Source organism: Genypterus blacodes, unplaced genomic scaffold (genome assembly GCF_046128005.1).
Source record: "Genypterus blacodes isolate CSIRO-AG114 ecotype Tasmania unplaced genomic scaffold, CSIRO-AGI_Gbla_v1 ptg000058l_1, whole genome shotgun sequence".
In the NCBI taxonomy this organism is placed as follows: Eukaryota; Metazoa; Chordata; class Actinopteri; order Ophidiiformes; family Ophidiidae; genus Genypterus; species Genypterus blacodes.
The window spans coordinates 6,602,501-6,837,500 of NW_027466870.1; the positions used below are offsets into that span (position 1 = coordinate 6,602,501).

Sequence of the window (235,000 nt, forward strand, 5' to 3'; positions counted from 1 at the left end):
GCTTTGGCAATTAATCGCCGCTAACTACCCAGACTAATCACCCCCGAGATTTATTAGTCAGAATCCTATGGAATATTGATCGCCTCTCTCTCACTCTGACCCTCTCAGTCCACAGTAACTCACTGTGGAAAGCGTGCGATGACATCATTGGTGAGCGGGTGAGAGGGTGGGCACCGCTGCAGGTTGTTTGACTTTTCTTTCGGTTGCTTAGACGACAGACACTTTTATTTTTTATCGCGGCTAAAGTGAGAGAGCAACTCACAGCAGCTTAAGGTCGACACACACACACACACACACACACACACACACACACATGCACACACAGACAGGGATTTGTATGTTTGTGGGGTCGCTTGTGTTTTTATTTGTTGTCTCAAAGTAATTTAATCTGTGAGAGTGAGTCTGGGGCTCATTATGTAAATTAAATAACCTCATCTAAATGGAAAGGCAGAGCGAGGCACAGCAGGGCTCTCTCACACACACACACACACACACACACACACACTCAGTGACATACGTGAACACATACATAGAAACACGCTTACATGTGGTCAAGTAAATGGGCTTTTTGATACGGCATCATGGGTTTGGAAGCCCTCAGTTCGGCCTGTCTGTGTCCCCATGTATATATGGGTGTGTGTGTGTGTTTGTGTGTGTATGTACACTCAGGGACCTGTGTGATTCCTCAGCTGGCTCTGTTCAGCCTGTAACAGGGAGGTGAGTGTGTGAGTGTGTCACCAGGGAAAATGATCGATAGCTATTAAAACCCACCAGTGCCTCAGTCCAGATGGAGGACTATTTCTGTGTGTGTGTGTGTGTGTGTGTGTGTGTGTGTGTGTGTGTGTGTAGCCATGATCAAGCACTGTGTTTATACAGGTGGGACACTATATGGCAGCAATGCTAACCTGTTCCACTCCATTTACCTCTGCAAGCTGAGGAGCCTTACTAACCCCATATAGGTGTATACGCCTCTGTGTGTGTGTGTGTTTGTGTTGTTTGAGTGTGTGTGTATGAGTGTGTGCGTGTGTGTGTGTGTGGCTGGGGAGGTTGTCAGCACATATTTGTGTTTGGATATGCTGGTTATTCTAGCCTGGCTTTTCAGAGGCAATCAAAAATAAAGGTAGTAGAAGAAGAAGGGGGAGGGGGCGAGGAAGAGAGTGACAGGACTGAGGCATTGTTTCAGTCTGCAGCTGAGAGGAGGAGGAATGAAAGTTTGTTCATTTACAGAAAAGGAGTGAACGTGAAGTGTGTGTGCGTGTGTGTGTGAGTGAGAGAGAGAGGGAGAGGGAGAGAAAGGACTTATTCCTCCTTAAATTGTCTTTTATTTATTTATTGGCTGTGTGATGAGTTCATGTGATACTGGCACATGGAGCTCCTATGAAACACGAGACATACAACCTAAAAAAGCAAACCTCCCCAACCACCCGTCTGTCTCTGTCTTCCCTCACACACACACACACACACACACACACACACACACAGATCATGCTTACCGTCCTCCTGTGAGATATCCACAGTATGAAACCTGATCAGAGATCAATACTGAGTGGTGTTATGGTTGTAGGGGCGTGGCCTCACACTTCCATGCTCCTCTGCTTTCCCCTGTTACACTCCATCATGATGGAAAGCTGCTTTTTTCCCCTGCCTGATTCTGTTTCTGGTGTTTAAAGCGCAGTGTTAAAGCTGGCCTGTATATTTGCCTTTTTATTTTTGTTTAACTCTTTATAAACACATCATAGGAACACAGCAAAGTTAGTTATGTTATGTTAAGTGAGTGATGGCTGATAAGAATGCAACAGTGACATGATGTCATGAGCAAGCTGTGGTTTGTTTATAAAAAGTGAGCGGCCTGTTGAAGGCCTTATCAGAATGTTTACTGGTCTTCATTGTTTTCAGTTGTTGCTAAACTAGCCAATGATGTTTTGGTGTTGAATTGACATGCTCAAGACTGCTGATAAGGTTTGAAATGGCAATTCTTTGTGACATGGTCGAATTCCTGTTTGTGCCTGCTGAATCAGAGGTGTGCATACTTTTATTCAGTACCAACAGATTACAGCAGGTATGAGCTTGTGGATGTTTACACGTATCTGTACCACTGTGCTACTCCTTTTGAGAGTGTCGTTTCCATATGAGAGTGGGTAGATTGATTTATTGATCCAATCACCTGGCACCTGCAGAGACGTCCCACCACCAGGGCGGCTTGCTGGAACAGGTTAAAAATATTTACCAAGAAGCTCGAGCCACAACCGTTACAATAACTGATCAATCTAAAGTACGTGAGCCAAGAATATTAAAGAGATTTTATATTTTGTATTCTTTGGGAAGTGATCGTCATCTTTCCAACACAGGAAAACACTCAAGTGTTTATTTTGTGTTTAATGGCCACCGCCTTCATTATTTCACCATATTAGGACCCATGACAATGCATATTATCTCTGTTGACACCAGAGACCTCCACAGAGTCCAACTAGAGACCTGTGTGTGTGTGTGTGTGTGCGTGTGTGTGTGTGTGCATGTGTATGCGTCATATAAACACACATACGCACAAGCAACCATTCCTCTAACTTAAGCATAGTTGGGAAAGAATTAGAATTCTCTTTCTCTCGCTCTCTCGCTCTCTCTCTCTCTGTCTCCTTCTGTGTGTGTGTGTGTGTGTGTGTGTGTGTGTGTGTGTGTGTGTGTGTGTGTGTGTGTGTGTGTGTGTGTGCGCGTGTGTGTGTTCAGGGGAAAGCGGGGCGAGGCTGAAGGGAGGAAGCAGCTCCACATAGCAAAATGACAGTAGTTTGTTCTGTTTCCCAATATTACCGCAGTCACTGTTGTATCTACCTGTCAGCATGAAGCTGTCAGCATGATGTGTGTGTGCGTGCGTGTGTGTGTGTGTGTGTGTGTGTGTGTGTGTGTGTGTGTGTGTGTGTGTGTACACTGGCATGCCTACCTCCGTTACACAATACAGAGTCAACAATGAAACTCACTGGCCTCCATATTATTGTTTATCACTGTGGCTTAATCTCATTCTTATCGGAAGCGTTTTATTTGATAGTTGTTTACTGTTTGAAAGATGTTCTTGTTCCACGTATCGTTGCTCACTCGTCATTCTCTGTGTGTTTATCTCCATGACTCTCTGGTATCATTGTAGGGATTCACTAATAAGCGTGTTGGTTATTCTGTTGCCGTGTCGACGGAACAACAAATATTTGGAAGTATGTGGCACCTTCCACCAACATTCCAGTATCTGCTGTTTTGGAAAGATCTGCTGGTCTCCTTCCTTCTCCATCCAACTTTTAATCTCTCACTCACTCACTCTCTCACTGTGTGTGTGTGTGTGTGTGTGTGTGTGTGTGTGTGTGTGTGTGTCTCACTTCACTGCCGCTCCCCTCCTCTTTTCTGCCCTCTGCCTCCAGATAAATGGGCTCTTTGTCTCCTGGTAAAATGAACTTGAAAACAGTAGTTGGGACAAGTGCTACTGTCTAACAGAGGAACACACACCATAGATGGGCACTGATTCAGATGTGGAATAGTAACTGCTTTGTCATTATTGCTCGCTTGAAAGTGGTTTCCTGCGTGCCCAGTGTTGTACTACTGTATGTAATCTATACACACAGTGTAGTTTCATACCAGCAGATAAACACACATGACAGATAAGATCAGATGAATTACGACTGTGTTATATTCAAATCTCATCTGTGCATCACTTTGGATGAGAGCCAAATGAATAAATCAGAACCGGTTAATCAGCCCGTCCCAAAAAAATCACTATATAATGGTTCAGTCAGCCAATCAGATCTATTCTGATCCAGGCCCCATTCTATTAAAACAAACACAGACCCCCGTCAGGTCCGTGTGAAGGTCTTCATATCGATGGTGGGAATAGTTCACCTCAGGTAGTGTTTACATGTCAGTCAGGTCTGAAAACCTTCAAATGGACCTGACGGGGGGTCGGCTTCCCCCCAGTGTGTCACCAGAAACATGTCTGAAAGGTTAGACAGGATGCTGAGCGAGCACAGCAGGGTTCCTCTAATGACCTCATACCATCTCTGCTGTCACTGCTGCTGCTGCTCTCTTTGACCAGATGATCCACATATTAGCTCTTATTGTTTGATTCTCCAGATTTACATCAAGAGCACAAGTGAGCATGTGAGAAACGGTGTGCTCCCAAGTGTGTGTGCTCCCCAGTGTGTGCTCACCAGTGTTTGCACAAGTAAAATTGCATGTAATCCTGGCCTAAGGTGTTCATTCTTAAGACGCCGAGGAATGTGTTCACTCTACACACGCGCACAAGGCTAACACACAATCTGTGACCCAGATAATGTCAGTTGCACGCAGAACCAATATACAAATAAATATCATCTCATGATGTGCAGCCCTGGAACATTTCTGCTCTAGCTGAGCTTTTTGAGGCATCCGGCCCAATTAGTCTAATCTGGGGTCTTCATCATTTAGGAGTGTAGGAATATTAATCATACCAAAATACGTATTGTCAGAATTCATGTTCTTCTTAATAATTAATTAGGACAGAAGCCTGTAATACTCAGGTCTCGCTATGGCTGTCGACGTGTGAATGTGTGTGTGTGTGTGTGTGTGTGTGTGTGTGTGTTACACCCAAATCAGCTGGAAAACTGCGTTCAAAGTAGTAAGCAAAGCCAGTGAGTGTGTATTGTGAGTGCTTCTAATTACAAATGTTTTGTAATTGTAAAAAATAATGATCGTACAGAATGTTGGTTGTGTGTGTGTGCATGTATGTGTGAGTGTGTGTGTGTGTGTGTGTGTGTGTGTGTGTGTGTGCGCGCATCTTCTGAGGTCGAGGTGGCTGTGATCAGAGGCTGGAATGCACTTCCACCCTCTCAGCCAATCATTAATCTGTATTTACTCAGTGTAGCTTGGGGCATGCTGGCCGTGAGAAATGTTACCGAAATCACCTCTCCACTTTAACACACTTATGTGGATGTGTGTGTGTGTGAGTGTGAGTGTAGGTGTGTGTGAGAGAGTGTAGGCATGTGTGTGTGAGTGTAGGCATGTGTGACTGTGTGTGTGTGTGTGTGTGTGTATAGTCAGACTGGTTTGTCAGAAAGGAAGAGAAAAAGTCTCAGCCGAAACTGTCTGTGGTGCATGCACACATACAAGTTGTCAGTGTTGCTTAATGCAAACAGAGAAATGGTTGCCTGAGTGATTGAGTGAACATTTGGAATCTTGTCTGCACTCTAAGTTCTGCCTCTATCTCAAAAGGCCAAGGGCTGCAGCTCTTATCACATATTGAGACTGTGTGTGTGTGTGTACATGTACTAGCTTTTAGTGTGATTGTATGTGTGTGTTTGCATTACCGTGTGTGTGTGTGTGTGTGTGTGTGTGTGTGTGTGTGTGTACATGTTTGAGAGAACCCAGACCAGCCCATGGGACTGCTGGGCCTGTGTGTGCGTTGGCTCCGTCAGGCAGGCCATTACGATGGCGTCGAAGGTCAGCTGGTCTGGCAGGAGAGCCCAGATAGATTTGTACGTCTGATTTGAAGAATAACCTCTCTGGAAACCCGGCCGTGCGTTTCTTTAGCTCCCAGTGGGATTTGTGGCATCCTCATGACCGTCCAAAGACTTTAATATCCTTCTGCTGTTGAAGGCTGCGTCGTGGCTTGACAGGCCATCCTTGGACAGGAAGATCATGAGTTTGGCTCTTGTGACTTCCTGATATCAGAGGAAGTCTTTGATGGCTGAGCTGTGTGAGGGAGAGTCAAAGCAGCTCAACGCTCAAATGTACCGCGGCTACGTCTCCTACATCATCACACCTCTTCATCACACACATCTTCATATCCATCTCCCACAGTCACTATATTGGATGGATATTAAAACTTTGATTCCACTCTGATTAAGGCAATAAATCTCATTCTTTCTCATATTGAAACTTCAGTAAATCAACACAGGTCAATCCACACAATCTAAACAATCTGCACATGAACTCTCCTCCCCTGGCATAAGAAGATGAAGCAAACGGTTGAATTCCTCTTCCTCACATTCATGGATTCATCCTAGTCTGTATTTTTCATAAACTCAAATGACTCTCCAGCGCTCCGCAGACCCGTGGAATCTCACATTAGCTCCGGTTGAACTTTGGAAAACATTTCACACAGAATGGAGACTGTGGAGGGTGGAACGTTCGGTGGTTCGGCACTGGTCGGAGGAAGGATCGCACCAATAACATGCTGCCTTACTCCCAGTCTATACTTTGAATACATCGCTTTTATCAACGCTAAAGGAAAATGACATAGGCGAACGATCAGATAATTATAGCTTGAATATGTGTATGTGTGTTTGGCAGACTGAGCCGAGCCCTGCAGCTGCTGTGTGTGAGCAGGTTAGCTGAGGTCAGGCTGCCCTCCTGGCTTCCTTCTCCTCTCACTGTTGCCTCTCTGTTCCTCAGCCCTGCTCTCCTCTTCTCTCCTCTGCTGCCTCGTCCTCTCTGCCAGGTGCCGTCATGCAGTTTTGCAGGCTGTTTTAATAATGAATGTCAGGGGGTTTCGCTCGCTCTCCTTCTCTGTCTGACTCCAGGTCAAAAGGCCTGTAAATCTCTGATGCCTCAGTGGTTTTGTGTAACTTTCGTCATCTTCCTGCTTTCTACATGCAGATCCCAATGCTGGTTGATTAACACAGCACATGTCTTCACTAAACTCAGACGTATAAAGTGTGTGTGTGTGTGTATAACATTCCTCTGAGGCGCCCTTGATGGCCAACTATTGCTCCAATACAGCTCCGATCCACCAAACAGAGGTGAAGATGTGAGGCAAAGGGGTTCATTAGACATTAATACAATATTTACAACATTCTGTGTGTGTGTTCCCCCTGTTCTGCAGCGACACACAGAGCTGACCCGTCTGGGTGTCAGAGGTTGCAGGTGCGGTGTGTATTTACCTGTGTCAGAGGTTCCTCACTCTTATTTGTGAACAAATTAGAGGCGGTGGTTGAAAGTGAAAGGCACCTGATTGATAAATTCCCTTTAATGACTAAATTGTGTCCATGCTGTCACAGCCACACATCTAAATGACGTTTCCAGACTGACGTGCATTCAAATGGGCAGAGGAGGAAGTCATTTTAGCGTAATAGCAACAAATGAGCGAGCTAACTGGCAGTAATTGTGTGTCAGAGTGTGTCTTTGTGTGATTGTTTGACAGACACTAATGATAACACAGCTGTGTCTTATTCCCCTGAGCCTGGGAGTGATTATATTGGAACTGAATGCCTCTCTTTTCATTATTTCTTTCCTCATTCCCTTATATCTTCTTTTTATATCCCCCTCTTCTCCCCGGCTCGCTCGCTGGCTCGCTGGCTCACATCTTTGGCCTCTCTGCCCTTTGTGTCTCACACGTGGGATGAAGAAATGGAGTGACAGACGGAGGGGGAGAGAATAGACAGACGTCACTGTCAGTCGATGTAGGAGCACTCAGACACACACACACTTTCATTCGGGTGATGGCAAACACCCCGCGTGTGTGTGTGTGTGTGCGTGTCTCCGGGGAGCTGTGGGCGCTGTGACGTTTCAGGGGAGTAGGATTCCACTACTTGTGCCGGTGACGCCAGCCGCCCTCTTGCCTGCCCGCCCTCGACCTGGCGTAGACACTCTGGTGCGAGGGGGACAAATTTGTGTGTGTGTGTGTGCATGTGTGTGTGGTTTTTCATGGCGGAGCAGAAGTGAAACCAGTGTAGCCTCAGAGGCAGCAACTTCTTCTCTCTTTCAACCAGAAGTGGAGACACGTAGATGAAAATGCGGTTTGTGTCGCACACAGCCGCCTCCCAGGCTTGACTGATCTGCTGCAGTCTGAGCTGCTGCAGGCCGATCATCTGCAGGCCAGATTAGATTTGATGCGTTGTGTGTTTACAGTGACATTTAGATAAGACACATGAAGAACATAAAACACCTGAGGAATGCTCTGCTAACCTGCTGCCACAATGGACCAGCACAGAGGCATTTAACAGACACACACCACATATGGCCAACCGTGTCAATGTAACGGATAATACACAGAGAATGACTTTGACTTCATATCTGAATTTATACTTTTACACCGCTACTTTTGTTGAATCTTTGGTAAAGTTGACGTTGTATTCCCTGTCAGTTACTTCATGCTTTTCCTATCTTTTCATCACTTCCTTCAATATATAGATGTGTGGTTGCATCACATTCTTCTCTCCATATCTAAACATGCACTGGGTTTAGTCTTGATGGAGTGCAGGTTGGAGTATGTAGGTAACTTTAACGTGCAAAGTTTGTTTTCTTTCAATACTTAATGCAGTTTGTACCACAAAACATCCTTCTGACACTTCCCCCTCCACATTCTGCTGTCATGCTTGTGCCTGCAGCCCTGCCTGTACCTTGCAGGACATGTGCTGAAGGTGAGAGCTGTAAACAAAGCGCTGACATAAGGACGGGCCTCTGTGGAGCGTGTGGGCTCTGCCTTTCAAGAGCAGCAGGAAGGACTTACAATGAAACTACTCAGGCTGCTTCCTCCATGTGCAGAGGCATTGAGGCGGAGTGCCAGGTTCTCCTCCTCTAGCCCACGGTCAGGTTTTATAGACAGACGTGCAAGAGTTTTGGAACATACACAGCGAACTTAACGGCCTGGCAACTGATTGATTCATGACTTTGTTTGTTAAGCTGTTGCAAAAGCTGTTCAGGTGCTACATTAGCACATATTAAAGTGCGCCACATTCCAATGCAGCTGTTTGGTAATATTCCTGATAAATACTCCCCTCAGTTGCACTTTCTTGCATGCAATGTGCCATGTGTCACAAGGAAAGCCACTCACACACACACACACACACACACACACACACACACACACACACACACACACACACATCCACATCCACACACTTGGATCATTGTGCTTTTGCACCTGGAAGCTGTGTTTATTTTTCTTGCCACTTTTCATGCAACCTCTGTTGTTCATCGGTCCTGAGAGCCACTTCCTGAAGTTCTCTCCAGGCTTCCTGGCTGAGAAGTCAGAGGTTATCTTTGAGCCTCGCCCCCTTTCAACCCACTGCTGTCCATGCAGCTGTTTCCTCCCGTGATTGTGGATCACACTGATACACACACACACAGGCTCACATGCACACATGTGCTTGGATTTCAGGAAGGCCAAGAATGGAACGAAAGCAACCGGGGGAATAGTTCAAGCGATAATACAGCCGTTTGACAAATGGGATGATTTTTGGGGAATTACGGCGGAAACAGGTCTCTGTCATTGTTTTGGGGTTTTCTTGTTTTAAGCTGGAGCTTTTTTGTTGCCATTCAGTTCCCAGGTCCTCCGCCTGCTGATGGACCTCTGGGCTTTCTCTTCAACAGTGCAGGGAAAGAACTCGTGCATAAAACAGTTAAAGCTAAACAGTTATAGCTAAACCTTTATTATGGATTCACAAATCAAACTGTTATGTTACTATGGCAGCAATGCTTTGTATAATCCGTTTTCTTTGGGGGAATATTTGTCCTCACAGCATCCTGCGTGTTTGTCTCCACTATAGTAACTTCCTGTGACTTGTGGTGTTTGCTCCCTGATGGGAAGTTGCTAAGAGAGAGAAGCACAATAATACTCATAATACAGATAAAAGTAAAATCGTCCTAGGAAAAGACTGAGGCACCGTGAACACATGGAGTTCTACAGACTGAAGGTCTAATCTGGACCTGAGAGGTGAACAGGAAACATCACCAAAGACCCAACTCACCAAAACAATGACTGATTTACCAAAGCAACATAAGAGTTTCTAAACCTTTTGAGGCATCACTTTCAGTTATGATCTCCTTTTTGTCTCTGATGTGTCCCTGGACTTCTCTGTGTGTGTATGTGAGTGAGTGTGAGTGTGTGTGCGTGAGTCTGCATAGAAGGGGTGGGGTGATTCCCAAATTTGAGGACAGGCACTGTGTATTTCAAGTGTGTGTGTGTGTGTGTGTGTGTGTTTGTGTGTGTGTGTGTGTGTGTGTGTGTGTGTGTGTGTGTGTGTGTGTGTGTGAACATCTGCTCCTCGTTGGCTTTGTTTTTCCTCCTCTACATGGCCCACCCTTGCACTTGGTCCTGGACTCTCAAGCTCTTCTGCCAAAAGACAGAGAGAGAGCGATGGAGGGAGGGAGAGAAGAAGAGAGAGAGGGAGAGAAGAAGAGAGAGAGAGGGAGCGACTTTGGTCAAATGTTAAAAGAATATTCTCTTACTGTCAGAGGACGAGCGTCACCATCCTGAATCAGACTCTCTTCGTCTTCTTCTTCATCACAGTCTCCTCTCTATTCGTCCCACAGTCCCTCCCCCCTCCCCCCAAATCTTCCTCCAGTGGCCTTGCTCGCTCCGTCCACCTCCCTCAAGGCAGCAGATGTTGGATCGGCATCCAGATGTTTTATGTTTATCGGCTCTCCGGTCACATCTTTAACAAACTCGCGCACAGTAAACATTTAGAGAGGCGTCTCCTCCTCCACTGCCACACGGCGTATAAACAGGCGGGCGAGTAGAAAGGCTGACATTATACAGAGACGGAGAGAGAGAGGGAGAGAGAGAGACAGAGAGAGGGAGAGAGAGAGAGCGGCAGACAGATAAAGGACGAGAGAGAAAAGCAGAGAATGAAAGAGAGAAATCCAATGCCACCTACACATTCACATGCTTGTTGCCGAGAGCGACAGCCGTCCTTGTTTTCGTCTGATTGGGAGACAAACAAACACACACACACACGTTCTCATTCACACACACACATACATACATACAAACAAACACAGGTGCTCATTAGGGATTAACTGCTTGAGCTTTTATCTTGTTGGTGGAACGTCTCAGTTTCTAAACCAGACAAAAAAGTGTGTGTAGCATTCAATGTGGAGTTCAAAATTCCCCGGAAAGTTGTGAGGAGAATCACCAGCTTGTGTGTGTGTTAACTAGTTTCCTTTGTATTTGGGCCCAGATGATGATTGCAACTTTGAACAAATCCAAAATCTGCAGTTGGTCAAGATCCAAAGTTGAGAATCCAGAGCTTTGCCCTGTTTTGATTTTGCCGATTCCTCGCTCAGACATTTCCGACCAATGACCAAAGCAAATCTTCTCATGTGGCTTTTGTGGATGTTTGGACTTTGTGTCTGTATGAAACCAAAACAAATCAAGAGGAAATGCTCTTATTTGTGTCTTTTATTATATTACCTAAAGCTCTTTCAGTGACATCAACAGCAACACATCATGTTGTTATTATTTCCGGTACAAAATAACCTCCACAATGTAACCTTTGATTTAATGAGCTCACATGGGCTCTGGGGTTTTTCCCGCAAATCAGATTCCATCAGTAGGAGGCGCTACAGAGCACTCATTGTATGGATTGTGAGGAAGACGTTACAGGAGATTAACTCCAGAAATGTCTCCCCATATCTGCTCTTTCCCTCTCTAACCTGCACTCCTCCTCTCCCTCCTCCTCCTCCTCCCCTCCTCCCTCTGGCCTCCATGTTGCTTCATGTATGTATACTTGTTATCCAGAGGAATCGTCCCGGGAGAGGCTTTTTTATCGATCTGTATTTTGCGTTTGACTGAGACGTAATAATTCTGTCCGTGCTGTTCTCTCGCACACAACCACGAAGGGAAGCGTCAGCTATTAATATTGGGCAACTCAACAGTGAGATACCAATAACAAGGCCATAAATAATCCTTTCTGCAGTGCACCTGGTTTGTTCAGGCAACAGGCACACACACATGGATACACACAGCAACAAACACTGACATTGTATGTGTTCGGTGTGTGTAGACGGTTAACATTTGTTTCTGTGTTTTCTGTCCTTGCTGTAGCTTTTACTGTTGCTGTTGGTTTAAGTGATAAAGTTTCATTTTGAGTTGAAGGTTTCCTGCTGCCTGCTGCTGTTTGTTGTCATGGATACTGGCTATGCATTATAGTCAACCTTTAAAGTTCTTCTTAACGTCTAACTACTTGAAAGCGAGCCGACAGCCAGTAGAGACAGGCGATGTTGAGGGACAGACAGAGAGACAGATGGATGGATGGAGGCGGTGGCAGCAGCTGAGACTGCAGTGAGTGGCATTCTGGACGTCAGGGTGCTGAACTTGACCGCAGGCCCAGACTCTAACACGGAGGTGTGACCCTCAGCTTGACGACATGGCACCCTGCTGCCAATTAGGGAGGGAAGGAGGGAGGGAAGAGGGGGGGGGGGGGGGGGGGGGGATTCCCTCACTTCTCTCTCTCTCTCTCTCTCTCTCTCTCTCTCTCTCTCTCTCTCTCTCTCTACAGTTTTCCATCTCTCCCCTCTTGAACTGCTCCAACACAACCTGTCTGTTGTGTTTTATGTCTGACTGATTTGTGGCTGACAGGAGAGCAGGTTTTATTACTTCCACAGGCCTAAGCTAACCTCGCCGTCCTCCTCCTCTTTTTTGACCTGTTTCACTCCCTCTCAGTTGTTCACTTGCACGTCTGATCTCTCTCCCCCCTCCCTCCCCTCTGCCCCCCTACCTTTTATATCACTTATCCAGGTGATGACATCCATCTCATGTCTGGCCGGCCTGGCTGCTCTGTGCGATGTCCAGGTGCTTAATCCTTCACTCAGATCCTGTTAGCCTCTGTTAGTCCTCTGACACTCTGGGGTGGGGACGTGGAGCCAGACGGACAGCTGCTGCTCTGGTGTGACAGTACACCACACATGCACACACACACACACACACACACACACACACATTTGTCCCTGTGCCTTTATCCTGGTGGAACCTTCTATTGATCCCCTCACCTCTAATCCCATCATTAACTCTCCCTGCTACATACAGAAACATTGTTCCATTTTCCCAATGTGTGTACTCCATAAACACATAGTGCACACGTAGTAAATGGAGATGCATGATGACCCTCACACACACACTAATCTCAGTGTGAACAGAGTGACAGCCTACACAGTGATATTTCAGGAGATCAGACAGAGGAGATGAAGAAGAGTTACAGTCTCACTTCTTGGCCTGTGAACAGAATGAGTTCATATTTCCACACGCTTCAATTTAGTTTGTCCTTTCCTTACTATAAATTGGTCTCTTAGTCCAATAGAGCGACTCAGCCAAGACAGTAGTGGCACAATTAGCTCATAGGCAGAGCAACAATGAGAGCAGTTCATGAGCTACAGACAGTTGGAGTGTGTTCCTCTCCGGAGCTGCAGCTTTCTTGGCTTGTTGGGTCGCGAGGCTCTGGTGAAGCCTCTTTATGCTGAGTGACTGGAAAGTGTAACGCTCTGACTTTCCTCCTCACACATTTACAATAGTGTTGGCAGCATCCTGGTATCTGCCTCCAGCAGCCAGGAAACAGCCAGGGTTTGCCTCCATGCTTATTGGAAGTAACTCTAAACCTTGCTATGCTGGAATATGTGTTTATGGTTGATAGAGTATCTGTGCGCCTAACACACATAAACAAGAGTGTGGATCTGTGCACACACACACACACACACACACACACACAGACACACAGAAGACACACGTATACACACAAACGCACACATACGCTGAGACACATTTATTCACTCCACTTAGTGGTTCTGAGAGGCCAAATGCTCTCATAAAGCACTGAGTCATGAGGATGGGGCAGATTCAATCATGAGAGAGAGAGAGAGAGAGAGAGAGAGAGAGAGAGAGAGAGAGAGAGAGAGAGCATTTTCCCATCAGCATATCATAATTATCTTGTGCTATTTAGTTCCTAATGAATTTATGCCTTTGCCAGCTTGTGCTTTTCTTTACCACTCATATGAAACAAAAGCCCTGAGTGTGTGTCCAGGCAACTGTGTGTGTGTGTGTGCCCTTGGGAGAAGCAGTAATGAAATAATAGAACAAGTCATGTCCTATAAATTGGCCATCTTCCATTTAGCTTATTGTTTTAAATAGCCTGGGCGGAGAGCGATGGAGGGATAAAATCTGGGGCTGGGAGAGCAGAGATGTGAAATGTGTGGATGCAGAGCCCTGTGTGTGTGTGTGTGTGTGTGTGTGTGTGTGTGTGTGTGTGTGTGTGTGTATGGGGGGTGACAGATGGACACATCATGGGGAAATTGGAAAAAAATCAAGAAACTAAGAAGAGTCAAATAGAAATTGCCAAAAGTGCTGCATTTGTTTAAAGTAACCAGAGCGACCTCCAGAGAGTTTAAACACGCAATGAAGTACTTTTGCTTAGCCGGCAATTGAGCGTCTTACCTGAAATTAAATTTATCCCTCGCTGGAGTCCAAATTTGGCAAGCAGGACAAAATGCTAAGTCTTACTTCAGATATGATTTAAGCCGAGGACTGGATAGAGTCGAGCAAATGAGCTGAGAGGAGAGAGAGAGAGCAGGGAGAGAGAGAGAGAGAGAGAATGGATGGATAGAGGATGTGTGTGTGGGGTGTGTTTCAGAAAAGAGAAGGCAGGAGGGGTGAGACAGAGAGCTGATGGGGTGAGGAGAGGGGAGGAGAGGGGAAATCCCTCAGAGAGGTTCATCTGTCCACATGTGTAATGAAAAGATAGTCATCCATGTACCCGCCTAATGTAGTGTATTGATGAACAGCTAACAGCCCCTCGCTCTCTCTCTCTCGCTCTCTCTCTGTGTGTGAGTGTGTGTGTGTGTGTGTGTGTAGCCATCACTTGTGTAAGTGTGGAGGTTACAGGCTTTGTTGAGGTCTCCCTGCCTGGAGGCGAGACAGGGCCCTTCAGCTCTCAGGCTTATGGGCCACCCTGCCCCACAGCGGTATGCACTCTATCCCCCCCCTCTACCCCGAGCTCTGCGGCAGAGGTCAAAGGTCAGGAGCTGGCAGGTGATTGTATGTTGTTGGGGTAAGGGAATACTGGGCTGCTAAGTGCTACCAAAACACCAACTGTCTCCGATATTACAGCCCACAGGCAGCTTACCCGTGTATTTGTGTGTGTGTATGTGTGTGTGTGTTGAGGTCAGGAAAGGGACCAGATCTCGGTCTTGAACTACACCTTGTGAACATACACACACCCTGCTTGATCTCAGGGCTTAACCCGGTCCATGTGTCCGTGTGTCTGTGTGTGATGGCTGTGTGTTTGTTAGTTTGTTAGTAACAAGCCACAAAATGTAAGAAACTCTTTTTAGAAAGGAGAATAATTAATAACAAACTGATAACCTGTGATAATGAGGTTTCACGTTAATGCTGGGTGAATTTTGTGACACCTTTGTGAACGATCTCTGTCCCAAGCTGCCAGGTGTAAACTCAACACGTGAGACTTGAGATCAAATTGGCCCCCCCGCCCCCCAGCCCCTCCACCTCGTCTTCCCGGCTCTGTTCATTATCTGAGTGGAAGTTATGACTTGCTGTAAATGTGGATCTGACAGGCCGAGCATTAAAGTTAATTGTTATTGTATGAATGGATGATGATTATCGTCCGCGGAGTCGAGATGAAGGATGGGATTTAACTGCGTGACGGCCCACCTGCTGAGAGCCAATCACAACGCGGGAGGCATCCAGATAATGAGGATGCGTGTGGATGTGAGGTTTTACATGCGAGTCACGTGATGGGATGTCTGTATCTGGGTAACATATCCAGATAGGGAGCGCCAAAGTTAATGCAAGGTGAAAAGAGGGATATACGGAGAGGGAGATACGGGGGGGGGGGGGGATTTGTGAGTCTATATGGGGCCACAGCGAAGCACACAGACACACACATGTGCTCAGACGCGGCTATCGGAGAAGTTAAGTCGCGGGAATGCAGCCAGACACTCCAGTAATGTTTCTGATGAGCCGACAGCGGCCACATAAAGTGGAAGGCTCGGGGAAGAGGAGTGTGGCTGGATGAGCCACAAGAGAAATGGGACTGGAGGGGAGTCGTGAAATGGAATGGACATAAGGAAGGTTTGGCTTTCTCCCCCTGCGTAAAGCTTCACGTCTCAGTGTGTGAGTGTGTGTGCGCATTCATAAGCAGATGACACGTGATGGGACATTTCTAGAGTACAAAGGGTTTGGAGATGTGAATCAGAATTTTGGTGATGAATGACACGGACACACACACAATCGGTTTTGGGGCCGAACGCTGTGAACTGGGGGGGATTCTCTTGTAATTATGGGTCTATTCTCATCACTCCTCATCTGAAGGCTAAAGTGCTCTCTTGGCGCTCCCTTCTCCACTTTACTTTGATTGAAAAGACTCTCCAGCAGACACACACACACACACACGCACACACACACACACACACGCATATATACACACACGCGCATATATACAGTTTTATACAGATACACACATGAGCATACAAATGCACAGCGGAGACACGCAAACACACAACGCAGCTGTTGTGTTGTATAATACTTTTTTACGAGCGCACAATGCTCTCTTGGCAGCGCCTCGCCTCTCCAGAGTTCAAGCACCCTATAGTTGATATCCTGGGTTAACGCCAGAGTGAGTTACTGCTGCCTCTCTCTCTCTCTCTCTCTCTCTCTCTCTCTCTCTCTCTCTCTCTCTCTCTCTCTCTCTCTCACACACACTCACAGACACACACACGCATGCAAACCCTGAGCTTTGATTGTTCAATGCCCTTGCCAAATGTTTCACTGCAGTGGGGAACGGAGTACAGTCATTCCTCAAGTAAGTTCATTCTTTCTCTCACCTCGTCTCCACTTCTCCCCCCCGCCCCTCCGCTGTGTGCAATAAATAATCGGTAGGTGAAGCCCAATAATTAGCTGGTGCGGGCGTGTGAGGGCTATTGAGTTGAAGAAATGCCCATCGGTGTGAGATGATAGAGGGAAGGAGAGGAGGAAAGGGCAGACTGAGGGAGTAAAGGAGGAGATTAAAAGGTGATGGAGTTGTGCAGACGCAGCAGGTTTGAAAGCAGCCAAACAAACCCGGTGACCCCTCTCTCCTCGCCCCAGTGCTTTCCCCGCTCTGATGTTCTTCTCTTTTGGCAGGAATAAGACGTCTCCATCCCAGCCAGGCCCTGCCCATCCTCACTCAGCCTCACCTAACCCAGTCCCATTCCCATCCCAGTCTGGGCTGAGGGCTGTGAGCCAACCCCACCCAACTCAACTCACCCGGACCTGAGGCAATCTGGACCGCTGCAGGAGGCAAAGCATGGGGCCTCTGCTGCTCACGTGAGGCACTGGAAAACTTTTATAGCTCCATAATATTTCAAGCTCTCCCCTCTCTAGCTTTTTCTCTCTTCTTATGAAGCAGTCACATTCTTTCTCCATGTGCCCCAGATGTTGTGGTTTGGTCTTTATTGTAAAGTGCTGCCATTACTATCTGCAGTCTTCGCTGTGTTTTCCCCTGCTGCCCGTATCTTTCTCTTTCTCGCTGTCTCTTTCTCCATCTTCACCCCTCACACCCACTTCATCCTGCCCCCCCCCCCCCCCCCACCCCCAGCCCCACCATTCACTGCCTCCCCATCTCGCTGGCTTGCTGTAACAGAATCAGGGGCTTAGAGAGCAGTCGGCACTGAGATCCTCCACAATGCAAAGCAGATGTGTGACACACACACACACACACACACACACACACACACACACACACACACACACACACACACACGTGGAAGAAGGGCCTGGAGCATTTTGGGCCAGAGGGTGGAGAGAGAAGTAAGCAGAAACAGCTCTGTTGCTAGGTAACAGCCAAAATAAAACAGACTCTTAGAGCTGGAGTCTGTAGCTGAAACAGGCGGTTTGTCTCACACACACACACTGCAAACTGTCAAGACTAGAAAACAATGTTTTGATAGAGTCCTGGGAAAATAGTTCTGAACTTTAAGACTTTAACTTCAGTCACAGCTCTTAGGTTCTAGTTTCATGTTCAACACGTGTTTGTTTCAAATCAAATCAATAGAATAAGTTGTTGTTCTTGGCCCTCAGATGCTGGAGATGTCTCAGTGTGTGTGTGTGTGTGTGTATGTGTGTGTGAGTGACGAGAGCACCAGTCTGGAAATATGTGCATGTTCATGTCCACGTGTGTGTGTGTCTGTTTTTGTTGTGCAGATGTGTGTATCAGCGGAGGGTTGAGGAGTTCATGCTTGCTGGCACATGCAGGTGTGTGTGTGTGTGTGTGTGTGTTTCAACAGAGGAAATCTCCTACTGATTGAACTGTTTTCCAGCATGTCTATCATATGCAAAGGTCTCTGCTATCTTCCTGACAGAGGATGAGGAGCAGGAGTGTGTGTGTGTGTGTGTTTTTGTATGTGAAAATGGGTAGAGGTGTGTATGTGAAGCAAAGGTCAAAGGTCAGGGGTAAATGAAGAAAGGAGAGAAAGGTAGTGGTGGGCTGTTTATCATTGTCTGACAGCTTGTCCACCCAGTTTATTCTGTTTTCTGTCTCTATCTCTCTCTGGTCCTGTAGCAGATTTACCACACATGTTCACTTTGTTACTTTCATTAAATATGTAGAATGTTCCGTGAACCCTAACTCGCCTCCATTGAGGTTTGTTTCCTTGTTCCTCAGAGCGTCAACACTCTCACATGCTCTCTCTCTCTCTCTCTGCGCACACAGAAACTAAGGGTGTGTGTGTGGGGGGGGTTTCCTGGGAATAATGTTTAACAGGGAGAAATTGGACTGCGCCATCAATTTTAGCTCTTTGAGACAGACACTGTGGTTTACTCTAGATAGCAGCGCCAAGCCCCACAGATAAGAGCAGAGGCGCTTGGCCCGCTTGTGGGAAACATTAAAGCGCTCTCTTTGAACTTGACTTCTCTCTCTGTTTCTGTTCACCCCCTTTCTCACTGTGAGCCCAGGGAGCCATGTGTGTGTGTGCATATAGCCCAGACTGAGCCAAGGGGTTGAAAACTTTGAGGGGAGTCACGCGTCGTGTTTATTAGTGCTGCGATCGCTCGTAAGGTTTGTGCACTTGGAGTTGGAAACATGTTTATATGCGGTGTATGAAGTATGTGTATCTCACTCAACATGTAGGTCAAACGCACCGTACATTCTCTATTTAAACATATTAAATCTCACTTGTATGTATATATGTAAACTAGCATATATGATGAAAACACTGACACTTTTCTGGCATGACTACGTGACAGTTTACATACACCAAGAGTAAGAGTTTAAAGGAAAATGAACCTAAATCCTTTTATTTGTAGAATAATAACTCACAGGATTTATTCAGCGTTTTGGTTTGACTGCGATCTACAGTATACGTATGTTACCACTCACCTCCACTATTTGGATCTTACAGAACATTTGGAGATGTTTGGATGTCACTGTGGTGATGGATTAGTAATTTGCCCTCACACACACTTACACACGTGCATGTATGCACTCATGGTGCGCCCAAACACAAATAGACCCACCATGGTGAGTGCTGTGAGTAACTGTAGATTACAGAGCTGTCAAACTGGCTGCTGGAAGGAGGCAATTAGATCAGGAGATGTCTTGCTAATGGGCTGCCTGACCCCTGACACACACACACACACACATGGACACATGCACTTACACACACAAGACACGCACACACACACAAGCAGAAACTGAATTTCACTGTCACCCTCCTGAACCTTGCCTCAAACAAAAGCAGAGTACTGTTAAATTAAGGTTGCCTCTAGGCTCTGACACACACACGCACACACACACACTCATAGCAAGCAGGATATGCAGAGGCATGCACCGCACTAAGCCCTGACATACAGGTATGAAAAAGATTCCACTGGAAAACCACTGGAATACTCCAATGTTCCCAGGATCTCCTAACTATTAATAAACACAGTGTGTTTTGTCTGTGCATGCGAGTGTGTAGCAGGGAGCATATCTCTGTGGGTCTGTGAGGGCGCATGTGTGTGTGAACATGTGGATGTGTGCCTTGGCGTTCATATTAGACAGAGGAGTCATTGTGATATGGTCGTATCCCTCTAGGCGCTGGAATCTGGCACATTGTCTTCTTCGGAAACTCAAACCGTTTACAACTCTCGACTTGTTTTGATCCTTTCAGAAAATTCCATTTCCTGCAGTCGTTAGGGGAGTGACTTTAGTGAAGCCTTTAAAGGAAAAACCTCATTATAGCTTCAGTGTAACGTGGTTTGGCTGGAGGGTCGGTGCCAGCCTCCCTGCTGTAACTCTGTTGATGGAGTAGTGAGTAGTACAAACATTATAATAGGGGAATCAGGATAGAGCGTGAACCTTTAACCCAAGAGTTGCTGTCCGAGCCTGATGCATACCATAATATTTTGAGTCTGAGTCTGAGCCCGGTCCGAAGAATTCCTGTCTGGCCCAGAGAGTCTTCAATCTAAACCCGACTGGACCGCAGCAAACATTGAGCTCATCCCAGCCTAAATAGTGGCTAAACTCCGGCTTCTATCACGCTGCCACCTTTGACCTAAAACATGAAATTGTGAACCCGACCCGAGCCCGAAGTGTGTCTCAGAGATGACATCAGAAAGATTGAAAGAGGTTGAAAAGTCAGGTGAAGGGGTTTCTCCTTTGCCACAACGAATGACCGAGCAAGTCGCCTGCTTGCGGCTTCGCTGTTCACTTCAGTCTCGCTATTCCAGCTTACTTCTGTGTGTCGTGTATAAATGGGTGTCGTGCATACATACACACAGATGTGAACGCTGGGTTTGTGTGTCAGAAAGAGAGCGAGAAACACATTTTTGTGTGTGACAGAGGGTGGCCTGTATCTGTAGCGTGTGACACACAGTGCTCTCTCTGCAGCACCCAGGCCACAGCTTAGGGCCTCGTGCCAGGGGACAGAATAGCCTGTCTGTTTCCCGCCTCTTACTGAACGCTGATTGACAGCAGTGCTTCTTTGTGTGTGTGTGTGATTGTGTGTGTGTGTGTGTAAGTGTGTGTGTCGTATTGACAGACAGACAGAAGCGCAGCATATAGCACGGGAAGGGGAATGTGAAGAAGTTCCCCGCAGAGAAAAGCCTTCCTGCCTTCTGTCACTCAAGTAACAGTATGTATATCTGCTTTATCTGGCTCTGCTGCCATGTGTGTTCACTATACCACACTCAGCGTATACATTTACCAAAAGGCACATTTACATGGACACAGATGGACTGGTGTGTGCATTTTCACAGACCAGTCAGTCTCCATTTAAATAAACATTTCCGCCACAGAATAGATTGTGGTTTATTTATCCTGGGTGTCAAATGGCCCGCGCACACACACACGCACACGTTTCAGCTGTCATGTTTCTAGAGTGTCAAGTTGTGAAGAGCAGAAGTAGCTCCCTGACTCCTGACCTCGTGCGGTCCCTTTGGGTCATTAGGGCTACAGACTTATAACATCTGAGATTTCAGCATTAAGACGCAGGAAAGGAGGGGATCCATGAAGGAAGTGTTACAGTGAGGAAGACCCAAGGTGGAGTTGTGTGTGGGGAATCTGAAGAGAAATTGGCGGTCTGTGGAGGAGACCTCATAAAGACAAATGTGACCTGAAGTTCTTTTATCTACCTTTGTTGAACACACTTATTGTAAGTCGCTTTGGATAAAAGCATCTGCTAAATGATCGTAATGTATTGTAATGTAACACGTGGTTGCTTACAGGAACAAAGTACAGCATATAGGATGTGGTTGAATTGCAGAAGTTGACAGAGATAAGAAACCACAGCCAGAGATAGAAATGTAGAAGGATCTGCCCAGCCTCTATTTACTGCATCATTTCAGAAGAGGAAGAGAGTCTGTGAATTATCTTGGCAAGCTACGGTCTATTAGTCCTGAGCTTATTAACATAAATGTGTGCTTTATCTACAGGCCTAATTTGTCAACGCAATCACTGCATTCATAGATAAAGAATGGCCTTCTGCAGATGTGATCATAGTGGACATACATGACTATGCACAGAGGATGCAAGGGACAAGATAAGACGAGATGAGACCATCCACGAAACCCTAGACTGCTCACACATGCTCAGACCCCCTGCTGACCAGCCTGCTCTTTGCAACAGGGCTGAGTTGTGCTGTGCAGCCTCTTGGTGTCAACATCCTGGGCGATGCAGCCCGCTCGCATTCCAAATACAACGAGAAACCAAAGAGAGAGGATGTGTGATGTACCCAGTAGCAACAAAATGGTGAATGGGAAGTTCATAAATAGATTAGAGAAATTATGGTCTGGGCTGAAAAGTGATTGCGCGGTGAAACAGGGCAGTCAGAAAAGGCTACCAAGCTCGTAAAAAGCTTATAGTTTAAATTAGAACTTGGGTTGGTTAGGGTTGAGGTAGACTGTATGAGCCCCTTTGTGCTTATGCAGCAAGGAAAGAGCAGCAAACAGAGTTTACCACGTCACGCTGGTGCCACTCATGTGCCAGCAACAGCACTCAAGGGTCAAACAGAGCAAAACACAGTGTACAAAATGTGCTGCATGTGCTTTCTTAATCATGAAGTCTAAGGGAGCAGAGAGAAAGAAGACAGGAGAGATGATGCAAAGTGTTTGGAAGTGAAGAGAGGCTAAATGAAGTAGGAACAACAGAAATTGGACACATCACCCAGGGCAGCTGATCCTAAACCAGCCCTGCACCCTGCACCAGGGCCCCAAACAGTCACTGGAGGACTTAGGCAGAATCCCCCACAGACCCATGATAGACTGCCTGACTCTGGATAACACACACACACACGCACACACATACACAGAGATGCACGCAGTACAGAAATAACACTGATCTGGGGTATTACCATACACACTCTCTGCTCCAAGAACATCATCTCACACACGACAGTGCTGAGTTACAGTTATATCAGCCAGCAGTGATATATGACTTTACCACATGCACCGTTTCACCCTTTCAACCTCCATTGTCTGCTCACTGATCTCACCATCCACCACGTCTCGCCTTCCTGTCTTGTTTCTTTCTCTTTCACTCTCTGTTTCACAAGCATCCAAGGTAACACATAAAAAATTAAGTTCTCTGTTTCCTGAAAGCTGTCTGTTCCCTCAGTGCTTCTACTTTTGAAGGGAAAGGTCAGCATCTAGTCCCTGACACACCTCTCACAACAGAGCTGATGTGCCTGGGTTCCCCTCTGTGTGCACTGAGGCCCCCCTGCAGCAGAGAGGGGCTTTCTCCCACACCCTTTCCCCTCAACATCTGCATGGTTCTCTCTATTGGGGGTTTCCTCAAACACACAATCAAACACAGCCTGGTAAAGTAACACATGCGTGAAATTTATGATTTTGATTCGTCACCTTAGAAACCTGAATGAAATCCCTAAACGAGATCATTGCTCAGTCGTAGAGACCTCTCAGTTCAGTTCAGTTCAGTTCATCTCAGGCAGTTGCGGTTGTACTTGTTGAAGACAAGTTCTCAACCCAGCATAGCAATGTGAGAGACCATTTCTCAACCTACACCATCGTACGACTTGTCTTCATAGGTGGGAAAACACCTGCGGGAGTACATTCTCTGGTTTGGGGTTGGCGGTGTTACAACAGCAGAACAAACGTCTTGATTTAACACTTGAGCTGTCTAATTTCCTGGCACACAACTCCACCATAATTAATACCCAGGACCTCATTTGGCCTCTGAGTACTTGGCTGGATTCATTCCATTAATAATCTGTAGAATCAAATCCAGAACTATTTTAATACATCTGTTCTTTGAGTTAGAGCTTAAACTATTTTTTATTGTGGAAAATGTATTTTATGCCTTCTAGATTTTGGCTGTAGTTCAATTTCATGGGCTTTGTGCCTATTATGCCTCAAACATGCAAACTCAGTTGGATCTAAATCAATACAGCTTTATATCAAACGGATTCCTAAAACATACGCCAAAGTTAGTGGGGCAGCAAAGAGAAATATAACACAATAAAAACTTTTAATATAATCCAATAAAGCTGGATAACACTACACTACACTACACTACACTACACTACTACTACTTTCTTGTATGCTCACATTTCTCATCAGCCGTTTGTACAGTTTTCTAGGACACCTTTGAGAGCGTAGTTAAGCTAATAGGTATGACCTGAATAAATGCAAGTCATTGCTGAGGGCGCTCCTCATCACCTAACTAAGCCAGTTCAGCTTGTGTGTGCAAGTCTGACAAGAAAACTGAGAGCAAATGTTGTCCAAGTCGAGCAATACTGAAAGTGAGTCACGTACTAAATGAACGTGAGCTCCATAAGCCTCAGCCAGCTAACGTTGTTGTAAGCATTAACACTGTCACTCAATCGAGACCATCTGCAGTCATATTGGTCAACTCCCAAGTGCTATATCTGTGTTCAGATGTTACCAGATAAACTTTACCAAGAATCCAGCCTCACAATTTTCAAATTTGCACTGCTGTTCTCTGAAGAGGAGCAGGAAGTGTGATGGTATCGATCTCTAGTTCCCTCTGTTAACAGGTTACATGAAGTGATCGGTGTTTTCCTGTAATTCCTAATTCAGATTGCGGCTCTGTTAAACACGTCTCTGAGGGCAGATTTGCTCCGTCATGATGGCTGCTCAGGATACACGATCTCCTCTGCAGCATGTGGCCACCGCTGGTTTCTCTATCAGGTCAAGTCTGCTGTCTATTTCCAGTCGACCTGCTGTGACAGCTCGCTGCTGTATACGTGGGTTACGAGACTCGGGGCTGCCAGAGCGGAGGGAGAGGAGGATGAGGAAGATGAGTGTGGGGTTTCCTTGGAAGCTCCCAGCTAGACATCTGCTGCCGTCGCTCGATTACTCGTCACCTTCCCACCCCTCCCTCCCTCCTTCCCTCCCGCCCATCGCTCTGTCCATCTCTCTCCTATTTTCCCCCTTTTGGACGCGATGTCTCAGAGATGGCTCTTTGTGGTAAGTAGCAGCACTCTACTGAATAATTCAAAGAGCCAGCAGGGACAGGCAGTGGATTAAAGTCCTTGCAGATGAACAGGAGGAGAATGAGGAGAAGGAGGGATGAAGAGGAGATTTAGGGGGATTTTTTTTCCATTATTCATGAGGAACTGAGGGGACCCTCAGTGGGGAAAATGAAAGGGAGGCGAAAGCAAGTAGTGTACCATGTGACCATCGGGAGATCCCTGAGCAGAGTCGGTCACCTGACTGACTGACTGGAAATGCACCCTGCAGCATGAGAGCAATTCCCAGAAGTGTGTGTGTGTGTGTGTGCGTGAAACCATGCCTTCTGTCCTTGGCACTGATACCACTCACACAACAGGACTGGCAGTAAAACAAATGAAATGCTTACGGTGATGTAATTATACGGCCCATCAAGCACAAGAGCACCTTTTATATTTGACATTTATCATTTCAGTTTCAAAAAAATGCATCACTATTTCAGGGAAGAACAGGCCACATCTCACACACACACACACACACACACACACACATTCCCACACAGAGTAAAGAGTCCCAGAGCACAACACTGTTCAGATGTTAGTCTGTGTTTCAGCACTAATAGCTGTGAAGAGGATTGAGTGTGTATCGGAACTGTGCCCTTAAACTGGAAGGTGCAGGAAGCATTGTTAGTGTGACTGATCACAGCTTAAACCAGGGTAATTCTGCTGCTGCTGCTGGACTTTCAGCCCAGCTGTCTCCCGCCTACTCTGTCGCACATAAGATCTCACTTTCACACATCAAAACATCCAGTTTGTCATTTACAGTTCATTGTGTTTACACTTCTGTAACTGGAGGGGGATTTGATCAGAAGTCTTTGCTGGGAAATGTATAGAATATTTGACTGAAGGATGGAGCCATGGTGTTGTGTTTTAAACCTTCCAGTGGCTACTAGTGGGTGTAGAAGTTGAATCAGTAAAGCTTCATCTGTGGTGTTTTGTAGTTTGAGATTCTATACTCATACTTAAAGAGGACATACTGTGCTTTATTGTCACCTTCCTCTTTTTAAACTGCAATGTAGTAGTAGTATCGAAATCACAATGTAACATACAGTGGGTTACATAGCACACACACCCATGGCGTATGGGGCTATGGAGCCAGCATCCAATCAGAGCAGAGCTGGCTTTTCAACGGGAGGCCTTAAAGAGACAGTACCTCATACAGCTATCACTCTTTTTGCACTGTTGTGTTACTTTGCATATAAGAGGAGCACAAAAGTAAGAACATGGAGATTTCAACATTCAATGAGCAGTGATTTAGGATTTCGCACCAGCTTTGGTTGAACTCTGGGTATTCTCTGCCAGCGGTGGGGGCATTTTTTAGTCCTCTTATTAAAACAGAATCCAGTCACTTCTGTATTATTCACTCAACCTTGTTGTATGACGCATTAGAAACTCATCATTACACAAAACCTGTGTTGGCTATTGTTCTCAGAAAGTGATGACAGCCAGATTGTGTGATATATAACAACCTGCTGTCTGATATAATCTATAGTGTAAATCAGTTTGATGGTTTTACTATAGTGAACTTTACGTGCTGCTCCATGGGAAGTAACATGCCGACCTTTCCTCAGCCCCCCCGAGTCTCCATCATTCACAATCTACATATTTCATGCTACGGCTCATCCAGCAGCATTCAAAGCCCTCTGCATTTGGGGAGTGTGACTAAATAAACATATTTAAACCATAACTGCACAGTTCGTTGATGGACTTTATGGCCCTGTTCGGCGCACAGCACCTTCAGTCTTTGTAGTGGTGGATGAAAAATGCATTAGGCATGAAATGACGTTAAATACTTTCCATGCGCACACGTTGGTTTGTGTTCCCCGGAGGACGTCCACACGTTAGTTTATACGTCCCCTGTGGGAATCTGGTGTTTGCTTTAGTTCCGGGTGGGTTGTGCTCTTGGTTTGTGGGTCGGCATTTTTGAGACCAGTAGCACCAGAACAGGACCAGACCAGGTCAAGCGGCGTAAAAAATGACTTCTGTGTTTTTAAAAAGAAGCTCTGTGGCAGCTGCTCGCATTTTTTATGTCAAATAACAGCTTTGAAAGGAGTAAGTCAGCAGTAAACAAGACCGTGTTGAATAGTATGGGGCTTACTGAAAATCCACAAATCCAGTGTGAGTTTCAGAACAACGACTCATGTTTCAGTGCATCAATAATGAAGAGTGGCGTGACAGGCGCAGACCTCTAAAACCACTGACCTACCGTGACCAAATCTGGGCCAACATCACTCATACAAACACAAGACTGGAAACAGAAGTGTTCTTCAGTGTCCACCATCAATCACACACACAACAAGCAGGGATTCATTTTATTAAAATGTATTTCATGCCATTTTAAGATATCTATGTTTCTCCCCTCATCTATCTCATTTTCTCTCTCCCCCTCTTGCTCCCTTTCTCTCTGTAATATAATTGAAGTAAGCCGCTCCTCTCCTATGTAACCCAATGCTCATCCCACAGCACTAAAGTGTCGTTTGGGCTACAGCTTAAGTACTCGGTGTGCTCTGAGCTACGCTCTAACTCTTAATGATCAGTAGAAGCCCAGATTAGATGGATGAATAATTCATCTTATTGCTTTAAATGCAGTTTGTGGTAAAAGACAGTTATAAATCCTATTAGATTCTCTCTGACCTCTAACCCTGTTAACGTCGCCGTTATGGCTTGAGGAGGATCCTGCTATGACAAACATGATGGAGTGCAGAGGAGTTCAAAGTATTAATCTGGATATTTACAAAAGATTCTAATATATCTACATCTAGGGAGGCAGTAGTCGAGTGGGTAGAGCTTCCGCTTAGGAACCGGAGGGTTGCCGGTTCGAGTCCCTGCCGAGGTGCCCCTGAGCAAGGCACCGAACCCTCAATTGCTCCCCCTTCTGCGAAGGCTGGTAATGTAAGTCGCTTTGGATAAAAGCGTCTGCCAAATGATCGTAATGTAATGTAATGTAATGTAATCTCCACTCCCCTCCCCCACCCTCTCAGTCTGTCTCCTTGTTGAGAGTTAATTTGCTGGACCCAGTGAGATGAGGACTCTTCAGTATTCCTCCCAGGACTCAAGGACAAGAGAGACCACATAGGGAGGTGGACAGCACGATTTACATATGTGTGTGTGTGTGTGTGTGTGTGTGTATGTGTCATGGCCCCACGGTGTGTTGTAAGTCATTCTAAAGGAAAGTCATTTCTAATGGAAAAAGAAATTTGCCAAATTATATTCAGAAGCACAAAAGATGCAGGCAGGTATTAATATCACAGTAACGTGTTTGGTTTTCAGTTGTACATTTACACACATTACATTATATTACATTTATATACATTATATATATACATTATATACATGGTAGTATTAAGAGAGAGAGAGAGAGAGAGAGAGAGAGAGAGAGAGAGAGTGTGTGTGTGTGTGTGTGTGTGTATATGTGTGTGTGTGTGTGTGACGCTCACTCTTCTGTGTCCATTGGGGGTGGGGTTAACCTGATGATCTCACACAGTGGATGATGCTGTCTAAAGGCAGGTGAGTCATCATGCGATGCTGTGGCCATCTTACGGGAACACAGACTTGCTCACATCAGCTCCCCTGCAGCTTTATCTCCTGCTGTACAGAATGCTGCATCATCTCCTTGTCCTCCCTCTCCCTCCACCTCTTCCTACCAGCTTGTCTCATTTCCTCCTTCACCTTCATCTTATACTACTTTTCTCTGCTTTCAACCTTTACTTCCTTCCTTATTGTTCTCTCATCCTTTTCAGCTCCTTTATCCTGTTTAATTGATGCTTTCCTCCTCTCCTACTCCTCCTACCTCCTTATTAATGAATTCAATACAATTTTCAAATCAAATATGTATGTATGTATGTTGGCAACATTCATTACAGTGTAAAATTGAACACCAGACAGTTGAAAGCTTTGTTGTCTTTTACAAACTATAACACATTAGAATCCACCGCCCACACATCTGGTTAGACACGTCCATAAAATACAAGACAAATAAGCGAGTGTTTAGCCTGCATCTGTGTTTCACAGGCTGAGGGTGTTGCCAGGCTTTAAAAATACAGAACCTAGAACGACCTGTTTTCACTCAGTGTCCTCAGTGATACCGTAGCAATGGAGGGAAGCAGTGGATCAGTGTGTTTTTGCACACCATTACACAGATCTCTGTAATGTGCAGTTCTGATAGTTTCTGGTCATTGGCGAAAATCTTGCTAGCATTCCTAACTAGCTACAAACTAGCACTGCCGTCTTGTTTTGTTTTCAAAAGTGACAAGATATATATATATATATAAATATATATATATATATATACGTCACATTTCACAATTACTGGAAATGTGCAGTGTAACTTAAACTCTATATGGTAGAAGTTTAATCATGAAAATGTGATTTTTCCGAGCCTTCAGACTGCTACTATGTGGCTAGCTTGTAGGCTGGGCTCAGCGGATATAAGTAATGAATTCATTTAAAACTGATATATTGTGTGAAATTAGTAATTAGTGTGGTAAGTAATTCTACAACAAACAGAGTAATGCATTGTTAATGGAATAAACCATACAGGGCGATGGTGACACTGAGGCACAGCTAAAAGCAAAGAAGATTTTAGAAAATAGAGCCTCAATGAAAATTAGACCATGTAAATCTCTGTATGTTCCCTCTAAAAGAGTTGAATGAAGGAATCCGATCAAATGAAATGTGCAGTGTGGTAAAGCAGCTTATTCTTTCCTCTGACAGGTTCACACAAGGACATCAAGTATCAAAACAAAGGCAAGTAGATATACATGTAAAAAAAAGACACAAATAATTGAATTGTTTTGAATGAAAAGCTCTTTTGCTCAGCACCCAGAGGTGACTCCTCTGCCCTCAGCCTCTGTCTTTGTCCTCTGCATGGCTCTGATGTCTTATTATTGCCTTTGCACTGCTGCTTGTTTTATGCCCTTCATCACACAGCAGTAAACACCAAAGAGAGGCCGTCTGCTGGTTTGTTTTTTTAATTAGGTAAATGGACTCTGGTCTGCTGGACGAGACAGAGAAATCACTCTCTGGACTGCGGCGCTGTCATAATGATTTCTTAAATTAATGAGATCAACTAAACGTTATTAAAATTGTTGCCATGCAGTAGATTATGTCTGCTTTACCAACCGCTGTTTTATTTTGGGTGTCTTGAGTTTCCAAAGAGCAGAGTCGGCAGATGCTGATGCCAAAAGGGAATCCACCTAAAGCCTCCGCCTTACCTGCAATCTGACTCTCACACAGCCACAGAAGGTGAGGCCTGGGTGCGTTCGGCTTGCGGGGAACTTGTACTGCTTGCCTTTCCAGGGAGGATCCCATAGACACAACAGCAAACTTGCCCTCAGACAGACGAGTATTATCGGTTGTTATTATTGAGGATAATTATGGCAGATAATTATATCTATTAGCTATGTTGTGTCTTAGCCGCTCCAATGTCAATATTATTTCAATTCCAGTCCTGAGAGCACGATAGTCCCATGGGAAGAGAGTGGATCAGGGGGGCCATGAGAGCAATCTGGAGCAGATGCAGCACAGTTAGACGCTTTAATTTCCTCTGGATTAGTGCTGTTATGATGATATCTGTTATTCAACAATACACTTCAGTTATGTGTAAAAAAATATATATTAGTAACATTAAATTGAAGGCAAAACAAAACGCACACTGTTATCCACAAATCCCTTGTTTTACATGAATTCTTCTGACTGTTGAATGAATGTCTGCAACTGAAATGTACATTTTCCAGCCATGAACTCACAGAAGGCTTTTGTCTGCTGCAGGTGTTGAAGTATATGAGACTGCTCTAAAGAGCGTTTCATTCTGCTACGGGCCCCCAGAGGCCCCGGGGCCTGGTCCAAGAGAAAGACCAGAAGCTGTTTAAACTTCCTCTGCAGTTGCTTTCGATGGAACACAACTTCAAAAACTGTAAGTCAGGGCTGAAGACAGCCATAGTAACACGCAGCACACACACATACACACACACACACACACACAAACTTTACAGGTGTCATGATTATCCGTTATTTTGCCAAGTTTTGGACATGAGGATGACAGTTTGGTAACAAGGCTCTGAATTAAGCACTTTTAAATGGTTTAAATATAGTCCTGCGGTGATGCTTAATAAAGTGGGTGGTGTGTGTGTTTGGTTGGTGGGTTGGTGGTTGATTAGGCTGGGGGGGTTATTAGTGCCTGTGTGTGTTTGGCAGAGCTGTAATCCTATGTTGTCTTGGTAATGTAATCTTTAGCTGTCATGTATATCACCGCTGCAGGAAGAGATTTTGACTAACCTGAAGGAAAATCCTCCTCTGGTGTAAACACTTTGGTCATGCCGAGGCTCTGCTGCATCCTTATCACACTGAAAAATATCCATGGCATTTAAACGTTTAAGTTTAATTCCAAAATTACCTTTAAATGCTGCTTGCTTGCTGATTTAGCACAAAAGCACATGGGTTAGTTAGTTAGAGTCATTATGGGAGCATTTAATGCTTTATTTAGACATTCACATTATGCATTTGCATGTTAGATTCAGTTTATTGGTCTTTGGGGAGATCTGTTTAGTGTGTGTGAAAACAACTGTGTAACGGTTGTTGAGGCTGATGAGAGCCAAGTTAAGGGTGGAACAATTACACCAATGACATAATTGTAAAATGTTACATTGTGAGAAGATGTGGACGATAAGGGAAGAAGTCCCTTGTTACAAACGTGAAAGTGACATTAATTGGATGATGAATGATTCCCTGTTGTAGACTCACCAGTACAAGCAACAGAGAGGTCATGGGGTTCATTCTTTCAGACTTTACTCAGCAACACATTCTGTAATATCTCAAAGTAATACCATGCAGCTTTGAGTAACTGTTGGACGATTCACCATATTGTTTATAAGAATACACTCCAGCACCAGACGGAGTGCAGTCAACAGGTAACGCACATCACTGAGCTCTGAGAATGGCTTGTGTTGGCGTCTCTGAAGCCTGTGGAGTCACACCACTGACCTTTCCTGTTATGGAAATGTAGCGCTGGCTGTTCTAGGCCCGCAGCCACACGCTGCTTGTTTGAATGGCCGCACTGGCTCGATTTTTCTGCCTGCCTCTTTCCTGAAGACTGTGCTTGTACTGTTTGTGTTGCTACATGAATACATTTTTGTGGAGTATTGTTTAAGAGAATGGCACAAAGCGTTCCCTTTTTATGTATTCCCTTGCTTTATTTTGGCAGCCTTGCACTGTTTTGTTTGAAAATGAACTTGAATGTCCACATAATGCACGATAAATACCATCTGCTTCTATCTCTGCACATGTTGGTGTATAACAGTTGATTTAGGGCTCCAAAAGTGGAGAGAAAATACACAATTCTATTTAGAGAGAGTGAGGTGGTTGTGCTGCAGTGGATTTCATGGTTCTGGCCTCCACAGAGCTTCCCTCTCTCTGCCTGTCACTCTGATTAGGGGCTAAACTGGGCCAAATGAAGTGACATGTTTTGCTTTGCAATGAAAACAGAGCTGTGCTAATACATGCACGTGGAGCTGGAGAGTCAGAGCAGCGGCCCGCGCTGCACACTGGGTCAGCAGTAACGCTTTGTCCTGCATCATCTGGAGTTTCCACATGTGATGTGATTATAAAGCAATTTGCTCTCTGACAATCCGACCCAAGAAAAACACCTGCTTTATTAAAACCAAACACATTACATCATTCAGCCCAGAAGACATAGAACCCTATGGTTTATCAGCTCGACTACATCACATGGATGGATTATTCTACACAAATAGAGGTTTTAGAGGTAAATCACAGCAGCAACGAATATGATCCTTATCATGACGTACAGCAGCACTCCACCAAATACTCCTATGTTTTTATTTCGCTAATAATGTCGAGTGAAAGGCTTAAATGAGCAGAACTGAACATGGTGTTTGGATTATTGGAGATACCATAATTGCATAGCAAAGTAATGCACATGGAGGCACGTTCATGTGATGTGTAGGTACAAATCCAGCAATCGTTTCTCTTATTTTAATCATAGTTTTTGTTGTATGTTGTAGCACGGAGTTAGCAGAAGTATCACAGACTTCCTCCAATGTTAAACTGAACTTTTTGGATAGAAAAACGTTGTGTTTAGGAATGATAAAGCCTGAAACCCCGGGGGAACTGCAGTGTGTTGTCTGCATAGAAACCGAGCAATCTTGTAAAACAAATATTTTTGGATTCATGTGGTTTTACCATCAGAGAAGTGGGTTTAATAAATATGGCATTTTTGTCTCTCCGCTGTATTCTATAAATACAAGATTTTAAAGACAACAATTTCAGCAAAAGTTTGGCCACAAGAAAGCCCCCTAAAGCTCGGGATTATATGACGGGACGTAAACAAAGATCAGTCATTCAGGGCTGTCAGGAATAGGTTTCACAAACAACTTGCCAGGAGGAATTTGCATTAATTTGGACTAAATATACGCTTGAGTTGCCATGCAGCTTAGCCATGCTGAGGCTTGTGACGTGTCCCATTGAGAGGAACTTCCTCCCTGAAAGCCTTTTTAGAGAATGGCCATCATTTGTATGAAATTAACATAGATTGTTGAGATTTAAAGCCATATGAGAGACTAACCGCTGCCACATAAACACTAAGCTGCAGTGTAGATCGAGGAGAAATAATGTAATGTGTAATGTAAGTATGTAAATGTAATCTTTTGGTTTTTCTTCGCTGGAAGCAGAGAATCTCCTCAAGATGTCCTACACACCAAAAGAGAAAGAGTCTTGTGTTACGCCTCTCTTATCCACAGGCTCTTGGGTCCCCAGGTGGTGAGTCCACACTTGAGCGAGGGTTTCTTTGCCCGGTGGTGTTTCTCTCTACGAGCCTGGGATACCCCCTTACCTCCCTTTGAAAACTGGAAGCTCTGAGTAAGACACACCTATTTCGTTTAAATATGCAAAACGGGAGACTTCTTCTGTTTTCTTTACGCTTCACTCGACATTCGCTTTCTGTCTTCGTCCCCCCACCTTCGTTCTGTCTCCCTTCCTCAAAATATGTCCCCTTTGCCCTACATGTGTTCTGTATGTTCTGTTTCAACCACAAATATGCTACAGTTGTTCCAGCACTTTCATATCAGTGATTTTCACTGATTGTGTTCCACCAAGGTCAAACAAGCCGAGACAAACGTTTTGTTCTTAAAATATTCTGGCCTAAAGGGAAAAGAAACAACTAGATAACATTTCTTCTTTTACAATTGGTTCTGTGCAACAATGCTATGTTCACGTTTTCCAGATTCTTCTACATTCCTCAGCGCTTAATCTCACACCCAAACTGTAACAGAACTTAAATGTAATAGAGCTACAAAAACTCTACATGTCATGTGGTTTGTTACAAGACATAAGTCAGAACTGCTGCTAATTACTATACTATTATAAAAATGTAAATGTAACCAAATTCACCAACTTGCACATGTTGATCTATCTGGGGAAGAGAACAGTTTCAGTGAGATCAGTGTCTTACTTTTGAAGAAACTGACAATATTGACCAACGCCCTATCTTGAAATGTTAATAATTCCTGGCTCTGCCCCAAAGCCACACCGGAATGTAACGGGCTCTTCCTCACCCTTCCATCAAGTTTCATGAAAATCCGTTCAGAACAACCCAAGCAGTGTCATCAATAAAGTGAAATCTAAATTCTATATGTCCTTATCTCCAAAGTAGCTATGGTTTAACATGGATGATTAGCAGAAGATAGTACTGGTCTGGAGATATTACTGTTATTCCTGTAATCATGCAGATCCGATGTCACCTCTCCAACAGATCACGTGGGAAAAGCTCAGACGAGATTCTGTCTGTTTGGTTTTAAAATACAGGGTGAACCAGAAATAGCACACATCTGCTGCTAACTGTCATGTTTAATGTCTGTTGACATACAGTATCTATCAGTGTTTGTTTATGAGTTGAATTTAGAAACAGCTCGTGATTATTTGAAAAATGAGCCGTGGCGTTCTGCGGACTGTGGAGGCAAACTCGCCGTACATGGACTTCCAACACATGATATAAAATAGTCACAAACACTCCTCCCCCACATTAGGTTTCTAGTATTTATTAGTCTCAAAGTGACAAACCCTAGGCGAACGTTAGGCAGGGATTTGTCTCTGACTTGGCCTACTTACGCCAAGAACACAAAAGTCTAAATCTGTTCTTTCAACGCTGCCTCTGTGTGCTTCTCATCACAGACAGCAGAAACTCCAGCTCTGGTGCCAGGCCACTAATGTGTGTCTTTAACAGGCATGTGCACGTGCATGTGTGTGGGCATGTGTGCATTTTTGCATATGGACACTTTAAGGAGGGTGTTATTGAGTTCAGAGGAGCCGAGCGGTTAGATGAGGAGAGATAAAGCAAAAGCTATTTCTCTGTTAGGGCAACGGTAACTTTGAGCCTTGAGTTGGAAGTTGGCATGGGACTATTGTGTGTGTGTGTGTGTGTGTGTGTGTGTGTGTGTGTGTGTGTGTGTGTGTGTGTGGTGTGAGAGTAATGGCAAATGGGGGGGTTGTCTCAGAATTGCATTAGCTGTGCCCTTATAAAGAACAGGATATACTGTCCTCACACTGAAATGCCATATTAAACAAACACCAAGCGGTGGGTGGTGAGATAGTGTGTGTGTTTGTGTAGTTGTGGGGGTGTGTGTGTCTGCTACTTTTGCGGTACTGGCTTGGATGTGTGCAGCAGAGAGATGGCGTGTTCTATCTGTGTGTGTCTGGCTGTGTGAGGCCTTCAGGAGCTGCCGTGCTCTGGATGTAAAAATAGAGTGAATACACTGACATGTGGGCTCTATGTGGACAAGAGACAGATGAAGTCAATCCAATCACCTTTGAGTGCTCATAGCACGATGGTTAATATCTAATAAAGCCTTTAAGTACAATGCAGGACATCAGCCGCCAGTGGAATACTTATGTGGCATTGATTATATCTGATTCACGGTGTAAACAGATGAATAGAATCTTTAAACAACTCCACTGAAGCTGCTCTACAAACCCTGACTGTGCTTCTCCATCTCAGTCTGGATAATAATAATAATAATAATAATGACTTCTGGGAATACCTCAATCCTGCTTGGAATTTGAATGCATTTAACGAGGTTGAATTGTTTAAGTTTCATGAGCGTTTTAATGTTACTGCAGTGCCACATTCCAAAACAAACTTTAACTATCCTGCCTCCAATCTGAGCAGCATCAACACAATCTTTGCTCCCTGTTGTGGTATAGTTACATGTTTCTTTGTTTAAAGTACAGAATGGGACTAACAGGTCTATCATGAGATACAAATAGAGACAAAAACTAGAAATATAAAAAGCTCAATAAGTGTGAATCTCTTTACAGCAGGAAGAGCCGCTGGTTGTGTTTCCACTCCGGAAAAACAAAAGCGCAAAACGTTCCGATGCAAATCATCATTGTTTCCATTAAGTGACGTTTGATGCAAATAAGGTTTCCACTATCGGGGAATTATTCATCATTACAGCCTCTAATCTGTCTGTGTTTCTTGAGAAGCGGAGGTGACGACCCGCCATTCATTTATCAGTGGCTAAGTGTACGGCGACGTCGTGTTCTCGTGTTCATCATTCAACCGAAAACTGAATCATGTCAGCGTTACTGAAACTGCTGACATCAGAGCTGAGTGAAGGAGCTGCAGGCTAACATGTCATCCGTCTGCTCTCCTGTGTGTCTGCAGCACAGACGTGTTCATTTGTTTCACTGCTTTCTGTTTGTAACTTCAGGCTCAAACTCTTTCTGTATGCAGATCCTCCCGCGGTTCTCGATCAATTCTTCCATTGCACTGTTACTTTCTGTTTCATAAAGACGTAACTGAAGGAAAGATCTCCTCTTCTTTCTCGTCTTAGCTCCACACAAAATAATCCCTCACCCACAGAAACAAAAATCCTACATGACCACAAAGTCACTGAGTCTGTTTCCATTCCATTTCTGTGAATTACTCCTTTATCAACTCACCACAACATCCAACTTTTTATGGATTTTCTTTTCATTTGATCGTTTCCATTATCTATTTTCAAAACCAGTGTGCTGCTGCTACACATCTCTCCTCCTCTCCTCCCTTTACCTCCTTTCTCTCTCTCTCTCCCTCCCACCCTCTCTCTCTCTCTCTCTCTCTCTCTCTCACTGCTCTCTTCACGTTGCTCTTAAGGTCACAGTTCAGTAGAACAGCATGTGTGTGCCTCACTCCATCAGCTCCAAGCAGCTGGCCCAGGTTGACCCCAGTGGTATGGCCTGGTCACACACACATACACACATACACACACCATCAAACACAAATGCCTGCTCGTATGGATTGACGCAAATCCTGCAATGACATTCATAGACACGCTTGGAAGGCACACAGAGAGAGCACGAGTGTGCGGGCTCACACACACACACACACACACACACACACACACACACACACACACACAGTAAATGTTTATGTCTGCCTCACTGGTATTGTTTTCCAAATCAGGCCTCATGCCGAGTGTCTGATTTACTTCCACTGTGTATGTGAACAGTGTGTGTGTGTGTGTGTGTGTGTGTGTGTGTGTGTGTGTGTGTATGTGTGTGTGTATGTGTGTGTATGTGTGTGTGTGTGTGTGTGTGTGTGTGTGTGTGTGTGTGTGTGTGTGTGTGTGTGTGTGTGTGAACAGTGTGGCTCAGTGGCTCTCTGCTCTTTCTTTGTAGATGAAGCGGCCATGGAGACGAAATCATTGACAAAGACGTACAAGAGGCAGGTAAACAGAACATCACACTCATATCTCGTCTCGTCTGTCGTCTCGTCTGTTTTCCCCTGATTCTCCTGCCTGTTCTCTGTCTCACGTATGTTATCTCTTGAAAGCAGCAGTGCTGATTACCATCATGAGGACTTTCTGCCTTTAAGGCAACAGTTGAAACCCAACAGGGACCCAGATTTTGGAATCAGTCCACATTTGAACCTCCTGGCCTGGCTTGTGATCAAAGAAGTGGAGTGTTTGGAACTCTCTGGGCATTCTGGCATCACAGAGCAACTTTAACAGCCCAGTGGAGAAGCTATTTCTCTGGTTACAGCACGGCACACACACACACACACACACACACACACACCTGCTGTACACACACCACACGTTCTCACCTCTCCTGTGCCCACCGTAAAACTCTGTTGCCACAAAAAGACAACTTAGTAGGATTACTATTATTATTTCAGTGTGTAAGGTGGCACATAAAGAAACGTGTGGCTGAGTTCTTCACAGCACACGCATGACAAGAAGACGTGTGCGGGGGAATGAAACACAGTGGGTTAGGTCTTTTTATTGTGGTGTGTATGCATGTGTGCGTGTGTGTGTGTGTGTGTGTGTGTGTGTTGGGTGGGTGGGTGGGTGAAGGGAGTATTTTTGCAGATGTAGGGCTGGCAGTGTGCCAGCAGCAGGGATCCGACCACGGCATGATGTCATTACCAGCCAGACCAAGGAGCCGCAGCAATCTGTGACATTGTGTCTTGGAAGGAGAGAGCCGGGCACCCTGGGTGTGTGTGTGTGTGTGTGTGTGTGTGTGTGTGTGGTACAGGACATGGTTATTGTCAAGTTCTGGTGCCTGGTGTGTATCAGTCACACTTCCGCTTCATACTCTTTTCTCCCAGGTCATCAGAGGATGACCCTGTGTGTGTGAGTGTGTGTGTGTTTCTGTCTTGTCATGCTGTCTTTGACATCTCGGCCTCAGGAGCAAAAGTCTCTCTCTCTGTCTCTCTTTCTGTCGCTCTCTCTCACTCTTTCTGTCTGTCTCTGTCTGTCTGCCTGTCTGTCTATCTCTGTCTGCCCGTCTGTCTGTCTCCGTCTGTCTCTCTCAGGGAGATGAAATATGAGACCGTCTTGCTGTTTTCTCTTTTCTATTTCAGGGTTATGACTCAAGACAGACAGGCAGACAAGCAGACAGACGGACAGACAGAGAGCCAGACGTCTGACAGGATGACATTTCTCAGTGGCCACTTTGAGTTTACAGCTGATGTGATTTGCAAGCGGGGGTGGAACGATCTAATCCAATCGCTCTTTTATATAGGATGGAAATGACAAAATGCAGTTTACAGCCACAATTTTCCCTTCAGTCACACTCACACACCCACACACACACACACACACACACACACACACACACACTCAGACCAGCGTTTTCCTGAGACGTATGGGGCCCGTCTGATGCTTTCCATGTTATATTTGTTTATGCTTGCCTAGTAAGAGGGGGGGGGGGGGCAGAGAGAGAGGAATCATTGAAGTTGTAGCCAGTGTTTATGTTTGTGTCTGGGTTTCCCTCCCTCTCTCTCTCTCTCACTCTCTCTCCCTTTTTTCCATCTTACCCACAACAGCGAGTAGCTTCATTTTCTCCCTCCATCTCCCCTTTCTCACCAATTGAACCTGTCTGCCTCCCTCTCTCTCTCTCTCTCTCTCTCTCTCTCTCCCTCTCTCCCTCTCTCCCACTCTCTCTCCCACTCTTTCTCTCTCCCTCTCTCCCTCCCCCTCTCTCTCCTTCTTCCTCTCTCTCCCTCTCTCTCTCTCTTGCCGCACCTCACTGCGTCCGTACACCTGCCAGCCTTTCTCCCTCCGCTCCCGTGCAGCGCCCCGGCTGTGTTTGTGCTCCGGTCTGGTTCTTGGCGTGGTCCGTCTGGATGCTGAGGGGGAGGAAAAGCCGTCAGGTGGAGCCCAGCTGGGAGGAGCTCCTACGCCGGGAAGAAAGAGCGGCCTGTGGTGAGGCTACGTGAGGGATTTTCCATCGGAACGCCGAAACCCAGACGTCTGCGCAAGCTTTATCAGGAAGGAGTTTGTTCCAAGTGCACATGCTGTACACACACGCTCAGAGAGAATGCTGGCTGGAGGAGGGGTGTGTACCTTTGCCCGTTACATACATCCATAGTCGTTGGAAATAGTAACAGCCTGGTTGACTCATGCAAACGGTTCTCGCTCCGTGTCTCTCCAGCTTCTCTTTCTTTCTCTTTCGGCCTCCGTCTGTGCGTGTGGGTGGGTGTGTGTGTGTGTGTGTGTGATCGTGGCCAAACTGAATATGCTCAACAGGTTTCACGTATCAGCAGGGAGCTCTGTTTTCAGCAGATAGGTTTCAGACAGCCGCCCTGTGTCTATGTGTGTGTGGGTGTGTGTGTGTGTGTGTCTACCCAAACACATTATCGCTCTCACTGCTGCTCCAGGCTCCCTCACCTCTGGAGTGTGAGCTTCACCCCAAACTGCCTGTAACTGGTTTCACCTCTTTCCAGGGGTACTCCAGGTCACCGTGGAGACATTCAACACCGCCGCTCCGTCTGTCAGCGCAGCCACAAAGGCACGCAAAGACTTTTTCATTACATTCTAGCCTTCCAGCAAACAAATCTGACGTTGAGAAAAACATAACGGATGTGTGAAGACTCGGCGTTGTGAAATACTTCTGTTCCAAATCACGGTGACCTGACGTACCTGAGTTCATCCTGAGCACGTCCTCTTTACCGCACAAATACATGCAGCAGCGTCACTACCAACACATTTAGCTCACCGCTGCTCTACTAAAATCATGCCAAAGTCATCAGTCGGCTCCCACGTAAGTTTCAGTAAGTTTGAACCTGAGTTTTCCAGTAAAGGCAAACAAACACAAAATCAGATCTCCCCTCCTTCACAACATTTAGGGGCTTATTGTGAAGCCGTTGTGGTGTTTACATGCAAAAACACACTTAACTCTTCACAATCACATATTGATTGATGTGTGCAATGTTCACCTGCTCATATTTAGTAATCCCCCTGTTGTATTTAAAATAATCTGAGCATAAATTCCCACTAACTTCCCGACTGCTTCTCGTGTGGGAACTTTGCTGTAGTTTTCAACAGGCAAATCAAACATTCAGAGAAAGGTTTGACCTTTGGGTTTTTACTTTCTTGTCCACCTCTGCAGCAGCTGGAGAGAGCTCTGAATCTCCAGCACACACACACACACACACACACACGCTCACACACCTTGTCTTCTCATCTGTATCACCACGCCTGTTCTGATCAGGCTGAGAGGGATTCCCGAGTAGTTCACGGTTAGTTGACATCGCTCTCACCTCCCACCTCCCACCTCCGACTGCGGCTGTGTACGTGGTGGTGAGCCTGCACACACACACACACACACACACACACACACATGAGTCAGTGGAGCACTACAGAGACACACACACTGCGGTTAGGTGATCTTTACGGTCTCCCTGATGAGAATCCAGGAGAGAGACCCCTAGCACGCCTTGTTTGTAACCACACAGGGACCCTTTAACAAACACAAAGCATGTGTGCACGCTCTCATTTATGCAGAAGTGAAACCCAGAGAAATGAGTTGGTAACTATAAGATTTTTGCAGAGATCAGAATTCACTCTGTTCTCTTCTCTTACTGAACTCTCTTACTTAACTTTGAACTCACCTATGACATTACATTCCCACACCTGTTTTTCATTTCTGTCTTTCTGAAGGTATTCTTGCAATTTCACTCAATTTTACTTGGAAAGTTGTATTTTCACACTAGTTTCCTACTTTTACCTCAGTAAAGAATTGTAGAACTTCTCACATCACATAGGTTCATACAGTACAACACTGTGACACTATAGCTGTATAAACATTGGTTATTATACTAGAACATGTAAACTGAGGGATGATACACATATCTGCCCACATGCAATAGAAACAGAACAATCGATAACATAACTTAAGCTCTGTCTCTCATTTTCAATCCCGCACTTTTCTTCTAGTGTCTGCATTCGTGAGAATTATCAAAACCCATCTGACCTTTAATGAGATCACAGGCTTGATTTAAATGTCATTATGTGGTCATTAGCATCTGTCTCAAAGATGTGAGAGGCGTTTTGTAGAGAGGGGATCCCGCCGCTGAGGTCCACAGCACAGCGCAGTGTGTGGGCGAACCGTCACCTTCACGGCTCCGCGGGATTCTGACTCTGCAGGGGGGACAGGAAAGCCCTCACTTCAACGTGTGTGTGGGTGTGCAAGCGCTGGCAGTTAATACGGAGCTGTGGTTCCAGGTACCCGACACGCTGCACAGAGCAGCAGGATGCAGGCTGGTGGTCTCTCACACACCCACACTCTGCTCTTTACGGGCCTTAGAACACTAAAGTGGGTAAGTTCAAGTTTCTCTTCATATCTCTCACTGCTTCATGCACTTTCATAGATTCATTGTGTTAAATTATGGATTAATATTGAAGTAGTTGTGACAAAACACCCAGCATTGATGCATCAGTGCTCTAATGTCTGGATAACAGGAGTGCAGCGATTAAATATGAAGGGTTTTCATCGTTTTTCTCATCATTTCTTACCGATTATGCAGGTGCAGATCCCATGATCTATCACCCGAAATGTGTGTGTTGGCGCAACCTGCTGAGATGAAACAGGACCAATGAAGTCTCCACAGTGGTGGGCTTGATGTTCCTCTGTATTACCCTGAGAATAAGAGGCAATTAGAGAAACTACAAAATGCAACCTCATGAGGGCACATTTACCAAGAACCTCTGTCCCTTTCTCGCAACTGAGTCAAATAGTGCTTCTCGGTATTAACAAGCCGCACTGAGGTTTTCAACTTGCAAAACGACAGAGGGTCAGAGTGAGAATGTTTCTATGTAGGAGGGAATGGAGATGCATTCAAAGGTAGAAGTGGAACTGATGGAGAGGGAGAGAGAGAGAGAAACGTAGAAATTCTTCATTTGTTTTACGTTACTGATTATTTTGTTGATTTGTCAGTAATGTTGACACTTCACCTTCCTCTCATGCAGTGGAGTCTTCAGCAGTGCAGCAGCTGTTCCTTGTTAGTAGCGCTTCATTAAAATGACCTGAACTGAACTGCAGTTGCGCTCGTGAGGAAGAAAGGTGTTGATGCAAAATGAAGCACCCCATGATGTTAATTTGCAGAAGGTTTAGTAAATCTGCCCCCCTGGTGTCACAGATCTGCTGCTCCCTGATAGATAATGCAACTCATCTTATTCATACTGATGATTCTGCATGATAAACTTTACTCTTTACTCTGTTGCTTCACCAGACTGCAATGCCTTTCAGTTGCAGATTGACAGGAACTTCATAAGAAAGATCCTGTTTGTTGTCATGGAGATCTGGCCTTGACCTCCAGGATGCAACACACCTCTGACACGGGTCGCCCTGTGAGCTGTTGACCCGGTGCCACAGTGTAGCTGCAGCTGAGCCTCGGAGGCCTTAACCTGACGCTGTGAAGGTGCTGTTGTTCCCAGAGAGAGGGTCCTGGCCCTGTCTTGGTTGTTAATTAGAACAGCACAGCCCTCCTGGGAGCAGAGGGCAGAGGGGACACTGTAGAACCCCCCCAGCCCCATCACAGTCAGATGAAAAGAAAACACTTCCAGTACAGGTTCCACATGTCGGTGCGAAGGGTGAAAATGTGTTTTAGATTTTCTTCCTTTCCTCTCCTCTCCGGTCCTGTTTGATTCTGGGCTGGAAGGGAATAACCTCCTTAGAGCTCTGGTAACACCTCTTAGTCCCCACTTTTTGGTTTTTTTCTACAGTGTGTGTGTGTGTGTGCATGTGTGTGTGCATGTGTGTGATCTGGTCCAGCATATCTGTTTCTTCCTTCCTCTGGGTTTTAGCTAATCCACTTCTCCAGGCTTCCTTCCCAGAACAGCGAGACCTTTCTAAAGAAAACAGGGCCGAGCAGCACCTTGGAAATCCCTCCACCTCTCTCATTAAAGATGAAGATGAAGACGAGGTTGATTTTCCTGATTCAATTTAAGCCCGTGAAACTGGACCTCGGCCACGGCGCTCAGAGAGACGGATGAAAGGGAGGCGGCGGGGGCGAGAGGGGGGCGCTTAAATTAGCAAAGATGAATCTTACTAAAGAAACACGGATCACTTTTCAATGACTGACTGCACAATCTGTGGTTAGTTACTAGATGTCACTCATGGGTGACATGTTGACTAGCTGCTTAGCTCTTTCATTCTTAAATCTAAACTTCAGGAGCCAAGCACTTTGTCTGTGTGTGTGAGTGTGTGTGCATACAGTATGTGGATGTGCCTACGTCCGCCTGTTCACATGCACAAGCACTTGTGTGTGTGGTTTTGTGCGACATAATGACGGCCCAGTAGAGCTGCACGTCAGGCAAATGACAGACCTCCAGACATAAAGACTGTTCTTACCTTCATGTAATTCAAACAATGATCTGCTGTGGACTTGCTGCAGCAGCCAAACTGGGCATCTTCTCTATAATCACACTCCTCAGTCGTGAACAGAAACAAAGAGCAACAGTTCCTCTCATGCAGCAGCCTCGTTCTCAACACACTTTACATCCATCATTGATTATTAAACAGAACTTTCTTAAACATGGCTTCTGGGACTTTAAATCCTCATCCATGCTCACTTTATTAATTCTGGTTTCATCCTATAATCCTGGATCATGATTGGTAGGTTCAAGAGCCAGGCGGTATTTATCATTTTCAGCCTGTAGGCCTATAATCCAGCTGAGACGCAGCTACTACAGCTACCACATTCATAAGAGTTTAATGTGCTCCTTTGACATGCGTGGATAAGTGTCAGTGCTGTCAGCAGCCACCAGCAGAGAGAGAGAGAGAGAGAGGAAGGTACGAATAATCCAGGAGGAATCCAGAACGGACAGAAACACAGATTAGATTCAGATTGAAATGTAACATAAATGGTAAGAAGTCACTGGATGCAAAAGCTCTGAGTTTCAAACCGACGTCATCAACAAGCACAAGGCAAAGAGAGAGGCAGAGCATTCAAAATAGATCAAGACTGTATTTTCCCAACTCCAACTTAAGACTCTTATCTGTCATCTCACACTCCCAGCTGTGTTTTTGTTGTTTTTCCCCTCACTTTGGTTCCTTCTTTTCATTTCAGAATAAGCGATGACAGAATCTTTCAAACACCGCAGCAACGTCTCTTTCTTCAGCCTCTCGCCCATTGTTCGCTTTGACTCCAGCAACCAAAGCTTTTATGTGTGCGACAATGCACGCCTAGACCATATTTAAGGTGCTGTAAAGATTATAGCAACACTCTGTGCTTTTGTGTTAAAGTGATTACAGTGTTCAGCCATGTGGTGTTTGTGTGCGACATTGCGTTAAAAGACACACAGACGCATCTATGCATCCAAATGTTTTGTCCAGATGTGTGGACATTGGCAAAACCCACAGTTGACCGTTTCATATCTGCAAATCTGTTTAACACATTATCCCTACCCCGCATAACACACACACACACACACACACACACACACACACCGCCGCCTCCCCCTCTTGGCTGCAGGCGTCTCCCCCACCCTTGGCCTCCCTGGGGAGCCACTACAGGCAGGCTGGCTCCAGTATTCTGCACCGAGAGCCAGGGGGGTCTCCATGGAAGGCATACACAAGTGGTGATTCTCTCCTTGGGGCACAGGTACACTCATCGCCCTGGAATCATCTGAAGGAGGTAGGTCACGTGTGGCCGTAAACACGCTACGAGCACAGTTAATGAGTCACTGTAAATCCATCTTCTTGGCTGAGAGTCTCTGGAGGCGTAAGAAGGAAAGTCATGCTGTAGCTTTGAGTCACTCTGGTCAGATAGTTCAGTGGTTAGTTTACTGTCCGTTCTCTTCATATAAAGTTCCAGTGAGAGGCAGATATCTAAGCTAATACAGCAGATATGTAACTAATAATATAAACAAAGTCCCTGCACAGTGTGATTCATTACCACTAACTACTTACTAACACCATTAAGTCCTCACACCTACCTAACACCTACTGGACCTGCAGCAGAGAGACTACAGGAGCAAACCTTCCTTTCATTTTGTTGCATTGTGCCTTTTCTTGTGTAAAACAGTGTAAAAAAGGAAAGAAATGTGTTCTGTTAGTGAAACCATAGATTCCGAGCTTCCCTGAAAGCCTCATTTTGAACTGTAACTGTAGCTGTAACCCGACTGAACATCTCCCAGTGTTACAGATATCGTGCCTGTGTGGTGGAGTGTGTTCTTCCCTAAGAGGTGCAGTTTATGCTGACACAGTGCGAGCCGGTCTTTACCCATGGGGCCGTGCTCACGCTCATCTGTAGGCTTCTGTTTGCTTCTCACCATTACCACTCATTTGCGATTTACCCTGTTTGAGACCCGCAGGCCACTTAGAGCCTGTTCCCCTCTGACCTCTGCGAAGGGTTAAGTATGGGAACGATAGGGTCAAAGAGAAGTGAAGGGTTAATTGTACTCCCTCTTAGAAGTAATCGCCAGCATCACCCATGCCCAGCAACCCCCCCCCAACACACACACACATACACATATTTTACAGCTGCCACAGCCCTCCAGCCCTCCAGCCCTCCAGCCTCTGCAGCCTCCCTTCATATCCTGGCCTGCAGGCCGACAGTCTGGGGTTTTATGTAGACAGATAGATGTTCAGCTTGTTTCCTGCTACATATTTAGCATACCAGAGAGCGCCTGAAGGTCACGCCTTGTCCAAGCCGTCTCCTCTGGTGCATTGAGCCGGACGGTACCCCAGGGTCACCCAAACACACAACCAGACCATAGTCCCACACATCCTCTGCAGACAGAGAACAGCAGCGCCCCGGCTCTGTTTGCCAGCCCGAGTACACACAAGAATGATGGAAAGTTCAGGGACAATGGAAGAAGAGGAGGAAGAGGAATGTTAATTGGAGCAGAATAGCTTTGGCTTCTTGTTGCAGGGGTCCGGTTACAGTTTGTGTTTTAGCTATGGATAAGCTGCGATCCAGTTTATATGTTTATACGTGTGTGGGTGTGTGTGTGTGGGGGTGTGTGGGTGTGTGGGTGTGTCAGAATGGATGCGATTAGAGGAGTAGATGGAGCGCTGCAAGGTAAGAGGGCGTGATGGAGAGACAGAGGAAAGCCAGGTTGGAATGGGAGCGTAATTGGCTGAGATGAAAAATGAGAGTCCTTGACCTTTTGTTGCCTCGGGGGGGACGGCTGATAGCATGAGAGCTCAACCAATCGGCCCGGCCCGCTGCCACTCCCTCACCCATAAAGATCTTTAACTACAGGGATGGAGGACAGGAAGGATGAAGGTAACGAGAGGCGCTACAGCTCAGGGGGGAGTCGCTAGGTTGTACTTGGGTGTGGTGGTCTTTCAAATTTGTGTGTGTGTGTGTGTGTGTGTGTGTGTGTGTGTGTGTGTGTGTGTGTGTGTGTGTGTGTCAGGGTCTCAGCTGTCTCAGCCTCCATTAGTCTCTAATAGGCTTGTCACTCAGAGCTTTTAACTCTTCTTGTCCACATGGCAGGCGACCAACAGCTCCACTCACCCCGCCTAGGCAGATGTACCTATTAGCATCACTCCCCACCCGTCCTCACTCGGCGTAAACACACACACAGCCAAGCGCATACACGCACACACGCAGGGTGAGACGTGTCCCACCTCCACCACAACACCTGTGGGAGATTCTAGACACATCAGCGACTACATGCCGCGCACCCAAGTCCCGTAATCTGATGTGCGATACAGTTGTAGTGGGAAATCCCCAGTGACCTCAGATTGACCCGCTGTGTGTGTGTGTGTGTGTGTGTGTGTGTGTGTGTGTGTGTGTGTGTGTGTGTGTGTCTGTGTGTGTGCGTGCGTGCCGCGTGTTGACAGGTGTGTGTGTTAATCAAAGCGCAGAGCTAATGACAGGGCTGCAGACTTGAAGCCTGGCTGAGAAGAGAAGGGGCCCAGGGGACGGAGGGTTCCCAGCACGAGTTCACTCACACACACACGCCCGATTCCACATTGTTGACTGATAACTGCGGTACATGAAGTCACAGAGACCAGGGAGTTTCTGAAAAGTTTGTTCTCAGCCCTGAGCAGTGTGTTTATGTGCAGACTTTGCTCCGATTTCTGCCTCTAATGCGATTTACTTTGCAATGTAAGCATGGATGGAATTCCCAGACATTCACGACTCGTCACTTAATCTTCTTAATAGAGAAGTGTTTGCAGTGACAGTGAATCATTACAGGCCTGGATGAATCCATTTACAATCAGGTAATCTGGGATGTTTCTCAGTCTGAAGCAGAATGGATCTTTAAACGTGCTTGTAAACATACAAACTGGATGAAACGTTTTATAGCCTTTACTTCCAGATCGTGCCAGGAAGATCAAACCATTCACAAATAATCCTATGAGAGAATCCATGGCAGTCATAGTAAAAGAGAACTCTGACCTTCTTCTTCTGCGGCTTAAAAAGGTGCAGGAATGTGACAGCCAATGATAAAGTGCCAAACTCTGCACTTTCACACAGATCGGCGCTCTTTATGGCGCTGCGGCATGTCGGGGAAACACTGGCGAGTAAGTTCAAATCCAGTGACAGATAGAGAGAGAGAGAGAGAGAGATATTGAATGGGGGGAACGCAGGGAAAGGAGACAAAGAGACACGGGGAGAGAATTATGGAAGAAAAATAAGGCCAGCTGGGGGCGGAGCAGGCCGGAGAGGAGGCAGCTGTGAGTGCAGTTTGTCCTTGTTAAACTCGCAGCCATATGGACGGCATCTGAGCTGGAGGTTCTGGAGGTGATTTTTACGGCTGCTTTTACAGCCTGGCAAGGCTCGCACGGCCACAGAGAGAGAGAGAGAGAGAGAGAGGGAGAGAGGGAGAGGCTGCCTACCTGCCTGGGCGCCGACCATCCAGCTGATGGAGAGGAACAAAGCCCAATAATGCATTCTGCGTTAGGAATATTTAAAAAAAAGAATGTCCCGCACCTTGAAAAGAGATTAGCTGGGATATTGTTGCTCCACCACAAGTTCCCCCTTTTCTTTTCTTTTCTTTTCAGTTTGTTTCTGTTTTGTTCCTTTCCCTAAGCTTTCCTGCTTCCCCTCTTTCATCCATCATTCCTCCCTCCTGGCCTTTTTCTTCTCACTGTTTATTCTTCATGGTGTCTATCTGAAAGGAAAACAAACTTTGCTGATTTCAGTTATTTCTCTAACATGATGTATAGCGGTAATTCATTACAGTAGCTGCCCCGACAAAGGCCCGTGTTGTGTTCAAAGCCCCTGCGTGAAATAATAAATGACAGTCTCCGTTCAGATTTCACACACAAACAGCGACAATTCTTCAGGATAATGTTTCTGTATCGCATGTACTCGGTTGCTGGGTTACTATAATCAGTCATATAAGATTAACAAATCATTACGCTGGAGACAAACAGCGCTGATTGCTGCTTTTAAAAGATAAGCACGTTCATACATTCATGCGTCTGGTACATACACATCATTTACTGTGTGTGTGTGTGTGTGTGTGTGTGCGTTCTCCTTCCGTACATGCTGGAGGAAAAGCACACTATGGGAACCTGCCTTAATGCAAACTCACACACATACATTATATCTGCCATGCAGCTAATTTCTTTTCATCTTTTCCCACAACGTTCATTTGCTTCTGCAGCCATTGTTGTTTGAGTTGCCAAGCCTCTCCACCAAATTGCATTTCTCAGGCATTTCTGGCAACGTTTGAACTGGAGATATGAAGAGGATCAGGTTTCCACTGGGGGAATTGTGTGTGTGTGTGTGTGTGTGTGCGTGTGTGTGTGTGTGTGTGTGTGTGGGACTCATTTGTAGACAGATGCTCCATATGGATATGACAGAGCAGAAAGGACAGACTGAGCTCCTCCATTTAAAGAAAGAAATGTCAAAGAATATTCTACTTTTGCCAGTTTTGTCTCAGTGAAGGTTTGATTAATGTAATAAAATAAAATACATCATAAAAACAGATGAAAAGCACTTCCTTGTCAAATAAAGAATCAAACAGAGGAAGAATATCTCACAGAGTTACCAGATGCTCTGAGCTTCATTGATCTGATGGCTGTGACTGAAGCATTGTGGGATTGCTGGGCCTCAGAGTGCTGACACAGGGTCAAGAGCGCCTGTGCCTCCTCTCAGCCCTGCATGTTTACTCTTTTCCTTTAACACACAGAGAAGTGCTTTAGAAGGCACAAACACCTTTGCTGAATCGAGTATGACGACACAAGCACAGGGAGTCGGCTAATGCCAGATCAAACAGGCTACAACCGAGAAGAAACATCTTTAAAACTTTGATCTTTTTCTAGGTTTCTGACAGTAAACTTCATCAAAGCCACAACCAGGCCATTGGCCCGCTTCAAACCTGCCAGTTAAAAGCAAAACTTACTGTACGGAGAAGTGAAAACCGGCAGCGGAGGTGATAGAGAAACGTTTATCTGTGTGTCAGGTGACCACATCTGAGAGGCCTGTGCTCATATTTATATCAGCATAATCAGGACAACTCCTCTGCTAGCTCTCTCTCTCTCTCTCTCTCTTCCTCTCTCTCTTGCTCTCTCTCTCCCTCTCATTATGACATTTGGCCATGGCGCACTGGTGGATCAGGGCCAGCTTAAACAGTTTGCTCTTTCTCTTCCCACCCTCTAGCTGTCACATCAAACCTGACCTTCAGAAACCGAATGCAGGCCCACTTTGAGTCACTGTTGTGGTTTTGGCAAATGGCATTAAAAAAAAAGTGGCTATGCAGGGGGAAAAAAAGCGGTTTAAATTCATCTGGAGGAATAAAAAACTACACTCCTCAGCTTGGAAAGGGTAGAAGCAGATAGGCAGGATAAACGCACAACTGGGAGGTGAAGAGACGGGAGGTACAAAGCTGAAACCTGAACTCCTGCCAAACTATTGTAAGAGTAGCTGCTCCGCCTGCAGCTGTCCTGGTAATCTTTCCCACCGCTCCCTCCCCTCCACATCTGTCCTCATTTCTCCTCTCTGATTTTATTTCTTCTCATACTTCACATAAACACATGCAGTTCCGCCTCGTACCCACATTGAAGCTGTATCAGATAGATGATGAGTTAATTCAGCGGCTGTCACCGATGATGACCTGATTACCAGAACAGAGAAGCTTTCTTATTCTTCTGCAGCTATGAAATCTGGCCACACACTAGCATAGGGGCACCTCCATACACACACACACACACACACACCAGCGCGTGCACAAACACACACAGGTTGCGCTTTGATTTATTTTAGTACTGGATTACACTGTTGCGTGATAGATTGATACGATGTGAAGTGAAATGGAAGCGTGTATTCCAAAAGAAACGGAGAAGCTTGCAGGAAAGGGTGCCAAGTTAGTGCGTGCAGGGTGAAATAGAGGAGAGAGGAGGGGACGTTAAATGGAAAATGGCTCCCTGCCAAGTGGCAAAGTGCCCTTTCAGCTGTCTACTTGTTTTATACACACTCTTCCATCACAAACATCTCATCGCTGAGGACAAGTTTCAGTGTATGTGTGTGAGTGTGTGCGTGTGTGTGTGTTTATGTGAATACCTGCTTTAACTTGTTCCTTTGACCATGAAATGTGAAGGGCTTTGTTTTCCAGGAGGACAGTCAAGAAGCAACTATTTTGCCGGGTCGACAGGATTGGGGACACGGAGACGTGTAATTTAGCGTGCAGCATTATTTCCTGTCAGAGACTCATAAAGAAAGAAGATAACACAGAGATGTGTCTGTCAAAACCCTCTCAGACAAGCCTCCTAATGTGTGTGTGTGTGTGTGTGTGTGTGTGTCAGTGTGCGCGCTAGTTGGTCAATCTCCTGTCTGCTTTCAAAGACGTGTATTGTCTGTTCTTATCTGTACATCTGTGCAGTAGGAGGGGAAGGAAGGCAGGAGGATTGGGGAGGAGCAGCAGAGTTGTAGTTAAACCCTCCTGTTGACTCCCTGCTTTTAAGCTGTAATTTATATTCACCTCTTAACTCTGCAAAACAGACAGCCCACATATTATTGAATGATGAATGGCTCTATTGATGGGGAAGTAGGAGACATCACAGACTTTAAGACACCTCCCCTTCACCTCCCCGCTCTAATCAGTCACCAGCCACATTGGCGTAATCAGAACATTACTATGCAGAGACGCACTCAAGCCTTTGCTTAAGTAAAAGAAGCACTAAATTAAACTCAAGTGTGAGCTGTTAACTGTAGTCTTCTTCTCATTTTGAAGTTTGTTGTCAGCCTTGTTCTTATCTACACTTACTTGAAACCTTGAGGAAGAACACAACACACTGAGCCACATCTACCCTCCCTCTCACCACTGCCTCCACTGAGTGAAAACAAGTTATTTAAGGTAAGCTGTCTTCTCAAGGCCCCCATCCTTGTTCTGATTGGCCATCTGTCTCAGGCCGGAGCTCAACAAAACACCCGCAGATGTTGTGATCACTCACCGGCTCGCTGCGTTCTTTGTGGGATGTGTTACATATTGATTAAAACATGTTGTGGATGTAAAGGATTGGTCCAGTGCGAGGTTCTCAGGTCAGTTCAGGACCCAGGGGTTTGTCTTACTGGATGCATTTCAGTGGATGTGAAATTCAAGTTTTGCAAGACTGAGGATGTTCAGCACACACTCCCTACTACATTACACAATGAATAATGACAGCAATAACAATACACAGATGTCCCCTTAAAGTATGGCAACACATACAGAAGAAAGTAGTTTAAGTTTGATGGTGGAAGATCTTCAATCTCTCGTGTCTGAGGCTTTCAGGTTTCTGATTGGCTGACAGAACAGATGCTTCCTGACAGGCTGAGTTAAAGCACCAAACCTGTTTTAAAAGGTCTGTAGATAAAGTCATAAGTGCATCGTGCCATGAATCTCAAACAAGGCTGAGTTTCTTTAAGCTCACTCTGAAATATGAATCTACAAAGTGACTGCAGCTGTCTCATACATGCAGGCCAGTGAAAGCCATAATATTTCCCTCACAAAATGAAATTACTCCAGAAATGTGCAGAGTTATTTGCCACCCCTTGGGAAATAAGTAGCAGGATATCCTACAGGCAGATGTATTTGGCTTAAATGTCACTAAAGCAGAAGTAAAGTAATGTAATGTACTGCGTTTAGAGGCCATACATGACGGTGTGGCTGTAGCTGTTTCAATGTGAACTTGCTCAGTTGTTAAGTCATTTAATCTGTCAAATGTGGGCATTTTCATACAGTATGCCAGCGCTGGTACACAACACCATTCAACCAAAGTGGTACAGTGTAAGTATTGTTTCTGTTTAGGGTTCCCAGCAGAGTAGTAACCACATTGAATGCAATAAAACAAAGAGCTCTATTTAAAAAGAGCTCTGTTTGCTGTTAAAGCGCTGGAGCACTATTCTGCAGCTTTTGCCCAGTGTGCTCAGTAAACGGTATCAAGTAGATTTTTAGTTGCTATTTTAGAGAGGGTTCGAAAAAAAAACAAAGTCTGTTCAAAGTTCCATAGCATCCACCGTATCCCACTGTGCCTGATTCCCGGTACCCCAACACGAGAGACCCTGGCTGGGCCGGGGCCAGCTGGAGTGGCCCCGAGCTCCTTGGAGATCCACGGTTACAAAGCCTCACTGTGCTGAGCAGCACTGGGAACTGCACACTGGCAGCGGCTCTGACATTTAACCAATGCTGGGCACCACTTAAAAAGACCTGCCATTTTTCTGTCTGCCTTTCACCTTCATCCACCTCGTTCCCTTTCCCACTGGCGTCACCCTGTCTTAGCTTTGGTGTTTGTCTTTGTCCCCGACTCCCTCTCTGTCTGTCTGGGCGGGACTTCTTGTGTGTAAAATACATCTTCAAGGGGCCGATTGAGTCAACCTGTTTTTCTCCTTATGTTTCTTTCTCTTTCGCTTTCACCCTTTGTCTGTTTCTCTCTCCATTCCTCTCACAGAATCATAAATAGTTATTAAAGTAGTCACTACACAGGACTACCACTGGTTTTCAAGAGGATTGTCACCTCCAAAATAGCTTGCCCTTTGCTATGCTAATCCACTGGACGTATTGTTTTTCAGGAGAGAGACGTTTGGATTGAGATCAGGTACTCCAAAGTGGAGGCATGGCTCTAAAGCCGCCGTAAGAGGGCTAAATGGCACCCACTAACAACCAGGAGGAAGGATGAGGTGTTGAGTGTAGGTGCTAACAGAAGGATCAAGTGGACAGTGAGAGAGTCTGGCATTGGGGGAATCCCTGCTGAGATCACGTTCCTATTCTGAGGCTGGAGCCCCACTAATTCTACCTTGAGCAGAGAGCACGGCATGTTCACGATACAGAGCCTGCCTGCAGCCTGATCCGGGTCAGGCAGGGCCCCGGGCTGTGACTGCTGGCTCTGTGTGTCAGCATGTGGATCCAAGGGGACTCCTGATCTCTGAGCACAGGAAAATCACTACAAGAGAAAATGACTTTACCTGATTGTTTATCTGATTGTCTTCTAGTTTGAGTGGATCTACGAGTCCCTAGAAAGGCAATGAGCAATAGTCAGTGAGAGAATGAGAGCAGGGGGGAAACAACAAATTCACCTCTCCCCCGCCTGTATCCGTATTGATTACATCACCGATACTTATTGCGTGCTTTCACTTCTCAAATGAAGTTTTGTGAGTATCGATTTCAGACCTGGGTCACCTCCTCGCAGATGAGAGATTATTCAGTTTTGTTGTGTGTGCGTCACAACATCACCAAAGCATTGTGGGTAGATTGGGCAGTTCAGTGATTGGGGAATTTCCAAGGCCTGACCAGGGCAATACAGTTTGTAATCACACATATTTTCTCTGTAATCAGTTTATGTTTGGTCATACTTTCATTCTCAAAACATACTTAAGCCCGTGAGATATCCGTGGCATTTACATGGATTTGTGATCTTTTATTTGAGTTTTGAAGCAGAACAAGCCAAAGAATGTCTTGGACCGAACTCACATCGGGTCTAATCACATTAACCACGCTTGTGACTACATCACTATTGTTCCAAAGTATCCTTAAACAAATATCACAACAAGGATTAATACAACTGGGACTTTGTAGAGTTGGATATAAGCTAAAAATATCCACTTGTTTCGCAAACAAGTCCCATTTTGCTGCTAAGCCTGAGTCCACTGCCACAGAATCTGAATCTGTAATCCAACAACAGATAGGAGATATTTGACTTTCAGTGAGCGCTACAATGTCACAGATAAGCTCAAATTCCATAAAGTGAGGTGACATGGATGGAGTCAAGCGTTGGTCAAAAGCTTCTCCCATCTGACTGTTTACATCAAACCCAAACTGATTAGAATGATTGAAGACTAATCCAATGTGAGATAAATGTTTTTGTTCTCAGATCTGGCAATCGAAGGTCAGTGGTTCCTCCGCTCTCTGTTTTCATTTCTCTCAAGTCAGACTGCAGTTTATCACTCTCACTGACTCATAGCGAAAGTAATTCAGTCATTTGGCGTTTTTTTTATGTGCACGTACAATCAAACATTGTGTTACTTTGATGTGATCTGGATCTCGGTGGACAGGGGTCACATGTATGGAGTGTGTAGCTGAGATGATGCTGATTCAGGGCTATGAAACAGTTTTGACATGGTTTCAACAGATTGGGTTGCAGATCCAGAAGAAGAAGATGTGTGTGTAATATATGTACAGACCTCATCGCCATGGTCACTGGGCCAAGCTAAGGTGTGAAGCCACAGACAAAATGACGCTGCTGGATTCTGTTAAAGCAGAAGTAAGAGTTGCGCTAACAGATTGTTGCCCCTCACTTCTGCCCTCCTCAAAGCCCTGAACCTACCTACCTTTATATAAATAAACATGTGTACAGGCGCTGGACTCACCTTCCCTCCCCACCATCCCATACCTAAATAAACACGGGGGGGCGGGGGAGGAGAGGGTTAATAGGGCCAAGTTTAGGGAAAAGGCGAGGAAGGGGGGAGCGATGAAGGCATGGAAGGAGGGGTGGAAGGTGAGGGAGGCCCAGGGGAGCTCATTATGCTGAGACAGAGGAGACGTTAACTCACACACACACACACACACACACACACATACACACTTCTTTAAGTCACACGCAGAGACTTATTACTCTACCTCTGTAACACACGCAGGCTTAAAGACCCATTAACACACACAGTTTAATAACAACGCTTATTGAAACCAGCAACCCAGAAAACTAGAATCTCCCTGGGTCCTGGTGCTGTGGAGCCCCAGAGCTCTAATATAAAGGAACATACATGTGCTTTGTGTGGCCTTTATGGTGTCTCACACACAGGATAAATGGAGACATTGTTTAGAGGAAAGTGTCCATACAGCATCCAGCCTACAGTACGTCTCTCCTTTTGTCTCTCCACTCTCTCTCTCTCTCTCTCTCTCTCTCTCTCTCTCTCTCTCTTTTTCTCTCTCAGCTCGGAGATGTTTATTTACAATTTCTTGTTTTATGATCATAGCTTTAATTGATAGTTAACCGTGGCTCTCCTCTCCCACTGTAGGATGAACATAAACAAGTGCTAAAGCAAAACATGTGTTAGCCGCTCGGCTCCGTGTGCCGTGTGTGTGCACGTGCACATGACCCGGGGTGTGAGAGCCAGGAAAGCCAGACTGGTTTCATTATGGTTCAAACGAGCCCATTATGGTTAGGAAAACCATCCAAACCCCAAACGGTTACCATAGCAACCCCAGTCACCTCTCTCTCTCTTTCTTCAACATCCCTCACTCTCTTCAGTTTTTCTCAGTCGTCAGTTTCTTCTCATCCTTCACCTCCGCGGCCTCCACCCATGCCCCCCCCCCACCCACACACACACACACACACCGCCCCTCCTGCCCCGACCACATCACAGACGCACACACAATGCACATTGATCTGCCACGCACACACAAGCACACACATACACACACACACAAACGTGGCACTCTCTCTCTCTCTCTCTCTCTTCTTGCTCCTTCTCTCTCTCTCTCCCTCTCTCTCTCTCTCTCTCCATCTCTCTCCCTCTCTCTCTCTCTCTCTCTCTTCTTGCTCCTTCTCTCTCTCTCTCCCTCTCTCTCTCTCTCTCTCCATCTCTCTCCCTCTCTCTCTCTCTCTCCCTCTCTCTCTCTCTCTCTCTCTCTCTGTCCCTCCCCCCCAGCGATTGAGTTTCACCCCCTTGCAGCCACCTTCCCACTGCCCTCTCACACTGGCTGCCCTCTGCTTCAAGAAAAATAAACCCATGGAAAAGAACACAGAAGATAAAAAACAGCAGTAGGGTTTGAGTTTGTCAGCTGCCTGCTCGCTTCTTTTCTGTTTGAGTTTGTTCGCTCCTTTGTGTTCTGCTGTTTTGCTTGTTTCACTGCCTTTTCTCTCAAATCATATTTAAGTCTGATTCCTTGTATCTTACTCGGGTTGCCAGGTTGTGCAAAATCACTTGTTAAGCTTGTTAAGAGGGTCTCTCTCTCTCTGCAGCTGTTTCAGACATCCAGTGAAGGCACATTTTCAAAGGTAGACAGTGCCTTTGAGCAAGTCTGGGTGTTTAAACTACCAGTTGTGTTTCTTAATTCATTGTACTAAAGCACTATTGAATGCTTCTCCTCTCCCTCCACCTTGCAGGGCTCCTTCCATCATTCCAGATGAGGCTGAGGCTGAGCTGCTCACTAATTGCACCGATACTTCTGCGACTCGTCAGCACAATTTTCTTTTATTATTATTTAATATTTTGTTATCCCTTAAGTATATTGAGAATTTGGCTTGAGTGGAATAACACACACACACACACACACACACACACACACACACACACACACACACACACGCTGAAAACCTTATTAATGACTTTAAGTGCCCCCCTATAATGCGGTGCTTTGGGGCAGGGCCGGTGGTCTCTGATTCTTATTGGGTTTTGTTTGATGTCTCCTCTTAATGGCAGTAAGTCCTCTGCATTATGATGGCACACACATATACACACACACAGGCGCACTTTATAATGCGAGCAGCCATTTGCCTTGTCACTGTGATAAAGTTGTTGGCGCGGTGGTGGGGTTGTTTTAGAGCCCAGACACCCTTAGCCATTACTCAGGTGATGTGCCAGTGGCTGGTGATCAATGTGTCTCTAATAGAGAGAATGGGGGGAGCAGAAAGCCAGACAAAGACAGCAATATTGATAAAGAGAGATAAAGATAAGCACAGAGAGTGATTGCACTTTTACCTTCACATTCATCACCTTGTTCATAGAGCACTAACTGGCTCTAACCTGCTCTGGGATATGAGCCCAGTAATAGCCTGTCTGCATGCTGTATTTATGAGCTGCCATCAAAACAATGGCATTTATCTCAGCTCAAGGATCACACACTTTCATCACTTTTATCATTATGTCTTCGCCTGTTAGTGCAGGTGGACACGCATCAGTCGGAGCCTGTGACCCCCCCGCCCCGCCCCTCCCCTCCCTGTGGAAAGCTCGGAGATGAGTGTCCGGTGTGAGGCAGCTAATGCTCCTTAAAGTTCAACCAAATCCTCAGGTCAACATCCATGCTTCTGCTGCACCGTTTGCTCGTCTGGCCTTCTGCCTCACTCGTGTATCCAGGTTTAAAAACAAAGAGCGTGCTTGTGTGTGAATGTTCATGCAGGTCTGGAGTAACTAAGTAAAGCTTCAGATTTAAAATGCAACTTCTCTCATAAGTCAGAGTTAAAAGCAGCCAGAGTGAGAGTGCAGATAAACAAAGAGAGGAGCCGTGCATGGGAAAGGGAAACCAAAGAGAGCAAACACATACTCGGCGTTGATAAGCGGGTTTGAGGGATGTGGGGGAGTTGGTAGTGTGTGTGTGTATGTGTGTGTGTGTACTCGGTGTGGGGAGGGCCAGAGTGCCAGGCTTTGTAGGAGGCAGAGAGAGGGCACGTCTGGAAAGCATCAACCTATAGCTCAGCATAGGTGTGTGTGTGTGTGTGTGTGTGTGTGTGTGTGTGTGTGTGTGTGTGTGTGTGTGTGTGTGTGTGTGTGTGTGTGCGTGTGTGCGTGTGTGGTGTGTTGCCTCCCTGGTCTCTGGCTTGTTAACCTGCAGGTCAGGAGCAGCTTCAGGTGATGAAGTCAATACCTGGCACATGGCGTGGGATTAATGACCGCTTCCATAGCGAGGGCATGCTCATGAATAAACACACACAAGCATGGAAACACACACACACACCGAGTTCATTCCCTCCTCTGCTGCTGCTGTTTGGAAAGTAAAGAAACAGCTTGAAAGTTCTTTGGATATTTTAATAGATAGTTACTTGTGGCCAGGTTATCACTTGTCAGGAGAGCTGGAGCGGTGGAGCCTGGTGCGCCTCGGGGGAAATCCTCTCCTGCTCCCAGATAAGACAAGTAGGAGCTCCGTCACATCAAACGCTCTGCCTTTGTTCAGCGCTGCGGTGCTTGCGTGTGTGTGTGTGTGTGTGTGTGCATGAGAGAGAGAGAGAGAGGTAGACCAGCAGCTGGTATTGTGTTTGTGTTTTGCCCTGTGAGACTCAGCCTGGAATGGTGTTATATTACATGTACCAGAGGCGAGGCGGGGTGAGCTGGCTCGATAGCCAAGAAGTGAGGGGGGTGACAGATGAACAGGGCTTGATACTGGGCAATTAAGCCCGAGTCTGACACCCAAAGCGCTTCTCATGCTCTGGCACAGGCTATTGTCGTCTGGAATCTGAGAAATGCATTTGATCAGAGAGGTGCAGCGACGTGGGTGTTATTTTTGACAACTTCTGGGGACTAAACAGCCACCGGAGAAGAGAAAGAGAAAACTGACATTGGAGGAGGATGAGGAGGAGGAGGAGGAGGAGTGCAGGGGTTACCTGATGAATACACATACTTTTGAAAGCTCAGGTCACTATTCAGAATATAAGCCCTGTCTTTCCCCGCACAGGCAAAGATCTTAGAGAGAAGGAGCTGGAAACATGACAACACTGTAAACTAATTGTAGAAAACATCATTTAATAAAACGCACAACACTTTAGAATGAAACTGAACGCAGGAGGTGATTGTGTTAAGTGTGTAAACTGATATAAAAACTGTGACATTGTCTGGATAGCAGAAGTGAACAGGGGGAGGAACCGCAGATATTTTGTCTGGCTCTGCACACAGCAGGCCTCCCTTCACACTTAAAGGGAATCCCATCTTTTCTTCTTGACTTCAGCATTCCTTGGAGTGAATGCAAGGCCAGAGTGTGTGTATGTGTGTGTGTGTGTGTGTGTGAAAGAAAGAGAGAAAGAGAGAGAGATCAGTGTTCACCTTCAGACTACTCAAAGTAATTAATACGATCCTCAGCCATGCAGTTTTGAGGGTTGAATAACTCAAAGAGGAAACTTACACCTGGGTCTTGTCTTGGTCGTCTCGCCTACAGTTGAGGACGACGTGCTGAGATGAAAAATAAAGGTGATATCATAGTCAGACCTGAATGGATTACCTTTTTATTCAGTGGGACTAGTTCACACGCTTGATATGAACTTTTACAACAGTTCTTGTCTTTTCTTGTTTCTTTTCTTCGTATTATTCTGCTTATTGATGTCCAGTAAAGCTCTCCTAATGGTCTTAAACCCGTCTCGCCAAGGGTTTAGTGAGGGAAACCCCTGATGGGACCGTAGTGTTCCATCGGGAACATTCACATTTATTTTAATCTGTGCATTCTCTTGGCCGGTGCAGCTGCAGGGTTTAATCTCTATAATGGCATTTTAAAAAGCCTCGACAGTGAGCAAAGAACAAACAAGACAATCCATTCTGAAAGCTACAGAAACGTAGACTGATCTATTCTACATGAAGACACTTAGACAGTTACTGTATCTGCCTGCAATACAGAGGGGGCAAAGTGTTACAGAGTGTGAAAAAGAGGGAGAAACCCCAGCTGTGTATTCTGAAGAGAAACTCCGTTATGTCTCAGACACAAACCAACTATTAAATATGTAGTCCTTCACCGTCCCTGTCCCAGTGTAGAGAACAGGTTGGCGTTCACAGCCTCAGAACTACTCCGGTGCTAGTTTAGATACAGCATAAGGTATGTAGCGCCCCCAATGGTGTAACAACGTACTGCAGCAACAGCTACGTTTGTTTTTGTTTTCGTGGATTGTGGAACCCTGACATCTAGTGGTATTGTAGTTCAATTACGTCACATCAGTTGTGAACTCGTTCAATGTTACTGGAATTCTGTTTCAAACTACACGGAGAAAAACTTCAGATCACATGTTAGAAAAGTATTTATTTGTGAGGTCATACAAGGCACTGTCTGTCATCCATGTGTGGTCACTGCTCAGTGGCTGGGACTCTTCACAGCGCCCATGCTTTCTTTTAAAGATGCTGACACAATTATACATTATTCTCAAGTTCTCAATTACAGCAATACCTTCATTTAAGTAGACTCTATGTAGTGTTAGTTATTTTGTAACACACTTTTTAATTTGATTGGTTAAGTGCTATAGAAACGATTCTCTGCTTTTTGTCAGTTCTACATGTGAGCAGTTACTCGTGCTTCATTAAGGTAGGACAGCTGTGGTGTGCTGATCATCCTCTCAGGGCTGAGTGTAGCGCAGGTATTTCTTCCCAGAAGGCAGCTCTTTGGTGGTCACGCCGCTGGGGAAGTGTGACGCAGCTTCTGCCTCAGAGAGAGTAGGGATGACCATGACTTTGTCACCAGGCTGAAAAGGAAAAAAGTGTGTTTAAGAAGATGTAATGTCTACATTAATAGGCTGTGTTTATCTTAGATAAGACATCAGATGACTGCTGAAAACACGGTTTACCTTCCAGTTGACAGGTGTTGCAACCTTCTTCTGTGCAGTGAGCTGCAGCGAGTCGATCACCCTCAGGATCTCATCAAAGTTCCTTCCAGTGGTTGCAGGGTACAAGATGGACAGCTTCAGCTTCTTGTCTGGGCCGACCACAAAGACCTACAGAGGGTGGAGATGGTAAAATACAGTAAACACTTTATTTTTAACTTGTACTACAAAACATAGACAGTACTGATGCAGCGGTGATTGAACGAGAGGGCGGGGCCTTACACAGCGAGCGGTAAGAGGCATGCCGTCCTTGTCCCTCTCATCGGGGTCCAGCATGCCCAGCTGGACGGACAGCTCCCTCTTGTCATCAGCGATGATGGGGAAGGGCAGGGGGCTTTCTAGGTCGTCATTAAATGCCATCACATCCTGTTAAAAAAAGAGAGGAAAAACATAAGATCACAAATATGATATCACCTCTGCTCTGTTGATGTGTCGTCAAGTTAAGTTAATCATTCTCCAAGTCTAGATATCAGGTTTATCTTGGCGGAGGTTTAACTAGACAAGAAATGTGCAAGTCATGCACCAGAGACATAAGCAGCAATTGATGAGGCAATGATGTCCCTATAACATCAGGAAGGACACGCCTGAGATGATTGATTTATGACAGCATATAGGTGTGAGGGAGGGGAGGGATCAGGCTTTGCTCCCACGGTCTGAAAACAGCTTCTTTTTGGACACTAGGTGGTGCTGTTTTACCATCAGAGGCAACCAATTCATCTACAGCTGGAAGTGAGCCAGCGCCGGATTCCAGGATTTGACTGCCCTTCCTTTTGGACCAATCACAGGCCGTCCAGGGAAGGCGTAACATAGCAACTCAATCACAGAGGGGCTCTGTGGAGGAGAGGGGTCAACCTGTGAACTTCCCCCTGAGAGGAGTTCAGCCTTTACAAGAGTGGATCTGGGTAGATTCTCAATACTCTTAAGCAGTAAGTGTGTGAGTTAAATATTATACCGAGTTTCACTACACACAGTCGCCCAACCTGTTATGCGACTGTATTCTTTTATCACTTATGCAAAAGATGTCCCCACTAGTAAATATGAACTGGTGTGTGTGTGTGTGTGTGTGTTCCTAACCTTGCTCCAATTGCGGTGGTCCTCCACACTGTCAATGGACAAGGCGATCATCTTAACCCCTCGCTTCTGGAAGTTTTTCGTCAGACTGGCAGCACATGCCAGCTCAGTGGTGCAGACAGGAGTGAAGTCCTTTGGGTGGGAGAACAGAATTCCCCACCTGCAGAGGAAAGAGACAAGATGGGGTTCACATCAACGCAGCACTGATATCTGTTCTACACATCTGCAGTCAAACCATTTAACACCTGCTGAAGATCCTCTCCTTTTGTTCCTGTTGTTGCTCCCTTTGGAGGATTTTTTGTGCGCAGAGGTGAGGAAGGAGTGGGCGTCGGGACAAAAGAGGGTGGGAAAACGGCTGAGAAAAGAGAAGCGCAGCGGGAACATCACGTCTCAGAGGAAATACCAGAACCAGCAGCCACAGACTGAAGCAACAGGTGTCTGGGAATCTGGCGAGCGTGATCGAAAGACGTTAAGCACAGCTGTGTCCTGCTGGGGATGTCTGATAAAGAGAGGGATCATGGGTAAGACAGACGGACATTCATCTGTAGGAAAATATCTCAGTGTTCACATGGGAAACACTTTAGGAGAGGGTGACAGATTTACTGCTGCGGTCACAGCACGGGGTGGAGTATGGACACAGATGTGGAAGATTCACCAAGCAGATGAGCCTTTAGTGTTGTGTAACACATCACCAGATTGGGGAGAGTGTGGCTGTGCCCCTGATTCCAGTGCTCCTGTGTGTGAATAGCAGCATTGTGGGCAGTTTACCAAGCATTCTCTTGGGATTAGGACAGTCCCAGTTTCAGTTAGTTGTGGGACAAGCAGCTTTGAAGGTGTTGTTGCTTTGAGAAATGTCTTACAGATCATAAGACACTGATGACTCATTTTCCCCCATTGTGAAAGACTGAGGTTAGAAAGAAATTAATCCCCAATCACAGCTACAAGTCCATGCCTATGTGCCAGCCACCACACACACACACACACACACACACACACACACACAAATGCCACATTCCTTTGTGTCAACTGGGACAAAGAGGAGAACAGGCCCACCATCACAACAGGCAGCTCCCGGTCCTAACTTAATGAGTAACAGCAGCTGGTTGCTAATCTTTCCCCCAAAAAACAAGTTCTGCATGCTATGGCCACTGTAGAACAGAAGCTAAAGAATATTGTGCTGCATCAGTGCATTCAGTCTGCTCATTCATTCATTAAATCCACCACAGTGAAGAGAGTAGAGGACCAACATTCCGACAGTGCTGATAGAGTGTCAGTGTCTAGAGATGATAGAACACAACGCTGTCGTCTATTATCAAATCTAATCAAAGCTGTGATGATACTGAGTGACACAGGTGCATCTCGGGGCACGACAGAGAACATCCTGCTGAACAGGTTTGGAGCCTGAACTCAGTTTGACTGGATCATATAAGCTGTCCCATTATCTATCCTGGCGCCACACTGACTCAAGGTGCTCTGGGAGGTTCTGCAGGAGGATCTTTGCAAGTTCTTTCTCCTGATAGCAATGGAGAGCAATGCTATGCCTCTGTGGTTGTCACAGGAGTGCGAGTGAGAAGTTTTTCCCACCTGCACTGTGAAGGTCTGACCTGCCTGAGGCTTGGGAGCCATGGACTGATAAGAAAGCATCATAAAAGAGCTTTGTGTTGTTATTATCATCCGTGTACAATGGCAGCTCCTCCCTTTCACCTGAACCAGGCATCCATCCTTCATGGCACCGAGTTCACAAAGACACACACACATACAAACACACAACTGTATATGGCAAACTGACCAAATGCATCACTAGAAATACTAGTAAATATTAACAAAATAAACATCAAATCTATTGAGGTATGCACAAAATCACAAGTGTGTATGGTTCTAATCCTTCGATCCCTACAGCACCTTATTGTCCACATCTCATTCAACCGAGTCATGATTGTGTAACTTTATGTTATATAAACCACCAGATGTCGCACAACTGAGGCTAATATGTCTACGGTCTCGTTCATCCACGTGTTTGTTCATCTATTAAAGCATTGATCTTTCTCCGATGAGGTGGGCAGCACCTTTTTCCCGCAATCATCTCCGGAGTGCGAACAGCTATAATCATAAATCACAACGCACATTTACAAACTTGCACAGTTTTATAGTAATAGTGTACGTGGAGATCGGCCACTTACGAGTCTCCCAGGAAATCGTGGAACTTGATTTTGCCGATTGTGGTCTCGGCCTCAAAGTTTGGGAAAACGTCTCCTAGCAAAACCCCCGGCATGGTCCGATCAGCTCTCAACACGTACACAAGAGAGAGGAATAGGCTGATGGACAGAGATAAACACTTTGTCCAACGACTAGACACAGATGAATAGACACGGAAGTAGGCGGGGTTATGTATAACTCGTGTAGTTAATCGACCAATCACAGCAAAACACCACAAGCCGGTGAAGGAAATGCCTAATATACTCTATTTACACTGTATTTCAATTTAATTTCGTGTCCACTATTGTTTACTGACTGGCTTTTTTTATTCGTATCACACATATCTGTTTGTGAACCAAAAATACCAAAAAGGAGAGGGTAGATGTGATAGTGGGGTGCTGGAAGCGGCGTCATGATTCAAACGATTTGATTGGTCAACCATTATCAAGTGACACCAAACTGTTCTAATTCGTTCTCGGTCGTGCGCGAATTTAGCCGTAAAATTGTACGTTCAGGCTACCCCAAACCATAACATATTTACTAAAAATAAAGCAAATATTCCTAAATATTGTTCACTTCCGGGGAGGCTTTCGCCCACTTCTTCCCTGCTAAGACCCGCCCTCCGAGCGCTACGATTGGCCACGATCGACCAGGACTGCGCGTGGCAATCAAGAGTATTGACTATGGGGCGCCTGGCCAATCATAGTACGCGTGGGGCGGGGCTTGGCAGCGACCCATAAATCAAGTGTAGATGAAAACGAACACACTACATTTCCCATGTAGCAATGCGACGAGATAAAAAAAAAGATGGCGATTCTGTGCAGTGTGTTTAGAACGTGATATGAATTGTCAAACATAGAACCGACTATCGACAACAGCCACAAACCGCAACATTGCAGAAAACCTACGGTGGTGCCGCCACACTCCCCTGACCTGTCTACGCTAAACGGACAAGATGCCTTCACCGAAAGCCAAAACCCCGGGCCGCAGTGGAGGGAGCCCGGTGTTCGGCAGCTCCAACAACGGACGATACGAGTTCATGTCGTTGACCAAATCTCTAAACCGCTCCACGTCACCGCAAATGCTCCAGCGCCAGGGCTCCGACCCGACCACCGCCCGGCTGCGAGCCTCGGAGAGCCCCACACGGCGCCGGGGCTCCGGCTCCTCCACCGGCTCTGCCAGTGGCCAGGGGCCGCCAGAGGAGGACGGCATCCGGCTCAACCCCTCCTTCGCCCGCGTAGCGCTCAGCTCGCTCCTCGCTATAGACCTGTGGCTCTCCAAGCGGCTGGGGGTGTGCGCCTGCGAGGACTCGTCCTGGGGGAGCTTCCGCCCCTTGATGAAGCTGATCGAGATCTCGGGTCACGGCATCCCCTGGCTGGCCGGGGCCGCCTACTGCATGTATAAGAGTGACAGCGCTGCGGGACAGGAGGTCATGCTCAACCTGCTCATGGGTAAAACTTCATCCTGCTCTGATTCAACCAGCTCAACATCTTTAACCTCATCTTCTATCCTAGTTTCTCTCTCCATTCTTGCTGGAAGACACATGTAGATCATCTGTCCATTCTCATCCTGCTCCATCTCTGTCCTCAGTCACTTCCTCCTCTGATCTCCATTCCTCCTGTCACACATCTTCCAAACCTGACTGAAGCAGCTCTGTCTTTAGGGTAAACGCATGAACGCTTCTGATTCTGTGATTTGTAGCTGTGTGTGAGTGTGTGTAATAGATATTCCGAGCTGAAGTTTAGTGCTTTGACCACCCTGAGCCGCTAGATGGCGCTCTCGAACAGACATCGACTCAATCTGTTGTGATGTTTTTGCCCAATCACAGGCAGAAAACATGAGAATACGAAGTGTAGGAAGTGCTGAGCAAGCAGTTGTGTGTTTCATTCATCTAATCTGTGGCGTTTGATATCATCTCCACAGCATTAAAGGCCAGTATGATGTTTGTTTAAAGAGGGAAGTCACAGAAAAAGTTTGGTCCTTCTAACTCTTACACTTGATCCAGACATGTTTACATTAAGCGGCTCCTGCAGGTCTGACACCCTGCAGACCAGAGTGCCTGTTTGTCAGGTTAGATGTGTTTTAGGTTACATACACAGCTTTGACTGTCTCCTTCCTGGTTTGTCAGGATTGAGTTGAGTGGAGCACACACACCTCTTCTTCAGTCTGTTATCTATCTTATATTCCTGTTATGGGGCGTTTATATCTGTCTCTTACCTCAAAGATGTTCATATATTTAATGATTCTGAATAATGCTTTACTACTCCACTCTAACACAAACAGGTTGAGTGTGTGTGTCTGTTAAATACGTACACCATCTTAATTGACTTCTGCCTGTCTGACGTCATCCACGGCTGCTGGTTAGTCAGTTTGGCCGTTTGTTTACTTATTTAAAAAGTTGAAATCTAATCAGCTGGAGTGACGCCAGAATGTGTTGAGATGATTTCTAACCCTTTAGCATACAGAGACGTTTACATCTATGTTTTGTATAGAGTGCCTCTGGAGTTGTACATATATGTATTGATTCTTACATCTTCTCTTTCCCCACATATGTTGATGATGTAACAATTTTGTTTAAACATAGAAAAGAAAAGAAAATAATTGCCTCATTATTGCCATAATGCAGTGGTTGATCTCTGAATCAAACCGTCCTGGGTGGAGTGGGAAAGTGAAACATTTAGAAACAAAGAGTCTGCTTCATGTTCCATTTTTCTAAATGCGCCTCAGCTTGTCACAGCTGGGATGTTGACCTCAGCTTTTCTTAATCTGTCGGTGCTGTGTTTTGATTGGCTCTCGCACTCTGGTTTGCGTGCAAATTCTCCCATCACCATGAGCCCGGAGCATTTTGGAGCAGAGCCACACATTCTTGTTCCTTCACCTCCCATATGTATGTCCTTGTCATTACTAGCACAGTTGGTTTGAGCTGTGTACAGGTGTGTAACCTTCACTGTATATGACAGGTGGTCGCTATAGCAACTATTCCTATTAGCTGCAACTCAAATCTTTGCCCCGGGCACAAGGAGAAGCTCGCTGCTGTGTTCTGATATTACTGCAGTTTATCTCCTTATGAAGTCTGATGTGTGTGTGCAGGCGGCTGTTGATCTGTTGATCTCCTGTACATGTTCCACCTCTGTGCTGAATGCTGTGATGGTTATTCTCCAGGTGTGTGTGTCATTGTGTCTCCCTGTCCCCTCCCAGGCCTGCTGTTGGACCTGGTCCTGGTCGGCATCGTTAAGGCGGTGGTGCGTCGGCGCCGGCCTTCTCATAACCGCATGGACATGTTCGCCACCTTCTCCGTGGACCGCTACTCCTTCCCGTCCGGCCACGCCACCCGAGCCGCCATGTGCGGCCGCTTCCTGCTGGCTCACCTGGTGCTGGCCGCGCCGCTCCGCGTCCTGGTCCTGCTTTGGGCCGGCCTGGTGGGCCTGAGCCGGGTGCTGCTGGGCCGGCACAACGTGACTGATGTGCTGTTTGGCTTCTGGATGGGCTACTGCCAGTACAACCTGCTGGAGATGCTGTGGATTTCACCTCAGACCCTGCAAGGGCTGCTGGGACAAATGTTTTAACATGGAGGACTCCAGCATGAGGCGTCTGTGGCAAGATCAGACAACCAGTCCACTTAGGAGGAACTGTCCGCCCAAAGAAGGGAGCGCTCCCACACACTGGGCCACTTGTTAGGTGGTAACCTAGTACAAAGTATAATGACCTCCATCTGTTGCTATAGCGATGCCACCTGTCACTCATGCTTGTATTGCGTGTTTAAACTAGCGGCCACTGCCTTCTTCATTTAGGTAGACCTGGTTAATAAAACCACTGCTCCTGATTCAGGACAAATATTGACCTGCTGAACATCTGAGGACAGGACTGAGGTCGTCCTCCTCTACAGTCCAGGTGAACTAAGAACAGTGTGTGCGAGTCCTCTCTGCTTGGGGTGTAGACGGGTTGAAAGAGGTAAAGTGGATTCAATAAGCTGCTCCATCTTTCTAACAGCGCTTTCTTCCTCTTCTTTTATCATCCACGTCTGGATGAAGCACGTTTCTTAATACTTTAAAGTCGCTCTTTGAAAGAAGAACGTTGTTTTTAATGTAAATATATAAAACCTCCATCCCACAATCAACAAAGATTCTTTAGAAACATGTCTGTGGCCAAAGTCGAAGGAAAGTAAAAGTGCAAATGTGACAGGAGGCTCTAAAGGGTTAATGCAAAGAAAACCACTGAAACATGAAGAAGATGATGATGAAGGGTTAGTTTAAATAAATCTTAACACAGTCCAGGAAGTCACGTCACTTAAAGCTAAAGTTGTGTTTTGCGTATTCCCGCTCATTCCTACACACCCCTGTGACAGAGTGTAGGTGTGTGACGCTGCCTCTGCATGGCTCCTGGGGGCTTCTGGGTAATCTACACTGTGAAACCATTCTGATGGACCCTGGCACCGCCCCCGGTCCAGTTGATCATAACTCATCCCTGTGTAGATGATTTCAGACGCACTGTGTACGTGTGCCAGGTCACACACACACACACACACACACACTGCCTCCCCTCAGAGTCACAGCAGCTCGTCTGTCTCCTTGTTTGATTTAACCTGTTTTGTAACGATCCGGTCAACTTCCAGGGTGCGGGGTTCAATTCCTCAGCAGCACATATGCAATCACTATGACAACGCTATTTCAAGCTAGATTTTGATTTGAAGTGACACAAACGTACTTTTCTCTCTGTGTGACTGATTCAGCCGCTCTACATGGTGCATTCAAGGAACAACTGATACTCAAATGTAACTGTCAATCATGTGCCTTGTGTTTCTCTGGCATGAGGAGTGACATGGAGGCACTACATGTCAAACACAGACAGATTGGTAGAGGTGTGTCACACAAGTTCAATAATCAGAGGCAATAATGATTTAATTCTGTTCATTTGAATCTGTGTGTGTCTGGAGTGTTTCGCTCTGTAAGATTTTCTCTCTGTGTGTGTGTGTGTGTGTGTGTGTGTGTGTGTGTGTGTGTGTGTGTGTGTGTGTGTGTGTGTGTGTGTGTGTGTGTGTTTCTCTCTCTCTCTCTCTCTCTGTCTGAAGTGGCATGATTGGTCTATTTGGCCACACTGACCCAGTTACTGTGACGGTGCGTGAGCCGTAGGGCCGAAAGCCGAATCACAGACTGACAGTGATTGACATTACAGTGAAACCCTGGTGGAGATGTTGGAACGTGCAGCAGTTTGTCCCACTCGTCTGCAGCCTGGTCGCCATGTTTATTAGTCTGTTTGTATCTGGCTTTGATGAGGACTTTAATCAGATATGCAAGCATATGGATTCTAATTATTTGTAGCATTTGACCAAAACAATTATAGTTTTTGTTGAGGTGAGGTCCGACTTCTGATCCTCTGGTGCCCCGTCCTGGACCGTCATGGACATCCTACATGCTGAACCTTCTTCCTGCAATAACTCACTGCTGCTCTTCCTTCACACATGTAGCTGTGTCACATTGGGTGACCAGAGAGTTACTAGTTGGTCAGCTTTCATCCTTTAAAGATGATTACATGTAAATATGCAGGATGGTGTTCTTGGTGACCAAATTACTTTTATGATTTCTATTTTCCTTTTACTGGATGGATGATGGGAATGTGTAGGAACTGTAAATAAGATGGGATTATTGCTGTGATTGTACTGTAAATATATTTATCTTTATTAGAAATAGATTTTGCACATTCCATGTCTGATCACAAACATCAGAAAAGGTCGTGCTGGGTCACTGTGGCTCCGCCTCCATCAGCTTCCACTGCACTTTGCTGTATTTTCCAGAAATGATTGTGTGTTTTGTTGTTTAGCAAATATTCTTACCAAATTTGACGTATTTGCCTGTAAGGACGTGATTGTTCAGTGGTGTTGAATAAAACAATATAACATTGTGGTTCAGTATTTCCTGAGATTTATTTCTGAGCTTTAAGAAGACCAAGAGCACATTTGATGATATTTTGTAATCCAAACAGAAATCGTAGCTTTTCTTGCCACTACATAGATGGAGAAGCCAATGAGATGCATCACAAACACACAACAGAGCAGAGTCACAGTGCGCACACAGATATGACAGCAAACACGGTGCAGATAAGGTCAAGGTGATAAACGTGAACATCAGAGTATCATTAACTGAGCTGAGCGGTGAAATACCCAACCTGCTGACACATTTACAGCTGCTGGCTCACCGCAACATGAACACGAGGGAAGATTGAACGTTAAATAGCTCAACAACATCAACAAAAGACAATCTAAGTACACACACTCTAAAACCCAGACACTCTAGTTTTATAGCGAATATCGACGGTAAACATTAAAACAAATCCTCTTACATTACATCAACACGTTTCCTGCATCTTGTCCTCTTCCTGCATCTTGTCTCCAGGTCAGGTGTGCTCCTCCTTCGTTCACCTGTTGCACCAGCAGGACGCCACTCTGGACGCCCAGGTCACTCTTAGCAAACAGGTCATTTCAAGTTCTTCAAATGTCTTTACATAGTGTTTGCATCATCCAAAAAGACCCAAAGCTTCGGCCCCTGGGCAACAGTCTGAAGCATCTATATCGGCTCTGGATCGTACAAATCCAGATGCTTTCAGAGCGCCTGTCAGCTTGAGCTGTTGTCTCCAAGGCTTGAACTTCCTGTGTCCGTGGCGTGAAGATGCGGTGACCAATGACCAACAACGTCGTCTTTGCCCCAAATAAAAAGCAAACTTAATCATTAAGCCAGCAGCTCGGGTTGAAGACGTCTTGCAGATGTTGCATGTGGGTCTCCCAACTGTCACTGTAAATGACAATGGCATCCAGGTAAGCTGCAGAAACGTGACAATCCCAGCATCTGGTCCATCAGCTGCTGGGAGGTGGCTGGAGCTCCATGCAATCCAAAGGGCAGGACAGAGAATTGGAAGAGGAAGAGGAAGATGTCCTAACGTGGGAAATCTCTACTGGTCACCAAGGTAACTCAATGAAATTATTTAAGGAATTGATGACCGTTAACTCAATGTTTGAACCCAAATATCCAACATACTCGTTCAAAATGTAAATAATAATAATAAAACTAAATATACTTCTAATTAACTGAGACGCTCCTGTACATCTGTCCAAATATAAATGTTATATATAAAACATTGTCTTAGTTCCTTCATGGTTATTTGGACTGACTGCTTTGTGGCAGAGTATTAAACATTTATTCATTTCACAGCCAGTTGTGGTCTGATGACTCATGACTGAGACTCATTAGCCTCTTCATCCCACCTGTCATTCAACCAATTTAAGCTGGTTGGTTGGGTTGTTTTGTGTGAGTATATAAGGCGGAGCTCTTCTTCGCCTCTTACCACCCTACAGACACTCAGTCGGTGCCCTCAGGAACAAGGTAAGACGGGAAAAAGGTTGTGGTTTGTTCTTGTTTGATTTGTATATAGAAATGTGGTGATTTCCAAAATTAGATTTATTTTGCATGATTTACATGTAAACTCCTGCAGAATATGTCTTGTAGCCTTTTCAAAATGAGTTTGCATTTACAGTTTATGTGCAAGTCTCTACATTATGTTATATTTAGCATTATATAATGACTGGTTTTCATATCTTGTTATCAAAAGCTATCATTTAGAAATGGCTCTATAGATTTGACGATTGCATAAATGCTTAAATGTAATTGCTTAAATCTGATCTGTGAAGAGCTCTTTGACTAGATGAGTGTTAATATTGGACATCTCTCACACTTAAATACATCTATGTGGTCACAAGGCTTTTAGAACCTTAGATCACAGAGAATCAGTGCTCAGAATCAGAGTTTGCAGATGTCTTCTCCACTATTTTGACAAAATAGTTTTCTTGAAATGCTCGATGCTCTGCAGACACACCCAGTTGGCTTGTCTTGTCTCTTGATTTAGGAATTTGTTCTGTAATAGCAGCAGATTAACACAAGTCTGGTTTGTTTCAGGTCCATCATGGTGCACAGAGTGGCAGTGATCGGGGCCGGCCCGGCAGGTCTGACTTGCGTAAAGGCTTGCCTGGATGAGGGCTTGGCTCCAACTGGCTTTGAAAGCAGTGATGACATGGGAGGACTTTGGAAGTTCAAGGCAGGACAGCAACATTTTCTCTAAACTAACCTGCTGTCACTCACCAGCATTTATGATTTCTGTCTCAAATGTAATCGCAGGGCTTTTTAATCATTTTTTTCACTCAAATGTTCCTCAACTTGAAAAACACACACACTCACATTGAGCTCTCACACACACCAGCATTGATACTCACTGATGCTCCTGTACGATGCTTATAGCTTTCTCTCTCTTTCTCGCTTTCTCTCTCCCCCTTCTCACTCAATTTGAACGTATCCAAGCATGCATCACTCCTCTCACTCCCCTTTACGTTATGGTAAATGTACCCTTTCCCAACACTGGTACATTCTTAACTTCTGTCCTTCTGTCCTCCGCAGGAAGTGTCAGAGCCCAACAGGGCCAGCATTTACCGATCCCTCACCATCAACGTCTCCAAGGAGATGATGTGCTACAGTGACTTCCCCATTCCTGCTGATTATCCAAACTACATGCATCACTCAAAGATCCTAACATACTTCAGGATGTATGCTGATCACTTCAAGCTATTGAAACACATTCGCTTTCAGGTAACGATACACAGATGGCTGGATAGATAGGAGTTGATTCCTCAGCTCTCTTAACAAGGTCATTATAAACCAGCTTGTTATGTGCATGTTTCTTTCAAACGTAGACCACAGTGAAGAGCGTCAAACAGAGGCCTGACTTTGCTCGCAGCGGTCAGTGGGAAGTGGTGACTGAAGATAAGGATGGACAGCAGCAGAGTCAGGTGTTTGATGCAGTCATCTGCTGCTCTGGTCACTACACCTACCCTAACATTCCATTCAAAGACTTCCCAGGTAACAATGGAGAATGGATTATTGTACAAACAGATGCTCCTGCAACTCGTGACACAAATCTAGAGCTCATTAGTTTAGCCCCAATGATCTTAATGTTGATCTGCAACATGCATTATAGATAGAAAAGCTGCCTGAGTGCAACAGGAAGTACCAGAAATTTGAAATTAAAACATCATATACAATATATCAAATACATTATTCTGTTGAATGACTGTGTGCTGCAGGAATTGAGACCTTTGAGGGAAAATACCTTCACAGCTGGGACTACAAGGGCCCGGAAGACTTCTACGGCAAGAGAGTGGTGGTCATCGGCATCGGTAACTCCGGGGGGGACATTGCGGTGGAGACCAGCAGAGTTGCAGACCAGGTTGGGAAGTCAAAGATTGCCAGTTTCCTACTTTAATTCAAGTCATTGATTCAAGATGTAACATTAGTTTCTGGTCTTTCCAGGTTTACATGAGCACTCGGCGTGGCGCCTGGATCACACGTCAGGTTTCTGACTTTGGTGTACCAGTGGACATGAAGTACAATACAAGATTTGTCCACATCCTGTTCCAGCTGTTCCCAATGAGCTTTTTCAACTGGTTTGGTGAAAAGAAACTCAATGCCATGTATGATCACACCATGTATGCCATCAAGCCCAAACACAGGTGGGATATTTCTGTTTACAGTTTCATGTACATTGTTTGCTTATCTGAATACTTTTCTGTACCATGGTTTGCTTTAATTTGACCTCTGCCCTTTGTTCTCACATCTCCTGAACAGGCTTTTCAGTCAGATCCCAGTGATCAACGATGACCTGCCTATGAAGATCCTCTCTGGAGCGGTCACCATCAAACCAAACGTGAAGGAGATCTGTGGCTCCACTGTGGTGTTTGATGATGGAACCGTTGTGGAAAAGGTCGGGAGAATGAGCAGAAACATTTCAGATTGAAGCTCTTGTTGACTTGCAGCACAAGTTCAGCCTGTATCTGTCCACATTGTAGGTGGATACGATTGTGTTCGCCACAGGGTACAACTACGATTGGCCGTACCTGCCCAACAATGTGATGTACAAGTCAGGGCATCGTGTGGGTCTGTACAAGCATGTCTTCCCCCCCAACATGGAGCATCCCACTCTGGCTGTTGTTGGCTTCATTCATGCCCTTGGAGCCATTATGCCTCAGGCTGAGCTGCAGGCCCGCTGGGTTACACGGGTCCTCAAAGGTGAGGCTGCATCATATCAGCATTAGTTATTATGGTTATTATTGGAGCAATAAAGCTATAAAGGGCTATAAAGCAAACTGCAGATTGTGGTAGAAATTCTTGGTCTTAGGTAGCAAGACAATCGAGAGGACTCAGGAGTAAACAGATGAATCAGTTTATTCCTTTACACTGCAGTGGCTCAGTTCTGGTTGTTACACAGATAGTTATTTTTCCACAACTTTGATCTAATGCAAAAACATGTTATGGAGACTTGCATCACCTCAGTGCCATCAGCCCAGAATCTACATGTCTGGCATTTACTCGTTTTTCTATCTTTCTACTTACCAGGGTATAAAAAACTGCCTTCAAGCCAGACCATGATAAAGGCTATAGAGAGAGACACTCATGACATATCCAAAAGGTAAATGTGTGAGGGCTCAGTTGCATAATGCACCAGATGTTTTGGTCTATACTTTTATTCATGAATCCTTTATTTACATCTGTTGTATCCTCCTGACAGCTACATCGTGTCCAAGCTGACACCCCTGCAAGTGGGCTTTGTTTCCTACATGGACGAGGTAGCTGGAGAGATTGGAGTGCGGCCAAATCTCCTCTGGCTCCTCTTCACAGATTACCCACTCTTTAAGAAGGTTCTGTGGGGGCCTGTCAGTTCCTACCAGTACCGCTTGCAAGGGCCCGGGAAATGGGATGGGGCCCGCAGGGCAATCTTCACCCAGTTTGACCGCATGTACCAGCCACTCAAAACCAGAAAGGTCAGCAGCAGATATTTGTTCTCCTTGGAACAGAACCCAGGAATATAATCCATGTGAAATGTATGGTAAAGTTAACCTTTCCCAATTTCTATCAGTTGGATGAGCCTGAGTCTTCCATCACCGGCCGTCTGCTGAAGCTGAGCCTGATTGTCATGGCTGGAGGAGCTGCTATCTATCACATCCATGTCCGCAACCCAACCGCCATCCCCAACTTCCTGTCCCACCTCCGCCCGCAGACGAGGATAAATATCTGAACGTGCCTCAGAGGTCAAACAATAAGATTTTGAGCCAGAAGATGTTGTCTCTACAGTTCTGTCAGTATACTAGTTGTTCACTCCAGTAATGCTAAAGGTATGAGTCTATATAACCTTTAAACCTGTTCTGTAGAACAACCTTTTTTTCTAATGCAGTGTGAATACAGCAGTGTACACATGGTGTGAAATGTCTTTCATGTGTCCCCAGTGGCATTGAAAATACTGTGCAAAAACACAACTAAAGAGTCCCTGTGGGAACATTTAAGACTCAACCATCATAATATCCTGTGTGTCACCACAAACTCACTTAAGGAACCATAACAGAAAACACAACATGAAACATATCAGATATACTGATTATCAAGAACAAATGAGAGAATGGGGATCAGGTGTGTGGAGAGGGAGAGGAGTGCAGCTGATTGGCTGTTCAGCAGCATGTGACAGGCAGATGGAGGAAATGGGAATAAAGGGGAGACACACCCACACACACAGTCAAACAAGAAGCAGACACACAGGTTCATGCCAGTTAAGATCAATCTCTCAAGCTAAATTACAACGGTGCAGTGACCGAGTGGCTGCTTGAACTCTCAACCTTCTACCTAAACCTCTTTGTGCTACTTGGCCAAGTATTAATTAAACATATTCAAGTCAGACAAACAGTGGCCTATTCACATCTTCCCTCAACCAAGCTACAGTTTGAACAAATGGTAGGTAAGTGAATTAATATCTATTGCAGATAGTTAATAAAAAATAGTTGTTATAGATTAAATCAAATCAGTGTGTGAAACTAGAGATGCTGGTTTGGATATTAGCTTCTGCTGGCCACTACCTCTGTATGATCCCACTCTAGGTTCCTATTGCACACCCAGCTGTCCGTGGAGGGGAAATCTCTCTTGAATTTGCCTCCCCAGAGGTTTCTTCCCTTTTTCTTAATACATTTAGGTATTCTCTGGAGTTTTTCCTCATACTCCTCTCGAGCTTTTGGGCTATTGGGCTATAGAAATAAAGTTGACTTGACTCGACTTGAACATATCCAAGCATGCATCACTCCTCCCCTTAACCTTAGGGTAAATGTAACCTATTTTCCTTTAGTGGACGGATGATGGGAATGTGTAGGAACTGTAAATAAAATGGGATTATTGCTGTGATTGTACTGTAATTATATTTATCTTTATTAGAAATAGATCTTGCACATTCCATGTCTGATCACAAACATCAGAAAAGGTCGTGCTGGGTCACTGTGGCTCCGCCTCCATCAGCTTCCACTGCACTTTGCTGTATTTTCCAGAAATGATTGTGTGTTTTGTTGTTTAGCCACTATTCTTACCAAATTTGACGTGTTTGACAGCAAACACGGTGCAGATAAGGTCAAGGTGATAAACGTGAACATCAGAGTATCATTAACTGAGCTGAGCGGTGAAATACCCAACCTGCTGACACATTTACAGCTGCTGGCTCACCGCAAAATGAACACGAGGGAAGATTGAACGTTAAATATCTCAACAACATCAACATAAGGCCAAAAGACAATCTAAGTAAACACTCTTAAACTCAGACACTCTAGTTTTATAACAAAGATAAACATTAAAACAAATCCTCTTACATTACATCAACACGTTTCCTGCATCTTGTCCTCTTCCTGCATCTTGTCTCCAGGTCAGGTGTGCTCCTCTTTCGTTCACCTGTTGCACCAGCAGGACGCCACTCTGGACGCTCAGGTAACTCCTAGCAAACAGGTCATTTCAAGTTCTTCTAATGTCTTTACATAGTGTTTGCATCATCCAAAAAGACCCAAAGCTTCGGACCCTGGGCAACAGTCTGAAGCATCTTTATCGGCTCTGGATAGTACAAATCCAGATGCTTACAGAGCGCCTGTCTCCGCTTCCACTGCCCCCCCCCCAGTCCACTGCAGCTGTTTGACTGAGGAATAATCATTCAGTACCAACCTGCCATTCCTAGAAATGACTTGAGCTTCGTATCCAAGGCTTGTACTTCCTGTGTCCGTGGCGTGAAGATGCGGTGACCAATGACCAACAACGTCGTCTTTGCCCCAAATAAAAAGCAAACTTAATCATTAAGCCAGCAGCTCGGGTTGAAGACGTCTTGCAGATGTTGCATGTGGGTCTCCCAACTGTCACTGTAAATGACAATGGCATCCAGGTAAGCTGCAGAAACGTGACAATCCCAGCATCTGGTCCATCAGCTGCTGGGAGGTGGCTGGAGCTCCATGCAATCCAAAGGGCAGGACAGTGAATTGGAAGAGGAAGAGGAAGATGTCCTAACGTGGGAAATCTCTACTGGTCACCAAGGTAACTCAATGAAATTATTTAAGGAATTGATGACCGTTAACTCAATGTTTGAACCCAAAAATCCAACATACTCGTTCAAAATGTAAATAATAATAATAAAACTAAATAAACTTCTAATTAACTGAGACGCTCCTGTACATCTGTCCAAATATAAATGTTATATATAAAACATTGTCTTAGTTCCTTCATGGTTATTTGGACTGACTGCTTTGTGGCAGAGTATTAAACATTTATTCATTTCACAGCCAGTTGTGGTCTGATGACTCATGACTGAGACTCATCAGCCTCTTCATCCCACCTACGTCATTCAACCAATTTAAGCTGGTTCGACTGAACTTTAGTCGAAGATCAAATCTGGCTTTGGGTAAACGGAGCGTCCATGATAGTTTCCTATTTTGGTTGGGTTTTTTTATGTGAGTATATAAGGCGGAGCTCTTCTTTGCCTCTTCCCACCCTACAGACACTCAGTCGGTGCCCTCAGGAACAAGGTAAGACGGGAAAAAGGTTGTGGTTTGTTCTTGTTTGATTTGTATATAGAAATGTGGTGATTTCCAAAATTAGATTTATTTTGCATGATTTACATGTAAACTCCTGCAGAATATGTCTTGTAGCCTTTTCAAAATGAGTTTGCATTTACAGTTTATGTGCAAGTCTCTACATTATGTTATATTTAGCATTATATAATGACTGGTTTTCATATCTTGTTATCAAAAGCTATCATTTAGAAATGGCTCTATAGATTTGACGATTGCATAAATGCTTAAATGTAATTGCTTAAATCTGATCTGTGATGAGCTCTTTGACTAGATGAGTGTTAATATTGGACATCTCTCACACTTAAATACATCTATGTGGTCACAAGGCTTTTAGAACCTTAGATCACAGAGAATCAGTGCTCAGAATCAGAGTTTGCAGATGTCTTCTCCACTATTTTGACAAAATAGTTTTCTTGAAATGCTCGATGCTCTGCAGACACACCCAGTTGGCTTGTCTTGTCTCTTGACAGGAATGTGTTCTGTAATAGCAGCAGATTAACACAAGTCTGGTTTGTTTCAGGTCCATCATGGTGCACAGAGTGGCAGTGATCGGGGCCGGCCCGGCAGGTCTGACTTGCGTAAAGGCTTGCCTGGATGAGGGCTTGGTGCCAACTGGCTTTGAAAGCAGTGATGACATGGGAGGACTTTGGAAGTTCAAGGCAGGACAGCAACATTTTCTCTTAACTAACCTGCTGTCACTCACCAGCATTAATGATTTCTGTCTCAAATGTAATTGCAGGGCTTTTTAATCATTTTTTTCACTCAAATGTTCCTCAACTTGAAAAACACACACACTCACATTGAGCTCTCACACACACCAGCATTGATACTCACTGATGCTCCTGTACGGTGCTTATAGCTTTCTCTCTCTTTCTCGCTTTCTCTCTCCCCCTTCTCACTCAATTTGAACGTATCCAAGCATGCATCACTCCTCTCACTCCCCTTTACGTTATGGTAAATGTACCCTTTCCCAACACTGGTACATTCTTAACTTCTGTCCTTCTGTCCTCCGCAGGAAGTGTCAGAGCCCAACAGGGCCAGCATTTACCGATCCCTCACCATCAACATCTCCAAGGAGATGATGTGCTACAGTGACTTCCCCATTCCTGCTGATTATCCAAACTACATGCATCACTCAAAGATCCTAACATACTTCAGGATGTATGCTGATCACTTCAAGCTATTGAAACACATTCGCTTTCAGGTAACGATACACAGATGGCTGGATAGATAGGAGTTGATTCCTCAGCTCTCTTAACAAGGTCATTATAAACCAGCTTGTTATGTGCATGTTTCTTTCAAACGTAGACCACAGTGAAGAGCGTCAAACCGAGGCCTGACTTTGCTCGCAGCGGTCAGTGGGAAGTGGTGACTGAAGATAAGGATGGACAGCAGCAGAGTCAGGTGTTTGATGCAGTCATCTGCTGCTCTGGTCACTACACCTACCCTAACATTCCATTCAAAGACTTCCCAGGTAACAATGGAGAATGGATTATTGTACAAACAGATGCTCCTGCAACTCGTGACACAAATCTAGAGCTCATTAGTTTAGCCCCAATGATCTTAATGTTGATCTGCAACATGCATTATAGATAGAAAAGCTGCCTGTGTGCAACAGGAAGTACCAGAAATTTTAAATTAAAACATCATATACAATATATCAAATACATTATTCTGTTGAATGACTGTGTGCTGCAGGAATTGAGACCTTTGAGGGAAAATACCTTCACAGCTGGGACTACAAGGGCCCGGAAGACTTCTACGGCAAGAGAGTGGTGGTCATCGGCATCGGTAACTCCGGGGGGGACATTGCTGTGGAGACCAGCAGAGTTGCAGACCAGGTTGGGAAGTCAAAGATTGCCAGTTTCCTACTTTAATTCAAGTCATTGATTCAAGATGTAACATTAGTTTCTGGTCTTTCCAGGTTTACATGAGCACTCGGCGTGGCGCCTGGATCATCCGTCAGGTTTCTGACTTTGGTGTACCAGTGGACATGAAGTACAATACAAGATTTGTCCACATCCTGTTCCAGCTGTTCCCAATGAGCTTTTTCAACTGGTTTGGTGAAAAGAAACTCAATGCCATGTATGATCACACCATGTATGCCATCAAGCCCAAACACAGGTGGGATATTTCTGTTTACAGTTTCATGTACATTGTTTGCTTATCTGAATACTTTTCTGTACCATGGTTTGCTTTAATTTGACCTCTGCCCTTTGTTCTCACATCTCCTGAACAGGCTTTTCAGTCAGATCCCAGTGATCAACGATGACCTGCCTATGAAGATCCTCTCTGGAGCGGTCACCATCAAACCAAACGTGAAGGAGATCTGTGGCTCCACTGTGGTGTTTGATGATGGAACCGTTGTGGAAAAGGTCGGGAGAATGAGCAGAAACATTTCAGATTGAAGCTCTTGTTGACTTGCAGCACAAGTTCAGCCTGTATCTGTCCACATTGTAGGTGGATACGATTGTGTTCGCCACAGGGTACAACTACGATTGGCCGTACCTGCCCAACAATGTGATGTACAAGTCAGGGCATCGTGTGGGTCTGTACAAGCATGTCTTCCCCCCCAACATGGAGCATCCCACTCTGGCTGTTGTTGGCTTCATCCATGCCCTTGGAGCCATTATGCCTCAGGCTGAGCTGCAGGCCCGCTGGGTTACACGGGTCCTCAAAGGTGAGGCTGCATCATATCAGCATTAGTTATTATTGTTATTATTGGAGCAATAAAGCTATAAAGGGCTATAAAGCAAACTGCAGATTGTGGTAGAAATTCTTGGTCTTAGGTAGCAAGACAATCGAGAGGACTCAGGAGTAAACAGATGAATCAGTTTATTCCTTCACACTGCAGTGGCTCAGTTCTGGTTGTTACACAGATAGTTATTTTTCCACAACTTTGATCTAATGCAAAAACATGTTATGGAGACTTGCATCACCTCAGTGCCATCAGCCCAGAATCTACATGTCTGGCATTTACTCGTTTTTCTATCTTTCTACTTACCAGGGTATAAAAAACTGCCTTCAAGCCAGACCATGATAAAGGCTATAGAGAGAGACACTCATGACATATCCAAAAGGTAAATGTGTGAGGGCTCAGTTGCATAATGCACCAGATGTTTTGGTCTATACTTTTATTCATGAATCCTTTATTTACGTCTGTTGTATCCTCCTGACAGCTACATCGTGTCCAAGCTGACACCCCTGCAGGTGGACTTTGTTTCCTACATGGACGAGGTAGCTGGAGAGATTGGAGTGCGGCCAAATCTCCTCTGGCTCCTCTTCACAGATTACCCACTCTTTAAGAAGGTTCTGTGGGGGCCTGTCAGTTCCTACCAGTACCGCTTGCAAGGGCCCGGGAAATGGGATGGGGCCCGCAGGGCAATCTTCACCCAGTTTGACCGCATGTACCAGCCACTCAAAACCAGAAAGGTCAGCAGCAGATATTTGTTCTCCTTGGTACAGAACCCAGGAATATAATCCATGTGAAATGTATGGTAAAGTTAACCTTTCCCAATTTCTATCAGTTGGATGAGCCTGAATCTTCCATCACCGGCCGTCTGCTGAAGCTGAGCCTGATTGTCATGGCTGGAGGAGCTGCTATCTATCACATCCATGTCCGCAACCCAACCGCCATCCCCAACTTCCTGTCCCACCTCCGCCCGCAGACGAGGATAAATATCTGAACGTGCCTCAGAGGTCAAACAATAAGATTTTGAGCCAGAAGATGTTGTCTCTACAGTTCTGTCAGTATACTAGTTGTTCACTCCAGTAATGCTAAAGGTATGAGTCTATATAACCTTTAAACCTGTTCTGTAGAACAACCTTTTTTTCTAATGCATTGTGAATACAGCAGTGTACACATGGTGTGAAATGTCTTTCATGTGTCCCCAGTGGCATTGAAAATACTGTGCAAAAACACAACTAAAGAGTCCCTGTGGGAACATTTAAGACTCAACCATCATAATATCCTGTGTGTCACCACAAACTCACTTAAGGAACCATAACAGAAAACACAACATGAAACTTATCAGCTATATATCAAGAACAAATGAGAGAATGGGGATCAGGTGTGTGGAGAGGGAGAGGAGTGCAGCTGATTGGCTGTTCAGCAGCATGTGACAGGCAGATGGAGGAAATGGGAATAAAGGGGAGACACACCCCCACACACAGTCAAACAAGAAGCAGGCACACAGGTTCATGCCAGTTAACATCAACCTCTCAAGCTACATTACAACGGTACAGTGACCGAGTGGCTGCTTGAACTCTCAACCTTCTACCTAAACCTCTTTGTGCTACTTGGCCAAGTATTAATTAAACATATTCAAGTCAGACAAACAGTGGCCTATTCACATCTTCCCTCAACCAAGCTACAGTTTGAACAAATGGTAGGTAAGTGAATTAATATCTATTGCAGATAGTTAATAGAAAATAGTTGTTATAGATTAAATCAAATCAGTGTGTGAAACTAGAGATGCTGGTTTGGAGCTTCACAGATAAAGCTTCTGCTGGCCACTACCTCTGTATGATCCCACTCTAGGTTCCTATTGCACACCCAGCTGTCCGTGGAGGGGAAATCTCTCTTGAATTTGCCTCTCCAGAGGTTTCTTCCCTTTTTCTTAACACATTTAGGTATTCTCTGGAGTTTTTCCCTCATACTCCTCTAGAGCTTTTGGGCTATTGGGCTATAGAACAGACTAGACTTGAACATATCCAAGCATGCATCACTCCTCCCCTTAACCTTAGGGTAAATGTAACCTATACAATACACTCATCACTATGCAGAATCGTTCTCCCCTTGATAGTGTAGTTGACTTGACACTAAGGACAGAAGGAAGGAAGGAAGGAAGGAAGGAAATGTGACAACTCTCAACTCCTCTTACTATCTGGCTCCATCTACTGGTTGCTTATTCTGGTGACTCAACTATATGTATCCACTCTGACATCAGGGCAGTGACTTATACTCGCCAAATGAGTCCGTCATAGAAAATCAGTCACTGATCTGTTCACAGATAAAACATTTTTCTGATTTTAAGTTAAATTACTATTCACTTTAATTGAATTTAATTGAGACCTGCAGACGTTTCTGGTGTATGTCCATTTTCATGCTCATGATGCAGAGTGGAGGGGTGACCTGAGTGGAAGAGATTTGGTGTTGTGTAATCTAATATGAACACATTCCATCATACGATTCAGCTCAGGTCATTGTTACGGTTTATTCTTTAGGATTTACACATTTGAGTTTAACTGAGCTCAAAACACACCCTTACTCGTCTATCTTATTCTTTATCACTGGTTTATGTCATGTCAGTCTGATGTAACTTTAAAGAACTATCCTGCAATGAAGAAAAGGTTGCAAAGATACTTAATGTTTAATTATTTGTTATTTCCCAACAAGTCAACGTTTCCATTCCACCATATAAGGTTAAAGTCCGTCCCTGACAACGCTGTTGATTAACTAAGCAACCACTCACTGACACTGAAGTATATATCTTGCTTCTTATTAGTAAACGCTGTTGGATCAGATCAAGAGAGCCACAGCTGCAGATCTACTCTCCAACTCGCCTCTTTATTTGGTTTTCAGATACACATTTTAATATACTGGGCTGCTTCTGTCTTCACTGAGGCAAGTGAGCAGTCATGGCCCGGCGTGTGGCGGTGATCGGAGGGGGCAGTTCAGGTCTGGTCTGTATCAAGAGCTGTGTTGAGGAGGGTCTGGAACCTGTTTGCTTTGAAAGTAGTGATGGCATTGGTGGCCTGTGGAGATTTAAGGTGAGTGGAGGAACATCCATCCAATGTATGTCCCTTTTATAGCCAGGGCAGGAGTGCTACTCACAAATTATATGATGCTGTGTGGACAAAAGAAGAATTCTACTTTCTAGGGACAATCTAAGTGCTCCGTTGCTTTGATTGCATCCTCAATGTAGCACGTTTTCTTCTTTGTCCGTAGGAGTCACCTGATCCAGACCGCGGCAGCATTTATCACTCATTGGTGGTCAACACCTCCAAGGAGATGATGTGTTACAGTGATTTCCCCATGCCAGCTGATTATCCCAACTACATGCCACACTCCCAGCTGCTGCAGTACTTCAAGCTCTACGCTGAACACTTTGACTTGCTCAGATACATTCAGTTTCAGGTTCATTCTCTACCCTGTCCTATTATCCTTTATTATTATAAGTATCTACTGCATAATGTGACTGTGTGTGTGTGTGTGTGTGTGTGTGTGTGTGTGTGTGTGTGTGTGTGTGTGTATTTCAGACCACAGTGAAGAGTGTGCGCCAAAGGGCAGATTTTGCGTGCTCTGGTCAGTGGGATGTGGTGACCATTAACAGTGATGGAGAGGAAGAGAGGCAGATCTTTGATGGAGTTCTGGTGTGTTCAGGCCTTTACACCCGCCCTTACTTACCACTACAGGACTTTCCAGGTTGATGAACACAAAGACATCGCTCCTCTAACACACTGTGATCTTACTTTTCAAGAATTTGTGTGTAGATCCACCTCATCCTTTCAAAAAGAATCTCTCCATTTCTCTCTCTCTCCAGGACATGAACAGTTCCCTGGCATGTGTTACCACAGCTGGCAGTACAAAGACGCAGATGCCTTAAGAGGGAAGAGAGTAGTGGTGGTTGGTATTGGTAATTCTGGAGGAGACATTGCTGTGGAGATCAGTAGATCTGCAAAGAAGGTGAGACCAAAACAAACGAAGTGGGGAACCGGAGAGCTTCTTCATTTATTATTATTTCATTTCATTGATCAAATAAATCACGAGTTCTTCTTCCCCCCTTACAGACATTTGTCAGTACACGCCAGGGGGCCTGGGTGTTGAGCAGGATGTCCAACGGCGGTCTTCCCTTGGACATGGTAATGCTCACCAGGTTCAACAAAACTCTCATTCAAATGTTACCCAAATCTATCACCAACTGGGCAGCAGAGAGAGCACTGAACCACAAATGTGACCACAGATTCTACGGTCTGATGCCCAAATACAGGTAAGCATTGACCTCTGGAAGCCATATTTAGATTTAGATGGCGTTATTTTTTAGTTCATAGTTTCCTGTCGCCCTCAGACTTTTGGACAGGAGGCCATTGGTCAACGATGATCTTCCTCTCCGAATCCTGCAAGGGGCAGTAGTGCTGAAGACGAACCTTAAAGGATTCCAGGGTTCTGGCGTTGTATTTGAAGACGACACAGTGGAGGAGAGCATTGATGCTGTGGTCTTCTGTACAGGCTATCACGTAAACTTACCATTCCTGCCCCCAGACCTGTGTGAGGGACCTGGTGGAGAGTTTACACTGTACAAGTAAGTGCACCACTTCAGCCATTTCCAAAATCCATCTTAACACAAAGATAATCTTAAACTCACATCATCTGAGCCTTAAAATGCTTTAGGAAAATTTGATTATTAAATGTTTTAAAAATCAACTCAACCCCTGACAAATGGTATGCAAGTACTCAACAAGTTCAGTTGCTCATGCAGTCTTCCTATATCATTGAAAACTTCACTACTTTTTAATCTTTTTAGGAAAGTGTTTGTAGCTTCTCTAGAGCGCCCCTCTCTGGCCATCATGGGTTTGTTTCAGGCGAAGGGACCAATCTTGCCCATTGTGGAATTGCAAGCAAGATGGGCTGTTAGAGTGTTTTCTGGTAAACAGGTTTTACACACACACATTCACTCAGACACACACACACCAGATATCTAATGTCATTCATTGTCTTCTTCTTCCTGAAGGTTTGAGCCATCTTCCACCTAAGGAGAAAATGATCTCTGACTTTGAGGCTGACAGGAAGAGATATATGAAGACGTAAACATCTACATGCTGATTTACAAATCCAACATTTCTCCTGTGCTTCCTTTAAATACTCTACTATAGTCAGATTTGTAATGGTGATGCCATTTGTCCTCTCTGGTTTCTCAGATTTAGGTGTCCACGAAAGGCAACACTCCAGGTGGACAACATCCCTTACATGGATTTCCTTGCAGAGGAGGTCAGTTAATTCAGAACAAGATCCAATTGTGTTATGATATTTATAGAAAATAAAACAACCATCATGATCCACTTCCAATCACAGATAGGAGCTCGACCAAACATATTGAGACTGCTACTGAGGGACCCTGGACTGGGGTTGAAGGTCTTCTTGGGTCCCTGCACTCCATATCAGTACCGTCTGACCGGGTCAGGACGGTGGGCCGGGGCCCGGGAGGCCATCCTTACTCAGTGGGACCGGGTGGCTCAGCCCTTCAGAACCAGAATGGTACCAGAACCAGAGTGCAGGCGGCCCGTCCTCCTGTCCCCCTGGCTGCTGGCTCTGTCAGGGGGGGCAGTGGTCCTGACTGTGCTCTCGCCCCAGAATCAACTCAGCACAGTGCTACACAGTGCAACTGAGGTTCTTTACAGTTTCATGTTTGTTCTGTGGAACATGTGTGTGAAAGCTCAATAACATCATGTTGTGGTGACCCACAAAGAGAGACATTCACCTAAGATGACCTGTGCCTTTAAGAGCGGCCGAGGGGGTGGGTTGCCGGTTCTGGTTTAACCGAGTAGAGTTAGTATTATTCCGACTTTGAATGTAGACGTTAATTAGTGTGAAATAAACAACCAAGACTACGTCTATCTCCGTCTCCAGTCTCGTTGTTTCCTTCCCTACAATGTGATCTGGACTCAGCTTTACCATAATGGAACCTGAAGACCATTACAACTGATTCGGTGTTGGAAACAAAAATACATTGTGAATACCACAACAGACAGGAATTTGAATACAATCACAGGTTGCATAAATTCGATTTTGTTTCCCTTTTGGCAATGTTTTATTTATTTTTCGCACTAGTGTTCGTTTATTTTGTTTCCGTTTCCGTGATCTCTTCACTCAATCTTACGAAGCTCCGCCCTCCGACTCGGTCGCAACCGAACTTCACAGTGAGGAAATCTGCCTCGATAAATTCAATTCGCTTTTCATTATAATCGAGCACTAAATCAGTCTTTAATATTTAGTTATTTTCCGCGTTTTCTAGTATGTGCGTTTGTTTCCTCACAGCTTTGCTATTTTGGATTGACATGACGCAGTTAGTTCTCGTGTCATCAGTTTCAAATTAAGATTTTGCTCAAATAACAGAGCTTAGCACGGTTGTACGTCCTTGGAATGTTTCAAACTACATGAAAAGAGATAAGTAAGTAAAGATTATAGTGCGATACTGAGCTGCAGGGCCAGATCCAAGATGTTTTAATGATTATTCCTTAATATTGGAGATGTTTTCCCTTATTAGTTTGTCAATGTGTTTGTCAAAAGTGATACACTAGTCTCAATTCTAAAATGAGGGGCCCTCCGTAGTACATACTGTGCCTTCCAAGGGCTCTTATTACCTTCTCCAATCATGACTCCAGCTCTGGTGATGTAATTCAACCGTTTAATGCCCAGATCTCAACGACAAACCAACAGCGAGCAGAGGGGCGGTGGTTCTTGTTGTTGTTGTTGTTGTGTCTCTGTAGAGAAACTGAGCTCCAAGATGGACATTCCTCACGTCTACTCAATTTAAGATAAAGTTGTGTTGCCTTTTCCAATACTTTGACCAAACGTCTGAAGTCTACAGGGATATTCTTATAAGGTTGGATACAAAGAGACAAGCCTCTGATGTCTAAAGCAGATTAATCATGTAGTTTTTCATATTGATTCTGGTTGCAGCTTTAACACAAATGTGAGACTTTTCGCAAAAGCTTGTATCTGGTTAATGTTTCACCTTCATCATTGTGTAATCTAAGTACTTATCAAACAGGAACGCTGACCAAGTGTATTTCTTCACTTGTTGCACTCGATTAATGATTAGTCTTGGAGTCTCAGGAGTTGCTTCAGTTCTCTCCTCTTATCTTCCTGTGAGGAAGAGGAACAGTTGCATAACAAATCACTGTCTTTGTCAAATTATCTAGTTTTCTATAGTAACTTGGTATTTCCGCGATCACTGGAAGGGATCAGTTCTTTTCTGGTGTATCCTTGTGATTGAAAGTCTTCTATGCCGTATTGCATCATGCAAAAGTGCCACTCAGTGAACGCGATGAGGCCTGAGCTAACGGTATCTGATGAGCTGCAGGCACCGCCCTGAACATTGACAGCCAGATAAAACCCTCAGTTCCAACCTTCCTCAATCTTCATTTCAGCTAGGTCTGTGATCAAACCACTGAGTTGTGCTTCCTGTTTCTGTTCCTCAGGTCAAGAATGGTTCAGAAGGTAGCAGTGATTGGCGCAGGGCCTTCCGGTCTGACCAGCATCAAGGCCTGTTTGGATGAAGGTCTGGAGCCCACCTGCTTTGAAAGCAGCTATGACATCGGGGGTCTGTGGAGATTTAAGGTAAGACATTAAACTACTAGTTAAAGATATAAGAACTTACCACAATTATGGATTATAGCAGTGTCTTCCCCTGGTGGGCAGTGAAGATACTACAGGTGGGCCGCAAAAAGTTATTTACAATACTAAGAGGGTGAAAATGTGAATATTGTGTGTCTGTCACCCTTTCCCTGTGTCGTTCTTCTCTAGGAAAAGCCCGAGCCTGGAAGAGCCAACATCTATGATTCGGTGGTTAGCAACAGTTCCAAAGAAATGTTGGCGTTCAGTGACTTCCCTCCTCCAGCTGACTTCCCCAACAACCTGCATCACTCCGACGTGGTGCGGTACCTGAGCCTCTATGCTCAGACCTTCAAACTGAGGCAGCACATACGCTTTCAGGTTAGGAGCCATTTCATTTGCTTTAAAGACGAGAGATACAGTACGTGCCAATATGATCTCTGTTAGAAGGATACAAGAGTAAAGCTGTCGATAATGTAACACGGGCCATGCCTATGACAGACGCCAGATAGATAGACAGGCCTGCACTTTATGTTTTACTATTGTCAATATTTGCAACACCAAGGCTAACAAGGTGACAACATTGACATCACATTTATACATCAAATCAAATCATCTAGTTCACCTTTGGCTCCTGGCACAGCATTGTTTACATTCACACAGTAGTCTCATTAAGAGGCTGGAGCTACCCCACATGTTTACATGAGCTGTCTTCACTTGTCGTTAAACTTGTGTTTCATTGTGTAAATTATCCAAGCAACAGCAGAGAGGAATATTTATGCCATCATCATGAAACACAGGGTGTCTGAAGGTTCTGTAAACACTCTGATAGTGTGTAATGGAGCTATTTATGTGTTTACATGTCCAGTTAGAGCCTGAATACTCCAGCTGATACTGGCCTGGACCATTTCTTTTACAATATTACAATATTCAATACATATATATGACGAAAGTAATGCCAGACTTCAGGTAACATCTGTGTGTGCGTGTGTGTGTGTGTGTGTGTGTGTGTGTGTGTTTCAGACTACCGTGGTCAGTGTGAGGCAGAGCCCAGACTTTGCTGTGTCCGGCCAGTGGGAGGTGGAGACAGAGAAGTCAGAGGGACAGAGAGAGACTGGTGTTTTTGACGCGGTGATAGTATGTAGCGGACACTACACACAGCCTCACCTGCCACTCAAAGACTTCCCAGGTAGCAGGAACATACAGCACATTCAGAAAGTGAATTCATTTGTTGTAATGCAATATTGCATTCATCCTTTTTCCTCATGTATCTGTACATGACACTTATTCCCTCTCAGGTATTGAGAGCTTTCAAGGCAGATATTTCCACAGCTGGGAATACCGGAACGCAGAAGGTCTGCAAGGGAAAAGAGTTGTGGTCATTGGAATTGGAAATTCTGGAGGTGATATTGCTGTGGACGCCAGTAGAGTTGCTGAACAGGTGGAGAAGCAAACATTTCTTTATTTCAAAGATGGCAACTTTATTTTAAACAGCTGCCTCAAACATATGCATTTGTTTCATTGTCCTGACCTGCAGATGTACCTCAGTACGAGGAGCGGGGCATGGGTAGTCGGACGAGTTGGGCCGGGGGGGCTCCCAGGTGACCTTCTGACATCCAGGATGGATAGTATGCGACAGAAACTCTCCTTCTCATCGCCTAGCAGGATGATGGAGAAGCAGCTGAACCAAGCATACGACCACAAACTATATGGCCTGGAACCAAAACATAAGTATGCTCATTAAGAGAATGTGCTACCATCATCATCATTATCAGTGAAATCTAGTATATGTTTAGTTCTGGAGACACACTCTTGTATCAATGGCTCCGCTCATGGTCCCTCTGGCCTGTTGGCAGTTTCTTTGCTCAGATCCCTGTAGTGAACGATGACTTACCGGGCCGCATCATCACAGGCCGGGTTCAGATGAAGCCAAATGTGAAGGAGTTCTGTGGGTCCAGTGTGATCTTTGTTGATGGGAGCGTCATAGATAAGGTGTCTATAAATCTGGTTCTTGTACGCCCCCTGCTGGTTGTACTTGCACTACCCCAAGAAACCCACTACATAAAATGAGACTAATGCATCCATCAATCTCTATTATCACTCCAACTAAATTGCTGGGGAGTTGGGAAATGTTGAAGCCTCATGAAAAGTCCATCTTCTTCTAATAAGCTGATGTGTCACACAGGTGGATGTAGTAGTTTTTGCCACAGGATACAACTACAGCTTCCCCTTCCTGCCATCAGCACTGCAGGCTAAGTCTGGTTACAGGCTGCAGCTTTACAAGCATGTGTTCCCTCCAGGCCTTTCCCAGCCCACACTGGCCGTGGTGGGCTTCATCCATGGATTTGGGTCTATCAACCCTCTGGCTGAGATGCAGGCTCGCTGGGCCACCAGAGTGTTTAAAGGTGGGTGAACCACAGAAGCTGACTGGCTGACTGTGCTGTTATTTGCTTGTAGGTCTGTGCATCACTGGTCTATGATTACTCTTATTCTGTCAACCCTCCCTTCTTTGTATCTTATCAAGATCGGAGCCAAAACTGTGTGCCATGAATTAATATGACTGAATTTCCTGCAGGTTTAAACAAACTCCCATCAGAAGAGGTGATGCTCAAGGAAATTGAGGCGGACACACCAAAAATGCATCAGAAGTAAGCAGATTTGTAAGTAAGATGTGTATGTATCTTTCTCCATGTTACTGACACTTTTCCTTCTGTCTTCCTTTAGGTTTGCCTGCTCAGACCGTTCCCCTCTACAGGTGGACTACATCCCTTACCTGGACACTCTGGCAGAGCAGTTTGGGGTTCGACCAAATATTTTATGGCTCTTTCTAAAGGACCCCAGACTTGCGCTGCAGGTCTTTACGGGCCCCCCCACTCCTTATCAATACCGTCTGACTGGGCCAGGCCAGTGGGCTGGAGCCCGTCAGGCCATTCTCACTCAGTGGGAGCGGGTTATTCAACCATTCAGGACCAGGGTGGTACCAGATCCGGAGAGCAGACCTTTCTCTAAAGTCAGCACCATACTGTCTCTCTCAGGAGCTGCACTGCTGTGCTGTTTCCTCTACAGAAAACACAGCCTCTCACCTTTCTTCTCTCCTTCTAACTTCTTCAGAACTCCTCAATAAGCTGCATATAACATTAATGATGATGGAGACATAATCGTAGAATACAATCTGTTTTAGAAGTGCATCCAAGCCTTTTCCAAATTTTTTGCGTTGTGTCTCCATGTACATAGAAAAGATGCATGTGAATCTTTCCAGCAGGGCTTCCAGTTTATGTTCTCTGATGCAGGAGTACTAAATCTCATGACTTGGAGGCGATTCAGTTTTTCTAAGAAATTGATTGCTTTGAACTTTGCTGTAGTTGAGTTTAGGTGATGAAATCCATTTCGTATCACTCGGTTACAACCTCCGGCTTGTTATGTAACTTTTCACCTCAGTAAAGGCGCTGGTTTCTTTTCTTCCAGCTCTTTGGTGGACAGACAAATGTAAGTTAATTATTAAGTGTTTATCTCAGGTAAGTTAATTATTAAGTGTTTATCTCAGGGCACACAACATTTGACCACTTTATCTACAATAACTCAATAACTCGATGTGTTGATTTGGTGCTGTTCTGAAGTGGTTGTAGTAAGATTAACAAAATAAAACCAGAAAATACCAGTTCAAATGACATTTTGTGGCTAAGTTTGTCCTTTAGTTTTGATAAACCACCACAGACAGCGACCTCATATTCTCTGCCTTTCATTTGACCCCCAGACCAGGCTTCTACTGTGGTGGGATGATGTTTTGGTTTCTGCAACCTAACAAACAGTTTTCCCTTCTTGTCCCTTAAGCCCCTTCCGTGTATGCAGGATACTCTTAGAAGCAGAATATTTGGACATTTGGTCTAATTAATTCCACCCTGACAATGCAAGTTTTCAGACCGACATTTATATTTGTTGGGTTCATCTTTATCTTGTGAACATGGCAAAAGAGTTTTTTCCTTGAAAGTGCAAACTCATTCAGATATAACTCCATAACTCAATGACGTCTGACAATGATGAGGGGCAATTAAACCGAGTTCACAGTGTTAGCGGGTGTTGCATTGTACATATTTACAGATGGCTAGACACAGAGATAAGGTTCAGGTGAGCGGTCTATAACTCCGGAAATAGACCAAAGGCTACGTTTCAACTGCTCTTGTTCAGTAGACATACACTTAAATTGGTACCCAGTCATACACTTCACACACACAATGTTTGTGTTTCAAAACCCCTGAAGGTTTTTTATTTAGGCCTATTTAAGAGTTTAGTTCCGTCTTCTGATTTGTTAACTTAACCACTAAGTTTAGAATGTACAGTAACACAGCCTATGTGCATGACTAATACGGCACAAAGAAATGGAAAATAAAGTGCAATGCCAATGCAGAATCAAGCCACAAAAGTTTAATTCCATAGAAGTTCAATAAATTGTTTATCAGTCATTGCAGGGGGGGAAGCACCGCAAAGTCGAGTAGTGGGCGTGATAACACGGAATAACAGTAATAAAACAACACAAGTTATATTTCAGCATTTTTACACGAACGATTTCGAACAAAATGTCCCTTCTATTTTAATGTCGGAACTTCAACATACTGGGTCGTAACTTGATCTTACAGTGCAGCAACATTATGTCACAGTGCATTTAAGGTCAAGTTGATGATTTACTCACACACTCGTCCAGCCTTCTTATTCCTCACGCATCGAGTTATTCCGCCTCAGAATCACAGCAGGTAAGACGCTTTAAACACACTCTGCTGCAAACTGGCGATCTCCAGCACTTAGAACACATCTTTGTCGTCGTGCACCGTTGCGGATCGAGCAAAGGTCCGCTGTAAACTTTGGAACATTGCAGTGAAGACGAGTGATTACAGTCAACAAAGTGCTAAACTGCGATTGCATGAGCGGCAGGGTTTGCATGCAACTGTGCGATGTGTCAAATCTGCGAAAATGTTAGTTAAAATGCGCCTGAAGATCACATTTAAAGTGTTATTCTAAAGTAAAGTAGTGTTGTTTTTCTGAGGGCGGGGCGCTGCATTGCTACGATACCATCGCTGCCTATTGCCGGAAAACTTGGTATTTCCTCTCCACTGTTGCCAGTTCCAGTCTCCTGGTTTGTGCAAGGAAAGCTCTCGTCTTTAGGGGCCATAAAAAAGTGTTTGGCAGACTGATCGGCACCAAATATTTACTTGTGTTGAATTCTTCCAGGTGGTGCCAGATCTTTGGGTTAATATTAACAGATCACACTGTGTCCACAGCGGCTCTACACACGAGCAGCACTACATGGTCTGTGATCCAAATAAGGGGAGGAGATTGCTTCACTTTATCTGACCCTGCAGTAAACAAACAGAGGGTATAAGATGGATGCATAGAACCTTATGTTCAGATGGATCAGACTGACCTGAATCTCCTCCTGCAGGGCTGAAGAATGACTCGTCGTGTGGCCATTATCGGAGGGGGCGCCTCAGGTCTGACCTGCATCAAGAGCTGCCTGGATGAAGGCCTGGAGCCTGTCTGCTTTGAAAGCAGCGAGGACATTGGTGGTCTGTGGAGGTTTAAGGTGGGCTCACACGCAGAAAGTAGGCAGGTTGTCACGATAATGTTGTGTGAAGGTGAATGTTTTCACTCATCCTGTCTGTCACCGCAGGAGAACCCAGAGTCGGACCGGGCCAGTATCTACCACTCTGTCATCATCAACACCTCTAAGGAGATGATGTGTTTCAGTGACTACCCCATCCCAGCACACTTCCCCAACTACATGCACAATTCCCTCATCATGGATTACTTTCGCATGTATGCTGATGACTTCCAGCTCATCAAGCACATCCGCTTCCGTGTAAGAAGGCTTCAGATTCGCGCCTCAGTTGCAAACATTGCTTAGTTCTGCTGCCATCATGAGGCAAGAATTGCTCTCATTCTGTCTCTTTGTTCCCCAGACCAAAGTGCTGCAGGTGAAGCAGAGATCTGATTTCTCCCATTCAGGCCAGTGGGATCTGGAAACTGAGAACCTGGAATCTGGAAAAAAGGAGAAACACATCTTTGATGCTGTGATGATCTGCATTGGACATCACTGTAACCCCAACATGCCTGTTCATGACTTCCCAGGTATTTCATGCACGCTATATTACCCCAATCAACCTTTGCCACACATCCCAGGAGGCTGTAATACTACACTGCACCCTGATATGGTCGCACAGTGTCAAAAGAAAGCAGATAAGAGATTGTGATGTTTGGTAATCCCCTCAACCTTCACCTTCTTTGTTTAAGTGTCACCCACTGCCCTTCTGTCTAGTTTGTGTCCAGTTTGTGAACATGTCTGTGTGTCTCTCGTAGGCATTGACACGTTCCAAGGGAAGTACTTCCACAGTCGCGACTACAAGACACCTGAGGAGTGGAGAGATAAAAACGCTGTGGTGATTGGAATCGGGAACTCTGGAGGAGACATAGCTGTGGAGCTGAGCAGAGTCACCAAACAGGTCCGCCCCAGTTCATCACATGAGATCACTTGTCTCATAAATAAACACCAATGTTGATCCTAATCAAGTAGTGAAATGATAAATACCTCCCAATGTTTCCTTTCTCCAGGTTTACCTGAGCACTCGCAGGGGAGCCTGGATCCTCAACCGAGTTGGCGACAATGGATATCCTGTTGATTTGTCTTTCAACAGGATCATGGCCTTTTTTCGGCATTACCTTCCCTATGATTTTGTCTGTAGTGTGGGAGAGGGACGGCTAGACCGCAGATTTGACCACAGCCTGTACAACCTGAAACCCAAACACAGGTAGAACATGTAGATTACAAATGATATATCTTTATATATAAATTTGTTCTACATCTGCCCCCCAGTAATGTAGACTAGAGCAAAATGATGTGTTTACAGTTGAGCAGATTGCTATGAAGTGAAGTGCTATCAGTGTTTTCATTTTTCATCAACAAATAATGCATCTTCGTGTTTATCATCAGGAGAAGATTTACTATTGCAAACTAATATTTGGTACAAACTGAAATGAAACATAATGGTCCCAATGAATCCCTCCGAGCGGATGTCCACTTTCTGGACACTAGGGGCGTCACAAGCACCTCTTACATCATCCTTAGAGGCAGATTGCCATGGAATTTGCTGGGGATAAACATTTACATGTTGATCCCTTGTCATTTCCACCCATGGCTCTTTTTAGGACAAACTTTAAATTAAAGCCTCACCAATTGTCAGGCTCTAACTAGAATTGTTCTCAGCACCACATTATTTATATTTGTCTGCATTGTAATATCAGGATCCTCAGCCAACATCCCACACTGAACGACGAGCTGCCGAACCGCATCCTATCTGGAACCGTTCAGGTGAAACCAAACATCCGCAGATTTAAAGGAAGCAGTGTGGAGTTTGATGATGGCAGCGTTGTAGAAGATGTTGACTTAGTGGTAGGTGGAGTTGTAACAAGTGCATACACACAAACACACACACACTTGTCAAACATCAGCATGTGACTGAGACGGCTTCCGTGTCTTGCAGGTATTTGCCACAGGTTTTACCTTCGCCTTTCCATTTCTGGCCGGGGGTTTGGTGTCAGTATCTGAGAACAAAGCGTCTCTGTACAAGTATGTGTTCCCCCCTGAGCTGGAGCACCACACACTGGCTATCATTGGGCTCACCCAGCCCCTGGGAGCCATCATGCCAATCTCTGAGATGCAGGCCAGATGGGCCACACGTGTATTTAAGGGTAACTTCTTTTTGGAGAAAAATAAATCTCTCAGCAACCAGTCTAAATATATTCTTGGGATTAAAAAGCACTCTTGTGTTTCGTTGTGTTTAAAAAGGCCTCAAAAAACTTCCCCCGATGGCCGACATGCTGAAAGACATTCAGTGCAAAAGGGAGTACATGGCCAAAAGGTACTACGCTTTACACAGGCAGTGTTTAGTTCAGGTCTCCAAAGTACAAACTTATCTATACATTTCTTGGTCTCTTTTCAGGTATGTCAACAGCCAGAGACACACCATCCAGGTTGACTATGTGGACTACATGGATGAGATTTCAGAGCAAGTCGGGGTCCAACCCAGCATCCTCAAGCTGTTATTGACCGACCCCAGGGTGGGGCTGAGTGTAATGTTCGGTCCGTGTACTCCATACCAGTATCGACTTCAAGGGCCAGGAAAATGGGCAGGGGCCCGACAGGCCATCCTCACTCAGATGGAGCGGGTCACTCAACCCATGCAGACCAGGCCCTCTGATCAGCGAAAGCCAGAGAGCTCTTGGATGTGGCGCTTGGTTCTGCCAGCTGTTGCCTTGGGCATAGCTGCCTATTTTCTTGGAGACAGACTCGCTGCATTCCTGCAAGATCCCCTTGCAGTACTGGAGAAGTTTAAGGGGTACCTGCCTGCACAATAGTGAGCTGCACTTCATGTGGATGCATATCTCTGATTATGAATTCAGAACACAGTGCTGACTGCTATGCTAGTAGGTGCTTGCGCTTTACAATAAGTACATTTTGCACAATGATTATAGAAGTGCTACCCGGTATCTAAAAATCTATTTTTATACTAAGCTAGAGCAGACAATGATGCAACCTATTATTGGCTGTAGTGTCCAGTTACCCGATGCTTGATAATCAAAAGCAATGCTTCTGTAAAGTAGCTATTTTATAGCTAGTGAGGTTCTGCTCATTTTGTAAGCAGGAAGTCAAAACTTGTCCTCGAGGTTTGGTGGATTTTACGCCATGAGCCAGGGAACAAGAGATCAGGTTTCCATTTCTAAAGATTTTCTTAACATTGCATACTGTGATTTCGAAATAGATCCAATAGTTTAAAATTGTCAGAATATTTTTGTTTTAATAGAATAGCAATTGCAAGAGATTATGCTGCCTCTTGTAGAGATGAGTGAGAGTAAATGCATAGAAATCTTCATATGTTACTTTTATGATTCATTATTTAGCTTCACTCAGTATTTACAGTAAGATTTTATAAATCTATGCTTGGCTTTCACTTTATACAGTTGCACATAGAATGGCCGAAACAAATGAAAATATATCATTCTCATCAATAAATGTAGTGCACTTCATTGAACAGAAATCTGCATGTGCTTTGTGTATTCTCTCATATCCATTTTATATGTTAGAAAAAAAATATCAAACCAATGTTTCAAATAAACTGGTTCATCATCTAGAACTCTGTTATACCATTATAATGTTTGTCCCATGCCTCATTTGTCAGCGACATCGAGTATCAATGTATTCACAACAGAGGGAAAAGCTACAATAAAATTTGGTGACGATTCAGAATTGCAATATGCTGTGATTATTATTATCATTATGAGATAAAGCTAAGTGTTGTAATTGCTCAAGCTGTGAAAGTGCAAGGGGGAACTTTGATGCATTTTTCCTGGCAGTGAGAAAGATTCATCCAGGCTAGACCATGATCCAGAATACATAAAGCAATGGTGCCACCTAATGGTGCTAATGGAGTGTTGCTGAGCCTTTGAGACGTAAAAAAGCCACTGTTCTTCATGTCACTCTTCCAGCACATACATACAGTACATACAGTGGGGTCCCAAAGTGTGAGACCCATAGTGAAATGCTACTATTTTGTGTTATTTTCTAATTTTTATACAGGGTACAGCATGTCTCTGAAGAATGGAGGGGTACGTTTCCTTTGTCAGGATGTAGTCGATTTTGTGCAGGTGTCAAGCTACTGCCATGAATCTCAAACTTGGATTCATCAGTAAATACATTTTTCCCAGTGGTCCACTGTGAAATGCTGGTATATCTTAGCCTAAGCCTATGCTTAGCGTTTGTCCTCATTGGAGTCACTTGTACTTTGTTCAGCACATTCTGCATCTGTGTTGAGGTTGCTGTTCTGTCTCTCAGTGAACAGAGCTTCTGATGGTGTGATCCGTTTTGGTCTGCCTGATGCTTTGGATATAACTGATCTAGTTTCGGCAAAGGTTACATTTGATTAGTGACCTGGAAATAAATCCGAATCTTCAATAGTTCCTCTTAATTTTGTCATAACTTGAAATTTTTCCCAAATCCAAAAACTTGGTTTATTTACATGAAAGAAATCCCAGCTCTTTAACGTCATCTTGGTTTGGGACTTTTGGGCCCTACTGTACATAGTATGTAGTACTGGGGTTATGTGATTGCTATAATCTTGCTTCAGACCTTCTGCAAGTCATATAGTTTCATTAATTTGCCAAATCTAAATTAAATAATAGATAGATAGATAGATAGATAGATAGATAGATAGATAGATAGATAGATAGATAGATAGATAGATAAAATATCATCTATATAGTATATATATAGTATACTAATAACATCTTTATTTACAACAATTGGGAATTTTAATTAAAAATCAGTTAAATAAACCAAGTACACCGGTGGAACCCCGGAAAAAGGATCGTCCACGCATGACTCGTTAACATTTGGGTTGCCAGGTTTGGGCAGTCTGTGGTATGGAAGTAATTCAGTGGAGGTCACTGATGGAGATATCGATATAGTTCAAAACATCATGTCCGTTGTTTCTGTATTGTCTTAGAGCGTTTTGCTATTATTATGTACTTTGACTCTTTATTAAATGTCAACGCACTGAAGCAACGTCAGAAAATTGTAAGGGGAAATGTACAATATTTTTGCTTTACTTTCCCCTCTTTACCTCCTTAACATTATGTTATTGTCGCTTTATATTGGCTACACTGCGATTTATGTTATCAAAATTAGAGCGTTTCTTAAATTGAACAGATGTTATGTGGCGCGGTGTGTTCTGAATGAAACGAGGCGCACACGCATTGTGTGAGTTAGACAGGGTGAAAGGGGGAAATAGGAAGATAAATCTGGCAACCACAGTCTGCCATCTTTGATTGTGCGACAGGCCGCGGCGCGAGCGGGGCCTCACTCAAGTCGGGAAACGCTCTGGCACGAGATAACGGGAGGGGACAGACACGGAACCACGGGACGAACGAGTACCGGTTCCCCCACGAAAGACCGAGCAGACGAGGACAAACTGGTCCCTTAAAGCGGCACTGAACCCGTACAATAGAAGCTGTGCATGTGGAGAGCGGTCTGCTGGCTGCCAACGAGCAAAGTAGCTAACCATCGTTAGCCGAAGTGGGTTAGCAGGCTAACCAGCTTTTGTAATCCGCCGGCCAGACACACGTTCGTCTACCAGAAACCAGGCCGAACCCGGACTTCAAGTCAGGCCGCACAACAAACACGAGGATACAAGAGGTTCCATCACTGGCAGGTGGGTCAACATGTTACGGAAGTTGTACGTTTGAAGTTAAGCTCAAAGGCTGATATGTGGCTGCTCGCTAAACGTTAGCTTCCTTTGGCCACCGACGGGCTCAGAGTCGATGTGATGGCGACAAGAGAGAAACGAAACCACGCTAAACGATGCGGGCACCCGGCCTTCCTTCCAACCGCATCACAGCCGCCACTAGATTTGGATTTAGTGTGACTGGCTAGATGTTTACGTTTACCATTTTGATTATAACTTTTGGACAAATTAGGGACTGCAAGCCTGGTCTGGCGAGTTCCGGGCCAAATGGGGCCCAAACTCCCTGCCGGTATGAACCACCCAGCCCACCACTAGTAGTCTGATTCATGGGTATTCACGGATCGGCCTGCGGACTCGTCACTGACTTACAGAAACACGATCATATTCAAAATTTGCTATCCATCGAATGTCTTATTTGCCTTAATCTAAGTCGTTGTTATGGCTTCGTAGTCCATCTTAGTCTTTGCATGTTGCAGACTCGTGTGTGTAAATCACTGTGCTTGCCTTGTTGTGATCCCATGCAGGTCTAACAAATACATCCGCAAATGTACGTTGTTGTGTGTGTTTGAGGATGTTCGCGGTTTTTCTAAGTTAAGGGCCCGGCGATATAAATTCCCATCTGCAAATGTGTAACCGAGAGATGACGAACGAGCAGCGTGGTGGCACAAGGTTCCGTGTGCATGTGTATTGCTAAGAATGTGTCTTTATCTCAGTACATTTGATTGGAGTTAGTATTGAAAGACCGACCAATAACCAAACCTTATCAGAGAGCTACTGCTGATCGTGTAAATGTTTATATTCTGATGAGCCACCGTGACAAAGAAAGACTCAGATCCAAGCCCCCTTTCCCCGCTAGTCAGTGTCCCAGTGTCTTAATCGCAACCTGGCATATACGTATTTCATTTGGGCATTAGTGTAGAATTCTCAGCAATTTAGTGTCCAGTGAATTTAAAACTGTCCCATTTTAAGTGCGTTTATCTGGACAATAGGATAATGAAATTACTGGCCTGTCCCAAGGGAGACGACCTCAGGGGTATTGATGCTTTGGCAGGGAACACCCACAATAAGCTTAAGTGGTTGTCCATCCGCATCTTCCCCAACGATTTGACATCAGTGAACCAAAAGTGTAAATGTTGATAGAATCATCGACCACAAGCTCCTCTCAGTATCTTGTTGGTAAAAAAATGTGCTGTGTGTGTGTGTGTGTAATCCAACAACTTAACAATGGAGTTAAATGAGGCCAAGGTAACACAAGCCTTTCAACAACAATAACCTTCCGCTTCATGTAGGCCATCTACATGACTTCCTAGTCTTTATGACTTCTCAGTTTGATTAGATAATTAAGTCCCACTACAAACAAAGGAGGGGGGGGGGTGTGGCTGTGGAATGCACTGTAGGTTGGTCATTGGGTCAAACTGCAGGTTGAACCCAGATGTGGTCTGCATGGACGTCCTGAATTATTTGTCTATTAAACTGCAGTGTTCACCTTTGTTTGGACCTCATGGTTGAACTTTGTTTGGCTTCATGCCCAGAACCTGCAATCACACAGATTACCTTAATTATTTGCCAATATGTAGATTCATTGGCCAAAAACCATGACAAGACTTGGGCTGTAGTGAAATTATAGACTGCACCGTTTTAAAAATATGGGTTATTGTGCACTCAGACAGCTGTGGGCTCTTCTAACTGTCTGTGTGTCACAATCATTCCATTGTTAGGGTTAACAGTAAGCATGCAAACACTTAAGTGATTCCTTCCATCTATGTGCTTCTATAGACACTCGTCATGTCAGCAGCGCAGTTTCCGTGGTTGAAAATCTACCATTTTTCTAGACGGAGAAAAAATCTGCTCGCACGTGGCTGGTTTTAATTTCCCTTTCTAGACCTTCTTTTGTTTAACGGCTGAGCAGAAACACCAAAATTCTTTGTATATAGCGCGCTCTGGGAATGATAAAGGGCAGCAACTTATAGGCTGAGCTTGATGTAGTGACTGTGAAGCAGAAGTACCTCCAGGAGAGCAGGGTTGTGCTGGAGGTCAGGCTGTGGTGATTCAGACTGAGGATGCAGGGATGCTGTTGCATGCTTGGTGATGAATCTTAGGCTGATTTCTCTTCTTGCATGCCTCTATAAACTTCAGGGAAGTTCCTGTCCAGCATCTGTTCCCTGTGATCTCTGATATTTTGCAAGATGAAGCTGCTTTGGAATTTTGCTGATGCTTTCTATGTGTAGGACATCATTCCAAGGTGACCGAGTTCTCTTTGTGGTTTCTTTGGCCCTAAGGAAGCGCTGTAGCGTTTGTGCTTGTGATTTATTCATAAAGGATGTAGGGATGATTTAATTTGGGTAACTCTGCCACCCATCAGTCAGCACTTTTACATGCACTCAATACTTACTATTTGTCCTCACTGCAATTAAAGGCAAAAATGCAATTAGGTTATATTAAAGCACAGAATCAATTGGACTCTGCTCTTCTCTGGGTAAACATGACACGCTGTGAACTCGTAGTATGAGGAGAGTCCTCCCATTGAAGGAATGTAAGCAGAGGCTGTACACTCTGTTTAAGATATTGCATGCCATAACCTCTGTAATCTTTTAGAGCTCCAGGTCTTCTTCCTGTACTATAAGTTTCTTTTCGCTAACTGCCAACGGCAACATCACAAAAAATTTGTCACCACAACAGAGGAAGTGGAGGTCCTATAGCCAGGAAGTGTCAAGCCAGGGGGTGGCTTTTCTTCTGGCACTTGCTGTGGAAAATAGGACAGTGGTGTATTCTGTTGCAGGGCAGCTCATCCACCTCTGCTCACACCCACCTAACCGCCAACTGGTGTGTGGGCTTATATTGAAAATAAGTTTGTTTTAATGTGCATCATACAGCATTAAAGCTAGACTAGATGTGTTAAGGTGTTTATTAATCAAGGTCATCTAATTTCATCTTTTACTCCACTGCTGATTTGAATTGCTAATATCAAGCGATGTGATGTCACTGCAACAATCCATCAATGAAAGCTGCGTTGTTCTTAGATGAGCCGGAGCGGTTGGTTGTTTTGTATTTTCTGCAGGATTTCCCAAGGCATCTAATTTTGACAACTTGGTGGAAGGATGTCCTGGGTTCAATCCCAATTCTGATCCTAATAGTTTCCACAGTCATTTTCAGTGGATCGAATGCTCAAATGCTTTGGTCGAGCTATGAGCTCTCATTACCACTTTTCTAGTTGTTATCGTGTTATTTAAAAGAAGAAAACAATAACAGTCTAAAAATAAGTTTGTTAAAAAAAAAAATTCCCTCAAGTGGTCGCTTTGCGTACTAAGGCCAAGTTGTACAATGTTGAATGAATTCAGCAGAGCTGTCAGCTCTCTCTCACACACACACACTCAAACACACGCACACACTCAAACACACACGCACTAGCACTGCTCCATTAATAATAGAAGACCTCTGTGTGACATAGGAAAGACACTGCAGCCAAACATGCTGTGTCTCTGTCCTTGGTATGGCTCACAGTTTCTTGCTCTTGCTGTTCTTGCCACCTCGGCCCTTTCTTAGCTTATATTTCCTATCAGTCTCCCATCCAAACACCAACCAGTCTCCTTGTGCCATCTTTTAATTTCTCAGTTGTAAGCTTTATAAGTTGGGTAAGAGTGAACACTGCAACGACATTTCATACAAGCTCTGGGTCTGCAATACTCAAGAGTTTGTGATTCAATTTGATGTGTTCTAAATTTGTGCCAGATGTTCATAGCAAAGTCTGTTCAATATCTGTGATAGTGAGCCACAGAGCAGCTTGTAACGTTCCTTAATTGTAACATGTTAACCCTTCTCTCCAAAGCCTGTCATGTTTTTAAAACGTGGTCATGAGTCGGGTGTAAGGCCTGGGTCTGGTAACCTGTAGTGACCCGTTCACATCAATGGCGAGGCGAGTCATTACTTGAGTGTGACATGCGTGTTTGGAAGAGTAAGCATGGCAACATGACACACCCGGCCAGGGGGGAGGCATTGTGATGGAGAAATAGAATCTCCTCTGGTGTGTGTCCCTTACCTAAACCGCTCTTCTCCATTCAGAAACTATGGCAGCTTCTTTGCCATGGGAACCAGCATCGGACCCTTGTGTTTCTGTCATTGATGTTGTAAGGCAATTTTTAACAAGTAGACACTTATGGTGAATAGTGAAGAAGGGTTGAAGTTTATATGCTTTATTAAGATAAACTCAAGTGATACTTTTGTTCTTCTTTCATCTTTTGTTATTTTCTCCTACCTTGGCGCTACAGGAGGCTGGTTCTGGGGGCGAGGCCAGAGGACCAGACTCAATGAGTTTCAAGCGAAATGTCCGAGAAGTCAGGGCAGAGCACCAAGGCAAAGGATGGCAAAACAAAGTATGCAACCCTTAGCCTCTTCAACACCTATAAGGGCAAATCTCTGGAGACCCAGAAAACTGCAGGTAAACTCACACACACCAACTAACAAGCCTTCTGTATCTCAGAAAACAAGTTGTACCATAGCTGAGCAGTATACTGTAATTTAGTATTTGCATTATACGTTAGTTTAACTTTGTCTGTCTTGTCCTTTCCTTCAGTGGCTGCCAGACATGGGCTCCAGAGTTTGGGCAAAGTTGCTGTCAGCCGGCGCATGCCCCCTCCGGCTAGCCTGCCCAGCTTGAAGGCAGAGAACAAGGGCAACGACCCCAACGTCAACATCGTGCCCAAGGACGGTAGTGGCTGGGCGTCTCGACCTGAGGCCGCAGAGGGGGAAAGGTAATTTAAATCATTTTGCACATGTTGGCTTGCATATTCAGAAAACATGAAATGACCTCTGTGTAAATGAAGTCATGTGATTTACTGGAAATTTGTAATTTAAAGAAAGGGATGGCATCCATAACTCTGCAATTGTCAAAACCCCTGTGTGTCCCTTCCTTGTCTTATAACCTCTGCCTTGTTTTCTGTGCCACAGGCAACAGGAGACACCGCCACCCCAAATCAAACCACCAGTGCCCCAACCACAGGACACTTCTGTTGGTGGCAGCCGTTCCTGGGCAAACAGCAAGCAGCCACAGCAAGAAGGTAAACATGTCAATCCCACAGAGACACTCCGAATCTTGTGGAAAGCCTTCCCAAAAGAGTGGAGGCTATTATAGCGGCAAAGGTTGCACCCATCTTTATATTGATAGCTATTGTTTTGGACTGGGATGTCCAACAACCTCATGTAGGTGTGAGGGTCAGGTGTTCACATACTTTTGGCAACAGATCCATTACATTCACTGTTTCCACCAATGAAAATATAAGACAACATAAAAAGTAAAATAAAGTGACAATACACCACATATACAAATGTCGACTACTCAATAATCAAAATGATCAGTAATCCATAGTGTCGGCCCTCATGTAGACCGTGCAGACTCCAAAAGTCATGGCTTGGGTAAGGAAGAAAAAGAGTGGGTGTTGTACTCCAACTGAGGTTTAGGACTGGCAACATTTTATTTCAGTTAGTGACTGTTATGTTATGAGCAGTTCTGGAATCTCATTAAATGCTAATGTGCTTGTCTTAACCAGGAGCTACTCGTGTAAGCAGCCACTTTCACCAGGAGTTTCCCAGCTTGCAGGCAGCTGGTGAAGTAGAGAAAGGAGATGGTCAAGAGGAGGAGCCTTATGGACCAGGCCCCAGCCTCAGACCTCAAAGTATGGCCTTGCTCATAATGTTATGTCTGCTGTTGCTTTTTCATTTCTTGCAGTTAACGCACCATAATATTCTTGACTTGAATTTTTGTAAATCTCTGGTCCTTCTAAGATGTTGGCAGTTGGCGTGAAGGAGGTGGCAGGAATCTGAACACTGCACCTACCCCTCCTGAGATGGACAGCAAGCCTCCAGAGGAGGGGAGTACGGTGCTTATTACTTCTGCACCACCTGAGGAAGCTGATGAGACGGCTCGAAACACACCCACAGAGGGTCAAAAGGAGAAGAAGGATGTGAGGGAGAAGCAGCAACCGCCTGCCCCCCCTCAGCCTAAAGTGAATGGAGGGCAGCAGCCACCTGCTGGGGTGCCGCATCACTTTGATCCTGCCTTTAGAAGCATGATGCCACCCTATGTAAGCCTCATCTTGATATTCTAAACTCAACACACAATTTGTAATTATCATAATTTGTTTCTGACACTTTTCTCTACACTGACTTGACGATTGGTGTTTTTATGTTTCAGATGTTCAGCGCCTATCCTCAAATGACTTTTGTCCCTGGGCAAGCAAACTTAAGATTCCCAACGCCACAAGAAGGAGCCAAGTGAGTTCACGCCTAAGCCTAAGATAGTTGGATCCAATATAAGTTCATAAACAAAATAGTCTGATGCAAACCTTTGTTTTCCATTTTGAAATTTAACAAAATTCTCTGTGGATTCCTGCTTGACTTAAAACCCCAAAGATTAAATTAAAGCTCTTTAAAAATCAGTTACAATGAACAAAATGATATTGCTGTTAACAAACCTGAATGCCTGTTATGTGTGAATCAGTGTGTGTGTATTGATGTTACTAGCCCATCACAGAAAGTCTAGTAATCATGTTGATTACAATCATTACAAATCATTATTTCATTGTCGTCATGATTTTCAGCCCAGAGCACAAAGAGAACACAGTGTTTTTAAAGCTCTCGGTGCCTTGTGTACTATGGAGTATATTGTTGCATACGTGCAGGTCCCATAATCATATTTTTCTGTGCTTTATTTCTTTTGGCTGCTCAGGGGCCCCCGGCCAGTCCGGCCTCAGCAGGCACCCCCTCAAGCCTGGCTCCAGGACCCAGACAGACCCTCCATCATTAGTGCAACAGAACTCAAAGAGCTGGACAACTTGGACACGGATGCTGATGAGGGCTGGGCAGGTCAGTAGTTTGGGTTAAGTGGCTAATCGGTGACTGTAGTTGGTATAAAGCCCATTCAACAGTTTTTAATTTCTATCAAATCTCATCCCTTCTGTAATCCAGGAGCTCAGATGGAGGTGGACTACACTGAGAAACTCAATTTTAGTGATGATGAGGAGAACCAAGCTGCTAAAGAGAAAGGAGAAAACTGGTGAGCGTTTTGATCTTATCCATTAATAGAATAAAGCTATGTTGGTGTTGCATAATACAACGGTGCTCTTAATCGGTTTACATGAATCTTCAGTACAAATGTATAACTATGATACCAATGACAGATATGATGACTCTGGCGATTTAACTACCTCAAACAAATGTCACATCTGCAGTTAGATTAAAAAAATATACATATTAAGAGAATTTAATGCCTTTAATAGTTGGTAAAGTAAAACTTGGTTGGAAGAAATGGAAAGGACAGTAATCTTCCTAGTAATGAGTAATTAGGGCAATTGTCACAAAGAAGAATCTGAATGTTTGTTTTTCCTAACTGGTATCGACATCATTTCAGGGAGTGGATGGGGAAAGCAGAACGTGTTAGATCTCGGCCACCAGACGGTCAAGAAGCAAGGAAGGAGGGGTCAGAGGACCGTGGGGGCAAAACCGCATGGGCTGATGGTGTGGATCCTAGAGCGCCGTCTCCTAGCATTATGGGCCAGCACAATAAATCAGCTCCTCCACAGGTAATGCATTACACTAAACCACTATTACCTGTGCACTGACCAGTGTGACATATTGCAAGCAAGGTGTTTAGTTAATAGCTATTCTAAAAAATCTGTCTTATCCTTTAGGGGGGTAGTCGCCCGGTAGGTAGTGGAGCTCCACGTGTGAGCAAACCTGGTGCTGAGGAGGACTCGGAGGCCTGGAGGCAGAAACGCAAGAAGACTACAGAGGTTTCTGAAGCTGTAGAACGAGCGAGACGGAGGAGAGAGGAAGAGGAGAAGCGGATGGACGAACAACGACTTGCTGCCTGCGCTGAAAAACTCAAACGTCTCAATGAAAAACACAGACAGGCAACTGAAGACAAATCTGCCCCTTCTCAGACCAATGATGAGGAGGGAGCTGCTCTTGAGGAAACGTCCTCCTCAACTCCTGTTCCTGCATCCAGCCCTGTACCTTCAATCCCAGTCACACAATCACAGGTTCCAGTTCTAGTCATCCCAGCTCCTCTGCCAGAAAGAGAAGAGCTAGAGGAGGAGAGGGTGGATAGAGACATAAGTGAACCTATTGCAGATGAGGAGGTTCACTTGTCTCTTCCACCCAGCCCCCCAATCCAAAGACCTGTGGCTGTAGCTCCTGAGCCACAGATTGAGAGTGAGAGCCCTTTGCCAGAGGCCATACCATTGGCGGAGGAAAACCAAGCTGATAGGACAACAGAGCCCATCCGAGACTACTTCAATATAGAGGACAACAGAGGTGCGCCAAGTCGCAGAGCCCTTTGAAGATTTACACGTTTATCACCATAGCGTACTTGTAACTGCCTGCCATTCATTTCTTTTAATGCTATTGTTTCTTTCCTGCAGTAGATGAACCACATCTGTCGCTGCCTCGTATGGACACACCCAGTGGTGAGGAAGTCCAGGTGGCAACCCCGCAGCTGGAGGGAGAAGCAGCTGCTGCTATGCGTCCATCTCTTACCTCAGGCTATTCCAAACAGTTCCAGAAGTCTCTGCCTCCTCGCTTCCTTAGACAACAGGTAAGCGTGTCCACTTAGTGAATTGTTGGTAAGGATGATAATTGGAATAGGAATCAGAAGAAGCATTTTGACCTCTAGTATTCGTATAGTCGGACTTTTGAGCATACATTGATACCTTCTTTACCGCTATCCCTCTTTGATCTCGCAGGAGCAGATGAAACAGCAACAGTGGCAACAACAGCAGCAGCAACAACAGAGTGGGGGCTCAGTTTCTCCATCTGGTAGTGCTGGAGTTCCTGCCAACCAACAACAACAACAGCAGCAGCAGCAGCAACAACACCGTTCCATGTATCAGCCCATGGGCCCGCACCACCAGCACCTGGCTTCCATGGGATTTGACCCCCGCTGGCTCATGATGCAGTCCTACATGGACCCCCGTATGATGTCAGGACGACCACCCATGGATATGCCAACTAATATTCATCCTGGTAGGGATTGCGTAAATATATATTTACAAAGATAGATAGATGTGTGTCTGTGTGTATATGTGGCTTATGTTTAGAGAAATAAGTGTATCTATTGATGGTGTATCAATATTTTTTTGCACCAGTACTGATGACAGGCGACATACAACCTTCTAAATGTCGTTCTTCTCTCTTCAGGGAGGATGCCTCCTAAACAGATTGTGCGCAGAGAGCCCGGTGACAACTCCAGCTCCAGCTCTGACTCGTTTGACCATTTGACTCGACCTATACGTGACCATGGCCTGCCCTCAGAGTCACGCATGGTATGGGGCTCTGACCCATATCCACCGTCTGAGCCCTTACCATCTGTTACACCTCCTAAAGGACGGGAAGAAAATAAGGAACCAAGGTAAAAGGAAAATTCAAGATTATTCATTGTTATTTAGAATAAGTTTTTTTTTTTTTTTAATTTCTACACATGACACATGTTGACCACATACATATGATTGTTTCTGTACAGGCTAGACTCTGGTTTGGATTTGGACAGGGGTCTCCCAGCTATGTATACCCAAGATCACAGTGCATTGGACTCTCGGAAAAGTAACTTCTTTCGGGACCCTACAGAGTCTCTGTCAGCATTCACCCAGGGTCCAGAGGATGCCCCGGGGCCTCTAGACAGGGTACCTGTAGGGTCAGGCTTTGACACTGAGGAGCCAGGCTTACCTAGTGGGGAAGAGGTAGAAGCTCTAGGGCATGCCATGCTCCAGAGGAGCGTCTCCCAGGGCTCCAGCCACTCCTTAAAGCTGGATGAGCCCAGGTTCGATGGCCTTCCTCTAGGAACAAAATCACTAGAGCTGCAGGACACAGGGGACAGAGCAGATGATAAGGCACACAATGACTTCTACTCACAGGCTGCGGTTACTAGCAACAGGGCTACACCTCCTGCTGATGGACTCCACAAACAAGAGAAGCTGCCTTTACCAGCTCCTAGCAAGCAGAAAGCTGAGCTCCGTTGGGGTGGGAGGTCTGGAACTGGGCGCCGAGAAGGACTAGGGGGAGACCGACCTATCCGCAGGTCTGGGCCCATAAAGAAACCTGTTCTAAGGGACATGAAAGAGGAGAGGGAACAGAGAGAAGAAAGGGAGAAACGACATGAAAGAGGAGAGAGGCCCAAGAAGGAGATGTCAACAAAAGCGCCCTCTGCTGCTGCTGCAGTGTCTGAGGGCCCCAGACCTCAGGCTGAGGGAAAGAGGGAACCTACTGAGGTTGAAGAAACACCCTCAAGCCTTCAGAGAGCTAGAGAGTCTCAGCCATCCTCTGGTGCTCCCACATCTTCTTCTCAGGAGGAGAAAGCCGACAAACTGCCCACTAATGATAAACATCCAGAACCCAAGCTACCCTCCAGGAAAGAGTCCAACCTCCCTCCACGTGCTTACCGCCGAGAGGAGAGGGAAAGGGACCGTGAGAGGGAGAAGGAAATGGAAAAGGAAAGAGAGAGAGACTGGCCCGCTGACTCAAATTTCAAAGGACGTGGTCGGGGGGAATATTACTCAAGAGGACGGAGCTACCGAGGGACTTACAGGGGCAGGGGGAGTCGAGGTAGAAGTCGGCCAGACTATCCTTACCGTGAGCCTCGATCACGCTCTGATTTACCTTCTGCTGGAGGAGCAGCTGCCTTTCGCAACAGGGAGGAAAGTGAGACACGGAGTGAGAGCTCTGATTTTGAGGTCATACCTAAACGTAGGCGACGCCGCGGTTCAGACACAGATTCTGAAAGTGAAGGTGGAAGGGAGTCTGCCAGTGATACTGGGCCCTCTGACCGTGAGCCCAGCACTAAACCTAGCCGACCATTCAAACGAGACCTACCTGGGGATGTTCGATCAGGTCCACACAAGCCAGGCTTTGGACCTCCTCACCTAGGGGAGAAGGGTGGCCCTAGAGGGGATGATGAGAGCAGACCTAAGCCAGGGTTTCTTCCTAAAGGAGAGCCTTCTCGGCGAGGTAGAGGAGGTTTATACAGCAGACGAGGTGGAGCACGGGAACGCGGAGGCCCTCGATCGGTCCCTCTTAGACGACCAGGAGCCAGAGAGCCCTCTTCTCAATGGCCCTCCAAACCCATGGAGACATTCAGGCCCGAGGACGCAGAGACTTCCTCAAGATATGACAATCACCCGAATGATCGACGACCCCCAAAATCTGACGGCAAAAAGTTTGGGGAGGGGGCCCCACAAAGTAGCAGAGAGAGGCCTCGGCGGTCCAGGCCAGCAAGGCCCCCCAGACAAGACAAGCCTCCTCGTTTCAGGCGACTGAAGGAACGGGAGGCTGCCGTGTTGGCTGGTGGAGAGACGGGCATGTCGGGCCCTCTACCCCAAGTCTCTGCTGCTGCTGTCCCAAGCTCTGCCTCTGCATCAGTCTCCCTCTCTCCATCCCTCTCCAGAGCTCCAGGCACCCCTGTGACCGTGCCTGCAGATGGGTCAGCCACTACGGCTGCTGCTGACCTGCACTCATCTGTAGAAGCTTCCCTGCCTGACACTAGCAGCCCCAGCGTTGCAGCCATCGGTACCAAGTCCCCCGACTTGTCCAATCAGAATTCCTCAGACCAAGCCAATGAGGAATGGGAAACCGCGTCTGAGAGTAGTGATTTCAACGAAAGGAGAGAGCGAGAAGAGAGAAAAGGAACACTGGGGGCCAATAATGATGCAGGCACTGCCCCTGCTCCTGCCCCTGCACCTTCACCCCCCCAGGGCTCTGTGACCCCCAGTAAAAACTCACCTGATGGAGGGATGACTCCAAAACGTGACGGAGCCCCTGCAGCCAAGAGGAGTTTCTCAAGCCAGAGGCCTACAGATAGACAGAATCGCAGAGGAAACAGCGGAGCCAAACCAGGCCGTAGCTACGCTGGTGGGAAGGGAGAGCGGAGGGGAGGGGCCAAAACTGGACGTAAAGGGTGAGCTTGAAGCCAACAGGTGTTTGTGTATTTTGATGGGTTTACCTACACTGACTAAAGTATGATAAGTCTGCTTATTGCACATTGAATGCTTGGAAGTTCATTGTAGTTTTATTATAAGAACTGTGCTACTTCTAGAGTGGATCCTTCCCTACTTCATTCATAGCCGTGTAAAATCACAGACAACGATGAGAAACATTTTCTTATATTATACAATCTATCTCAGTCACTATCGTGTTGCTCATTTTTCCATTGCCTTCTGTGTCTTTCTCTATCCATCTTTTGTGTGGCTCACACAGCCCTGGAGCACAACAGAACTCAGATGCAGGTGCACTAGCAACTGGGGGAGGAGCCCAGCGACCTGCAAAAGATCAGTCTGCCCGTCGCAAAGATGAGGCCAAACAGGCGGCCAAGAAACCCAAGGAGAACGCTCTCTCTCAGTTTGATCTCAACAATTATGCAAGTGAGTGAACACGCCTTTATACAAAGACAGTGTATGAATCTATGCTTTAATCCAGCTGCTTGTTAACAGAAAAATCTTTAGTTTATCTGTAACCTTTCCTGTTCCATCCCTTCAGGTGTTGTGATCATTGATGACCACCCTGAGGTCACTACCACAGAGGACCCCCAATCCAACACCAACGATGACGGCTTCACAGAGGTTGTCTCCCGCAAGCAGCAGAAACGCCTGCAGGATGAAGAGAAACGGAAAAAGGAAGAGCAAACCACCCAGGTAGGGGGAGAGCTAGATTGCTTCGAGTAAAGAATCTTTTACCAAGGCCTTAGTGGATTAAAAACCATATCTGTTTGATGTATTATTAATGTCAACACCTCTTCTACAGAACTGGGGTAAGAAAGGCTCTGGTGAGAAGAACAGAGGGGGTGGAGGAAAACTTCCGCCTAGATTTGCTAAAAAGCAATCTTCACAGCAACAACAGCAACAGCAGGCCTCACAGCCACCGCCCCCTCCAGCGACGGCCCCTCAGGCCCAACCGCAGCCATCCATCTCTGCGCCCCAACATGCTCATATGCCCCCCAGTCAGCCTGCTCCATCCCCCCAAAATCTGGAAGGAGCGGTGGCGCCTCTGCCTTCTATACCAGCTGCCACGGTGGACTTCACCTCAAAAAGCCTGCCCCCTGCACCAACGCAGACACTCAACAGTCTGGGTACAGAACTGTGGGAGAACAAGGTGTCGGGCCCCACTGTACTTCCAGAAGTTAAGAAGCGTGAGTATTCTCATCTTAAATCTATTATGCCATTACCAAGATATCATGTATCTCTCTGCACGTAATAGGAGCTCTTATGTTGAACATGTAATGTGTATATATATTCCAGTTGGTCCAATCAGCCCTCCCCAGCCACCTTCTGTGAGTGCCTGGAACAAACCTCTTACCTCCTTCACCGGCCCTGTCACATCTGAGGTACGTCAGACGTCTCATCAGCTAACATCTCTATCATCCATGCTGCTCCTGTGTCAGACAGCTTAAAATGATTGTTGTCCATTTCTAATATATTTTCTATTTCAGGGCGTGAAACCTGGATCAGAGGGCAGTGTTGAGTTGGCAATAGACAGTATTCAGTTTGGAGCACCATCCTCTGCAGGTAGCACTGACAGTGATGGGGTACCAGCCTTGTTAGAAACTGGACCTGACAACAAACTACCTGCTCCCAAAGAACAGAGACCCAAACAGCCTCGTGCTGGCCCAATCAAAACTCCCAAGGTAAGCCTACTGGAGAGCAGACACTGTTTTTATTTGAGCAATAATGTATTTTGAAGCCTCACTGCAATGTAAATGTTCTACCTAGCTTCCTGAGATGGAACCAGTAGAAACCAAGGAGTACAAGCCAGGTCCCATTGGTAAAGAGCGTTCTCTGAAGAATCGCAAGGCCAAAGACGCACGTGGAGGAGAAGGAGAGGTGATGGATGGAGGCGTGCCTGTAGGAGTCAGCAGAGCCACAGACTCCAGCCCTCCAATCATTGATGCTACTGTACCAGAGCTGGGCGGGGACATTGAGGGCATGATCACCGTGCCCTCAGCAGAGTTCACAATTAACTCTAAGGTATGTCACTGTCACATGACCTCATAGCCAGGCCTTTTGAGCATGTTTGAACGATATCTGGATTCCAAGCAATTCATAAAATTGTGTGTCCTCTCTCCCTCAGGAATCTGTAACTGACTACACCACTCCATCTTCCTCTCTGGCTGACAGTGTTCCAACAGTAGGAAACAAAATGGAAGAGAGCTTGGTGGCCAATGTAAGGACACTTATTACTAAAAACTATTAGTGTCATTGCCGTCACTTATCAGCACTTGAAGATTGATCTATCGTTGTTATTGTTGTTAGGTGGCACTACCCCATTCTTTGCCCCTTCCACGACGAGAGACCCTGCAGCAGACTTCCAGTCTCAGCACCGTCTCCCCTGCAACTGTTGACTTGACACTTAAGGTACACAGGCGCTTGGAAACTTTAAAGTTATTACAGTTGTAGTTGTCAGGCAGAGAAAGGCTTGTTTCTTGAATCTCAGTTTGAGCTAGACAAAATCTAAAGTGGTGTTTATACATTAACCTTAATCCTCTTGTGTGTTGTTTTAGATGGAATCTGCTCGTAAGGCTTGGGAGAACTCCCCCATTTTGGAGAAAAATTCTCCAGTTACTTCCTCTTCCTCCCCCATTACGTCCTGTGCATCCTCTTACTCCTCCTTCTCGTCAGCCTCCATACCACAGATCCCTGTGGCCTCGGTTACACCCAGCACCTCACTGTCAGGTAATGATCTACTATGTGTTCCTCTGACCTACGATCTAATCCCTATGCTCCTTATCTTCTCACATTCTATGGTAGACTGACTTATCTCAGCTTTATCAGCGATTATCAGTCATTTCTTGTCTTCACATGTGTGTGTTTATCTCCATCTCCCAGGCACTGGTACCTATACAACATCATCCCTCAGCACCAAGACCACCACAGCCTCTGACCCCCCCAACATTTGTAAGGTGAAGCCCCAGCAGCTACAGGGTGGAAGTCTGTCCTCATCTAGCAGTAGCAGTAGTAGTAGCAGCTTCTCTCAGCTGGGCTGTGTGCCTCCCCTCCTGCCTCAGCAGCAGCAGACCCAACAGGTTTATGTCTCCCAGTCTGCAGCAGGTGAGAAACGCATGAAATTGCATTTCAAGTCAATTACTAACATTGTTTTGGAAAATAATGGCAGTGACGATTCAGTTCTGAGCGGACTTTGGTTTAATAACATACATGTGTGTATACATTAACTGCTTCCTGTACCACCACATTTTCACATACACTGTTTTACCAAAAGTATGTGGACACCTGACCATCAAACCTACAGTACAACCACATTCAACACTTTGTCTATGGAAATTACAAAAACTATGTGCTGGAGTTTTATGAACCTGTTAGCAGTGTGTGAGGTTGAAACACATGAACTCAATCATTTGGAGGAGTGTCCACATACTTCTGATGAAGAGGTGTATTTGTTTCAGGACTGCTTCCTCATATCCTTAAGCAGTTATCAAGCTGTTGGAGTGCAAAGGTACTCAGTGGGGTTGTTAGCTCATTAGCCTGTGTCAGAGTGAGGCCTTGAGCAGAGTTATTCATTCATATCATTATTATCGGCTCACTGTTGCCTGATAAATCTTAACATAATAAAGGACACTGATATAGATTCACTTCTCAGCACACAGAGGATCTATAGAGAAACGCTTCGGGACATGAGAACCCACTGATGAACAGAACTGTTGTATATATTCAACATGCAGAAAATTGATCAAGCAAACCACAGAATAACATTACAAGGTAGTTGAGTCATTTATAACACCAATACATGTGATTGACCACAGCAAATGAAACATGAGGTTTGGAGCACATTTAAGAATTCACTTGCATATGTATGTAGCTGTTTGTGTGTCATTCTGGAGTTTGAAAACATTAAACTCCCCAATGATCCTTGTTTGCTTCTGCTAGAATCTTAATGTATGGATTTGCATAGAAATTGCAAAAGCATTGTTCATAAGTGCTGAAACTCTTGGTTCCAGGTTCTGCAGCTCAGATTCCAGCCTTCTACATGGACACTAGCCATCTGTTCAACACGCCCCACCCTCGCTTGGCTCCTCCCTCCCTGGCACAGCAGCAAGGCTTCCAGCCCGGCCTCTCTCAGGTGAAACTTGCAAATAGATTTAGGAGAAGCAGTAACATGCTGATGTTGTAGATAAAATGGAAGTTAATCCCTCGGCTTAATGGAGTTGTGGAGTGTTCAGTGGTTTACCATAAATAAACATCTAGAATAACCTGCCTTTGTTCCTCCACTCTACAGCCGACAGCAGTGCAGCAGATTCCCATCCCTATCTATGCTCCACTGCAAGGGCAGCCTCAGCACCAACACACACACCAGGCCCAGCTAGGACTTAGTACTGGTCCTCCAGTCTCCCAGCCTCAGGACCTGTTCAGCTCTTCACTGCAGCCTTACAGGTAACATGAGAGACACCTCAGGGATTCTGTTTTTATCACAAGTGTCAGTATTCCCTCTTTTGAGGCCCAGGTGTAATCCTGCTCATCTTCTGATTCACAACTCTCCCAGGTCTCAGCAGGCATTCATGCAGAGCAATCTATCCCAGCCCTCCATGATGCTGTCAGGACCTTCCCTGCACAGTTATGCTGGTGTGCAGGCATCCGAGCTGGGCAAGCCTCAGTCCAATCTGGCCTATCAGCAGCCCTCCTCCACCCAGCACATTCCCATCCTGTTTGAGCCCCAACTCAACCAACCCTCGGGCATGGGAGGCTCTCAGCTCATTGACACACACTTACTGCAGGTAACGTACCTGCTCAGAGGAAATGCGTCATACTACCTGAAGACATTCATACAGACCACACTCATATTTATTTATATTGTGTATATCCTGTGTTTGTATTCCATCTGAAATCTCTCTGTTCATTTTCAGGCTCGACAGGGGATGAATCAGCATTCAAACATGTTTTCTGGCCAGGTGCAGCAACACGGCCAGAGTAGCTATTACAGCAACACCCAGTCACCAAGCTCTGCAATGCAACAGGTACCGTCTGTCTTTAGTAGATTAGTAATTGAAGATTATCTAAAGTATTGATCTAATAAACTTATAAAGCAGTACAAACCAGTAGTCGGTGGGCTGTGTGACATCCTGTCAACTCCTCTGAAGGTAACCGTCTCTCTTTCCGGCTCCCAGCTGTCTCTGCCAAACTTTGGTTCAGGTGGAGGCCAGCCCCTCCTGGCTCTGCCCCCGACTCCTCCGCAGGCGCAGCCCCCCAACATCAACAGGCAGCCCCCTGTCTCCCAGCCTTACCGAGGCATCATGGGCCCCAACCACAACATGATGCAGCCTCCCACGAGCAAGGTAAACCAAGTTTGTGTTTCCACGGCTTACTGCTCATATGTTTCTTAAGTCATTCTTTGGTGAAGTTTTATGTGTTTGACACATTCCAGATGGACATGGATCTGAAACTGTTTGGCAGCGGGATGGATGTGAAACCTGGAACTCCTCCCGTCAGTGCCAGGAGTACCACACCTAATTCCAGCCCTTACAGGTATCACATCAGAGTCACAACAGGCCGTGGAAATGTGTTTAGTAAATGCACAGGGTTGGATAGATAAATGAACCTAAAGGGGTTTACAGTGACAAACATGCAGACGTTTGATTTGAAGTACGTTACCAACTACATATACTGTATAAGCTGGGTGTGTATGGTGTTACAGCTGGGCTAATGTTTGTTAGTCACTTACAGTATGAGTGGGTGGGGGAGGCGTTGATATTTGATTGATGACCTGCACACCAGCTGATTGTCTGTGGTGGAGCAGCTGAGTTGAGGTCCCTTATTTTCTGTTAACAGCAATCGCCTTTTATCAGCTTTGTCATATCATGCTGAACATCTTGCCAGGTAAATCCTCATTGTTTTCAGATAGATGACAGATCTGTGCTTTTTTTTTTTTTATACAATCTTAGAGGCAGCCCTCTTAGAATCTGATTCATTTCTAATCATCGCTACACTGCAAGGAAAATCATCAACTGCTGCTGACTTTCAGTTGGGATTTAAAGGCCCTGCACACTCACACAGGTGTTTCGACCATTAAGCTGCTTAATCAAACCTGAACAGTCTTAAGTTATAAAGTTGTCAATCAGGGCGAATCTGAACAAGCACACGGTCAAAGTGCTCCATTAAAGTGTGAACACCTGTTTGTCCATGCAGGGCCTTTAATCTCGTCATGCTGTTTTGTTTCAGGTTGGGCTGCATTGGTGTTTTATCACAAAGCATGGTGCCTGTATGTGTGTGTGTGACAGCTCAGACTCATCTCCCAAACTTAGACAATGCTGCTGTTATCTTCCCCCAGACAAACCATTTGCTCCGCCCCTTCATTCAGGCGTGAAGTAGAATCACCGCTCTCAGCAGAACGGCACATTTGCTTTATCCAACATCATTTTATTTTGTATCTATATATTGATCATACACACGCTCATGAAACATCTGATCTTCATTTCACGTTTGACCATATAAGGACAAACTCCCTCATAAACAGCAAGGGACCTCATTATCCTGCAGATCTCCGTCAGCCATTTGTTTGCCCCATTAATGTCTGTACAGATGTCAGAATTGGTCTCTTCCCTCAACCACCACTTCTCCTGGGGTGTCGTCACATCTTTGTAGCTTTCTAACCTTGGTGTGTGATTGTTTGGTGGTAGGCGTGTTTCCTGTGGGCACTTTATTTATTACTCATCCAAACTGTCCCTGTGGTTTATTATACTTTGGTCCCGACTGTAGTCAACATCTGCTCTCACTGTCTGAGGGTTCACTTAGACTCAGCACTGATTTTAACAAACCGTGGTTGACTTGGTTGCTCCTGAGTGCTTCTGCACGTTCATATCTGCCACAATAACTATTACAAAGGTTTGGTTGGAGAGCACAAAACAAGGCCGATGTGTGAACACTAAGATTAGCAGCTATCAAATACTGAGGAGTGATGAGTTGTGTGGCTTTTCTTCTTTAATTGCTGATAGTGAGCTGTGTGCTGTTGTTAATCCACCCCAGGCTTTGCAACTTTAGTTTGCTGCTGCATGAAATCTGAGCCATAAGCTCCAGGAAACACAATGACTGATTGATCAGCTGCTGAACACCTACACACACACACAATGAACTGTAGGATGTGTGGCCCGTGATCACAGTGTTGTTGTCTCCTCTGACCTAAGGGCCAGCTCCACCTCCCCTAGCAGCCAGTCCAGTAAGATGAACAGCATGCTGTACCAGAAACAGTTCCAGCCCAGCTCAGCCGGCATGAGGATGACGCCTCACTTCCCCGGCCAGTTCAACCCACAGGTGGCACACACACACACACACAAACACTGCAACACTTCTGCATTACATCAACATGAAGTTCATCACAACAACCACAGGACAGGAGTTATTAGATCAAATGTAACTCATAATGAACCTTTTGTTTGATTATATTTCAGATTCTGTCTCAGCCCAACATCGTGTCTCCTCTGGTGCGACCTCCTCATGCTAACTCCTTTGCCGGGGGTGTCCAGCGCTCTCCCATGGGCCCTCCCATGTCAGCCAATGTGGGCGGTGGTCTCATGCCTCACCCCCGGCCCCAGCACCAACAGCACAGTCAGCACAGTCAGCACACTCAGCACCCTCAGCATCCTCAGCACCCTCAGCACCCTCAACATCCTCAGCATCCTCAACATCCTCAGCACCCTCAACACCCTCAGCATCCTCAGCACCCTCAGCACCCTCAGCACCCTCAGCATCTGCAGCATCCCCAGCATCCTCAGCACCCTCAGCACCCTCAGCACCCACCCCGTGGACCCTCTGGCCCATCCCTGGCACCCAGAGGCACACAGGCAGGGCTCAAGGCCGAACAGGACCTCAAGGTCTGGTGGAACGTTTCTGCTCATTCTGTCTAATGCATGTTGGAGTGTTTTCACATGACAAGTGCTGAGCTGCTCCCGTGGCTCTGCTGGGAGAGGAGCGACTCCTCCTCCTCACGGTGTCGCACTTTGAGAGATTGGCTTCTCACCAGGGTCTTTGGCGTTGCCAGAAGCGACTCGTATAACACAAAACAAGCAAACAGTCGTGTCGTTCATCCAAAAGCAGAAAAGCATTTCTCTTTTCTTCTCCAGACACATGTGAGAATCTCTCTCGCTCTCTCTCTCGCTCTCGCACTCTGCTGGATGATTGACAGGCTTGTCATGTGAAAGCAGCCTTGTGTACACTGGCCAGTTGGAAGTGTCGATGTTCTCTAAGTGACTGATTGTTATTTCTGTGGTGTCCCCTGCAGGCGAAGCAGAGGGCTGAAGTGCTCCAGTCCACTCATAAGTTCTTCTCCGAGCAGCAGCAACAACAACAGCAACAGCAGCAACTCAAGGCCCCACAAGTCAGCAAAGCCTCTCGCCTGGATCAGGGAGGGAAGCCGCCGCTCGAGACCTCCGCCCCCAACCACCAGTCGGGGGCGGAGCCTGACAAGCCCCCCATCTCTGCGGGCAAGCCCATAAGGACTGGCCCCATAAAGCCCCAGGCCATCAAACCAGAAGAGGGCAAGTAAAAAGCCACACACCTTCCTCATACGACGATATGAGCGGATGGAAGAGGGGAAGAGAGAGAGAGAGAGAGAGAGAATGGAGATCCATCCACTCACCGGGCGCCTCATATCAGCCCCGGGGGGAGGAGGACGGGTTTGGAACCGAGAGTGGGCACTGTCCCTACACGACGCTCTTCCTCTTCTTTCCTCCGCCTGACCCCCTGTAGGTTTGGGGGGCAATTTGATTTGAATCCTCCAATTATGTTTAGATGGTGATAAAGACGGCTGCACAATTAGTTCAGTAGAGTTCTGCTGTAACGGCTGTGAGGAGAGCGGAGAGAGAAATGTCAGATTTGCTGCTGAGTTTGTCATTTTGATGGCTCTGATTTCTCTTCTTCTGTTGTTTCCTCCCCTTATAGGATCACACATTATAGGAGAATTGTGTTTTGTTATGAAAGAATGAATCAGTTATGTTTTTGTAGTCGAGCAATCTTATTAAAGCGACGTCGTCATTTAGTGATGCAGACTTTACTTTGCCCCCAATCTTCCATCTTTACTAATCCCCAGGTTTGTGTGTGTGTGCGTGCGTGTGATCGGCACCACTTCACCACACACACACATGTACAGATGCGCACACACACACACACTCAGTCAAACGGTTTCAAACACATTTGAATAGAAATCCAATCAGAAATTATGTTGTCTTTGTTTTTTCTTTTTACCAGAATGGAAATGTGAATCGCAGCAATTGATAGATTTTTGACGACTGATTGATTTGTTGATTAATCTGCCTGTGAGCCTTTGCTCCTGCCTTCTGCTTTCATCTCCTTGCCTGAGCGTACGTGTCGGGGTGTGTGTGTGTTTGTGTGTGTGTGTATTGGGTGTGTGTATGTGGTCTTAACAGGGGGGAGGAGGCCTGCAGCGTGACTCTCCTGTGTGTTTAGCCAAAGGAAACGCAGGGCAGAGATGAAGTCACAGCCTTTAGGGTTTGGAGCGGAGCTGTAAGATAAACGGTGGAACTATCACTACAGACAGGTTCTCCAGTTTAGGCTGCTGCTGTCACACACACACACACACACACACCCTCTCACTGCATCCACACTCATCCATGCTGTCACACACACACACACATGCACACACACTTCACTGTAAGCACCCAGACCTGCTGCTATTGACGGAGTTCAGTTCCCTTAGCTAGGACATAGCAGGATAGGGCTACCTAGAGGAATAGAGAAAGGGTGAGGACTTGATTTTTCTAATCAGTAGAAAACCCGAGTGTGTGTGTGTGTGTGTGTGTGCGTGTGTGTTTGTCAACCCTCACGGGGAAACGAGAACGGGACAGACAATGAGAAAGAAGTTGAAAAGCCTCAAGTTCTTAAGTGTTTGAGCAGAAGGACACATATTGTTTTGTTGTCTTTACCGATGAGAGGAGAGCAATCAGTGCCGTCTTCTGTCTCTGCCTCGCCTCCTACGGCTCTCCCACCCACAATGCTCTCATCTTGGACAAGGGTCCTTCAGAAATGTACAGTAGTATGCACCCTGGGGTGGGAGGGCGTCCTCCCCACCCCTAACCTAGCAGGGCATGAGTCCTTGTTTTGGAGGATTGATGAGGGAGAGAGGGTTAATTTTTTTTTGTTGTACTTGTACAGGGGTTTCATCGCTGTATTAAAATATGTACGGTCTTATTTACATTCTCTTGGTTTGGTTACAGAAACTAATAAAAAATAATATACTGTTAAAAACGACACGCTGAGTTTTCTTCTTCTTCTGTGATAGTTTTATGTTTTTGAAAGATTTAGTTGTAATGAGTTTAGAGGATGAACTGTGTGTGATGATGCGGTCTGGCCACCAGGGGGCGCTGACGCAAAAGGTAAATCTGCTTGTTGGACCATTACATCGTCTCAACCACGTGACCCATCATCATACAGAAACATGTTTATTTCATGAACATTACCACACGTGACTACAGTGTACAGGTACATGCAGTATATGGGAGCCTCATGTTGAACATCGTAGTGACGTCAGTGCCACAGGTTATTTATTTAACACACTCATCACGGTTCTCTCAAATATGACGCGTAACAACAAAATCATACATCTGAACGGCAGTACAAAAATAATTCCTCTAAAAACCCCTGAGTGGACCGGGCCACAGCAGAAGCCCGCCCACTCGGAACCAAACTGACCTGCAGGGGGCGCTGATCCTGACTCATCGCTGGAGTTTAGTACTTTACTGATTTACACATGGATCCTAACTACAGCAACCACAGTTGTGCTCTGAAGCTCTTTGAAGTCTGGAGTCTTTGAAGCAGGAACAGGTGAATGTCACCTTTGACCGGTTATTTACGGTGGCGTCTAACCGATCGCATTCAGCGTCTTTTAAACACTTTGACCTCAGTTGGCCTGCGGGCGGCCCAGCCTGAGGTCGTACGACACGATGTGGAAGTTGTCCCAGCCTAAGAGCTTCTTCTGAGCCGGGTTGTAGTCGATCATGCTGTTGTAGCGGAACTTGTTTCTGAAGGGAATGGAGACGGCTTTGCCCCGGCTGGTCTCCGTGTCGTACATGTAGTTGACGGTGGTGTTGGGCGCCGTGTAGCTGGCCACCGTGTACAGCTTCCCGCAGATCATGAAGGAGTTGGCCACGGCGTTCTTCCTGATGTTGGTCTCCCAGCTCTTCTTCACCTGCAGACTGTGCGGGTCCAGCTTTGAGATCACGATGGCTCCTTTGGCCTTACTGGTCGAGTAGACCACCCAGAGTCCTTGCTCGTCCACCGCCAGGTCTATGTCGGTGTAGCCTCCCCAGGAGTAGGGGAACTGACCGTGGAAGCCGGCGTGGGGGAGGTCACGGCGGGCGGCGACGCTCTCTGAGGCCAGGTCGTAGCGGAGGAGTGTGCGACTGCGACGCCTTTGGTAGTACAGAGACCCTCGGTATACGGTGGCACCGGTGCTCTCCACCAACTCAGGCAGCAGCAGCACCTTCAGTGGGCGGACATGAGATGGTAAGAAGCAAGGCATGATGGGAGAAGACACGGTGAGTGGCTTTACTTACCTTTGATGGGAATCCTTTAGACAACTGCTCCATGTCCTCGTACCCAAAGAGCTGCCTGACCTCCGCCCCCACTGTGTCGATGCGCCAGACCATGTTGGGTCCGTAAGGAGACACGGCCTCTGGGTCCTGCATCCAAACGCCGTATTTACCAGCGATAGTGTCCGTCTTCCTGTGGATCATCGGTTCGCCCACGGATACCAGATCCCCACAGCCTGAGGGGGTGGAAGGGAGAGGAACGTGGAGGAATAAACAACATTTCTGAAGCTGCTTGTGTGTTTGTGATGATGAGCTTTCATGTGAGAGGTTGTTATGGCGATGCTGCCTCCTCATCCAGAGCTGCAGCCTGGGCGGGAAGTCTCCGCTCCTCCTCCTCCTCCTGGGAAAACGATAAGGCAGGAGCAGGCGTATATTTAACTCCTCCTAAATATACACCCATGCTGCTCTCTCCAGGATAAGGGAACCAGATTTAAGGTGAGATAGGAGTACGCTTTATAAATACACACTCATCGAGATTAAATGTCTTCTCGTGTTTTGGTGTTTTCCCTACTCGACCTCTAGAAACCCCAACAACGCCGGAGGAAAGCCGAAGCTGTGATGCATAGGGTGTGAGACCCAGCGGGGGGGGAGACAGGCACCCACAGCCTGTGTGACACCCAAAGCCCGTGTGTCTCCCTTGTTAGAGCTGCGTTGCTTTTACGACACCTTGGCATGACTCTGGTATTCTCGCCCCAAATGCTGCAGTATTTATAGCAGTATTTGCTTTGAGGTTGTCAGCGGGGGGCGGGGCCGAGTGTCATGTTTGCCAGGTCAGATGATGACGGGGGGGGGGGGGCATGACATGTTAGCAATAAATGAAGCTTTGGAATAAGAGACACACCTGTGAATTCCTCAGAAGTATCCGGGTAGCGGGCGGGAACCTCCGTCACCTCCGCCTTCACCTCCTGGAAGCCCGGCTGTCCGTACTGCCACGCCGAGTCTGACAGAGACAGAGGGGACAGACAGGAAGTGGATGAATGCGTGCGAGTGACGGGACATCGTGATGTTTGACCTGCGGTCGACTCGTCTCACCTCTCAAACCGCTGGTGTCGCCCTGTCGGTTAGGCCGGCCCATCAGGTGAGACATGGGACTGGAATCTAAACACACAAACACACACACAGGTTAGCAGTGCTGTGTGTGTGTGTGTGTGTACGTGTGTGTTTGATGTGATGACTTTGTACACACACTGCACTCAGTCCCTTATGTGGCTCTGTACTACTGACAGCAGAGAATGTGACAGTCGGAAACAAACACCGCTGAATGGATTCCCAGCTGCTCTGGAGTCAGGCAGGCGCTAGACCGGCCTGCTGCAACACACACGACACCCCCACACACCCCCACCCCAAAGACCCCAACCTTCATACCGCCGAGACTTCAAACCACTCATTTCGCTCATCTTCCTCTTCTTCATTCCCTATATCACTGTCAGCTGTCAGCCACTCGTCTCTTCCTTCATTCCTCCTCTTGTTTTCCCTCCCTTCAAACTCTTATCCTTCTTTTTCCCTTGGCCTCTCCATGAAGCCATTACTGTGCACCAACAAAAGCAAAACGACGCTGTGATGAAGTGTGTGTGTGTGTGTGTGTGTGTGTGTGTGTGTGTGTGTGTGTGTGTGTGTGTGTGTGTGTGTGTGCAACCCCCAGCGCTGGCAGGCACCAAATGACTCTTAATGACGGGAGAGAAAATCAAATGCCAGCATCTGGAAGCTGATGTTGATGAAGAGGAGCTCACGGTTGCTAATGGGGCAGATGACAAAGAGCGCTGACCACGAGGAGGTCGATGCCAGAGGGATTTACAGAGGGACAGATGAAGATTAAATTGCGGGTGTGAGGTATTCTGTGTGTGTTTTGAAGGTTATGGGGCGACCTGATGCATCGCTCAAACCTAAGAGCCCTCAGGTCAGAGCCATCCATCAGCACAGGTAAACACTCAGTGGACACTTTCTAGTCCTGTGTGTGTGTGTGTGTGTGCGTGTGTGCAGCATATGTGTGTTTTGGATATCAGTGAGCAGACCGGACACAGGTCCCAGTTTTCCATCAGTCCATCTGTGCCTAATCATCTCTCTCTCTCTCTCTCTCTCTCTCTCTCTCTCTCTCTCTCTCTCTCTCTCTCTCTCTCTCTTTTTGCAGGCTGTAGTCTCTGCACACCTACAATGATACAATGACGTCATCACGATCCATTTAACACATGAGCAACATTTGTTTACTTCCTGTGCCAAACCGTATACATATTTGCATGCAAATGAAACAATATTTCACTGTTCAGAATCACCTGTCAATCACCTTAAGTGTCTGCTCATTACATACCAGGCCCAGAGAAACATACGTGTGTGTGTAAGCATGATGTTATTTACGACTGTGTTTCCTGCAGGCTACTGGGAGACATATGGGCACGTCTGTGTGCAGACACGCGATGCAGTGTGTTTGGAAATGCGTTAGGGTCAGTCTGCAGTGAAAACATGATCTGAGCCCCGGTGATCTACAGATCCACCTCCTTCTCTTTCAGTTTGAACTCCTAATAAATCCTCTTTGGCCGGGTTTAGAGTGGATAATGGTTTGTTTAGACAGGATTTATGTGTGTCTGGCCCCGGGCACTGAGGGTCGGCCAAGGAACTCTGGGGGTTTTGGTGGAATACCCTTAAAGACTCTGCATCAACTTTCAGCTTCTATAGTCTTCACATCATCTGAATATATACATTTATATTGAAAAGCATTACTAAAGATTGTAATCACAGTTTGTTTGTTATCTTTGAAAAGTTAAAGGTTCAGAGTTACAGTCTGGTCCTCTGTTGACCCAAAGGTTCCGGCTCCTTGTGCTCTGATCTATTCTCCGTCTGCTTGTCACCCTTGGGGGCCGTCCCTGTGCGTTTGACTCTACAGGTGAAAACATGAGGAGCTGAGCAGATAACCCCCAGTGTGCACGGGAGGGAAACAACCCCTTAATGCTGAGGGTTTAGGGATGTTTTAGCGCCAAGGGAGTCGGGCGGGAAGGATTTACTGGGGCTGAGACAGAAGCTTTACAGGCCTGAGTGTGAGAGCAGAGAGTAAACACAGGGATGGGTTTGGACCACAGAAGGAGCTGGATGAAAAGAGGAACGTGCAGAGCAATTAGACGATGTTTGAATACCAGAGTTTGACCTTCCTGGCTCCAGGGCAGCCCTGAGCTCTCTTGGTGCCCTTTGACCCCGGGGAGTGTAGTGTTCTTGCCCCCAAGCCCTCTGCCGCCTCAACGCCACCCGGCCTTGACCCACAAAGGTCTCAGCGTCTGGCGTCATCAAAAGCTTTAAAATGAGACCTGCGCACGGAACCTCCACTTCCAGAGTCTGCATCGTGTTTCAGCCCCCTTCCCTCTCCCCCTTCCTGGCTGAGGCTATTCGCACCCTGCTCACCATGCAGGGGAAACACCGTCATAAAGCTGGATCAGGTCACAAACCCACCCGTGCTGGCTCCACACCAGCAACCCTAAAAGTAGGCAGGAAGTAGGGAGCGGAAACCTGACCTGGTTGTCGTTGGACGACAACAGTAACCTCCAAAACATACACTCAACACACACACACACACACACACACACACACACACACACACACACACACACACACACACCTTAGCTGAGGTGAAAAGGCACTAATTATTCTGCTGATCTCTTTAAGAGGTTACGCACATGCCTGACTGCCTGACTGAATCTGAGCTTCATAACCTTGACATCAGCATGCACACACACACACACACACACACACACACACACACACACACACACACACACACAGATGTATCATCGCTTGTCTGCTTTAATTAACCTGTTACCCTTCAGCCTGACTGATCGAACTCAGCTTTCAACAGAAACACAAGCTGTCTACAGGCGATTAGGTCATCATGTCAGCAACTTCATTGGAAAACTAACAGTGAAGATTTATATGTAACATGAAAACACATGTAGAGTTTGATCATAAACATGCATCATGATGAAGGAGAGGAATAGAGCTCTTACATTGGCTATTTTTATTGTGTGTGTGTGCTTGCAGTGTGTCTCCTACCACCACCAGGTCTCATGGAGCTGCTGTCCCTCAGTGGGGGGCTGGGTGGCACCATGGGGGTCTGTGGAGGACAGGGTCGGCTCCTCAGCACCTCCGTCTCCCTCCTCATCTCCTCCACCCTCCTCACCAGCTCTTCCACATCCCTCATCAGGCGCTCCTTCTCCCTCTGCAGTACCTTCTTCTCTCCCACCGCCCGGGTCAGAGCCTCCTGAAGGTCAGGCTGAGCCCTGGATCCGGCTCCGGCTCGGGCTCCGGCTCCGCCTCCCCCGGTCTCCCCTCCGGTCAGCCGGGACACCAGCACCTCCAGCATGCCCAGTCTGGCTTTCAGTCCCTCCACCTCTGGGCCTCCGGTTTGTGGGCAGCTGGCCTCGTTGGGGCTGGAAACACTGAAGGTGTATTGGCATCGTCCACTTTGGTCGTTCCCCCTCCACAGAGCTGCTCGCTCCTGTGCGTTGCCCCCCAGCAGGAGACTGCAAACACTCAGAGTCAGAAGGAGGAACATACTGGAGATGATCCTCAGACAAAGACAGGTAAGAGTCTATCTGAGAAGCTTTCTGTCTGCAATCGACTTCTTTCAATGTTCACCAAATCCCAGTTTTCTTGCAATGCGTTTCTTATTTGTGGTTATCAGTGCTGTGTTGTGTGTTCTCTCCTCCCCTCTCTTGTTCTTCTCTCTCTCTCTCTCTCTCTCTCTCTCTCTCTCTCTCTCTCTCTCTCTCTCTCTCTCTCTCTCTCTCTCCTCACTGCACAGGTCTGTATACTGACTTCTCCCAGCACGGCTCACAGATATTTATACAATCTGGAGGGGAGGGAAGGAGGAAAAGAGGAGAGGAGAGGTGAAAGGGAGGGAGAGCAGGAGGGGAGGGAAGGGGGTGGGGGATCAGAGGCAGGGAAGGGAAGGGGGGTGTAGGGAGTGACAGAGAATGGGAGAGAGAGAACAGGGAGGAATGGGATGCTGTGTGTTTTGGGGATTTGGGAACAACAAAAACATCCAACTTTCCATGAGCTTGTGTGCATGCATGCATACTGTGTGTGTGTGTGTGTGTGTGTGTGTGTGTGTGTGTGTGTGTGTGTGTGTGTGTGTGTGTGTGTGTGTGTGTGTGTGTGTGTGTGTGTAATCCTGCCTAGGTAATTGTAATACTTCCAAGTGTTTGTACCTTTCTGCAAATGCATTCCATAACTCATACACTCAACATCTCATCTAAACAAATATCTCATTCATCTTTAATTGAATGTGACTTAGTCCCCATGTGTCAAAGTGGATATGGTTGAAGTTTGGACCTCGCAAGGAGGCAAAGCTGGGCCTCATTGGATGGATGACCTGCTGTGGATACGGTGTCCTCTTTCATACTGGTGGGGGCAAAACACGATGAGAGTGTGTGATAAGGGCGTCCATTATCCAGGGTCAGGGTGGGATACCAGGGGTTTGACCCTGACATAACCTGGAGTCCTGCAGGGTTGAGTCCTGCTGGTTGTGTGTGTGTGTGTGTGTGTGGGTGCAGGCTCATCAGGTGCTGTTCCACTCATTCACATTGTTGTCAGACTTCCTGTTTCCTGTTGTCTCTCCTGCTCAGTCTGAGTCTGCTGGACTCCTGTGTGATATTGAGTTTGATCTATTATATTCAGAGAAGTGGGATGACAGATTTCTAAGTGATAAAACGTGTGTGTGTGTGTGTGTGTGTGTGTGTGTGCACCTGCTCTCTTGGAAGCATGCAGAATGCAGGTGTCCACACACACACACACACACACACACACACACACACACACACACACACACACACACACACACACACACACACACACACACACGCTCTCTTTAGTGCCATATCCTTCCCCTCTTCTTGGCTTCTGTCTCTGTCTCTCCTCTTCATGTTCAGACTCCTCATCCGTCTCTTCTGACCTGCCAGGTCACCCCAATCCCCCAAAACCTCACCTGACCCAGATCCTTTACTCCTGGGAGGTCAGAGGGCAAAGGGGATGCAGGAGAAGACGAAGGCGTCTTCAGGGAGGTTTAGCTGTGCTGACGTGTCAAACATGCACTTCCCCTCGTCGACGCTCCTGCTTCAGTCACAACGTGTTTATCAGGTCACGTCTGACTTGTTGTCCCTCAGTGTGATGATTGATGAGGGAAAGCCATCATTAGATGAACGGACGGATGAGAATGATGGAGAGAAAAGACAGAGAGGTGAAAGGAAAAGCTGCAGAAAAAAGAGAAGTGAGAGAGGAGAGAAGTAGAGCATCTTACCTAACGTCTCAGAACAATGAAAGTTGATATGAAATGAACAAATTTTACTGGAAATGTATTCTTTATTTCCGTCAGATCCTGACACATGGTCATCTCTCTCTGTCTGAGTCATATCCCAGATCAGAGGCTGGACGGAGTGAGGGAGACTCACAGACTGATGCTCTCTGGCAGATCGCATCCCTCTCATGACTTCAATTGACTTTTATGACTCACATAACTGCAGCTATGCTCGGAATCTGTAGTCATCCAGTATGAGCACCTAATAGAGGACCAAAACATCCTCCTCTGCCAACGTGGGTGTGTCTGCTGGGATAAAAATACATCTGCACAAATAAAGAATAGCGCACGCTATCCTGACCGGAGGTAAAAGACAAACTTAGGTCCCTAAGCTCTGGGTTTGCTTTCACAGTTAAAGCCAATTGCTTGTGTCTGCCAGCAATGAAAGCTGTCTGAGACCCGAAAAGAGCTGTAAGCTTTTACTGCCACTACTGTCCAAGTCCAGCTTTACTACCCTTCTTTCACTGTTGCTGGGTGGGACAGCCCGAGGGACCAATCACATGCAGACGGAGTTTGCTGCAGATGTGGACAAATTATTGGCACCTCCTTTTTTCCAAACAAAGGGTGAAAGTGACGAATGTTGGCGTTCATTATTGTTTACTTCACACGTGAAATTAAAGCGCTTTCCTGGAAACCGACGGCCAACTGACAATTTCCACAGATGATGGACTTCATACAGGCAGAGCTGTCCGTTAGTCCGTCTGTCAGAACAATAAGACTTCCCAGGCTCCTTAGCTCCAACTTGAGTGCCATCTTGGGACTCCAGGCTGGCAGCAAAGACCCCGAACACTAAAAAGCTCTGTAATGAGACGCCCCAGAGTCTCTGCGGTCAACAATGGAACGCCGGCAACAAGTCCCCTCGCCAGCTCGTCTTCTCTCCTTCAATCAAACCCTCGCCCCTTTCCCTTTGTTCCTCTCTCTAATTGACTCTCCTCCTGATTCATCTCTCCATTTTCTCCCAGGAGAGCCGTCAACCGGAGCGGACCAGATCAAACCAGATCAAACCAGAGTCCGGCTGCTCTTTAAAACCGCTTTATTTCAGAGCAGAAAGGAAATCATTAAATCACAGTCTTCCAATGCAATGCCAGAGTATTGTACATCATTACAGAATCAATATTTACAGCAAAAATAAGTTAAATAATAGTAAACAGGATGACACAGTAGAGGTGCAATGTATTGTACAGTTATTGCAGTCACATAATGATACTGAGTGCGTTCCCTCCTTAAACACAAAGTAACAGCACAGAGGGACAAACTGTGCCTGTTGACACCTTCATTGGCGATGGGAATACCAGCACACACTCACACAAAGCTTCACATTGAGTGTTCAGCAGAGACTCAAGAAAAGAGGCTAAAAAAAGAAGAAGACGGAAGCAAAAAATGGAAGAGAAACCAAACGGAACCATCTGGAGAGTGAGAGACAGCTTAATGTCGCTAGCAGGGGAAGTAGGACAGCCGTGACCAAAGCGGCCCAGAGGTCGGCACCGTTCAGGGGAGACATTCATAACGTGGATGCTGGGTTTGACGTGAGCCCACTGTACAATACCAGGAGCTGTCAGAGGAGCAGAGACAGCAGTGGACAGCTGTGATTGACAAGACAAGAGTAATGATACCAAGCAGGATGTTGTCTTCTCCAGTCCTTCATCTCTGCCAATGTGAACACACACTTGATATGTGAAGTCGGGACGACAGGAAGCGACCTTTGGATACAAACACACGCAGATGAACCTCAGATGTTCCCTCGCCTTGTGTTGGAAAGGGAAACGTGTACTCGGTCACAGATTGTTCCCTTCAAACATCCTCACTGGTGTCTGGGCCAGGAGTCAACTAGAGAGTGAAAGGGATCATGGGTAGACATATGAGGTTCATCCTGTGATCGTTACGACCCCAGCAGCAGATTGAGACGAGCTAAACTACAGAGACGGACGGCACGGACTCCCTGCCGTTACAGTATCTATCTACAGTATATGATGTAATGTGCAGGGCCCAGAGGCAGAACCAGAACCGGAGCCCGACGTGAGATATGTAATGTGAAAATGGCGACTCCTTCACACTGAGAGAAGAGGGCTGAGAGTCGGAGTTCTCCCAAACCCAAGTGGCATCAAAATACCTCTGACTCCTTCCTCCTGTGCCCCCCCGACCCCCCGCCCCACCCTCGCTGCATATTCACATCAGGTCAGGGGTCAACCCCAGCCTTAGTACGGATCTCAAAGTTTTGTAGGAATGCAAACGGTTAAGATCTGTATTAAGGACAAGTTCAGGCCAAATCCTTGAGGGTACACAAGCTGACATAATGTGGGAGAGTATGGGAGGCTGGCTGGTGCCTCCTAGCTGGAATGGAGGACTGTGTGCAGGAGAGACAGGAAGAAGAGGAAGAGGAGGAGTCTCCCCAGACCTCCTCGCCAGAGACTAGCGATACCGCAAAATCACTGGAACTGAAAAAGAGATGAGACAGAAAAGTCTGTTTAATGAGACATTCCACACATAGGGGACGTTTCAAATGAGCCATATTTCACTTTATCTGCTAGGGAGCGTCTGACAATGACACTCAGAGTACAGGTAGACTGGACTGGAGCCTGAGCTCAGCAGGCTGGAGGTTTGATTGATCCAGATTGGAAGACGTTTCAAAAATGGTTCCAGTCTTTGTTATTTAAACGCTGCTTTGATTGAATTTGTTTAACAATTTGCAGGTTTTAGTTTAACATGGCTCCTTTAAAGTGTGCAGGTGTGTGTGTGTGTGTGTGTGTGTCAGCATACTCACTGATGATAATCAGCAGGAGAGCGACCACGACCAAGGCGATAATCATCTTCATCTGAGGAGGAAGCACGGATCATTAAACACTTGAAATACACAACATAACAGTGCAACACACACACAGACACACACAGACACACACACACCTTCATGTCTCTCCACCACATCCTCCTGTGCAGCTGTTTGGCTCGGCTGCTGAAGGCAGACGCGTTGTCAGACAGGCTCTCTGGGAGGTCACATGTGAGGAGATAAACAAAACTCTGTTGGTCACAAAACAATAATCTCACTGGGATCTGTCAGCATCTGGAGTAAGAAGACAACGTGTTGAGTGTTACACAACTCCTCAGCTCCTCAACCCTGGCGGTGTGAGATCCGCACCATATCTCCACCGTGCTCGCCCACACCTCTCCCTCTCTCTCTCTCTCTCTCCCTCTCTCTGTGTGGCTCTTGGATATGGTGGTCGACGGGCTGTTTGCACGTGTGTTAACAGGAAGTTCACAGCTCTCCGTGGCGTGCGGAGCCACTCAGGTCTCGAGCCCGTGTTGTTCTCCAGAGTCTTTGTCATGCGTCTGATCTTTCCACCTTCCATGTGCCCGTTAACAGTCCCGTCCTCACTACAAAGGCCAGCGCACAGACGTGGTTTCCTAGCCGATGCTTGTTAATGTTGAGGAATGTACCTGCACACAGCTCAGAGGCGGCCATAGGATATTATGTTGCACACATAAACCCACCTATTAAGGATCAGATGCACGGTGCGGACGCTCACACACGTAAATGCCTTCCAGATGTGTGTCATTGTCTTTGATAGGGCAACTAGTTAATACAACATCTGCTTATGTCATAATCAGGCTAATAGACGGGCAGGACGCGCTCTGCCTCACTCCTTCCTCCGTGGAGGAGAGGAGAGAGGGACGATGTGTGTGAGGTGGTGCAAAGGAAGGAACCTAGACACGTTTCACACACCTGCTGATGTCTACACACACACACACACACACCTGGTAAAGCACTGAGCCTGGGCGTGTCATTAACACCTTTGAAGTGAGCGAGTCCTGTTAGAGACGCTGCCAATGTTACACAAAGGTTTGGCCGTTTGATGTTTGAGGGGCAACAAACCACAACAGAAGAAGAACATATCCTACAGATTTGACTTCAGCTGTTTGTGGTCTAGTTTGTATTTCAGGTCAGATGCACTATTGAAGTATTTGTATTATTTACAGACTCTACCAGCGCTCACATATTTTATAATACTAAACCCGTCTCTCTGCTTTATGGCTGGTAAGCTACTCTTCCTTCAAATGCTTCAAATTCTTCGTTTTTCTCTTTGGTGTGTGTGTCCAGAGACAGAACTTTGGGTTTGTTCCAGGGAAGCTTCAGGCTGATGTGAGGTTTGTGTGTAGTGGACCTGGAGATGCTTCCTTTGGTTAAGTTAGTCGCTCTTCTGATGATTCTTCCATGCAGGTCCAGTTCGTGCCAGCGAGCCAGCGGGCCGGTGAACCGTAGCTCCGTAAAAACCTCCCTGTAGGTCCTTTAGGGGGTACAGGGATTTGCTTTGTGTACCGGAGATTTGACTGTGTGTTCCCGAGTTTGTCTTGACCGCAGCAGTCAACAGCAGAGCATTAAAGTGTAACAGTACACACACGTCTCCCTGTGCGTCTCACCTGACTTGTCCTGCAGGTCATCCAGACGTTCACCTCGCTCGATCACCTTGGAGATGTTCTCCTGCATCACGTCGATGACCTCGTCGACCTGTGACTGCACCCTGAGGATGAATGGGGGAGAGAGAGACGTAAACGATCCATCAGTCAGTCTAGCCAAAGAGCCAAGAGACAACACCTGCTCTCTATTAGTTGAGCTTACACGCAGTTGGAGGACAACACAAAGCCTGTCAGACTATTGATCCTCTCTGATCTGCTGCCTGCACCTGCTCAGCATCTATAGGAATTCCCTCAACACCTTCTTATTCTCATCTACGTCACAGCAGCATGAGCATTTGCTTGTTTGTTCCCCTCTAGCATTCAATTCATTCTTTATATTTAAAAACCAGGAGAGTCAGGCTGAGCTCATGCAGGGTGGTAAACATGCAAACGGAGCAAACCACATCTGGATTCAGGGGAGGGGGGGAGGAACCTGCAGGCACACAGGCTGTCACACACACACGTGTAAACACAGCGTGAGGGCCCGACCTTACGGGCTGCAGGTTCAAACAGACAGAGGTGAAGATCCTGAGGCCTCAGCACACCGCGCTCCAGGAAGCTGTGATGATGGCCGTTACTTTTATGAGATGACAAATTGCAAAGCATGACCAGAGCGTGGAGCAACAACAGTGGGTTCCAGAAGGTCTCAACAATGACCTCCTCTGTTCCCCGGCTCTCACTACAGCGGGACTGGGACTGACTGGAAGAGTTGCGTAATAACCTGTGCATCATGGGTTCGCTTCTACCACCTGCCAAAACTCCTGGTGCCTCTGGTAAACAAGGCTTGCAGCTCTTACATAAGAGCAACACCAAACCTCCAAGTTCTGGCAATAACATTCTGACCTCTGACATCATGAGGGATGTGTTAGTACTTACTGCTTGATTTTGTCATTCTGAGGTCCAAATCTGGGGCCAGTTGGTCCTCTCCTGAAAATACCAGCATAGTGAGTGAATTAGTACATAAACCTAACATTTAATGTCCAAAACACAGATTTGTTCTGAGGAGAAGCACAATTCCTGACACACAAACTCACAGAAAGAAGTCTTCCTCCTCATCAGAGTCTTCCTCCAGCAGGTTCCTCTGTAAAAGACACAACCGTTTAAACATTCCTACAGCAGAAGCTCTATACTGTGACCATCAGTGCACAGATTGTACTGTATATGTAGTAGTATGTAGGATGGAACAGGGATATGGGGATTTCCTCCCCTGATTACAGCAGTGGGGATGTTTTTCCACCGTTCCAGAGCTGATGCAGGTGTGCGGACAGGGAACCATGAAGCTATTTTACCCACCGGCCTGCAGCTCCACTCCAGCACGAGCCAAACAATTATACAACCTGATGTGGAAGTTACCAAGCAACAAACACAACATAATACCCCTGACAGAGTACAAGATGCATCATGTTCCTGCAGCAAACTATCAACAGCAAAAGGATTTTAAATATGGAAACAACAACAATCATCCATCCCTGTCTTCCCCACTCTGATCCCAGCCTTCTCCCTTTCCCTTCATACGTCTGTACGGGCGCCCATCTCTGATTGCCAGACAACAGTTGTGCCGACTGCATTGATCGATGCTGCTAATCCAGAGAAACAAACCATCATGGCTGCACCGACTCCACCTGAGGCCAGACAGCTGCTCTACTGATCGATACATGCTTTTAAGTTTGAACATCACCTGTTTGCCAAACCTCAACAAAGAATTCCTCCCTGTTCTGCTCTGAAAAATTGGAATCTGACAAAAAGCATTGGGGTTGCCTGGAGGCCATCATGGACCTGAACAAATTCAGAGGGGAGATTAGAGAAAAGCATCACGGGATCTAATAAAACAATCAAACCATCAGATCTCTGCTAGAACCCCTGGTGGCTTTACAATGGGTGGAATGTAGAGATATACAAGCCCACATCATGCTGAGACAGATATTTAGTTTGGTTATAAATAAACTGCAAGAGCCGAAGGAATGGTGGCCATCTGATCACAAACAGCTACAACCTTCTTCGCTCTCCATCTTTCCACTGGGAGGCTGTTAGCTATTACCAGGAGGAGATGGACGACTTTGGGCAATGAAGGAGAAGCTTGGAAGGTGGACTGATAATTTGTTACACAAGAGTTGCCATGCATTTAGCTCTGATCCAAGCTCAATAACAAAGAGGATCACTGTGTTTAGGGCCCAGAAACACAGAGTGAGTGAGGAATTACGGGGATAAATTAAATTAAAGGGATATTGAGGAAGGTATGAGGTAGGAGGAGGGGGTGGGGGGGTCACTTTGATGAAGAGCAGACATTTGGCTTCACTTCACTCTGCTTCTCTTCCCTCTTTGTTCCTCCTCTTGAGGTCTTGCTTGCTGTTAGTTTGATGTTATTTACATCTCCTATCAACATCTGTTCTTTCACTTCAGCAGAGATTCTAATGGGAATGCTTTTATGTTCTCAATCTGCAAAACCACGCAGGCAGATTTATGTTTGGTTGGTCCACCCAAAGAAGAGCTGAAGTCTCAAAGTCTCACCCTCTCGCTGCGGATGGATCCTGTGACCTCATCATCATTGAGGTGTCTTTTAAACTTGGGGGGCATGTTGTTGTCTTCTTCAGGCTGCTCCTCCCGCTCTGGCTCCCTCTGTAGGACACGAGAAGAGGAGCACAAGTTTAAATCTGGCACTCAGCAACACCCACAGTCCTCTGCACACCCAAACTAATGTTGCTGTAATGTTGGCAGGTGTGAGTGAGTGACTCAGACTCATCACAGCCAAGTCCAGTCTGACTAGAGCTCAATGAACAAAGCACAAAGTGTATGAACAGACAGAGGCTCTCGTCCTTACACATGAGAATAAAATACCCAATATTTCCTGTTATGCAGCCTGACTTTGTTATTAGTCATGGAGTGAATCTCTCTCTCCATTCATCTGCAGCCCTATATTTAAATTCAGACTGTTTCTTCATGTCTGCTGTCTGAGAAAAGGAGTTTCAGCGCTCGCCAATGGATGTAGAAACATGAAATAAAAACAGATCCTTATTCAAAAATGTCTGGTACATGCAAGAGGAGCCTGACAAACCATGAAAGGAAATGTCATCATAGCTCTCAGTGCCTTAGGGAGGAAATCTCTCCCACCTGCAGAGTGGAAAACATGCTGCTCTTTCACTTGTAGCCCAGCAGGTCTGTGTTTAGGTGCTAGGTGTTCCAAACAACTCAAGGACAGCAGCATGAAGTCCCTGGGAGACTCGTTTAGATGTCCCAATTCAGTCTCAATCACACATACACACACACACTTCTGCCCCACCAAAATAACTTATTATACCATTGAATCCACTTCAGCCTGAAACTATGGTTTTCTCAGCTTCCTTTTCTGGCACTGCAGTTGGAAAGGGAACTTTCAGTGGCCAGGAGGGATGAAGAAGTTTCCAGAAAAACAAAGGAGAAGAGAAGCAGGGGACAGGACTCTATCTGAAGTAGTAACAGAATTAAGACAAGACAAGACAGGGACAGGGACAGGGACAGGGACAAGGACAGGGACGAGGATGAGGACAAGGACGAGGACAGGGAGAAGGAGAAGGAGAAGGAGAAGGAGAAGCCAAGAAAATAGGAATTACATAAGTGATCTATTTAAAGGGATTTAAAAAAAGATGATTTAAAGGTACAATCCATCACAAAATATCATTGTATGAATTGAAATCTAAATTATGGATTGCAACTTTAAGCTGAGTGGATTTCCCGTTTCCCCAAAACACACATTAAGGGCTTGTTTATCTTAGCTGGTGTTATTATAACTGTAATAGTGACCATATTTTGTTCGTATCTGTACTTAAAAGACAAAATGACATCAGATTTTAAAAACAGAAAGAGAGCATTCCATTTAATATTTAGTAAAATGCAGACTGTTTCACAGTATTGTGGGCGGTGAATGTTCTCCCAATTCCGAATGCTATAAATATTTGTTGTTGGTCTCACAGTTTCACCGCTGATGGTACAGATGGTTCTTATGAAACGATAAATGGGGACTGAAATAAATAACCTGTTTGTCTGTAAATAATCATTACGATAGATTCATGAGATCCCATTTGGTCTCTCAAAACTGAAATTTATAAATTGGAATATTCTTATGTTCTATGTTTGTTCTCACAGCATTCTAAGCCACGAGTTAACACGGTCACGCGTTAAATCCTAACACCAGCTAAGACGAATTAAGCCCGAAACGCAAATGTCACAACGGCAGTCCAGGTGTTCGAGGAGCCACTACAATGACACCAACACCATGATGACGAGACGTAAAAGGAGCATTGCAGGAGCATAACAGCCGAGTGACAGGCCGCTGGCTGCTGCCTGGTCTAGCTACAAGCTAACCAAAGCCATGCTAACGCCGCTAGCTACCTGCTGTTTTCACAAGATCCGGTCCGGATGCCGACGAATGCAAATCAACAAACTCGGTTATTAATCCAGGCCTTTCCGGGTTCCGTGTGGTTAACGATTTTTACCAGCGCATTTCAAAAGCTATCCGGGCGATGAGTCAGGAGATTCATGATGTTAGCGGTAGCAGCGCTCCGCTTTGCTCCTCTGAATCAGCTGACCAGGAAACGAACACAAACAGCTGGAGGAGGAGGCTGGTCCAGATGTGTGACAGCAACGGGATACCGTTTGTTTTCTTGTTCAATTATTTGATATTATTTCATTTATTCTTTTTCCCAGACATCCCTCATCTGGAAAAAAAAATGTCCACAGACACAGCATAAAAAACCCAAAACGATTTTCAGCATTTATAAAAGCAAAGACCATGGGAAATTATGTCTTAATATCAAATTATATAAATCCCCTCGGTGTAACAGCATTTGTTCCAGAAACCCAGCAACTGTAAATTGGTAAATTAACTACTTACTTGAACCGTAAAAACGTGTTATTCTCGTGTTATACATAATTAAACCTAACAGACCTTTTGATTTATTTATTTGCCGCCTCTGCATTTGGAGTTTGGTGATTAGTTATTATAGTCGTCGTGTTTTGTTTGATTTTTTTTAATTAAGTGCTGTTTTGGAAACATTTGTTCAATAAAATTCTTCAAAATGTATGTATCTGACTTACCTCTAGATGGCAGCACTACCCCATACACCGGGCCAGTGCGGCTTGACTTTCAGGAGGAGAAGAAGAAAAATAAGTAAGTTTGGCGGAAGCGAAGCAGAGAACACAGCATGTGAGTAACCTTTTACCAAAAACATTTAATTTAACTAATGTGAACGTTTAGCAAAAATACATGAATGAAGTTTCCGTGTGTTTCTGTTTCTTTTACAGGGACATGCAGGACAGCAGGTCCCCTCTGTTCGGAGGCGCGCTGTCAGCCTTCATCCCTCACAGCGCCACAGACGTCAGTGAGCTGAGGGAGATCCCCGACAACCAGGAGGTGTTTGTCCACGCTCACACCGACCAGAGCCTCATCGTGGAGCTCCTGGAGTACCAGGGCCAGGTGGCGGACCAGGACGCTGCCAGGTATCACTTTGAGGACATCGCTGGCAGTAACAAAGCTCTGGCCCCCGGTGCTTTAGCTGTGTCCAATGTTGTGTCCCTGCCCAGATCTGAGCTGAGCCTGACAGAATGCAGCTCAGCCTGGATCCTTACCGGGACTCAGTCTGTGTCTAAGTTTAACGAAGAAGCCCAGAATACAGTGACGCTCCACCTAGGCCTGTTCCGCCTGCCACAGTTCTCTACAGACATCCTGATAACCTTCAATGACCCACAGAGGATCAGCCCAGACAGCAGCAGCAGTGCCTCTGTGTTGGGATCACTGTCAACACAATCATGGACTGTGCAGAACTTTCACTGCATGTTAAAGTCTCTGACCCTGCACAACCCCGGCCTGTTTGGGGAGAACCATGGATAATCTTTCATCTAAGGACCTAAACTGATTACATTTGATGTTCTGTTTGGTGAAAACACATAAAAATGAACTGAATGAATACATATTTTGGATTGTATGTCTTCCTTCATGCCACTATTGTTGTCACGTATGGTTAGACTGCATTATTCTGCTTCTACATGTAAAATGGAAACAGGCCATTAAATGTAATTCAGCATTTGACATCACTCTGATCTCCATTTATCTGAAGTAGGAGGCTGATGATTGGCAGTTAGAAGGTGAAAGATTAAATGTCCCTTATCATGCATGTGTCCTCTCTGCAGCCGTCTCACTTGTGGACCCTCTCTGTCCTCAGAGGGACGTGGTTGTGGTCATAAACTGTGGTAACTGAGCCTCCCAGCCACAGGAATACACCGAATATTAAGAGACTAACTTCATGGTGACACGATTCCTCAGTCTGAACCTCAGAGGGGCTTCCAAACAGAATTCATTAGTTGGTAAATGGGGGAAATGTGCAGTCACTGGTCTTTGCTTTGTCATTTAAATAAATCCCCATATGTTTAGAAGTCTTTAATCATGGTTGGTGGAAGCAATTTCATTCTCAACCTGAGTTTACTTTTAATGGGACTCCTCCCTGCAGGAACATTGAAGAAAGTCTTACATAACTAATAAGAGGAAGCACAGGATTCCTCATGAAGCCACATCAAACCCTTTCTATCCTCTGATGGATGAAGTCACTGAGCCATGGAGCCTTAATCCTGCTGATTTACCACAGAATCACAACAACATGAACACAAACACACACTTCCTTGGGATAAACATGTTGTTACTGCTTCAGTTTGTAAAAACCCTCAAAAACATCCAGTGTTCATGCCTGAGGAGTGTTTGGGAGAAGCCACTAATTGTAAGTCATGTCAGGAGAACGTTCCCAGAGTGGCAGACTGAAGCTTTTACCAACCTGACATCATCACACAGTGGCTCCTGGCTTCATTAAGGCCTGTGTGTTTCTCAACGTTTGGTGTTGTTGTGCCTGAAACTTAAAGCTAAGGCACGACAACATTGCGGGGACTCCCCCCACCACACACACACACACACACACACACACACACACACACACACACACACACACACACACACACACACACACACACACACATATCCCAGCATGCACCTCGCCCTCCAATCACGTCGCTAAGCCTTGTGGGAAAGTCCAAACAAAAACATTGAGCCCAACACCAGAGAGTCCACCGCTCTCTTTCCTCTTCACAATGACGTCACTCATTGATCTCTGATTGACAGACCTCGCGGCGCCTCACAGTCACGCGCAGCCGCTCACAGCTATCAATCATGACCGCTAGCTAGCTTAGGAAGCTACACGGATGGAGCCGGACAGAGCGGGCGGCAGCAGGTCGGAGACCCCGGCGAGAGAGCCCGAGGACGGCACAGGCAGGGACCGGGCGCCGTGGCCGTATCTGTCGACATTCATGAGTTTGAAACGCTCCACTGATAAAACTTACACGTTCGAGTGTAACCTGTGCAAACCCAAAATGAAAACTCTGTCTACTTCGAAGACGTCAAGCACTAACTTAAGGACGCACATTCAGGCGAGTAGCTAACATTAGCATCTCTTTTTATTTCTGCAAACTTTGTTTTTATGCATTTCATCACCACGGACAGACGGAACAATAAGAGGAAACACAAGAAAGGACAGAGTAGACTATGTACACGACATAAACATCCGGGTCACGAAACGTACACAAATCCTACACCGGTCTCAATCCTTCCATCCATCTTTGGAGTGTGTTTCAGTGTCAATAACAATATCTACATTTGGCTTAAACATCACACACATTTTTAAAAATACTCCATTTTTAAAGTTTATGTCAATTTATATCTACCATGTCTGAATAAAATGTCTTAATCACTCCAAAACACAGACACATTCAACAAATGAATGAGTTATGCTTTCATTCATGTTGCACAAGAGACGAGTAACATCGTCATCTAATCAATTATGTATTAGCTATTAGCTATTAAACCTTACTGATTCGTCATTATTATTGAATAACTAATGAATAAGATGCTGCTGACTTCACGATTGTTTACTTATGGTTGTGTATCTTTTCAGAGGGTGCATCCGGTTAAGATGGAGGAGCTACGGATAATGCAGCTGCAGAAAAGGAACCTTTCAAACCGCGGTAGTGAGGAGGCCTCGTTTGCAGCTGCACAGATGTTGGAGAGAGCAGACCCCGGTGAGGAGGACGCCTGCAGGGAGCCGTGGCCGTATCTCTCCAAGTTCATGAGTTTGAAGTACTCCACTGATAAAACATACACGTTTGAGTGTAACCTGTGCAAACCCATCATGAAAACACTCTCCACCTCCAAGACCTCCAGCACTAACCTAAGGACGCACATTAGGGTGAGTATTAAACAAAGCCAGTCCCTATTATGGATGAATACCAGCTAATTAACCAGATATGTAGTCGGTAAACCTTTGTTCTGATTGTATTTTCAGAGGATGCATCCGGGTAAAATGGAGGAACTACGGATAATACAGCTGCAAAAAAGGAAACTTTCCACTTCCTCCACTTCCAACAGCAGCGAGGAGGCTGCGTCATGGAGCAGCCCGGTGCACTACTTCATGAGAGATGTGACCACAGTATCCCAGGCTAAGTTCAACAGACTGATTCTGAATTTTGTTATTCAGGGACTTCATCCTCTCAGTGTGGTTGAACAACCAGAATTCCAAGAATTATTCAGGGAGGTTTTGCCTTCGAGGCATGTAATGTCCAGGAAGACATTAATCAGAATGCTAGAGGAGGAGTTCACCTCCATGAAATCAAACTTGTGTAGGATTCTATCCAAGCAGACGTTTGTAGCCACCAGCACAGATGCCTGGTGTGTGAATCAGAGGAGCTATCTGGGAGTCACCACACACTGGATAGACCCACACACACTGACCGTCTCTTCTGGGGCTTTAGCGTGTCGGAGGATCAAGGGGAAGCAAACTTACGACAATCTGGCACGGATGCTTGAGAGTATCCATAGGGAGTTTGGAATCCAGAACAAAGTGGTGTTAACCACAACAGACAACGGCTCAAACTTTATCAAAGCGTTCAGTGTGTTAGCAGCAGAGGAGGAAGACAGGGAGGTGGAAGAGGAGGAAGATGAAGGAGAGGAGGTTGAGTTCACTGACTTGACTGCTATTTTCAATGGGACAGAAAACCAGCAGGACTTCCACCTTCCTGCCCATCAGCGCTGTGCCTGTCACTCACTCCACTTGGTTGCAATTCAAGATGCAGAGGGAGCAGCAACAAATGTTTCCTTTAAGAAGACTTCACGGGCAACCTTTGCAAAATGTCGGAGTCTGTGGATCAAGCAGAGCAGAAGCACCCAAGCATCTGACATCATAACAAACACTCTGGGCTGCATGCTGGTTTTGCCAAATGTGTTGCAATGGAATTCTGTATTTAATGCAATGGAAGATCTGAAAACCTGCATTGAAGAGAAACCTCAGGAGTTTGATGATGTGTGTGACCAATTGGACCTTCCACGACTGAAGCCAGCAGAGGTGACCTTCATCAAAGAGTATGTTGTGGTAAGTGAAACATTAAACAAAAATCTCTTAGGTTAATGTCATTATTATTATTGTTCTTATATTTCCATGGTTGGATGTCCTTGTTCAGTTGAATGCAGGTTGTCATCCTTCTCCTCCTCTGTGACCCCACAGGTCATGGGGCCGTTATTCAAAGCTCTAGATGTTCTCCAATCAGACAAAATGGCATATCTGGGAATTTTGGTGCCAACAATCGCCATTCTTGTGGAGAATCTCCAGACGTTGAAGCAGGCCAGTCTCCAGTGCTGCGCCCCGTTAGTCAACGCCGTCCTCCGAGGTGTAGAAACCAGATTCGGTTACCTCTCTGGCAAAAAATATCTCATGGCAACAGCCTCTCATCCCATGTTTCGCCTGTCCTACGTGCCGCACCAGCAGAAAGATGAAATCATCTCCAGTCTGAAGCAGGTGCTGCAGATCCTTCCAGACAGCGGCTTTGCAGATCCTACCGAAGCAGCTGATGAAGAGGTGAATGATGAAGGAGACGCTGTGGTAGCCTACTTCTCCAAACGGCAAGACATTCTTATTACGGACGAGGTGGACAGCTTTCTCCAGTCGTCGGACACGTCGCCCGTCAGTGCTTTTCAGAACTTACCAAAAATGAAGAGGCTCTTCATTAAATGCAACACTGGGATCCCTGCCAGTGCTGCATGCCCGCAGGCCTTCACTGCTGGGAGAGACGTCTGTTTACCAAAGAGCAACCGTCTCTCAGATAACAACTTTGAGAAACTTCTTATGTGTCGCATTAACAAGAGCTTCTGCTTTACATCGCACAGTGCAACTTAAGAGTGCTGGACAATCATTAACATGCAGCGGTGCTTAAAAGGAATGAATGGTTTGTTGAAGTTTGAAGAGGGCTCACATCAGATCTGCACCTGTGAATGTGTTAAGTTCCTTTCCACCAGAATGATCGTGTGTATGAGTGAGTGAGAGAGAGAGCGAACAGTCACACACACACACACACGCGCACTCACGCACACACACGCACACACACACACACACACACATACACACACACACACACACACACACACACACACACACACACAGTCGGTACATCTGGGAGGCATCAGTCACAGGTGCGCTCGCATTTATTACCCAAACTCCCCGGTATCACTGTCGTTCACACTGACCTATACTGACCCCCCCCTCCAGACCTGAGCCTTCTGCTGCTCTCATCAGGACCCTCACCCTCCTCTTCTTTACTTTATCTTCTGCCCTGGGTCAATCTCTGTCAGTCCTTGGAAGAAAAGAAGTGGATGCTTGTCTTTAAGTGTCCTCTGTGGAATAATGAGGCAAACTTGAAAGGATTTTTCTTGAAGATATATTAAGGATCCTCTAAAAATTGCGAACACAGAACTCTCCACTCGGCAGAGGAAACCAGTGGGAGTAAGTTACAGCAGTTTACTTAAAAGCAAGGGATGGAAACATATTTTATAGAGCTGATTGTTAGACTTTGTGAGGTCGCTGTTCACGCGGCCCCGGTGCTTTTTTCTAAAGGTCTTCTCTCAGAGATGAGTCCAAAGTGATTAAACCCTTACAGGAAATGTGGAGACGTGAGACGAGACTCAAAATCTGTCTTTGAGAATGTCAGGAGTGTTAAGATCATGACTGAACAGCTCAATTCAGCTGATTCCATTTTCAGATGTATTTGAAAGTAAAAAGCGAGGCGAGTGTGGCTGTGAATCAGATCTTGATCTAATCATTTAAAGAAACATTTAACAAATAATATAAATGGATTAGAATCAGGAGGAGACATAAGGTTCTATCTGTGCTTTCTACTTCATTTATTTATCATTCCATGTTTTTGATGTACTTCATCATTCCATCATTATAACTTTCACACACGCACTGAAGACCTCCTTTGGTTGAAGTATGAGGTAAAGGTCTTTCAGAACACAATTTGTAGTATATATCATTATATTCATATCGACCTTTATAGTGGATTTGTTTATATTTCACGGTAGTGCAGCTCCACCTTGTGTCTTTATTTACTATTTAAATTCCCCCACACAGCCTGTTTGTCTCTTCAATCAAGATGAACTCTCTACCAAGCACTTCTCACATGTGGAGTTCTTCTCCTGAATCCGTTTTCTCTGGAATAAAAACAAATCACAAGCCTTTTTTTGATCTCAGTGAATTTTATTGCAATCTTTCAGACCGACAGAAGATGCTGAGAGGGCGCCCCCTGCTGCGGCCCCCATGGTTTCCACCTCGGCTCTGCACTCTGCCAGGTGCAGGCTCTCTCTCCTGTCTGTATGTATGTCTACTCCACATACATGAAATCAGTTGCCGTACATTTGATTTTGTTTCACTTTTAAATACAGATAAGCGTGCATTTCCTTAAAAAAACTTAAGTGTGTTGCCGTCTAAGCAGGACTCACTGTGGGGAACCGTTTGTTGTTGTGGGCCTTAGAGACATATCTGATATTGGGCAATACAAATAAACCTAACCTGACTTAACATGACACCTCACAGCTGAACCCAACCTTCTTTTTTATTGTCTTAAAACAGATTTTCTCTGGCAACAATGTTCTCAATCTTTTCTGTTATACTGTCACACAGAGTTCCTTGTGCATTGCTCTTGCAGTTAAATGCATTTTGTTCCTGAACATGTCAGGTGGGCAGAATGACACGTTAACCTTCCTGCTTGTGCTTCTTGTTGTCTGGTGAATCAGCGCTGAGCTTAGAGAAGTGATCAGACATGGCAACCAGAGCCCGGTAACGGTGAGAGATGGTGTTCTTCACTTCTTTGGGAAGTTCAGCATAGCTGCAGGTGAGAGTGAAGAACATCATATTAAGGATGGATGTGAAGTTAATCAGCTGTATGAATGCAATGCAAGCCCTCTGGGTCCCCCTTGTGGCATTACTGGGGAAAAATGTGTCAACGTTCATACATACGTTTTGTCATATCCCTCTGGCTGGAAACACGGATCCCATCCAAAGTCTCGAGGACCTCTGGGTTCCACAATCCTCCCCTAGATACAAAGGAAAGTTAATGGGAAACTAAGACACTTCACATCATTTTATGCAACTGTTTATTGAAGTTAGAAATACAACATGTAGCCTTGATAAATACATGAATGCATTTAAAGACCGAGGGAGAAAGGGTAAAGGAGAGAGATTCTGACCTCTGTGATCCCTCTGAAGAGCTGCACTGGTTCATCTTTCCCCGCAGAGAAAGCAAACGTGCAGAGAGCCCACGCTGACTTATCTTCAAACCCTGCGAGGAGTTTATACAGACCTACAACAAGACAAACCTAGATTAGACACACAGGGGTAGTACTACATCATAATGTTCATATCTGCACTACAAACTTACCCTCTGGCTTGAGTTTATCTAGGAACCATTTTCTACAAAAAATAAGATTTATTTTAAATCACAGTGGTTAAAAGTTCTCAATCCTAATAAATGATGATGATGATGATGATGATACTCGCATGTAAGGACCAGGGAGGCCCCCCAAAGCTCTGAAACACAGACAGGTGTCCTCCACTACCACTGGCCCATCAATCTGAAGGAAAGAAACAGACTGAATGAGTTTCAACCATTCAGCCAAATGTTCACAGTGTTAGTTGTGTATCATTCATGGACAGTATGTTTGCTGTACCTGTCGTGCTGCCTCCTTACACTTCTGTATGGAGATCTCATCAGGCTCTCCCTGGTATTCAGGCACTGGGGGAGGAAATAACAATAAAAGGTCAGTCACCGCACCCTCACATGAAGTTCTTCCATTCCATCTCTTTGTTGATTACTTACAGTCAATCTTTTTGGAAGTTAGTTTGTAGGGGAACCTGTCTCCTAAGATCTGAATGACCTGAGGGACGAGGAAAGGAACACAGAGGAATATAAAGAGGTCATGTAGTCAGGCCCTGCTGATCCGGCTCTAGGTCCAAGGTGTATTACTTTACTCAACATGCTGACTGTCTAGAGTTCCGGCACACAGACTGGACAGGTGGAAACTTACTGGCAGCAAATCTGCCGCGTGAGGCGCTTTATCTGTAACCGCATGACCGGAAACACACTCTGCGAGACACACTTAATATTCCGTTGTTACCTCTTCCAGTTTTTTAGCGTTTCCAGTGACAAAGATCACAGATCTTGCAGCGGGAACAGCCATGATGCACAGATAAGTGTTCACCAACCCGGACGACTTTCATCAGCGGACAGGACTCGTCGGGATTTAAAAACTTCCGGTTTATCAGCGGCCAATCAATTCGGAAACCCCACAACGCCGTCACAGTGTTGTCCAATCAGCGAGCAGTAACGCCAGGAACTCTGTCCGTGTTGTCACCGGAGTGCCATGTGGGTGTAAGAAGAGTTTGACACGTATAGACGGAGTAAGTGTAGAATATTAGGGTGCAACCATGAGCCTCTTACCGCGCACCGCGGAGGAGTTCAGCTCTGCAGAGTACTGGGAGAGATTCTTCCAGAAGCGAGGAGAGAAAGCGTTAGAGTGGTACGGAGACTACAACACACTGTGCGGCGCCCTGCACAAGTACATCAAAGTCCAGGACAAGGTGAGGTCATGCTGCAGCTCTGGGTTACAGATTGAGAGCTTCAGTATTTTAGGGGCTCATCATGTTGAAGAATTGAAATCAGTTACATCATTTCCACAAGGTGGCAGTATATGAAACATTCTCAGTTGTTGCTATGTTTAGTTAAACCTTCAAAGCTGTAGTAAACACTGGTGATCTAAAATGGATTTGCTCTAGTGCAAGGATGAGGAGGATCATTTGAGTCTGAGCTCAACTGCTGGGAAACCCTTCAGGAGTTTTTGTCCATTGGAGGACTGAAAGAAGGGAAGTCAACCTTGTGTTGTTGCTGTTGCTCAGGTGCTGGTGGTCGGCTGTGGTAACTCTGAGCTGAGTGAACAGATGTATGACGTTGGCTACAAACACCTGACCAACATCGACATCAGTGAGACGGTGGTGACGCACATGAACCAGAGGAATGCTCAGCGCCGGCCCGGTCTGACCTTCCAGCAGGTGGATGCCACCCAAACTCTGTATGAGGATGCAAGCTACCAAGTTGCTCTGGATAAGGGAACGCTGGACGCTATGGCGTCTGAAGAAGAGGGAGCCCTGGCCAGGAGAATGCTCACTGAGGTAAGAAACCGAGGGCTCAGCGTGTGTGTAGGCAGTGTGTGTATCTCTATCACATTCCTCTCAACACAGTTTCCTCTTGTTTGCAGGTGGGCCGTGTGCTGAGCGTGGGGGGCCGGTATGTCTGCGTGACTTTGGCCCAGCAGAGTGTGATCAGACTGGCAGTGGAGCACTTTGTGGAGCTGGGCTGGGCAGTGAGGCTCCACTGCCTGCAGAAGGAAAGCCAGGACCAAGACGACTCCTTCCCCCTGCCCGTGTTCGTCCTGGTCTGCACCAAGTTCCGTCAGCCCATGCCCACGCCCATCCTGGAGATGTGCCTGGGAGAGGACGGCGCTCCTACTCGCCTCGCAGTGGTCGCTGAGTTGTTGTCGTCGGTGAAGGAGCATCAGGCGTACTCCGTCATGAGGAAGAGACTTCGCACAGACATGGATGCCAACACAAACCCCACGCTCACCCTGTGCCACGTTAAGACCGGTCTGCCCAGATACACACTCACTGTGCAGGACTGCCCGCCCGGTGCCAAGGTGCCCAGATCCAACCAGTTTGCCATTTTTATAGGTGAGTTTGTCTTTTATATTAACTTTCTGTATGGATATTTGAAGGCAAGAAGCACCAGAAACCTCAGCCAAACCTTTAATGTAGATGCTTCTGTCTCTGAATCTATAACGTCTAACAAAGCATGAGCATAAAGGTTCAATATGATTCATTCATTAATCATTTATTAGTATTTTATAAGATCAGATTTCCCACTAAAATAGATTTTCTGCTATAAATTCCCTTGGAGCAGCTTTTGACAGTGCATCATCATCAACTTCCAAACAGAATGGCTGTTTTGTTCACACTGTTTGCATTCCATACATTCTTCTCTCTTTACCTCTGCTCTGGCTCTCAGCGCCTCAGGGCAGTGAGACAGATTGGCTCTACAGCTCCAGTGAAGGTCGCAGGCAGCTGGCAGCCAGTGCAAACTTCAGGCGCCTGGTTATTGTGGCGATGCACAGGAACCAGGAGTACACAGACATGCAGGCTGTCCAGTCAGAGCTGTCGCCCATGGTGATGGACCTGGCACCCCCGGGCATGCCAGCCAACCACCAGGTTAGAGGATTGCATCGTTAACACATAGTTAACGTTGCTATTCTAGACGGTGTTACGTGTATGTAAGTCTTCTCCCTCTGTGTTGACGTGCAGGTTCCCTTCCTGTCAGTCGGAGGCAGTCTGGGCTGGAGGGAGGTTGTCAGCAAGGGTGTGAGTGAGCTGAGCGGGGAGTTCTGTGTGGAGAACGTGCGAGGAGAAGATGGAGAGCTTTATCGCAGACTCGTGTTTCTGTCTAACATCGCCCTCGTCCAATCAGAGAGCCGTCTCGTCTCCCTAACCAAAGGTCAGTTCTTCCTCCTGGTTCTCTGCGTGCGCTGCCATTTCTTTGTGATGGCGTCAAAATGAGATCTTTTGTCTCTGCAGCGCCAAGTCACAAGAAGAACAAGAGGAAAGCGAAGTCCATGGCTCCTCCTGCAGCGCCCACAGCCTCTCTGTCAGTGGACAGTGGTTTCCTCTGCTGCACTCACCATGAAGTCATGGTGGCCGGCCTCGCCATGCTTGGCGTGGGCACGCCACAGAACAAAGGTGGGGGGGCCGTCACTTCTGTTCCAGGCTTGTAGACATTTTAAAACACAAGCTGTGCCTCAGACTCTTCCTCCTCCTCTTCCCCTTCCTAGACGTCCCCCTCTCTGTGCTCCTGGTGGGGCTCGGTGGAGGCGGCCTGCCTCAGTTCCTGCGGGACTTTGTGCCTAGTGTCAGTGTGGAAGTTGTGGAACTCGACCCGGCTGTGCTGGAGGTGGCAAAGGAATGGTTTGGCTTCCGACCTGATGATCGTCTGACGGTCACACTGGGGGACGGCCTGGAACGCATCAGTGCTCTAGAGAAGGAAGGTGAGTGGAGAACTAAACTCTACACCAGCTCAGTTATACACTTAACTCAGTATATCAGGACTTGGAAAAACTATTCCATCTGGGGAACAAATGCACTAACAGCAAGGACACTGACTGATTGTGGCTATTTTCCTCCTCTGCCAGGTGGACGCTTGTTTGACGCCATCATCTTTGACGTGGATAGTAAAGACAGCACTGTAGGCATGAGCTGCCCCCCCGCTGCCTTTGCAGAAACCTTGGTCCTGCAGAAAGTCAGCAGGCTCCTAACTCCCACAGGTACAGTCTATGAAATCTGTTGCGTAATCGCTGCACTAATGCTTTCATTTTCATCAGCAGCCATTTTAAACCAAAGTCCACAAAGGATATTATACAATTGTCTTGTGTTAAATGACATATATAAAACACACACCTTAATATGGATTCACTACTGGAACATTGCACATAGAAACACTCATGTTACTGTCTTTTTTTGAATTGGAATTGATTATAAATGTTTTATTCTTGTGATTGTTCATGGTGGTTGTTTGTCTTTTCTCCCCGTCTCTCCTCGTCCTTATCTCCTCCTTATCTTCACTCAACCAGGTGTATTCATGCTGAACCTTGTGTGCCGGGACACAGTTCTGAGGAATAGCGTGCTGGAGCGTGTGCAAGCCCAGTTTCCCTCAGTGCTCTCCCGAAGGATCGAGGGAGAGGTCAACGAAGTTCTCCTGTGCTCTCTCGGTGGTGAAAAGGAGACGTTGGATGCCTCCCCTATCACCCTGCCATTCTTAACTCAAGCAGCCAAGAATCTGCAGAGCGCGCTGTGCTCTAACAGGACTGGAAACAGCCCCGCCCCACACATAGACATTGCTGAGTTGTTAAAAGGCCTCAGCGTTGTATGAGTTTGTCGACGACGGAATGGAATCTATTTTGTTGACATCAGTAAATCAGTCAAATGTGTTTTATCTTGGCTTCTGAATGTAGAAACTCCACTGCAAGAACCCTGAGAGCACATAGCTCTGCTGAAGAAGACTAGATTATGTTCTGTTCTGATAAAATACACGCCCAAAGAGAAAGAAATTACCGTAATAGACAATTAAATGTTGGCTGGATCCCTGTTACTACTAAAGTCAAAACCCTTCACATGCTCCTGTATCAGCAACTTGCATTTCCTGCCATATTTGTTACCCAACAGCAATGCCATTAATGTGCCTCTGTCCAACTATACAGTTTATTTTAGTCTGTCTGATCAGATCCTCATCCATATTATTATTGATACGCTAATATCAAATAAATGCGCCTTTCCCCCATTGAGATCAGTATATTATTTTAGAAACGGGTAATTAAAATTCTCTCGCTCTTAAGAAATCCGCCTTGGCAGAGTTTTTGTGCACTCAGATGTATAAATCTCTCGTATTTCACCATCAAACACATTTCACACACACAGTCCATGTTGCTGTGGTGCGTTCACTGTATTACACAGCACACACGCACTCTCACTCTCTCTCTGTCACTGCCAAAGAATGCTCTCGTGTTATTTACAGTAAATGAATCTTACTCTCTGCTCACTGAGGCCCGGCCCTTATATTAAAATAGCAGTCTGACAGGTTAAGACTCAGTCTAACTGGATATGAAGTTTGTCTGTCTCTGCTTTGGGGGCTGCCCAAGTTTAACTTCATTGCCGAGTATTGCGCATGCGCAGATTCCCGATTCCGTTAGCTGTCAAAGTAGGGTTTTCCTAAAAGACAACGCCGTGGTTTGGTTAGCGTGTAGCATGTTTAAGTTATCGATACGTTTAGGACGGCGTTAAAACTCTTTTCTCAGTCTTTTTAGTGGTTTTAAACTCAAGAAATGCCTCCCGAAACAGCCCGTAACGCCCTCGGTCTCAAAGTTACAACTCGGTAGCTGAAGAAGAGGAGCTGTTTACATCGATAGTGGCGTTCAGGCGGCTAATTCTGCGCTGTGATGGGGAACCGCGGGATGGAGGAGCTGATTCCAATGGTGAACCGTCTCCAGGATGCCCTCAGCAGCGTGGGCCAGAGCTGCGTCCTCCAGCTGCCGCAAATCGCTGTGGTGGGCAGCCAGAGTGCAGGGAAGAGCTCCGTCCTGGAGAACTTTGTGGGCAGGTAAAGCACACAGTATTAACCAAGTATTAACATAAATAAACAGCCATGGGTCTCATGTTGGTTCACACGGTGATGCGTTCAGGGCGAAGCTAAGGTACTTCGCTAACACGTTTACTTATCTTCTAAAGTTTGAAAGCAACATTTACTTTTTGGAAATAATGTTTACACTTAAAGATAATGTGTAATTTTCCAGTTATTGTACATGGAAATTGACTCTTTTACACGAAGTTATCTCTAAATGTAACGAAATTGTAGCGAATGATTAAGAACTGACAGCAAGAAAAGTATAAAAATAACATTTTACAGTCGAAGTTGTGTTTAAATGTCACTTTAGTACAAGTTCAGATGAAAATGTGAACTTTAACGCCGGTTGCATTCCATTGAGGTGTGTCAGTGTCTGATTAATGATACACCATCGACTTTTCCCGCTATGGAGAGTCAAAATGTCTATTGTGGAATTCTTTCCGTCCTTAATCTGAGATAAAATTTGAAATGAAACTACACAGAATGTAGCCATGAACACTTAAAGAGAGGACTGAGACTGGTATCATTCACCTGCTCACCTAACATCCACCACTGTACCACACTGAATGATTAGAGTTGACATGTCCAAGCTCTCTGGATATTTGTTCCTCTCAGTTGTAAACAGAACGTCTGATAACCATGGATCCCTATGACATCACTGCTCATACTTTATATGGTCTCATGATATGGATTGTTTTGCTGCACCGAAGTGGTGAATGCCTGAGTTGTCAGTGTGTGAGTGACAGGAGCCAGCACAGCAGCTTATCTCACTCACACACACACACACACTCACACACACACACGCTGTAGGTGAAGTACATGACCCTTAGTGACCCGTAACTCATTCAGTCAGCCTGACATGAGCCAAACAGATCCTTGTTGTGTTACCTTTTTATTTTAAACACATTTTAGTTGCACTCACCTCTCCCTCTAATCATGAAGAGCTGTCACAGTTTGAATGTGTGAAAAGCTGGAAGGAAGAATTTCCCTCCTTCATCAGATTTGGGCAGATGAGCAGCACTCATTGCTAGAGATGCAGCCTGGAAGACCAAATCAATCTTGTTCAGGTAATAAGCTACTTATTGCCTTAATGGAAAAGCCAAATCAATCACAAACTCCTTAACAACAATACTCAACAATTTAATAATCAAAGAACACAAATGTGTGAGAGTTGTTCGGTTCAGACAGTTTGCGTCTCCACCAGTCATTCCTTTTATTCTTACTTCTGAGGCACCATGTGATGTGTCCTATCACCATGGAAACACATTCTCTCTCACGCCAGCATTAGTACAGTGGACAATAAATGGATCAGTTTAAATGTGACCTTGTCTGTTTGTATAACCTGTGGCACTCGCTCGTATCTTTACACTAACATTTATATCTGTAAAGATGTCAAGTGTGTGTCAGACTGGTAAGTTTGCCCCACAAGACAAAGCCAGTGACCCCAGTGACCTAGGAACTATTGACCAATTTCAAACCCATTTAGCTAAAAGCCTGAATCCTTAGTAAACTGACAGCTTTTCTGTAATAAACCATCATATTCCAGTCACAGCTGTATCACATTAAAGGACATTGTTAGTGCTCTTTATTATTGCCAAAACTCTGCTTCACTTTTTATTGACCTGTCTAAAGCGTTCAGTACTGTTGACCACCGCCTTTTATTGCAAAAGCTCTCATTTTTGACAACTTTACAATCAATTAGTTGAATGAATGTCGCCCTGCCAGAACTCAAGCTGTTGTTTAGAATGGAATGTAAAGGTGGCCCACAGGTCTGAATAAACAATTGAACTTAAATTAAATGAAGGTGATGAGGAAGTAGACGTACAGGAATGCTGCTGTAGGAAGTTGGTTGTTTAAGTGAATTTCCTGAGCTTCCTGCTGCCTCTGCATGGGGGTGAAGCCTCTTGTTGTCCAGAGCAGCTGGCCATATGTGGGGTCGCCCGCCCCTCTGCGGGGGACGGTGCCAACAAAGTAACCAGAGGCAGGATGCAGCAGCACAAACTGTTCCAGATTTTTATAGGAAGGAAGGAAGGAAGGAAGATTGAACTCTTCTGGGGCGCAGTGTGTAATCCTGTGTGTTGTGCTCCCATACAGTCACTTTGAGTTTAGAGTCTTAATACACAGCATCCAGTTAGACTGAGGATGTGGCAAACGTGTTCTCTACTCTTTAAGATGCTGGTATTTTTGATATTATGGCAGGATGGTGTTTGTGTTCACGCTGCATGACATCAAACATCTGACAGCTCTCTTGTTTGTGTGTGTATCCGCCTGAAACCCACTCTCTCCTCTCCAACAGGGACTTTCTGCCCAGGGGCTCAGGAGTCGTCACACGCAGACCTTTGATTCTTCAGCTTGTTAGTGCTAACACAGGTGGGTAACACACACTTTCCGTCTGGAGTCCATACTTCATGCTGCCACCAGATGGCAACACGACATCTCACACTGTGGGATCCACGCCCTCTTATCTTCACGACCATCTACCACGGCCTCAGAGAAACATGTTGCAGGCATATGATTACACACACTGGAGCTGATTAAAACACCCCGGAGTTATATTCTTTATACTTCACTATCAAAGAGCCTGATGACGTTCTGCTGTAACATGTAACGACTTCTCTTCCCGCTCGCTGTGTGTGTCTCTCCAGAATATGGGAAGTTTCTCCACTGTAAAGGGAAGAGATTCACAGACTTCCATGACATCTGCAAGGAGATACAGGCAGAGACATGCAGGCTCACGGGATCCAATAAGGGGATTTCTCCTGTGCCGATAAACCTCCGTATCTACTCACCACAGGGTGAGCAACACATTGTGCAACACAACACAACACAACACATCCATTCATGTTTACTCCGTTCCTCTGGCAACAGTAAGAGTTATTCTCTCTTGTGTGTGTGTCTGCAGTGTTGAACCTGACTCTTGTGGACCTGCCCGGCATCACCAAGGTGCCTGTGGGCGACCAGCCGGCAGACATAGAATACCAAATACGAGACATGATCATGCAGTTCATCTGTAAGGACAACTGTCTCATCCTGGCCGTCACGGCAGCAAACAGCGACCTGGCAAACTCTGACGCCCTCAAGCTGGCCAAAGACGTCGACCCCCAGGGTAGGGAGTGTGTGGGAGCGGACCTGAGGAGTCTGTGGAACTGTGTGGAGGTTTGATCTAAACACCAGGGTTGCCACATTCTCCAAAATCACATTGTGACATTAGTTATGGAACAATTGCTATGATAATGTGTAGTATGTCTGAGGTTCTGTCATATAGAAGTCATAGATCCAAGTAGCAGAAGCGTTGTAAAGTCATCTCCTCTCTTCTTCAGGTCACCGTACCATAGGTGTAATCACTAAGCTGGATCTGATGGATGAAGGAACAGACGCCCGAGCCATTCTGGAGAACAAGCTGCTTCCCCTACGCAGAGGTGTGTCCAATGTGTGTGTGTGTGTGTGTCCGATCCAGTACAGGCTATTGGCAGAGGAATGATGTTATTGTCTGTTATCGGCAGCCAGGGGCTTTCTCTCAGCTCAGCACCCTCCACTCCCCCCTCTCTCCCCCCTTTCTCTCTCGGCCTTCTTCTTCCATGTTCCCGTCCCTCCTCGAATCTGCGCCGCCCGGGTTAAGTGTTGAAATACGAGCTGGCACTTGGTATAACGTCACACTTGTGCCATAGCGTGAGTACGATGAGAGAGAAAGAGAGAGAGAGGCAAGAGAAGGAGGAGGGCAGGGAGCTCCTGGCTCGGTGTGGCGGCTGGGTAAAGCATCACCAGCTGCTGGCTCCTTCATGCTTCCTCTGCACCGCTAATGCATTTGCCATGGACGACCCCATAGTAGCAGCACAGAGCCGCGACATTAGATATGGAGCCTACTGCTGCTTCATTTTCTTACTTTACTAAATAGAGGATTTGGCCGGCTCTCTAGCACATATCTGCTGTTGCGCACACACACACACACACACACACACACACACACACACACACACACACACACACACACACACACACACACATACATACACATACACACATACACATTGTCGTTTCTGAACTTTATGCTGCAGTCTTAATGGAACAAATGTCTCTCTGGGAAGAGTTCCCAAGGACACAGGTCACAAACTGAACTGAATCTGTCTTACATCAGAGCCCTGAGACGCCGCTCTGTTTCCTTTTCCCCCCTCCGCTGACCACTTGTCCTTTGTTTCCTTGTTTCCTTGTTTCCTCCCCAGGTTACATAGGGGTGGTGAACCGCGGTCAGAAGGACCTGAATGAGAAAAAGGACATAAAGGCGTCTTTACTCGCAGAGAAAACCTTCTTCCAGTCCCATCCAGCCTACAGTCACATGGCTGCAAGAATGGGAACCCCCTATTTACAATTCATACTCAACCAGGTGAACACACACACACACACACACTCACACACACACACAGAGTGACTTGTATAGATTGCAAGTGCGTTATTTTTCTAAATGCTTGTCCGCAGCAACTGACGGATCACATCAGAGACACCCTGCCGGCCTTCCGTGGTCACCTGCAGAGCCAGATCCTGGCCCTGAACAAGGAGGCGGAGGAGTGCAGGCAGCACAGTCCTGACGACCCGGCACGCAAGACCAAAGCCATGCTGCAGTGAGACAGTTTTGCTGACTGTAATTTGCTTTACAATGACCTGTCCACCAGTGTTTCTCCAGCCTGTGCCTGCTCTGTCTGATCCCTCCTCCAGGTTAGTTCAGTGCATGGCTGGTGACTTTGAGAAGCTCATCGAAGGCTCGGGCGATAACGTCAACACTGATCATCTGTCTGGAGGCGCCAAGATCAACCGCATTTTCCACAAGCATTTCCCTCACGAACTGGTCAAGGTACAGCGTGTGTGTGTGTGTGTGTGTGTGTGGATGTGTTTGGGATGTTTCCTTGCGTGTGTGAGTTTGTAACTGTAGTGCTGTTCTGTCTCATCATGCGTCCTCAGGTTGAGTTTGATGAGATGAAGATGCGTCAGGAGATCACCTACGCTATCAAAAACATCCACGGCATCAGGTGGGACATCTGGAGAACAGGCTGCTCTACAACTTACATTCTGTTGATGACGTTTTAGTGATTTCCCTATATTGGTTTGCTCTGGTCTCTCTCTCCCTGTAGGACGGGCCTGTTCCTGCCTGACATGGCCTTTGAAGCCATAGTGAAGAGGCAGATAGCGAGGCTAAAGCTGCCGTGCTTTAAGTGTGTGGACATGGTTAGTGAAGAGCTCATCACCACCGTGTGCCAGTGTATCAACAAGGTATAACAACAAGGCCGGGAGTGTGTACCAGATGTGTATTCCAGTGTGACTGCAGCCTCTCAGGACTGACTGTTACGTTTTCCTCCGTAGCTTAGTTCCTTTCCCAAACTGAGACGTGAGACAGAAAGAATCGTGACCACGCTCATACAGGAACAGCAGAGTAAATGCAAAGATCAGGTCATTCACACACACACACACACACACACACACACACACACACACACACACACACACACACACACACACACACACACAGACACAGACACTCCCCACCTCACACACCTCTCCCTCTCTCCAGGTATCGTTAACCATCGATATACAACTTGCCTACATCAACACCAAACATGATGACTTCATCGGCTTCACCAGGTGAGTCAGACTCTCTCACTGAACACACTGGAAGGGATCTGACACACTGACAAAACCCTGTAACGAGCTGCGTCCCTCCTCTTCCTCAGAGCCCAGCAGAAGTACAGCCAAAGCAACAAGAAGAGTGGAGAGAGAGGAAACCAGGTGGGTCAACATGAGGCTGGGCTCCTCTTTAATGATATTATTTACTTATTTATTTATTTATAGATCTGTTGCGTCCTGTGGAGCTCTGCATTGTACAATACCATTCTATTTTCCTCCGGGATGTTTTCAGTTCTGTCACATTCCAGTTCTGCATCCCTGTTATTAATCAGCATTACTCTGCGCTCAGAGCTGCAGATCCGTTCAGTTTGAGCTTGACGCTGTTCAAACGCTCCTGCAGGGGATTTAGAGCCCAGAGATGCAAACCAGGACTTGATTGTGGCTTCGCACACGAGCACAATCAAGGAAAAACGAAGCAATCTGTGTAACGCTCTGTGATTAACGCCTGTTATTATATTAATGCCACACCTTAGAGAGCAGCTGTAATGAGAAACACAGACCGTCTTTAGGTCCTGGCACATTTCCCCTTCAGATCTAAAACCACTGCTGGTTGTTTATTCAGTGATCAACATCAGTATCGACCCTGACAACCTCCACATCGGGGGACGCATTCAAATCCAAACAAACTTTTTTCCTCTGCCGTCTCTGCCTGTTTTTCTCTGCAGGGTGTGGCTCCTCCATCAAGCCTAATAGTAGGAGACCGACCTCTCGTATCCTCACTCACTCACTGCATGCTGCTGAAGCTGGTCAACGCGCACAATCTCTGGTTTTATCTCTATTTCTCACATTTTTTCACCCCCTTACTCTCTTTCCCTCTCAGTTCCAGTTCCGCCCCTGCGTCAGATTCGATGTTCTTTCCCTTTCTGCGGCTTCGCTGCTCCGTAAATACGTGCAGATGTTGGCTTTTTGTTTCAAGGTGCCTGGGATGTATATGGCATTTCTTAGCTTCTTCATGTCGTCTCGTATTTCCTGTACCCCTAAGCATATTCTACACACACACACACACACACACACACACACACACACACACACACACACACACACACACACTGTTCTCTCTGCCCTTGCCTGACTTCCTTGCTTCATCTCTTCCATCCTGTTTTCATTTTCCAGATGTGTTTGATGTGCTCTGCGCTCACACTCCTTCCTCTTTCACCTCGTCTGTCTCCGTGTGCTCATTCGTCACAGTCAGAGCTGAAAATGACTGCATTGTTTCATACCCTACGCCATATATTTCACAACTCTCCCAGCTGCCAAAATCTTTCCTTTTCTTTTCCCCTTCCCACTCTGATGGCCGCTCCTTTCCTCCCCTGTAAGTTTGGCCTTTATAGCGAGGCCCTCCTTAAGTCTTAAGTCTTTCTGCGTCACCTAAGCAGTCACTATCCGCATATTTATGATTCCATCTCAGCCTCTCTCTTGTGGCCGGCATGCAGGTCATCCGCAAGGGCTGGCTGACCATCAACAACATCAGGATCGTGAAGGGCGGAGCCAAGGAGTACTGGTTCATCCTGACGGCAGAGAGCCTGGCCTGGTTCAAGGATGACGAGGTGAGGCTTCCTCTCCATCAGTGAACTCTGGACTGTAGGTGTCTAGCTTGTGTGTCCTTTTTTATGTTGCTCAAGTGTTTGGATTGGCATTGTAGGTCTTTCAGAAGTTAGAAAATAGTTTACACAACACAAACAAGTGAACCCAAGACATCTGAAGTTTATTAACACACATCTCAGCGTGAAACAGAAAAGCACTTTGGAGGTTGTGAGGCGATGAAGTCAAAGGAAGCGTTGAGGTGTTGAAAGTTCTCTGGTTTGATCGGATCTTTGCCACGATCAAACTAAAGGAACCGTGAAGTCGTGCGGCGGTGCGGTCCTCGTGTCCCTCTGTCCCGATGTCAGTGGGGCTGCCATCTGTCTGCCTGTCTGTGCCTGCTGTACAGGAGCAGAAGGTCTGCACAGCAAGTGTAGACAGGCAGACACACCACAACAGTCCGGTCCTGGCACAGCGCTGCTCTCTGCCGGTGTCACGGGGAGAGGAAAAGGGCAAAGCCAGGCGGGCGGGAAGTGAGATCAGAGGAAGAGGGCGCATGGCAGGACGTAGAGATGTTTGATGAACGCACAACGCCGTGCATTTGGAGGAGCGAGTGACGGTTGTAGGATCTACTTACAAATCAGTTGTTGGTGACCACTGTAAGTGTTCGTAGTGTTGTGTTGTGTAGTCTAGTGTTGTGTAGTGTAGTGTTGTGTAGTGTTGTGTAGTGTGTTGTGGCTCAATCTAAACACACAGTCTCAGTGTTTATAGAAGCTTTTTTGACTTGATGCATATCTCAAAGAGCATCTTCCCCCCCTGACTCTCTGTTCAGTCTCTCTCCTGCCACCTGGACCTGCAACTGAGACCCTTTGACCCCCACCCTCCCCTCTCCTCTCCCCTCCCCTCCCCCCATTCATTCCTCTGTCGCCCCCTCCCCATTCCTCCCGTTCTCCCCTCACTCCCCCCTCTCTCCTTCCTCTTCTGGGAGTTCAGGCATTTGGAGCGGTTCACTCTGACACAGCTGGAGCTGCCCCAAGCCAAACTAACACACACACACTCTCTCACACACACACACACACACACACACACACTCACACACACACAGGCACATGCACAAACACAGACAGCGCACAGACTTGTATATACAGTATACAGTACACACAAGGAGGCTGATGTAAACAAACTGGCATGCAAATAGTGGAGAAAAATATACAGTGGTTGAGACGAACACACGGTCACCTCTCAGATAAACACTGGATCGGTTGAACACAGTGTTCCCAGACAGCCCCAGGCATTCATATTGTACACACACTCTGTTATAGGTTTCCTCTTGCTGTCATCCCCTTTACTGAGCATTGCCCAATCAGATCACACACACACACACACACACACACACACACACACACACACACACACACACACACACACACACACACACACACACACACACAGCACATCTGCAACAAATAATGCACTAAAAGGCCACGCATTCAAAAATCTGGTGGCCACATCAGAGCAGCAAACCTCTGAGTCACCGCTCCGCTCCTATCAGAGGCAATACACCGTCTGAACTCTCATGACTCATTCTGGTTGGGTTGGTGTGTGTGTGTGTGACATTATACAGTCGTGAGGCTTCAGCACCACCTTTTATTCAGCTGGCATCTGTTTGTGTGACGGCCTGAGAGCTTTGAGCTTTGTTACTCATCCATATTATAACACCATATTAGATCTAGATCTCAGTCCACATCCATACACACACACAGACACACACACTCGCATGTGCACATACAGTCACACAAGGCAAACTTCTGCTTCTCCTCGCTTTCAGTTCCTGCTCTCACTCCCCTCCCGCTCTCACACTGCCTCACATATTTCATTTTCCTTCATGGTTCCCCTCCATTTTACTCTCACTCTCTCTCTCTCTCACTCTCACTCTCACTCTCTCCCCCTCTCCCTCTCTCTGTGTCCCGCTCTCGGCCGCTTTCCCTCTCTCTCTCTCCCTTTCTGTGGTTGGCAGTCTCGCTGGGACTCTGCACATTCCTGGCTGGAAAATCTGAGGCTTTGTCCAAACACCAGCTTCCAAGATCTGCCCAGAGAAATCCCACATGGCCGTTTCTACACTGCAGACCTCCCCCCCCCCCCTCCCCCCTTTGACTCCCCCTCAACTCCTCCACAGTCTCCCTCACACATACCTCTCTCCCCTCCGTTCCCCCTCACCTCCATCCCCTCCCTCCCTCTCCCTCTCCCTTACGTCTCTCTTCTATCCTTCTACGCTAGAGCTTCTACGCTCCCCGGCCTTTTTAACATCTGTCTGCCTGTGTGACTCCGTCTGAGGGTGTGTGTGTGTGTGTGTGTGTGTGTGAGAGTAAGAGTTTACAGAGTTTAATCTCCGCAGCACACTGAGCAGACCTGCATTCCTCCAGCCCCCGACTGCCAGGGCTCCACCATGCAGCGTGAGGGAAAACAGACCACTCATGCCTTTACACTTAATCTACATGCTGCTGTGTGTGTGTGTGTGTGTGTGTGTGTGTGTGTGTGTGTGTGTGTGTGTGTGTGTGTGTGTGTGTGTGTGTGTGTGTGTGTGTGTGTGTGTGTGTGTGTGTGTGTGTGTGTGTGTGTGTGTGTGTGTCAGAGAGAGAGAGGCCTGTTCCATATCTCACATCCATTAGTCTATAGGAAGAGGAGCCGCCGCCTCAGACACGGCGGCTCTGGTATGATCCTTCACGACCACCCTGACACACACACACACACACACATACACACACACTTTCATAAATGCGTACAGAAAGCCGTTCCCATGGCTGTGAATAGAGGAGTCACCCAGTTGTGTCTCACTGACGGCTCACACATGCATCAGAGACACAAACGGCCCAATAAGAGAAACTCCTCACAAAGTGGGATCGTCTTGGTTGAACGAGCATGAAGAGGTCACTTGTTAGATTTCTAGCCTCTCCCTGCCTTGACTGTATCATCGCTCGCCTTTCACATACACACACTGATATAAGATGACAGTTGATGCCTGCGTTTTGAGGATCTTAGCTTTGTGTCCCTCTGTGTGTTTAAAAGCCTTCACATGCATTTAAGTTAGAAACCTCACAGAATATCAGAAGCAGCTTAGAGTACATGCAAGTTTGGATGATGTCCTGAGTGTGTGTGTGTGTGTGAGTGTGTGTGTGTGTGTAGCACAGGCTGCTGAAGCACTTCCTTGCACAGTCTAACCAATGTGCAGACTACTGTACACCAGTAAGATCCTGAACAGGTAGTCTGAACACTGGGATGACGGAGCAGGACCCTGTCTCACTCTCTCCTCTGGTTTCCTCCGGCTCCTCTTCTTCCCAGCAGTCCTGCCTCGGCAAACGGGCTTCCACCTCTCGTATCCTGTCTCGGGGCTGCATGTCACACACACACACACACACGCACACCGGACCCTCCGCTCGTAAAGGTTCTCCCTCCTCCGGAGACGTTTTGGTTTACGTGTAAGTCGGGCGTCCGAAGGCGTTGCGTCCCGGCGTAGTATCCAGTCTTGACGTGGCACCTTCACTCACTCTGCCTGCTCACTTAGGGAAGGCGTGAGGAAATAAGGGAAGTGAGAGAAGGACAGAGAGGTAGGGAGGAACTCGGCAGCCATATATGGGTTGATGGGACCCACGGGGAATCAACTTTGGAGAGGTCTGCAGTTTCTCCTCTCTTCTTCTCCCGCACACTCTCCTTCCTTCTCTCTCTCTCTCTCTCCCTCCTCATGCCTCCTGCTCTGCTGAAGTTAACCTCTCCTCTGTCCACCTCCATCCCTCCTCTTCCTCTCTTCCTCATCTCTACTTTCTATTTCTACCCCATCAGAACACCCCGCTCTCTCTCCAGTCTCCTCCCCCTGCCGTCTAAAGCGATCCCAGATGTTGCCGTTTGAGCGCCAATCCCGTTCTGTCATTTTTTTTTTTTTTTCAACCTCTGTTACAGGAAGTGGGCCCCTCTGGAAAAAAGGAAAAAAGGGGGGAACGAGGGAAGAAGGGAAGAGAGTCGTAGGGTTCAGGGGAGCACTCGGGAGAGGGGAGACCAAAATGTACGACCGTCTAACACCACATGTGCACACACACACACATCCACGCAGAGACACACACACACACACAAGACGACAGCCAACTCCTCCTTCACTTTCACACGGAGGCCATTTCTCTGAAATGATTTCCCTCTTCTTTCCTCCTTCTTCACCTCCATGGCAGCAGCTTTCTGGAACCCCCCTCTCCTCCCCTCCCCTCCCTCCTCAAAGTCTAAAAAAGGGGGAGCAGGCTGGGGGGGGGAGAGGAGAGGAGAGGAGGAGGGGGGGGGGTGGGCTTCACTTTAGGAGAAATGTTGTGTTAGAGCTGGAGTCTGAGTAATGACTTTCACATGTGGGCCCGGCTTCTCTCTCTCTCTCCCTCTCTCTCCCTCCTTCCCTCCCTCTCCGTACCCCTGCCTCCATACTGTCTGCTTCTCCTCACTCCATCCACTCCTCTCTGTCATACATAAGTGCCCGCCGTGATGACAGACTGGAGACTTATGGCATCTCCTTCTTCTCCCATGGCTTCTTCTCCCTCACCAGTTAGAGACAGACAGACAGACAGAGAGAGAGAGAGACGCCGTCTGACGCTCTGACCTCCAGCACGTCTTTGTTAGTAAAGCTGTTTCACGTCTCATGTCCAGTTCTGGTGTTCCTCTCCCAAGCCCTGGTCTCATGTTTCACTCAGCATTCCTCTCTTATCCTCTCTTATCTGTGTGCAGGAGAAGAGGAAGATGTTCATGCTTCCTCTGGACGAGCTGAAGCAGAGAGACGTAGAGAGAAGCTTCATGTCCAGAAAACACAGCTTTGCCATCTTCCACGCAGAGTCCAGGTTTGTGTGTGTACGTGTGTGTGTGTGTGTGTGTGTGTGTGTGTATGGGGTGGGGGGATGTGTTGTGTGTGTGTGTTTAGTGAGTGAGTGAGTGAGTCAGAACAGGGAGTTCTCTGGTTGTCACCTGGTCTCTAGATGTTCTGACCCGCTGTACGAGGGAAGGAGACGGGATGTGAGCCAGGCTCGCTCGCTCGCTCGCCCCTCCCTTGACCTCCTCCGCTTGACCTTTCCACCGGAACTGAAAGCACATGTGGAGGAACCTGGGGCGGATGTAGTGTGTGTGTGTGTGTGTGTGTGTGTGTGTGTGTGTGTGTGTGTGTGTGTGTGTGCGCCAGGTTACTGAGGGCAGGACTGGGCCGCGTTTACTGGGTTCATGTGTGTGAAACAGAGAGACAAAGAGAGAATGCAGAAAAGAGAGGGAGAGAGAGAGAAAGCCTGTGTGTGTGTGTGTGTGTGTGTGTGTGTGTGTGTGTGTGTGTGTGTTTAGGAACTGGAGCTTACCCAAAGCCTGGCTGATTGTACCAGAGCATGTGGGCTTTGTTTATAATTCTGTGCTATGCTGCATTCAGACACACACACACACACGCACGCACACACACACACACACACACACACACACACACTCTCTCTCTCTCTCTTCTCTGTGTGTGTGTGTGTGTGTGTGTGTGTGTGTGTGTGTGTGTGTGTGTGTGTGTGTGTGTGTGTGTGTGTGTGTGTGTGTGTGTGTGTGTGTGTGTGTGTGTGTGTGTGTGTGTGTGTGTGTGTGTGTGTGTGTGTATGGACCACAGCATACCGACAGCAGGCTCATTAAGCAGCTAATCAAAGCCAGAGAGCTTGGATCAGAGATGAGGCTGCTCTTGTTTGGAAAGAATTGCTCGACTTAACCACAAAAAGGAGGGAGAGAGAGAGAGAAGGAGAAGGATTGGGAGAGAGAGGGGGAGAGAGAGAGAGAGAGAGAGCGAGCATCAGAGCCATCGGCCAGGAATGTGTCAAAGTCTGTCCTATGGCGCCCCCCCCTCTTTCCTGTGCTCTCTCTCACCGTCTCTGTTTCTCTTTCTGTGTTTGTGTGCATGTGTTTCTACGTGTGTGTGTGCGTCAGTGTGTGTGTGTGTGTGCGTCAGTGTGTTTCTGTGTGTGTGTGTGTGTGTGTGTGTGTGTGTGTGTGTGTGTGTGTGTGTGTGTGTGTGTGTGTGTGTGTGTGTGTGTGTGTGTGTGTGTGTGTGTGTGTGTCTCTCTCAGCCTTTGCGGTGCTTGTGTCCCTGTCTGACATTAATCAAAAGCCTCAGCAAAGTCTCTCAAACCTAAAGCAGCCAGGCTCTGTGGAGGAATTCTTCAAGATGAAGTGAAGAAAAAAAAAACTCACGCTGGCCATGAGGAGGAGAGAGAGAGAGAGAGGAGGAAGAGGAGAGAGAGAGAGAGGAGGAAGAGGGGGAGGAAGAGTCACAGATCTTAGAATAATAGCTCTCTAGTATTGTCATTGTTGGCTTCAGTCCCTGTCTGTTCAACACCACACCCAAACTCCACAGCCTCACCCGACGCAGCGCAGCACCGTGCTCACTGACCAACGACACATTTCTACATCTTTGCCTCGTTGTGTTCCTCTCCTCTCTCTCTCTCTCTCTCTCTCTCTCTCTCTCTCTCTCTCTCTCTCTCTCTCTCTCTCTCTCTCTCTCTCTCTCCCACTCTCCCTCCCTCCCATCTCCCCTTCTCTCCCCCTCTCCCTCCCTCCCCCCCTCCATCCCTACCTCTCTCTCTCCCTCTCTCTTTGTCTCTCTCTCCCTCCCTCTCTGTCTTGTTGCGTTCCTCTCTCTCTCCCTCCCTCCCCTCTCCCTTTCCCTCCCTCCCTCCCTCCCTCCCTCTCCCTTTCTCTCCCTCCATCTCTCCCTCCCTCCCTCCCTCCCTCTCTCCCCCCCTCTCCCTCCCTCTCTCCCCCCCCCCTCTCTCCCTCTCTCCCTCTCCCTCCCTCCCCCCCCTCTCCCTCCCTCCCTCCCTCCCTCCCTCCCTCTCTCCCTCTCTCCCTCCCTCTCATATTTGAGGCCGTGGTTCTGTGTTCTGAGCGTTAGAAGAGAACAACAAAAGCAGGAGAGCAACAACTGAGTGATTAAAGAACCAAATGTCTAACAGATGGGCTCCGTTGCTTTACTTGACTTTTCCTGTTGCGCCGTCTCACACAGCCAAAGCGAGGAAGAGGAGAGAGGAGGAGGAGGAGGAGGTGGGGATGATGAAAAGGGGGAAGACGGATAATGGAGATGAAGGGATTTGTCGTATTGGAAAGGCGCCGTTAAGTTGAGCGTAGCAGTCAGGCAGGAAGAGATAGTTTATGTGAGAGTGTGTGTGAGTGTGTGTGGATCTGCCTTCATACTCCAGGTGCTTGTGCTTGTGTGTGCGTGTGTGTCTGTGTGTCTCGCCTCCCTTTACATTCTTTTGGATTACTGCATTTAAAGGAACACACCAGGTTTCGGGGTTTGGGCCCATCGCTCTTTTTCTGCCCCGGGTTCTGTGATCAATCCCACATTTCCCCGGGTTCCTCTCGCTTCAACCCCATGACCTTTTGGTTACGCGTCACCCCACCGACACCCGCCGCCGCCGCTTCACACAGCAGACGGTGTTTACTCTCTCTGTTCCTCTCCCGCCGCCTGTAAACCGACAGAGAGCAAAGTCGTCAATCACTCCCGAGCCGTCGTGTTGATTTGATTATTCTGAGCGGCGTCCGTACGTTGCTGACTCACGCGTCTGCGTTTAATGGAGTGTAAACAGGGAAGAGCGGTACGTCTGTGTGTGTGTGTGAAATGACGTGGAGGAGCGATGTTACAAACCGTAACACGTGGAGAAGATTAGAAGAGATAAATCACTCTACAAACCAAAGAGTGACGTCTCTGTCATGTGATCCAGGCTCGGCTTCCACGCGTCGGCGGCTCAAACCATGACTGTGATTGACAAATACTGAATACGGAACGTGTGTGTGTGTGTGTGTTCAGTCTCCAGCGCTCCTTCCCTGGGAGCACGACGCTGTGTTTCCATGAGAGGGGCGAGCGTAGCTGGAAAAGGGGGAGATGCTTTACGGCTCACACTCACACACACACACACAGATCGTCCCACAGGTTTGGACCCAAAACACCAGAAACCAGCAACAGCGGTTTCTCAATATAAGGCCACTGTTCCTGTTTTCGGTACGTTCGCTCGAGTCTTAAGTGAACACCGGAGCAGGGAGACACGTGCAGAGTCAGGCGGCCCGGTGTGTTTGTTTAAGTGGATTGATGCATTCTTATTCTTCACACTGCATATTATAAAAAGCACCCTTGTGACAGAAAGTATTATTGCTGGCTGCAGCGGAGGTGCAGTGTGTGTGTGTGTGTGTGTGTGTGTGTGTGTGTGTGTGTGTGTGTGTGTGTGTGTGTGTGTGTGTGTGTGTGTGTGTGTGTGTGTGTGTGTGTGTGTGTGTGTGTGTGTGTGTGTGTGTGTGTGTGTGTGTGTGTGGAGGCGTCTGACGGTGCTGACATGAATTGCAGGAACGTGTTTAAGGACTACAAGTGCCTGGAGTTGGCCTGCAACTCTCAGGAGGAGGCGGACAGCTGGAAGGCGTCGCTGCTCCGGGCCGGAGTTTACCCCGAGAAAGTCACCGTCAGTACCCTGACCCTCATTACAACCAGCCTGACCCCAGCTGTGTGTGTGTGTGTGAGGGGGGGCTGCACCTGACTGCACCTTTGCATGGTGTCACACACACACACACACACACACACACACACACACACACACACACACACACACACACACACAGTCCCTAAGCCTTTGTTCACCTTCCACCCCGGCCACTAACCTCCCTCTCCCCTCTCTCCCCTCTCTCTCTCTCCCCCCCTCTCTCTCTCTCTCTCCCCCTCCCCTTCACTCTCGCTCTGTCGTTGGCTCCTCAGCACAGCATTCCTGGCCCATGATGTCACTCCTGTGTGTGTCTGCTGCTGCTGCCTGTGCCTGTGCCTGTGCGTGTGTGTGTGTGTGTGTGTGTGTTCTAGTCTGTTTCTAATCAGCAGTTCCTCGTCCCCTCGCCCTCTCCCCCCTTTTCTTTCTCTCTCTCTTTCTTCTGCCCGCTCCTCCTTTGTGTTTCTCTGCGTGCTGCTCTCTCTCTCTCCGCTCCTACCGCAGTAACGCCACGCTTATGGTGGACGACGTGGGGACGGACGACAGAGAGAGAGACATCTAGAGCCGTCCTTATCGCTTCACACATCTGTATCAGCATGAGACTGGCTGCAGTGTTACTCAGCACACACACACACACGCACACACACACACATGGCTGCACGTCACACCACAGAACAAAGCGGGGCAGTGTGAGTGTGTGTGTCACCCCTGACGCCTCATCTCGTCCCTGTGTCCCTCAGGGGGACGGACAGGCCAACGGAGACCCAGAGAGGTTCTTGGCCGACCCCCAGCTGGAGCGGCAGGTGGAGATCATCCGTAACCTGGTGGACTCCTACATGGACATCATCAGCAGGACCATCAGGGACATCATGCCTAAGACCATCATGCACATGCTGATCAACAGTGTGAGCCTCACACACACACACACACACACACACACACACACACACACACACACACACACACACACACACACACACACCAGCTCATTTCCCCCCGACGGCCCCTCTCCCATCACTCTCTCTCTTCTCTCCCATCTCTCTCTCCTCTCCTCTCCTCTTTGTGTCTCTGGCCAAGTCCCTGTTCCTTATCTCCGTTATAAATGGATTCACATTTTAAAGGAGCGCAGCAGAGCCTGGGAGAGAGAGAGTCTGTGTTTTGGATCGGGGCCTGGCAGGATTCAGAGCTGCGACTCAAACAAACCCGATGCTACAGAGTTTACAAAGCTCTTTAACTTGTGGCAGCTGTGTAACGCTCCCCTCTCTGTAGGTGAAGGAGTTCATTAATGCCGAGCTCCCGGCTCAGCTCTACGCTCTGAGGGATCTCGCCGCGCTGATGGATGAGTCACCCGAGCTGAGGCGGCACCGGGAGGAAGTGCTCCGCCAGCACGCCGCCCTGAAGGAGGCGCTGGCCATCGTAGGGGAGATCTCCACACCCACCCGCTCCAACCTTCTGCCTCCACCTGTCGGCTCGCCCTGGATACAGCCCTGCAGGTACACACACACACACACACACACACACACGGGCTAAGTTGGATCCCGTAATTCCGCAAGGAAAACCGTGTTGCGTGTTGCCAAAGTGGCAGCTGCTTTATAAATACTGATACTTCCTCGCCTCTGTGTGTGAGAGTGTGTGTGAGGCCCTCTTCTCCACGCAGCCCTACACCTCCCAAACAATCAGCAGCTCTCACACACACACACACACTGAACCCTTTGCTTCCTGGAGTACTGGCGGCCTTAAGCAGCTCACTTGTCAGTCTGCCGCTGCCCCATCGCCTCTGCAGCCGCGGCGTCGTGCCCTTAAACCTGACGTGTTGTATTACTGCGACCCCGCTGCCCCACCTGTCACTCAAACACACACCGGCCTTACAGTATATGCATGTCCGGGCACACACGCACGCACACACACGCACACACACACACACACACACACACACACACACACACACACACACACACACACACACACACACACACACACACACACACACACACAGGGCCAGTTCCTGCGCTGCAGAGGCGTAGGGGTGGGTGGGGTCGGGGGGAGAAGGAGCTGTTATTTGAGCTGGGTGGGGGTCTGCTGGAAAATGTGTTTCTCATATTCTCTTTCCCATCAGCCATGGCAGACAGGCCTGCTCTCCATGCAGCGGAGCCAGAGACAACACGTCCTCTCTCTCTCTGTCTGTCTGTCTCTCTCTCTGTGTCTCTCTCTCTCTCTCTCTCTCTCTCTCTCTCTCTCTCTCTCTCTCTCCATCCCTCTCCTCTCCCTCTTTCCTCGCATGCATTTGTTTTATTGCTTTCCCCCTCGTTTTCCCTCACGCACTCTCTCTCTCTCTCCCTCTTCTTCTCCCTTTCCACCCCACCCGACTCCTGTTTCTTGTACTTCTCTCAGTTCTCCTCTTTCACTGCTTCTCCCTCTGCTTTTTGGCCGGTGCCTCCTTTTTCTCCCTGCCTCATTTCCTCTGGGTTCTTTATGGCCTTTCCCCCGCATACAGCCTGGCTCTCTCCTTCCCTGAGTCCTTCCATCCCACCTTATACCCCCTCTCCCCCCCTCTCCCTCCTCTCTCTCCCCCCTCACCGTCTCGCCCCCTATAGATGCACGTTTGACATTAAAGTAATTGGATAAATAGTTGAGGGTTGTAGCCCGTATTTATAAAACCGTTACCTTCCCAGATGTAATCTTCAACGCTGATCTCTTTTCCTTACTCTTATTCGCCATTTTCCACTTCCTGCTCCCTTCAGGCGCGATTGAATCCATGTAACTCTGTAATAGTTTTGGCACCTTATCACCTGCGTCACCACAGAGCTCTGAGTCCTAAACTCTATTGATAGTTGGCTGTTTGAGGCTCTCACACGTCCCTGTAGTGACACGGCTCCTCTCCTCTCCTCACCAGGAGGCAACCTCCAGCCATCCCCAGGTTAAAACAGCACTGTTGACTCGCCCTCTCTGCTCAAACTTCATTACCCATCTACACCGGCGGCCCTCCCAGCTGCAGCTGACTGCTACCCAGAGACCAATGAGCTGTGTGATGTGTAATCCAGCTGCAGCCCGATATGCTGCGCTCCTCTGGGGAGCCACCGTCTGCACAGTTCACTCAGTCTCCTGCCTGTTTTGTACATAATGTTATTGGCCTTAAATGTTGGAATGTACTCGTCTGTCGGCTGATTTTACACAAGTGCCTCATCTTTGTTTAAATAAAGAAATAAAAAATACCAATTCAGAGTTATTCTACATGGAGAGAACATAGAAACTCTGGTAAGAACAATGTTGAGACGTTCAGAATGTTGGCTTTAGATCTCTGCGTCTGTAACAATCAGGACGGAGCCTTTTCCTCTCTGACCTGGAGACCAACGTCCGTATTCCCACTGTGCTCCTCTCCGATGCACTTGAGCCCAGAGGAGTCGGCGTTGTGTCTGGATGTTGTTGGTTGCGGCTTCCTCTTTGCGTAGTTCAGTCTTAACGTGCAACAATGAACCATGTTTACTGACAAGGGTTTTCCAAACTATTCCCAATCCCGTGCGGTGAGATCCATTAAAGAGGCACGCCGCTCTTTACTGCAGTGCCGTCTTAAGAGCTGAAGGATCACTCAGTCATCAGTCAGCTGTGGTTTTTGGGGGCCTTGACGTTTACACGCCGCCGGATTCTCTGAAACCTTTTAATAACGCTCTGGACTGTAAGATGGTGAAATCACTAAATTCCTTTCAATCATGCGTAGAGAAATGTTGTTCTGAAACTGTTGGCATAATTGCTCATGCGGTTTTACGCTAATTGGTGAACCTGGAACTATCCTGGCTCGTAAAGCAACCAGCCTTTCATTGATGCTCATTTATACCCCATCATCTGTTAGCTATTAACCTGTTTACCTGTGGAATGTTTTTTTTTAACATTCCTGAATATTCCCAGTCTTACTTTGCCCCTTGTCCCAACCATCGAATTAAGAAAGTGTGTATATTTAGAAAAGATCCCTGAAAATGTAAATTATCTTGTATTTACACAGTTTTCTATTAAGCAGAGGTAAAAGAAAATGTGCAGTTCAAATTCTCCGTTTTTATGTTTTTATACCGTCTCAACTTTCTTGGGAATCGTGGCGTTTACGTCCAGGATTTCTACTATTTAATGAGAATCCCAGGGACAAACATGAGCACCAGCTGCACTCTGACATGTTAGTGCTATAGATTATTGCAAATTAAGTCATCAGTGTAAACCGACCGCAAAGCCTGAGAAACCACATTCTGAGCAAGGCCGAGGAATGTAAAGATGAAAGTGTGACATCTAGCGGTCAACTGCTCAACTGCAGCTGCTTTCACTTAGTTGTGTACATGTTGCGCAACCTTGGTTTTATAATCACACATTGTTTGGGGATCTGGACAGACAAACAGGAGAAGTTATAGATAGTGATTTTATTCATATATAAATTAACATACCATTAAAAACAAGGTCTTTGAGGCAGTTTGCAAAAAAGGAGAGGCAGTGGCGGGGAGTGTTAACCAACATACATGACACACGTGTGAGGTTCAGCAGAGGACTGGCTTTGTTCTCTTCTTCACGGGTTTCCTATTTCAAGGGAGATTCATGACTGCGCCCATCTCCATTATTAGTGATGGAAAAATACCAGTTGTGTGTGTGTGTGTGTCACTGAATGGGCGTGGCCACAAGTGCAAGGTGCCATTAAGTGTGCATGTGTGTGTGTGTTAAGAACAACACGGCTGCCACAAATCTGGCATCTTCCTAAAGTAAAAAATCGATTAAAAAAGAAGCAATCACTCGTTTGTTTTTTGGCAAAGAAGTCGATCCTCTGGTTGAAGACGACAGATCTGCTGGCTCCTTCATCTCCACCGCACTCTGGCTTAGAATGATGTCACAGTCAAAAGTGTAAAAGTGACAATAACATGTCCGCTGTAAACCACATACAAGAATCCTTTGATTACTCTCCGTCAAGTTACTCAAATAACTCATAACAATATATAAAATTACATTACTTAAATTACTCAAGTAGTTGTAGCCCTTGGTCGTTATCTAACCACCCTGTGTGTGAGTTCATCGCTCCGTAGGAAACATAAACCAGCACAAATCCCACAGATGACCCGAAACTCACAGGTGGATCTGTGCTTAGTGCGGTGATGTGAGGCAGCAGAGCACGTTAGGGAACAGTTAGGGAACAGTTTCCTGCTAAACACCTTCAAGAAAGCAGCAGCTTTGAGCTTTGTTGGCCAGTGATGAAGTCGTATTTGTCAGTTTCCATGTCCAGCACCACACAATACTGCTGATTGATTACTTTTAAAAACAGGTTTGACCCTGGAGTCTCATTTAGCAAAGGAACAAGCTTTATACTTTAACATCTCAGCCCGTCCGTCAGTGAAGGAAGCGGCCGAGGTCCTCGTGAATCTCGGCCTCGTCCCAGGGTCCGTGGATGTTGTCCTTGTGTCTCTGCAGCCAGATCAGCAGGAGCGGACAGAGCAGGGTAACGCTCCCCAGGGCCAGAGCCAAGAGCACGGCCCCCGCTAACCAATGCGACCCCAGACCCCCCACCCCTCCGATACACACTCCCAGACACACTCCCGCCCACTGGCCGGGCGCCTTCTCCCGTATCCTCTGCAGCAGGCAGGGCCACAGGGCAAACACCAGCAGGGCGCAGCTCAGCATGGCGAAGGTGTGCAGAGCGCCGGGTAACCTCGACGCTAAACACACAGAGGCGAACAGAGCGGCGTTGAGGGAGAGGCTCCCGGGGGGCAAGGGCTGGGCGTAGGGGAAGGACACCAGGTGGGCCAGCAGCATCACAGCCGACATGGCGTACACTGTGTCTGTGCTCACCGACTCCGTTAGTGTCTTCAGGATGGGAGAGAAGCCAAACGTGAAGGAAAGGAAAATGGTGGCGCTCTGCAGGTCGGCCAGGCGTGTCCGGGGCTCACAGCCCGACTCAGTGTGGGAGGCCAGGGCTTGGTACAGTCCATAACCAAGCAGGGCACACAGGAGGCTGGTCCACAGGAGCGTCTCAGGAGACAGCAGGCCCTGCAAAGAGACCAGACGCATGACGACATCACTGAAACCCCAGCCTGCAGCAATGACACAAGCAGAGAAGAACATGGAGGGTCTCTAGAGCCATACCTCCTCCATGTAGAGCCACAGGGTGATGAAGATGGCCACACAGGACACCTGCTGTCCCACAAAGCCAGCCTCCCTCACCACAGGCCAGTAGTGGTACTGACGGAGGCCCTCGTTCCTCCGTAGCTCCTCCAGGAACCGCTGGTCCACGTAGTTATCAGGGAACGGCTGACGCTCCCACAGAACCTTCCTCCAGGGCACAGCTGGACCAGGACCGCTGTCTGCACCCATCTGAGAGAGAGAGAGAGAGAGAGAGAGAGAGAGAGAGAGAGAGAGAGAGAGAGAGAGAGAGAGAGAGAGAGAGAGAGAGAGAGAGAGAGAGAGAGAGAGAGAGAGAGAGAGAGAGAGAGAGAGAGAGAGAGAGAGACACACACAACCAGAGAGAGAAAGAGGTAAGAAGTGTGGCACGTTAATAATGTTAATGTTTACATATAATTAATGTTTGTATAAACAGTAATGTTACGATGTCTCCAGGTATCAGAGGATAAGTGTGTCCCCGTTTTGTCCAAAGCTTTAAGTCTCTAAGGAACAACCACATTATTAATAGCAACTTACCTTGACTGAGAGAGCTTCCGGTAGACTTTGCTAGCTCAGAAGCTAGTGAGCTAACACTGAGCGTTGTTTATGTTTAGCATCATTAAAGTTGTCAAATGAGAGGAAGAAGCGCAATTCGCGTCATTGTCGTCAGCTGTCATTTGACAGTAAAACACGCAGACGTTCTTTTAGATTCTAATTCACCCTCATCACTGGTGTGCCGGTAGAAAATGTCACCGTGTAATCTGACGCTAACCTGGAAGTGGGAAGTCCTACCGCGAGCGTCTGATCAACGGACACTGGAGGAAAATGCTTCAAAAACATGACATAACAGCAGAGATGTTCAAGAGCGAGAACCGAGTAAACATTGCGTCTGATTTCAGTTTTAAACGTCGTGTTTGCTGTTCGTAACGATAAAGCCTCTGCACATAACTACTCAGTACATCGTGACAGTGCTACAGCTTTTCCTCTTTACGCGAAAATAATGACGAAGTAGTGACCATTTATAGTAAATACATAAAAATAAATAAATAGTGACATAACAGAGCGACAATCTAGACATAGTGGGTGAACATGGACTCATTCAGGCTGATGTCGTCACGTAATATAACAAGGACAACATTACTCCTAGAATGATTAATTACACGCGAGATAAGTCTAAGTCGAGATAAACTAGATAAATATGAATAACACTATACAACCTTGTTACAAATGAGTGTAAATGTTTTAATGTACCTGTGATGGGATTGTTTTCAGCGTTGATCCTTCAATCCCGCTGTTCCATTATTCCGGAAGTGGAGCACCATGTTAAACTGCAGCGCCCCCTGTCTGATTCTAACGGAACGTGCTTCCTGCTGTCAAACTGGTCCGTCGAATTTAAGATCAGATAAGATAATACTACAGAAGAAATACATATATCTATTCAAGTGCAACAAGAAATATAAAGCAGATAAAGCACAATAAAAGTGCGTTGCTCGTTATTAAATAGACAAACAGCACAGGTCAGAAAAAACGAAGTCATTTAATTTATACACATATCTACAGAACATAAGTTGAATAAATATGCTATACCTAATTCCATCTTCCTGCACTTCTTCATCCGGGTAGTTGAAGTCATCTTTAATGGTCAGTGAGAGCAGAGGAGCGAGGGAAACAAACACTCTCAACTTTATCCTTTGTGTCGCAAGGCCCCATAAAAACACATCCTGATACATGTGAGATGTATCATTTAACACTTGAAAGGTTTTTCTAACAGCACATCACCTTATAGGATAGAGTACAAAAAAATCAATTCAATTCAACTCAATTCTACAAATTTTGTTTTGCAGCACCAGGAAGTTCAATATTCCGTCAGAAGATGGCGACATCGAGCTTTCCAGCCCGGATCGCAGCGTGACGGAACAGGTTCTGATTGTGACGCACTGCAACAATAAAGCTTCAGCACCTGTATTCACAAACAGGGGAAGCATCTCAACACTATAGATGAAAACAATAACATAAAAACATTTGAAACACTGCTCATTGTCCTGCGTATCAGAACAGCTTGACCCCAATGACAGGAAGCCCCATTTAAAAACAAATTAGGGTCAAGACCCAGTATGTAAATATGCTCCAGATATATGCAAAACAAACAAAGAAAACAAAACACATGTGGTAGTCAGGCATCAGGTGGAGCACAGCAGCTGCCAGCTTGTATTCCTCTCCAATTGTGTACATTACTCCAACAAAATACAACCACATAAAAGAACACAGCGCCACCAAGGCAATGAAGGGCGTGTGAGAGAGGTTCAACATCTTCACAGGCAAGGTGGCTGTAAGCAGACACCATATCAGAAACCCTGGGGATGCAGGGGAGGGAGGAGGGGGTGGGGGGCGTTTGGTGCTGGATGGCATTTAGGCAAGGAGCCAACACGACATAGTGAGGGCAGTAAGGGAAATGATGGCCTACTCCACATATGCTTGGTGCCAAGGAAGCAACTTTAGCAGCAGCGGCCGCGCCTGAACTCCATCCAGCACTCAAGGGAGAGATGTGAGGGGACGTTTCCATCTACATGTTAAAAGGCCTCACAGAAGATTAAAACGCAGGCAGCTGGGTACAAATCAAGGTCATCAGGTACAGTTAAGGTTAAAGGTTAAAGGTCAAATACGACACCGGCCTCTTCGTCGAGTTCAGTTTCAGTTTTGTTGTGTCTTTGTTAATTTAGGCTCTGTTAGAAAAATAGTTACATCATAAAGTTGACTGTTACTTTGTTCTCAGTGAAGATAATACAGCAGATTGTGAGGTTTATCAAATATGACACGATTAAAAGACTTTTCCCTGTAGTTTAGAGACGGATGAGGAAAAGTAGCAAAAAACACAGATGGGAGTTTCTATTTCAAAACGTGTAAGTGAAATAGAAACTTTTCTTCCCCGTCACCACTGAAAGACCAGACGAGAAACTGGACTATTGTAATCTTTAGATCTCTGTGTGTGTGTGTGTGTGTGTGTGTGTGTGTGTGTGTGTGTGTGTGTGTGTGTGTGTGTGTGTGTGTGTGTGTGCGAATGACATCATGCCTTAGTAGTCGCATGCCAGGAGTTCGTCCATCTTTCTGGTATTGGGCGAGCTCCTTCTGTCCCTACGTTGGGTGTGATATTACGTGTACGTTTTCCTTTTGTCCTCGAACAGCGAGCGGACCAGGTAGACCTGAACAGCCGCCACCGTCATCATGACAACAAGGTTGATTACGGACCAAAGGTTCACCGTGTCAAAGTTACTCTCTTGGAGGTTCCGGTCGCGAGCCTCAAACGCACGCAGCAAGGTCTGGATCTGAGAACTTTTGCCCAGCCGAGACTTGACGTTGTTCATGGTGTCCTGAAAGGGGACAGAGGGGACAGTCAAGGTGAAAGACTGAGACAAACAAAAACTGTCCAACTGCATTGTCGTGTTAGTTGAGGCCTGATGAAAAGAACATGTGGTCCCTCTAGGGACGGCTCTTATATTGTAAACAAAGCAGCTCAATCAGGTGCGTTTCTTCATCTGAGAGCAAACAACTTCCTCCACAGGACGTTACACTTCCTGTCCCTTATCAAAACAGCCGACCATCATGGACACAGAGGATATGATGTTTGACACTAATTAATATTGTTGCTGTTGGGGGGCGGGATTACAGGCTACTATGGGCCAAGCTGAAACTATTGGCTTGTTCTCAGATGGGTCAGAGTTCACGACTATTCTTGTGACATCCTCTTTGTAGCTTTGTGTCCCATATTGTGGACGTACATGGTGACAGAAAATCTCAATGGCAGACACGAGAGGGACAAAGTCTGGGACGCCCACAAACAAAATACCTCTACTTGGCTTAAACGTCTAACCCATTGTGTTGTGATCTATATCAGCTGGGCTTCACCCTCACCATGATGTCCTCCAGCTTCATGTCCAGTATGTCTGTTCCATGGACATATTCCTTCCAGTCTTCCGGATCTTCATCTGTATCCATGTTATCAAGGATCAACTCGAAGAAGACCACCTTCTCCGAGAGGGCGCTGAACGTGTTGTCAAAGCAGAACATGTAGTCTCCGTCTTCTGTCTCAACACTGGTTGAAGTAAGAGAATAGAGAGAGAGTGAGGCTGTGCATGCTGTTGTGTTCTTCAATATGACCTCGCCGATGATACTCACGTGTGAACTCCATCTGATTTGCGAAAGTCACTGAACAGCACTTGGCCGGTAGGAGAGGAAATGTGGAAATCTACGTCCAGACCTGCACCATCTAATACCTGGACACACACACACACACACACACAATTTATTTCATCCAGTGAATGTGAAGAATGCTAGATATGGAATTGAGACGAGGACGATGTACAGTTAAGGATGTCTTTTAGGGACTTCTTCTCTCTCTCTCTCTCATCAACAACACAACAGATACACTACTATAACAAAATGCTTGATGATGTCACCAAACATATCCCATTTTCCAGTATTGTGATTGGACATGGTGTCATTATTAATAGTGCATCTTAATTGAATTGGAAAAGTCATTTCTACAAACTTTTGGACAGTTTGCACCTGAGATTCACAAAGTTTGCCAAACTGTCAGTCAAACAACAACAACAACACACGTTTTTAAATAAAAATGTACACAAATTTGACTGAAGAGGTTGGTTGAGCTCTGATGCAAACCAGCAGACACAGCAGAGACTTGGGCTCAGCACCGTGACCGGTGTAACAGGTTCCTTTACGCATGTTCCGTGACGTGATGCTGAGTGACATTTGTGGAACATTTGATTGTACATTATGCACACAATCTATACAATCAAACCGTAATGTAAACTAAGCAGCAGATCAATACAAACACAGAAGTACTAAAGTGAAGATTTTGAGTACAAATTCAAACAAGTCACTCAGAAACAGAGATGGGTACTTCCGGATGTAAGTTTATAACCAGTGTGTGTGTGTGTGAGTGTTTCCCACCTGATATTCGACCTCCAGTGATGCGTCCTTCTTCATGGTCTGGTAGAAACATTCTCTTCGTCCAGCGGGCAGAGTGAAAGTGAAGTCGCTGTCCAGAGACTGAGAGAAGGCGGTGAGAGCCACAAACCTCTGCGACAGAACAACGAAGACAGACAACACACACGCAAACACCCGGGCTGCGTCCATGATCCTGGACCCTGTGTTTCTATGGCGACGGGGGGGAAAGTCCAGAAAAGGGTGTCGGTAATTGCGTCGTTGAGTCCGAATACTTTCACACAAACTTCACTACTGTCCGAACGAGGAGCGATCACTCACTGCGAAAGGCTGTCATTACCTCAGGACCCCGCCTGTGTAAAAAGTTAATTATTGTTCACTTATCATGTTTAATAACGCTGGATCAATACGTCATACTATAGTGAGGTATTTTTTTGGGGGATATGTTTTTATGTCGTGCCGCATCAACTGTAGAAGATACGATTAAACAGGCATATTTTAGGGCGCCTTTTGAAATGCACTGTCCGAAAACATGTTTTTATTTTCTCTCTGTAAAGAAAAAATATTTTCCCCCCCTTTTGTTTACGCCGCATAATCAACAGCTCAAAACAAAACAGGTGTGTATACACAACTGTGAGGTAACAATATACATACACGTTACCAAAATGAAGACGTAATCAATGATATTGTATTTGTAGTTGTATTTTTTTTTTAATAAAAAATAAATCATTTATTAAATCAAATCAATATAGAAAAGTGTAACTCGTTCTCAGACAGGGTGAGGGTGTTATTATTATATGGAGGAGTTTAGGTGAACTACATGAAGATCATCAGATATGAGAAGGAAAGTGTGACTGACTGTGCAAACCTATAGTTATAGTTATATATGTGTAAGCCAAGAGATTTGTATATGTCATCTAATAAGGGAATACGTCACAAATGATGAAACATTACTGACCAAATAATTTCATTTTAATGACTTTCTTTATCCTGTTTTCCTATATAAATACATATTTTGCAATATGTTTGAACAAAAGTTAGAGTCTGAGTATTAGACTGTTGAGTTGAGTCAGTGTCTGATGTTTTTGTGTTGTTGCAGCAGAAAGTACACTGTGTTCTCTTCCTCGGGGGCCTGGGCTCCATCAGTGTGAGGGGCTTCACTCCACTGCTCACTCCACTGCATTCACTGAAGCCGAACATATCAACATCCGTCATTTTATCCAGACTGTTGCGACATATCTCGATATTATTTCACTCCTTGAGTCATTTGATTATCAATAAAATAATGTGACGCGTCTTCTTCCACGCGCACCAGCAGCTCAGACCTGGCCAAAGAGGCGGGACTCTACAAATGTAGGTCACAGATCCGTGTTTGTTAAGCTCCCTGTGATTGGCCCACGGATCCACGCGGCGCATCTGATTGGCTGAACGCCCAGCGGGGGTTGACCTTATCGACAGGCTGCCAGCAGTGAGCATCAGTAGCTTCCCACGATGAAAAGAAGCGGACAGCGGACCGCACAATGACAATTAGCATACTTCAAACGTAGCTATTAGGCACCGGAGACGTCCATTTGTTTATGCCTAATTAACACTGTCGCCACACGCGAGCTTAGGAAGAACCACCAAAGAGCGAGGATGTTGGTCCCCGCGGGAAGATAATGAAGAGGCTGCGTGTTTTGTTGGTGTGCCTCATTGTAGCTCTCCTGTGCTGGTAAGCGCAACACCTTACGCTCACACACATTGTCCACGAAACGGTGAAGAAATTCCGGGTAAAACGATAGATACAGCGGTACATCCCCCCCCGTGCTGCCCGTCTCGTCGCTCTCCATCCTGTGTTTCGACGTCAATGTTCAGTGTCATGAATCATCACCGCGAGGGGGCTAACAGCTAATCTCAGTGATATGTGGGTAGCATGTTACTCTCTTACACATTTACACGCTTTTCCGGGTTGTTACTTGATAGTAGTTGGTGAATAAGTTAAGTTATTCTGCTGTTTATTAGTCACAGGAAAGCTGGCCAACACAAACCAGTAAAGCGTGACTCTGGAAGACGAAAGTATCAGCAGTTTTTCGATTAATCTATGTTTCGATTAATCTATTTTTTGTTCGATTAATGCCAAAACTGGTTGCTTAAGTTAAATTGGCCATTCAGAAACCTTTCACTCTTTTCCTCTTTGATAACTTGACACCAAATTAAACTCTTTTTTTTGTTTATCGACCAGCTGCACTTCAGTACAACGTAACTCATGAATGCATCTGAATAATTCAATAGAAAGAACACAAACATTACATAACATTGCGTTTTTAGTCCTTAACCAACCTACATGCAGAGATTATTCACAACTCAATAAGAAATTAATGTCAGAGGCACACAGGAGTTCACTATAGATGAGGTTTGTCAAGTTGTTTATTTATCTGGCTCATGTAAAAACAGGAGTTATGTTAACGTTCTGTGCAAACAAACAAACAAACAGGTAATGTTCTGCTCTTCCCTGTGCTCGTTCTTTTACTGCAACGTCTTGAGGAAATGTTTAACTGGAGCCTAAGCTGTTTGTTTACTGGTACAGCACAAATTATTTCTGTTTCCTTTCGGCATCTGAGTTTAGTGTTCATGTTTTATTGATCTAGATGATGATTAGTGTTGCATGTCCTCATAAAAATCAAACGAATTGGATGAGGTCACATGAAAGAAATGCTGGTTATCATAATTACAAATGGATTCAAAGTGATTACACCTCCTTTGAGTCTGTTTGTGACCCTTGAACCCCCTTCTTTTTTTTCTCTATTCTCTAACAGCAGATTGCTTTCAAAGCCTTCAGCTATTGTTCAGATTAGATTGAGCCCACCTTTCCTTCCTACAGAAGGCAAAAGAACACACTTGGTCTACCTTTGCTCTTACTGTCAAGCAGTCTGCCCATGTGTCCTCCAAACCTGTATATTCCTGCGAAAGGCTGAAAAACCAGAAAGGCCTATAAGCAGAATACTTTTTATTAACCTTGACTTCCTGTGCGATGTGATGTGAGACTGTGTAGCCTAGAGGGAAGGTTTCCAGAGCAGCAAGGAGACAGGCTCTTTCTATTCATGCACAGAGAAAAAAACAGCAGAAACAGCAACCAGGCGGAACAGTCTGCAGTCTGTGTGTGCACTTGTTTCACCTTTTATGTTGCTTCATTCAGATTCAAACAACGTCAAAGTGAGGATTGAATTCTAAACTAAACATAAAGCAAGCGATCCTACTTTAAACACCCAGAGAGGATTACACCCTTGCATGGCAGAGTGTGTTCGGTTGGTTTGGACACCTTTTCACTTTCCCACAGACAAACTAATGATCACAGTTAAGCATGCATGCAGCCCTCATTACTAATGCAAACCCCATTTAGCGTGCTACTGGTGGCGTCTCACTCTTCCATGCCAACTCTCACACCTCCCAGAGGGATCGCGGATAAATGGGGGGAATGCAGTCCTTGTGCAACTCCAAGGGTTTCCAAGGCAGCGCTGATTTGAGGTGTGGGCAAGTTACTGTGGGGCCTCCACTCTTCATCATGAGTCTCCTGGCAATCAGAAAAGCTTATTTGGCAAACGGCCAAAGCCTTTGTTTTATTGATCACAGTTGATTGATTTTATGCATACCCCATAAGTGAAATGAGCAAGGCAGGTATTGCTTCTTGGCTTCTTCTGTAGTTGATGTTGATGGTTTCAGCTTCTGCAGGTATCTGATGAAGTTCTGTGAAATGGATAGGCCAAGTTATGTCTCGCTCTCCCTCTGCGTTACTTTGGGAGCGCTGGATGTGTGCTCAGCAGCATACTAGATGTTTATGCTGCAATGGACGGGGTGGCACAGTAGAATGTGCTGTGTGTTGCCGTGCCACCTCCTCATTCACACAGTCAGCAACAAGGATCTCACTGTGTGTAATGTATGCTAGCTCATGCTGTTGACATCAGCAACACGGGCAAAAGTCGCCGTGTGTACCTCAGAGCGTGGAGGTGCAGGTTTGTAGCCAAGTTAATGATACTTCACCACAAACTTGGTTTCTGCCAGTATTCACACTTTAACTTCAGGAGTTTACTCATTTTGATGGCTCATCACTTCTCTAGTGTTTGTCTGTAAATTATATCACTTACAAAGCATCCTTGTTCACAAACATCAATTGGATCGTTATCATTCTATTGGACGAGTGTCATGAATGCCTCATCATCACATTCTGCCCGGTGTCACAGGCTAATGAGTATCATAGCCATTTTAAGATTATTGTTATGATGTAATGTGATTAGCACCGATGAGAGGATTCTATAGCCAACGTCACAAGATGGAGATTAAATTATATTCCATAGGAGCTGTCCACGCTTTCTTAATTGGCTAAAGCGTAACAAAACTAGTATAGCATTACAACTTTCTCTGAGGTAGAATAAGGTTGCAATTTGTCTGCTGAGTACCGTTAAATTTCTGCTGACATTCCATTGTGCTGTTTTTAAAAATATATATAATTCTATCCCTCAGTCTGTAGGGACAGTAGTGCTTTGTTTGCTCCTGTTCGTTCTAACTGTAGGCTTGTTTTGCTGTCTGTACACTTTGACAGTGAAGGGCTGGTGAGCTTGCCTATCCTGTTTTTCATAGATAATTCAGCTTATAGCATGAGATGTTGTCACTTAGCTCCCTGCTGCAGATCATGTTTGTACTTTGGTCTTCAGCTCTTGACCATCCTGCAAATACTTTGCCTATATATAAACAATACCTCAAAGCAATCATGAGCTGGCTAATGGAATTTTGCAAATGTGGTGCCAGGCAAATTACATTTTGAAACTCAAAACAATCCACCACCTTAAAAATGACTCTTTGATGTCCTGTGTGTCCACTCCCAACTCAATTTGTTGGTTTAAAGATAAGTGTTTAACATGCTCACAGACACTGTGGTCACTGTTTAGCAAAGGAAGTGGATGTATAGCATGAGGACGCTTCAGTTAAAGGAAGTGTGCGTCCTGCCCTTTGTGCCACGTTAGTTGCATAAGGCCGTCGTCCTGGTCTAGTTTGTCACTGAGTTTACCGGTTGTCCTGGTTGTTTTTTCCACTACCAGACATTTATCAGTATTTGTTCTGCGAATGGCTGACAGAAAGAAGATTCCAGCCATTGAATGGGGGATGGGAATGGTTGACAAACTGACAAAATGGAAGGTCACAAGCGTGGTTTGGGGCAGGAATTTGTGGCTTACTTTCCTACTTGCATTTTCTTGAAGCCCATCACCTCTCTGCAATCCATCTTATCTCGCCGCTAACTTTATGGCCCTGAAATATAATCTAGCTGCGGTGATCTACAGCCGTGTGCTGCTACACGTGCTCCTTTTCTCTCTCTTCTGCTTTGTGGCATCATTCTACCCCATCCCCTTCTCTTATTTCTGCAAAGGTTGCCGAGTCCTCTTGAGCACTCACTTTTAAGACTAGAGAGCGAATCGAAATTTGGAGTAGATGTGGTATTTATCTTGTACTAGAGTTATTTCATTCTGAACAGCACATTTCCCAACTTTGCCTGGCTTATCCATGTGCCTGAGTTCATGTTCAAGTGAGAATTGTGCAGAAGAATGCCATCAAATTGCAGATAAAACCTCAGCATGGGACAAAACCTAACATTTCCTGTTTGTAGGGGAGAAACATCCATCCGTACATCCAGCTGGGGGGGGGGGGGATACCAAAAGGTCCAGGTTGAAGTTGAACCCTTATCTCAACCATCATCCTCTTCAGTAACCCAAACCTCGACTTCTTGTTCTCAGTTGTTTGTCGTCTGCTCTATTTTCTTTCAGCATTAGAACTTCAGTCTGATATTGCCTTACATGACCTGTTGTTATTTAATATACACATGAGTCTTAAGTACAACACACCTGTACTTAAGACTCCTTTCAGTTGGGTCTGATCAGCTGCCAGTGTGTGAGTTATACCTGTAAATACCTGTGCGTGGACTTCCTTGGTTCCTTTACCAGAGAGACTCCGGGTTCAGTAATGACGGGTCCATCTCTCTGTTGTAGCAGGCTGGCAGCTGTAGTTGTGTCTAAAGTGACAGAGTTGGCCTGGCACACCAAAGCCCCCCATTGTTCCCGTTCAGTGGCCATGGAGACTGCTGACCACTCTAAGCTCTCTTGCCTGCCTGTTCACCTGCTGCACAGCTTTTATGTGTTAATGCTTTTTATTTACCCTTTATAACCTGGGCTGTGTGGTTTAGGGGGGCAAACAGACAAGAATATACAGTGGAATGGGAATGTAAACACACCAATTATGTTACTTTACTTATTTTTGGTTGGAAATTTGTTGTAAATGGCTTTTCTGTTGAGAAAATGTGTTCAACGCAGGAACTTCAGAACACCTTTGCATCATGAGGCCGGACTGAAGAGGAGGACTGGTAGAACGCACAGTTTTTCCCTTCGCTTCGTCTATGAATTTTACAAGCAACATACTGTTCTGCTCTGGAAAGTTATTTATGCATAATTTAATTTCCGTTTTAGTTAGATTAGGATGGAATTGTATTGGATTCAAGGAGGAACAGCAGATGGTCCTGATCTGAACTCTGCTCTGCCCTGTCTGGGGTTCTTATCATGCTAGTAACCTGAAAACAAACTTATAATATTACCTAGAGTTCCTTTCTGCTTACTTCTTTGCTGCAGCCTGTTGCTGACCTGATTATTGCAGTAGGCAGGCGTGTAGCAGAGTTTAACGCAGGCCAACCCCCCCAAGCTCTTTCAGCGCTCTGACACAAAAACACTTTCTGTGTTAATGTTTAGAAATGCAAGGGAGAAAGTTTATAGGCTGATGTCGACACAATAATATGGCATTTGATTGTTTGTGTTGTTTGTGTGTGTATGACAGAGCGAAGCATGTTGGTTGGTTTTGGTTTTTGGAAACTGAGCTTTTAATTAAAATTGATTAACTGCCTGCGGTTGGACATTAACGTCATTTTGTCAAGTAATCAACCAGAGAGTGTTTATCCACTCTCACAATTCCAAGCTGTGAACATTTTCCGTCTTTCGTTGTTCTGAAGACGTTTCATGTATGATAGATGGACGATCTGTGCTGTGAGAAACACCAGAGCCTGTTCTGCCTTTTCCTGCTCAGAGAACAGAGCTGTGTTTCCTCTCTGAAAATGCCTGGGTGTCTTTTCTTCCCCTCCCCCACTCTCACTCTCAGCTCCATTACGGTACCTTTTAAAACTACTGAGTGACTCTCGTGTAGCGTGTGTGTGTGTGTTATCCCTTTGTCGGTTCTTTGAATCAAAACCAAATCACTGACCAAGCTGACTAACCCAGTGGCCGTGTGTGTGTTTGTCAGGGTGGGAGCTTTGGACATGGGAGCCCGGTCTGAAGCTGACCTAGAAGGCGTCCTCACTTAAGAACATTGTGTTCTAAACCTAATGAAGGGCATGTTTGCACAAGCCTCCATAGGATGACCCAGCTTTGAGTTCACGCCCACCACGGACGTCAGCATTTGAATGCATCATGGCTGTGTTTATGTCACAAGCCAAAGAAATTCATAATTAAAGATCAGAAAAATTAAATAAAGGTGCGGCACTTCCTGCAACAGACTGGAATATCAGACACTAATTATTTTATTATGCAGTTGATATTATGACTAATGAAACGTGGCAGGTGTGTGTTGTAAATGTGCCACATCCTCTCAGCACAATGGAATACTTAGTACTGAGGTGAATGTTTAGTGAGGTTCTGTTCTCCTGCTGTGCTCTCTGATGCATCGGTGCTGCCTGACTGTGTGTGTGTGTGTGTGTGTGTGTGTGTGTGTGTGTGTGTGTGTGTGTGTGTGTGTGTGTGTGTGTGTGTGTGTGTGTGTGTGTGTGTGTGTGTGTGTGTGTGTGTGTGTGTGTGTGTGTGTGTGTGTGTGTGTGTGTGTGTGTGCGTGCATGCATGTGTTGCATCACACACAGACAGTGTCCTTTCATATCGTATTGCATCATTTCACATGTCTGCGTCGGTCATTCCCTTTTCTCCGTCGCGTCGTCCAGAGTTTCCAGTGCCCCACTTCCAGGCCTGTTTGGTCTGTGATACGACTGAAACTGCTGCTATGGTTCTCACACCTCAGCCTCACTATCACCCCCGTACTGTGCTTATGAAGCTCTGCGTTTGTGAAGGGATGTGGGGCTTATTTAGATGCTGTTAAATGTGGTATTGTTAAATCTCAGAACATAAGAAAAGCAGAGGTAAAGTCCTGTATTGTTTCCCCAGGTAACCCAGGTAATGTAAAGCTGTCTCTCCTCTTAACTTAACCTACTTAATACTACTACTATAATTGAAGAGCATGTGTTTTTATTTTTTGATTTATTCTTTTTGACCCTGAGGTAAAATAGGCAATATGAGGTACAAGTAGATTGAACTTGAAGCAGCAGGAAGTCACGGCTGCTGAAGGTTGTGAGAACATGACACAATAATGTGGACTTACAGAATGATGTCGAACAGCAATGTAGACTACTACAGATCGCATCATAGGCTGTGGAGAAGAAGAGAAGAGAGAAAAAAAAAAAAGAGAAGAAATCCCACCCAAAGACCCGACCCAACTCCGCAGTCAGAGCATGTGCTTCTCTGGTTTTTACAGCTTTATTTACCTGGATGTGTTTGAGTAAATTCCTCCATCCACACCTTGATTGACATGGCTGGGTAGCGCCCCATTCCTTTAATTGCCGCCAAACTTGCAAGGTACATCGTTCAGGCATTTGGCATTGCATCAGGCACATTCATTTCATGGGTGGGCGATGGGAGAGGTGGGGGAGGGAGTCAGGGGGGAATTAGGGTCAGGGGAGGTTTAGTGTTGGGGGTCATGGCAGAGCTGGGGCGACGTCTCGGAGGGAAGACGCTGGTTTAAGCAGTAGCATTACATACATTACATTACGAGCATTTGGCAGACGCTTTTATCCAAAGCGACTTACATTACATTACCACCCTACGCAGAGGGGGGAGCAATTGAGGGTTCAGTGCCTTGCTCAGGGGCACCTTGGCAGGGACTCGTACCAGCGACCCTCCAGTTCCCAGGCGGAAGCTGTACCCACTGAGCTACTGCCTCCCCACAGTAGCCATTAACAAAGGTCAGGGGTCAAATGAATAAGTGAGTTGGCGTCTAGCATCCTCAGCCTTTGTTCGCTCTCGGCTCTACACGGCCTTCTCCAGGCGAAGGAGACACTTCTACGTACTTTTAAGGTTTGCGTTTTTGCATATGATCAGTGCAGATACGGTAGAACACACTTTATGGCTCAAACACATATCTCAGCAGCTTTGAAGTGTTGACATCTGGATGGCAGTGCATGTGAGAGGAGGAAAGAAGCATGCAAGGTGAACATGAATCGTAGCCAACAATGGCAACAATCTGTGTTCCACCTGTTTGCGTGCCTCTTTCCTGCTGAGGGGAGATTCCAGTTAGGGTGTGTCTTAACCATTCACACTACACAAGATGTAAACTCACACACAGTGCGTCACAGCGAAGGAAGCATCCTGATACTTCCAGGAATACAAACATGTTCTCCAAAGGCTGAAACAAATGGAAATCTGATGTGACCTTTGGCGATTGGAAAGTTGGACCGAAGCAGAAACTTAAGTGCTATTTACTAAGGGAAAGTCAAATCTATAGAGATATTGGACTGTTGCCTTTACAGTTATCAGACTAAATGTATTGCTAATATCAAGTAACAGTAATAAAGCTACTTGTTGATGCAATGACATCAGTTTATGCCACATTTTGAGCCCTTTGATTGTTTGCTTTTGAGAACCTTATCTTTATTTCATATTATATAATTGTCTGTATCAGTTGACTAGATGTATTTCTTAAATGCAGGTAGTAATGTGATCATTTAAAGTTATATATATATATAGTTTGAAAGCTGGTATATAACATGTTTTCCTTTTAATGCCATAAGTGTTAGTCTTCGTTTTCTCAGCCTATGTCTGCATTTAATGTATACCTTGTTGAAATGATGATAATGATGATCTTTATAATAATGGTAATTTGTGACTCATTCTTACTTAACCTGATATTTTAAGCTTAGAGAACAGTTCCATACATTTGCTTTGCTTTAGGCAGTAGAAAATTCAAACAGTCAGCAAACTTATCTTGTCTCATAAGAGTCATGAGGGGTGAAGCTGTGGACATTGATAGTACACATTGTTCTATAGGCTCTATACTAGTTTAAGTGATAACTCTCTCTCTGTTACCCGCCTACACATACCGCCGCTTATCTTGATCCTGTGTGTTGGAGGTCCTGTAAAGTGTAGTCCACACCCATGTTGTGTTTGTGGACAGTGTTTTTCTTACCATTCCACTTGTGTAGAACTGATCCACCAAGAAAAAGCAGAACATGCAAATCTAGAGCAAATCTAGCTTATTTGATTGAGGCTCTTCACATGCAGCTGCTTCCTTTTAAAAACCATTGACATTGAAGCAGTTGTAAGAAGTGTTACATGTGCATGAACAGCAGCATTGCAAACTCCTTTTTATTCAGACAAATGCTGCCTTGTTTATGCTTCTTTGGTTCCTCAGGCGTCCCTAGTCATGGTGATGCTGTGGTGATTTGGTTTCAGGATTTGAGGCAACGTGCCTCACATCTTAATGTGACTTATCGCATCACATCACATATTGTTATCTCATCATCCAGTAACACAACACACACCAGTTTTTCACCGTATTGTGCAGCTACAGTTTCTCTTTTTACATAATGTTCTCCCTGACTTTGCAAAGATACACTGGAGGAGAAGTGAAAACACAGCCAATAGTTTCCGTTGTGTGCGCACACACAGTTCAGAATAGAACTTTATGAACCGTTCATTAGTGAGGCCTTCAGATGCCAGAGCTGCAAGCAAGACATGTCCTAGGTTTGCACATATGCAGTAGAAGAAGTGGTGGCATGCAGGCATGGTCTGAGTTCAGGACTGTGTGTGTGTGTGTGTGTGTGTGTGTGTGTGTGTGTGTGTGTGTGTGTGTGTGTGTGTGTGTGTGTGTGTGTGTGTGTGTGTGTGTGTGTGTGTGTGTGTGTGTGTGTGTGTGTGTGTGTGTGTGTGTGTGTGTGTGTGTGTGTGTGTGTGTGTGTGTGTGTGTGTGTGTGTGTGTGTGTGTGTGTGTGTGTGTGTGTGTGTGTGAAAAACACATAAAGCTTCTCACCAGTTCAGCCACTGTTCCCTGTCCTGAGGATGCATCAATGCAGAGGATTATGAAGGATCAGGAAGCTTTAGAACTCTATGTGACACGCCAACATCTATACACACACAGAATATAGTTCACCATGACTTTGGCTTTTACACTCGGCCCGCTTTCTCCAGACATGACAGAATATTCGCTGCCCCACATTTCCTGGCGTGTCCTGGCACATCTGCCTGACTCACGTGGTTCCAGATGATCTCTGTTTTCTCCCTCTCCCTTTGTTTGTGGCTTTATTCTCAGAGATGTGGTTCTAGATGATAGAGCTGGGTTTACCTCGGTCCTTTTTGACATCATAAACCATGGAAATCCTGGCAAAGTTGTTTCCAAAATGTGCTTTGCAGGCATCGACGTTTTTAATATTGATCGGAATCTAACTTGAACCTGAGACGGTAAAGCAGGATATTTGCACATTCTTTGAAATCTGCTCTGGTGTCATCATAGGCAACCAGCCAGTACGAGTCTGCTACAGCCGAGCACTATGGAAAGAAGCTATGTGCCTGTTAACAATTTACATGATCTTTGAATTTGGGCTGTAACTGGTTAGCTAGCTGTTCACAATTATGCTCCTAGGTAACAGGATGGCAGAAGAACGTCTCTCACAGCAACGCCAATAGTTTTTAGAAATCACTCCACCGCTCACAGTGACATGGTTTGGAGAGTTTTTATTGGAATGTAAGCTCATTATATTTTGACAGCTCCACCACAATATAAGTCAGTTCACTCAGGACAATCAATTAAGGGCAGTTACTGGGCAGTTAGTTCATCTGCTTAGTGAGCACCATGGAGTTGGTCTGAGATTTAGGTCAAGAGAGGAAACAGTAGCAGCTTATCTGCCCCTGCACAGGTGATTTGCTTCTGCAGCGTCATGCTGTGACGAAGATAAGTGAGTAAAGGAGGGACATGCAGTCAAAGCAGAAGCTCTCCTGATCCAAGCCAATCATGGGAATAGAGGGAGCCAGTGGAAGAGAAGATGAGGGAGAGATGAACATCGAAAGTGGACAGTAGAAAAAGCTGTGTTCAAGCTCTGACCAAAAACCTGAGCTTTGATTTGAAACTGATGATTCCAATGATCAACTCTGGCACCACTCTGACACAAACACACACACACACACACACACACAGGCTCATTTGTCCGTTATCAAGGTCCGTGCCTGTGCTGCTGCCAAACAAACATCCTGCCTGTGAAAAGATGTGAACCCAGTCTGCATGCAGTGTGGGTGCTAATAGAATCTGGAACTGAAACTGTAGGTTGAGGAATCTTCTCACACTGTGCTCACTCTCCGGTCCGTGTCAGCACAGTGGGTTGGTACAGTGCAGTATTGTTGATTTGCTGGAGCTTTACACTGTCCGCTGGTGCTGAATGATCCTAAAGCCAACAGGAAATATCAGAGGATTTGGCTCCAGACAGATTGGGACAGTGTGTCTGGATGTGCTGCTGCTGATGTGTCTGTGTGTTCATTACATTGGCAGGTGGAGAAGAAGAGCTCCATTTTGACTGTTTGGGACATTGATCACTACTCAAGGACTGATTGATCACAAGTCATTGATAGTCCAGGATGTTTCCGTCTTGGTTTGGATCAGTCACATTGATAGACATGAAACCTAAGCGTTATTTCCTTGTGTCAACACAACCCATAACAGATCTGATAATCTCCTTTGTATTTTATTACTGCCATGTTTTCATACCAGATACGAGCCACGTGGGAGCATGAAGTCAGAAGTAGGTCACTGGTAACTGACAGGTGTAACTGAAGCATCGGTGTCCTTGAGAAGAAAGTCAGACTCTCTTGAGACTTTTGTAGACTTTGGAGAAGAAATGAAGAATAGAGAATGTAAAACTTTCTTTTCTATTCCCCCCCTTGGTGCTCCTGAGGTGGAACAGGAAGTGGGATATGGAGCAATGAAAGTATTTGTAGTTTGCTGACTAATCAGTCATGCCTCAGGCTCTTCCTTGGTTGGTTTGGCTTTGACCCAGTTTTGTTATGTAGTCTAAACGCCACAGCGTCTCTCTGATCGAAGTATTTTTACTGATCTGTTGGTCAAACCCCCCGTCCTCAGAGAGAAACATAATCATTAGTTTCAGAAAGTAGGTCACAGAACACCACACACCCCCCGAAGCTGATAGAATTCCTCTTTGCCTTCTCTCTCCCGCTTTTCATCTGGCTGCTTTTTCTGTTTTTGGAAGGAATGTCAACACTCAGGTTCTTTCCATGTGCTGCCGCGGGGGGTTGAGGGTGGGGGCGGGGCAGGTCTGCAGATCACTTTCTAACTTGTTTTAAAGTTCCTTCTGTGAGGTTGGCCGACCTCAGCAGTCATGACCTTACCCCTTCAAATGGTCAACAGTATATTTTCATCACTTTATTTGAATAGTGATCTGTGTTCTGCTGCTGTGTGATGTAGGCAGACTTACTGAGTCATGACATGACATCACATGATGAGTCACGAACACACGGAAGTCCGACTTGAATTGAAGTTTATCCAGGATTGTTTACTCAGCAATTAGATATCTTAATCCTGTTTTCTAGTGTGTGGCCTGTTGGTGTCAATCTGTTTACAGACCAGTTTAAATGTTACTGCAGCGATGACACAGGCTGTTGGAGTAAAACCCTAATTGCTCTGGATTTGAAACCAGAAGGTGAAATGTTTGATTCCGGAGACATTGTAGAAACTGAAAGACCTTGATGTGAAACAAACACATCGCAAGTTAAAATGTTGTAATGGAATTCCAAGGTTTTGTGGTCAGGGTGATATTCTGCAGACATTCTGCTGAGATACTATGAAACTTTCACACAGCTTTCATGTAACCACTTCCACAACGGGGCAAAGTTCTAAGGAAAGGGTCAAAACTCTGTTATAGGGGGGAAAGAAAGTTTAAATTGATTGATGAAGAAACTGTGTACTTCAGTCTGCTGTGACCTTGTGGTGGATTTTCTGAAAAGAGTTTTTGTTTTGGGATTAAAGAGTAGATCATTTACGGTGAAGTCTTCATGTGTGTATTCAGCTCTGATCATCGCTCTGTGACTTAGTGATGTGTTAACATGTCAACAGTTTTTTATACAATCAGTAAAATAATTTAAATGCTCATATGTGTGTTTTCCTAAGTTCTCTCAGTAACAAGAGGAAGATCTCATCCTTATGTAACATCTGTCCATGATACTGTAGTTGGTGGTAGTTGTTGCGTAGTTACACACGTCACCCCGCGACATCTGAAACGCTCCGGTACAGCATAGCTTCAATCTATAGATCCAAGTTTAGCCAGACGCCTATATAAGCTCATGGCTCAGGTTCACTACTGAGTACCTGTACCCTGCCTGACTCTTTGGTTTCCCTCTCCTGACCTTAAGTCCAGAGTGTTTATGAGAAGGTGTTAATCCATATAGGAACATGTACACATTATGTAATCAGCAGGTTTGAGTGTCCTGCACGTAAGACATTAATCTATTTCTGTTCTTTAAAGCAAAGCAAGTAAACAAGTCATTCTTAAACGTCAAACTTCTGGATGTGGGTTGTTTCTTTCACAGACCCCTTGGGAAATGTATGGAATCATTAAACATGTCGGTTACTGCTTAACTTATTTGTTTGGGTTATCAGCGTGGAGGTGCCATTTGCTTTTAAAGCCGATGTGCTGTGTGGATCTCCAAAGGTCTCACAGCAGCTTTGAGCGCAGCTTCCTCTCACCTCAGATGTGAACGGGCAGATTACATGATGACTCCGGTCTGAGTGACAGGCCGCTGTCTGGCACAGATGGCTGCAGGTTCCTCCTGGCAGCCCGGCTGACAGGGTGATAACGCGCCTGTCCATGTGTCCGGGCCTCTAGTCGCATTGATATTTGACCTGTCAAGGAGAACGGCTCCGGTTTCCAAATGGCCCGCTGTTTGGATCTGAGCTGTGTGTGTTTATGGCACTCTGGAGGTGACCGACACCGTCACTCACACTAACCGCTGTTGTTCTTCTAGTTTGACTTTGCATTTTGTGTTTCCATAGTGTACACAGACACATAGGAGCAGATATTGGTACTTAATCGGGCAAAACAAGATTACTCAGATAGTTTCATTGCTCCAGATTCTGCCTTGCTGGCTTCAACTAGCAGGATCGACCCTGTGACTTTGAAATGACCTCTGTCAGAGTTTAGTTTAGACTAAACTCTCTAAGCATTCTGATGAGTGGTATTTAAAGTATTCAAAGAAGGTGAGAGCAGAATCGGCATCTCAGAAGTAACGTGTTCAAACACACCTAGTCAGTCCAGCTTTGCCTTCACTGGTAACAAACATGGAGTCAACATGGAGCCACCTGTCGCTCTCTCTCTTCTGCAAGCCTGTATTTTGATATGTGTTGTATTTTGTTTTGTGTGTGTGTGTGTGTGTGTGTGTGTGTGTGTGTGTGTGTGTGTGTGTGTGTGTGTGTGTGTGTGTGTGTGTGTGTGTGTGTGTGTGTGTGTGTGTGTGTGTGTGTGTGTGTGTGTGTGTGTGTGTGTGTGTGTGTGTGTGTGTGTGTGTCTGTCTGTCCTGTTTCCTCCGGCCACTGCTTTTTCTAGTTATGTTTCATCCATTCATGCCTTTCCACGTCCTGTTGTCTTAGTTGTCTGTTGTATTGTGTGCTGCACCGTAGGCCAGTGAAGCAACCAGTGCATGTTTGAGCAGATGGGATACTAGGAATTAGAGGTGGAGATGTCTGGAGCCTGATATGAAACATACCAACACCGACCCAACATGAAGATAAGACAGATGAGAGAGGGAGAGAGACAGAAACAGCAGGAACAGGGAGACGTCTAAATGCACGAGCGTAGAGTTGTTTAGTTCTTCAGTGGTTTATGTTCTCTGTGCTCTACACCTCTGTTCCTCCCTCTGTTGCTTGTTTTTCTTCTGCTTTTCCTGGAGCACATGCAGCGTTCATGGCTCTCCTACCCTCCCAGTGCTTTGCCTGTGTTTAAAGGCCTCATGTCAGCAGTGTGGTCCCCCTGAGGAGAGCAGGAGCTTGCTCACTGTGGAGGCTGTGAACCAGCAGAAGTCTCATGTTAAACAGGCTACACTCTGTGTTTACACCATGTCACATATATCATGTGTAACCCTTCACACGCTGCTCACATGTCCATAGCTATGTATTAATCACCATGTCTATTTTGTCCCGTGTGTGTTCCAGGTACCCCTGTCATCATGTGTGTTGTTCAGAGCAAAGCTCGTCAGGTCCAGATCTGTCTGCTGGAGACAGAAGCCCTGATGGCCTCAAGCAGGAGCAGGACTCCACGCAACCCAAGGTGTGTTCCCTGTTTACCCTCAATGTTTCTTCTTGATCAGCCCGCTTGCCTGTGTCATACTTTACTGCTGTGTAAGTTGCTTAATGAATAGCTGTAAATGTGACTCACATGGTTGTTATGTCTGTTTTATGTTGCTGGCCAAGATTGCGACAATGCAGTTTTGAGATGTTGAGCCAAATATTAGTTGATGATTGAATCCTCGTGATAGAGCTACTACTAATTGGCAGAACTTCTATGTAAGACAGAAGCAATTAGAATCTGAGTTTATTTATGACCCAGTGTAGACATGGCTCGTCTAAGAGAGGGTTGTTCAGACAGGTATGTTGTTGTTAATGAGTGGGTGGGGTTCAGATTACAGAAAGGCAACCATTGTGACTGAAAAGGATTGAAAAATGTGTAGATTTGAGAAGGCAAAGGAGGGAGAGGAGGCTAATCCGTTTGATATCAACCTGTGGCCTCAGTTCCTTCCATTCAGAGTCAGAGGAACCTGAAACTTGAGCTTGCCTGATGCTGGCTCTGGTTTCAGTCTTGGACGTCCTCAGACTCTATGAATGGGGCCCCTCAACATGTGTGTTTGTGTCATGTGTGCACAAGGAGCAGAGTGAATACCCGATTGGGGGAACCGATATGCATGTATGAGCGCAGAAGAAGTAGAGTCATTGTTTGTGGTTAAGCAGCAAACGGCCGTGCTGGTGCAATTTAACAGGCCTGTCAATCTGTCAGTGCAAGGCTTTGTTTGTACGTTAACAAAAGATCATTTCACAACCCTGGATGCAAACATGTCCCCGCCTGTTTATCTCATGAGGTGTGCGTCTTAAAGTGCTTCACTGTCCTTTGACTCTTATGACTCCTTCATGTGATTGTTGACTGAAAAGCAACTATGCGTTTAATGTTAAACCACAATCTGTTACATGTGGATTCAGGCCAACACGGAAAAGTAAAGAAACGTTTGTCATATAGAGACGTTCTCACGTTGTAATGACGCGTAATGACGTGTTGTTTGACATGGTTTATCTTTCCAGGAGGTGGAAGAACGGACGACACACACGTCGTACGATATGGGACTACAAGCAGAGAGAGAGGCACTAGAGCAGTTGGAAACACACAGCACACACCAAGAACAGGTACACACCCTTCACCCAATAATGACAACATCAAATCAGTCTGAGTGTGTTCAAAACTAACAGGACGTGGTTAGAACTTTATTTAATAGAAATCTCTCACTAATCTCCATTACCAATTTCCTGTTCTTACCTGCTTTCATGTCGTAGTCCAACTTTTGAAATGTTCTGAATTGTGCGTGTTGTGTTTTCTCTGTCCAGACTGTGAACTCACAGGAAGCGGTGGTGGAGGAGACAAAGCCTGACCCAGTACCCGTCACTCCTGAGCCAGAACCCCACCCAGACCTCCAGGCTGATTTGGACCTCCAGTATGACACCCAGGACCGGGACCAAGACCAAGAAGCCCGAGTGTCCTCTACACCAGACTCATTTCCAGCACAGGGCCAAGTGTCAACAGATCCCCCGGCTCCAGCAGAGACCTCCGGCGACGCACCAACTGCTGAGCCCAGCATCGAGTCGACCCCAGCCCCGTCCCCAGACGAAGCTGAACACACACCTACCTCAGACAGCGACAGCCCGGCCCACACAGGGTAAGCTTAGACTCGCTTCCTCACACCAGGGACTCCCATCTCTGGCTCTAGAAGTTGGCTCTAACCACAGACGGGACACATTGGAGAACTGAAATTCCAACCATAGATTTCAGAGGAACCATTTGGTCTTCCCCCGATGGTTAAAGCCAATTTCATCAGATTCCAAATGTATTTCATTTGCTGTTACACTGGGAACAGCTGTCATTGTGAAGCCATTGCATGTTTTGTTTGATTTTTCTGTTATTTTATTTCATTTGGTTCATTTGGATTTTGTGTTCCAATTCAACAAATGTAAACGATCGATGGCAAACTAAATGGGAAGCTCGGGAGCGTCGACATCTTCAATACTTCCGCCTCACTATTCACTGAACTGGTGCTCACTTGCACAGAGACGCTTTCACTTTCATGAACGGACTCGACAATGGATGTTTGTGGAAACTTCCACTCATATGGACACGAGACTCTGGCCAAGTTTAGTCTTCTGGGAGAGGAGCTTTCAAGACCAATGTGTCCGTGGCAACCTTTCATCATCACCTTTCTTACACCGGCCACCACCATCAGGACATTTCAGTCACCATTTCAGTCCCTATGCATCGAGCTGCCCCCCCCATCAGCAAGCCTCCTCTCCCTCCCTTTTGTCCATCCCCCTTTCTCTCTCTCTGCTCTCTTTTTGTTCTTGTTTTTCTTTCTCTTTTACTCTCCCCATGCTCCATATCATGTATCTCCTGTCCCCTAGCCCCCACCCCATCCCCATCCCGTCCTCTCTGCCACCCCCTTCCTCCTACCTCTGTCCTCCCCAGTCTGAGGTGTGGTAAACGGCGTGTCCTTTCTTTCCCCTCAGTGCAGTGTGGGTTGCCAGTGCAGGAGATGAAATCCCAGTAGACAGCTTTGTCTTTGCTGTGCACTCTGTCTCACAGTGCAGGGTCATTCCCCCCAAACTGGCAACCTGTGAAAACTCTCCCTTTGGCAGCCCGCTCCTCAGGTGAGTTTCTCAAACCCGGAAGTCCGTTGAAAGCACGGAGACAGGTAATCAAGGTAGAAGCCACACCTCTCTGCTACGCGCATCCATCGTCCTCTGGCCTTGCTTTCCATCTACCACTTTTTAATTTACTTTTCCCATTGTTTTGCCTGCTCACAACCAGTGGCTGTCAGAGTAAATCAAAGGAATATTCCACTTTGTTACTCGTCCAAAATGGCTGTTGACTAATTTGTCTCCTCTGTCCCTCTGTCTTCCTCCCTCTCCATCTCCTCCTCTGTCTCATTGACCCTGTGTGTGTGCTGTAGTGTGAATGTGGCTGGCACAGAGGACCAGTTTGTAGAACAGAGCCAGAGTCCCGGTCCCGACGTAGAGGTCCAGACTCCTCCAGGCCATGCGGACCAGGAACCTCAGCAAAACCAGGAGCTGGACCCCGATCTGGCTCAGGTGGACAACAACTCGCACCATCACAAAGAATTAGAGGTGAGCGATGTGTGTGTGTGTGTTTCTGTGTGTGATTTAACAGCGCTGGTATCAGGTATCATAAATTATTGGAGAGCTAAGGTGGGCCACCGTCAGACGTAAACATGGACAGTGTGTTCTGCAGGAGGACACACACCAGTTGGCGTCCTGGACTTTGGCTCCTGAGCAACCTATATAATCCATATCACTGCCCTCTGCACACGTGGACACACAGGGTTCACCTGATACGCCGAGCAGAGAGGGAGGGCCGGGGGATTTAATTAGGTCAAATGGATTCAAGATATTTCTACCTGTTTGTCTGCAGTTTTGCCGTTTCAGAGCAAAGACCCGGTGACTCATCTTCATGCAGTTGGCGAGGGTGTTTGTGGGTTTTGTTAGGTCTGTAACAGCCTGACCGGACTCTCTCACGAGGCATGAAATGGTGTTTATATAATCCATCAAAATATTACTCTCAGGTCGGTGCCTCTGAATGCTTTAGCCGCCTCGTGCTCGCTGTACTGTGCCAGCCTTTGGTCGGTCGTAGCGTGAAAGAGGAGCGACATGAATGTCACTTCCAGGCTCAACAGCCACATGTTCATCGTTACACCAGAGCACACGCATGTGATCGACTATTTCAGGAAGTTGAGTGTGGTTTGAGGATATTTATACATCATTTAACTGCAAGGTGAAATGTCTGTGTGTGTTCCAGTCAGGGGATGCCAACGTTGCCAAGGAAAGCGATCCATCAGTGCCCAGCAAAGAGGACATCCCCACCTTTGACGAGTGGAAGAAACAGGTCTTGGAGGTGGAAAAGGAGAAAAGTAGGTGTTTCCATAATTGGATCATAGCTTCAAATACGGAATTTAAACAGAAGCACAACAGGAAAGTTGATTCTCTCAGGAACGTTGCTGTGACCTGGCTGACTGAACCATCACAGACTTCTTGATCTGAAGGCTTTTTAGCTGCGATAAAGGTCTAATTTTAAGATCGGAGATATTCCAAATATGTTTACTTTCCTTGTCCCATTGTTTTCCTTACAGCAGCTTCCTGTACGATATGAACCTTCTCTCTTCTTTCCTCACATTCACATTCTCCTCTCTGCCCACATTTCTGTGCGGTGGCCAGCAGAGCGCATGTTTATGTGTTGCATAACCTTGACGTGTTCCCTTCAGGCACAGCCGCCTCTCTCCACCCGCCTGACTCCACTCTCTCTCTCTCTCTCTCTCTCTCTCTCTCTCTCTCTCTCTTTGTCCAGGTCAGTCCCTCCATACCTCAACCAATGGCAGCCCCCATCCAGTGAAGAAGGTTCAGAAGAACTTCAAGAACAACTATGCCTCTGTGGAATGCGGTGCCAAGATACTTTCTGCCAACAACGACGCCAAGGTTACACACACACACACACACACACACACACACACACACACACACACACACACACACACACACACTGATGATGCTGTCATGCTGTACCTGCAAATGCAAAACATTTCTGCATGAAACAGTGTCTAATGATCTAAATAAAAGTGATTAGAATGAATGAATGCGATGGCCATTTGTTGCCAAGACTCAAAGATGGTCTCAGATGTTGCCATGCCAACCTGTATAATGCTTCCTGTGAATGCCTGCGTAACTCTGCTCCTGGCGTCTCCGTTACAGAGCACTTCAGCCATCCTCATGGAGAACATGGACCTGTACATGCTTAATCCTTGCAGCAACAAAATCTGGTGAGGCACCTTCTCTCACTTTCTCACACACACACACACACACACACACACACACACACACACACACACACACACACACAGTTTGTCGTTTAGATTTGAATGACATTCCCTTCCTCTTCTCTCTGTCAGGTTTGTGATTGAGCTCTGTGAGCCGATCCAGGTCAAGCAGTTGGACATTGCAAACTTTGAGCTCTTCTCATCAACACCGAAAGACTTTCTAGTGTCCATCAGTGACCGGTATGTAGATACATACACACACATTCTTCTTTGTACACACACTCCCACTCTGATGTGCACACGCACCTTACCTTCCGTCCATCTGTGCTCTGTTTGCAGGTATCCTACCAACAAATGGGTAAAGCTGGGAACGTTCCACGGTCGGGATGAGCGCACGGTCCAGAGTTTTCCACTGGATGAGCAACTTTATGCCAAATACATGAAGGTAGTGACTTCATGCTTTTACCAGCAGAATAATGAGCTCATTATTCAAGCTAGGGAAGAGGGATAAACAATGAACCTGAGTGAGAGATAGAGTCACACTGACTTGTTTAAGCTCGGGGGGGAAAGCTCTTATGACTTCATGGTAAGTTACCATCTTATCCCATCAGCATGGACTGTAACTCTGGTAACGCCCTCGCCTGGATGCAGAAATGTGATTTAGGTTATTCTGTTTCATATTAATGGGAAATATGGTGGTTAAGCCTGTCAGTGTGGATATACTGTATGTATCTGTCTGTCTCTCTCTCTCTCTCTGTCTTCGTCTGTCTCTCTGTCTCAGTATCACTCTGTCTCTGTGTGTGTCTCTCTCTCTCCAATTTATGTTATGATAATTGAGGTTTTTAGGTGATGCGTGTATGTATATGTGTGGGTTTTATGTGCATGTGTGTGGGGGTTTTGAGTGTGTGTGTGTTTGTGGGTTTTTTGTGTGGGTGCTTGTTCAGTTTGTGTCCAAATGTGAAATCACTGGTATTTATGCCTTCCACTCGTTTTCTATCTGGGAGTCTTTGGTTGCCATATCTGCAGAATGTAAACCTGTTATGTCGTGTGTTGATGTTGTACATCTGTCTCCAGCTTGCCAGTCCGTCCCTCTGTCTCCCTCCCCCCCTCTCTATCTCTCTGACCCTCTCTCTCTCTCTGGTCCTTCCTCTTTCTGAGAACTAATAACCCCTCTCACTCCAGTAACCTGCCTGTGGACTCTTGTAGAGCAATGTTCCAGCGTATGTCTCCGTTGTTTTGTCTTATCAGTGAACCAACCCAGCCAAACTAAACTGTAAGCAGATGCTTGACTTGCTTGTAGCCTGAATCTGTCTTTTATTGATTTCTTTCTCTCTTTGTTTTTTTCCTCTCTCCCTCTGTCCCACTCCTGTCTTCCTCTTGCATCAGATGTTCATCAAGTACATAAAGGTTAGCACTTTTCTCTCTCTGTCAGAGATCATGCACTGTAAACGTGCTGGTAGACTTTGGTGGCACATTAATACAAGTTACTTTTAATGCATGTGGACAAGATCATTCAGTAGACAACATTATTCTAGTTCTTATCTTAATTTGGTGGAGTATGGGTGTATGGAGTGGGGATACATACAACATTTAATTGTGAACTGCTGTTGGTAGATACAGTATATTGTCAGTTTATCAGTTTGTCTTTGTCCCGTGCAGGTTGAACTCCTCTCTCACTTTGGATCAGAGCACTTCTGTCCTCTCAGTCTCATCAGGTAAGATCCAGACGGCCCAACACGTTTCCATTTCATCTTTCTCTTTCAAGTGGGTCACATTGTGTCAGAGGATTTGCAGAATCCAGAATAGAAACTAAACTAAACATAAACGGAAGCCTCTACGCTTTGAATACATTATGAGAAGATCTTAACTATTACACATTTTATATGCACCATACTCAAAGATAAGAGTCCAGTGTGTATGTAAATGTGTTTGATCAATCAGAAGTGTAGCACCACTATGGATCAGCTCAGCTCTGAACATACATCGCCCCCTTTAACTAAAAGAAGTGTAAACACAGAGCAAGAACAGGCTGCATCAATGCTCCAAACACACACACTGTTAGAAAGGATGAGTGATGTTATCTGATATTGATTTCACACATGTTCACACAGCACTTTGCACACGTGTGTAAGCAGAGTCACACTGTACTTCACTGTACACTCCAGCAGAGTTTCCATCTTTTTTTGGAAGTAGATTTTTATTCAGGAGCCAAGAAAGTAACTATTAGGATCACACACACACACACAAATGTTCTCTACAAGCCTGTGTATTGCCATACACACACACCAGCAGTGTAATGTCAGGGGTTATCATGTTGTTTTGGACATACAGAGTCCTCACTCTTATCTGAAGATGACGTGTTTGGCTATTTTGTCCTTTAGACTTTAGTTTTGTGCGAAATCAATGAAGTTCATCTTATCTTCATTTTACACCAAAACCCACACACACCTTCATGTCACAGAGGGGGGGTCAAGGTCTGAGACATTTGCCGCAGGGGTTTGACTTTGTTTTTGGTAAAACCCTCTAACCTTTAGAAAGAACAGAAGGTTCTCTTGCCACAGCCTGTAAAAGCCACAGGCATGAGGTCATCACATTAGCCACACTGACTGTTACTTTGTCTCATTATCGTGTCATTTCAACATGACGTATCTTTGCTGTCTGTGGTCCTTAAGTCACATGTTCATCCCACATCATTGCTCTCTTCCTTGTTTTTGTTCTCCTTTTTCTTTTGTGTCTTGTTCTGTTTTCTTCCCGTCCGTATGTTTAAAGTCTAAAATAAACCCAACAGTTGTCCCATAACTGGATGCTCATTGGAATGCCAGATGCTTTCTTGGCATTGTTGGAGTAAAGGCCTCAGCTGAACCCTGAGATAGAAAAGGACACAGAAAAGAAGCGATAGTCTCCTTACATGAGACAACAATACTTATCTATAGCTTATGATAACACCTGGATAGTCCCATGTTACATCACCTGTTTATAGGAGTGAGTTAAACAGGAGGATTGTTCAACTACATTATGCCCTCATATTATCTCATCTTTACATAGTCCACAAGAAAAAGTGCAAAAAAGAAATTCTCTAACAACAGTTGTAATTGTGTTTTGTGCGTAGGGTGTTTGGCACCAGCATGGTGGAGGAGTATGAGGAGATAGCAGATTCCCAGTATCCTTCAGAGAGACTGGAGTATCTGGATGAAGATTATGGTAAGATGGAGATCTAAAACAACTATAAGATATAATTTGCAGGACACACATATTCTCTTTCTCTCCCTTGAAGCACCTGTTTATACCCAACATTGGTCATCTATCCATCTAGATAAAAAATGTAATCCAAAATCCATGTATAAAGTGACATTTAGGACATAAAACATGACTTAAATATCTAAAGTAGATCCTTCCATAACTGAGGTGGAACTCCCTGTTTCAGACTATCCTCCTGGGTACCAACCATCAGAGGACAAGGGCTCTAAGAACCTGCTGGGCTCAGCCACCAGTAAGTACCAAGCACACACTCTGTATACAACTACACTGACACACTAAGGAACCTCACACTGTTATGTATGAACTAGTGGGATAAGTGCAGTGTTTTGCAGATGTCTTCATTTGCAGCACACATAAATGATTCATCCGTCTTCAGGTTAAACTTCTAATGGGAGGCAGGTTTGAATGTTCTCACCTGTTTGACCTCACATGAACACGCTTTGGGTCACAGGCATGTTTCTCCTGCTTGCATCTCTTAACCACGCGTACAAACACATGTACACACAGTTGTGCGCCTCCTGGTTTTCTTAAGGGGGTGTGTGGCTAATGGATTGCAGCATTACCAGTTACACACACACCCACACTCGGTAAGGCCTGAAGCTATAAACCTATAGACCGCAGATCAAATAGGATGATCAAAGAGGAGAGGGAGGGAAAACCATGGGAAGGGCCAATGGTTGATTGATCATTCGGCTCCAAGCTGATTCCTGTTCAAGAACCTTATGACTTTTGAAAACAATGATTCCATTTTCTGTGTGTTTGTTTCCTTCTTAGATGCGATCCTCAACATGGTCAACAACATTGCTGCTAATGTGCTGGGCGGGAAGCCGGAGCTGGAGGGCGGACTGGGAACAGGAGGTACTTATTCCTACACTCGCCTCTTTCCACTGGCTCTCACTCTGCCTCTCCACACTTACTACAAAAGGACACTTCATCGATAGTTAACCCAGATTGCGTCAGTGAAGTGTTGCAGGGTCGCTGTGAAACTCTTTTCTCGTTTTCTCTTTTAAAGATTCTGAATTCAGGAACTTTTGGTAGAAAACTGCTGCATTCTGAATAATGTAATGGAATTCAGTTCATTCATGTTTTCTAGGGATGAAGTGACATTGTTAAAGCCTTATTGCTATTTGCCTAAGGTTTACATGTCAGTAAATCTTTGCTCAGTCAAATGTAAAGCTGCTCAGTGTGTGTGCCTGAAGCCACAGGCCTGCCTGCTGCATGGATTGTTTAGATTAACTGGTTCTAAAAGTAGGTCATTGTATTTAAAATCGCAAGCATACGCATGACCTGAATGTGTAAGTTTGCTGAGGGAGCCAGATGTTTGTATGGCTGCTGAAAGAATTCCAACATTGGATATCTGCGTTGTGTTTCTTGGCAGCAGAGCTCGGGCGCTCTGGGAGTTGGGGGGGCCCGATGACGCCAAGCATCGCTCCAAGCCCAGCTCACCCCACAGGGAGGCTGTGGCAAAATACCTCATTCAGCTTTATCCTCCTAGCACTGAAGTGTTTAGACTTGTTATGCTCCTATTCACTTACACAGAGTCGTTCACAGCTGCTCCAAGTTTCTTTTTGGAGTTGGGCAATGGGCTACAGTTACAAATCAGCAACTACACCACCAACATTGTGAAAGCTGAAAGCACCAATTCATGCTTTACTGGCTACGTTTATGTGCTTCCTGAGGTCAAGATACACACACACACACACACACACACACACACACACACACACACACACACACACACACACACACACACACACACACACACACCCTGAAACCCAATCATCTAAAGGAGGAGTCACAAAAATAAGCCTTTTAGCACAGGAACAAATTCCTATACGAGGATTTTCGGTGGAACTTAAAGTAAATAAATAATAAAGCAAATTAAGCATCACCATAGAAAGTTTGCCTTCCATTTCTTCAGCGACAAATGCTGCTTTATGGCAACGAGTGAGGGAGAGACAGATAAGTTCTGACTAGACCAGACTGCTTCATAGTATTTTTGACTTTCCCAAACATGGGGTTGCCAACCACAGTGTGTGTGGAAGAGAGTCTCCATTGTGCAGCGTCACATAGGATTTGGGAGAAATGTGCTGCTGCCAAACTCTGTGGTTGTGTGCAATCTGAGGAGAGTACAGCTGGAGTAATCAAAGTTGTTTGTCCAAATTTCAGCCAATGTAACTGCAGAGGTCCCAAATGTCCCAAAGGAGGAGAGTCCAGAAGCTGAGCCTCAACCTGCTGAGACGCTCCACAGCTCTGCAATGTAAGATAGGAACAAACGCCAAGAGAAGTACAGCTTTAAGAAACTAAGAAAACTAAGAAACTGCTTTTTACTCAATATGTTTTTCTTGACTTCAGACCTGAGACACCGGCTCAAGAACAGGAGCCTGCAGTCCAGGAGGAGTCAGATCTGTCCACAGACTCACACACGTCCACATCCTCCTCCACAACGCCAGATTCGGGTGAAGATATCCAGATCGTCACTCTGGTGGAGGAGGAGGAAGACGAAGAGCCGAGACAGTCTACAGTTACCCTAATGGAGGAAGAGGTGGAGGAGGAGGAAGAGAAGACGGAGGAGCCGCTGAGGAGAAACGTATGGGACAGCCAGGCGTACTGTCCTTTCTCCTCCCTCTCCTCCCTCTCTCTGTCCTGCATGGCCACGCTGCCAGAGCTCCTCCACCGCTGGTGCTCCGCCCGGCTGGCGAAGGAGAGACTCCGCAGCCTCAGGCGGAGGCAGCTGAGCACTCAAAAGCAAACACACCCTGATGCACACACCCCTCTCCTCACACACACCCCTCCACAGATTCCTCTCCCCGTCCCCTCGGGTACCCAGGAGACGCTTCCCGTCACAGAAAAGGTTCCACAGCCAGAGAAGCCCCTCCATGGGCAGAATGAGGGGAAACCCCCCGTCGATGTACCCAAACCTCACACACCTCACAGCACACACACCCCTGACCCCCCCGTGACGGAGCTCCACATTGTCCTAGAGCCCAGCAGAACCTCCACCATCCCCTCCCACGATTTCTCAGACGCCCACTCCTCCCTGAGCCAGCCGACCCCCACCCACGACGAGAAGCCCTTACCCCCCATTAAAGACGCAGCCTTGGATCCTGCGCCCACTCCCACCCTCCAAGCTGCCTCGGTCCCCGAGACGCAAAAGGTCAGCAGTGCCACTCCCACCCCGACTCTCCTGTCATCCCTCCACCCTGTGGCATCGGAGACCGCCTCGCCTCAGTTAGGTGTTTTGGTCCCTCAGGTCAAGGAGCAGCCGGTCCAGCCTCTGCCCATGGCCTCTAGGCCTGAAGACCTGATCCCCCCTCCCACTGTCCTCCCCACAGCCCCCCCACTGACAGACACTTATGCCGACACGGTTAAGTCGAGCTTAGACAGTGTGGACTCACAGAGACAGACTGCACAGGTGACTCAGACACACAGGGAGCAGGGCGACACACACGTCGCACAGAACGTAGAGCCGCACCGCTTGGAAGACTCTGTGGACGACGACCTGTTGGGCACCAACGGTCATGGAAATGTCCACCGGACGGCTACAGACTTTTACGCCGAGCTGCAGAACGGAGCAGACTATGGCGGCGGGAACGGGAATGGGGCGTCACTGAACGGGGGAGCGGTCCACGGCTCGGGCTCCAGCCAGAAGGAGAGCGTGTTCATGAGGCTGAACAACAGGATCAAAGCCCTGGAGATGAACATGAGTCTGTCCAGCAGATACCTGGAGGAGCTCAGCCAGAGGTGAAGCCACAAGTTACAGGTCACATGACCAAGCTGCACTCCAAACCTGTTCACCAACATGGATCTCATAGACTGGTATGTCTGTGTTTGTGCTGTCCAGATATCGTAAGCAGATGGAAGAGATGCAGAGAGCCTTCAACAAGACCATCATCAAGCTGCAGGACACCTCCCGCATGGCTGAGGAGCAGGACCAGAAGCAGACAGACTCCATCCTGGTCCTACAGAGCCAGCTGGAGAACGTCACCAAACTCATGCTGAATCTCACCGCTACTGTCAGCCAGCTGCAGCAAGAGGTAGGATACCTGCTGAGGCTCAGTGTGAGACACAGACTGCTGAGCGCCTGTGCTCTGTGTTGATTCACTTTCAGCTGCGGGGGAAATAAGAGTGTGCATGTGATGTTTTGTCGTTTGTACAATGTGGTCACGCTGCACCGTCATTGACCTTTGCCCTCCCTGCAGGTGTCTGACCGTCAGAGTTACCTGGTGGTGTCTCTCGTCCTGTGTCTCTTCCTGGGCCTGCTGCTGTGTCTGCAGTGCTGCCGCAGCTCCTCGCCCGTCCCCAGCACCGCCTCCTTCGCCCTGCCCAAGAGCAACCACTACCCTAGCCCCAAGAGGTATGTGTCACATACACTCACACACTCATGCCATGTATAGCTGCTGTGGGTGTGTGGCTATGTTATGTACTGCACCCAGTTTGATGTTCTTGCATTTAAAGTGAACTGGTTGGATCACTCTCACTCTTTGATGATGTAAACATCAGATGTGTGCGTCTTGTCAGGTGCTTCTCCTCTTATGATGATATGAGCCTAAAGCGCAGGGTGATCTGTCCGCTTGTCCGCTCCAAATCGTTCCAGTTGTCATCATCGGAAGGTAAGAGCCCCCCCCCACACACACACACACACACACATATAAACTGTGGTGTCTCTTCCGACCCTGTCTTCTCCATGTTTTCCAGATATTATTTCTCCTTCCATCTCTTGTCATTGTAGCATAACCCAGACTGAGCCTTGCTCCTCCAGTATCACAGCTCTATCAGAGGCTAGTTGCATAGATCACTGCCATCACGGCCTTCATCACGCCTCTGCACAGCTGCTGACGGTGTGATTGTGTATATTCAAGCACTCTCAAATCTGAAGCACCTTTACTTTGACTTCCTTTCTGTTTGTGTCTCCTCATCTATCTATCCCCCCCTCCCCCCCCTGCCCCCCTCACATTCGGCTGTGTTAAGTGGCTGATAGCTCTGCTGTTACAGCTGGGAGTGGAGGTGAAGCCACACACACCTGTAGGGGGAGAGGCTGTAGCCACTGATAAAAGAATGAAGCCTTTGACTCATGAAACCCAAACCTGCCCCTGTTGGTCATTATCCCTCAACTCTCTTTCTCTCTCTCTCTCTGTGTGTGTGTGTGTGCATGTGTGTGTGTGTTTGCCCTTGAGCCTGAGAGGCTGTCATTGCCAGCTTGTGTCCACATGCAGGCTTAAGGAGTGTATTAATAGACAACAATGCTTTGCTGGCTCATAATAGACATTTGCAAGTAGTAATAAAACTCCCAGAATGCTTTTCAGTGGCAGAAACCTGCCTGTAGCTTTATCTGTATCTGTAGTCTAATGATCAACACTCAGCATGTAGCTTCCTAGGGAGCTCTTCCTCTTCTTCACTGAGGTAAAGTTCAGTGTTAAACTACTACTTGCAAGGTCACATCATGCTTATTACATGTATGTATTCCTGTTTCCCATTACATCATTAACCTGGCCCCTCTCTCCTCCCCAGTAGGTCCAGATGACTTGTACATTGTAGAACCGCTAAGGTTTTCTCCAGAGAAAAAGGTACAGTGTCTATTCCAACTGCTGCTGTTGGCTGTGACGGCCGCCTTAAGTGCTGTGTGTTCTAATGTCAGTGTCAGTCTGTGAGTGTGTACGGTCAGAGTCTGGGAGCTACTTCTGATCTGTGTGGAGGTAGAAGCTGAGGTAGAAGCTGAGGTAGAAGCTGAGGTAGAGCTTCAGCCCTGCGTGACTCCACTCTGACTTATTAACCACTTCTTTGTTGATGCCATTGTAATGCAGCGCATCACTTGGCTCGTTTGTAATCAGTCAGTAATACTTGTTTTCCATCATCATTGGCCCTTGACACCTCTGATCCTCCTCTGACCTGTGACCTTGCTCACTGACTCCAATCTAAACGAGCTGAGGAGTCTTTTATGCTGTAGTGTCTCACTGATAGAGCAGTAAACAGTTGGGCTCTGAGGTGGTTAGTATCTTCTTATCTCAGCTTCCCTTGAACCTTCTGAATCATTCACTCTGTCACTCTTGTGTCTCTTCTGTAGAAAAAGCGCTGCAAGACAAAGTCGACGGACAAGGTTGAGGCAGTGAACGCGTCTGATCCCTCTCCTCCGCTCACCAACGGGTTCCCCAAGTGCAACGGCTTCCAGCCCTGCCCTCTTACCCCGCTCCTTCCCCCTCCCCCTCCTCCTCCCCCTCCTCCTCCTCCTCCTCCTCCCCCCCCTCCTCTTCCCCTGTTTCATGCCCAGCCCCCTAAAGAAGAAGAGTCCATGTCGTCCTCCAAGGAGTTCCCCTCAGAGACCAGCAGCTGTAGCTCATCCACCCACTCTGAGGAGTCCTACACAAGCCGCCTCCCCCCTCCCTCTCCCATCTTCTCCGCCTCTGGCCTGTACAACAGCCACACCTTACCCTTCTCCCTCCTTCAGCCTCCCATGACCCGTCAGGAGAAACGCGCCATGAAGAGGCGGAGGTCTCGGCAGTCGGAGCTGCAGTTCCCCTCCGTGCCAGGGGGCGGCGGCGTCGGCCCTCTGCCCAGCCTGCATCAGCTTATGAAGGGAAACAAGGAGCTCAGTGTTGGGACCATCGGGGTGACAGCGGTCACCGGGCGTGTCTGAATACACACACAGACACAGACACACACACACACACACACACACACACACACACACACACACACACACATACAGTAGCAGATATAGTTTGAATAGTGAGGGGATGAGGCCTTGTCGCACCTCAAAGAACTACAATCCCTCTGGCATACCGTGGAACTGAAGTGGCTATGGCCACAGTCGCTAGGCATCATCCAGTCCATGAAGGAATTTCCAGCCCCACCTAGTCAAAGACCTGTTTACGGTTATGTGCCTTTATATCCATCTAGATCTTTTAACGGTGAAAACGTGACATTGCAGATTTGGTTTGGGACCCTGAGGGACGTAAACACAAACACACGTCTGAAGATATTTTCTACTGGATAAGCACATTGTCCCGTCACAGTCGAGCACCATGAATGAGCTTTTTCCCCGTGTTTAAGGAGCGAGGAGCAACTCTGCTCGCTCTGCTCTGCTGTTTCCACGGGGACGTCAAGAAGTATTAAGCCGCTTCTTCTGGATGAAACGCGTCATTGTGAGAGAGAAACTGTGGAGCGTGACAGACGGCTCTGATCCTGACTTCACTCTGTTCTTCATTCATTCATCCTGTCTGTCTGCTGTCCCACACACACACTGCAGGTGTGTGTATGGGACCTCATTTAACCTTTCAGCTCGTCGGACGTTCTCTTTCTCCGTCTCTGTCAGATTCAAACCCTAACCCACCGCAGCTGAATGAAGAACATCACTCAGCAGTCTGAATGTGTTATTAGTCTTTTTAATTTAGTTTTCCACTGAACTCCATCTTTCAAATACACAGGTAGCAGTCTGTCATCCTGTTTGTGCTGGGCCCACGCTCACACAGAGACATGAGTGTGGTGCTGTCCTGTGAGGCTCAGCAGCCCTCAGCTTTTAGATCATATTTTATTTCCTCCTCTCTAAATGAGCCGCATCGCTCCTAGCTCGTCTTCTCCTGTGAGGTTTGTTTGGTTTCCTTTTATGGGCACAATGTAGGTAGGAGCACTTTAGGTAGCTAAGCTGAATGTTTACACTTTCCGTCTCACACACACACACACACACACACACACCCTACTGAGACCCTGCGGCGGACGCTGACAGACCAGTTTTATTTATCTATTTATTTATTTAAATGACTACAGAGATATCGCTAAAGCAGCCGGCCTGCCAGCGTCCCAGCATGCAGTGCCTCAGTAGAGCCACTAAGAGAATGTTACATTCAACGGTACTGACCGACGCTCACACACTTTGTTTTATATATTTACATGTTCAAGATGGTTCTATAGCTGCAGATCGCATCAACCTGACACACACACATCAGAAACACACGATCCCACGTCCTCTAACACTTCAAATCTAAGAGGAGAGAGTTGTGGAAGTGAGAAGGAGCTCATTAGGATGATCAGACTGCTGCTGGTGTAAACGTGTCTGGCTGCTGGAAGGTTTGGGTTTAAAGGACAACCGGCTAAATTCCAAAGTGTTTATTGTTCAGACTCCTGTGTGCTTTGTGTCAGGGGCTTTGTTAGCTGGAGCTTTGTTTGACTTCATATCACTGAGCTAAGATTACATCCTTTTAATGTTTCAATACTACCTGAGAAGTTATTTAAATATCTATATATCTATATATATGGAAAGAGGGAAGTCGTTTTTATGAATTATTTTATGTGTGTGCGTGAGAGAGAAGAGTGAAGGTGTCTGACAGGCTGTGTGTGGTTTGGATTTGGCCGGTGTGTGTTTTGACAGAGACAGAGAAACGATCCGTTCTGCGACGTAAAAACTCCAAACCTACACTCCCGCTGTAACTCTGTGACCTCCGCTGACCTCTGCTCTGCCTCTCCATATCCCCCCCCACAGTCACAGTCGCCCCTCAACCCCCCCCCACTGCACGCATGTGTGACTGTGGATCAACCAGTTGATATGCCTGCTTTTATGAACCACTCTACTTAGTTCCCATTTTAGGAGCTAGAGATGCTTTTATGGCTCCACATGCCTGCTTTAACTGTCTGCCCTGTGGATTCTCCCTCTCATCATCTTCTCCCTTTCACTCTTTTACTCACTCTTCACTTGTCTCATTGCTCTCCGACTGTTTGTCCCACAGTTGTGGTTTCTGAGGATTAGATCTTTGTTTCTTCTTGACTAAAGGGAACACAGCAGCGATGTGTGTGTGTGTGACTCGGTACACTCTCCATGTGATTCTGTAAGTTCCACAAAACCTAGCAATTTTTTTTTTACCTTCTTGAATGTGTATTATTTGTGTGTGTAGACCTGTACGCATGTGAGACTTTTTACGTTGACCCGGTGTGCGAGTCTGTGTTATGAGAGACTACATTGATTCTACTTATCCCGTAACACAGTAAAAGGGGAGGAAGCCCTCGGTGAGAGAGCCGAGGAGCTCAGTGTGCACTTTGTATGGCTCCTCACGCCTTTCTTTTTCTACCTTGTATGTCTAGTACTATCATTTCTCTCTCTATCTCTTCTCTCTTTCTCTCTCTCTCTCTCTCTCTCTCTCTCTCTCTCTCTCTCTCTTTCTCTCTCTTTGTTTCTGTGATTACTCCGAGAAGCTGCACAGTATTTTTGAGCAGGAGTGAGTTACTACAAACATTGTAGTGCCATTAGAAACTGTGAATTTCTAAATAAAACATTTTTGTTGTCTTTGACTTTGCCTTTGTCTTGTCTTCACATTTGTCCATGGTGTGGTGAGCTGTGGCTACGACCTACATTTGATGATGTATATGACAAGCCACACTAATGTAAGGAGCAGAACAACAACAAGATGTCTTGTCCGTGTAGCTGCACATGCAAACGGTAAATTCAATACAAGATAAAACGGTTTAAAAGGAAATGGCAGCTGAGTTTGAGACTTCACAAACTGCACTACCCTAACAGTTGCATATACTTTTCTCAGAGGTGTCGCTAGTATGTGAGAAATTTATTTTCAAAGGAGGCCGAGTTATTTCCTGTTTCCTGGAATACAAGAATATAGGACAGCAATGTTTACATGTCTGTACACTGAAACCTGATCCACTGTTAGACACTCTGAGCACTCTGAACTGCTGCCTTCTCTGATTAGAGGGAAGGGAGACACCTGGCTATAAAATGGACTTATATGTTACTTCTGGGAAGAGTTAGTAAGTTATATCCTCCATGGCAAATGAATAAAAACAATGAGTAACGCTGATATCTTCTATGGTTGGTATAGATTGTATAGTATAGATAATGAATTTATTATATTATTATTTGTTACTATTTGTTTTTATTGAAACAACCCCGCAGTCACCCAATCCCACATTCATAGAACCCCATCCTGGCCCGCCTGTGATATAAAATAAAATGAAGAATAAAAAGAAACTATCCAGTGTCCGGGTTTTCAGTCACATGACATGGCATATTATATTATTATTGATTTATTAATGTTATCTCGCTTATTTGGAGTTAAGATTTAATATATATTATAAATGACAAACTTGAACTTTATAGATGTATGGCCTTTTATATTCACACTGTGTTTCGTATTTGTGTTTTCGAAAAATACAGCATACACACTGTAACAGGAGGCGTTTATGTGGGAATATTGGGAATGTTATTTGAAAAAATGAGAATATGAAACGCTGCAAATCCTGTTTCTAAGATTATAAACAATATATTTTTATGATTTCTCTGATAAGAAAGCAAATAGTGTTGAATATAACTGAATAACTGCCGAGAAACTAGTTTTTTATTTAGTTATATTTGTATTTGCGTTCCAGTTCCTTTGTATTGATGTATATACCAAACTGTAAACGTTGTAAATATGTTTAATAAAATAAAAAAGCGAAAACGATGACAGAAGAAAACAGGCGAAGTTGACTCGCCCAACCACCAGGTGTCGCTGTGAGCAAAACCCTACTCTGTTCACCAGCAGCGTTCTCTTTCCGTTGTTGACGTTTAGCAAACAACATGGAGGACGAAGTGGAAGTAGATATCGAGGGAGATGCTTTTGATAGCAGTGTTAGGTGAGTTTGTTTACTCCTTGTTTAAAGATGGCGTTAACATCGCCCAGTGATGTTTCGTCTCCAGGCTGCGGCGCTGTGAGGAGACCTGCGTGTCTCTGTGAGCCTGTTAGCGCACACACTTAGCTGCTCGCGTTCACCGTTAGCCTTCTGACTGTGTGTGTGTGTTTCTGTGTGTGTTTGTTTCCTTCAGCGAGCTCGATGGAGGCGTTTTACTGCAGGAGCAGTTCGTGCAGTCTGCGTGGAAGACCAGCAGCGGGATTCTGGTAAGACACGATGAGACTGCAGCTTCAGCTTAGAGCGGCTGGAAGCGACCGAATACTTAACTGATGCTAACAGTTTATGACGATGTGCTGTGATTCTGGCCAGTTTAGGACACTAAGAGACTTTTTATTAAGGTTCTTACTGACAGATGGTTTAAGTTTGGAACATTTCTTTAATCTCTCTCTCTCTCTCTCTCTCCCCCTCTCTCTCTCTCTCTCTCTCTCTCAGCCCTGGGAGTTGGACAGCTCCATTAGTGCAGAGAACAGAGAGGTGATAGAGAAGATGCTGCTGGAGGAACAGTATCCTTTCACTGACGTCATCACCTTCATGTTGATGCTGATCAGTTTCAGTCTGCAGGGTTCTTCTCAGCCTCCAGATCAACCACACACACAAACACACACACACATTCAAACCTTTGATTGCTGAATGTTTCATATGTGAGCCCAGATGTGTTGCTTCCATTTTTCCACATTGAAGTTGATTTAGTTCCTAAACCCTATCTGTAGGTATTACCTCACAGGTAAAGAGATTCCCGAACACATTTGGCAAAGCAACGCTCACAGCAAGCAGATGACCAAGAAGTGAGTCTGTTTCTCTGTCAGCATTCAGCTCAACACATTCCCCTCATTGTTCACTTTACACTCCTGTGTGTCGCTCATTCAGGTCTCCGGCCAAGGCCTCCACCTCAGCCCCGGGTTCTTCCTCTCGATGGTCCAAACAGGAGAAAGAGCTGTTTGAGGAGGGGCTGGTAAGCTTCACTCTCTGTCCACCAGCAGCCATACAGGAGCTATTGTGTGTTTGTGTACAGGTGTGTATCATATCAGGTTTCTGAGGACATGGATGTTTCTGTTCTTCCTCAGGCTCAGTTTGGTCGCAGGTGGACAAAGATAGCCAAGCTGGTGGGCAGCCGGAGCGTTCTGCAGGTCAAAAGCTATGCCAGGCAGTATTTCAAACACAAGGTGAGGCTTGTTGTTATTCAGTATTTATTTCTTTATTTTAGTATCCTGCCTGCATGGAGGCTCAGAGCTCTACCAGCTGCTCTCTGTAATAGTTCATAATAATTCAAGTTCTCCAGAATATTGAATCTGTTCAGTGCAGCTCTGGAGCAGCTTCTCTATCTTCTCTATCTTCTCTCGTGTCTCCATCATCACAGGTGACATCACCACCCAGAGCTGCAGCCCCCTCTGTTGGCCAGGTGCTGCATGTTCAGCCTCCCCCATCCACATCCAGCCAGGCCTCCACCCTGGCCAACGCTGTCCGCATAGAGAAGCTCTCTGATGACGAGGATGAGGAGGTTGACATCACCGATGACCTCAGTGATGATGGAGGTGATAAAAGACAAGAGGTGAAAACTGAAGCCTGCAGCCCGGGACAGCAGATAGACACACAGATGGAGACTGACAGGCCCAGGCACACGCATGTGGATACCATGAAGGAGGAGGCTGACCTGAGCGGCACAGAGATCGACCCTGAGCCCAGCGTCAGCTCTCTCTCTCCACAGAGTCCTCAGCCCTCATCTGCTCCTGCCTGCTCAGAGCTCTTTGAGCCTCCAGAGGACAAACCCATCAAGGCCTTGCTTCTTCCAGCAATACATGAAACAGACACCGTCTTAAAAGAATGGACCGTAGAGGACCACTTACATCAGGGCCAGAGCTCCCACGCTGAGCACACGGGGCACAGATGTCACCTGGAAGAGGCCTGCAGGGACACAGCAGGTAACACACACAAACACACACCCTCTATCTAACTCATGGTCATGGCCCTTGGTCCTTTTTACCCTGTGGTCCTTCTATATTATTATTTGCAGATTCTGGTGATACATTTGAGCAGAGGTTACATTCGAGACAGGAGGAAGACCAGGATGAGGAGGAGGAGGATGAGGAGGAGGAGGAGGAAGGGGAAGAAGAAGAAGAGCTTAAGGCTCCTGAACAGGAAGTACAGATGGACATGAAAGCCATCACAGAGGAGGAGAAACAGGCCATCCCAGAGTTCTTTGAGGGGAGGCCTTCAAAGACCCCTGAGAGATATCTGAAGATCAGAAACTACATCCTGGATCAGTGGTAACACACAACACACACACATGCTCACACACACACTCCGCTACACTGAAAACCCCGGGCAAACGCCACAAAATGACACCTGATCTGTTTGACTGTCAGGTTAAAGAGCAAACCAAAGTACCTGAACAAGACTTCGGTCCGTCCGGGCCTGAAGAACTGTGGAGACGTCAACTGCATCGGGAGGATCCACACCTACCTGGAGCTCATAGGAGCCATCAACTTCAACTGTGGTAACACTGCTGAGCCCAGACAGCCTCTCGTTCTGTACCTTCACATACAGTATGTCTTGCTTATTGTTTGTTTGAGGTCCGTTTGTCTTTCTGCAGAACAAGCCGTGTATAATCGTCCTAAAGTGTTGGACCGCTCCAAGCATAAAGAGGGCAAAGACGTCCTGGAGGCCTATCAGCTCGCCCAAAGACTGCAGAGCATGGTACACACACACACACACACACCACACACATCTGATTCACTAGCCCGATGGTTCCCCGCTCTAACTGATTGATCGGTCGTATGTTTCAGCGCACCAGGAAGCGGCGAGTGCGAGACATCTGGGGGAACTGGTGCGACGCCAAGGACCTGGAGGGACAGACGTACGAGGTCTGAACACACACACTGGAATCTACAGCACGTTTGCGTAGACTTGTGTAGAACCTGTGTCAACACAGTGATTGATTGATTGATTGATTGATTGTGTCTGTGGTTCTCCCATCAGCATCTGAGTGCAGAGGAGTTAGCTCTGAGGAGAGAGGAGATGAAGAAGCGGCCCAAACCCTTTAAGAGGTTCCGAGGGTGAGTGTGATGGAAGGATTTGTTTAGTTTGAGTTAAAGACTAGTTTATTCAGATTGTTCTTGTATGTTTGTGTGTGTTTGCACTGTAAATACTCTTCTCTTAAGGTGTCCCCTTCTCCTCCTCTTAGATCTTTTGATCCTTTCCAGTTGATTCCTTGCAAATCTTTTGGAGAAGAAGCACAGGTGACTCATCAGCTTTACTTCTACATGAAGTTATAAATGGCAGCTCTGTATAAAAGTTAGTTGAGTCTCTAATGGAGTGATCAGCTCTGGTTTGTCATCAGTCTCTGTCCTTTGCTGTATCCTCCAGGAGCCGTTCCAGGTGGTTGTGTATGCAGAGGCTCTCCTCATCATGGACATGGTCTGTTCCTCTACTCAGGCTGTCACTCTGTCTGTTCATAATGGTTCTTCTTCTATCTAAATGTCCCTAACATGTCCACCTGTGGTCCTCAGCATGCTCACGTGTCCTGGGGGGAAGTCATCGGTCTGCTGGGGGGAACTTTCAATGATGAGGACAAAGTGTTAAAGGTAGATAAAGATTAGATTTACTCTATATTATGATAACTGACTTGGATGTTGACTCATTCTGTGTGTGTTTCCCTCCCCCGTGTGTGTAGATCTGTGCAGCAGAGCCGTGTAACAGTGTGAGCACAGGTCTGCAGTGTGAGATGGACCCCCTGTCTCAGACGCAGGCCTGTGACTCTCTCTCTGCCCTGGGCCTCAGTGTGGTGGGCTGGTACCACTCCCATCCCTCCTTCCACCCCAACCCCTCTGTGCGGGACATACACACACAGGACCAGTTCCAGGTACAATGGCCGTAGCTGTAGTTGTGTGTATTTGCCAGAGAGGGTTAAACAGCATGAGTGAGCGCCTGTGATCTAATTGTTCCAGAGTTATTTCTCACGCGGTGGAGCTCCTTTCATCGGGATGATAGTGAGCCCGTACGATCCAGCCAACCCCTCCCCACACTCCCAGACTACATGCCTGTTGGTGAATGAGATCCAGGAATCAGGACCACAGAGTACGTCAAGCACACACATACACACACACGCACGCTGATGCATAGGTTATCCTGTGGCTCAGCGTCTCTCTCTCTCTCTCTCTCTCTCTCACTTCTCCAGAGCTTCCCTACAAGTTTGACTTCCTGATCTCACAAGACATTCCAGACTGGGAGCAGACATCCAGGAGAGCCGAGTGGATCGTCCACAAGTACTCACAGTCACACGGGTGAGGGAGAGACAAGATTGTAACGTCCTTTCTAACACTCACACCCTCATATGAAGGCAATTAAAATGTTCCAAAGTGAAGGAAAGGGCAGGTAAATGTTTACGCCCCCCAGTGTTGTGTTACTGTAACTGCATCTCCCCTGGTTTCACTCAGTGAGTCTGCTGGACAGCTTGTGTGTGTTTGTGTGTCTGTGCCATGGCGCTGGTTCGTTTCCATGGTAAAGTGATCCATCCGTCACAGAGGAGGTGTGACCCACACAGACGCTGGGCCAGCCTGACAGGCATCCATCACTCTGATCTCTGTGTCTTAATAACGCCTGTGTTGGGGACGACTCACGTCTCCCTGCGTAGATTTCATCAGTTTGTCTGTCAGGCATTCTGGGTAAAGCTCTGATGAACTGTCTTGTCTGTGGCTCTGTTAGGAGTGTGCAGATGGACAGGTTCTTCCGGAGGGACTCCCATCTCACCTGCCTGGAGAAGGTCAGTCCATCTTCTACCTGCCAGTCTCATATTCTCATAAAGGATTACAACACCTGTCAAACCGTTTACTGTGGTCCCTTTTCTACCCTGATCCTTCATCTCCTCTTAGATGATGTCATCTTTGGCCAAGTATCTGGAGGCACTGCCAGCTGAGGAAGGCCACTCCTTCCTCACACAGATCCAAGCTCTTTTCCTGTCAGACTTCATTCCCCAGCAGCAGCAGCAGCCGTCTGACCAGGAAGAGGGAGAAGGCTTGGATAACTCCTCCAGACCTCCGCTCGACCCTGATGAGCCTCCTTTGGATCAGCCAGTCAGTGAGGCCAGAGCCCATGCAGGAGATTCTGATCAGGGTTCTGTTAGAACCGGGTCCTCCACACAGACAACAACCAGAGAAGAAGACAGGGGTCCAGTTTTACACATGGGCTCTGTGTTGTTGACTGGACATGACTATTTATTATGATTCCTCTTGAACTTTTAACAGCAGTAGTGAGTAAGTATAACATCTGTATAACATCTGTATAAATTCTACAGGTTTATAATCCCAAACTTCCATTTACCAAAGTATGCATTTAGTTTTGTCATACATTTTATTATTTTACTATTAGTGTGAGTAAAGTTAAACAATAAAATAGATTACCTCAGATCAACTCTTGTAAGAGTGTGTGTGTGAGAGAGAGAGAGGTGAGTGAGGCGATTGTTTAAGGAAAGAAAGAAATGTGTGAGATCATTGAACGCTTGTTGCTTTTAAACGCTCATATAAAACATATATTTGTACATTTTCTGGCTTTGTTTTGTGTGTAGCATCTTTAAAGAAGCTTCCGGATCCATCAGTAACATCCTCTGTAAGTCACTCAGAAAATGAAGCTTCAGCAGCACTAAAATAGATTTAAGTCGGCATAAACAAAAAATAATGTTAATGAAATTGGTATCAAAGAACCCAACAACTAAATTATATCCTCTGGTTACATTATTACTTATTGTAGTTTATATTTTACATGATTTAAACAAAACTGAACAGCAGTCGTGATAGCGGAACCTTCAGTGGTTCTTCTTTGGTTTTTAGGGGGAATCATTTTGAGAGCGCACACTAGCAGGATTTCAAAACAACCAAAGTTCCGTTCAGGTATTTGTATCTAATAGTTTTACTTTCGCTGCGGTACAGTTTGAACAAAGTCAGTCTGGATGCTGAGTGCAAACTTCCGGCACCGCTTTAACAACGTAGACCCGTGATAACCTCAACATGGAGCTCGGGTCCGCCGGTAACAATGGCGGCTCGGAGTGACGCTAATAAACTCTTGTGTTAAATCTCCCGTAACCAGGAATACATTTATGATATTTACGCCACAGTGACTTGGACTGTTCGCGGAGCTCCTCAACAAACCAACGCCTGGCTCCTGTAAAGAGGGAGTGAGAGGCGGCTCAGTTAAGTCGCTCTATAAACACCAAGGTCAATAATGGCGCTGCTGTGCGTTCATCTCTCAGTGAGGAGCTTCTGCTCTCTGTCCTCCCGCCTCAGGGGACGCGTCCCCGTCCACACACACACCGGGCTCACTGTGAAGAGGGATCACTATGTGTCCACTCAGAGGACAACACACCCGAACAGACAACCTCACCTGTTTAAGTTTCCCGAAACCAGTCTGACCCCCCGTCCCGGTCCTGCTCTCGGTCCTGGTCCCGGTTCTGCTCCTGTCCTGCACCATTTCCACACCTCAGCTGCCCTCCGGGTCCTGCCTGCTCCTCTCATATGGATTGTGCTTAAACCTTTACAGAAACTCTTTGCTATCATCCTGGGAAGGTAAGAAGACACAACAACAACAACAATGATACACCGACTGATCACACCGATAGATCATCAATAGATTAGAGGCCACCTGCCTGATTAATTACTGAGACTGACAGAGGGCTGGATTCATCAATGACATCACACTGTCATACTCACTGGGTTTCATCAGTCCGTCTAGTTCAACAATAACACCAGTGTGTGTCTGTGTTCATTTCCACATGATGTGAACATGAGTTAACAGCGATGCAAAGTTGCGTAACTCTTCCCTGATGTTTGATCTTTGTAGTGCAGAATGATTTTCCTCTTCACTGTGATGGATTACACAACAACACAACAACACAACAACACCAAGCTTCTGCTTATTGATCTGCTATTCTCTGACAAATAATGGAAAGGTAGACGGAAGGAACCTGCTCCATCATGCACACTGAGGGTTCACTGACAGGGATCAGACATAATAACAAGTTTACGTGATTTGAGTTAAAACTTGCAAAAAACGCTGGTATTTCCCTTTAATATCAACATAATCCCTTTGTATGGAGCTTTGAAGTCTTCATCAGTTCTTCACCCCAAATAGGGATCTATGATGTAACCTCTCACACCTGAGGCCTCCCTGTTTGTACAGGAGTATCAGGAAGTGGTGGGTGGCGTTACCGGCCAATCGGCAGCAGCTCCTGCGTGAAGCCGCCTGGCGCCGCCGCTGGCAGCTGGCGGCGGGAGCGGCCGTTGCTGTGGCGATCGTGGCTCTCCTCCTCCTGACGCACCTTGACGAGTCCCCGCTGACGGGACGGACACGCCTCCTGGTGTTCACCAGAGAGAAGTACATGGAACTGGCAACCTTGACTTCAGAGGCGGTGAGAATGATGATGATGATGATAATGATGATGATGATGAGGATGAGGATGATGATGATGTATGGTTTGGTGGGAGGAGACAAATGGTTCTTTCTGACACAAGCTGAGAACATTATTGTCGCCTCATGCCGCCCCAACATTCATCACCGTGTTGCATTCAAAGACATCAGATTTTCCTCATTTCTCCACTCTTCTCTTGTAGTCACAGCCGTTGTGTTCTCTTCTCTCCTCTCGTGTGTTTCAGTACATGGAGGACTTTGCGGAGCTCCTGGTCCCAGAGGACGACACGCGTCACAAGGTGGTGGAGCGTGTGGTGCAGCACCTGGCACAGAGGAACAAAGACATCCCTGAGATGTCCTCAGTCAGCTGGTCCGTCCACGTGGTGGAAAGTCCCAACGTCAACGCCTTTGTCCTGCCTGTCAGTCAAAGCCTTCTCACAATCTTATCATTTGGTCATTGTGCGTCCCTGTTAAACTTCCTGTTATTGTTTGTGTTCCTGCAGAATGGAGAAGTGTTCATGTTCACTGGGATGCTGGACACGGTGGCAGACATCCACCAGCTGACCATCGTCCTGGGACACGAGATGGCTCACGCACTCTTAGGACACTCGGTACGTACACACACACACACACTGCTTCCTGTCTTAAGATCTGTTCCAGAGCGCCACATTATTTTCCTTAACTTTGGAATGTGACTTAATGACATTTCACACCTTCTATCTGACAGCAGAGAAACAACAGAGGGGGAGGAGAGCTGTAATAGATTCCGTGTACAAAGTTATGTCATATATGCAACATATACTGAAAGCCCCCCCCCCCCCGACACACACACACACACTGTCAGAGACTTCCCCCTGATGCCCGTTGCCGTGCCGTTGCATCAGCTCACACAGAGGCACAGTCACTAACTCTGTGGCTGATCCAGCTCCTGTGCTTTGACCCAAGCCGTCTCACTTTATTAACCTTCCACAGAGACAGATGGAGGCTGTTTGGGCCATAAAAGTCCAGTCTTCTTGTAGTAAAAAGGTGTTTAGGAGTCTTAATGAAGTTTTGGGCATTTCAACACTTTTAAACATCCTCAGAGGAGAAGCAGAGAGGAGATTGTAATGAGAGGAGAGGAGATGAGAGGAGCGTGGACGGCCCAGTGGCTGCGCTCTATTGGATCGGCTGTTAAAACCTCCTAAATCTGTGTTATGTATTATAGACGAGGCGGCTCTGTGCTCCTGCTGCCTCCTTCCCCTCTCTCAAACTCTCTCGCCCTTCTTTTCTTCTCTCTTTCCCCCCAAATCCTCCCCTCCCCCTGCCCAGGCAGAGCAGGTCAGCCTGTCTCACGTTGTGGACCTCCTGTCCCTGATCCTGCTGACAGCCATCTGGGCCGTGTGTCCTCGTGACAGCCTGGCCCTGCTGGGACAGTGGGTGCAGGGCAAACTCGTGCAGGTCTGACACTTTTGTAAATATTTGCATATGTTTGTTATGTGGCTCGTTCAGCCGCTCACACAACTTAACTGCAGTGTTGTGTGTTTGTGGTTATGTGTGATGGGACTCTTTCTCTTTCTCAGCTGATGCTCAGTCGTCCCTACAGTCGGAAACTTGAAGCTGAAGCAGACAAAGTTGGATTACAGCTGGCTGCTAAGGTATCAACATTATCATCATCATCATCATCATCATCATCACAGATCTGCCAGGGCTGTATTTCATGTGACAGAGCTGAAGATCCTTTGAAGGAGAGCAGAGAGCTGCAGTCTGTCTGTAGGACACTAGGGGGCACTGTTGTCAAGACAAACTCTCCCTCTCGATGATTAGCCCGTCTGGTTTTCCGTCTCAGCCTAAGACAGAAGGATGGCTCATTGCGTGTGTGTTTGTGTGTGTCCCTCCCAGGCGTGTGCAGATGTGCGAGCCGGTCCGGTCTTCTGGCAGCAAATGGAAATCGGTGACCAGCTGAGGAACGAGCCCAGCGTCCCCGAGTGGCTGTCCACACACCCCTCACACCGGAACAGAGTGGCTCAGATGAACCGGCTCATACCACAGGTACACACACACACACACACATTACACACACATTCAGACAGCCTAATACCACAACTGAAGACACAATCATACACACACTCAAGGCAGGCAAGCACGCAGACACAAATGACTGCAATCTTACAACTAAAACACACATCTGCTGCTCTGATGCGTGTGTGTGTGTGTGTGTGTGTGTGAAACAAGTGTGTCCTGTTAGAGGAGGGGGCCATAAACCTGTATGTGTAGAACAAACTGTAGCTTTAGGAGGTGTTGGGAGGCTCTAATGAAGTGTCAGGAGACCGGAGAAATGTACATCCACCCGCAGACACGAGGAGAGGAGAGGAGGGCAGAGAACAAGGAGGAGGAGAGGAGGAGAGGAGGAGGAGACGCAGGGCGGTGGGAAGACGGGCAAAACAGTTTCTGCCACACGGGGGATGGGAGGAGGGGGGGGGGGGCTGGATGCACACATAAAGGCGCCGCAGTCTCCGAGCCGAGGACCTGTGTGAGCAGCCCCACGGCGCCGGCTCCATCTCACGAGCTCGCACAATGAGCCGGCTTCCACTGCGGCGAGCCAATCAATGCTCTCCTCAAGGCGAGGAGGAAATCAACACCTGGTTAAGCCTGCAAACGCCGGCGCTCACCATCTTTATAGGCTTAAATCGTGTGTGTGTGTTTGTGTGTGTGTGTGTGTGTGTGTGTGTGTGTGTGTGTGTGTGTGTGTGTGTGAGAGAAAGATAGATGAACAATTTGTGAAGCGCCGGCTAATTTAACCTTGAGTGTGAGTTGGAAGCAGTTTGTTGGTGAACCATCAGACGCTCTAAGCACAAGATGAGCAGATGGGTAAAGCTCTAATTGTCCATCAGGTGCCTGTGTTGTTGACTGTGTGCACGTGCTGTGTGTGTGTGTGTGTGTGTGTGTGTGTGTGCCTGTGTGCCATATTGAGTCCCGTCGTGGTGGATTGACCTCTAGCAGCAGTTGTTGTGGAGGCGAGGCTGTAGCCACAGGCGTTGAAGGCATGATGACTGTTGTTTTGGGATCCATCAGTCTGTATCGTGTGTGTGTGTATGTGTGTGTGTGTGTGGGGGGAGACCCTCTTTACACCAGTTTGTTCCAGCGTTCCAGCGTAGCGGCCCATAATTAAAACCTGCGCACCGCCATGTGACACTTTTTAGAGGCGGCGGCATCAAAGCACTTAAGAGGACACTTGTGAGCTCTCCGCCTACACTGACACACACACACACTGACACACACACACTGACACACACACACTGACACACACACACGTCCATGAGCGGTCAGAGAGGGACGACCTGTTGAGTGGGAGGCCTGAGTGGAATCCAGCAAGTGATACTGAGTTACAGATGAATGAATGAAGTGTGTGTGTGTGTGTGTGTGTGTGTGTGTGTGTGTGTGTGTGTGTGTGTGTGTGTGTGTGCTGGCAAATCACTCACACAATCCCTCACACACACACTGTATGTTTCTCCCTCTTTGTTGTGTTTCTCTCCAGGCTCTGGAGTTGAGGGCGAGCTGTGCCTGTCCCGCTCTCCCCGACACCGACCCGCGCGCCGTCTTCTCCAAGACCGTCCGTCTCTTATTGGACGACGCCATAGGCCGGGGGGGAGCGGAGGGAGGGGGAGGAGTTAAGGCTTTACCCCACAGCTCCACCGCTCCGGCAGCCATCCTCCCCCAAACAATGCAAGCTCTGTCCCTAAATGCAGACACCAAAGGGTCGGTCCCAGTCCCAGTCCCGGTCCCGGTCCCGGCCTCAGACACAGCTACAGAGGCTGGGACTGGAGCTACGGAGGCCAAACACACTCCAGCCCAGGGTGCATAGCATCAGCTGACAGGAGTGTAACATCCACAGAGTGACAGAGCCTCGTTGTTCCAACACATTTCACCTTTGCACCTTTGCTGAATCAGAACCTTGTCTTCTCTCTAACCTTCTCCTCCATCTCAGCTCACTGTTGACTGAACTTCAGAGAGCGTTCTGTTCTGGATGTCTGGTGACTACAAAGATGCCACATTAATCAGTTGGCCTGGAAGAGGGAAATGCTGCATTAATTAGTAAAGCTTCCATACATTTCTGCATTAATCTGTGAATTATTCATGAGCAGGCAGCAGCAGAGCAGAGGAAACTCTCTGAACACGCGTGTTCACACCACCGGGCTGACCGGGCACAGAGGACTACATCCTGCTTAGGACTGCTGCATTCTCATGCCACACACACACACACACACACACACACACACACACACACACACTGGAGCTGGAGCGTCTTAATGGTGTAAATTCTTGCTGGGTTGTTTCCAGGTTTTTCCCTCAGTCGAGCTTTGAGAAATCTTTCATGGGATTTTGTAAAATGGTATTTAACAAGGCAGGTTGAGTGAGGAAACATCCGTGTTTACAGCAACAGCCTGGGGGAGCGATCGCACAGTGAGGAGGAGGGCAGGTGTGTGTGTGTGTGTGTGTGTGTGTGAGGGAGGGGGGGGGGGGATCTTGGCAATCTTTAATCTCTTTGCTGAAACTGAAAGCTCATTTAGCTTTACTGTGAAATTGTTCAAGTACTGGAGTGTGACTGGGGTGAAGTGTCGTTGTGTGTGCGGTGCACTCCTCTCCACCAGGGAGGTCAAGGGTCACTCAAGTTTGTCCGCCTGTCTGTCTGTCTGTCTATCAGAGGGATTACTTGAGAAAGTGAACTTTTGAACAGGAAGTCATCGTCCTCACTATTCTGCTATCATAAGCAGCCATATGTTAGTGGGCGTGGCTTATTCTTCTGGTCAGTAACCTATGACATCATCACGGAGAGTCATAACTAGAGGACTGTTGGGCCTTGGTGGAGGTATGGTGTCTAATGAGTGCCTGAGTATTATCTTTAGTATTTATGTCAGATTTTGTGACAAAGATAAGTTTGAAGTGCCACCAGACACAAATGTTCTGCTTGAACATGGCTGCCAAAAATAAAAGACTCTGATCCTGATGTTGTGTGTGAACTCTTGTGTTGGTGTGTGAGACACTAACGACTCCACAAGAGCATCAAACGATCCAGTTGTCAAGCAAACTAATGGGAAAACGAGTGAAAGATTCCATGAGCGGTGATGTTGATTGGTTTGGCTTGTGTGTGGCATGAGAGTGTGTGTGTGTGTGTGTGTGTGTGTCAGTTACTCACAGAAGTCACACTCTTGTGGAAACCCCTGGCAGGTCTCTCACAGTGATCAAACAGATGTAAAGTTTCAGAATCATAGACAAGAGTGTAACATCAAGCCAGTCATCATCAAATGAGCGCCGGAACGACAGCAGAATTCCCTTCAGCCGGCCTCATCTCATCACAGAGCGACTGAGACCTGACAACTGCTCCCATCCAAGCCTGTTGAATATGAGCTCCTCTATCATCTCTCATCTCTGTGTTCTAAAATAGAGCGGCAGGAACACAGCCCACCTCTTTCTTAAAGCATATACCTCCTTTGTTTCCAGTCTGAGGGGGGAGGAAGAGTGGAGGAATGACAGGGAGCGAGCTGTGAACGCTGAGGTGTGTCAAGGCGGCGCTCCCAATTTTTCTCTTTCCCAGGGATCTTGGCTCAGCAGCTTCCATTCACTGGCTTCACACGGCGGAGCATCTGGATGCGGCTCCCTCACCGCTCACAGGGAGAAACTGGAACATGAGCAGGCAGCAGACGACACACTCACACCCAGAGGTAATTGTAATGAGCGTGATACAACACACACACACACACACCAACACAGTGTTGAGTAATTGTAACCTAGTGGTGGAGTCTAAACAATGCTGCGACAGAGGGCTTAATCAAGCACAACAAAGGCGCAGCAGTCAGATGGAAAGAAGGGACAGGAATAGAAAACAAGCCAAAGTGGAGCCAAGGGGGTTGATGGGAGAAAGGGAAGACTTTTCTTGAGTCCCTTTGCTGTGTTTCATGTTCAAATCAAGTTTAATAACACACTCTCACACACATTCTAAATGGAAAACCCCTTTGCATGTGGCTTCTCCTTGTTCACACACATCGCCACGGGCAGAATCCAATACTGCCATGATGTGAGTTGAAGAAGAAGATGTTTGTTTACGTCTGTAAACCCACCTCAAGTCTCAGATTATGTGTTTGTATATTCTACCGCCCACTTGAGACGTAAGACTTCTTCTTCTTCTGAGACCTCCGACAAACCGCTCTCAGCTATTCACTCAGAAACACGGCAAAGTCACAAAGTAGAGGAAGGAGCAGCAAGAGGCAGAACACCCACAACATAGAAAGCAGAAGGCACAACACACCCCCAGACTCACAATGGCCTTCTCCCGTGGAAAAAACACTCACGGAGAGAGCGAGGGAGCCGGCGCAGCTGCTGTGTAGGAGGCTGAGCAACGTCCCAGAATGCAGTCTGGCTGCCCCCTCTGACCTCCCTGTGGAATGTTGCTTGAAGTGGCTCTTCCACAATTCCATTTCTTTTGCTCCACCTTGACACACACAGCAGCTGGCTGTGGCACAGAGAGGGAATATAGTGATGGAGGTGTGTGTGTGTGTGTGTGTGTGTGTGTGTGGGGTAAAAGTTATCGTGTCCTTCCGCTGTGCATTAATTATAAATGTGGCATGTGGGTGTCTGATTGAAATGAATATTTTACTTCTTTTAATCACTGCCATTGCCAGAGTGATGGAGCATCTGGCTGTGTTACCTGGGTAATTAAAGATGCTGTTTCTCTCTCTCACACACACACACACACACACATACACACACTCTTGTCTCAGAGGTTGTGTCTACGGTATGAAGCAGAGATCCTCCAGAGGCTCACTAATGACTCAGAATTAGATTTGGGATCTTTTAAAGCAATCATGCCCGTCGCAAAATATGGATCCAATTTCTGTTGCTGGTCCATAATTTGGTTCAATAAAAAGCTTTTCATATAAGCAAAGTAAAACGATGGCGTGCCTGCAATCTGACTCCTGTTTAGAATCCCCTGTGTGTGTGTGTGAGTGTGTGTGTGCTGTAGTGAGAGCACACACTCCATTATGATGTGAGCGCCTCTGATCACAGAAATGGGAAATAAGACATCATCTGTAAGTTATGTGTTGTATTGAAAGTGTTTCTGCTTCCTGCCTGCTGTGTGATTGGGTCGTTGTGTGTGTTGTGCTTCATCCTTGCTGCATGAACGATCTTCATCCATTTTTAAAATAACTATTACCTTGTGTCTGCAGCCCAGCTTCCTGTTTATGGGCCGTCACTACTCCCCAATCCAAATCTATTTATGCAGCGTAAATGATGATAAAGGGGGCATCCGGGTTGACCTGAACCCAGAGTGTGAGTCTATGCTACAAATGTGTGTTTTGTCAAAGTTTCAGTTTTGTTTTCCGGCATTTTAAATCAAGACAAACTAAACCGTTGTGTCACAGTCGGTGTTTCTGAGGCAAACAATAATTATGAACCCAAAAAGTAAACAGGGAGAGTTTCGGTGTAAAAGCTGGGTTTTTTTCTTTCCTTTCCTGGAATAAACGCTGTAAATGGGACGTAATGTTCTCTCCCTGCTTAGCGATCGGTGGCGATGATGAGGCTCAGCGGTAATTGGGGAGTCCAGCTCTCTCTAGCTTGCCCGGCAGGTTTTGTATTTTGCTACTCGGTTCAAATCTGTCGCTTCGTGCGCAATTCAATTCCCCTCGGTGAACTTCCTTGCCATTAAAACAGTATATTTAGTAAACAGGTGGGTTTTGCTCCTCTGTGCTGCCGCCCAGTGTGATTTAGGCGGAGAAGATGGCTCCTATTTCCCTCTCATAACCTGGCCTAGTGCCGCTTTAACGAGAGCTATTTTACTGCTAATTCCTGCATTATGTGTACAGCTGCTACACTCTGCTGCAGAACACACGGCTGCAGCCTCCAGAGCAGACAGAAACCTCCACTAACAAACCTGGAAATGCTTATTTTGAGCGTGATCTCTGGTTGGTTACTGCCGTGTTCTTCTATCCTGCAGAGGCAGTGAGGGAACTCTCTGACACGAGGTCACGGAGGTTATCTGGGTATTCTCTTTCAACACACAACACAGGTCTTCCTCTAATGGCTCCTCATGTCCTCTCCATCTGTCTTATCATCTTGATCTGTGTGTGTGTGTGTGTGTGTGTTTGTGTGTGTGTTGGACTGGTGGAGGTTTTTGTAGTCGGGCTGCTGTGATGCTATTAGAGATTAGGATGTTAACACAGTCTCTCATCTGGCTGCATCGATCCCTACCTGCAGAGGAATCACATTAATACTAACGACGTCAGGTACAAGCTTTGAAGCAGCTCTCTCTCCCCTCTCCTCCTCCCCTCCCCCCCCCCTTTTACATCTGCCTCTGTGTCAGTGTTGATTCCAATTTGAATAACCGTCTTTCAACAAGCCGAGGTATCACCTAATGACGGGAATGAGGGGAGGAAGATTGCAGAGGCAGAGGGACGCTCAAGGATTTGGAAATGAGATGAGATCAAACTGTTTAAGCTGGCCTTCTTCAGCTGCTTTCACAGGGGGAAGGTTTGAGGGTTTGAGCACAGGCCTGGAGTGTAAACACATGACTGTACCTCCTTCCATCCCCGTGTCCATCAGTGCAGCAGTGCGTCGTGTTCTTATTCTCCCCTCTGTGATCTGACACATCAGAACAATACGGGCCAGAGAGAGAGAGGATAAATCCAGACCCAACGCTGTCCGTCAACGTCGACCGGACTCACTGAGCTGAGCCGGACCCGGTCGGGCATTTAGGGCTCGCCGCCGTCAAACACAGTAGGTCTGTCTCTGAGAGCTTCAACATCTCATCCACGGAGAAAGACTTGTTTGACTTCATTAATTGAGGCATATTCTGGTTTAAATGCGAACAAAATCACCGTCTGTGTTCGATTCCATTGACAAGCTGTTAGAAATGTTACAGTTCAGTGCAGCGGTCGTTTATCAGGAGGGACAAGTCGGTGAGGAAACCCAGAGCAGGGAGACGAGGCAGAACTTCAGACCTCAGACTTTTACATTTTCTCATCAATTCTTTCATGTTTCTGTCTTCCAGCTTTTAATCAACAAATTGCTCAATGAGTGGTTTCAACCCAATGCATGACGATTGATTACAGCGGACTCCAATGACCTCATGCAGGTCTCCAGGTACAGACTACAGACTGTTCACATCTCGTCTAACTACTGTGATGTCAACCAGCAGGAGGAAGAATCATGCAGGAGGTTTCATCAGCTTTACGGGTTGTTACAGACAAAGAAAGGCGACTTATCTGCAGAGGGACACGTAAAAAACACGGCTTGGTGCAGTAAACCTCCTTTAAATGTCTCTCCAGCTTTATCACCAGCAGGATAAAGTAACTAACACACACACACACACTGTCATGGATTACCTCGGTACACTGACTGCACACTTTCTTGCAGAAATGGAACAAAGGTGTGCATCAGTTTGGAACATGGACGTAGGCGTCCTCTCTCTTGTTTGCATATTAAATGTGAGTCAATGCTCTGATATCTTAGTCGTGGTTCAAAAGCCTCCGCTGAGACCTGGGAAACAGATTTAGCTGTGTTTAGCTCGCAGGTGTGTGCAGGTATGTAGGCGGCGGTTAATGTGAGCAGGTGCACGCAGTTATGATGAAGATGAAGAGCGGTTGTGGTTTTATTTGTCCCGGAGAGAAGAAGCAGTGATGAGCTGGAAGCTGAACGCTGCGTGGTTTGTTGTTGATCAGCAGGATCAACCACGTCAGATATCTGAGGCTGCATCCGGTCCCATGTGGAGTTCAAAGACCATGTGAGGCCATAGGAGAAGATAGGCCAGGTTAGATGTTACCTGAAGACATTGATCCTCTTCACTGACGCACCTGAGCACAGCAAATCAATCTGCTTACCAAAATATGAATGTTTTACTTTCATTTTAATCTCATTTCCTCCATCAAACCAAGAGAGAAACATCTGGAATATCACTGCTCTATGCGCGTGTGTGTGTGTGTGTGTGTGTGTGTGTGTGTGTGTGTGTGTGTGTGTGTGTGTGTGTGTGTGTGTGTGTGTGCGTTTTAAATGTGACATTATAATTCCAGTTTACTACTGCAGGAGCCAACACAACATCAGAGGAAACAGTAATGTCAGGCGCTAAATGCAGTTAAGGCTCACACACACACACACACACACACACACTGAGCTGGGAGTAACTGCTTGATTACCACAGGTTTTAGTGCAGCTGAGTTGTGTTGCTTTGATAATAAAGCTTGACTGCAGTGGAAATCATAAAGGAAAATCCATCGGGCCCTTAAAGCAAACCAACAACTTGCATTCTACTGGAAAAAACAGTGTGTGTGTGTGTGCTAGGCATGCATTTAAGAAGATCTATGCAGTAGGGAAACACACAGTGTGTTTGTTTGTTTGTTTGTTTGTGGTTTGTTGCCACAGACCTTCTCCATTTCAGTCCGACCCCTCCTCTCACAAACCCGTCAATCCATACATCATCCATCCTCACTCAGCTTGGCAGAACCTTGTCTGTTCGCCGTCTCGTTGCCATGGTTTCCATTATGCTTCCTGCCTACTCTGGTTTGAAGGACAAAGCGCTGATTATGGCTATTATTTAAAGAGAGAGATAGAGAGAGAGACAGAGAGAGAGAGAGAGACAGAAAGAGAGGAAGAACAATGGAAAACCATATGGGTCTGTATTAAAATAAGCTCAACTCTCTTCTCTTCTTCCCACTGGGTAGGTGGGTTTATTCCTCTTTCTCTCTCTTTCTCTGTCACACACACACACACACACACACACACACACACACACCCACACACACACACACACACTCACACAGACATCTATCGATCTGACTCCCCAGGGTTCCAGGGAAGGTAGACGGTGGTTCCATGTGAACACTCCCCTCGGCGTGAGACGCTTTGCCTTATCTCTTAACTGATCGATACGCAGGTGGTACAGACACACACACACACACACACACATTGTTATACAGGGTAAAAATGATTTGCAGTAAAAAAAAATCCATCTGAGCCATTGATTATAGCGAGGGCATACAGTCGGAGGTTTGTGTGTGTGTGTGTGTGTGTGTGTGTGTGTGTGTGTGTGTGTGTGTGTGTGTGTGTGTGTGCATTTACGTGTCAGTCTGCAGGCTGTCAGGAATTAGGGTAAAACCGTGGACTTTATTTAGCTGACCTGGTTGGTGAGTGAGGAGTCGGCAGAGATACATGTCAGAGAGAGAGAGAGAGAGAGAGAGAGATCTAAATGTGTGTGTGTAGGTAAAAAAAGAAGAGCGAGAGAGAGAGAGAGCGAAGGAAGGGATGGGGAGGAGGAAAGAAAGAAAGAAAGCTTAAACTCCATCCTGTTTCTGCCACACGCATCAACCCCTCCATTGTGTGATCATCTCTTCCTCTCGCTCTCTTCCTCGCCGCCTCTCCCTTTGTGAGGATCTTAGAGGCTTCCTTAACTTTTAATAAGCGTCTTTAATAAGTCCCCAGATCGTGGCTCGGTCGGTCAGGGCCTCCGTCTCAACACAGCTCTGCTTAATCTCACTCTAAATTTGATCTGCTCTCTGCCTCCTCCCTCGCTCGCATTCCCTCTCTATATAAGATATAAAATAAGCTACTGGGGGGATCAAGGACAGTGCTATCATCCCCTCTGGTGTATGTGTGTGTGTGTGTGTGTGTGTGTGTGTGTGTGTGTGTGTGTGTGTGTGTGTGTGTGTGTGTGTGGCCAGGCTAGCACGGGTGGTAAGACTGAGGGAGCACCAGCTTTCTCCCAGCGATGAAGGCGAACCTGAGCAGGGATGAATACCAGCAGCCAGGTGATGTCATCGTCACTCATCACTGTTGTCATTCACTAACAGTGACTAAACTATCATCCACACACACTCACACACGTAACGGCCCCCTTAAAATGCATTATCTCTGCTCGGAGTCCCCGGTTTGCTGTGTTTCCACGGTGATGCTGTGGCGCGTCTGTGTGTCATACTTTAGTTTCAGTCTCTTTGGCCTACTTAGGCATCTTGTAAGTAGCACAGCGAGCTTCTCCTCTCCCCGTAGACTCAGGGTGAATAATTGAGTGCTTCTGAAGCAGGGTAATAAGCTACTCTGCCGCTGTAATAACCTGCTGGACAACGTGTGTATGAGTGTGTTAGTGAGAGCACGCACACGTTGCCGTGGCCGGGTAATGACTGTGATTGCTCTGGATGCAGACGGATGCTGTTCGAGGAAGCAGACACGTTAGCGGCATCTCTGTGTTTCTATACAGAGCACAAGGGGACACACACACACTCTAGTTTGCAGTCTTGATCTCTTATGAGTGTGCTTTTGGGACATAAGGTGGGAATCTCCTGACTTCTTATGTTTCAGTTTAAGGCCAAGCGTTCCCTGTCAGGGCTTTAGAACAAAGCAACCAAGAAGGAGTCAGTGTGTGTTGTTCTGGCAGTGCGTGTTGGTCTGGAAGTGTGTGTTAGTCTGTCCTGTCAGCTAAGCTCGGAATAGTTGTTAAATTTCCCCCCGCGCAAACGATCCTATACAGCCCAGCGTGTCGGCGACTGTAACGCCTTATTATGGATTCTACTGCAGTTGTTAGAAGAAGTGTAAGACGTGCCAGATGTGTAATGGGATTCATAATAATGTGCTATAAGAGCTGAATCCCAATGGCAACATGCTACTGTGTTAAGCACATACACACACGCAGAGAGAGAGAGAGAGAGAGAGAGAGAGAGAGAGAGAGAGAGAGAGAGAGAGAGAGAGAGAGAGAGCGAG

The 235,000-nt window shown here is 46.3% G+C and overlaps 20 protein-coding genes and 1 long non-coding RNA gene across 45 annotated transcripts; 15 read left to right on the top strand and 6 right to left on the bottom strand.

The window, feature by feature from the left end:
- Window positions 1-60,552: 60,552 nt before the first annotated feature.
- On the bottom strand, window positions 60,553-64,558 carry prdx6 (peroxiredoxin 6). The gene is made up of 5 exons (XM_076153326.1): window positions 64,383-64,558; window positions 62,206-62,362; window positions 61,354-61,497; window positions 61,096-61,242; window positions 60,553-60,993 (listed from the first exon to the last, which is right to left on the bottom strand). Exons 1-5 carry the CDS (start codon window positions 64,472-64,474, stop codon window positions 60,868-60,870), a joined length of 666 nt encoding a protein of 221 aa, XP_076009441.1. The 5' UTR covers window positions 64,475-64,558; the 3' UTR covers window positions 60,553-60,867.
- Window positions 64,559-65,190: 632 nt separating this feature from the next.
- plpp6 (phospholipid phosphatase 6) lies at window positions 65,191-70,306 on the top strand. Its single transcript, XM_076153325.1, has 2 exons — window positions 65,191-65,849; window positions 67,597-70,306. The coding sequence occupies exons 1-2, from the start codon at window positions 65,354-65,356 to the stop codon at window positions 67,962-67,964; spliced, it is 864 nt and encodes a 287-aa protein (XP_076009440.1). The 5' UTR covers window positions 65,191-65,353; the 3' UTR covers window positions 67,965-70,306.
- Window positions 70,307-71,680: 1,374 nt separating this feature from the next.
- On the top strand, window positions 71,681-75,688 carry LOC143002918 (flavin-containing monooxygenase 5-like). Of its 2 annotated transcripts, none has more exons than XM_076153323.1 (11): window positions 71,681-71,771; window positions 72,342-72,480; window positions 72,837-73,025; window positions 73,130-73,295; window positions 73,520-73,662; window positions 73,746-73,945; window positions 74,061-74,196; window positions 74,282-74,501; window positions 74,829-74,901; window positions 75,001-75,253; window positions 75,349-75,688. In XM_076153323.1, exons 2-11 carry the CDS (start codon window positions 72,349-72,351, stop codon window positions 75,505-75,507), a joined length of 1,671 nt encoding a protein of 556 aa, XP_076009438.1. In that variant the 5' UTR covers window positions 71,681-71,771; window positions 72,342-72,348; the 3' UTR covers window positions 75,508-75,688. The 2 variants fall into 2 exon arrangements, with proteins under 2 accessions (XP_076009438.1, XP_076009439.1); XM_076153324.1 differs by having other exon boundaries at window positions 71,766-71,787.
- Window positions 75,689-76,911: 1,223 nt separating this feature from the next.
- On the top strand, window positions 76,912-78,143 carry LOC143002921 (uncharacterized). The gene is made up of 3 exons (XR_012963824.1): window positions 76,912-77,042; window positions 77,164-77,816; window positions 78,062-78,143. It is a non-coding gene; the product is annotated as an uncharacterized LOC143002921 (long non-coding RNA).
- A 73-nt stretch (window positions 78,144-78,216) lies between these two features.
- Window positions 78,217-82,310, top strand: LOC143002748 (flavin-containing monooxygenase 5-like). 3 transcript variants are annotated; one of them, XM_076153088.1, is made up of 11 exons: window positions 78,217-78,304; window positions 78,873-79,011; window positions 79,368-79,556; window positions 79,661-79,826; window positions 80,051-80,193; window positions 80,277-80,476; window positions 80,592-80,727; window positions 80,813-81,032; window positions 81,360-81,432; window positions 81,532-81,784; window positions 81,880-82,310. In XM_076153088.1, exons 2-11 carry the CDS (start codon window positions 78,880-78,882, stop codon window positions 82,036-82,038), a joined length of 1,671 nt encoding a protein of 556 aa, XP_076009203.1. In that variant the 5' UTR covers window positions 78,217-78,304; window positions 78,873-78,879; the 3' UTR covers window positions 82,039-82,310. The 3 variants fall into 3 exon arrangements, with proteins under 3 accessions (XP_076009203.1, XP_076009205.1, XP_076009204.1); XM_076153089.1 differs by having other exon boundaries at window positions 78,271-78,320; XM_076153090.1 differs by lacking the exons at window positions 81,532-81,784; window positions 81,880-82,310 and having other exon boundaries at window positions 81,360-81,438.
- A 1,219-nt stretch (window positions 82,311-83,529) lies between these two features.
- On the top strand, window positions 83,530-87,077 carry LOC143003123 (dimethylaniline monooxygenase [N-oxide-forming] 2-like). Its single transcript, XM_076153633.1, has 11 exons — window positions 83,530-84,124; window positions 84,303-84,491; window positions 84,614-84,779; window positions 84,898-85,040; window positions 85,145-85,344; window positions 85,423-85,656; window positions 85,879-86,000; window positions 86,086-86,158; window positions 86,273-86,342; window positions 86,427-86,798; window positions 87,003-87,077. The coding sequence occupies exons 1-10, from the start codon at window positions 83,993-83,995 to the stop codon at window positions 86,793-86,795; spliced, it is 1,698 nt and encodes a 565-aa protein (XP_076009748.1). The 5' UTR covers window positions 83,530-83,992; the 3' UTR covers window positions 86,796-86,798; window positions 87,003-87,077.
- Window positions 86,667-91,876, top strand: LOC143003125 (flavin-containing monooxygenase 5-like). Of its 4 annotated transcripts, none has more exons than XM_076153642.1 (10): window positions 86,667-86,741; window positions 88,556-88,694; window positions 88,881-89,069; window positions 89,712-89,877; window positions 89,987-90,129; window positions 90,226-90,419; window positions 90,545-90,680; window positions 90,874-91,093; window positions 91,264-91,336; window positions 91,413-91,876. In XM_076153642.1, the coding sequence occupies exons 2-10, from the start codon at window positions 88,563-88,565 to the stop codon at window positions 91,810-91,812; spliced, it is 1,653 nt and encodes a 550-aa protein (XP_076009757.1). In that variant the 5' UTR covers window positions 86,667-86,741; window positions 88,556-88,562; the 3' UTR covers window positions 91,813-91,876. The 4 variants fall into 4 exon arrangements, 2 of the variants coding, with proteins under 2 accessions (XP_076009757.1, XP_076009756.1); XR_012963835.1 differs by lacking the exon at window positions 86,667-86,741 and adding an exon at window positions 87,369-87,522 and having other exon boundaries at window positions 90,989-91,093; window positions 91,413-91,476; XM_076153641.1 differs by lacking the exon at window positions 86,667-86,741 and adding an exon at window positions 87,369-87,522.
- A 1,407-nt stretch (window positions 91,877-93,283) lies between these two features.
- On the top strand, window positions 93,284-97,886 carry LOC143003124 (flavin-containing monooxygenase 5-like). Of its 6 annotated transcripts, none has more exons than XM_076153637.1 (11): window positions 93,290-93,436; window positions 93,912-93,989; window positions 94,123-94,263; window positions 94,351-94,539; window positions 94,640-94,808; window positions 95,037-95,179; window positions 95,289-95,485; window positions 95,979-96,126; window positions 96,218-96,425; window positions 96,523-96,595; window positions 96,677-97,886. In XM_076153637.1, the coding sequence occupies exons 3-11, from the start codon at window positions 94,132-94,134 to the stop codon at window positions 97,089-97,091; spliced, it is 1,674 nt and encodes a 557-aa protein (XP_076009752.1). In that variant the 5' UTR covers window positions 93,290-93,436; window positions 93,912-93,989; window positions 94,123-94,131; the 3' UTR covers window positions 97,092-97,886. The 6 variants fall into 6 exon arrangements, with proteins under 6 accessions (XP_076009754.1, XP_076009752.1, XP_076009750.1 ...); XM_076153635.1 differs by lacking the exon at window positions 93,290-93,436 and adding an exon at window positions 93,443-93,567; XM_076153638.1 differs by lacking the exon at window positions 93,290-93,436 and adding an exon at window positions 93,443-93,567 and having other exon boundaries at window positions 93,962-93,989.
- Window positions 97,887-99,552: 1,666 nt separating this feature from the next.
- Window positions 99,553-122,214, top strand: prrc2c (proline-rich coiled-coil 2C). 8 transcript variants are annotated; one of them, XM_076153571.1, is made up of 36 exons: window positions 99,553-99,940; window positions 104,239-104,408; window positions 104,544-104,721; window positions 104,918-105,027; window positions 105,517-105,642; window positions 105,752-106,050; window positions 106,161-106,240; window positions 106,686-106,831; window positions 106,934-107,021; window positions 107,376-107,547; window positions 107,656-108,280; window positions 108,388-108,560; window positions 108,709-108,988; window positions 109,163-109,373; window positions 109,485-111,911; window positions 112,211-112,374; window positions 112,490-112,644; window positions 112,754-113,138; window positions 113,248-113,333; window positions 113,439-113,633; window positions 113,719-113,973; window positions 114,077-114,169; window positions 114,259-114,360; window positions 114,507-114,678; window positions 114,832-115,053; window positions 115,959-116,080; window positions 116,237-116,391; window positions 116,501-116,732; window positions 116,862-116,972; window positions 117,123-117,290; window positions 117,356-117,480; window positions 117,784-117,831; window positions 119,136-119,262; window positions 119,400-119,699; window positions 119,745-119,822; window positions 120,230-122,214. In XM_076153571.1, exons 2-36 carry the CDS (start codon window positions 104,294-104,296, stop codon window positions 120,491-120,493), a joined length of 8,589 nt encoding a protein of 2,862 aa, XP_076009686.1. In that variant the 5' UTR covers window positions 99,553-99,940; window positions 104,239-104,293; the 3' UTR covers window positions 120,494-122,214. The 8 variants fall into 8 exon arrangements, with proteins under 8 accessions (XP_076009686.1, XP_076009682.1, XP_076009685.1 ...); XM_076153567.1 differs by having other exon boundaries at window positions 119,400-119,822; XM_076153570.1 differs by having other exon boundaries at window positions 117,380-117,480; window positions 119,400-119,822.
- A 172-nt stretch (window positions 122,215-122,386) lies between these two features.
- myoc (myocilin) lies at window positions 122,387-128,311 on the bottom strand. Its single transcript, XM_076153261.1, has 5 exons — window positions 127,587-128,311; window positions 124,587-124,652; window positions 124,396-124,494; window positions 123,519-123,730; window positions 122,387-123,445 (listed from the first exon to the last, which is right to left on the bottom strand). Exons 1-5 carry the CDS (start codon window positions 128,086-128,088, stop codon window positions 122,864-122,866), a joined length of 1,461 nt encoding a protein of 486 aa, XP_076009376.1. The 5' UTR covers window positions 128,089-128,311; the 3' UTR covers window positions 122,387-122,863.
- Window positions 128,312-130,936: 2,625 nt separating this feature from the next.
- On the bottom strand, window positions 130,937-138,843 carry vamp4 (vesicle-associated membrane protein 4). Its single transcript, XM_076153298.1, has 8 exons — window positions 138,703-138,843; window positions 136,846-136,953; window positions 135,372-135,418; window positions 135,214-135,264; window positions 134,302-134,402; window positions 132,790-132,869; window positions 132,650-132,701; window positions 130,937-132,323 (listed from the first exon to the last, which is right to left on the bottom strand). Exons 2-8 carry the CDS (start codon window positions 136,909-136,911, stop codon window positions 132,298-132,300), a joined length of 423 nt encoding a protein of 140 aa, XP_076009413.1. The 5' UTR covers window positions 136,912-136,953; window positions 138,703-138,843; the 3' UTR covers window positions 130,937-132,297.
- Window positions 138,844-138,881: 38 nt separating this feature from the next.
- Window positions 138,882-140,733, top strand: rangrf (RAN guanine nucleotide release factor). Its single transcript, XM_076153297.1, has 3 exons — window positions 138,882-138,964; window positions 139,414-139,516; window positions 139,615-140,733. Coding segments are annotated over exons 2-3 (588 nt in total). The 5' UTR covers window positions 138,882-138,964; window positions 139,414-139,514; the 3' UTR covers window positions 140,201-140,733.
- A 629-nt stretch (window positions 140,734-141,362) lies between these two features.
- Window positions 141,363-145,910, top strand: LOC143003013 (uncharacterized). Its single transcript, XM_076153472.1, has 4 exons — window positions 141,363-141,780; window positions 142,305-142,595; window positions 142,692-143,774; window positions 143,907-145,910. The coding sequence occupies exons 1-4, from the start codon at window positions 141,556-141,558 to the stop codon at window positions 144,573-144,575; spliced, it is 2,268 nt and encodes a 755-aa protein (XP_076009587.1). The 5' UTR covers window positions 141,363-141,555; the 3' UTR covers window positions 144,576-145,910.
- A 22-nt stretch (window positions 145,911-145,932) lies between these two features.
- itpa (inosine triphosphatase (nucleoside triphosphate pyrophosphatase)) lies at window positions 145,933-147,952 on the bottom strand. Its single transcript, XM_076153473.1, has 8 exons — window positions 147,848-147,952; window positions 147,550-147,607; window positions 147,401-147,465; window positions 147,231-147,304; window positions 147,112-147,143; window positions 146,921-147,033; window positions 146,691-146,767; window positions 145,933-146,559 (listed from the first exon to the last, which is right to left on the bottom strand). Exons 1-8 carry the CDS (start codon window positions 147,908-147,910, stop codon window positions 146,427-146,429), a joined length of 615 nt encoding a protein of 204 aa, XP_076009588.1. The 5' UTR covers window positions 147,911-147,952; the 3' UTR covers window positions 145,933-146,426.
- A 115-nt stretch (window positions 147,953-148,067) lies between these two features.
- On the top strand, window positions 148,068-152,287 carry mettl13 (methyltransferase 13, eEF1A lysine and N-terminal methyltransferase). The gene is made up of 9 exons (XM_076153613.1): window positions 148,068-148,310; window positions 148,626-148,898; window positions 148,985-149,453; window positions 149,788-149,987; window positions 150,081-150,270; window positions 150,351-150,512; window positions 150,605-150,817; window positions 150,962-151,093; window positions 151,400-152,287. Exons 1-9 carry the CDS (start codon window positions 148,158-148,160, stop codon window positions 151,696-151,698), a joined length of 2,091 nt encoding a protein of 696 aa, XP_076009728.1. The 5' UTR covers window positions 148,068-148,157; the 3' UTR covers window positions 151,699-152,287.
- Window positions 152,288-152,484: 197 nt separating this feature from the next.
- On the top strand, window positions 152,485-171,870 carry dnm3a (dynamin 3a). 3 transcript variants are annotated; one of them, XM_076153156.1, is made up of 20 exons: window positions 152,485-152,922; window positions 155,243-155,316; window positions 155,592-155,741; window positions 155,849-156,052; window positions 156,267-156,365; window positions 157,167-157,327; window positions 157,420-157,562; window positions 157,657-157,792; window positions 157,900-157,967; window positions 158,070-158,208; window positions 158,299-158,385; window positions 158,507-158,577; window positions 158,667-158,721; window positions 159,285-159,311; window positions 160,053-160,166; window positions 164,896-165,005; window positions 168,515-168,626; window positions 169,382-169,546; window positions 169,911-170,134; window positions 171,535-171,870. In XM_076153156.1, exons 1-20 carry the CDS (start codon window positions 152,762-152,764, stop codon window positions 171,575-171,577), a joined length of 2,343 nt encoding a protein of 780 aa, XP_076009271.1. In that variant the 5' UTR covers window positions 152,485-152,761; the 3' UTR covers window positions 171,578-171,870. The 3 variants fall into 3 exon arrangements, with proteins under 3 accessions (XP_076009271.1, XP_076009272.1, XP_076009273.1); XM_076153157.1 differs by lacking the exons at window positions 168,515-168,626; window positions 171,535-171,870 and having other exon boundaries at window positions 169,911-170,046; XM_076153158.1 differs by lacking the exons at window positions 168,515-168,626; window positions 169,382-169,546; window positions 169,911-170,134; window positions 171,535-171,870 and adding an exon at window positions 165,794-166,811.
- A 1,152-nt stretch (window positions 171,871-173,022) lies between these two features.
- pigc (phosphatidylinositol glycan anchor biosynthesis, class C) lies at window positions 173,023-176,114 on the bottom strand. 2 transcript variants are annotated; one of them, XM_076152791.1, is made up of 3 exons: window positions 176,013-176,114; window positions 174,747-174,974; window positions 173,023-174,650 (listed from the first exon to the last, which is right to left on the bottom strand). In XM_076152791.1, exons 2-3 carry the CDS (start codon window positions 174,972-174,974, stop codon window positions 173,994-173,996), a joined length of 885 nt encoding a protein of 294 aa, XP_076008906.1. In that variant the 5' UTR covers window positions 176,013-176,114; the 3' UTR covers window positions 173,023-173,993. The 2 variants fall into 2 exon arrangements, with proteins under 2 accessions (XP_076008906.1, XP_076008907.1); XM_076152792.1 differs by lacking the exon at window positions 176,013-176,114 and adding an exon at window positions 175,299-175,694.
- Window positions 176,115-176,535: 421 nt separating this feature from the next.
- tmed5 (transmembrane p24 trafficking protein 5) lies at window positions 176,536-180,067 on the bottom strand. The gene is made up of 4 exons (XM_076153562.1): window positions 179,730-180,067; window positions 178,935-179,032; window positions 178,671-178,851; window positions 176,536-178,129 (listed from the first exon to the last, which is right to left on the bottom strand). The coding sequence occupies exons 1-4, from the start codon at window positions 179,913-179,915 to the stop codon at window positions 177,911-177,913; spliced, it is 684 nt and encodes a 227-aa protein (XP_076009677.1). The 5' UTR covers window positions 179,916-180,067; the 3' UTR covers window positions 176,536-177,910.
- Window positions 180,068-181,153: 1,086 nt separating this feature from the next.
- On the top strand, window positions 181,154-213,496 carry suco (SUN domain containing ossification factor). 4 transcript variants are annotated; one of them, XM_076153558.1, is made up of 23 exons: window positions 181,154-181,434; window positions 196,035-196,149; window positions 197,172-197,273; window positions 197,472-197,800; window positions 198,642-198,782; window positions 199,085-199,259; window positions 199,948-200,059; window positions 200,494-200,621; window positions 200,895-200,962; window positions 201,092-201,199; window positions 201,299-201,404; window positions 202,346-202,366; window positions 202,619-202,674; window positions 204,069-204,160; window positions 204,384-204,449; window positions 204,992-205,075; window positions 206,387-206,477; window positions 206,573-207,961; window positions 208,062-208,254; window positions 208,420-208,574; window positions 208,739-208,830; window positions 209,729-209,784; window positions 210,282-213,496. In XM_076153558.1, exons 1-23 carry the CDS (start codon window positions 181,382-181,384, stop codon window positions 210,849-210,851), a joined length of 4,302 nt encoding a protein of 1,433 aa, XP_076009673.1. In that variant the 5' UTR covers window positions 181,154-181,381; the 3' UTR covers window positions 210,852-213,496. The 4 variants fall into 4 exon arrangements, with proteins under 4 accessions (XP_076009673.1, XP_076009674.1, XP_076009675.1 ...); XM_076153559.1 differs by having other exon boundaries at window positions 209,732-209,784; XM_076153560.1 differs by lacking the exon at window positions 202,346-202,366.
- A 1,245-nt stretch (window positions 213,497-214,741) lies between these two features.
- Window positions 214,742-220,426, top strand: mysm1 (Myb-like, SWIRM and MPN domains 1). Its single transcript, XM_076153203.1, has 20 exons — window positions 214,742-214,831; window positions 215,022-215,094; window positions 215,321-215,391; window positions 215,599-215,673; window positions 215,756-215,840; window positions 215,953-216,051; window positions 216,246-216,807; window positions 216,900-217,152; window positions 217,252-217,382; window positions 217,479-217,582; window positions 217,672-217,749; window positions 217,865-217,941; window positions 218,070-218,124; window positions 218,252-218,302; window positions 218,395-218,469; window positions 218,559-218,747; window positions 218,833-218,962; window positions 219,063-219,168; window positions 219,590-219,647; window positions 219,757-220,426. The coding sequence occupies exons 1-20, from the start codon at window positions 214,776-214,778 to the stop codon at window positions 220,105-220,107; spliced, it is 2,679 nt and encodes an 892-aa protein (XP_076009318.1). The 5' UTR covers window positions 214,742-214,775; the 3' UTR covers window positions 220,108-220,426.
- Window positions 220,427-220,748: 322 nt separating this feature from the next.
- On the top strand, window positions 220,749-227,267 carry oma1 (OMA1 zinc metallopeptidase). The gene is made up of 8 exons (XM_076153204.1): window positions 220,749-221,442; window positions 222,056-222,284; window positions 222,529-222,702; window positions 222,787-222,894; window positions 223,592-223,720; window positions 223,843-223,917; window positions 224,162-224,311; window positions 225,798-227,267. Exons 1-8 carry the CDS (start codon window positions 221,102-221,104, stop codon window positions 226,122-226,124), a joined length of 1,533 nt encoding a protein of 510 aa, XP_076009319.1. The 5' UTR covers window positions 220,749-221,101; the 3' UTR covers window positions 226,125-227,267.
- Window positions 227,268-235,000: the final 7,733 nt, after the last annotated feature.

What these genes read in the sequence shown, in the direction of transcription:
- suco (XM_076153558.1), top strand. Translation starts at nt 181,382, where the DNA reads ATGAAGAGGCTGCGTGTTTTGTTGGTGTGCCTCATTGTAGCTCTCCTG. An exon ending in ACAGCACACACCAAGAACAG is followed by an intron (nt 197,274 to 197,471) that starts GTACACACCCTT and finishes TTCTCTGTCCAG; the next exon opens with ACTGTGAACTCACAGGAAGC. An exon ending in TTTATGCCAAATACATGAAG is followed by an intron (nt 201,405 to 202,345) that starts GTAGTGACTTCA and finishes CTCTTGCATCAG; the next exon opens with ATGTTCATCAAGTACATAAA.
- dnm3a (XM_076153156.1), top strand. Translation starts at nt 152,762, where the DNA reads ATGGGGAACCGCGGGATGGAGGAGCTGATTCCAATGGTGAACCGTCTC. An exon ending in CTGGAGAACTTTGTGGGCAG is followed by an intron (nt 152,923 to 155,242) that starts GTAAAGCACACA and finishes CCTCTCCAACAG; the next exon opens with GGACTTTCTGCCCAGGGGCT. An exon ending in TCCCTCACGAACTGGTCAAG is followed by an intron (nt 157,793 to 157,899) that starts GTACAGCGTGTG and finishes ATGCGTCCTCAG; the next exon opens with GTTGAGTTTGATGAGATGAA.
- LOC143003013 (XM_076153472.1), top strand. Translation starts at nt 141,556, where the DNA reads ATGGAGCCGGACAGAGCGGGCGGCAGCAGGTCGGAGACCCCGGCGAGA. An exon ending in ACTTAAGGACGCACATTCAG is followed by an intron (nt 141,781 to 142,304) that starts GCGAGTAGCTAA and finishes GTATCTTTTCAG; the next exon opens with AGGGTGCATCCGGTTAAGAT. An exon ending in ACCTAAGGACGCACATTAGG is followed by an intron (nt 142,596 to 142,691) that starts GTGAGTATTAAA and finishes TTGTATTTTCAG; the next exon opens with AGGATGCATCCGGGTAAAAT.
- tmed5 (XM_076153562.1), bottom strand. Translation starts at nt 179,915, where the DNA reads ATGGACGCAGCCCGGGTGTTTGCGTGTGTGTTGTCTGTCTTCGTTGTT. An exon ending in AAATCAGATGGAGTTCACAC is followed by an intron (nt 178,852 to 178,934) that starts GTGAGTATCATC and finishes TACTTCAACCAG; the next exon opens with TGTTGAGACAGAAGACGGAG. An exon ending in TGAAGCTGGAGGACATCATG is followed by an intron (nt 178,130 to 178,670) that starts GTGAGGGTGAAG and finishes GTCCCCTTTCAG; the next exon opens with GACACCATGAACAACGTCAA.
- itpa (XM_076153473.1), bottom strand. Translation starts at nt 147,910, where the DNA reads ATGGCTGTTCCCGCTGCAAGATCTGTGATCTTTGTCACTGGAAACGCT. An exon ending in AGATAAACTCAAGCCAGAGG is followed by an intron (nt 147,034 to 147,111) that starts GTAAGTTTGTAG and finishes GTCTTGTTGTAG; the next exon opens with GTCTGTATAAACTCCTCGCA. An exon ending in TCTTCAGAGGGATCACAGAG is followed by an intron (nt 146,768 to 146,920) that starts GTCAGAATCTCT and finishes CTTTGTATCTAG; the next exon opens with GGGAGGATTGTGGAACCCAG.
- LOC143002918 (XM_076153323.1), top strand. Translation starts at nt 72,349, where the DNA reads ATGGTGCACAGAGTGGCAGTGATCGGGGCCGGCCCGGCAGGTCTGACT. An exon ending in TGAAACACATTCGCTTTCAG is followed by an intron (nt 73,026 to 73,129) that starts GTAACGATACAC and finishes TTTCAAACGTAG; the next exon opens with ACCACAGTGAAGAGCGTCAA. An exon ending in ATGGAACCGTTGTGGAAAAG is followed by an intron (nt 74,197 to 74,281) that starts GTCGGGAGAATG and finishes TCCACATTGTAG; the next exon opens with GTGGATACGATTGTGTTCGC.
- LOC143003123 (XM_076153633.1), top strand. Translation starts at nt 83,993, where the DNA reads ATGGCCCGGCGTGTGGCGGTGATCGGAGGGGGCAGTTCAGGTCTGGTC. An exon ending in GTGGCCTGTGGAGATTTAAG is followed by an intron (nt 84,125 to 84,302) that starts GTGAGTGGAGGA and finishes CTTTGTCCGTAG; the next exon opens with GAGTCACCTGATCCAGACCG. An exon ending in GGCTGTTAGAGTGTTTTCTG is followed by an intron (nt 86,001 to 86,085) that starts GTAAACAGGTTT and finishes TTCTTCCTGAAG; the next exon opens with GTTTGAGCCATCTTCCACCT.
- mysm1 (XM_076153203.1), top strand. Translation starts at nt 214,776, where the DNA reads ATGGAGGACGAAGTGGAAGTAGATATCGAGGGAGATGCTTTTGATAGC. An exon ending in AGCTGTTTGAGGAGGGGCTG is followed by an intron (nt 215,841 to 215,952) that starts GTAAGCTTCACT and finishes GTTCTTCCTCAG; the next exon opens with GCTCAGTTTGGTCGCAGGTG. An exon ending in TGGAGGGACAGACGTACGAG is followed by an intron (nt 217,750 to 217,864) that starts GTCTGAACACAC and finishes TTCTCCCATCAG; the next exon opens with CATCTGAGTGCAGAGGAGTT.
- LOC143003124 (XM_076153639.1), top strand. Translation starts at nt 94,132, where the DNA reads ATGACTCGTCGTGTGGCCATTATCGGAGGGGGCGCCTCAGGTCTGACC. An exon ending in AACCTGAAACCCAAACACAG is followed by an intron (nt 95,486 to 95,978) that starts GTAGAACATGTA and finishes TTGTAATATCAG; the next exon opens with GATCCTCAGCCAACATCCCA. An exon ending in TAGAAGATGTTGACTTAGTG is followed by an intron (nt 96,127 to 96,217) that starts GTAGGTGGAGTT and finishes CGTGTCTTGCAG; the next exon opens with GTATTTGCCACAGGTTTTAC.
- myoc (XM_076153261.1), bottom strand. Translation starts at nt 128,088, where the DNA reads ATGTTCCTCCTTCTGACTCTGAGTGTTTGCAGTCTCCTGCTGGGGGGC. An exon ending in CGACACCAGCGGTTTGAGAG is followed by an intron (nt 124,495 to 124,586) that starts GTGAGACGAGTC and finishes TGTCTCTGTCAG; the next exon opens with ACTCGGCGTGGCAGTACGGA. An exon ending in TACTTCTGAGGAATTCACAG is followed by an intron (nt 123,731 to 124,395) that starts GTGTGTCTCTTA and finishes CCACCCCCTCAG; the next exon opens with GCTGTGGGGATCTGGTATCC.
- LOC143002748 (XM_076153088.1), top strand. Translation starts at nt 78,880, where the DNA reads ATGGTGCACAGAGTGGCAGTGATCGGGGCCGGCCCGGCAGGTCTGACT. An exon ending in ATGGAACCGTTGTGGAAAAG is followed by an intron (nt 80,728 to 80,812) that starts GTCGGGAGAATG and finishes TCCACATTGTAG; the next exon opens with GTGGATACGATTGTGTTCGC. An exon ending in GGTTACACGGGTCCTCAAAG is followed by an intron (nt 81,033 to 81,359) that starts GTGAGGCTGCAT and finishes TCTACTTACCAG; the next exon opens with GGTATAAAAAACTGCCTTCA.
- oma1 (XM_076153204.1), top strand. Translation starts at nt 221,102, where the DNA reads ATGGCGCTGCTGTGCGTTCATCTCTCAGTGAGGAGCTTCTGCTCTCTG. An exon ending in TCAACGCCTTTGTCCTGCCT is followed by an intron (nt 222,703 to 222,786) that starts GTCAGTCAAAGC and finishes GTGTTCCTGCAG; the next exon opens with AATGGAGAAGTGTTCATGTT. An exon ending in ACGCACTCTTAGGACACTCG is followed by an intron (nt 222,895 to 223,591) that starts GTACGTACACAC and finishes CCCCCTGCCCAG; the next exon opens with GCAGAGCAGGTCAGCCTGTC.
- LOC143003125 (XM_076153641.1), top strand. An exon ending in GCCACTCAAAGACTTCCCAG is followed by an intron (nt 89,878 to 89,986) that starts GTAGCAGGAACA and finishes ATTCCCTCTCAG; the next exon opens with GTATTGAGAGCTTTCAAGGC. An exon ending in GGCCACCAGAGTGTTTAAAG is followed by an intron (nt 91,094 to 91,263) that starts GTGGGTGAACCA and finishes AATTTCCTGCAG; the next exon opens with GTTTAAACAAACTCCCATCA.
- plpp6 (XM_076153325.1), top strand. Translation starts at nt 65,354, where the DNA reads ATGCCTTCACCGAAAGCCAAAACCCCGGGCCGCAGTGGAGGGAGCCCG. An exon ending in CATGCTCAACCTGCTCATGG is followed by an intron (nt 65,850 to 67,596) that starts GTAAAACTTCAT and finishes GTCCCCTCCCAG; the next exon opens with GCCTGCTGTTGGACCTGGTC.
- prdx6 (XM_076153326.1), bottom strand. Translation starts at nt 64,474, where the DNA reads ATGCCGGGGGTTTTGCTAGGAGACGTTTTCCCAAACTTTGAGGCCGAG. An exon ending in ACCACCGCAATTGGAGCAAG is followed by an intron (nt 61,498 to 62,205) that starts GTTAGGAACACA and finishes TTTTTTTAACAG; the next exon opens with GATGTGATGGCATTTAATGA. An exon ending in CAACACCTGTCAACTGGAAG is followed by an intron (nt 60,994 to 61,095) that starts GTAAACCGTGTT and finishes TTTCCTTTTCAG; the next exon opens with CCTGGTGACAAAGTCATGGT.
- vamp4 (XM_076153298.1), bottom strand. Translation starts at nt 136,911, where the DNA reads ATGCCCCCCAAGTTTAAAAGACACCTCAATGATGATGAGGTCACAGGA. An exon ending in GAGGAGGAAGACTTCTTTCT is followed by an intron (nt 135,265 to 135,371) that starts GTGAGTTTGTGT and finishes TGGTATTTTCAG; the next exon opens with GAGAGGACCAACTGGCCCCA. An exon ending in TGTGGTGGAGAGACATGAAG is followed by an intron (nt 132,702 to 132,789) that starts GTGTGTGTGTGT and finishes CTTCCTCCTCAG; the next exon opens with ATGAAGATGATTATCGCCTT.
- pigc (XM_076152791.1), bottom strand. Translation starts at nt 174,974, where the DNA reads ATGGGTGCAGACAGCGGTCCTGGTCCAGCTGTGCCCTGGAGGAAGGTT. An exon ending in TGTGGCTCTACATGGAGGAG is followed by an intron (nt 174,651 to 174,746) that starts GTATGGCTCTAG and finishes GTCTCTTTGCAG; the next exon opens with GGCCTGCTGTCTCCTGAGAC.
- mettl13 (XM_076153613.1), top strand. Translation starts at nt 148,158, where the DNA reads ATGAGCCTCTTACCGCGCACCGCGGAGGAGTTCAGCTCTGCAGAGTAC. An exon ending in ACATCAAAGTCCAGGACAAG is followed by an intron (nt 148,311 to 148,625) that starts GTGAGGTCATGC and finishes GCTGTTGCTCAG; the next exon opens with GTGCTGGTGGTCGGCTGTGG. An exon ending in GCATGCCAGCCAACCACCAG is followed by an intron (nt 149,988 to 150,080) that starts GTTAGAGGATTG and finishes GTTGACGTGCAG; the next exon opens with GTTCCCTTCCTGTCAGTCGG.
- prrc2c (XM_076153567.1), top strand. Translation starts at nt 104,294, where the DNA reads ATGTCCGAGAAGTCAGGGCAGAGCACCAAGGCAAAGGATGGCAAAACA. An exon ending in TGCTGATGAGGGCTGGGCAG is followed by an intron (nt 106,832 to 106,933) that starts GTCAGTAGTTTG and finishes TCTGTAATCCAG; the next exon opens with GAGCTCAGATGGAGGTGGAC. An exon ending in AGGCCGAACAGGACCTCAAG is followed by an intron (nt 119,823 to 120,229) that starts GTCTGGTGGAAC and finishes TGTCCCCTGCAG; the next exon opens with GCGAAGCAGAGGGCTGAAGT.